Source organism: Mobula hypostoma, chromosome 5, assembly GCF_963921235.1.
Source record: "Mobula hypostoma chromosome 5, sMobHyp1.1, whole genome shotgun sequence".
Lineage (NCBI taxonomy): Eukaryota > Metazoa > Chordata > Chondrichthyes > Myliobatiformes > Myliobatidae > Mobula > Mobula hypostoma.
In genome coordinates this window covers 103,618,387-103,843,268 of record NC_086101.1, presented here as the reverse complement: position 1 = coordinate 103,843,268, position 224,882 = coordinate 103,618,387, and the positions used below count along the sequence as shown (strand labels likewise).

At 46.0% G+C, this 224,882-nt stretch overlaps 1 protein-coding gene across 2 annotated transcripts; it reads right to left on the bottom strand.

Annotated features, from left to right (window-relative positions):
• Nucleotides 1-1,170: 1,170 nt before the first annotated feature.
• Nucleotides 1,171-198,470, bottom strand: LOC134346874 (RNA-binding protein FXR1-like). 2 transcript variants are annotated; one of them, XM_063048682.1, is made up of 17 exons: nt 198,314-198,470; nt 121,630-121,682; nt 78,960-79,053; nt 62,702-62,773; nt 52,452-52,600; nt 45,817-45,910; nt 40,217-40,333; nt 39,713-39,883; nt 38,483-38,561; nt 25,244-25,353; nt 21,691-21,777; nt 16,998-17,178; nt 14,896-15,111; nt 8,952-9,152; nt 7,474-7,572; nt 5,292-5,392; nt 1,171-3,011 (listed from the first exon to the last, which is right to left on the bottom strand). In XM_063048682.1, the coding sequence occupies exons 1-17, from the start codon at nt 198,362-198,364 to the stop codon at nt 2,874-2,876; spliced, it is 2,013 nt and encodes a 670-aa protein (XP_062904752.1). In that variant the 5' UTR covers nt 198,365-198,470; the 3' UTR covers nt 1,171-2,873. The 2 variants fall into 2 exon arrangements, with proteins under 2 accessions (XP_062904752.1, XP_062904751.1); XM_063048681.1 differs by having other exon boundaries at nt 1,172-3,011; nt 5,292-5,398.
• Nucleotides 198,471-224,882: the final 26,412 nt, after the last annotated feature.

Below are 224,882 nucleotides of genomic sequence, written 5' to 3'. Positions count from 1 at the left end.
GTCAAGAGCTTCGGTTGTTCAAATCAAACATCAGAATGGGGAAGAAATGTAATCTAAGTGACTTGACTATGGAATAATTGGTGCCCCATTGTGGCTTGAGTGCATCAGAAACTGCTGATCTTCTGGTGTACGGTGTATTGGCCTTCATCAATCGTGAAATTGAATTTAGGAGCCAAGAGGTAATGTTGCAGCTATATAGGACCCTGGTCAGACCCCACTTGGAGTACTGTGCTCAGTTCTGGTCGCCTCACTACAGGAAGGATGTGGAAACCATAGAAAGGGTGCAGAGGAGATTTACAAGGATGTTCCCTGGATTGGGGAGCATGCCATATGAGGAATAGCTTGAGTGAACTCGGCCTTTTCTCCTTGGAGCGATGGAGGATGAGAGGTGACCTGATAGAGGTGTATAAGATGATGAGAGGTATTGATCGTGTGGATAGTCAGAGGCATTTTCCCAGGGCTGAAATGGTTGCCACAAGAGGACACAGGTTTAAGGTGCTGGGGGGGTAGGTGCCGAGGAGATGTCAGGGGTAAGTTTTTTACTCAGAGTGATGAGTGCGTGGAATGGGCTGCTGGCAACGGTGGTGGAGGTGGATACGATAGGATCTTTTAAGAGACTTTTGGATAGGCACATGGAGCTTAGAAAAATAGAGGGCTATAGGTAAGCCTAGTAATTTCTAAGGTAGGGACATGTTCGGCACAACTCTGTGGGCCGAAGGGCCTGTATTGTGCTGTAGGTTTTCTATGTGTGTGTGTTTCTGGGATTTTCACACACAAGACTCAAGAGTTTACAGAGAATAGTGTGGATAAACAAAAAGCATCTTGTGAGCAGCAGTTCTCTGAATGAAATTACCTTGTTAATGAGAGAGGTCAGAGGAAAATGGCCAAACTGGTTCTCTGACAGGAGTGCAACAGTAACTCAAATAACCACGCATTACAACAGTGGTGTGCAGAAGAGCATCTCTGAATGCATACAGTGGTTGTGGGCCTGAGTTCTTGAGTACCATAAGGCTAGATCTCTTGGTGAGGTCCAGCTTTATCCATCACTGCTTCTAGAATACGGAATGCATTAACTAAACCACGTTCTCATGAGGTATGGGCTGAGGTACCAGATTGCATCTAATTACATAGCAAAACACCTAATTGCAAGCTCAATAAAAATTGAAGAACCGTCAGCCTTTTAGAAGATGGAAGATCACACTTTATTTCTGAACTACTTGCATACAAAAAAACATATTGCACATCAACCAAAGAAAATAAAAAAAATAGAAAAACAAAACTAAAAGACAAACATAGTTTGGGATCTCATACACAAGACAGTTGGAGACAGGAAACCTGCGGCTCAGATGACTTCTGGGTTTCCAAGTGTTAAAACAGCCAGAGTGTACAGAACAGATCCAAACCAACACCACAGAGCAGGCTCACACATCCTTTGAACTGTCCAAGATGCACAGTGGGTGAAATAAAACAAAGGAACTTGGACACTGAGAAAGAAAATTACTTCATTTGTGGTTCCAACCTTGCCACCCAGACCACACAGGTGGGAAGGTCGTAATATGGGCCATACCCACCCAAAATCAACGTGACCCACTCCTGTCTCTCTGGGCAGCCGGTCACTCGGCAGACAACTGCCCAATGGGCGAAGCACCAAGTACAAGCTGCACACTCCCTCCTCTCGAACCTCAGACTCCAGACCACAGCCAGCATCGTTCATCACCTCAAGGCAATGCCAGTAACAGATCTCTCAACAGTCAAGTGGCTACTCCTGCTAGATGGTGGCGGTCTCAATACCAGAGTCATGCACAGCTGTCCTTGGGGTCTTTTGTAAGTAGGGTTGGGTCATGAAGTAATTTATAAAGGAAAATGGGGAAAAAAGTTTTAAAATTAGAAGTTTTTTTTGCTGCTTATGACGTCTCATGTTCACACACACCCCCATCTGTCCACCCCTGCAGCATAGTGGGTTAACAGTATCAAAAACTGCTGCAGCTCACAGTTATACATCTCTACCAGACACTGGGCGTTAGGTTAGTGTGATGAAAACAGCTAGGCTTAGAGTGTGTTCTTTTAAATACTGTACAATGAAAATAAATTAACCTTTTAAATGAAGCTGCTTTGTCCTACCTCTGACGTCCCAGATAATCTCCTTTCTGCTGCTGTCCCTGGAGCCCTTGTCGATCCATTCATCTCTCTCTCTCTCTGCATCCCTTCTTTCCAGTGTTTCTACAGTTCTAACCAGCAATGATCTGACTCACATTTTACCATTATGATTCCCCCCTCGTTTATATTAGTTGTTTTTTTGATTTACTAATCAGTGCAAGTAATACAGACTGCATTGGTTTTTTTTTCCAGTGTCTCCTCACCACAAGTGTTGCATACTCATTTCCTATGTTGCTTTTCTTTTTTAAAAAAGTTTATTTTGTCTTAAACAGTTTTAAGTAACTGACATCTTTCCCTCCACTCTCTACCAAGACTTTATTTTTTTTAAAAACTGATCTATCCACCTTCTAGAACCAAACCTCTGAAGATATCTATCAGTCACTGACCTCTGCCATCGAAACTTCGGAAAACAAAACCCCACTTTTCGTTCATACTGTCAGAAGGCACAACATCTTTATTTAAATGTGTTTTTTTGTGTGTGTTTTTTTTTAATTTCCTCGAACTTTTTAATTAAATCTCAAAAAACAGATACACATATACGTCAGAACTCCTCCCCTCAAACCTCCGTCCGGTGCGGAGCTAAGGAGCGGGCCAGTGATGTGTCGAGTCGGGTAGTAAGTAGTATTCAATTTCTATCTTTGGCAAGCTTTGACAAGCACTATTGAATAAACATGATGCAAGCGGGACTGAGATTCACGGATGGAGGCTGCGGCGTTTTACGAAACACCGTTGACCACAGCCTGCTGCTTCATGGTGGGGCCAGCTTGCTCGTGCTCCTTGGTTGCGCTGCCGTTTGGGCTAGTGACAGGGCCATTGGGGACAGCGTTGGACTCCTCTCCAGGGTCTGCTCGCTCCTGGGGGGGGGGGGGGAGAAGAGGGGAAGGGTCCAAGCACAAACATACCAGGACTGAATGTCAGCTTCCACTCCCCACTTTCCGGCACCTTCTTTCTTCCCCACCAGTGAGTAAAAACTCATCACTCACGAGAACAAGATCTGCCTTGCTCACCACCCAATACTGTTACTTATTCAGCACCCCTGTAACCCAAGCTAGTACCATTTGCTCAAGTCTGGACCACATTGCTCTAAGCATATTCCATCCACATATTTGCTCAAATGTCTTAAATGTAATTGTACCTTCCTGGACCACTTTCGCTAGAAGCTTGTTTATTAAACGCCCAATACTCTGTGTGGTAAAAGTCCCCCTTAAATCTTTCCTCTCTCACCTTTAACCTATGCCCTCTAGTTCATGATCCCCAACCCTGACCTTATCTACGCCTCGTGATTTTCAATACCTCCAAGGTCACCCCTCAGCCTCCTGTGTTCAAGGATAAAAACTCCAGCCTATCCAGTCTCTCTATCATCCCAGTATTTTTCTATACCTTCCAGCTTCATACATAGAACATTACAGTAAAGACACTTCAGCTTACGACGTACTGACCTTTCAACCTATGCTAATCAATCTAACCCTTCCCTCCTACATAACTCTCGATTTTTCTTTCATCGATGTGCCTAAGAGTTTCTAAAATATTCCTAATGTATCTGCCTCTACCCCATCCTAGCAAGGTGTTCCATGCGCCCCCACTCTGGAAAAAATTCCCATGCTTTCCTCCAATCAACAAATACGCCCTCAGATATTAAACATTGCCACCCTGGGTAAAAGGCACTGGCCATCCTCTCAATCTATGCCTATTATCTTGTACATCTCTATCAAATAGCCTGTCACCCTGCGTTGCTCCAAAGAGAAGAGCCTTAGCTCTCTCAACCTATCCTAATAAGACATGCTTTCTAATCCAGGCCGCATGCTTGTACATCTCCTCTGCACCCTCTCTAAAGCTTCCACATCTCTCCTATTATGAGGCAGCCAGAACTGAACACAATACTCCAAGTATGGTCTAAACAGAGTTTTATAGAGCTGCAACATTACCTCATGGCTCTTGAACTCAATCTCCAACTAATGAAGGCCAACATACCATACGCTGTCTTAAACACCCTGTCAACTTGTACAGCAACTTTGAGGGATGTGTGGTTGTTGATCCCAGATCCTTCTGTTCCTCCACACTGCCAACAACCTTGCCATTAATCTTGTATTCTGTCTTTAAGTTCAACCTTCCAAAGTGAATCACGTCACACTCTTCTGGGTTGAACTCCATTTCCAACTTCTCAGCACAACTCTGAATCCTGTCAATGTCCCGTGTAACATATGATAACCTTCTACACTATTCACAACACCGTCAACCTTCATGTCATCTGCAAACTTACTAACTCACCCTTCTACTTCCTCATTCAAATCATTTATAAAAAATCACAAAGAGCAGAGGTCACAGAAGGGATCTCTGGAACACAATGGTCTCCAAACTCCAGGCAGAATACGTGCCATTTACTATCACCCCCTCCTGTGTAATCCATTAAGGAATCCTTCCTTTAGAAAGGTGATCAGGGTAGCTGACTGGAGTCTTGTATAGTTGTAACCTGACAGTCCAACTCCTGTACTCACTGACCCAATAGATGAAGGTAACTGTGCCAGACACCACTTTCTCCACCCTGTCTCGGTTGCATGTTATAGGAGGCAAGTTTGGATGCTGTCCAGCTCCGTCTGCCAGTGCAGGTAGTTTCCAGTTAACCTCAAGGCTCCACAAGCTCTGCAATCTTAGCTCACATTAACACTGACCACTGCTTGGTACAAAAAATGCATATTCATGCATCCATCTGACAGCCTCTATCATGTCTGCTTCCATCACTACCCCAGAAACCTGCTCCACTCACCTATCACTACAACACAAAAATTACCACTTACATCTCCCTGAAACTTTCCCCCACTCACTTGAAAACTATGCCCTTTAGTATTTGACAGTTCTACCCTGCAAACAAGGCCATCTACCCCAGTCACATTTATAAACTTCAGTCAGGTCTCCCCTCGGCCTATGACACTCCAGAGAAAATAACTCAAGTTTGCCCAACCTCTCCTTATAGCACGCACCCTCTAATCCAGGTAGAACCTCTACTGCATCCCTCTGAAGCTTTCACGTCCTTCCTGTAATGTGGTGAACTGAAATTTTATTTTTCCTGACTCTGCTGTTTGGTGCCGTGATCGATGAAGGTGTGCCATACACCCTCTTTACCATCTTTTCCTTACCAGTTGTTTCTCCGACTCTGGCTGGGGAGTTTTCTCTGATCGTTCCTTCTGCGAGATGCGTTGTCGGCTTTGAGACTCAGCACGGGAAATGTAATCGGCCACTGTAACTGAGGTAACAAACACGTCAAGGACTGGGGTGCAGTCGATGCCCAGTGCTGGCACAGACTCTGAGCAGGACAGGAATGGAGCTTTTGTCAGTGGCCACCCACTCTAATTTACTTCTGTTTCCCATTATGACATGTTTGCCAATGAGGCCACACACAGGTAGGAGGCGTAGTACCTCATATTCCAACTTGATGGTGTGAACACCAATTTCACCAACTTAAGGTCAGTTCTCCCCTCCACTTTCTCCTTTTTCAGTCCCCATTCTGGTTCCCCTTCCACCCCCTCTCTTCTCCTCACCTGCCCATCATCTCCCTCTGATTTCCTTATTATCATTTGTTTTGTTTGTATTTGAACAATTTGTCTTCTCTTGCATATTGGTTGTTTGTCAGTCTTGGTTTGTGTGTAGTTTTTCATTGATTCTATTATATTTCCTTGTTCCACCATGAATGCAAGAAAATGAATCTCCAGGCAGTATATAGTGACTTTGATATGTCCTTTAGTAAATTTACTTTGAACCTCCTCCCTTTTGGCCCACTCTCCTCCCCCATCCGATTCCTTTTCTTTCAGCTCTTTACCTCTTCCACCTATTCCATCCCAACTTCTTAATTCACCCCCCACCAATCCTGGTCTCACCATTCACCTGCCAGCTTGTGCTCCCCCCACCCCTGCCCATCATCATATTCTGGCTTCTGCTGCCTTCCTTTCCAGCCCTGATGAAGGGTCTTGGCCCAAAATATTGACTGCTTATTCCCCTCCATAGGTGCTACCTGACCTGCTGAGTTCTTCAGCATTGTGTGTCTGTTGCTCTGGATTTTCAGCATCTACAGAATAAGACTGTAAAACATAGGGGCAGAATTATGTCATTTAGCCCATCAAGTCTGGTCCACTATTCCATCTTGGTTGATAAATTATACCTCTTAACCCCATTTCCCTGCCTTCTTCCCGTAACCTTTGACACCCTTACTAATCAAGAACCTGACAACTTCCACTTTAAAAATACCCACTTATTCTCCACAGCCAGCTGTGGCAGTGAATTCCACAGATTCACATTGTTCTACCTAAGGAAATTCTTCATCTCTGCTCTAAAGGGCTGTCCTTGTATTCTGAGGCTGTGCCCTCTGGTCTTAAGACTACTCCCACTCCTGTAGAAAACTCACTCCATGTTCACCCTGTCTAGGCCTCCGATTATCTGTATACAACTTGTTCAGAGGTCAGAGGCCTGATGTCGGTGAGTCTGGGGCTGAAGATTGGAGGCTTATAGGCAGCACGTCCTGGGGTTGAAGGCCTGCATGTGAGAGTTGACGGGTGGGAAATGGGCTTGATTTGCTGTTCATCTTTTGTTCAATATAAAAATCAGAGAATGTTCACAATATGCAACCTGAATTTCTTACACTTGGTGCTTGTTGTGTTATTTTTTTTGCTGGTCTTGTTCTGTGGGCATGCTATGTCATCATTGTAATGTGTGGTAACACTTGTGCACTGTCCCAGCACACCCTTAGGTGTTTTGGTGTTAAAGCAAATGATACATTTCACTGTACATGATAAACGTTAACCTGTACTGCCAGGCAGAGGAACCGGAGGGGAGAGGTGGGACAGCTGGATGATCGGAAATGCTGCTGGAGGGGCCAGGGGAGCCAGGTCAACACGACCTTGATGAAAAGAACTGGAAAAGTTCAGGCAGCCAGTGCCTTTTTCCCAGAGCAGGAATGGCTAATGTGAAGGGGCACAATTTTAAGGTGACTGGAGGGAAGTATTGGGGGGGGGGGGTGATGTGGGGAGAGATGTCAGAGGTAAGTGCGTGGAACATGCTGCCAAAGGCAGATACATGAAGGACATTTAAGAGACTCTTGAATGAAAGAAAAACGGGAGACTATGGGGGAGAGATGGGTTGGACTGGAGTAGGTTAAAACGTTGCCAGCACTGTGGGCTGAAGGGCCTGTTCTATGCTGTTGTGAAGGATGCCCAGTGGTATTAAGACTGTGTGTAGCTCCAGCACTGTAGCTGATGGGAGTGACTGTATGTATTCACAGGAGGTCTCCGGATACATCCTGCCCCATTCTGCCACCAGACACCTCACCTGGTTGCCGGTCTCGGCTCAGTGAACTGTCCAGTCTGCTACCACGGTTGCGACGTCGCCGGCTTCTGTTACGTCTTGGGGGTCTCCCCTCGATTTCATCTTCGGGAAGGAAAAGAGAGCAATGTCTTCACTCTGGGTTTATTCCATCACAGAAAGCCTATTATATGGGGGGGGGGGGAGGAACTAAACAGCTTTAACAGCTGAAAACTGATAAATTGTCAATAGATTACTTAATTTGTCATGTCAGTAAAACTCCTTAGAGAATGCAGCAGCAATTGTAGCCCAACTTTATGCTAAATGCTGTGCTGCCTTGCATTTACAGAAATAAGCAGGATTTCAATTATTATTGTAAATTGCTTAGCACAGATAGTTTTGGTTTCTATATCCAAGTACAGCTTGGTACACCGGAGGGCGGAGATCACTGTTACTTTGAAAGCAGATGCAAATAACTCATACTGCTAAAATAATGCCCTCAACATCTCTGGTAGAGAAGGAAACTTTTCATTAATGCAATATAACACTTGTGAAATGGATGATGCTTCTGAAGATCACCCAAGGGTAGAAATAAGGATTTTTAGGACCCTTCTCATGCTGTTTCAAGAAGGCATTGTCTAAAGAGCCCCAGCATCCGGGTTACGTTCTCACAGCTACCATTGGGCAAGAGGTACAGATACCTGAAGTCCCACCACACCAGGCTCAGAAACAGCTATTTTCCCTTCAACTATTCAGTTCTTGCACCAAGCGGCACAACCGTCACTTTAGTTAAGCAGCACTTAGCACTAAAATGCAGTTTTTTGTTGTAATTGTTTTCTCTGGTTAAAAAAAAAGTATAAATTTTACACAAATGATGCATTTGATGTACATTTTCATAAATGAATCAGGAGATACAGGCTGTGAAGCTGCTACAAATAAGTTTTTCACTGTGCTTGTGTTCAGAATCAAGTTTATTATCTCCGGCATGTGTTGTGAAATTTGTTCACTTAGCAGCAGCAGTTCAATGCAATACATAATATATAAAGAAAAATATCAAATAATAATAAGATAAACTCAACTTTGACCTCAAATAATGTAGAATTCTTACTAAGTTCCCCCCACCCCTCACACGGTCAACACTCTACATGAGATGTCCATCAGGAGATGTGGAAAGGATGTTTCCCGTGGTGGGGGAAGTCTAGGACAAGATGGCACAGCCTCAGGATAGAGGGGTGTCCATTTAAAACAGATGCGGAGACATTTCTTTAGCCAGAGGGTGGTGAATCTGTGGAATTTATTACCACAAGCAGCTGTGGAGGACAGGTCATTGGGTGTATTTAAGGCAGAGCTTGATAGGTTCTTGATTGGACACGGCATCAAAGGTTATGGGGAGAAGGCTGGTGAGTGGGGCTGGGGGGGATGGGAAAACAATCAACCATGATTGAACTCAGCAGACTTGATGGGCCAAATGGCCTAACTGCTCCTACGTCTTTATGGTCACCTACCCAAACCATTTTCATTGATGGACGCACTGTCAGACTCTACAACCCCATCCATCATCGTGACATCGTCATCAGTGCGTCGGCGGCGGGACCGCCGGCGCCGGCTGGTGTTAGCATGGGAGTCGCTGGCGTCCGTGTCCCCCGTTTGATCCGTTTCTGCATTCTCCAGCAGGCTGTAGGGGTTGCTGTCTGGGTCCTTCAGCACTGGAATGTAATCAGACAACTAATTACCAATAAGAACAGTACTCAGGGTACAGGGGTATATTGGTCAGGTTATTACGTTAAGTGGCACAACCTGATTTGGGGTGTAAAGTCTAGTACAGACCAAATTATCAGCTCCAGAGCTTGCCAGCATCAAGCCACAAATGGTCACTACTCTGACCAAAAGCACTGCAGTATGAGGGGAGAAATGCTACAAGTATAAATTTGGGGCACACACAGGGTAGAAATGTTAAATTCTAGACGACATGAGAAAGGGAACATTTAAAAGCAGATTGTGGTGCAAGTTTCTATTTTGACAAGAGTGGTGGGTGCCTGGATTGGGCTGTTGAGGAATGGTGGTGGAAACATATGCAATAGTGGTGTTTAACAAACTGTTGGACATGTGAGTGGAGAGAACTACAGTGCAGAACTGGCCTTTTGGCCCATCTTGTCCATGCCAAACTTATTCTGCCTGGTTCCATCAATCTGCACCTGGACCATTGTCCTCCATACCCCTCCCATCCATGTACTTATCCAAACTTCTCTTAAATGTTGAACCAGATCCACCATTTCCACTGTCAGCTTGTATTACACTTGCACCACCTTCTGAGTGAAAATGACCCCCCTTAAATATTTCATCTTTCACCCTTCATCTATGACCTCTAGTTCTTACCTGAACAGAAAGCCTGCTTGCATTAACCCTATCTGCGTCCCTCACAACTTTGTTTCCCTACACTCCATGGAATAAAGTCCTAACCTATTCAACCTTTCCCTATAGCTCAGGTCCTCAAGTCCTGGGCAAATCCTTGTAAAGGTAAGGGCCTCACCTTTGTCCCCCTGCGTCCACACCTCAGTGAATTCCGTGCCCGCCACGATGTTGTGCTCTTCTTCTGCCACCTTTGTCTCCAAGCCTATTTCTTTGGCAAGGATTCCCTACACCACACCAACGACCCTTTCTCTCATCTTCAACCCTCTTCCTCTTCCTGGATACCTCACCCTGGTCTTCTGCCTGTTCTGGACCTTTTCATTGCTAACTGCTGATGAGACATTAACAGTCTAAACTTTAACACTTCTCTCTCCCATTCCAACCTCACTCCATCCGAACGCTCTGCTCTCTATTCCCTCCGCACTAATCCTAACATCACAATCAAACCTGTAGACAAGGGAGGTACTGTAATAGCCTGGCGTGCTGACCTCTGCCTTGCCGAGGCCCAGCGCCAACTCTCAGACACCTCCTCTTACAGGATCCACTAAGGAACACCAGGCCATCGTCTCCCACACAATCACCAACCTTACTGGCCCTGGGGATCTCTCATCCACTGCCACCAAACTCAGTTACTGCACTCCGCACCTCCCGTTTCTACCTCCTACCCAAGGTCCACAAACTCACTTGTCCAAGTAGACCCATTGTCTCAGCTGCCCCACTGAACTCATATCAGCTTATCTGGACTGTCTTATTCCCCCCTAGTTCAGCCCCTCCCTAACTACATCTGTGACACCTCACATGCTCTGGATCCTTCCAATGATTTCAGGTTCCCTGGCCCCCATCATCTTATTTTTACTATGGATATCCAGTCCCTATACACCTCCATCCCCCACGAGGAAGGTCTCAAAGCTCTCCATTATGTTCTGAACACCAGACTTAACCAGTTCCCCACCACCACTCTCCTCTGCCTCGCAGAATTGTCCTCACTCTCAATCATTTCTCCTTTGGCTCCTCCCACTTCCTTCAAACAAAAGGGGTAGCTATGGGCACCCAGCTCTGCCTGCCTGTTTGTCAGCTACGTGGAACAGTTTATGTTCTAAGCCTACTCTGGTGACCGTCCTGCACTTTTCCTACCCTATATCCTACCACTTTTCCTTTCTGCACCTGTGCTGAACTTGTCAACTTCATCCACTTTGCCTCCAACTTCCACCTTGCTCTCAAATTCACCTGGTCCATTTCTTTCCTTTCTCAATCTCACTGTCTATCTCTGGAGACAGCTTATCCACCGTTGTCCCACTGACTCTCACAGCTACTTAGACTACACCTTGACCCACCCTACCACTTGTAAAAACACCATCCCCTTTTCTCAATTCCTCCATCGCCACCATATCTGCTCTCAGGATGAGGCTTTTCATTCTAGAACAAAGGAGACGTCCTCCTTTTTCAAAGAAAGAAGCTTCCTTTCCTCCACCATCTCTTCCATTTCACTCACATCCGCTCTTACCCCCATTCTCCTGCCACCCTACGAGGGATAGAGTTCCTCTTTTCCTTACCTACCACCCAACCAGTCTCTGCATCCAGCATAGAATTCTCTGAAACTACTGCCACCTCCAATGGGATCCTACCACCCCCCACCCAATTTCTGCTTACCACAGGACTCCCTTGTCCATTCGTCCCGCCCAACTCATCTCCCTCCTGGTACTGAATTGAAATGAATTGAATTGACTTTATTTCTTACAGCCTTCACATACATGAGTAAAAATCTTTACATTACGCCTCTGTCTGAATGTGCAATCATAGTAATATATAATAATCTATAAATAGAACAGTCAATGTAACATAGAAATACACTCAGATCAGCGTGAATTAATTAGTCTGATGGCTTGGTGGAAGAAACTGTCCCAGTGCCTGTTAGTGCTGGCTTTTAAGCTGTGATACCATTTCCCATTTGGTAGCAGCTGAAATAGATTGTGGTTGGGGTGACTTGGGTCCCCAAAGATCCTTTCACACCTGTCTTTGTAAATATCCTGAATCACGGGAAGTTCAACCACAGATGCACTGGGCTGTCCGCACCACTCTCTGCAGGATCCTGCGATTAAGGGAGGTACAGTTCCCATACCAGGCAGTGATGCAGCTAGTCAGGATGCTCTCAATTGTGCCCCTGTAGAAAGTTCTTAGGAATTGGGGGCCCATACCAAACCTCCTCAACCGTCTTGAGGTGAAAGAGGCGTTGTTGTGCTTTTTTCACCACACAGCTAGTGTGTACAGACCACGAGGTCCTCTATGATGTGGATCCTTGCAAGCAAAACAAGTGCTAAACTAGCACCTACATCTCCTCCCTCACTACCGTCCAGGGCCCTAAACAGTCCTTCAAGGTGAGGCAACACTTCACCTGTGAGTCTGTTGGGGTCATTTACTGTGTTTGGTGCTCCCAGTGTGACCTCCTGTACATTGGCGAGACCCGATATAGACTGGGAGACCACTTCGCTGAGCATCTACGCTTCTTCCGCCAGAACAAATGGGATCTCCCAGTGGCCACTCATTTCAATTCCGCTTCCCATTTCATTATGTCCATCCATGGCCTCCACTGTCAGGATAAGGCCATACTTAGTTTGGAAGAACAGCACCCTATATTCCGTTTGGGTAGCCTCCAACCCGATGGCATGAACATTGATTTCTCTAACTTCTGGTAAAGCCCCCTACTCTTCCCCCCACCCCACTAACTTCTTCTCCATTTGCCATCTCCTTTTTCCTCTCACTTCATCAATCAACTTCCCAGCTCTTTACTTCATCCCTCCCCCTCCAAGTTTCACGTTGTGTTTCTCTCCTTCCAAATCTTCTCAACTTTTTCCCCTCCAGTCCTGCTGAAGGGTTTCAGGCCGAAATGTAGACTGTACTTTTTCCCATAGATGCTGCCTGGCCTGCTGAGTTCCTCCAGCATTTTGTGTGTTGTTCGGATTTCCAGCATCTGCAGATTTTCTTTGCACTATTTCAATCTAATCAACATCTTTCTTAGGTAAGTGACCAGAACTTCACAAACATGCCACATTTGGCTTCAACATAACATAGCAACTCCTGAATATGCAAGGAATTGAGGAACGCAGATCATGCGCAAGCAGAAGAGATTTAGAGATGTTTCCCACAGGCATCATGAAGGGCCTATTCCTGTGTGACTGTTCTAAGTACTCAAATATCAAATCCACAAAAACCTTGGTCGCCCCTGTCCAACTGATTAAAATCCAACTCATGTTTCTTTTTGAATCTCTCTGACAATCTGCCCACCTGGCCCTCTGGTCATGGGCTCTGGCCTCCAGTTCCTTCTGCTTCTGTCATAATCAGAACCATGGGCCTGTAGCTTAGGCTGACACACCCACGGCACCTCTCATTCAGATGAAAAGTGAAACTGAGGATCTGAGGAGGATAGAGATCCCTCGTGCTCTGGAAGAGTGACTACCATTAAACTGTAAGCTCTGAAGGTCATCAGCTTGAAACTAACGTTTTCTCTGCAGAGATCGGGCAGCAACAAGGACATCTTCAAAATGTGATCCCACAAAAAGGTGCCATCCATTATGAAGGACCCCAGTCACCTTGGACTTGCTCTTTTCTCATGAGAGAGGAGATACAGGAGCCTGAAGAGAGACTCATGAAGCTTCTTCCCTTCCATCATCAGATTTCTAAACAGACAATGAATCAACCTATCTTTGTTTTTTTTTGCACTAATTTAATGTTTTAATTGTAATTCATAGTATTATGTATTACACTGAAGTGCTGTTGCTAAATAACAAATCTCATGACATGTTAGTGTATTAAAGCTGATTCTGAGATGCTGCCTGCTTCCAACATTTCATATATACAGTGGGTTATTGTTAATTCGATTATTTGGGCACCCGTTTATTTGGGATATGATACCACTTAATTGAGATAGGAGACTTGCTGAACAGTTTCTACCTAGTGTCAGTCATGCACACTTGTGTGGCTGTTAAGACACTACACCGTCCTTATAGTGAACAGTTTTTAAATAGCATCAGTTGTGTGTTTGTGTTTAAGTAGCAGTGATTTTTGTCACTGATGGCTGCCAAGAATAAACAGCAAGACAATTCAGAACTGTTTGCTCACTGCAAAACAGCATTCAGTCTTCGAGATGCCAGAAACAGCTGGCAGTGAAAATGAAATGATTTCACTACTTCAGCAAGTTAGGAGGTACAAAGAATTTGAAGGTATAAAGTACTGTATGAAGGCAGAACATTATTTGCACTAGGTGCCTGCATTGATCATCTTCCTTTAATCAAAAGAACACATCAAAAGTGCAATAGATAAATTTCTCTGTGAATATCTTTTTTTTTTGGCATCCGTTAGTCTTGCGAGACCATGGATCTGTGCCTAGAAAGTCTTTGCTCTCCAGGGCACAGGCCTGGGCAAAGTTGTATGGAAGACCAGCAGTTGCCTATGCTGCAAGTCTCCCCTCTCCACGACACCAATGTTGTCCAAGGGAAGGGCATTAGGACCCATACAGCTTGGCACCAGTGTCGTCGCAGAGTCTGATTAAGTGCCTTGCTCAAGGACACAACACGTTCCCTCGGCTGGGGCTGTGAATATCTATAAGGAACTAAAACTGTTTTATACTACTGTGGTAGTATTAGTAGTGTTTCAATTCATTCTGTATTTTATTTAAATACATAATTTGCTTCTCATCAGTTAAATTGCAGTTTGTTTTTTTTTAATATATCTTTTTAACTATTTCCATGAAACTTTGGCTAATTGGGGCAGCCAAAATGCACTGGTACTGATGTGTCTCAATGAACCAGAATCCACTATTTCAGAATTCCAACTGGCTGCCATTGTTGTTTGTGGGAAGTTGAGTGTGCATCAGCTTCTAACATGGCAACTGGATACATGCCAAGATGTCCTTGCAAAAATTTTATACATTTCAATAAAACCACACACACTTCACGGTTTAAAAAAAATGCTACCTGACAAGTGTTTGAGTTGGAACCCAGAACCACTGGTTTTCATTATAAAAGAGGGTTACAATGAAATTACCTGCACTGATTGAGGAAGTGCCCCCTCGCCCTGCACCGCGACCCCTCGGGTTCGGGGCACCCCCTCGTCCACGGCCTCCAGTTGGCCTCCTGCGGTTGGTATCCAAGCCCTGCCGGCGTTCCCGGTCTTCCTCTGCCTGGCCAAGTGACCAATCGCTCGTCTCATCCCGACGCTCCGATTCCGTTTCGGAAGCATTGGAGAAGTCAGAGTTGTTGTCTGGAGCAAGGAAAGCACCAACATTAGGGAAGAATGCCCTGTTGTGATGGTAATTACAGTAAGTATTGAACTGGGATATTTATACCATATCTGTCATCTCAATGCTTGGTGAGTCAAGGACACCAGTGATCAGGGTTCAATTCCTGCCACTATCTGTGAACAGTTTGTATACCCTCCCCATGACTGTGAGGGTTCACTCCACGTGCTCCAGTCTCCACCCACATTCCAAAGATGTACAGGTTAGGGCTAGCAAGTTGTGGGCACGATTGGAGTTAGTCTGAGAAAAGTTATAGGTACTCAGGCTGTCTGTGGTATATTTTATTTTTCATCCAAGCAGACTCTTAGGTCAAGCAGTAGAATTCAGATTTACATCTTGCCTTCTCCTTCCATTGTGACTCAGAAAGTGGCACTCACAGCCCAGAGGCAGGCCAAGTTCAAGTTTCAAGGGGTTTTATGTATGTAAGCCAGACCCACATACCAGTGCAGCTTCTTTATGTGAAATGCATTCAGCCACATCAAGCTGTTGTGCAAATCGATCGGGCTGTTAAGTAGGTGTATTCTTCATTAGGCAGGAAACCGAGTTCAAGAGCTGTGAGCTAATGCTGCAGCTGTATAAAACCTTGGTTATATCTGAGTGTTGTGTCCAGTACTGGGGTATTGGAGGAGATGAGGGATTAATACCAGAATCTGAATGCAGAACCACAAATGGCACAGCAAGGAAACACAAAACTAATCGATAAGCTTCTTGACCTTGGCTTCAATACCTTCTTGTGCGCCTGGATGCTTGGTTCCCTCATCTACAGACCCCAGTCAGTTTGGATTGGCAACAACATCACCACCACAATCTCCATCAACACAGGTGCACGACAAGTCAGTCTGCTTAGCCCCCTGCTCTACTGGCTTTACACTGATGACTGTGTGGCTAAGCACAGCTCCAACACCATATTCAAGTTTGCCGACATCAGCACTGTGGTAGGCCAAATCAGCATATAGAAGGGTGATTGAGAATCTGGCTGAGTGGTGCCACAACAACAACCCATACTCAGTGTCAGCAAGTCAAAGGAGCTGATTACTGACTTCAGGAGGAGGAAACCAGAGGTCCTTGAGCCAGTCCTCAAAGGTGGGGAGAGTCAGCAACTTTAATTTTCTCGGTGTTATAATTTCAGGAAGATCTGTATCTGGCCCAGCATGCAAGTGCAATGACAAAAGAAAGCATCGCATCTCTACCTCCTACTCTCCGTGTGGTGGAGAGCAAATTAACTGGCTGTATTACCGCCTGGTATGGTGTGGCCCAGTCTATGATGGGTACAGCTCTCCTCACCATTGAGCACATCTACATGGAGCACTGTCACAGGAAAGCAGCAGCCAGCATCAGGGACCCCACCACATAAGACATCCTCTCTTCTTGCTGAGCCATCAGGAAGGTGGTGCAGGAGTCTCAGCACTCATACCACCAAGTTCAGGAACAGTTATTACCCCTAAACCATCAGGCTGTTGAACTCACTCAACTTCACTTGCCCAATCATTGAACTGTTCCCATACCTATGGACTCACTTCCCAGGACTCTTCATCTCTTCCCCTTGATATTTATTGCTTATTTATTATCTTTCTTTTTGTATTTGTACAGTTTGTCATCTTTTGCACACTGTTTGTACACCCAGTTGGTGTGGCCTTTTATTAATTCTATTGTGGTTATCGAGTATGCCTGCAAAAAATGCATTTGAAGGTTGTATATGCTGACATACATGTACTTTGATAATATATTTACTATGAACTTTGAGTTCACAAGAAGCGAATAATGAATACCTGTATTAATCTATTAACAAAGCTGAATTTGACTGTAAATGTTTGGAATGATAAACAGCAGCAAGCTGGAGGACACAAACCTCGCCGGCCTCTCCCCCGGCCACTGTAAGAGCGCGAGCTATGCATGGAGGAAGCAGTGCTGTCATCTGTGGCATATCCACGCTCCTTGTCAGCGCGACTGGACAGTGGCCGGTACCCCACGCCGATCTGACGGAGCTGCTCGTCGATCTGCAGCCTCTCCAAACGCAGCTGCTCTACCTCCTGGTTTGGGGAAGGAGAGACAGGAAGGGATTAGGCAATTGCTTCTACCACACTGTTCCATCATTTTCCCTCTTTTCCTAAATGCAAGGTATAAAGTACCACAGGGCAGCAAAGAACTCACACATTGCCCTCCCCACCCCCCACCTTCACCTATCAGATATGAAAAAACAAAGCCTTTGACCTCAGGACCCTAGGCACTGTAACACCAGTCCTTTCTGAAGTCAGTCTGTTTGGGTCCTCACAAAGAAAACTAGGGCAGTGTTGGATCCAACCAAGGAATAAAATCTGTTGTGGCTGATGAAAGGGTATGGGACATCCTGAATCTGTCCCATTGAAACTACATAACGGAAGACAATAGGTGAGGCAAAAGTCTGAGGCACATATATAGAGCTGGGGCTGGGGGGGGGGGGGGGAGGGCTAAGACTTTTGCACAGTACTATAGTAATTTATGCATTACACTATATTGCTACTGTAAAAAAATGTGAGTGATGATAAACCTGATTCTGATATGGGTCTCTACTATGGACTACTACTATGGGAAGGGGGCAGGGAGAGGGGAGGGAGTGCGAAGCAGCAGAGAGACATTCTGTAATGATCAATAAATCAATTATTTGGAATCAAATGATCTTGGCTGATGTCTCAGGGCTGGGTGTGTCTGCACCTGAGACCTCACCCCCCACACTCCTCCTTTGCCACCTGACCCACATCCCTCCCATGGTGCTCCACCTCACTATTCCCAACAACCTTGGTTCCTGCCAGATTTACAAACTCACTCCTCACTTCATGTTAACAAATGTGCAAAGGTTGTGGACATCCTAGCTATGTGCCTGAAACTTTTGCACTGTATGGTATATTGTTCTTCAGCAGCTCCAGCACTCCTAGACACAGGTCGCCGACAGTAGCTTGCCAGAGTATTCTGCCCTGGACTAGTTTTTCATGTTGTCTCAAGGTGTAGCCCATCACCTTCCTTCCCCTGACAAGGACGAGGTCTTTTGAGCTTCTGTTGGCATTTCTGTAGGCTCTGGATTTGTACTATGCTCGCCCCATACCGAACCCTCCTCTTTTGGTGGTCAGGTTTGGGACCGTCCATGGTGGAGATGTTTGTTAAAGGTGCATTCCTGCCATTGAAGGCATATATCAAGAAAGATCTATTTCGTCCCTTAACCTTCTGGTTAGTTGTACATCCATGGAGCCATCCTTCAACACTAACAGGGAGCTATATATTGGATATCTGGAGTTTGGAACAGACATCAATATTGAATATTCAAAGCAGTTCTGCTAGTTGAGATGTGCTGCCATGTAAATCTGTCAACTTCGCTGACTTTATTCCCAATGTCAATGTAGATGAGCATAGCAATTGAAGCTATATTTAATAATTTATTGTTTTCTTTGTGGTTTAAGTATAAAACATTGTGTCAGGAGAGTGAGATTCTCTTGGACTCTCTCTCTCCTGGTGGTTTGCTGTGTAAATAACTTTTATATTTTCCCTTTACAGTTTGTGTGGGGCTCAGTTACAATCTGGTTGAATTCCCTTCACTCTCAGGCTGTTACATTGGATCCTGGCAATTCTTGTATAGCATTTACCCATCCAAGGAAACAAAATTCTGGTATTCTAGCAAGATGGTGGCGTGCTTGGTCGCAGCAGCCTCTCTGGGCCCAACAAATGGTGCAAATGTGTGACTCTGTTGAATAGCGGCAGTAAAAAAATATTTCATTGATGAGAACACCAGAGGGGGAGCTGCATCACCTCAGTGTTGCATGGTCCAGACCCCAATGCTGCTGCGTCGCCTGCTACAGCCACCCAGTGGAGGAGGTACCAGAGGCAGGGTGAGAGCAGAGGAGCAGTGGGCATACTGGAATCCATGCTAGGTTGGGGGATTAACCTCTGCAGGCCAGCCCTCCCACCGGTACTGCTCTCCAGTGTTTGCTCCCAGGCAGACAAGTTGGATTGCCTTCATCTGTGGCTGACTACATGAGTTGAGGAACTGCTGTGTGCTGCTTCTTGCAGAAACATGGCTCCAGGATATATCCCATGCCATGCCACTCAGGGACTGGTGCTGATATTATTTTGCAACTGTACGTGCTATCATAACTATGTGCTGTGTGTAACTATATATACTGTTTTTTTTTCTACCTTGGCCTGGGAAGAACACTGCTTCATTTAGCCGTATATGCATACGGTTGAATGACAATTAAACCTGAACACCCTAGGTAAGGGTCTCAAACTGAAACATCGACTGTTTCTTCCCTTCAGTTGCCTAACCTGCTGAGTTTCTCTAGTACTTTTGTGTATTGTTACACAATATTTACTGGAGGCATTAACATATGGCCTGTGCTGAGTAAAATTTCACATATTTTGTTTTGTATAGTGGTGAACCTCTGTCCCAGAGGTTGGAGAGACTGGATAACTAAAAGTATAATGGTGGAGGTAGGTGACTCCTTGGAGGATTGGGGAACTGAAAGCAATTGGGTCAACCATGACCATACTGAATGGTGGATCAGGCTTGAGGGGCCGAGTGGCCTCCTCCTGCTCCTATTTTAAAGATTAGTTTTATTTGTCATGTGTACATCCAGTGAAGCAACCTACAGTCTGAGGATGTACTGGGGCAGCCCACAAATGTTGCTGTGCTTCCAGCACCAACATAGCATGCCCACAACTCACTAACCCTAACCCTTAGGAATGTAGGAGGATACCAGAGCACATGGAGGAAAACCAGAGGGTCATGGGGAGAGTGTAGGTATTTGAACCTGATCTTCAGATTGCCGGCACTATAAAGTGTTATGCAATGCATTAGCCTACTGTGCCACCCCCACTTCCTTTTGCACAGCAAGACTGCACACTGCTAAACTGGCTGCACTGTGATGACACTTCAGCACGCAGTTCTCTCCGATTCTGTAGCATTGATAGATAATTAGGACCCACGATGTGAAGTACAGACAAAGCCACAGGGCATTGCACTAGGTTAAAGTCCAAGCAAAGTTTGCTGGCAAAGCATCATCCCAGAATTTACAGGTGTGATTAACTGGCTCAAGCCACCATGTAGGGAGAGTGAGACCAAGCTGTCAGCGAATGCTGAGCTATAGGAGCAGCTGAATGCTTAAAATACCTCAGCCTTACAGGGACTGGCAGAAGGCTGCATGCCTGCAGTTCAGTGTTGTCAGGAGGGTGGGTGAAGATGTGACTTCCTGAGGGGCTGCACAAAGCAGCGCGCTCTCCCTGCTGAGCTTGGCCAGAACAAGACACTTCACCACCGCTGGCAGCACAGCTAAGGGTCATGACATCAGGACAAATTTAGACAAGTGATGAGCTTGGAAAAATCTATTCCCAGGGTAAGAAAGTGCCAATAATTAAATTAACAAATATCACAAAAGATATGCATGTGGAGTGGACAGTTGTACATTATGACCTCTGCCCACCAATACATGGTCAAGAGACATTGCTAGCCTCTTGTACAAGCTGGATTCTCTTGAGCATGTATAATCCACACCATGTAATCTCACTGCTGCAGTGTCTGTCCCTTGGAGTTGTGTTCCAAGACGAACCAGCCCTACAGCTCACCAGAACACACCATTTCTCAGAGGGGTCAGAAGTAGAAAGGGTGAGCAGCTTCAAGTTCCTGGGTGTCAACATCTCTGAAGATCTATCCTGGGCCAACATATTGATGAATTTAAGGCAGCATGCCAGTAGCTACATTTCACTGAGTTTGAGGAGATTTGAAATGTCACCAAATTTCTACAGATACAACATTGAGAGCATTCTGACTATTCCATCACTGTCTGGTATGGAGGCTCCAATGCACAGAATCGGAAAGGGTTGCAAACTCAGCCAGATCCATCATTGATTTTAGCCTCCACAATATCAATGACATCTTCAAGATACAATGCCTCATGATGGCGACATCCATCATTAAGGGCCCTCAGTATCCAGAATGTCCACTTCTCATTGCCACCGGCAGGGAGAAGGTACAGGAGCTTGAAGACACATTCAATGCTTCTTCCTCTCCAAATTTCTGAAAGGTTCCTGAACCCAAAAACACTACCTACCCAATTTGCACTCCTTTTCCATTATTTAAAATGTATTTCTTGCTGTAGCTTCTAGTTTTTAATGTATTGCACTATACAGCCACACAAAAAAAGTCAGGACAAATGTCAGTGATAGTAAACAAGGTCATTAGGCCCACCAGTTCAGTGATGGACTAATGTCCCCTCTCTGCTTCCCTTTTTTGTGAAGATATCAATAACTTTTCAGAAGTACTCAATTTTTATCACCAATGCTCTTTTACACGCTAAGTCTCCTGTTAAGGTTCTGACTGCTGCAGGTTACATTCATTGTAATTATAAATACATGTATGATTCTGCATAGAAGAGCACACTGGTTACTGTTTGGCTCCCCACATAGCGGCAATAACATATCCCAAAGGCAGAAAACCACACGACCCCTCCCCTGCTCTGCCTCCACCCACACTGCCAGCGCCATAAGGTGAGATCAACCCATGGCCAAAAATGCGTTACCGTCAGATAGGACAGGTGATACTCCAGGAGTACTTGTGCATTGATGAGATTCTCCTTAGTGCCAACGAATGTGAACGGAACCATTCCCTGTGGAAATGAGAGACACATTACAGATGACCTGTTGCCTCTCACGCAAAGCGAGGATGCAGGGATGTGTGCGTGACCACAACCAACCCAAGACCCAGATTAATGGTGTTCCGCAGGGATCTGCTGTGTGATTTTTATAAATGGCATGGATGAGGAAGTGGTTTACAGATGACACCAATGTTGGGGGTGTTGTGGATAGTGTACAGGTTGCCATATGTCTATCAGGACATTGACAGGCATTAAGCTGAGCAGCAGCAGCGGATGGAGTTCAGTCTGGAAAAGTGTGAAGTGATGTGATTCACTTTGGAAGGTTGAACCAGAAGACAGGTTACAGGATTAGTAGCAGGATTCTTAACAGTATAGAGGAACAGAGGGATTGTAGGTCCATGTCCATAAATCCATATACCTTAACCACCCTGCAAATTAGCAGGGTGGTTAAGGCATATGGTGTGTGGGTCTTATTTAGTGTGGGGATTGAGTTCAAGAGTCATGAGGTAATGTTACAGCTCTATAACACTCTGGCTAGACCATATTTGGAATATTAAATTTTGGTCACTTCATTATAGGAAGGATGTGGAACCTTTAGAGAAGGTGCAGAGGAGATTTACCAAGAATTTGTCTGCATTACAAAGCATGTCTAATGAGGAATGGCTGAGCAAGCTAGGGCTCTTCTCTTTGGAGTGAAGGAGGATGACAGGTGGCTTGTCAGAGGTGTACAAGATGACAAGAGCCATAGATTGAGTGGATAGCCACAGATATTGTTCCCCCTCTCCAGAGCAGAAATGTCTAATACAAAGGACACTAAGGTGTTTGAGAAAAAATATGGGGGCGAGAGGGTAGTGATGTCAGAGGTGCTTTTTCAAAAAACAAGAGTATGTGGAACACATTGCCAGTGGTGGCAGTAGAGTGGGCCAGGTAGTGGTTAGGATGGAGCTATCCAATGTGCTGGACATGGAGGCTGGTGGGATGGTAGCTGAAGACAAAAGGAACCCTTTCCCTGCTGGAACAAGGGTAGTGAGACGACAGAATATTGGTTCTGCATCTGGATCTAGAAAAAGAACACAACTTAAGAGTCAGAAAGTACAGCACAGAAACAGGTCCTTTGGCCCAACTAGTCCATGCTGAAACATTTTAAACTGCCTACTCCCATTGACCTGCATTAGGACCATAGCCTTCCATATTTCTACTATCCATGTACCTATCCAAATCTCACTTAAACATTGAAATCAAGCTTGCATGCACCACTTGTACTGGCAGCTCATTCCACACTCACAAACCTATGTGCAGAAGTTTCCTCTCATGTTCCCCTTAAGCTTTTTGCCTTTAACCCATGATCTCTGCTTGTAGTGGAATTCAAATGGGTGGCCACTGGGAGATCCCACTTGGTCTGGCGAACAGAACGTAGATGCTCGGTGAAGCAGTCTTCCAATCTGCATCGGGTCTCACCGATATACACAAGGCCGCACCGGGAGCACCAAACACAGTAAATGACCTCAAAAGACTCACAGGTGAAGTGTCACTTCACCTGGAAGGACTGTTTAGGGCCCTGAATGGTAGTGAGGGAGGTGGAGGGGCAGGTGTAGCACTTGTTCCGCTTGCAAGGATAAGTACAGGAGGGAAATCGGTGGGGAGGGATGAACGGACAAGGGAGTCACGTAGGGAGCAATCCTCGCGGAAAGCGTAACATCCCATCTCTTGTACTCAGTATGTTGATTTATGAAGGCCAATATACCAAAAACTTTCTTTTCGACCATACCTACCTGTATGCCACTTTCAATGAATTATGGACCCCTATTCCCAGATCCCTTTGTTCAGCCGCACTCCTCAGTGCCCTACCGTTCACTGTGTAAGATCCATCCTGGTTGGTCCTACTGAAGTGCAACTACTCACACCCTTCAGCAATAAATTTCAGCTGCCAATTTTCGGCCCATTTTTCCCAGGTCATCCAGATCCTGCTGCAAGCTGCAATAGTTTTCGTCACTGTCCAATACACCCAATCCTGGTGTCATCCACATATTTGCTGATCCAGTTAATCACATTATCATCGATTGTTGCTACAGATGACAAACAACAATGAGCCCAGCACTGATCCCTGCAGCACCCTAGTTACAGGACTTCAGTCAGAGAGGCAACCATCCACTACCACTCTCTGGCTTCTTCTACAAAGCCAATGTCCAATCCAATTTACTACTTCATATCATCCTGAACGCTGAGCAACTGAACCTCCTTGACCAACCTCCCATGCAGGACCTTGTCAAATGTTTTACTGAAGTTCACATCCACTGCCTTGCCTTGTATCAACTTTCCTGGTAACTTCCTTGAAAAACTAAGGTTGATTATACATAATCTGCCACGCATGGAGCCATGCTGACTATTCTTAATCAGTCTATGGCTATTCAAGTACTCATATCTGGCCCATAGAAAACGTAGGAAACCTACAGAACAATACAGGCCCTTCGGCCTACAATGCTGTGCCGAACATGTACTTACTTTAGAAATTACCTAGGGTTACCCATAGCCCTCTATTTTTCTGAGCTCCATGTACCTATCCAGGAGTCTCTTAAAAGACCCTATTGTATCTGCCTCCACCACTGTTGCTGCCAGCCCATTCTATGCACTCACCACTCTGTGTAAAAAAAAAAAAATTACCCCCAACATCTCCTCTGTACCTACTTCCAAGCACCTTAAAACTGTTCCCTCTTGTGCTAGCCATTTCAGCCCTGGGAGAAAGCCTCTGATTATCTACATGATGAATGCCTCTCATCTTATACACCTCTATCAGGTTACCTCTCATCCTCTGTCGCTCCAAGGAGAAAAGGCCAAGTTCACTCAACCTATTCTCGTAAGGCATGCTCCCCAATCCATAGTAGTGGGAAAGTTATTGGATGGTATTTCGATGTCAGACTCACTGTCGATAATGTCCTAGTTTATTTTTAGAACCTTTCTTAACAGTGGAACATCACTGGCTAGCCTCCAATCCTCTGGTACCTCACCTGTTGCCAAGGATGATTTAAATATCTCCACTAAGGCCTCTGCAATTTCTGCACTTGCTTCCTGTAGGGTCCAAGGTAACACCTTGAGGGGCCCTGGGGATTTATCCATCCTATTTGCCTCAGGATGGCAAACACCTCTTCCTCTAATCTGGAAAGGGTCCACGAAGTCGATGCCGCTTTGCCTAACTCCTATAGACTATGTCAGTCTTCTGCGTAAACACAGAAGCAAAAATTCATTCCAGATCTCTCCCACCTCATTTGGCTCCACACAAAAATTACCATTTTGATCCTCTGAACTTATTTTGCCTACAATTAGACCAGTTTCTGAACCTGGCACCTGTTGGTCATACTGGAGAGAACTTTTGAGGCGAAGCACTACCCAAGAGTTCTGAGGAGGCCTTCAACAAGCAGCGAGCTAACTAACACTGCTTTATCGTAATTTTACTGTTTCCCTTTAGACTCAGAGTACTCACCTCCTCCCGGGGCAGTTTCTTATCATTGTCTCCTTCAATTCGAACCCTCACGACACCGGACTTATCCACAATCTCCTGAATCACTTTCCCGTTCTTACCGATAACTTTGCCTGTATTGCAGACAGTACAGACACATATGAATGGTTAGCTAAGATAGAGGCATGTAGCACAGAAAAAGAACCTTCACCCACTGAACCATGCCAGCTATCAAACACTTTATTTGCCATGTACATTTACATGTATTAGGAATTTGCTGTGGTGTGTTGGTCAGGGTGTGACATGCAAAAAAGTTCAAAAATTATAAAAAATATTAAAATTAAGATTAAAGTACAAATGCACCAACACATAAATACCAGCATGTAACAATATAAACAGCAAGGTAACAAACCAGGTAAGGTCACAGATCTCTCAGTGGGTGAGCATCTGGGGGACAGTGACCACCGCTCTCTGGCCTTTAGCATTATCATGGAAAAGGATAGAATCAGAGAGGACAGGAAAATTTTTAATTGGGAAAGGGCAAATTATGAGGCTGGAACTTGCGGGTGTGAATTGGGATGAAGTTTTTGCAGGGAAATGTTCTATGGATATGTGGTCGATGTTTAGGGATCTCTTGCAGGACGTTAAGGATACATTTGTCACCGTGAGGAAGATAAAGAATGGTAGGGTGAAGGAACCATGGGTGACAAGTGAAGTGGAGAATCTAGTCAGGTGGAAGAAGGCAGCATACATGAGGTTTAGGAAGCAAGGATCAGATGGATCTATTGAGGTATATAGGGTAGCAAGAAAGGAGCTTAAGAAGGGGCTGAGAGCAAGAAAGGGGCATGAGAAGGCCTTGGCAAATAGGGTAAAGGAAAACCCCAAGGCATTCTTCAATTATGTGAAGAAAAAAGGATAACAGGAGTGAAGGTAGGACCGATTAGAGATAAAGGTGGGAAGATGTGCCTGGAGGCTGTGGAAGTGAGCGAGGTCCTCAACGAATACTTCTCTTTGGTATTCACCAATGAGAGGGAACTTGATGACGGTGAGGACAATATGAGTGAGGTTGATGTTCTGGAGCATGTTGATATTAAGGGAGAGGAGGTGTTGGAGTTGTTAAAATACGTTAGGATGGATAAGTCCCCTGGGCCTGACGGAATATTCCCCAAGCTGCTCCATGAGGCGAGGGAAGAGATTGCTCAGCCTCTGGCTAGGATCTTTTATGTCCTCGTTGTCCACGGGAATGGTACCGGAGGATTGGAGGGAGGCGAATATTGTCCCCTTGTTCAAAAAAGGTAGTAGGGATAGTCTGGGTAATTATAGACCAATGGTCCTTACGTCTGTGGTGGGAACGCTGTTGGAAAAGATCCTTAGAGATAGGATATATGGGCAATTAGAGAATCATGGCCTGATCAGGGACAGTCAGCGTGGCTTTGTGAAGGGCAGATCGTGTCTAACAAGCCTGATAGAGTTCTTTGAGGAGGTGACCAGGCGTATAGATGAGGGTAGTGCAGTGGATGTGATCTATATGGATTTTAGTAAGGCATTTGACAAGGTTCCAGACGGTAGGCTTATTCAGAAAGTTAGAAGGCATGGGATCCAGGGAAGTCTGGCCAGGTGGATTCAGAATTGGCTTGCCTGCAGAAAGCAGAGGGTCATGGTGGAGGGAGTAAATTCAGATTGGAGGGTTGTGACTAGTGGTGTCCCACAAGGATCTGCTCTGGGACCTCTACTTTTTGTGATTTTTATTAATGACCTGGATGTGGGGGTAGAAGGGTTGGTTGGCAAGTTTGCAGACAACAGAAAACTTGGTGCTGTAGATAGTGTAGAGGATTGTCGCAGATTGCAGTGAGACATTGATAAGATGCAGAAGTGGGCTGAGAAGTGGCAGATGTAGTTCAACCCAGAGAAATGTGAGGTGGTACACTTTGGAAGGACAAACTCCAAGGCAGAGTACAAAGTAAATGGCAGGATACTTGGTAGTGTGGAGGAGCAGAGGGATCTGGGGGTACATGTCCACAGATCCCTGAAAGTTGCCTCACAGGTGGATAGGGTAGTTAAGAAAGCTTATGGAGTGTTAGCTTGCATAAGTCGAGGGATAGAGTTTAAGAGTCACGGGGTAATGATGCAGCTCTATGAAACTCTGGTTAGGCCACACTTGGAGTACTGTGTCCAGTTCTGGTCGCCTCACTATAGGAAGGATGTAGAAGCATTGGAAAGGGTACAGAGGAGATTTACCAAAATGCTGCCTGGTTTTGAGAATATGCATTATAATCAAGAGATCAAGGGAGGTAGGGCTTTACTCTTTGGAAAGGAGGAGGATGAGAGGAGACATGAGAGGTATACAAGATATTAAGAGGAACAGATAGAGTGGACAGCCAGCACCACTTCCCCAGGGCACCACTGCTCAATACAAGAGGACATGGCTTTAAGGTAAGGGGTGGTAAGTTCAAGGAGGATATTAGAGGAAGGTTTTTTTTTACTCAGTGGTTAGTGCGTGGAATGCACTGCCTGAGTCAGTTGTGGAGGCAGATACACTAGTGAAATTTAAGAGACTACTAGCCAGGTGAAGGAGTAATGCGGGGATTGGCTGAGAAGGAGCAGCTGATTTAAAAAGCCGGTCGTGAGCAGCGAGGAAAACAGACCTTCCAGGTCAGAGGAGGCGTGGCAGGTGAAGTTAATTACTCAAATTATCAGCTAATATAAACAAGGTTTGCCAAGAGGGAGCGGCCTTGTCGGGGGAAGTGCCTTGTGAGAAAAGTGCAAGTCTTTGGCTCGAAAGTCTTCCGCCAGGAGGCTGAGAGAGGAGAGTACACCACAGTTGGAGAGGGTGAGAACTGGTGAAGTCAGAAGGCATGGGATCCAGGGAAGTTTGGCCAGGTGGATTCAGATTGGAGGATTGTGACCAGTGGTGTCTCACAAGGATCTGTTCTGGGACCTCTACTTTTCGTGATTTTTATTAACGACCCGGATGTGGGGGTAGGAGGGTGGGTTGGCAAGTTTGCAGATGACACAAAGGTTGGTGGTGTTGTAGATAGTGTAGAGGATTGTCAGAGATTGCAGAGAGACATTGATAGGATGCAGAAGTGGGCTGAGAAGTGGCAGATGGAGTTCAACCCGGAGAAGTGTGAGGTGGTACACTTTGGAAGGACAAACTCCAAGGCAGGGACGCTGGTGCCTCTGGCTCCTGCACCTGTGGAAAATGTGTCCAGATTCAGCTTCTGAAGGATCGTGTTGCAGTACTGGAGAGGCAACTGGATGACCTTAGGTTCATCCGGGAAAACAAGAGTTATCTACAGGCCCCCAAACAGTAGTCTGGATGTAGGGTGTAAGTTGAATCAAGAGTTAAAATTGGCATGTCGCAAAGGTAATGCTACAGTTGTTATGAGGGATTTCAACATGCAGGTAGACTGGAGGAATCAGGTTGGTACTTGACCCCAAGAAAGGACGTTTGCGGGGTCCCTCCGAGATGGATTCTTTGAACAGCTTGTACTGGAGCCTACTAGAGAGTACGCAATTCGAGATTTAGTGTTGTGCAATGAACCGTATTTGATCAGGAACCTCGAGGTAAAGGAGCCATTAGGAGGTAGTGACCACAATAAGTTTTAATCTACAATTTGAGAGGGAGAAGGGAAACTCAGAAGTGTCAGTATTACAGTTGAACAAAGGGAACTATGGTGCTATGTGTGAGGAGCTGGCCAATGTTCAATGGAACAATACCCTAGCAGGGATGACAGTGGAACAGCAATGGCAAGTGTTTCTGGGAATAATGCAGAAGGTGCAGATCAGTTCATTTCAAAGAGGAAGAAAGATCCTAAAGGGAGTAAGGGGAGGCCGTGGCTGACAAGGGAAGTAATAAAATAAAAGGGACAGTATAAAAATAAATAAATAAATAAAATGAAAGTAATAAAAGGGACAGTATAAAAATAAAAGAGAAGTATAACATAGCAAAGACGAGTGGGAAGCCAGAGGACTGGGAAATTTTTAAAGAGCAACAGAAGGTAACTAAAAAGGCAATACGCGGAGAAAAAAATGAGGTACAAAGGTAAACTAGCCAAGAATATAAAGGAGGATAGTAGAAGCTTCTTTAGGTATGCGAAAAGGAAAAAAATAGTTAAGACCAAAACTGGGCCCTTGAAGACAGAAATGGGTGAATTTATTATGAGGAACAAGAAAATGGCAGATGAGTTGAACAGGTACTTTGGATCTGTCTTCACTAGGGAAGACACAAACAATCTCCCAGATATAATAGTGGCCAAAGGACCTAGGGTAATGGATGAACTGAAGGAAATTTATATTAGGCAGGAAATGGTGTTGGATAGACCGTTGGGTCTGAAGGCTGATAAGTCCCCGGGACCTGATGGTCTGCATCCCAGGGTACTTAAGGAGGTGGCTTTAGAAATCCTGGACGCATTGGTAATCATTTTCCAACGTTCTATAGATTCAGGATCAGTTCCTGTGGATTGGAGGCTGGCTAACATTGTCCCTCTCTTCAAGAAGGGAGGAAGAGAGAAAACGGAATTATAGACCTGTTAGCCTGATGTTGGTAGTGGGAAAGATGCTGAAGTCAATTATAAAAGATGAAATTACAATACATCTGGATAGCAGTAACAGGATCGGTCCAAGTCAGCATGGATTTACGAAGGGGAAATCGTGCTCGACTAATCTTCTGGAATTTTTTGAGGATGTAACTATGAAAATGGACAAGGGAGAGCCAGTGGATGTAGCGTACCTGAACTTTCAGAAAGCCTTTGATAAAGTCCCACATAGGAGATTAGTGGACAAAATTAGGGCACATGGTATTGGGGGTACAGTACTGACATGGATTGAAAATTGGCTGGCTGACAGAAAACAAAGAGTAGCGATTAACAGGTCCCTTTCGGAATGGCAGGCGGTGACCAGTGGGGTACCGCAGGGTTCAGTGCTGGGACCGCAGCTGTTTACAATATATATTAATGATTTAGATAAGGGAATTAAAAGTAACATTATCAAATTTGCTGATGACACAAAGCTGGGTGGCAGTGTGAAATGTGAGGAGGAAGTTATGAGAATGCAGGGTGACTTGGACAGGCTGGGTGAGTGGGCAGATGCAGTTTAATGTGGATAAATGTGAGGTTATCCACTTTACATAGAACATAGAATAGTACAGCACAGTACAGGCCCTTCGGCCCACAATGTTATGCCAACACTCAAACCCTGCCTCCCATATATGCCCCCACCTTAAATTCCTCCATATACCTGCCTAGTAATCTCTTAAACTTCACTAGTGTATCTGCTTCCACCACTGACTCAGGCAGTACATTCCATGCACCAACCACTCTGAGTAAAAAAAACCTTCCTCTAATATCCCCTTGAACTTCCCACCCCTTACCTTAAAGCCATGTCCTCTTGTATTGAGCAGTGGTGCCCTGGGGAAGAGGCGCTGGCTATCCACTCTATCTATTCCTCTTATTATCTTGTACACGTCTATCATGTCTCCTCTCATCCTCTTCCTCTCCAAAGAGTAAAGCCCTAGCTCCCTTAATCTCTGATCATAATGCATACTTCCTAAACCAGGCAGCATCCTGGTAAATCTCCTCTGCACCCTTTCCAATGCTTCCACATCCTTCCTATAGTAAGGTGACCAGAACTGGACACAGTACTCCAAGTGTGGCCTAACCAGAGTTTTATAGAGCTGCATCATTACATCGCGACTCTTAAAGTATATCCCTCGCCTTATGCAAGCTAACACTCCATAAGCTTTCTTAACTACCCTATCCACCTGGGAGGCAACTTTCAGGGATCTGTGGACATGTACCCTCAGAACCCTCTGCTCCTCCACACTACCAAGTATCCTGTCATTTACTTTGTACTCTGCCTTGGAGTTTGTCCTTCCAAAGTGTACCACCTCACACTTCTCCGGGTTGAACTCCATCTGCCACTTCTCAGCCCACTTCTGCATCCTATCAATGTCTCTCTGCAATCTCTGACAATCCTCTACACTATCTACAACACCACCAACCTTTGTGTCATCTGCAAACTTGCCAACCCACCCTCCTACCCCCACATCCGGGTCGTTAATAAAAATCACGAAAAGTAGAGGTCCCAGAACAGATCCTTGTGAGACACCACTGGTCACAATCCTCCAATCTGAATCCACCTGGCCAAACTTCCCTGGATCCCATGCCTTCTGACTTTCTGAATAAGCCTACTGTGTGGAACCTTGTCGAATGCCTTACTAAAATCCATATAGACCACATCCACTGCACTACCCTCATCTATATGCCTGGTCACCTTCTCAAAGAACTCTATCAGGCTTGTTAGACACGATCTGCCCTTCACAAAGCCATGCTGACTGTCCCTGATCAGACCATGATTCTCTAAATGCCCATAGATCCTATCTCTAAGAATCTTTTCCAACAGCTTAAAGTCCACAGACGTAAAGGCTCACTGGTCTATAATTACCCAGACTATCCCTACTACCTTTTTTGAACAAGGGGACAACATTCGCCTCCCTCCAATCCTCCAGTACCATTCCCGTGGACAACGAGGACATAAAGATCCTAGCCAGAGGCTCAGAAATCTCTTCTCTCGCCTTGTGAAGCAGCCTGGGGAATATTCCATCAAGCCCCGGGGACTTATCTGTCCTAATGTATTTTAACAACTCCAACACCTCCTCTCCCTTAATATCAACATGCCCCAGAACATCAACCTCACTCATATTGTCCTCACCATCAAGTTCCCTCTCATTGGTGAAGAGAGGGGGGATCTAATTGAAGTGTATAAAATCCTAAAGGGATTGGACAGGCTAGATGCAGGAAGATTGTTCCCGATGTTGGGGAAGTCCAGAACGAGGGGTCACAGTTTGAGGATAAAGGGGAAGCCTTTTAGGACCGAGATTAGGAAAAATTTCTTCACACAGAGAGTGGTGAATCTGTGGAATTCTCTGCCACAGGAAACAGGTGAGGCCAGTTCATTGGCTATATTTAAGAGGGAGTTAGATATGGCTCTTGTGGCTAAAGGGATCGGGGGTACGGAGGGAAGGCTGGTACAGGGTTCTGAGTTGGATGATCAGCCATGATCATACTGAATGGCGGTGTAGGCTTGAAGGGCCGAATGGCCTACTCCTGCACCTATTTTCCATGTTTCTATGTTTTAAGTATTCATTGAGGACCTCGCTCACTTCCACAGCCTCCAGGCACATCTTCCCACCTTTATCTCTAATCGGTCCTACCTTCACTCCTGTTATCCTTTTTTTCTTCACATAACTGAAGAATGCCTTGGGGTTTTCCTTTACCCTACTCGCCAAGGCCTTCTCATGCCCCCTTCTTGCTCTTCTCAGCCCCTTCTTAAGCTCCTTTCTTACTTCCCTATATTCCTCAATAGACCCATCTGATCCTTGCTTCCTTAACCTCATGTATGCTGCCTTCTTCCACTTTGGTGGTAAGAACAGGAAGGCAGATTATCTAAATGGAGTCAAGTTAGGAAAAGTGGAAGTACGACGAGATCTAGGTGTTCTTGTACATCAGTCAGTGAAAGCAAGCATGCAAGTACAGCAGGCAGTGAAGAAAGCTAATGGCATGCTGGCCTTCATAAGAAGGGGAATTGAGTACAAGAGCAAAGAGGTCCTTCTGCAGCTGTACAGGGCCCTGGTGAGACCACACCTGGAGTACTGTGTGCAGTTTTGGTCTCCAAATTTGAGGAAGGACATTCTTGCTATTGAGGGAGTGCAGCGTAGGTTCACGAGGTTAATTCCCGGGATGGCGGGACTGTCATATGTTGAAAGATTGGAGTGACTGGGCTTGTATACTCCGGAATTTAGAAGGCTGAGAGGGGATCTTATTGAAACATATAAGATTATTAAGGGATTGGACACGCTGGAGGCAGGAAACATGTTCCCGCTGATGGGTGAGTCCAGAACCAGAGGCCACAGTTTAAGAATAAGGGGTAGGCCATTTAGAACGGAGTTAAGGAAAAACTTTTTCACCCAGAGTGTGGTGGATATATGGAATGCTCTGCCCCAGAAGGCTGTGGAGGCCAAGTCTCTGGACGCTTTCAAGAAAGAGATGGATAGAGCTCTTAAAGATAGCGGAATCAAAGGTTATGGGGATAAGGCAGGAACTGGATACTGATTGTGGATGATCAGCCATGATCACAGTGAATGGTGGTGCTGGCTCGAAGGGCCAAATGGCCTACTCCTGCACCTATTGTTTATATATAGAGGAATTTAAAGTCGGGGGGGAGTTATATGGGAGGCTGGGTTTAAGGGACGGCACAACATCATGGGCCGATTGGCCTGTACTGTTCTATGTTCCATTATAAAAGGTGGTTTAAAGTATGTACACTGCAATGACAGGGGTAGATGATAACTAGAATGGTTGATCAGATTAACTGAAGAAACTTCTAAGATGGCGAGGTTTTTTTTTTTAAAAAAAAAGCCCTATAGTGCTTTCCAGAAGGGAGATTTTGGAAAAGGTATTGGCGATGATTTTTCCTGCATTTAATGCTAATTACATTTATTCTGTCTACATTCCCACCAGTTGCTCTGGATTCTACTCCTCAGCTGCAATGTAGAGCAGCCAATTAGCCCATCAACCCCACACGTCATTGGGATGTGGGGAGCCCTGAACACCTGTAGGAAACCACGGGGCCACACGGAGTCACTCAAACTCTACTTGGATAGAGCGGAAGGTGAGGATTGAAACTGGGTCACTGGATCTGAGGCCGCGGCTGTACCTGCTGTACCATTCTCTTCCATCCAGCACTGTCGTATACAGTGAAATGTGTTGTTTGTTGCAACGACCCTGTAGAGCAGGGGTTCCCAACCATTTTTGTTGCCATGAACCAACCATAAGCAAGGGGTCTATGGACCTTAGGCTGGGAAGCTCTGCTGCAAAGCATTACACTATCAGCTACGCCACCGTGCCACCCTTTGAAACATCTGATGTCCCACAGTAGAGGCCAAGGAAAATCTTTATATTCTTCAAAGCAAACCCAATGGACTGTTCCTGCACTAGTGCTGTGGCCAGTAATCAATGGCCTATGGTCATGTGCTGGACTCAAACGCACTCCTCCTTCCCTTTCTCCCACGGTCTACTCTTCTCTCCTTTCACATTCTTTCAAGTTCTTTACCACTTTCACTTATCACCTCAGTTTCTCACTTCATACCCCTTCCCCACACACCCACTTTCCCCCTCACCTGGTCACCTTCCAGCTTGTATTCCACCCCATCCCCCACATTCTTATTGTGGCCTTCGCCCCCTTCCCTTCCAGTCCCGATGAAAGGACACAGTCCAAAATGTTGACTGTTTATTCCTCCTCCATAGGTGCTGCCTGATCTGCCACGTTTTGTGTGCCGCTCTGCAGAATTTATTGTTTAAGTTAAATCTACTGTTGGGTCTAGAAGCACAGGTACAGGCCAGGTAGAGTGTCTTCTCAGAACCAGATGGCTTTTCCAGTAATAGTAGTCATTACTAATGACTACTCTACTGCCCTCAAGAGTACATTGCGTAGAAAGCTAGGCAGGGAGTTAAATGCCTTCTTAAAAATCACCCCAGCCAGAAGCTTTCTTCAGGGTTTTTAAATGAGAAAACCTTTGTAAAAAGATAGTGCTGTTTAAAGGGCAAAAAGAGTGGATGGAGATTGATGTCTTTCTACCATGTTTGCTCCAAGTCAAAATCCAAATTAACCCACACAGGAAATGATGTAAAAACAGATAATGAACAGGAAGTGACATATGTACAAAAATAACTGGATACCAAACGAATGACACCTCTGAAAGCAGAGTACTCCCTGCCCGACATTCATGTCAAGCTTAACTAGTGAAACTAAAAGTCAAATGATCATTTCAATAAGTCTTCAGCAAAAGTCTCAGACTGATCTTGAAAACAGCCTTACTGCAGTTCTCACTTCAAAAATGTGGTTCTTGATGACACATTTGCTCATGGTAATGTCTGATGAGCAGAGCAGTCACACCCAGAATGATGAATGTGAGGTACCTCTGAAGTGAGTTGTGCTCTCTTGATATGTCTTCAAGCTCACTGTAGTCCTCACAGTCAAGAAAGAACAGAGTTCACTTTGGAACTTTAGCTGGGGAGAAGTACCTGCCTTATCATGAACTGCGTACCTTCTGCATTCACCTGTCTTTGACAAAGATTCTAACGTTTGCCTGATTCAGTTGTACTGCTGTGAGATTGCTTACAAATGTGTTACCACTACAAAGGCCACCTTTGGCTACTCCTACAGTCTTCTCTTTCATAGGGTCTGAAATGACTGACACAAATTCTTCAGGACGTTAGTCTTAAATGCACAGACAATGGGCTGATGAGCACCAGAGGCAGGCTTCACCCAATATGATGCAACCTAGGTCCAGTCGTTGGGCATAGGGTACATTATGCCAACCACTGTGTATACCTTACCTGCACAGATGGTGTCTCTGCCAAGTTACAGGGGAATTTCAAGATCCAAGGGGGATCTTGTCAGTTATGTCCTTAAGTTGCGAATGACTGTGTACTGCTCCAAGACTTGGGATTTCATTCCTGTTCTTCTGAATATAGTTGAAGTTAATGAGCAGACCTCCCCTCCTATTGACTCCAAGACAAATCCACCGGCTCTGCTTCTGGTAACTTCTGATGTTCCAGAACGTGTCCTTAGAGGTACTGGGAAGTAGCTACATCTGTTGGATGCTCAGCTGGCTTCCGCCCTGCTCTGGGTATGCTGGAAGCAATAGCCCAAGGTGCTGGGCCAGAATTTACAGCTGTATCTGGCTATAATTCATCTGAAGTGTCAGTAGGTTCTTAGCTCAGTTTCCTAGAGAGCACTGGTGCTTGCTACATCATGCCTATTTGTGTACAACAAAAATATTGTTACTATTTCTCCAGTTCTCCTTGTTACCCTCCCCAGATTCTCCACCACTATCCTGGTGATTGTCTTGTCCACATTTGGACCGATTCTGCCTCATGGAACCTCTGGCCACTCAGCATCTCACTCAAACTATTGTCCAATGGTGATTTATCACTGAGGCTTGGTGCAGCTGGTTCTGTTACAGATAGCTTCTGTTGAAAGGTGAGCCACTGAAGCACCTGGCACACCGTTGAGCCCTGGCGTGTGGTGAACACCCATGCACTTCTCAATTTCTACATTAAATGAAGGCTCGTCTTTCTTTGGGTTTGAATCTGAAACAGAAGGTGCAGGTTCAGAAGGACTGGGGAAAATATTCGGTGTGAAGCATGATAGGAAGCTGGTTCCAATCTTTGCCTGCTGCTTTGATTTTATCCTCTGTCAAGCAACCATGTTGTATTAAGAGGACTTGCACCAAAAGGTCGGTTCTTCAGTCACACCTTCCAAAAGAGATGATCACCAATGCAAGTCAGCTGCTGCTTTATTCACCTTTGCCTCCGCTACTCCTTGAGTGGACTCAATATAGCTTTCCACGCTTAGCGCACACAGCTCTCATTCCTGCCGCTTCAGCTCTGGAACAGCTATGCTAGGCGTGGTTTTACTTGAGCACTTGGCAACCAATATTGTTGGGGTCAGAAACTGACATTGTAGTACGCGGCGTTCAGACGCATCTCCAGTCTGATGATGATTTATCTTTTTACTCTCGTCTTCGCAGTGCATTGCATACAAAGCTAGGCAGGGAGTTAAGCACCTTCTCAAAAATTACCCCAGCTGGAAGTTTACTTCAAGGTTTTTAAATAGGCAAATTTTTGTTGAAAGATATTGCTGTTTCAAAGGCAAATAAAGAATGGATGACGATGGATGTCTTACGACTGTTTACTCCGTCAAAATTCAAATTAACCCTCACAGGAAATGTAAAAAGAAACTTACCAACAGGAAGTGATGTTTGTACAAAATGAGCTGCATAGAAAACAAACGGAGCCTAAACAGGTAGAACAACTATACTTTAAAATGACTCCTTATTAACCAAATTTAAATGCATAGTGGAGGATTTTAAATTTGGTTGCTGGGTTGTTTGCCCAGTGCTCTGGATTACCTGCTTGTACATTATTGTACCACCGCTTCTGACTGGGCAGAAGCTTCACTCCTGCAGTCAGGAAAAGCTCCCCCCCAAGCAAGCAAAACCTGGTGCAGATTGTCAGTGGGTAAAACCATGGCAGATAAACAAAAGCTCATCCATCTTATCTCAAGAATTACAGAGAATTTAAGATGGAAATTAAGCAGAGGACTGGACACTGATCACAGAGTTAGGGGGCAGTTGGCAAAAAGAAGCAATGTTGGCCTTCCTGAGAAAGCTGGAATACAAAGACCTAGAAGTTAAACTTCAGTTAGGAGCCTGAATGGGCCACATATGGGGCATCATTTAATCCTGAGCATTACACCCTAGAGGGGCAGAGTGAACGTTCACCTGAATGCTTAAATGAAGGTTTATCTGCGTGCGAGGACAGGTTTAATTGGTGAACTGATGATGAGGCAGGAAGTGGGTTAAAGTTGGTGAAAGTGGAAGAAACAGAGTTTAACATTAGAGCAGACCCTTCGGGGTAATTGTCAAAGTGACGTCAGGGTGGTAAGGTAGCACAGCAGTTAGTGTAATGCTTTACAGCACCAGTGATCGGGATTCAATTCCCACTGCTGTCTGTACGGAGGTTGTATTTTCTCCCCGTCTCCCCGTGGCTGTATGTTTCCTCTGAGTGCTCCAGTCTCTTGCCACATCCCAAAGGTGTACGGGTTAGTTAGTGAGCTGTGGGACAACACTGGTGGGCTGTCCCCAGCACACTCAGACTGTGTTGGTTATTAACACAAACATTTCACTGTGTATTTTGATCTACAAGTGACAAAGCAAATTGATATGGCTGTCTATAAGCAGACAAATTTAAAGTGTAAAATTTATACATTCTTTCATAATAAATGTGCCTAGAATCTTGAATCTTTGAATCCTCCCAATTAAAATCAGTGGAAACCTGGAACTATCCCTCAAAGGGCTGGAAATTTCATACCAAACTTGGAAGATGTTTGCTTCAAAGCAGAGTTGGAAGATGTTATATGACCCCAAGTGTTAAGAGCATTAGGGGGCATATAACAAAAAGAAAGCACCTCTGAATGAAAGAGGGGGCTGAAAGAGCTGAATAACAGATCACAGCAATAAAGAGTGCTCCAAAAGGTCACCAGTGTGTTTTCTGAAAACAATGGAGGTTTGGGAACATAGGAGAGAATCATCTCCACTTCCTACTCTAACTCCCTGACAAAAGACAAGCCTTCCATCCAGTTTATAAAGCGTGAATGATTACCGATGGAGCGAAGAAATGGGTTTTGAGAAACACTTACCAACCAGGCTGCGTGGCACTTGGACCGAATTTTCCGAGAATTCTAGATAGCCTCTAGCCTGTTTCACTGCTTCGGGTGTCTGGGGGAAGATATGAAAGTCTTTTAGAGCACTACAGCAAACAGAGACCTCATCTAGTCCATGCAGAACTACTCTGCCTAGCCCTACTGACCTGCAACTGGACCATAAGCCCTCCATATTCCTCCCATCAGAAGACCACAAGACATAGGAGCAGAATTAGGCCATTTGGCCCATCGACTTTAGTCCGCCAATCAAGGGTGATCCTTGACTCCCTTCCTTAGCCCCACTCCCCAGCCTTCTCCCCGTGACCTTTAAAGTTGCAGCCAATCAATAACCTATCAATTTCCACCTTAAGTACACCCAGTGAGCTGGCTTCCACAGCTCCATGTACTTATCTAAACTTCTCTTAAATGCTGAAATCAAAGCTGCATTTACCACTTCAGGTTCTCTATTTCACCTTTAACCCATGACCTAAGTAACCTCAGTGGAAAAGGCATACTTGCATTTATCCTATCTATAGCCCTCATGATTTGGTATACCTATTGCAGCACTGTAGTAATTGGGGCATTATTGTGGTAATTGAAGGGTGCTGTGGGGCCATGGGGACGAGAGGAAGATGCAACGCGGTAGTGGTCATTAGACAATGATTAGGAGTTTCATCCAAAACCCTTCCTACTTCCCAATGCAGGAGCAGCTGGAAGCAGAGTGATGCCAGATCTGAATTACTCTGATCAGACTTCCATAAAAGAATGGAGAGAGTTAACATGGGCAAAGTTGTTTTTAAAATATCAAACCTGACCTGATACACATTCCCAATAATAGCTCCAATTCAGGAGGAATCTACAAGAGGTTGTGAGGGGTTAAGACTGAATGGTGAAGCAGACTCGATAGGCTGACTGGTCTTGTGCTCCTGTGCGGAGATGTACAATATGCTCTTATAAGGAGTGAATGAGGTGAGTAACAGGTACATTTATTGGGAAGCTGAATACATTAAAGGAATTGTGATGGAGGTCAAGGGTGGGGGACAGCCAGTAAGAAAGTAAGGGCTGAAGACTAAGGTCTAACCTGTAAAATAACTTATCAATTATTGCCACAGATCATATCCCTGGGCTAAAAGACTTGGAATGACTAGCAATTCTAATCGGATTTTACAAGTAAAGTGCAAACTTGACAGGTGACGGGTTACAGACGTAGACAACCTGCTGCCTCACCTCTCCATAAATTCGGAACGTGCAAGTGTCTTCGTCGAGTTCAATTGCAGTCACCCCAGGAACCTTCCTGGCCTGCTGAATGTTGGCACCATGCGTTCCGATGGCAAGTCCCATCAAATCCTCGCGGACACTGAACTCCTCCTGGAATGCAGCTGCCAGCTGCTTGGTGGTCTGCAGGAGGCGAGAGTGAGATATTACTCATGTTAAGTCAATATACTAGCCCATGGAGTCACATGTCTTTGGGATGTGGAAGGAAGCTGGAGCACCCAGTGGAAACCCACATGCCCAAAGGGAAACAATGAAAACTCCACATGCACTGCTGGAGGTTGGGATTGAATCTGGTAATTATGGGAATGGACCCTGTTTCATCAGTACTGTAAAGTGTTAGGCTAAATGCAACACTATCGTGCTCCCTTTTGTCTTGGCAGTGTACTGCTGCTTCACGCAACCACCTTCCTGCAAGGTTACCAATCCCCAAGCATCAGATCCAGTTCCTCTTCTCACCTCAAGGTGTTTAGTGGCCTCCTCATTTCGAGACATCAGCATCAGTTTGGTACGAATACTGCGGAAGTGCATGTCGCTCAGCAAGCCTGCACGCTTCACGGTCGACTCATTTATGGACTGAGGGATTGACAAGATGCACGTTACATCAAAGACACACAGAGGCAGTTTCCCCTATTTGCTTACTAATGGGGTACAAGAATACAAAGGAAGTGGCAAACAAGAAGAAACCCAAAGCTTAGCTCTCATTTATCCTGCACTTGAGTTCTTTTAACCCAGATCGCCAATGTCCACTTTCACGCTCAGAACTGAAAAACAGAAATGCTGGAAACACTCAGGACAAGCAACACCTTTGGAGGATGTAGAGGGAGAACATTCCAGGTCATTGACCTTCCAGCCAAAATTCCTTTTTCACAGATGCCACCTTTTCCACTTGCCAAGCGCTGCCAATAATTTCTGCTCAGTTCCAGCACCTTCAGTAAAGATTCTGTTGCAGTTATTTACACCTCCCAAGAGCCCAGTTTTGCTCATTACAAAATGTTGTGGGTACTATAGTCTGAAATTAAACAGAATTAACAATTCAGAAAAGTTTTTTTTCGGAGCTTGCAGACCTGAAACACCGCTGTCTCTAGAAATCATAAACACAAGAGATTCCGCAGTTGCTAGAGATCCAGAGCAACACACACAGAATTAAACAGTCTACCCTTAGACCATAATACACAGGAGCAAAATTAGGCCATTCAGACCACTGAGTCTGCCCCACCATTCCATCATGGCTGATTCCAGATCCCACTCAACCCCATACACTTACCTTCTTGCCACATTCTTTAAAATGCCCTGACCAATCAGGAAAATAGCAACTTCCGCCTTAAATATACCCATGGACTTGGCCTCCACTGCAGTCGGTGGCAGAGAGCATTCCACTGATTCACTACTGTCTGGTTAAAAAAATTCCTCTTTACCTCTGTTCTGAAAGGTTGTCGCTCAATTTTGAGGCTGTGCCCTCTAGACCTGGATAACCCCACCATAGGAAACATCCTCTCCACATCCACCCATCTAGTCCTTTCAACATTCGGTAGGTTTCAATGAGATCCCTCCGCATTCTAATTACCAGTGAATACAGGCTCAAAGCTGTCAAACGCCTCTCACAGGTTAACTGTTTCATTCCCGGAATCATCATTGTGAATCTCCTCCGCATTCTTTCCAATGACAGCACATCCTTTCTGAGAAATGCGGCCCAAAACTGTTGACAATACTCCAAGTGCAGCCTGACTAGTGTCTTATAAAACCTCAGCATTATCTCCTTGCTTTTATATTCTATTCTCCTTGAAATAAATGCCAACATTGCATTTGCCTTCTTTACCACAGACTCGACCTGTAAATTAACCTTCTGGGAGTCTTGCATGAAGACTCCTAAGTCCCTTTGAACCTCTGATGCTTGAACCTTCTCCCCATTTAGTTAATAGTCTACAGTATTGTTCCTTTTACCGAAATACATTATCATACATTTCCCAACACTGTATTCCAGGGGTCCCCAACCTTTTCTGCATTGCGGACCGGTTTAATATTGACAATATTCTTGCTGACCAGCCGACTGTGGGGGGGGGGGTGGGTGGGTAGGGTTGCCACCGGACAAGAGTAGCAGTCAAATGCGTTTTTTACCCAGGAAGACTACAATGGCCATGAAGCCTTGCGCGGGCACCAGTGCGCATGCGCGTCGTGACCTGCTGATTCCCGCCCCGCAGCAAATCCTTTTTGGCGATTCTGTTCGTGAGGGTGGGTATTAATCACCACCGGAATATAGGCGATAAGTGGGTAATACACTCAATTTTGTTTCTAAAAGGGCTTATCTAACGAATTTAATATTAAACACACAGTGCGTATTTTCCTCACATGAATACAGTGATAAGTCAATTATCAGGGGAGCTTGAAGTGTTGAACAAACTTCCAGTAGAAGTGGTAGAGGCAAGTTCGATATTATCATTTAAAGAAAAATTGGATGGGTATATGGACAGGAAAGAAATGGAGGGTTATGGGCTGAGTGCAGGTTGGTGGGACTAGGTGAGAGTAGCGTTCGGCACTGACTAGAAGGGCCGACATAGCCTGTTTCCGTGCTGTAATTGTTATAGGGTCATTTATAAGTCAATAGCATCATAACGTTTTAAGTAACATTTGAATATTAAACACACAGCACATATTTTCCCCATATAAATATATAAAATCATTGCAACACATCAATATCGCTGAATCAGTGGGAGCCCTGGGCTTGTTTCCCTGCAACAACACCGTCCTATTGAGGGATGATGGGAGACAGTGATACTCGAAGGGGGTTCCATGTGTCCAGTCTATTCCGCAATTTAGTTTTCGTTGCATTCATTGCAGAAAACTCCACTTCGCAGAAAAATGTTGGAAATGAAAGCAACATTTTCAGTGCTTTCGTAGCTATCTCAGGATATTTAGCCTTGACTTTGATCCAAAATGCCGACAGAGATATTATGTCAAACATACTTTTCACCCCGTCGTCATTTACAAGCTCAAAGAATTGATCTCCTTCCCACCCTGACACAGATGACGCATGGGTCACAATCTCGCATGCATAATGGCTGATCAGTGGCCGTGATCGGTGGTCGGGGACTGCTGCTGTATTCCATCTGCCACTGTTTTACCCATTCTTCCAATTTGTCTAAGTCATTCTGCAATCACATTTCTTCCTCAGCACCACCTACCTCTCTACCTATCTTCAAAGCCATCAATTCCATTATCCAAATCATTGACAAACAATGTGAAAAATAGCGGTCCCAATATTGACCCCTGAGGAACATCATTAGTCACCGGCAGCCAACCAGAAAAGGCTCTTTTATTCCTGCTCGCTGCCTCTTGTCTATTAGCCATTCCTTTATCCATGCCAGTATCTTTCCTGTAATGCCATACAATCTTATCTTGCGAAACAGCCTCAAATGTGGCACCTTATCAAATGCCTTCTGTAGATCCAAGTAAATCCAAGCATCTCGGTTTGAAACGTCAAGTTTAGTCCCTCCCATAGATGCTTCCTGACCTGGTGAATTCCTCCAGCATTGTCTGTTGCGTGAAAGTAGTTTTGTTTTACGCAGAGAGTGGTGGCTATTTTAGCAATTTCTAAATTGCTTAATCAGACAGATGAAGTATCCTGATAGGGATCTCAGCCTAAAACATTATATGTTTATTCCACTTTGTAGATGCTACCTGACCTGCATTTTGTGTGAATCTCAACACGTTTGCCCCACAAAGTTGCTGCATTGCCTGTTTCTTCACCTATCTCATTAGCACCCTCTCTCTGTATTTTACCCAACGGTAGTCTCTATCCTGCACAACTGTTTCCTCCCTAATTTTATAACTTATCATTTGTGCCACTACCTCCCTGTCATGGTGACAGAACTTCACCGACCTGAAACTTTCAATGTTTATCTCTACAAAATGAGCTGGTCCTCCTGCAGCCTCACAATTTTATTTCCATTTCTCTGGGTTAATCTCCTGTACAGATAATCAGATAGACAGATAATCCACTAGGTTTCTGCTGCTCTTGAACAGAATGCCTGAGGCCACTCTGCATAAACTTATCCTCTTGCAAAAGGGCCAGGATGTATTACAGCACAAACCACACTTGGTCATTTAAAGCCCAACGCATACAGATCCTCAATGGATGGAAGACCAACACCCTCGGGAATATATACTCAGTTGCCACTTTTATTAGGTGGACCTGTTTGTTAATAAAATAAGATATAGGAGCAGAATTAGGATATTCGGCCCATCGAGTCTGCTCCGTAATTCCACTTTCAGTCCCATTCTTCTACCTTCTTTCCGTAACATTGTTACCTCAGCACAACTACCTACCCCTCCACCTGTCTCCATATCATCTGCAAACTTTGCCACAAAGTACCATTATCTAAATCATTGACAAAAAATGTGAAAAGTAGCAGTCCCAATACTAACCCCTGAGGACCACTAGTCACTAGCAAGCCAATGAGAAAAGGCCCCCTTTACTCCCACTCACTGCCTCCTGCCCATCAGCCATTCCTCTACCCATGCCAGTATTTTTCCTGTAACCCCATAAGATTTTATCTTATTAAGCAGCCTCATCTATGGCACCTTATCAAATGTCTTCTGAAAATCCAAGTAAATGACATCCACTACCTCTCCTTCGTCCTCCCTGCTTATACTTCCTCCAATAACAAATTTTTCAGCAAGATTTTCCTTTACAGAAACCATGCTGACACACAAGCAGGTACCATCTACAACTGGGCCGGGGGTGACATCACAACTGAACACAGCCCATGTGCTTCAGCACAAGGAAAATTCTCTGTGGGGAAAATGGCAAAGGTCTGCAGAGAGCAGGCATCAAACTGTACTCCCTCCACGGAGTCTATATCACTGCTCTGTGCTGTATAAACATCTAACCATGGGAAGATCTCAACCTGTTCATCCAATAGTGCAGTATAGCAACAGGCCATCCAGCCCATGAGATCAATGGCAAATTACACTCATGCTACTTTCCTGCAGATAACTGACACCCCTCTATGCCCTGTATTCTACATGCCCATCTAAATTAAATTTAATGCCATGATCGTGTCTGCTCCCTAAATTTCCCCGGCAGCCCACTCCAGGCACCAATAACTAACCAAATGTATAGGACATTGCAGCATCGTACATCCTTCAGCCCACAAAGGTGTGCTGATCTTTTAACTTATTCCAAGGTCAATCTAACCATTCCCTCCAACATGACCCTCCATTTTTCTATCATCCATATGCCTATCTAAGAGTCTCTTGAATGTATCTGCCTCTACCACCGCCAATGGGAGCGCATTCCACACACCCACAACAGTGTAAAGTACCTCTGACATCCGCCCTAATACTTTCCTCCAATCACTTTAAAATTATGCTCATATTAGCCCTTAATGCCCCTGTCTCACACATCCTTTAAAGTCCACCCCCCCCAACTTAAAGTCATGGTCTCTAGTATTTGATATCTACCTATTTATTCATTGAGAGAGTGCTGAATAGGCTCTTTGAGCTGTGCTGCCCAACAATTCCCTGATTTAACCCCAGACTAACCACAGGACAATTTACAATGACCAATTAACCAATTAGCATCTTTGGACTGTCGAAGGAAACTAGAGCACCCAGAAAAAACCTACACTTTCACAGGGAGAATGTACTACTCCTTACGGACAGCGGTGGGAATTGAAGCTGGTTGGTGGTACTGTAAAGTGTCATACTAAGGACTACGGTATCATGCTGTCCCACCTAGGGAAAAGCTTCTGACTTTCTCTTTTATTAACCTGTATCAGGTCTTCCCCCTCAGTCTCTGACACTCCGGAGAAACCAGCCCAAATTTATCCAACCTCTCCTTGCTCTAATTCAGGCAGCATCCTGGTGAATGTCCTCTGCATCCTCTCCAGAGCTTCCACATCCTTCCTGCAATGAGGTGACCTGAGTGGCACATAATTCTCCATATGCAGCCCAATCCAAAGTTAAAGGAGAACTAATCCATGCTTGTTGGCCAAAGGAAAGGAGCTGGTCAGCACACAACTTGAGTAGTCAGTGGAATTAAATCAACATGCTCTTACCAGCAGGACCAGCTCGTTACTGGCAGTGTTGTACACGATGGAGTGTGCTCCAACAGCCTTCTTGAAATCCTTGTGGGCATTCTCATTTGCGCAGCTGTAAGAGTAACCAGACTGGATGGGCAGTGAAGTTCAAAAACAAAAATATCCCATTCCTCAGCATCACTCCAGATCTACAAGACCATAACTCTAAAACATAGGAGCAGAATTAAGCCATATGGCCCATTGAGTCTGTTGCTCCACTGCATCATGGCTGATCTATTATCCCTCAACACCATTCACCTGCTTTTTCCCCAGAACCCGCGACACCCTAACTAATCAAGAGCCCACCAACATCCCCTTTAAATATACCCAATGAGTTGGCCTCCACAGCCATCAGTGGCAATGAATTCCATAGATTCATTGAAAAGAAATACCTCTCATCTGTTCTAAAGGGATGCCCTTGCATTGTGAGGTTGTGCCCCCGATCCTAAAATCCCAATATAGGAAACGTCCTCTCCATGTCCATTCTGTCCCTGGGCCTTTCAATATTCAAAAGTTTCAAGTATTCACCTTGTGAAACTCCACCATAGAACCTGAAGCTCTACCCTAATTGCTTTGAAAGGTAGCAAGATGATAGGAGAGGTAAAACAAAATTGGTTTAACACCCCTTTATGTCAGCCCATGTATCAGGGTCCTACTGCAAGGTCTCAACCCGAATGTCCATTTCCCTCCACAGATTCTGCCTAACTTGTGTTCCTTAGTTTGATTGTGCAGAGATAGAGACACTGGGGTGAAATAGCAGTTTTAGAGCTTCCCAGTCACCCAGGAAACCAACACTAGCTACAGCAACATATTACCTTCCCATAGTTCAAAGGCCAACACACCATTAGCCCTATGGTTGAGCTTATTACAGTGTGGTAAAATCACAGGAACAAGCTCACCCAGGAGGCTAACAGTACAGTGGCCACTGTTATAGTGTGGGAAAATCACCACGACCAATTTTAAATGAACTTAATGAACTACAGATTTCATGATCTTCTGAAGGACTTGACGGACTTAACTCTCAAGCAAACAGGTATGGCACCTTTAAGCAGACGAAGGTTCATAGCCATGGACGGAAGTGAGGTGGGGAGTCCAAGTCAGGCTGAAACACAGAAGAATGAGAACCCCTCAACCCAGCATCTTGTTACTAAGTGTGTAGTCACTGGAGAACAAAATTGAGGGCATTTTTGCTTTATGAAATGTAAATGAGAAATGTGTTTTATGCTTTACTGAAACATGGTTTACTCCCAGCATGCCAGATATAGCGTTCAGACCAGAAGGCTTCTTGATGCACAGGATGAGGTGAACTGCTAACTTGGAAAAGACAAATGGTGGAAGCGTGTTTCATGATAAGCACTCTGTAGTGCTCCGATGTGGCAGTTTTGTTGAACTCACGTTCCTGCAACCTTGAACCCCTAATGATCAAATGCCGTCCATTCTATTTATAAAGAGTACTCTGGGATCCTGACTTTAGTTTACGTACCACCAGTGTCCGACTATAATCAAGCACTTGAGATACTGCATGATGCTGTCACCAAACAAGAAACAGTCCATCCCAATGCATTTCATGTAATGAAGGGGATTTCAACCAGGCTTCTTGAAAGGACTGCCCAATTACCATCAGCATATAACCTGTAGCACCAAAGGTTCCAACAGACTACACCACTGTTATACTAAGATAAGGAACACCCAGACCACATTTCAGGAAAGCTGATCACTTGGCTGTCCTTCTCCTACCTGCATACAGGCAGAGGCCAAAGAGCAAAGTCCCAGCGATTAGGACAATAAAGAGGTGGTCGCAGGAGGCTGTAGAGTGGCTACAGGATCGCTTTGAGTCGGTAGATTGGGCCGTGTTCAAGGACTCAATTGTGGATCTGAATGAATACAACACGGATGTCAAGGACTTTATAGAAACTGTTATAGACGAGTGTGTTCCCACAAAATCTTTCAGAATCTTCCTCAACCAGAAGCCCTGGATGAACCATGAGATCGGCAATCTTTTGAGGGCCAGATAAGAAGCAATCAAGTCTGGCAACCAAGTTAGAGATGTCCAGGTACAATCTCTAGAAAGCCACCTCACAGGCAAAATGGCAATACCGAACTAAGCTTAATCAATTGTGGCAGGGCTCGAATACTATCACCTCTTAGAAAGTGAAATCAAGCGACATAGGTGACAACTAGGCTTCACTTCCAGGTGAGCTTAATGCCTTCTGTGCTCGCTTGGACCATCAAAATATGAAGGAAACGTCATGAACTCCCACATCCCCCGCTGATCCTGTGATTTCAATCTCTGAGATGTGCGAGCATCCTTCAGGAGGATGAACCTATGGAAAGGATCCAGCCCGGATGGGGTAACCTGGCTGGATACTAAAGACCCATACAGATCAACTGGCTGGAGTGTTCACTGAGATCTTTAACCTTTTGTTTTGCCAGTCTGAGGTACCCGCAGGCTTCACTTACAGTTGAAGTCAGAAGTTTACATGCACCTTAGCCAAATACATTTAAACTCAGTTTTTCACAGTTCCTGACATTTAATCCTGGAAAACATTCCCTGTCTTAGGTCAGTTAGGATCACTATTTTAAGAATGTGAAATGTCAGAATAGTAGAGAGAATGATTTATTTCAGCTTTTATTTCTTTCATCACTTTCCCAGTGGGTCAGAAGTTTACATACACTTTGTCAGTATTTGGTAGCATTGACTTTAAATTGTTTAACTTGGGTCAAACATTTTGGATAGTCTTCCACAAGCTTCTCACAGTAAGTTGCTGGAATTTCGTTCCGTTCCTCCAGACAGAACTGGTGTAACTGAGTCAGGTTTGTAGGCCTCCTTGCTCGCACATGCTTTTTCAGTTCTGCCCACAAATTTTCTATCGGATTGAGGTCAGAAAATGATGTCAAGTCTGGTTCATCCTTGGGAACAATTTTCAAACGCCTGAAGGTACCATGTTCATCTGTACAAACAATAGTACGGAAGTATAAACACCATAGCACTACGCAACCATCATACTGCTCAGGAAGGAGACGCATCGTCTCCAAGAGATGAATGTACTTTGGCACGAAAAGTGCAAATCAATCCCAGAAGAACAGCAAAGGACCTTGTAAAGATGCTGGAGGAAACAGGTAGACAAGTATCTATGTCCACAGAAAAATGAGTCCTATATCGACATAACCTGAAAGGCTGCTCAGCAAGGAAGAAGCCACTGCTCCAAAACTGCCATAAAAAAGCCAGACTACAGTTTGCAAGTGCACATGGGGACAAAGATAAGCGGGAGGAGAAGACGGCGGCGTGATGCAGCTTGCGCGGCCACTCCGGTGGTGATGTCTGTTATCTGTCAAGTAGGGTGCCGTGCACAATCCTGATTTGATGGAAACAGATGTGAGAGCACGGAGGAACATCTGGTGAAACTTCTGAAATGCCTGCTTCACTGCTGCTGCTACTGTGTGATCCAGAATCTCCGGAGGGGAAGGCCCCGAGTCCTCGGCTTTGCTTGTTGCTCAGCGGCCGGGGCGGGGTTGAAGTGCCTGGCGGTGGATGGTGCTCGGTGTTGGAGGGCTGGGTGGAGGCTTGAAGTTTTCGGATGGACTCAAGAATTGGCTGCGGTCAGGTACTTCCAATGCATCGGCAAGTTTGTGGCGCTTGGGGGTTCATAGCAGGGTGAGTTTCTCCTTTCTACCGTCCGCGTGAGATGATGGGGCTATTGGGACTTGAGACTTTTTTTTTAACCGTGCCTACAGTCTGCTCTTTATCAAATTACGGTATTGATTTGCAGTGTTGTAACTATATGTTATAATTATGTGGTTTTGTCAGTTTTAGTTTTGGTTTGTCCTGCGTTTCTGTGATATCTTTCTGGAGGAACATTGTATCATTTTTTAATGCATGCATTTCTAAATGACAATAAACAAGGACTGAGTGTCCTCATAATCTAATCTAATCTAATATTACTTTTTGGAGAAATGTCCTCTGCTCTGATGAAACAAAAATTGAACTGTTGGGCCATAATGACCGTCGTTATGTTTGGAGGAAAAAGGGTAAGCCGAAGAACACCATCCCAACCGTGAAGCATGGGGGTGCTTTGCTGCAGGAGGGACTGGTGCACTTCACAAAATAGATGGCATCATGAGGAAGGAAAATTATGTGGATATACTGAAGCAACATCTCAAGACATCAGCCAGGAAGTTAAAGCTCCGTCACAAATGGGTCTTCCAAATGGACAATGACCCCAAGCATACCTCCAAAGTTGAGGCAAAATTGCTTAAGGACAACAAAGTCAAGGTATTGGAGTGGACATCACCTAAATCCCACAGAAAGTTTGTGGGCAGAACTGAAAAAGTGTGTGCGAGCAAGGAGGCTTACAAACCTGACTCAGTTACACCAGTTCTGTCTGGAGGAATGGAACAAAATTCCAGCAGCTTACTGTGAGAAGGCTACCCAAAACATTTGACCCAAGTTAAACAATTTAAAGGCAATGCAACCAAATACTAACAAAGTGTATGTAAACTTCTGACCCACTGGGAAAGTGATGAAAGAAATAAAAGCTGAAATAAATCATTCTCTCTATTATTCTGACATTTCACATTCTTAAAATAATGTAGTGATCCTAACTGACCTAAGACAGGGAATGTTTTCTAGGATTAGATGTCAGGAACTGTGAAAAACTGAGTTTAAATGTATTTGGCCAAGGTGCCTGTAAACTTCTGACTTCACTGTATACCAGTGCCCAAGAAGAATGGTAACCTGCCTCAGTGACTATCATCCAGTATCAACTGTATCAGTGATGAAATGTTTGGTGAAGTTGGTGATGAAACATTAATTCCTGCCTGAGAAGTGACTTGGATCTGCTCCAATTTTCCTACACATGTAACAGATCAATAGCAGGTGCCTTCCCATTGGCTCTTCTCTCAACGCTGGAATATCTGGATAGCAAAGTTGCATACATCTTTATTGACTACAGCTCGGCATCAACTTCACCATCCCCTCAAAACTAATCAATAAGCTTCAAGACCTTGGCCTCAAAACCTCCTTATGCAATTGGACCCTTTATTTCCTCACTTGCAGACCCCAGTCAGTTTAGATTGCAACATCTCCTCCACAATTTCCATCAGAAGTGCACCACAAGGCTCTGTGCCATATTCAAGTTTGCTGACGACACCACTGTTGCTGGCCTAATCAAAGGTGGTGGTGACTCAGTGTACACGAGGGAGATTGAAAATTTGGCTGAGTGGTGTCACAACAACCTCTCCCTCAAAGTCAGCAAGACCAAGGAGCTGATTACTGACTTTATGAGGAGGAAACCAGAGGTCCATGAGCCAGTCCTCAAAGGATGACAAGTGGAGAGGGCCACCAACTTTACATTCTTCGGTGTTATTATTTTGGAGGACCTGCCCACCACACATGTGCAATACTGCAGCACATCTACTTCCTTATGAATTTGCCAAGGTTTGGCATGACACCTAAAACATTGACAAATTTCTATAGATGTGTGGTGGAGAGTATGTTAACTGGCTGCATCACAGCCTGGTATGGAAACACCAAAGCCCTTGAACAGAAATCCTACAAAAGGTAGTGGATATGGCCCAGTCCATCACAGGGAAAGCCCTCCGCACCATTGAGCACATCTACGTGGAGCACTGTCACAGGAAAGCAGCACCCATCATTGGGAAACACTAACACCCAGGACATGCTCTCTCTCTTTCTGCTACCATAATGAAGGTGGTATATATAGGAGACTCAGGACTCACACCACCTGGTTCAGGAAGTTATTACCCCTCAACCATCAGGTTCTTGAACCAAAATGGATGACTTCACTTGTCCCATCACTGTTCCCACAACCCAAGGACTCATTTTCCAGGACTCTTCATCTCATGTTCTTGATATCAATTGTTTATTTATTATCATTTCTTTTTGAATTTGCAGTTTGTCATCATTTGCATACTGGTTGTATGCCCACTTGGTGCAGTCTTTCATTGATTCTATACGGTTAATGGATTTTTTGAATATAATTGCAAGAAAATGAATCTCAGGGTTGTACAAAGGTGACACACATATAGTTTGATAATGAATTTAATTTGAACTTTGATGACTGGTTGGACAGACTGCCAGGTCTCCTCCTGTTCCTACTTCTCATCAATCTATTCCAAACAATGGCACAGTCACCTTAAGGAGATACCCAGGAACACAGCGTATTTCCTACCCAGCCCAAAACAAGGATCTTGTGCAGATAAGGACCAAATTGAAAAGTAATTTCTCACTGCTTTCACAGTAATACAGCTTAAAGAAATGCAGAGCTAAATATCTCACAGTTCTTTCTGCTATGGGGATAGACAGTTAAATATCTCACAGATCTTTCTGCTATGGGGATAGAGTTAAATATCTCACACTGTTCTTTCTGCTATGGGGATAGACAAAGCATGACAGGACAGAAACGGGCCCTTTGGCTCATCTAGTCTGTAGCAACATGCTTTTCTGCTGCTCCCATCTACCTGCAATTGGATCATACCCAATCATATCCACCCGTCAATATGCCTCTACAACGTCTTTTAAATTTTGCAATTAAACCACATCCACCACTTCCCATGCCGGCAAGAGATGTTTTGAATTTTCAAACAAAACTCACGCTTCTTTGAGATCATCTGGCACAGGAATGGTGTGTTTGTAGAACAGGTTCTTGGTGGCAGTCTTGTTGGGATTGACCGGGCGAAGTCTCTCCATCGTGACTATTTCATTGTAAGTGGCATCACAGGCGGCATACTCTATGACATAAAACTGGAAAATAAACAGGAATCCTCAGCAAAACTCATGTTAGATTGGAGAGAGTGTTTATGTAAGATTTTGAGCTAATTACAATAGGTCTACACATGTTCTCATTCCTCTCTTTTTCCCCATTTAAGCTTTTGGTTTACATTCCCTTTTGAGGAAGTTAACAGGAAAGGTGATGAAAGCAAGGCAGTGGATGTTGTCTACATGGATTTTAGTAAGGCATTTGACAAGGTCCTGCATGGGAGATTGGTCATGAAGGTTGACACACTGCACTCAAGATGAGGTAACAAATTGGATTAGACATCGACTTTGTGGAAGAAGGAGAGTGGTAGATGATTTCCTCTCTGAATGGAGGCACGTGATTAGTGGAATGCCACAGGGATTGGTGCTGGGTCGGTAGTGTTGGTTATCTATGTCAACAACCTAAATGATAATGTGGTTAAGTGGATCAGTAAATTTACGGATGACACCAAGACTGGCGGTGTAGTGGACAGCGAGGAAGCTAACAAGGCTTGCAGTGGGATCTGGACCAGCTGCAAAAAAATGGGCTGAAAAATGGTAGATGTACCATAAGACATAGGAGCAGAATTAGGCCATTTAGCCCATCAAATCTGCTCTGCCATTTCATCACAGCTGATCCAATTTTCTTCTCAGCCCTGACCAATCAAAAACCTATCAGCCGCTGCCTCAAATATACATAAAGACTTGGCCTCCACAGCTACCTGCAGCAAAGAATCACAGATTCACTACTCTTTGGCTAAAGAAATTCCTTATCTTTGTTCTAAAAGGATACCCCTGTTCTGAGGTGGTGTCCTCTGGTCCTAGACTCTTACCATAGGAAGAATCCTTTCCACATCCACAATCAAGGCCTTTCACCATTTGATAGGTTTCAATGAGGCCACCCTTTATTCTTCTGAATTCTAGTGAATACAGGCCCGGAGCCAAACACTCTTCATATGACAAGCCATTCAATCCTAGAATCATTTTCATAAACCTCTTTTGAACCCTCTCCAGTTTCAGCACATCGTTTCTAAGGTAAGGGGCCAAAAACTGATCACAATACTTCACCACGAGTGCTTTATAAAGTTTCAACATTACATCCTTGCTTTTATATTCTAGTCCTCCTGAAATTAATATTAACATCACATTTTCCTTCCTCACCACAGACTCAACCTGCAAACTTACCTTTAGGGAATCCTGCGTAAGGACTCCCAATCCAGAATAGCAGATTCCCTGGTAAGTTCAATCACAAGCTGCTCTAAAGAGCCATCTTGTAGGCATTTTACATTCTTCCTCCTGTAATTCAGCACCATCTTGATTTTCCCAATCTACCTGCATACTGAAATGCCCAATGACTATTGTAATATTGCCCTTTTGGCATGCATTTTCTCTCGTTGTAATTTGCAGACCACATCCTTACTATCCTTTACCCTTGCAGTTCCTTAGCTCTATCCACAATGATTCAAAACCTTCCAACCCTATGACACCTCTTTCTAATGATCTGATTTTTTTTTAAACAACAGAGCAACACCACCCCTTCTGCCTTCCTGCCTGTCCTTTCGATAAAATGTGTATCCTTGGACATTAAGCTCCCAACTATAATCTTCTTTCAGTTATGATTCAGCGATGCCTACATCATACCTGTCAATCTGTAACTGTGCTGCAAGTTCATCTACCTTATCCTGTATACTGCATGCAAATATAATACTTTGAGTCTTGAATTCACCCTTTTCGATTTTGTCTGCCCTTCATGTTGATTGTAATTCTACCCTGTTGTCAGCCTCTCCTCACTATAACATTGCCCCTGTTTGTAAACTACCTACTTCATCTTCAGCACTGTCATCTGCCTGTGGAATTCAGAGTGTGAAGTGTTCTACGGTAGGACCAATGAGGGTAGGTCTGATGCAGTGAATGGTAGGGCATTGTGGAATGTGGTAGAACAGTGGGATCTGGGAATACTGGCCCATAATTTGTTGAAAGTAGCACCACTGGCAGATAGGGTTGTGAACAGCTTTTGGTACATTGGCCTTCATAAATCAAAGTATTGAGTATAGGAGATGGAATGTTATGTTGAAGTTGTACAAGACACTGGTGAGGCCTATTTTGGTGTATTGTATGCAGTTTTGGTCACCTATCTGTAGGAATAATGTAAATAAGAAAATTTACAAAGATGTTGCTGAGTCTGGAGCACCTGAGTTATATGGGAAGACTGAATAGGTTATGACTTTATTCCTTGGAATGTAGAAGATTAAGGGGAGATTTGATAGAGGTATACAAAATTATGAGGGGGATAGATAGGGTAAGTGCAAGCAGGCTTTTTCCAGAGGTTGGGTGGGACTACAATCAGGGGTCATGAGAATGTGGAATGAGCTGCCAGCACAAGTGGTGCATGCAAGCTCAATTTGAATGTTTAAGAGAAGTTTGGGTGTAAGGGTATGGAGGTTTATGGTCCTGGTGCAGATCAATGGGAGAAGGCAGTTTAAATGGTTTTGACACCAACTGGATTGGGCCTAAAGGCCTGTTTCTGTTCTGTACTTTTCTATAACTCTCAGAAGAAGACATATGGCACAGTGCTGAATTAGAGGGGTTGAGAACGGCTCCTTCGGCAGTGAAATCTAGGCACTGAGCAATTCGCCGGAGGCTGGGCCTGGGTCCTAGTTCAAGGTTCAGACAACTTAAATGCTGTCTGGATAGTCTCGGGGCTTCTCTCTCCATGACACTAGGCTGTAAGACTGCCCCCGGCTGCTGGGCTTAGTGTCTGTGAACTTTGCAGCGATTTACTCTGCTAATATGATGAACTGAATACCAAGGCTTTGGGCTCCAGGAATTTGGATCCAAGGTACAATTTAGTTTGGAATGCTGTAGTTGTTGCTCGCTTCTATTGTTTATGATTATTTTGTATTTCGCCCCTCTTTCTTTGCGGGCACTGGGGGTTTTGGTCTCCTTTTGTTTAATTGGGTTCTTTTAGGTTCCTTGTTTTGTGACTGCCTGTAAGTAATCAAATCTCCAGGTAGTATCATTTATACTTTCTTTGTTAATAAATGCACTTGAAGTTTTGAAATTCCCTATTCTCGACTCAGTCCTCAGTCGCTGACTATAGGATAATACAGTACGGGAAAAAGCCCCATGGCCAGATTGACTTAGTGGCGCTAATGCTCCACGCCAGCCTCTTCACACCTCTAGTCCTTTCGATCCCAACAATAATCTTCCACAAGTGTGCTCACATCTTCCCATTAAATAGTCATCATTCCTTAATGAAAAGGTTACAAATAATCAATATATGCTCATTCCACACCTCTATGATTGGAGATCTAGTCTTATGAGTTAGGGCTTTTCTCTTTGGAATGCAGGATGAGAGGTGACTTGATGGAGGTGTACAAGACAATAAGATACATAGATAGTTAGAGTGGATATCTGGAAGCTCATTTCCAGAACAGAAATGGCATAATTTCTGAATGGAAAGAGTTAAGTTTTTTTTTAAAAAATAAGAGTTGTGGGTGCATGGAACGGGTGGTGGTAAAGGCCGATACATTTGAGGGACTTCTTTTGTACATGTGCAAAAGAAAAATGGAGGGATATGTAGGAGGAAAAGGTTAGATGATCTTTGAGTAGATTAACTGATCGCCAGAACATTGTAGGCCTAAGGGCCTGTACTGTGCTGTACAGTTCTATGTCCTATGATCATATAGAGACAGGAGTTCTGAACACTGACCATTGTTAAAACCAGTGGATATGGGAAATGAAGGAGTTAAATCTGAAGGTAGGTTGCCTGTATAATGTACATTTTTGATTAAACCTAGCAAGTTGATGCACAACTTCACAAATTTATTTACTTTATATTATTGAACAAATGGATCACTTGGACAACACACACAAAATGCTGGGATCTTTATGAAGGGCCTCAGCCCAAAACATTGACTATTTATTCCTCTATAGATGCTGCATGACCTGCTGAGTTCCTCCACCACTGTGTTTGTGTTGCTCTGGATTTCAGAACCTTGCCCTTAAAAAAACATTCAGGAGAGTATGTGCTTTGGTTGAAAGTCAGTGCAAATAAAACCCCTATTGACATCAATGGATCTGGGGTTGAGAGGGTAACAGCTGCAAGTTCCTCGGCATAAACATCACTGAAGCTCTCACATGGTCTGTACATACCGGCTGAGTGGTGAAAAAGGCACGACAGCACCTCTTTCACCTCAGACGGTTGAAGTAGTTTGGTATGGGCCCCCAGATTCTAAGAACTTTCTACAGGGGCACAACTGAGAGCATCCTGACTGGCTGCATCACTGCCTGGTATGGGAATTCTACTTCCCTCAATCACAGGGCTCTGCAGAGAATGGTGTGGACAGATGTGAACTTCCCACTATTCAGGACATTTAGAAAGACAGGTGTGTAAAAAGGGCCCGAAGGATCACTGGGAACCCGAGTCACCCCAACTACAAACTGCTTCAGTTGCTACCATCTGGGAAACAGTACTGCAGAATAAAAAGCAGGACCAACAGGCTCTGGGACAGCTTCTTCCACCAGGCCATCAGACTGCTTAATTCATGCTGACACAACTGTATTTCTATGTTATATTGACTATCCTGTTGTACATAATATTATAAATTACTATAATTGCACATTTAGATGGAGACGTAATGTAAAGATTTGTACTCCTCACGTATATTAACTATGAAAGGAAGCTAGCAAAGAGGATACTCAAAGCTTTTTCAAGTATATAAAGAGTAAAAGACAGGTGAGAGTAGATATAGGATCGATAGAAAATGATGCTGGAGAAATTGTAATGGGAGATAAGGAGATGGCAGAGGAACTGAACGAGTAATTTGCATCAGTCTTCACTGAGGAAGACATCAGCAGTATACCGGACACTCAAGGATGGCAGGGAAGAGAAGTGTGCGCAGTCACAATTACGACAGAGAAAGTAGTCAGGAAGCTGAATAGGCTAAAGGTAGATAAATCTCCTGGACCAGATGGAATGCACCCTGGTGTTCTGAAGGAAGTAGCTGTGGAGATTGCGGAGGCATTAGCGATGATCTTTCAAAAGTCGATAGATTCTGGCATGGTTCCGGAAAACTGGAAGATTGCAAATGTCACTCCGCTATTTAAGAAGCGGGCAAGGAAGCAAAAAGGAAATTATAGACCTGTTAGCTTGACATCGGTGCTTGGGAAGTTGTTGGAGTCGATTGTCAAGGATGAGGTTACAGAGTACCTGGAGGCATATGACAAGATAGGCGGAACTCAGCATTGATTCCTTAAAGGAAAATCCTGCCTGACAAACCTATTACAATCTTTTGAGGAAATTACCAGTAGGCTAGACAAGGGAGATGCAGTGGATATTGTATATTTGGATTTTCAGAAGGCCTTTGACAAGGTGCCACACATGAGGCTACTTAACAAGATAAGAGCGCGTGGAATTACGGGAAAGTTACATACGTGGATAGAGCGTTGGCTGATTGGCAGGAAACAGAGAGTGGGAAAAAAGGGATCCTATTCTGGTTGGCTGCCGGTTACCAGTGGTGTTCCACAGGGGTCCGTGTTGGGGCCGCTTCTTTTTACATTGTACATCAACGATTTGGATTATGGAATAGATGGCTTTGTGGCTAAGTTTGCTGACGATACGAAGATAGGTGGAGGGGCCGGTAATGCTGAGGAAACGGAGAGTCTGCAGAGAGACGTGGATAGATTGGAAGAATGGGCAGAGAAGTGCAAATGAAGTACAATGTTGGAAAGTGTATGGTTATGCACTTTGGCAGAAAAAATAAACGGGCAGACCATTATTTAAATGGGGAAAGAATTCAAAGTTCTGAGATGCAACCGGACTTAGGAGTCCTCGTACAGGATACCCTTAAAGTTAACCTCCAGGTTGAGTCAGTAGTGAAGAAGGCGAATGCAATGTTGGCATTCATTTCTAGAGGAATAGAGTATAGGAGCAGGGATGTGATGTTGAGGCTCTATAAGGCGCTGGTGAGACCTCACTTGGAGTACTGTGGGCAGTTTTGGTCTCCTTATTTAAGAAAGGATGTGCTGACGTTGGAGAAGGTACAGAGAAGATTCACTAGAATGATTCCGGGAATGAGAGGGTTAACATATGAGGAACGTTTGTCCGCTCTTGGACTGTATTCCTTGGAGTTTAGAAGAATGAGGGGAGACCTCAGAAACATTTCGAATGTTAAAAGGCATGGACAGAGTGGATGTGGCAAAGTTGTTTCCCATGATGGGGGAGTCTAGTACGAGAGGGCATGACTTAAGGATTGAAGGGCGCCCATTCAGAACAGAAATGTGAAGACATTTTTTTAGTCAGAGGGTGGTGAATCTATGGAATTTGTTGCCAAGGGCAGCAGTGGAGGCCAAGTCATTGGGTGTATTTAAGGCAGAAATTGATAGGTATCTGAGTAGCCAGGGCATCAAAGGTTATGGTGAGAAGGCAGGGGAGTGGGACTAAATAGGAGAATGGATCAGCTCATGATAAAATGGCGGAGCAGACTCAATGGTGCGAATGGCCTTCTTCTGCTCCTTTGTCTTATGGTCTTATATGAAGGATGTAAGTAATAAAGTCAATTCAATTCAATGTCAGGTTTTATGATCCAGACAGACCAAAGCCAGGGTCTGGACAGTAAGCGTACACTTAAAGCACATTACAGTCAAACTGGATTGGCCATTTGCAGGCATGTAACAAGATTTTCAAAGCACTCATTAAATTGTATAATTGAGGATCTGGTACTTAATACTTCACGGATTCTTATTGCCTGCAATTCCCTACAATCGTTAATTTGGTGATTCTACCTGCAATGTTTGCTTCCCCAAAGAAAACAAGTTTGGTTTTCTTTTGGGTAGCATAGTCGGATGTTGATGACTGTGATGCAAGGTTCCTCAGAAGTCAAGAATGAGGCATTAAAACTTGCTGCTTACAATAGTTTTATTAAGTGTTATAAGAATTAATGAAATGAGGGGAAAGCAAGAGCGCAGAGATCAAAAGAGCAAGGAGTACAGTGGCAGAAGAAAGAATGCGATTTGGTCTTCTTATACCAGACCACTAATTCCATAGATAACAGTGAACCAATAAGATAACCCTATTCAAGCAATGCAATACCCACCATTGACACTAAAAATACACAAAGGCATCTGCAATCATACAAACACTGAACTATAACATGTATACAGGAACATACAGTAGTTTGTGAACCCTTTCCAGCACCTGGCTTTCTGCATTACGGATCTTAATCCAAATCACAGTAACAGACAAACACAATCTGCCTAAACTAACAACACAAACAATTGTACTTGTTCTTGTCAATGTTGAGTAAACCATTTAAACAATCAGTCTAGGTTAAAAAAAAGTATGTGAACCTCTGGGGTAATGCCTTCTACAAAAGCTATTATTTGGAGTCAGGTGTTCCTATCAATGAGGTTGGAGGAACACACACAAAATGAACTCAGCAGGCCAGGCAGCATCAATGGAAACAAAGTACAGTCAATATTTTGGGCAGGACTGGAGAGAGAAAAAGACGAGGAGGAGATTTAAAAGGTGGGGGAGGGGAGAGATAAACACAAGGTGATAGGTGAAACCAGGAAGGGGAGGGATGAAGTAAAAGATGGGAAGTTGGTGGAAGAGACAAGGCTGGAAAAAGGGGAGTCTGATGGGAGAGAACAGAAGGCCATGGAAGCAAGAAAAGAAGGGAGACCAGAGAAGCGATGGGCAGGCAAGGAGATAGATGAGAGGGGGAAAAGGGGATGGGGAATGGTGGGGGGGGCGGGGGGCATTGATGGAAGTTCGAGAAATCGCTGTTCATGCTATCAGGTCAGAGGCTACCCAGAAGGAATATAAGGTGTTGTTCCTCCAACCTGAATGTGGCCTTACTGCGACAGTAGAGGAGGTCATAGATTGACATATCGAAATGGGAATGGTAAGTGGAATTAAAATGTGTGGCCACTCAGAGATCCCACTTCTTCTGGTGGACAGAGTGTAGGCAATCAGTGAAACAGTCTCCCGATCTATGTCAGGTCTCACCGATGTACAGCAGGCCACACCGGAAGCGCGGCGATATGGTCTCCCAATTTGTGTTGGGTCTCACTGACAAACAGAAGGCCACACAATTCCCTCGTCCGTTTGTCCCTTCCCGCTAATCTCCCTCCTGGCACTTATCCTTGCAAGTGGAACAAGTGCTACACCTGTCCCTGCACCACCTCCCTCACTACCAATCAGGGCTAAACAGTCCTTCCAGGTGAGGCAACACTTCACCTGGGGTCATATAACGCGTCCAGTGCTCCCGGCATGGCCTCCCACCAGAAGAAGCAGGATCTCCCAGTGGGCACAAATTTTAATTCCACTTTCAATGGCCTCCTCTACTGCTGCAATGAGGCCATTCAGGTTGGAGGAACAACCCCTTATATTCCAGCTGGGTACCCTCCAACCTGATGGCATGAACATCGATTTCTCAAACTTCTGGTCATGCCACCCACCCATCACCATTCCTCACCCCCTTTTCCCTCTCACCTTATCTTACCTTATTTGCCCATTGCCTCCCTCAGGTGGTCCTCCTTCCTCTTCTTGCTTCCATGGCTTTCTGTTCTCTCCTATCAGACTCCTCCTTCTCCAGCCCTGTATCTCTTCCAACTTCCCAACGCTTTACTTCACTCCCTCCCCTCCCGATTTCACCTATCACCTTGTGTTTCCCTCTCCCCTCCCCCACCTTTTAAATCTACTCCCATCTTTTTTTCTCCAGTCCTGCCAAAGGGTCTCAGCCCGAAACTTCGACTGAACTTTTCTCCATAGATGCTGTCTGGCCTGCTGAGTCCTCCAGCATTTTGTGTGTGTTGCTTGGATTTCCAGCATCTGCAGATTTTCTCTTGTTTGTAATGAGATGGGAGGTGTGGGCTGTAGAGGTGCCCTGCCCTATAAAAAAGACACACGAAGTCAGGTTACTGACAGAGCCTGCTCTTCTCAAGAAAGGTCTGTTTATATGCACCACATCTCAACAAAACAACTTTCAGAGAACCTTAGAATAAGAATTATAGAGGTGCATAAAGCTGGAAAAGGCTACAAAAGCACTTTCAAAGACCCGGATGTTCATCAGTCCACAGTAATTGTCCGCAAATGGAAGAAATTCAGTACTGTTGCTCCTCTCCTTAGGAGTGGGCATCCATCAAAGATTATACCAAGAGCACAACGTGCAATGCTGAAGGAGATGAAAAAGAACTGAAGGGTAACAGCAAAAGACCTGCAGACATCTCTAGAATTTACTAAATCTCTGTTCATGTGTCCATTATAAGAAAAACACTGAACAAGAAGGGTGTTCATGGAAGGACACCACAGAGGAAACCTCTGCTCTCCAAAAAAACATTGTTGCCTGTCTCAAGTTTGCAAAAGACAACCTCTTTCACAACATTTCTGGGACAATGTTTTGTGGACAGATAAGACAAAAATTTAACTTTCTGGCAGAAATGTACACTGCTATGTTTGGAGGAAAAAGGGCATTGCACACAAACACCAAACCTCATCCCAACTGTGAAGACTGGTGGAAGGAGCATAGTAGTTTGGGGCTGCTTTGCTGCCTCAGGGCCTGGACAGCTTGCAATAGTTCAGGGAACAATGTTTTCAAAATTGTATCAAGACATTTTACAGGAGAATGTCAAGGTAGCAATCCATCACCTGAAGCTTAATAGAAGTTGGATAATGCAACAAGACAATGATCCAAAGCGTAAAAGTAAATCAACATTAGAATGGTTTAAAAAGAAAATTCATGTTTTGGAATGACCAAGTCAGACTCCAGACCTCAACCCAATTGAGATCTTGTGGCATGGCCCACAAGGTATCCCAGAAATATTGATGAACTGAAACAGTTTTGGATGGAGGAATGATCTAAAATTTCTCCTTGCCATTGGGCAAGTCTGATTAGCAGCTACAGGAATTATTTGGAGGAGGTTCTACCATTTATTAAATATATGGGTTCACATACGTTTTCCAGCCTAGACTGTGTTCGAACCAGGTAATTGCAAAGGGTTCACAAACTTTCTCTTGGAACTGTATAAAGATACAAACAAGCAAATGAAAGTAAAACTACAAGGAAAATAGCAATTCTACAAACCAATCCAACACATACTTACATCTCCTTTCATCATCCGGACCCTGGCCAGCCACCATCCACAGGGCTCATGTTCATTAGCTCTCGAATATACCTAGGACATTGACAAAAAAATCATGTGGTGATCTTGGGACAGGGCTGTTTTGGAAAAACTGAATCTCATCATTCCAACAAAGCACTTAGACAATAGACAATAGGTGCAGGAATAGGCCATTCGGCCCTTCAAGCCAGCTAGCCATTCATTGTGAATCATCCACAATCAGTACCCCGTTCCTGCCTTCTCCCCATATCCCTCGACTCCGCTATCATTAAGAGCTCTAACTCTTTCTTGAAAGCATCCAGAGAATTGGCCTCCACTGCCTTCTGAGGCACAGCATTCCACAGATCCACAACTCTCAGGGTGAAAAAGTTTTTCCTTAACTGCATTCTAAATGACCTACCCCTTATTCTCAAATTGTGGCCTCTGGTTCTGGACTCCCCCATCATCGGGAACATGTTTCCTGCCACTCCTCATCACAAGGCCCACGACATAACGAGAAGCTGCCAGCTGACTCGTGAAGATAGATTTTCAACAATCACTCAGTTTTCTCTACGAATTGGAGGCCCATTTCTTCCCCCTCCGCTACTAAGGGACCACTGTGGACTAAAGCGACCTTGAAATCGTCCACCTCCACGTCACTTGAGCAAGAAAGTGAGAACAGCTAGTCAGGATGTCAGTATAGTGCAACCTAAAAGATTTGGCTTATTCATGTTGAATGCAAGTTGTGTCACAAAGTGGCCAATATCGCCAGTGTAACTCTACTCCTTGAGGTTCATTCTTTGGGCTATAGGAGCAAAGCAATAAGCTGACACCAAAGCTGCAAATTTATGTATTGGATTATGGCACAAATGGTGCGCATCAGAACACATGGGAAGACCATAACCAGATTGCAAAGTGGAAATCAATAAATCAAGGTCAATTATAGAGATATATATAGCTCACCCAGAGCAAAGCAAGTTCCCCTCAATAAGAACACAATGGTGACCAATCCAGTGAATAGCACCGGATCAATTGTGAGAATGCAGCAGGCTGATTGATCGCTCAGTGAATCGGTTGGGCCTTCTAGGAGCAGAAGGACCCTCTCTTTTTACGTGGGCTTTTAAGTGCACACGTTTTTCATCTAAGCAGGTCCAGTTTGTCACTCCACACTGCAAGTTGCCCTTGGCTAACATGACTCAGTAAAAATGTTTAATTATATTGTTCTGTTGTCATTCTTGCTCCATGCATATGTGTTACGTTCCAAAGGAAACATGACACATTTTTAACCAAATGCCACGTACTGTAATGAGTGATGGTACACTGTCTTCTCTGCCATGGTTACATAGCATAACTACAGGCAAGGAACATTATAGATGTCCAGTACAGTAGGCACCTAGCTTTACACTCACTGTTGTATTGCAAAAGCTCCCTGGCATATGTGGAAAGATACTGCAATTCAGGTTTTTCCCTTCAGCCTCCCAGTTTCAGATTTCAACATTTTCAAATTCAAAGTAAATTTATCAAAGTACATGTACATCACCATATACTACCTTGAGTTTCATTTTCTTGCAGGCATTCACAGTATAACAAAGGAATAGAACAGAATCAATGAGGCAGCGTAGCAGTTAGCACGACCCAAAGGCAGAGTTCGATGGTTTAAATGTACTGATGAGGTGTCCATGATATTATCGAGAAGGGATGGCTGATTTTAAACTTATCATGGGATAAAATACAATTTAACATTAATAATGGAAACTATAAAGGGTGCAGAGGAGATTTACAAGGATGTTGCCTGGATTGGGGAGTATGCCTTACAAGAATAGGTTGAATGAACTTAAGTCTTTTTTTCCTTGGACCGACGGAGGACGAGAGGTGACTTGATAGAGGTGAAAAAGGTAGTGTGAGGCAATAATCGTGTGGATAGTCAGAGCCTTTTTCCCAGGGCTGAAATGGCTAACACAAGAGGGCACAGTTTTAAAGTGCTTGGAAGTAGGTACAGAGGAGATGTCAGGGGTAAGGTTTTTTTTTTAAAAATGCAGAAGACTGGTGAGTGTGTGGAATGGGCTGCCGGCAACAGAGTTGGAGGTGGATACAATAGGATCTTTTAAGAGGCTCCTGGATAGGTACATGGAGCTTAGGAAAAAAAGAGGGATATGGGTAACCCTAGGTAATTTCTAAAGCAAATACATGTTCGGCACAGCATTGTGTGCTGTAGGTTTTCTATGTTTTTAATTCCAGTGCCTGCTGTAAGTTTGCATGTTCACCGTGACCACGCAGGCTTTCTCCGGGGGTTCTGTTTTCTTTCCAGTTTAAAGACATACAAGTTGGTAGATTAATTGGTCATTGTAAATAGGTGGGACGCTGGGTGGCACAGCTTGTAGGGCCAAAAGGGCGTGATCCGCACTCTCTACAATAAGATAAAAATAAACGACAAAGACCAACAAGCAACCGATGTGCAAAAGACAAGCATTACAAATACAAAAAGAGTAATAATAAATACTGAGAACACGAGTTGTCGAGTCCCTGAAAGTGAGTCCATAGATTTGTGTTCAGTGTTGGGATGAGTGATGTTATCCAAGCTGGTTGAGGAATCTGATTGTTGTTGGGTAATAACTGTTCCTGAACCTGGTGGTGTGGCACCCAAGGCAGTGCTTCCTTCCCAATAACAGCAGTGAAATAAGTATGACCTGGATGGTGGTGATAGGGGGATGGGGATGGGGGAAGAGACGTCCTTAATTAATGCTAGATGCTGCTCTCTTGTGGCAGCACTTCTTGTAGATGTGCTCATTGGTGGGAAGAGCTTTCCCTGGGATCGGCTGCACTGTAGGTCTTTTCTGTTCTTCGGCACTGGTGTTTCAATACCACACCATGAAGCAACAACTGGATAGGTTCCTGTCAATTCTCCTGGAAAGACTCAGCACATCCTCCAGCTTCTAAAGGAAAAACCAATCTGGAACAGAGCAGCACCGGGTACAGCCACCTCCTCACCTTCAGCACCGAGTTCCTTGTGCCTCGTGGAGTTTGCCTGTTCTCCCAGACCACATAGGGTTCCCCGAGTCCTCTGGTTTCCACATTAAATTACTCCAAGTATGTAAGTGAGTACAGGTGTCCCCCGCTTTTCGAACGTTCGCTTTACGAAACCTTACTGCTACGAAAGACCTACATTAGTTCCCTGTTTTCGCTTTCAGAAAGTGTTTTCACTTATGAAAAAAAAAGTAGTGCGCGATAAAAGGCATCTCGTGCCCTGAGCAGCCGCTCTCCCCAGGAACGGCATTCTAGCCAGCATTGCTTAAACACGTGCCTGTGAGCAGCCGTTTGCAAGATGAGTTCTATGGTATCGGAAAAGCCTAAAAGAGCTTGTGAGGGTGTTACACTTAGCGTAAAACTGGACATAACTAAGCATTTCGATCGTGGTGAACGAAGTACGGACGAAGTGAGTTTGGCTTGTGGAAGCTGACAAACATGATGTTGAAGAGGTTTTGGCATCCCATCACCAAGAACTGACAGATTAAGATTTTCGCTGCAATGATAAAGTACGACTTTAATTTTGGAAGGGTACGTAGGTTTAGGGGATATTTGCAAGATGGCTTGAGTCCTTACAAAGAACTGTATGATAGAAAAATGCACGAGGCTCAGCAGTCAATCAAGCCTTACACATCAGTCACAGTAGACGACAAACCTCGACCTTCGACATCGAGGCAGGCAGTCACAGGAGAAGATGAGCTGCCTGCCCTAATGGAAACAAGACGACGACGAGATGACACCCCAGTGTCCCACCACCTCAACACCCAGCCGCAGACAGATACCGATTTGCGGAGAATGCAGCAGTAGCCCGGAGGCACACAGCACATCTTTAAGAAAAAAGCCGAAATAAACCATAAGACCATAAAACCATAAGACAAAGGAGCAGAAGTAGGCCATTCGGCCCATCGAGTCTGCTCCGCCATTTTATCATGAGCTGATCCATTCTCCTATTTAGTCCCACTCCCCCGCCTTCTCACCATAACCTTTGATGCCCTGGCTACTCAGATACCTATCAATCTCTGCCTTAAATACACCCAATGACTTGGCCTCCACTGCTGCCCATGGCAACAAATTCCATAGATTCACCACCCTCTGACTAAAAAAATGTCTTCGCATTTCTGTTCTGAATGGGCGCTCTTCAATCCTTAAGTCATGCCCTCTCGTACTAGACTCCCTCATCATGGGAAACAACTTTGCCACATCCACTCTGTCCATGCCTTTCAACATTCGAAATGTTTCTATGAGGTCTCCCCTCATTCTTCTAAACTCCAAGGAATACAGTCCAAGAGCGGACAAATGTTCCTCATATGTTAACCCTCTCATTCCTGGAATCATTCTAGTGAATCTTCTCTGTACCCTCTCCAACGTCAGCACATCCTTTCTTAAATAAGGAGACCAAAACTGCCCACAGTACTCCAAGTGAGGTCTCACCAGCGCTTTATAGAGCCTCAACATCACATCCCTGCTCCTATACTCTATTCCTCTAGAAATGAATGCCAACATTGCATTCGCTTTCTTCACCACTGACTCAACCTGGAGGTTAACCTTAAGGGTATCCTGTACGTGGACTCCCAAGTCCCGTTGCATCTTAGAACTTTGAATTCTTTCTCTATTTAAATAATAGTCTGCCCATTTATTTCTTCTGCCAAAGTGCATAACCATACACTTTCCAACATTGTACTTCATTTGCCACTTCTCTGCCCAAGCTTCCAATCTATTCAAGTCTCTCTGCAGACTCTCCATTTCCTCAGCACTATCGGCCCCTCCACCTATCTTCATATCGTCAGAAAACTTAGCCACAAAGCCACCTATTCCATAATCCAAATCGTTGATGTACAATGTAAAAAGAAGCGGCCCCAACACTGACCCCTGTGGAACACCACTGGTAACCGGCAGCCAACCAGAATAGGATCCCTTTATTTGCACTCTCTGTTTCCTGCCAATCAGCTAACACTCTATGTAACTTTCCCGTAATTCCATGGGCTCTTATCTTGTTAAGTAGCCTCATGTGTGGCACCTTGTCAAAGGCCTTCTGAAAATCCAAATATACAACATCCACTGCATTTCCCTTGTCTAGCCTATTGGTAATTTCCTCAAACATGCTAATTAATTAGGTGCGGCCCGACACGTAATTGTCGGCCCAGATCAGAGACGACACAATCGGAAATCGGCACTGATCTGGGCCAACAATTACGTGCCGGGCCTCACCTAATTAATTAGCATGTTTATTTCGGCTTTTTTCTTAAAGATGTGTTGGGTGCCTCCCGGCTAACGCTGCATGCTTCGCGGCAATGTATCGGTTAGCAGCCTGGAGGGTGGGGGCCACTGCACCACCCAACTTGCGACGACTCAGTCTAACATACCATCAGTGTACTCCGCGCTTTCCCAATTCCGGTAAGTGAAACTACACTGTACATACATTATTTCTACTTTATATAGGCTGTGTATTTTTACGTGTTATTTGGTATGATTTGGCAGCTTCATAGCTTAAAGGTTACTGGAGAGAGTGTTTTTGCCAACAGTGCTTGCTTGAGATTTTCTGCCGACGGCACTTGCGTAAGATTTTCGCTACGGAGAACAGTGCAGTAATGATTGTGGAAAAGTATTTCTACTTTATATAGGCTGTGTATTTATCATATCATTCCTGCTTTTACTATATGTTACTGTTATTTTGTGTTTTATGTGTTATTTGGCATGATTTGGTAGGTTATTTTTGGGTCTGCGAACGCTCACAAAATTTTCCCATATAAATAAATGGTAATTGCTTCTTCGCTTTACGACATTTCGGCTTATGAACTGTTTCATAGGAACGCTCTACCTTCGGATGGCGGGGGAAACCTGTATAAAGTCTGAGGGGAGTTCAGACTCAATTATTTATCACATATACATAGAAGTATACCATGAAATGCATCGTTTGCATCAACAACCAACACAACCCAAGGATATGCTGCGGGCAGCCTGCAAATGTCACCACAAATTCTGGCACCTACATAGCATGTCCACAATGTTCAGCAGAACACAAAACAGGAAAACAGAGCATTTCCCACCCACACATCCAGACAGGCCCCTGCCTCTCAGACATCAAGTTAATGGGAACATAGGAGGAATAAAATGAGACTTGGTGGATAGGAAGAGCCAATTTCCATGCTGTTCTCTGATTACAACTATTGAATGCTTCTTGCCAGAGATGCTTATTTATTTACTGACTTTAAGAGTTTCTGTAGATGCTCATGTTTCAATAGCTTACTGCTCTGCAGCTGGGTAAGCATTCAATTCAGAAACGCAGCTAAATGGGGAAAAACTAACCCTGTAAGTATCAACACAAGTTGCCAGCAAACAAGCAGTTGCTAGCACTAAAGCTCAGAGTCCAGCAGCTTCAACTGAGTTTGACCCAAGAAAATTACTTGTGTGAATGGAGCTATTGTGAGGGGGAAAAAAAATCCAGCAAGGATAAACGGATACTTTAGTCATAAAGTATAAAATAGGTGTAGATTAGATTCTTGCAGATTGATTTACTACAGTACAGTACGGTACAATACAGACCCCTCGGTCCATGATGTTATGCCAAACTTTTAAGCTACTCCAAGATCAATGTTACCCTTCCGTCCCACATAGCCCTGCATTTTTTTCATCCATGTGCCTACGAGTCTCTTTTTTTTAAATTTTATTTTTATTTGGATAAGGAATTCACAATTATCATGTACTTTTTTCACACATATAACCTTTTCCATTTTTTTTATATGTATAAAACTACAATTATTTATACATTCTTAAGTACACATTGAGATGATATAAAAGGAAAATAAACATTTAAATAGATAATTATGTACTGTGGTAAATCTAACCTATTAGGCTAAGTAATGAAATTAGTTGTTAAGAAAAATGGTAATAATAGTTTCCATACAACCCTTCTGGACCATTTCCACTGGTCCAAAATGTTGCATACAAGCCTATATACCAACCATTGTAGGTGTTTATATCCCAATTTGTTCGTGCTTGTTCCTGCCCGCAGACATAATTATCCAATCCCTATGTACTTATTTACTTAATTTTTTCTTTTTTTTTTATCCCTTTCCCAAATCTTTCCCTTTACTTGTGTTAATTCTCTATTTTCCAAAAAAAAACATTTAGACTAGGGGTGCTTACGTTAGCAATATTACTGTGTTGATGAGAAGAGCAATATAAATCATTAGGAGAGTCATCTAAAGTCTGCTCGCATTGGGGTTATATATTCAATCCATTTATTCCAGATTTGATAAAATGTTTCTTTTTGAGTTCTCAGGGAGTAAGTCAACTTTTCCATTTTAAATATTTCCAAGATAATTTCGTACCAATCTTCTAATGTAGGTGGTATTGGATTTAGCCATTTTCTAGTGATTGATTTCTTACTTGCCGCTAAGAGGGCCTGCAGCAACTTTATATCTTCCTTCTGTTCAAGGAACAATACATGCCCCAAATAGAGCGTCTCAAAGTTCAGAGGTATCTGGGACCTAAGTACCTTAACTAATGTTCTATGAATACCTTCCCAAAATAGACTTAATTTAGTGCAATCCCAGAAAATATGAAAATGATTTGCCTCCTTGGAGCCGCACCTTCTCCAACACATCACATTTGTATCTTTATATTTTTCCTGATATGGGGTCTTGAAGTATCTTATAATGTTTTTCCAACAATGTTCTCTCCAAGTCAAAGAATTAGTTGAGGACCATTGAAAGCTGCAGATTTTCCCCCAAGCCTCCTCTGAAAGTACCAACCCCGCTTCTTTCTCCCACTTCTCTTTAATATACAGTGTATTTATATTTTTAGCATGGAACAGTGCATTATATAGGCGAAAAACTGATTTACTAGGTATTGAACTGCAAGCCGAATTCAGAATCTTGAAAAATTCTAATTCTACTGTTGATAGGTCTGTATATCTACAACTCTGGTTAACATAGTTTCGTATTTGAAGGTACCTAAAAAAAAAGTCATCATGTTCTAGGCCATGTTTGTCCTGCAGGATTTGGAAACTTTGTAATACTCTTTTATCTATAAATGAGAGGTAGGTTGTAAGACCTTTCTTTATCCATAGCTCAAATCTTTTATCTCCTTTGTTGGGAAGGAATTCGGTATCATATGCACACCATCTAAAGAGTTTTAGCATGTTATTAATTCCACATGAATTAACCACCTTCTGCCATACTTTTAATGTAAGATTTATCCAAGCATTATTAAATTTTTCCAACTGGGCCATCAATCCTTTGTCAGCTATTGAGGCCTGAAGAGGAAAACTGTCAACTAATCCAAATTCTATTTCCTTCCATCTAGCCTTATATTCCCTATTACACCAATATAACAGAGGGGTTATCTGTGAGGCATAAAAATAATTTCTCAGGCAAGGAAGAACCATACCTCCTCCTTCCTTCCCTAACTGTAAGGTGTTATATCGAATTCTAGGTTTCCTTCCTTGCCAAATGAAGCGGGAAATCCATTTGTCCCATTCCCTGAATTGATTATCATCCACCTCCACTGGTAAAGTATGGAAAAGATATAATAACCGAGGAAGAATATTCATTTTTATAGTATTTATCCTTGAATTTAAACTTAAAAAGGGGATAAGATTCCATCTATGCATATCTGCTTTTATCTCTGAGATTAATGGCCCATAATTTACCTGTGACAGTGTTGAAAGATCCTTCGGCAGGGTTATTCCTAAATATTTTAATGATTTAGCTTCCCACTTAAGATCGTATGTATCCTGCAATTTTTTGGATGGTGTATAATTTAGGGACATAACCTGCGTTTTCTTTACATTTATTTTATAACCTGATATTTTCCCAAAGTCATCCAACAATGTAAGCAATCCTATAAATGATTTTACTGGTTCACTCAGATAGACCAAAACATCATCTGCGAATAACGCCACTTTCTGTTCAATCCCTGCCACCTTGATACCTTTTACGATTTCGCTCTGTCTTATTAGTTGGGCAAGTGGTTCAATATATAGCGCAAAAAGGAGAGGAGAAATTGGGCATCCCTGTCTAGTGCCTCTCTCTAAAATGAAGGAGTCAGAGAGGTCCCCATTTATCTTAATTCGGGCTGTAGGGCTGTCATATAGAGTCTGAATTACTTTAATAAACCTTTCTTGAAAGCCGAATCTTCCTAACACTCTGTATAGGAATGCCCAACTAACCGAATCAAAAGCTTTCTCAGCGTCCAATCCTACTACCATTGTCCCTGTCTCGTTCTTATTAACCTGTTCTAATATGTGCAGAGTTCTCCTTATGTTGTCCTGTGTTTGTCTTTGTTGAATAAACCCAGTCTGGTCTAAATGGATTAGGCCAGGTAAAAGCTTTTCCAATCTGCGCGCTAATATAGATGTAAATAGTTTGTAATCTAAATTAAGAACACTAATTGGCCAATAATTGCCACATTCTAGTTTATCTTTACCCTCTTTAGGAATAACTGAAATAATCGCTTCTCTCCAGGAAGGTGGAGTTTCTCCTCTCTGCAAGATCCAATTAAAGGTGTTAAGTAGTAATGGGGCTAACTGTGTCTTCAGGGACTTGTACCACTCTGAGGTAAACCCATCAGAACCCGGGGACTTTCCAGCCTTTAACCTGGAGATGGCCACGTTCAGTTCTTTGACAGTTACTGGTTCTAATAAACTTTCATTTTGTAAATCTGTAAGTTTAGGTAGATCTAAAAAATTCAATACACTGTCTATATAGGGCTCATTGGGGGCCCGGGGTTGGGAGTACAGCTCTCGATAATATGTTTCAAAACTCTCTTGAATTTTCCCTATTGTACTCTCCACAAGCTTTGTCTTTGGATTCTTTATTTTATGAATTGTATTGTCTGCTTGTTGTTTTCGTAATTTATATGCTAATAATCTAGCTGATTTACCTCCTACTTCATAATTCTTTTGTCTCAGGTAAAGAAAATTTCTGAGTTTCCAACATATAAATATCATCAATTTCACTTTGCAATTTCCTAATTTCCTGTTTTCGATTTGAATTACTTTTGTTGCTATCTACAACTTGAAGTTGTTTTAATTTTCCTTGAAGGTCTGCTAATTTTTGTGCATTGATTTTTTTCATGTGAGTAGTAATGGAAATAATTTTCCCTCTCAGTACAGCTTTCAATGTATCCCATAAAATCACTGGTGATGTTTCTCCCGTGTCATTAAGGTCTAGATATTCTTTGATTTCTCCCCTTAATCTCTCCATTACTTTTGGGTTATTGAGTATATGTGAGTTTAGCCTCCATAGTGTTCTCCTCATTTTCCTTTCCAGGATTAGAGACATAGAGACTGGGCTATGATCCGACAGATCAATTGTTGCAATATTACAGTTTTTTATGCTGAGTCTATCTGTATTAAAGATAAAGAAATAGTCTATCCTTGAATAGGCTGAATGAGGGAAAGAGTAATATGTATAATCTTTACTTGTAGGGTGTAATTCCCTCCAGACATCTATAATTCCCAACTCCTCCATCAATGAATTCACTTTCCGAGTCAGAGGTTTATTCTGAGTAACTATTCTTGAAGAATCTAATATAGGATTTAATCTAATATTAAAATCCCCTCCACAAATTACTACCCCTCGAGAACTGACCATTAGGTCAAAAATGTGTCTATAAAATGACCATTCACTACCTGGAGGAGCATAAACATTCAGCAATGTTATTTCTGTACCTTCTATTCTTCCTGTGATTTTTACAAACCGTCCTTCTTTGTCTCTAGTCTCTGAAATATGTTCATAATTAAGAGTACTTGATATTAAAGTAGCTACCCCTCTTTTCTGACTCAATTTATATGATGAATAAAATACATGCTTAAAGCCCATTCTTTTTAATTTTCCATGTTCAGATTGGCTCATATGTGTTTCCTGGAGGAAAGCTATTTGTGCCCTCTCTTTTTTCAATTTAGACATAATCTTATTTCTTTTAATTGGATTCAAAACCCCATTAACATTATAGGAAATTATTTTTACCAATTCAGTTTGCATTTTTCTCTAAAAAAGCACTCTCCTTTTCTAACCAAACAGTAAGCAATCCCTTCTCAACAGTAAACCAAGACATATAACCACACCCTAGACATTTCTGAACGTATAACATTTGAAAATTTTTCCCGACTTCCCACAGTGAGGCCTGAGCACCGACCCGCCTCAGTTCAGAGGGATAACCTCTATCTTCACCCTGTGTTAGAGGGCCCTCAGCAGTTTGAATAATCATAGAGAATTTTCTCCTATTTATGTCTGGACCATATTGCTATCATTCAAGTTATTCCGCCTAGTTTATTTTCAGTTACCAGTTTTCATTTTACTTTTAAGTCCGATTTACTCTTTTCAGTCATTTCTCTTAATTAATCTGTATTCTCTGTACATTTGCGTCTGAATATTTGCAGCTTTTCCTTGTAGTTTGACACTCTGGTTCGAGTGGAGCGTCCTCGCCCCACTAACTGCCACGACTTCTGCCGAATCCTCTCCAGGAGCGACTCCGGTTGGGTGATAACTTTAATAGGTAGTCCCCGGTCCGCCAGGTCCAACGTTGCCTCCTCCACCGTAGTTAAGTTTTTGTCCCTTCGTCGTAAAAGACTCTCAGCCGAGCTGGATACAGGGTCTGGAATCTGATGTTGTTTTCCTTCAGGACTCTCCGTGTTTCCGTATATTCCTTCCGTCTGGCAAGAATCCCCGGTGCGTAGTCGTGGTCTAAACTGATTTTGCAGTTGTTCCACGTGAAACCTTTCTTTTGCCATGCTCTTTTAAGCACCTCTTCCTTCGTTCTGTAACTGAGAAATCTGATCAGAATCGATCTGGGCTGGGCGCCTGCCGGAGGCTGTGGTGCCAACGCGCGGTGAGCTCTTTCTATCTGTTGGTCTTTTGCGGCCGGTATATCAAGGTTCTCTCTAAGCAGCTTCTCCACGAAGGGAATCATCAATCCGGGTTTACCTTCGGTTCCTTCGGGAACTCCGTAGATCCTCACATTTTCCCTTCTCGAGCGGCCTTCTTGATCTATTAGTTTCCACTGGAGCTGGTCTTGTAGCTTCAGCATTTCTGCTATCACTTCCTCGGCGTTTTGTAGCTTCTCTTCAATTCCAACAATCCTCGCTTCGGCTTCATCTATCCGCGAGTTAGTTTTTACTATTTCTCCTTTAATATCTTCCAGCTGTTTGCTGTTATCTTGTCGGAACTCGCGAATCTCTCCGAGAATCAAAGACAGAGTCACCGATTCCCCCTCATTATCTCCGTCTTGGCTTGCCGTGGGGGAGCTAGGCCCGTCGCCTTGCTGCATCTCTTTATGTTTATCAGCCTTCGAAGCGGACTTTTTATTCTTGTTCTTAGACATCATCCTTGCCCCTTTTATTAATATAGTTATGCAATATTAAGTATTTGTCTAAATTCGATTTTGGGGCAGTTTACCTTCTTTTTTGTCGAGAGACCTTTTCCTTACACCGCCATTCCCTTGATGACCCGGAAGTGGTCCCGCCTACGAGTCTCTTAAATGCCCCCAGTGTATCTGCCTCTACCACTAATCCGAGCAGGGCATTCTATGCACTCACCACTCCCTATGTAAACAAAAGCTTACCCCGACATCCTCCCCTATACTTTTCTCCAGTCACCTGAAAATTATTTAGACCCTGGCTCTGGGCTTTAGTGCTCTCTATGCCATGACTGTAATATTACAGCAACATGCGCAATTCATAGGAGTTGGCTAAGGAGAAGAAATATCACAAACTTGAGAAAATCTACAGCTGCTGGAGATCTGAGCAATACACAAAATGCTGGAGAAACTCAGCAGGCCAGGCAGCACCTATAAAGAATAAACAGTCGACGTTTCAGGGCAAGACCCTTCATCAGGGCTGGAAAGGGGAAGGAAAGGTGGGGAAGGGAGGAGGTAGTACAAGGTGGCAGGTGATATGTGAAATCAGGAGGGGAAGGGGTGAAGTACAGAGCTGGGAAGTCAATTGGTAAAAGAGATAAAGGGATGGAGAAGGGAGAATCTGATAGGAGAGGACAAAAGACCATAGGAGAAAGGGAAGGGAGAGGAGCACCAGAGGGAGATAAGACATAGGAGCAGAATTAAGCCATTTTGCCCATCCAGTCTGCTCCTTTTTCCCCTCCTCAGCCCCATTCCTTGGTCTTTTCCCCATAACCTTTGATGCTGTGTCCAATCAAGAACCTATCAAGCACTGCCTTAAATACACCCAAAGACCTGGTCTCCACAGCTGTGATGAATTTCCACAAATTCATCACTCTGGCTAAAGAAATATTTCTGCATTTGTTTTAAATGTTTGCCCCTCTATCCAGAGGCTGCTCCCTCTTGTCCTAGACTCACCCACCATGGGAAACATCCTCTCCACATTTACTCTGTCTAAGCCTTTCAATATTCTAAAGGTTTCAATGAAATCCACCCTCATCCTTCTAAATTCTAACGAGTACAGACCCAGAACTATCAAGCATTCCTCGTATGATAACCCTTTCATTCCCAGAATCATCCTTGTGAACCCTCCTCTAAACCCTCTCCAATACCATCACATCTTTTCTTAGATGAGGAGCCCAAAACTGTTCACAGTATTCAAGGTGAGACCTCACTAGTGCCTTATAAAGCCTCAGCATCACATCCCTACTCTTGTATTCTAGACCCATTGCAATGAATGCTAACATTGCATTTGCCTTCTTCATCACAGACTACCTGCAAGTTAATGAACAGGTAAGGAGAGAAGGAGAGAGAGGGAAATAGGAATGGGAAATGAAGGGAGTGGGCTATCAGGTTGGAGGCCACCCAGATGAATACAATGGGGTTGACAGGGGTAATAAATCAGCTGTGATCAAATGACAGAGCAGACTTGATGGGACAAATGGCCTAATAGAGGGCTTCCCAGCACAATCCTTACCAAACAATTAATTTCATTCTATGTTCCAATGTACATGAGATAAATAAAGCTCTTTAATTCTGCTCATGCTTATGAATTAAAGCAAAGATGACTAGACACACAGCTGAAACACCTGATAGATGCCTCCTCCCGGTCTGAAGGGGGTGAAAAGGTTTAAGGATCCAGTGAGACTACATCATGAGTAGCAGCATTTGATTTTGAACTGGGAACTTGAAGGCCTTGGAGGCCAATCTCCGACTACCCAGCCAAAGGCTAGATTTCTCATATAATCCCCTCACTGAGGGGAGTCAGCATACAGAGGAAGTGCAGTGGCTAACGGACTGGTGCAGAGCCAACAACCTGTCTCTGAATGTCAACAAAACAAAAGAGATGGGTTGTTGACTTCAGGAGGGCATGGAGCGACCACTCTCCGCTGAACATCAACGACTCCTCCGTACAAGTCGTTAAGAGCACCAAATTTCTTGGTGTTCACCTGGCGGAGAATCTTACCTGGTCCCTCAACACCAGCTCCATAGCAAAGAAAGCCCAGCAGTGTCTCTACTTTCTGCGAAGGCTGAGAGATGTCCATACCCCACCCCCCCATCCTCACCACATTCTACAGAGGTTGTACTGAGAGCATCCTGAGCAGCCGCATCACTGCCTGGTTTGGAAATTGCACCATCTCGGATCGCAAGACCCTGCAGCGGATGGTGAGGTCAGCTGAGAAGATCATCAGGGTCTCTCTTCCTGCCATTACAGACATTTACACCACACATTGCATCCGTAAAGAAAACAGCATTATGAAGGACCCCACCCACCCCTCATACAAACTCTTTCCCTCCTGCCATCTGGCGAAAGGAACCAAAGCATTCGGGCTCTCACAACCAGACTATGTAACAGTTTCTTCCCCCAAGTCATCAGCCTCCTCAATACCCAGAGCCTGGACTGACATCAACCTACTGCCCTCTACTGTGCCTGTTGTCTTGTTTATTATTTATTGTAATGCCTGCACTGTTTTGCGCACTTTATGCAGTCCTGGCTCTGTAATCTAGTGTAGTTTTTGTGTTGTTTTTACGTAGTTCAGTGTAGTTTTTGTATTGTTTCATGTAGCACCACGGTCCTGAAAAACGTCTTGTTTTTACTGTGTTCTGTACCAGCAGTTATGGTTGACATGACAATAATAAGTGACTTAACTTGACTAAATTCATGCCAGTTTTCAGAGTATTCTACTCAGTCTCATCTCCTCACATTTCTCTGTAATATCCCACATGTTCATCCCCACTTATTTTCTTGTCACATCATTTACCGACCAAAGTATCAACCAGGTGGGAGGAAAATGGAACAGGCAAATTCATTTGTTACAGGGAAAATAGAAAAACACTATAGACAGCATCCATGGTCAAATTCTGGTTTCTGGTGGTGTAGAAGCTGGAATTAGCAGGTTTTCCAGTCAGAGCCTCGATGGATTATGTTGTATCGATATCCAAAAACAATAAATCTTGCTGTTTACACTGACCGCTTTCACTCAGGAACACCACCACTGGTGAAGGGATTCATGTCCAATCTGGGGCAGCTCACTCACCTTGACCTCCACCAAACCCTGAGCTCTCACCTGTGACTTCAAGCAGCTGTTTGCCAGAGACAGTAAGGTGCACCACTTTGACAGGTGAGCTAGACCACTTGAGGGTTGCAGGTGGGCCTAATATGCAAAGTCAGATGAGATCAACACTGATATCCAATGTGAAGGTGGGTCTGCAATGCTTCATGGAGAGTAAAGGGCATGCCAGCCATAATCATCCAGTGCAACCACAACCCCAGTTGCGACAACTACTCGTGCTACTGGACCTGGAATTCCGAGGTCAACAGCGGAACTGTCCCAGTAGGCTTTTCCACTTTTAAAAACTCCCCTACACAGGTTTCTTCATGCAGTTCAGAACATCTGCAGCACAACTCCGAACTGATTCTACAAGCTACAGATTCATTTTGAAAGACTCTTTACAACTCACGTTCTCAGTGTTATTTTTAATTTGCACAGTTTTTCTTGTTTGGCACATTGCTTATTTATCAGGCTTTGTCTGTTTATATACAGCTTGTTGCAACTTCTATTGTATTTTTTGCTGTAAATATCTGCAAGAAAATGAATCTCTCAGTAACATGCCAGTCTTTGTATTGCTTTTCATCAATTCTATTGTTTTTTTTTCTCTAAGTGCCAGCAAGAAAATGAATCTAATGTATGGTAACAAATACATCCTTGGACAATAAATTCACTTTGAACTTTAGTGTTAGCATGAGGATTCTCATCTCCCAATGTCTGACAGTCAGTAATCAGCAAGCTTCAAGTGCAGGCTATGTGACAGCACAGAAAATTGGCACCCATCTTACCTCGACCTCATCTCCTTCGGTGATCTCTTTGTTGAAGTCCGCGGGTGGGGGCAAGCGCACATCACTGAAGGGAAGCTGTTGTTCAGGTTGCCAGCTGGGGAGAGTGCAAGAGCAGGATTAATGCAATGAGCTGGAAGGAGCAACTTTATTGGCTTACATGGATTAGAGATGTGTTGGTCAGAGGTAATTTGCAACAAAAACACTTGGCTATGTGCATGTGACCATGGACCCACTGAAACTGGTGTCTGCTCCCAGTCTCCAACACTGATCGAACAGTTTCAAAGACGGGGGCCGATGACGCTGGAGAGGGTAATGTTGCCACATGTAACGAGATACAGTGAAAAACCTGTCGTGCGTACTGTTCACACAGATCAGATCATTACACAGCAACAAAGATCAACTTTATTCACCATATACATTTACGTGTATTAGGAATTTGCTGTGGTGTGTTGGTCATTGCTGTGGTGTGTTGGTCAGAGTGTGACACGCATCAGAAAGTTAAATTATGGGTTAAATTACGGATATGGAATAAAATGTGCATAAATATTGTCATATATTTATCAAATATTAAAAGACCTTGATAGAGTGGATGTGGAGAGGATGTTTCCTACAGCAGGGAAATCTAGGATCAGAGGGCACAGTCTCTGAATAGAGACATCCATTTAGAACAGTGAATCTGTGGAAATCATTGCCACAGACGGCTGTGGAGGCCAAGTCACTAGGTATATTTAAAGCAGAGGTTGATAGGTTTTTGATTAGTCAGGGCATCAAAGGTTACATGGAGAAGGCAGGGAAATGGGCTTGAGAGGGATAATAAATCAGCCATGATAGAGTGGCAGAGTAGACTCTACAGGCAGAATGTAATCAATATCATAACAAGTGGTTTAAAATGCGCAGTTATGGGGATAATAGGTAAGAGGGGTGGAGGGACGAACTAAGAATGGCTGTTCAGATTAGATGGCATGGTTTTTGTTTTAATAACCCATTGGCACTTTCCAGACAGGAGCTCTTGGAAAAGCTAACTTACAGGGTGAGTAGATTTTTCATGCACACTTCTTTGTCCTGGACACATGCACAAGTCCTACAATGATGGTAGACTGCAGGACTGCCATTACTGTAGGAAAAAGATCCCAGCTCTTCCAGCAAACACCCAGCCCAAGAAAGATAGTGGGGATTATTGCACATCTTTCAAACTCAATGCCCGAATGACAGGCCTCCATCACATTCAAAGTGTTTACCACACTCAAGGAATCTCAGCCACTTTTGGACCCACAGAGTGGTAGTGTGAGACCAGAGTCCTGCAAAGGTTACAGCAATGCAGACTCCTCATACAAGGAAGGATTATTAGGATGATGAACACCATTTCTAATCTTGAGCTCCGATGACTCAGCAGGACTTGCCTGTGCTGTACAGATCTTGGATTGGATGTGTACAGTACATTTCAGACTGGTCAGCATTTACACCATTAAAACTGGCTGTCAAACAAAAATGGACAAGACTTGTATATCTGTACTGTTTCATTTAATGCTTCACAATACAGGTACCACAGGCCAATTCTGTTACTAGAAAGCACAGGAATGGCACGACCAAGGTGCATCTGAAATCTTTCTCTCTAACCCTCCATAGTAAAATGCATCAACCCCAATTTAAGTAAGATGAGGTTCCTGGGAACCTTTATCACACACAGCTCCAAAAAGCAGCAGCATTTATGGAAGGAGGCACCCTGACCATCATCTCCCACCCCGGTCAAAATTCTAGTTTCTTGTTTTGCCTCTGTGCAATTTAAAGGCTGAAGCAGCTGCCATTATCACCAACCCCACCTTGCTCTACACAAATGTGGTGGTTTAGGAGACATATGAGACACTCGATACTTGTCATCGTCCTAACATGAAACAACTAAACTGGAAGAGGTTTAGTGCAAGACCAGACCAGGTGAGATTTACCAGGATGCTGCCTGGATTAGAAGGCATGTCTTACAGGATAGTTTGGAGTTGCTCTTTGGAGCAAAGGAGGATGAGAGGTGACTTGATAGAGGTGTACAAGATTAAGAGGCATAGAAGGAGTGGATAGCTAGAGACTTTTCCCCAGGGTGGTAGTGGCTGATACAAGGGGTCATAATTTTTAAAAACAGAGTGGTGGGTTTGTGGAATGCACTGCCAAGACTGGTGGTAGAGACAGCTATATTAGGGACACTTAAGAGACTTAGCCACATGGAATAAAGAAAAATAGAGGGCTACGTGGGAGGGAAGGGTTAGATTGATCACAACACTAGGCCGAAGGGCCTGTACTGTTCTATGTTCCTATTTTACAACCGTCTTTTATTTGGTTCTCTGCAGGATTTAGTGTTTGACTCACACGTCAACGTAGTAATACATTTGCCAAACAGGGACAGCCACCGATTTTCGCCAATCAGCAATCCAGTTTCCATGACTGTGGCAACTATCACACTTGCTGCCTGCAATCCTGAGAGTATTCAACTGCACGAGACACCGTTAGTAACCAGCCTCTTAGCAGATCCAATCTCGTGATTTAGCAAATTCTGACTTTGGGCATTTAGCCAATTGTCAATCAATTGCAGCACAGCATTGAAATTGGTTTATTATTGTCACATGCACCAAGACACAGTGACGAGTTTGTCTTGAATATTGTTCATACAGATCAGATCATTACACAGTGCATTAAGGTAGCACAAGGTAAAACAAAGTGCAGTATCATAACGAAGTAGATTGTGAGGCTAAGAGTCCAGCTTATCATACAAAAGATCCATTCAAGAGTGTTTACAGTAGGATAGAAGCTGTACTGGTACTATGTGTTTTCAGGCGTTTTTAAATTTTCTGCCCGATGGGAGAGAGAAGAAGAGAGAATCTCTAAGATGGGTGGGGTCTTTGATTATGCTGGCTGCTTTCCTGAGGCAGTGAGAATTGTAGACAGAGTGCATGGAGGGGAGGCTGGCTTCCGTGATGTGCTGAGCTGTGTCCACAACTCTCTGCACTTTCTCATGGTCACGGGGACAGCAGTCGCCATAACAACCTGTAATGCATCCAGAAAGAATGCTTTCTATGGCGCATCGATAAAACTTCCTAAGAGTTGACAGGGAAATGCCAACTTTCTTAGGCCCCTAAGGAGTAGAGTTTTTTTGGTTGTGACGTCGATGTGGTTGGACCAGGACAGGCTATTGCAAGGACATTACCAAGAACTCCACAAGATTTCCCATTGTGTAGAAGGCTTTTGCATGAATTTTTAATCAAAATCTCAAGTCTGCATAGTCACTCTACTAATTTGCTCCCATGCACTCATCCCATGTAACCAGAAACACAGAAATCTGCAGATGCTGGAAATTCAAGCAACACACACACACACACAAAATGCTGTAAGAGCTCAGCAGGCCAAATAGCATCCGTGGAAAAGAGTAAACAGTCGATGTTTTGCATCGAGACCCTTCACTTGGACAATGTAACCACAGCAATGTTCTGTGATCCTGAAGAGAGGCAGGGATGTAAAAGAGAACCCTATCCTTTGAATCAAAGCTGAACTTTCTCAACATCTCTTGGATAATTATGAACTTGTGTAGCTGTTGTAGAATATCTGGCAAGTAAACATCTTGCATTATATTGTCTATCTGCACTGCACTCTTTTGGTAGCTTTTACACTTTATTCTGCATTGTTTTACCTAATTCTGGCTCAATGCACTGAGTAATGATCTGATCTGTATGACCAGTGTGCACAAGAGTTTCACTATCTTGATATATGACAATAATAAACCAATATCACTATCACAGCTTCAAAACACAAACAGGTCTCCAAGTCCTCTGTATCCAATCATCACATGGTCATTTATAGGAAAGGTATGTCGCATCTGGAGTTTTTCCGGTTAGCGAACTATTTCCCTCCATGCCTGACATAGTGGGGAACCGCGTACGAGGCAAGTTACAGCAGTGGTTTGCCATTGCCTTCTGCTGGGTGAGTTTCCAAAGAGATCACCAGCTCGTAACCCAGCACAGATAGAAAGCATGCAGGGGAGCCTGCTGGATTCGAACTCGACCTTTCGTCCCGAAGTCTGACACTAATGCCACTACACCACCAGCTATCTATACTCATCCCATTTTCCCCTCTCATTCCCCACACTCACGACAATTGTGTGATTCAGATTTTTTAAGATGGAACAGTGATCAGTCACGCTGATGTCAGCCTACATTGCTACATTTAAATAACTAAGACAGCATCTTCAGTGATATGGGGACACAATCATTTGATCAAACTCAGTGATGTCGTATCCTCTTCCCAATCCTAAGCTTTCAGCCAGAGTCAGAGAATGTAGAACAGACCCATAATGTCTGTGCCAATTCACACTGATCCCCTCTGTATACTCATGCTCCCTCCCTGCTCATCTGTTCGTCTAAATGCCTCTTAAACGTGGCTAACTTAACTGCTTTCACCACTTTCCCAGCAGTTATCATTCTTCTTCTCACCTGAATGCTATGCTCTCCTGTACTTGACATTTCCACCCTGGGAATAAGAACAATGTACCTTGTCTATCCCTCTCAATTTTATGAACTTCTATCAAGGCACTCCTCAGCCTCTGATACTACAAGTTTGTCTGACCACCTCATAGCTGAAGTCATTGGCTAGACCAATTTAAGCTACCTTCATGGATGAACAATGCCCCTGCACCTTTCATTCTTTCCTGTTTCTGCAGCACCTCATTCCCCAAAGTACCCTTCAGAAAAACATCCTACGACATCGAAATCAAATGAAGTTCAAAGCATACAGAGTAACTCAGCTCTGAACTGATTGTACTGATCTGAACGTAACCCTCATGTGGACGTTTCTGACATTACAGATCCGTAACCCTAATGTGACATTTCTGACATTACAGATCATGCTGTCATATTACAGGCAAAGCCTCTCCACCATTGAGCACATCCACAAGGAGTGTCACAAGAAAGCAGGTTCCATCAAGGACATCCACCATGCAAGGCCATGCTCTCTTCTTGCTGCCGTCAGGGAGGAAGCACAGGAGACTTGTGCCCAAACCACCAGGTTCAGGAACAGTTATTACCCTACAACCATCAGGCTCCTGAATCAGTGTGGATAACTTCACTCACCTCAGCTCTGAACTAGACACTAGAATACTACAGCACAGTACAGACCCTTCAGCCCTCGATGTTGCGCTGACCCATATATTCCTAAAAAAGTACTAAACCCACACTACCCCATAACCCTTTCTTTCATCCATGTGCCTGTCCAAGAGGCTCTTAAATACCCCTAATGATTTAGCCTCCACCACTATCCCTGGCAAGTCATTACAGGCAACCACAAACCTCTGTGTAAAAAAAAAACTTACCCCTGATATCTCCCCTAAACTTCCCTCCCTTAACTTTGTATATATGCCCTCTGGTGTTTGCTATTCACGCCCTGGGAAACAGGTACTGGCTATCCACCCTATCTATGCTTCTCGTATTCTTGTAGACCTCCATCAAGTCCCCTCTCATCCTTCTACGCTCCAAAGAGAAAAGTCCCAACTCTGCTAACCTTGCCTCATAAGACTTGTTTTCCAATCCAGGCAACATCCTGGTAAACCTCCTCTGCACCCTCTCCATAGCTTCCACATCCTTCCTATAATGAGGTGACCAGAACTGAACACAATACTCTAAGTGTGGTTTCACCAGAGATTTGTAAAGTTGCAATATGACCTCTTTACTCTTGAACTCAATCCCTCTATTAATGAAGCCTAGCATCCCATAGGCCTTCTTTAACTATCCTATCAACTTGTGCAGCGACCTTGAGGGATGTATAGATTTGAAACTCTGTTCATCCACACTCTTAAGTAACCGACCATTAACCCTGTACTCAGCCTTCTGGTTTGTCTTTGCAAAATGCATCACCTCACACTTATCTGATTGAACTCCATCTGCCACTTTTCTGCCCAACTCTGCAATCTGTCTATATCCTCCTGTAACCTTTGACAACCCACAGCTCCACACAACTCCTCCAATCTGAGTCATCCGCAAACTTACTCATCCATCCTTCCGCCTCTTCATCCAGGTCATTTATAAAAATCACAAAGAGCAGGGGTCCCAGGACAGACCCTTGCGGCACTCCACGAGTCACCAACCTCCAGGCAGAATACCTTCCCTCCACTACTACCCTCTGCTTTCTTCCTGTAAGCCAATTTTTTAATCCAAACAGCCAAGGTTCCACTGATCCCATGCCTCATGACTTTCTGGATGAGTCTCTCGTGGGGGACCTTGTCAAATGCCTTACTAAAATCCACGTAGACCACATCTCTACCGCCCTACCCTCATCAACTTCTTTCGTTACCTCTTCAAAAAACTGATTCTACAACCTACAGACTCACTTTCAAGGACCCTACAACTTGTTCAGTATTATTTATTTTTCATTTGTATAATTTGTCTTTTGCAAAGTGATTGTTTACAAGTCTTTGGAAACATTGATTTTGATAAATTTTATTGAATTTCTTTATTTTCCTGTGAATGCCTGAAATAAATAAATCTCAGGGTTGTCTATGGTGACATTTGTATTTTGTAATAAATTTACTTTGATTTTGAGTCTTGCCTCTTCTACTGTACATCTGCAGTGAAATTAGTCCTTTCTGCCCCACATAAATACCATCAGTAAAATCAGGGTAAGAATGGAGATTTGAGCAGAATCTTTGTCTACTGAACACTGCAGGCTTGTGGACACACTCAGGAAGTTTGGGGAAGTAAAAGCCACAAGGTCTAAAGGTCAGGGGAAAACTGCTGTTGGACTAATGGACATTTACCAAACAGAAAGCAGCCTAATCCATTACTCAGGGCTCAGAGAATTCAGAAGTTCACGTCCAAAAATAACAGGTTGACCCCTGGAAATGGCATTTAGGAGATTACAGATTAGCTGTGTCACACGCACATCAAGATGCACTGAAATGCATCAACAGCCAACACATCTGAGGATTGTACTGGGGGCAGCCCACAAGTATCACCATGCTTCTGGCACCAAAGCACACCCATAACTTACAAAGCCTCATCTGTACATCTTTGAAATGTGGGAGGAAACCACAGCACTTGGATGAAATTCATGCCATCATGGGGAGAACACACAAAATTTGGCCTGTCCCCTAAAACCCTCGCTAATTTTTATAGATGCACCGTAGAAAGCATTCTTCTAGGGTTCATCACAACCTGGTATGGAAGTTGTCCTGTCCAAGACTGGAAGAAGCTGCAGAAGATCGTGAACACGGCGCAGCACATCACACAAACCAATCTTCCGTTTTTGGACTCACTTTACACCGCATGCTGTCACAGCAGTGCTGCCAGGATAATCAAGGACACGACCAACCCAACCAACACACTTTTTGTCCCTCTTCCCTCCGGGAGAAGGCTCAGGAGCTTGAAGACTCGTACAGCTAGATTTGGGAACAGCTTCTTTCTAACTGTGATTATACTGCTGAACGGATCCTGACCCGGATGTGAGCCGTACCCTCTAAATACCTTACTTTCGATTTTTCTATTTTCTATTTATGATTTATAATTTAATTTTTTAATATTTACTATTTTTAATATTTAATATTTGTAATCCAGGGAGCGGGAAGTGCAGAATCAGATATCGCTGTGATGATTGTACATTCTAGTATCAATTGTTTGACGACAATAAAGTATAAAGTATCAAGTATAAAGTAAATCCTTAGACAGCAGCAGGAAGTAAAGACTGATCACTGATCAACGGCGCTGTAAAGCATTGTGCTAACCATTACACTACCATACAGCCCATACAGTGAATGTACTGTAGCCTAATGGAAACTGAAAACACTTGACACTGAATTGACTGGCCCCGGTCCATAGGAGGCTTATGTTCCTAGGAGGAAAGGGTTAGATACACTCAATGACCACTATTAGATACAAGAGTGGAACCTGGTGTGGTCTTCTACTACTGTAGCATATACACTTCAAGGTTCGATGTGTCAGAGACGCTTTACTGCACACCACTGTTGTAACACATGGTTATTTGAGTTACTGTCGCTTGTCTATCAGTTTGACAAACTCCGAAACTCCTCTGACCTCTCATTAACAAGGCATTTTTGCCCACGGAATTACCACTCTCTGGATGCTTTTTGTCTTTTTGGCACCATGCTCTGCAAACTTGTGCGTGAAAATCCTAGGATATTAGTAGTTTCTGAAATGCTCAAACCACCCCATCTGGCACCAACTATCACTCCACAGTCAAAGGCACTTAGATCACAGTTCTTCCCCATTCTGATGTTTGGTCCGAACAACTGAACGTTTGACCATGTCTACATGTCTTTATGCATGGAGTTGCTGCTACACGACTGGCTGATTAGATATTTGCATTAACGAACAGATGTAAAAGTGTTCCTAATAAAGTGGCCACTGAGTGTTTATGAAGAGTGCTTTGGTTCTGTACTTGGAGTTCAGAAGAATGAGGGGGGGATCCTCTTGAAACCTACTGTATGTTGAACTGAAGTGCAGAGTATGTACTAATGGGGGAGTTTAGGACCAGAGGGCACAGCCTTAGAATAAGGCTACATCCACAATACGCCGGATAATTTTGAAAACAAAGCCTTTTCTCTTCATTTTGACCTTCCGTCCACACTGCAACGGCGTTTTCAGCCCCCGAAAACGGAGATTTTCAAAAAGAGTCTCCAGCGTGAATAATATCCGTTGCAGTGTGTACAGGGTAACTGGAGCTTTTTAAAACCGCTGTCATGACGTGCTGCAACAGAGGGCGGTAGCACAAGATTTCATTGTTTTATTATTATTACTTCATTGTCACCAAACAGTTGATACTAGAGTGTACAATCATCACAGCGATATTTGATTCTGCGCTTCACAGAACCTAACAATTTCAGAACAGATGGTAACAAGACTGAAGCCAGAAGAGTTAGAAATGTACTCACCAAATACTTCGACCCGTAGCTTACTGAATAAGTAAGTATACTCACTTTGCCCTGTTTTCTGTCCTTGCTTGTATGAAGGTAAGAACAGAAAACACTCTCCGCCACCTCCAGCTTAAATTCCATGCGGAATATTTTGGAGGATCAAGAACCAAGGTTTACCTATTTATGCAAGTACTTCTCTGACAATAGATGTGTAACAACCTAATGTAACATTGTATGGAAATACAAGATAACACTGATGCAGACATGTTTTTATACAATTAACAAGGTACTTTATTAATGCAACAGAGTTAGTCAGTTTTTCAAAGTTCGTTGTCAGCCGGGTCATACTGTCCGTTGCCTCCATACGCTCCAGTATTTGTTTTTTTTTAGTTTTAGGTCCTCCTGCATGAGAGCCAAGAGCAAATCCTTTTAATTTTTTCTACGCTGTAACTGGACAAACGCGCACCAAGTATACCCTTTCTTCTTCGCTTGTTTTCTGTGTGTCCTGCGCATGCCCAGTAGGAGGAGATTCGCCCAAATACCCGTTTTAATGCAGATGGAGGTATTTTGAAAAACGCTTAGTGTGGACGCCTGTTGTTTTTACTCAAAACCGGCGTTTTCAAAATTATCCGGCGTAGTGTAAGGAGGATGTCTCTTTAGGACAGAGTCAAAAAGCTATTTATTTAGCCAGAGCATGGAGAATCTGTGGAATTCATTACCACAGATGGCTGTGGAGGCCAAGTCATTGGGTGTATTGAAAGCAGAGGTTGATTAGCAAGGGCAAAGGTTACAAGGAGAAGGCCAGAGAATGGGGTGAGGAATAAGAAATCAGTCATGATTGAATGGCAGAGTAGACTTGAATGAGCCAAATAGCCTACTTTTACTCCTAAATCTTGTCCAAAGCTGTGGCTGACAATGTGCGGCGGGGGGCGGGGGTAGGGGAGAGTCAGCATTGGTACAATGTACACCATTGGCTAAAAGTGCAAATTTGTCTGAAATCATCAAATCAACAGACAAGAGGTGCAGGAGTAGGCCATTCGGCCCTTCGAGCCAGCACCACCATTCACTGTGATCATGGCTGATCATCCACAATCAGTATCCAGTTCCTGCCTTATCCCCATAGCCTTTGATTTCGCTATCTTTAAGAGCTCTATCCATCTCTTTCTTGAAAACATCCAGAGACTTGGCCTCCACAGCCTTCTGGGGCAGAGCATTCCATATATCCACCACTCTCTGGGTGAAAAAGTTTTTCCTCAACTCCGTTCTAAATGGCCTACCCCTTATTCTTAAACTGTGGCCTCTGGTTCTGGACTCACCCATCAGCGGGATCATGTTTCCTGCCTCCAGCGTGTCCAATCCCTTAATAATCTTATCTGTTTCAATAAGATCCCCTCTCAGCCTTCTAAATTCCAGAGTATACAAGCCCAGTTGCTCCAATCTTTCGATATATGACAGTCCCGCCATCCCGGGAATTAACCTCGTGAACCTACGCTGCACTCCCTCAATAGCAAGAATGTTCTTCCTCAAATTTGGAGACCAAAACTGCACACAGTACCCCAGGTGTGATCTCACCAGGGCCCTGTACAGCTGCAGAAGGACCTCTTTGCTTTTATACTCAATTCCCCTTGTTATGAAGACCAGCATGCTATTAGCTTTCTTCACTGCCTGCTGTACTTGCATGCTTGCTTTCACTGACTGATGTACAAGAACACCTAGATCTCCTCCTACTTCCCCTTTTCCTAACTTGACTCCATTTAGATAACCTGCCTTCCTGTTCTTACCACCAAAGTGGATAACCTCACATTTATCCACATTAAACTGCATCTGCCCACTCACCCAGCCTGTCCAAATCACCCTGCAGTCTCATAACATCCTCCTCACATTTCACTGCCACCCAGCTTTGTGTCATCAGCAAATTTGCTAATGTTACTTTTAATTCCCTCATCTAAATCATTAATATATATTGTAAACAGCTGCGGCCACAGCACTGAACCCTGCGGTACCCCACTGGTCACCGCCTGCCATTCCGAAAGGGACCTGTTAATTGCTACTCTTTGTTTTCTGTCAGCCAGCCAATTTTCAATCCATGTCAGTATTCTGCCCCCAATACCATGTGCCCTAATTTTGCCCACTAATCTCCTATGTGGGACTTTATCAAAGGCTTTCTGAAAGTCCAGGTACACTACATCCACTGGCTCTCCCTTGTCCATTTTCATAGTTACATCCTCAAAAAATTCCAGAAGATCAGTCAAGCACGATTTCCCCATCGTAATTCCATGCTGACTCGGACCGATCCTGTTACTGCTATCCAGATGTGTCGTAATTTCATCTTTTATAATCGACTCCAGCATCTTTCCCACCACTGACGTCAGGCTAACAGGTCTATAATTCCCTGTTTTCTCTCTTCCTCCCTTCTTGAAGAGAGGGACAACATTAGCCAGCCTCCAATCCACAGGAACTGATCCTGAATCTATAGAACATTGGAAAATGATTACCAATGCGTCCACGATTTCTAAAGCCACCTCCTTAAGTACCCTGGGATGCAGACCATAAGGTCCCGGGGACTTATCAGCCTTCAGACCAACAGTCTATCCAACACCATTTCCTGCCTAATATAAATTTCCTTCAGTTCATCCATTACTCTAGGTCCTTTGGCCACTATTGTATCTGGGAGATTGTTTGTGTCTTCCCTAGTGAAGACAGATCCAAAGTACCTGTTCAACTCGTCTGCCATTTCCTTGTTCCCCATAATAAATTCACCTGTTTGTCTTCAAGGGCCCAATTTTGGTCTTAACTATTTTTTACCTTTTCACATACCTAAAGAAGCTTTTACTATCCTCCTTTATATTCTTGGCTAATTTACCTTGGTACCTCATTTTTTCTCCGCGTATTGCCTTTTTAGTTACCTTCTGTTGCTCTTCAAACGTTTCCTAATCCTCTGGCTTCCCACTCGTCTTTGCTATGTTATACTTCTTATTTTTATACTGTCCATTACTTCCCTTGTCAGCCACGGCCTCCTCTTACTCCCCTTAGGATCTTTCTTCCTCTTTGGAATGAACTGATCCTGCACCTTCCGCATTATTCCCAGAAACATTTGCCATTGCTGTTCCACTGTCATCCCTGCTAGGGTATTGTGATAAGACTACTGAATGGATCCTGACCCGGACCTGGGCCGTACCCTCCAAATATCCGGACCTGCCTCTTGGTTTCTATTTTTTGCACTACCTTACTTCCCACTTTTTAATCTTCTATTTATGATTTATATTTAATTTTTTAATATTTACTAATTTTAACTATTTTTAATATTTAATATTTGTAATCCAGGGAGGGTGAAGCTCAGAATCAAATATCGCTGTGATGATTGTACGATCTAGTACCAATTGTTTGGTGACAATAAAGTATTGTTCCATTGAACTTTGGCCAGCTCCTTCCTTATAGCACCATATTTCCCTTTGTTCAACTGTAAAGTTTCCCTTCTCCCTCTCAAATTGTAGATTACAATTTAGCATATTATGGTCACTACCTCCTAATGGCTCCTTTACCTCGAGGTCCCTGATCAAATCCGGTTCATTGCACAACACTAAATCTAGAATCGTGTTCTCTCTGGTAGGCTCCAGTACAAGCTGTTCTAAGAATCCATCTCAGAGGGACTCCACAAACTCCCTTTCTTGGGGTTCAGTACCAACCTGATTCCTCCAGTCTACCTGCATGTTGAAATCCCCCATAACAACTGTAGCATTACCTTTGTGACATGCCAATTTTAACTCTTGATTCAACTTACACCCTACATCCAGACTACTGTTTGGGGGCCTGTAGATAACTCCCATTAGGATCTTTCTACCCTTAGAATTTCTCAGTTCTATCTATACTGACTCTACGTCTCCTGATTCTATGTCCCCCCTCGCAAGGGACTGAATATCATTCCTCACCAACAGAGCCACCCCAGCCCCTCTGCCCACCAGTCTGTCCTTTCGACAGGACGTATACCCTTGAATATTCATTTCCCAGGCCCTGTCCACTTGAAGCCATGTCTCTGTTATTCCCACAACATCACACTCACTAATTTCCAACTGTGCCTCAAGCCCATCCACTTTATTTCTGATACTCCGTGCATTCATATACAATACTTTTAATTCATTACTCCCCTCACCTCCCATATCAATTCCTATTTCACTTGGCCATACTGTACGATCCCTTCTTGAGCTTTCTGCTGTGTTGATTCTGCTGTCTTTCTTAACTTTTCTTTTCTCACTTTCCCTTTATCTCCATCCTTATGTTTCCAGTTCATCCCCTCCCCCCCACTACTTAGTTTGAACACACCTGTGTTGCAGAGGCAAATCTGCCTGCCAGAATGCTGGTGCCCCACTTATTAAGGTGCAACCCGTCCCTTTAGTACAATTCATCCTTACCCCGAAACATACCCCAATGGTCCAAGAATGTAAATCCTTGCTTCCTGCACCAGTTTCTCAGCCACACATTCAGATCCATTATCTCCCTGATCTTGCCCACTCCACCACGAGGAACTGGAAGCAAACCGGAGATAACCACCCTGGAAGTCCGGCTTTTCAGCCTTCTTCCGAGTTCACTGAAGTCACGCTGTAGAATGTCTTTCCTCTTCTTCCCCATGTCATTTGTGGCGACATGCACCACCACTTCCCGACGTTCACCTTCACTCTTGAGGATTTCCTACAATCGGTCCGAGACATCCTGGATCCCGGCACCAGGAAGGCAACACACCATCCTTAAATCTCGCCTGTTGCTGCAGAAACCCCTTTCTGTACCTCTCACTATAGAGTCCCCTACTACCACGACTCTGCCTGACGTCTGTCTCCTCGGCTTTGCCTCAGCGCCAATTGTTTACTCACAGACCTGACCGCCTCTCAGGCTGGCATCATCTTCTGTCCCGACAGCTTCCAAGAGGGTGAACCTGTTTATGAGTGGCACATCCCCCGGGGTTCTCCTGTACTTCAAGCACCCTTTCCTTTCTTATCGTCGCCCCCTCTTCTCTCTTCCGGTATCCTCGGTGTAACAACCTCACTGTAGGTCCTGTCCAGAAAACTCTCGTTTTCCCAGATGAACCTAAGGTCATCCATTTGCCTCTCCAGTGCTGCAACACGATCCTTCAGAAGCTGAATCTGGACACATTTTCCACAGGTGTAGGAGCCAGAGGCACCAGCGTCCCTTACCTCCCACATCATGCACACAGCACACTGAATCAGCCTAGCAGTCATCTCTTCACCATTTCTCACCCTCTCCAACTGCGGTGTAGTCTCCTCTCTCAGCCTCCTGGCGGAAGACTCTCGAGCCAGAGACTTGCACTTTTCTCACAAGGCACTTCCCTCGACAAGGCCGCTCCCTTACAGCAAACCTTGTTTACATTAGCTGATAATTTGAGTAATTAACTTCACCTGCCGCGCCTCCTCCAACCTGGAAGGTCTGTTTTCCTCGCTGCTCACGACCGGCTTTTTAAATCAGCCGCTCCTCCTCAGCCAATCCCCACACTTACTCCTTCACCTGCCTTCAAGTGATAATGTGCTGATTCAGGCCACTCTCCATACCAGCATTACACCCATCTCAGTCAGCACCTTCCAGCCTAAGGCAGAGTATTCATATTTTCTATCACACATGGGTGTCATCACTCTCAGGGAGAAGTTCACTGCTTTGACACAGTTAGCTACCAGTCACCATTCTCCCCTTTGCTGCCCCGCACCACCCCAAATATACTGGTAGAGAAGCAGTTCAGAGATTACCTTTTGCATATTGTAAATGAATCTATTACCACCACGCCTTTTCAATCAGGGCCTCATATCAATTCACAACACAGAAGGATTTATTCTCCCCACCGAGTTCTTTTGCCAATCATCTTAGACATGTACCTACAACAGACATTAGTGCAGTGCTTTACAGTGTCAGTGAATAGGGATTCAATTCTCACCACTGTCTGTAAGGAGTTTTCTCCCCACATTCCAAACATGCATGGGTTAGTAGGTTAAGTGGACTTCACAAGCTATTTGGGTCAGAAGGGCCTATTTCTGTGCTGTATCTCTAAATTAAAACAGTACAGGGCCTTCAGCCCCCAATGTTGTGCCAAACTTTAAACCTACTTTAAGCTCTCCAATTTTCTTTCATCAATGTACTTGACTAAATCTCTTAAATCTCCCTCGTGCCAGCCTCGACCACCACCCCGGCAGTGCGTTCCACACAGCCACCACTATTTTCTACCTATACTTTCCTCCAATCACCTTAAAATTATGCATCCTCGTATTAGCCATTTCTGCCCTGAGGAAAAGGTCCACTCGATCTATGCCTCTATCTTGTACACCTCAAGTCACCTCTCATTCTCTTTCACTTCTCAAAAAAAAAGCTCACTTAGTAGCCTTTCCTCACAAGACATGCTCTCTAATCCATGCAGAATCCTGGTACATCTCCTCTGTACCCTTTCTAAAGCTTCTACATCCTTCCTGCAATTGCTACCGATGGATGTGGAGGCCAAATCACTGAGTATAGTTAAAGCAAAGGTTGATGGGTTCTTGATTAGTTTGGGTATCATAGATTACAGCAAGAAAGCAGAATAGGGTTGAGAAGGAAAACAAATCAGCCATGACTGAATGACAGAGCAGCCGTGCTGGGCCAAATGGCCTAATTCTCTGATGTTTTATGGTGTTATAGTCTATAATCAGGGGACCAGAACTGAACAGAATACTCCAAGTTTAGTCTAGCCAGCATGTTATAGAGCAAACTATATAAAACAGAACAGTTGAGCACAATATGGGTCCTATAACCCACTTTTCGTCTGCTCTCTCAACAAAGTCAAGCTGCTGTTGTAGGCCAATCAAAGGTGATGATACATCAGCACAGAGGAGGGAGATTGAAAAGCTGGCTGAGTGGTGCTATAACAACCTCAATATCGGCAAGACCAAGGAGCTGATTATTGACATCAGGAGGCGACCAGAAGTGGAGAATCAGCAGCTTTAAATTCTTCAGTGTTATTTCAGAGGACCCGTCCTGGCCCCAGCACGGTAGTGCAATTACAGACATCCCACCCTGCAAAAACTCATTTCAGGGAGGTATCACCACCATTTCAGGGAGGTAGCACCCCCACCTCCCCCGCAACACCATATACCCCCCCCACCCCCATCGACCTCCAAGGGTGTATGTAATACTTTGTTTAGTGATTTTGTCTAATCTGTAAACCAAGTTGGGTATATGCAGAAAATGTGACATTAAAATATGTACTTATATTATATCATGTTTATTCTGTTAAAACTTTAAGTCTACAGGGAGTTTGGCCTCATCACGTAGGATATCAATAGCGTAGCTCCTTAGCAGCTAGCCAGCTAGTTTAAATAACATTAGCTATGCTGTAATGACACCTGTTAAACTCACCTCAACATGTCTTTTACATTTTAACCCACCATGGGCAATACTGTCATTATTTTTGAGGTCGACTGTAAAGCCCACCCACAGAGAAAACTGATAGGTCTACTTAGCAGGGGTCTCCAACATTTTTTGCACTGCAGACCGGTTTAATTACGACTGGAATGTAGGTGATAAGTCCATAGCATCATATCATTTTAAGTAACGTTTGGATATTAAACACATAGCGTATATTTTCCCCGTATGAACATACAAAATCATTGCAACACACCAATATCGCTGAATCAGTGCGAGCCCTGGGCTTGTTTCCCTGCAACAAGACGGTCCCATTGAGGGGTAATGGGAGACGGCGATACTCGAAGGGGGTTCCTTATGTCGAGTCTATTCCGCAATTCAGTTTTCGTTGCATTCATTGCAGAAAACTAGTAGAGTGGATAGGGGAGAACCAGTGGATGTGGTATATTTGGATTTTCAAAAGGCTTTTGACAAGGTCCCACATAGGAGATTAGTGTGCAAACTTAAAGCACACGGTATTGGGGGTAAGGTATTGGTGTGGGTGGAGAATTGGTTAGCAGACAGGAAGCAAAGAGTGGGAATAAACGGGACCTTTTCAGAATGGCAGGCGGTGACTAGTGGGGTACCGCAAGGCTCAGTGCTGGGACCCCAGTTGTTTACAATATATATTAATGACTTGGATGAGGGAATTAAATGCAGCATCTCCAAGTTTGCGGATGACACGAAGCTGGGTGGCAGTGTTAGCAGTGAGGAGGATGCTAAGAGGATGCAGGGTGACTTGGATAGGTTGGGTGAGTGGGCAAACTCATGGCAGATGCAATTTAATGTGGATAAATGTGAAGTTATCCACTTTGGTGGCAAAAATAGGAAAACAGATTATTATCTGAATGGTGGCCGATTAGGAAAAGGGGAGGTGCAACGAGACCTGGGTGTCATTATACACCAGTCATTAAAAGTGGGCATGCAGGTACAGCAGGCGGTGAAAAAGGCGAACGGTATGCTGGCATTTATAGCGAGAGGATTCGAGTACAGGAGCAGGGAGGTACTACTGCAGTTGTACAAGGCCTTGGTGAGACCACACCTGGAGTATTGTGTGCAGTTTTGGTCCCCTAATCTGAGGAAAGACATCTTTGCCATAGAGGGAGTACAAAGAAGGTTCACCAGATTGATTCCTGGGATGGCAGGTCTTTCATATGAAGAAAGACTGGATGAACTGGGCTTGTACTCGTTGGAATTTAGAAGATTGAGGGGAGATCTGATTGAAACGTATAAGATCCTAAAGGGATTGGACAGGCTAGATGCGGGAAGATTGTTCCCGATGTTGGGGAGGTCTAGAACGAGGGGTCACAGTTTGAGGATAGAGGGGAAGCCTTTTAGGACCGAAGTTAGGAAAAACTTCTTCACACAGAGAGTGGTGAATCTGTGGAATTCTCTGCCACAGCAAACTGTTGAGGCCAGTTCATTAGCTATGTTTAAAAGGAAGTTAGATATGGCCCTTGTGGCTACAGGGGTCAGGGGGTATGGAGGGAAGGCTGGGTTCTGAGTTGGATGATCAGCCATGATCATAATAAATGGCGGTGCAGGCTCGAAGGGCCGAATGGCCTACTCCTGCACCTATTTTCTATGTTTCTATGTTTCTAAAACTCCGCTTCACAGCGATATGATGTTGGAAATGGAAGCAACGTTTTCAGTGCTTTCGTGGCTATCTCAGGATATTTAGCCTTGACTTTGATCCAGAATGCTGGCAGGGATGTTATGTCAAACAAACTTTTCAGCCTGCCGTCATTTGCAAACTCGAGGAGTTGATCTCCTTCCCGCGCTGACACGGATGACGCACGGGTAATGACCTTGCGTGCGTTCAAGTTCAACAGTGCATGACAGAGAATGAGGAAAAGGTGCAAATGACTCATATCGTTTTATATCACCAAATCATATTGTTTCCTCACGGCCTGGTGGTTGAGGACCACTCTTAGCACGAAGAGAGACCAATCAGAATGCTCGCATCCCTCTCCCTCGCAAAAAAAATCTATTTCCGGGATATTGTATATATTTTCCGGGTGTCAGGGAGCCACTATCGATATGCGGGAGACTCCCAGATCTTCCGGGAGGGGTGGGATGTCTGCAATTACGAAGAAAGCACGACACAGTGTCTCTACTTTTGTGAAGATTCAGCAGGAAATCTAAAACTGACTAACTTTTATACATGTGTAGTGGCGAGTATATTGAATGGCTGCATCACAGCCTAGTGTGGAAACACCCCTGCCCTTGAACAGAAAATCCTACATATTATCCTAGTAGTGGATACAATCCAGTCCATCATGGAGAAAGCCCTCCCTACTATTGAGCACATCTACACAAAGTGTGTATATATATATCTACACAAAGTGTGTGTGTGTGTGTATATATATATGTGTGTGTGTATATATATATGTGTGTGTGTATATATATATGTGTGTATATATATATATATGTATGTGTGTGTGTGTGTGTGTGTGTGTGTGTGTGTGTGTGTGTGTGTGTGTGTGTGTGTGTGTGTGTGTGTGTGTGTGTGTATATAAGTAAATATATATACACACACACACATACATATATATACACAGAAAGTATACTGCTTTCCTGCAAGGACCCTCACCATTCAGGGCATATTCTCTTCTCATTGCTGCCATCAGGAAGGTGGCACAGGAGGCCCAGGACCCGCACCACCAGGTTCAGGAACAATTAACCCCTCAACCACCAGGCTCTTGAACCAGAGGGAATAGCTTCACTTCACCCGTCATTGAAATGTTCCCACTATGGACTCATTTTCAAGGACTCTTCATCTCATGTTTGAAACTTATTGCTCATTTATTATTTCTTCTTGTAATTGCAGTTTGTCTTTTGCACAGTAGTTGTTTGCCCAATTTGCAGTTTTTCCAATTGATTCTATTATAGTTTATTGATCTATTATGGTTTTTCTACTTTGGATTTATTGAGTACACACACAAGAAAATGAATCAGTTTTGCCCATAGTGACATATTTACTTTGAAAATGAATTTACTTTTGAACTTCTGAACACAGCTCTCCATTTTTTCTTTCATATGATTTTTTCCACACATCAACCACTCTGTAAATAACTTACCTCTGACATCCTCCTATACATTCCTCCAATCTTAAAAATTTCCTCCTTGTATTGGCCATTTTCACCTTGGGGAAAAGGCACTGGCTGTCCACACTATCTATGTCTCTTATCTTGTTCACCGCTTCCTCCTCTGCACCAAAGAGAAGAGCCCGAGCTTGCTCAAACATTCCTCACGACATGCTCTCTAATAGAGGCAGTTACTGACCTTCCTTAAGGTTGTTATAGCCGGGGGTAGTATTGGGGACAAGCTCCCACTACCTATTAAATGCTCCCAATGGCGTGCGCCTCAGATAGGCTCTGACAATCAAGTTCATCTTCTGGCCTTCATGTGTGGCTTAGCTACTAGCCCAGCCGGACCATTTCTACTGACAGGAGAAGCAGCAAAGGCGAATTACAGACATCTTAAAACCACTTTGGAAAGATGGACTTGGCAGGTGTGGTTGGCAGTGTACCGAGAAGGAAACCTCTGTTCTCAAATTTCCTCTGCCGTGCTATATACCCACTTACAGGGAAGGCTTCGGAAGTAAACCCCCAAGGGGAAATTCTGGAGCAGGAGTCCCTAAGGCAGTCCTGTATTGAGATCACCGTGACTGGCAACTCCTGCAACGCTGCTGGTACCTGACTGAATCAATCTCTGCCATTCCTTTGGGTTCATCAGATGCTTGGAGCTTGCTCTCCATATCGTACTGCCCAGGCTTGCATATCTAGACAGCTGGGATGCAATATCCATTGTCAACTCTGACCAACAGAGACCTCGGACTCAGACTGACCTCCCTAGAAATGGATCCCATTTTGTCTTACAGGTGAAGTCATTAAAAAATACGCAAGCCTACCAGTGAGTATGCGCAAGGCTGAGAAGAGCAGGAGCAGGAGCAGCTGTGGTAACGGCAGCTGTCTTCAGCATTCCCAGCTCTCTGTGAGCCCTTGCCTGAGCTAAGAACAAAGGGCACTGCAAGCACGTTGGGAAAAAGAGCACTTCAAAAGGAATGCTTCTACATCCCTGACCTTCTTACAACAGGGATCTGCACTGAAGGTTCAATTAAAGGTGACAATAAATGAGTAGACGGTTAAAGTCATATCATAAGGGGTAATATATAGGTCTTGCTCACAGTTTAAGATAGGTACTTAACTGGCATCAGTGTTGTAATCCCTCAACACTCAAACCAGTAAAGCAAATGAAATTAAACCCTTTCCTAGACCTCTCAATTAATGCCATAAATTTTGTTGTGATTATAGAATGCCTTTCATCTCAATGTCATCAAGTGCCTTTTTTTGGGGTGGAGTCAGCAAAGGGGGAAGCCAAGGTTGAATGGCTGAACGGCAATAATGCAGGAACATAGACATTAGCAGCAAGTCAGATTACAACCCTGCACCATTCACAGGTCAAAGGACACGGTGCCTTTGAAATGGAATGATTGATTTCTAAAGCCCCTCACCATGGGTTAGCCCTTCTGCCCTTCTGTCTCACTGCATGCAAGGGCTTTTCTCAGTAATCAAGTCTACTACAAACAATTGCTGGCTGCTGGTAGGAGTACATGAAATGTTTTGCGGCAACATAAAAGAAAGAAATAAATTAAGTGGTGCAAAAAGAGGTAGTGTTCAAGAACTACCCAGAAATCTGATGAAGGAGGAGCTGTTCCTAAAGTCACAAACACGAGAAAATCTGCAGATGCTGGAATTTCAAGCAACACACATAAAAGTTGCTGGTAAACGCAGCAGGCCAGGCAGCATCTCTAGGAAGAGGTACAGTCGACATTTCGGGCCGAGACCCTTCGTCAGGACGGACGCCTCGGCCCGAAATGTCAACTATACCTCTTCCTAGAGATGCTGCCTGGCCTGCTGCGTTCACCAGCAACTTTTGTGTGTTGCTGTTCCTAAAGTGTTGATTTTGGGTCTTCAGGCTCCTGTACCTCCACAGTAATGAGAAATGGGCATGTTCTGGATGGTGGGGGTCCTTAATGGTGGATGCCACCTTTCTGAGGCATTGCCTTTTGAAGACGTTCTCGATGGTGGGGAGGTTAATACTCATGATGAAGCTGGCTAAGTCTGCAACCTTCTGCAGCTTTTACCAGTCCTGTCTGATATGGAGGCAGCAACCAATTAGAATGCTCTCCATGGTAAATCTGTAAAAATTTGCTGGAGTCTTTGCTGACATAGCAAATCTCCTCAAACTCCTAATGAAATACAGCCATTGGTGTGCCTTTGATTGTATTAGGCCCAGGCTAGATGTTCAGAGACGCTTGATGGCTAGGTACTTGAAAACAAGCCTCCAATGGTTACCAAACATCACTTCTAAAGTCTGAGCCAGGAAGGGAGAATTCAGCATAGTAAGCAGCAAGAGAAAGTGATCACTTAGAACGCAGATCATTTCAGCTTCCGAAACAAGCAAAGGGGATTACCTGAATGGGAAGAACTGTTAATCACAACATTTTATTACGTAGAGACCGAGCTCTACAGAAATTAGAGATTCTTAATTAACATTTTTTCAGCCTTTTTAAAACCTAATTTGCATTACATTGATAAAGGATTCCTCCTGCAGTTATTTCTGTCTGGGTGCACATGCCAAAAGTAATTTCAGGAACATAAGTCTGGAGCTAAGCCAACCAGAACACCAGGCATTGCTCATCAAGCTGTAGCAATATTAGGGACTCCGACATACAATGTGGCACTTCATTCTCCTCCTTTCTCAGAGACAACAGACCATGAGCTGGACTATAACAGCTCATGGCCACATGCAAAAACGTGGAAGATCTGGATGAATTCGATAAAATCTGCTCTACCAACTATTTGCAGAACTTGCAGCAGAGAAACAGCAAACAACAGGAATTCTGCAGATGCTGGAAATTCAAGCAACATCGGCCTGAAACGTCGACTGCGCCTCTTCCTATAGATGCTGCTTGGCCTGCTGCGTTCACCAGCAACTTTGATGTATGTAGCAGAGAAACAGGCTGGTTTAGCATTGACTTTGTTTAGAGATACAGCACAGTACAGGCCTGTGTCACCCAATTACACCAATGTGACCAATTAACCTACAAACCTGTCTACCTTTGGAATGTGGGAGGAAACTGGAGCACCCAGGGGAAAGTCAGAGGCCACGGGGAGAATGTACAAACTCCTCACAGACAGCAGCAGGTACAGATCCCAGGTCAATGGAACTGTGATAGCAAAACCCTCTCTTTAATGTTTACTTTCCTTTCAGTTTCTAATTTTCACACGCTCATTGAAACAGTGAAAAGCATCGTTTGTGCTGAGGTCTGCCTGCATTGACCTACCCCCCTCATTCACTTATCTAGCTCCTTTGTCAAGGCATCATATTCTCATCACAAGTTCAATTCTGAGTCAAGAACTTGCGTCTTTTTGGATACGAGTGGCCATTCTGGGAGTCAGGACCCAGGAACTGCAAGTTGGAGGTCCAGAGGCAGCCTGTCCTGGGGTTGGATGCCCGTCTGTGCATGAGTGGGTGGATGAGAAGGAGAAGGAGAAGAGAGGCTTGTTCTGTTGCTGCTGCTTTGCTGTGTTGTGTTGAACATTGTAGGCATGCTACATTGGCACTGGAAACATGGCGACATTTGGGGGCTGCACCACCCCCACCCCCCAGCACACCCTCAGACTTGCTTGTTTACGCAAATGACACATTTTACTATGCTTCGATGTACACATGATACACCTGAATCTGGTGGGCATGTTTTGTTGGTGGTGACACGTGCAGCCTGTCCCTAGCACATCCTTGGGTGTGCTTGTTGATTCACTCTAGCTTCGATGTACATGTGCTAAATAAATGAATCTGAACCATACAAAGGATCCAGGTGTTTGTTCCTGCCAGTCACCCCTCCCCCCTCCACATCTGGAAACCCTCCACTGTAATTATATGATATAAATTCATTCTCAGAGGGAAACTACCTTATATAGTACGGTGCTCCAAAGGTTTTAGTCAGTGGTCAGTGCATATTTTAAGGACTTTAAGACAACGGTTTTACTGATCGAACACAACCAGGACAAACACCAATAAAAGGTGAACTCATTTACCATTTCAAGATTCCCATAGAATACATAAATTAGTTCGAACCTTACTGCGTTCAGGTTAAATTTAACAACCACACAATAAGTTGATCAATTTCTCTATACCAACATGATCAAAGCCTAAAATCTGTTCTTTATCTGAGTGGGTTAGAGACGGGAGGTCTTGGCCCAAAATGTTGACTATTTATTCTCCCTCCATGGAATCCATCTAACTTGCTGAGTTCCTTCAGCATTTTGTGCATGTTGATAGGAGTAAATGATGCTTTTCACATCCCTGGCCACTACAGAATCAAGTCAGGAGGACTAATTCATTACTTAAATGGTATGTTTGGCTTCACGGCAAGGATGGAAGAAATAGCAATAACGTCAGTGAGAACACAACTGGCAGGTCTGTTTACAGACATTTTTAAGCTCTTCCTCTCCCAATGTCGAGTGCCTTCCTGCTTCAAAACATCCACTAATGTTCAGGAACCTAAGACCAAGGTAACATGTCTGAACGACTGGCATCCTGTCACACTCACCTCAATAAGCAAATGCTTTGAGGGGCAGGTCAAGAACTACATCTGTAGCATGCTGCCACCCACACTGGACCCCCTACAATTCACCTACTGACACAACCAATCGACAGATGACGCAATAGCCATAGCTCTACACACCGTCCTCACACATCTGGAGAACAGGGATGCTAATGTGAGAATGCTCTTCTTGGACTGCAGTTTAGCATTCAATTCCAGGCTCGACAAGAAGCTCAGAGACCTCGGCCTTTACCCTGCCTTGTGTAGCTGGATCCTGGACTTTCTGTCAGATCGCCGACAGGTGGTAAAAGAGTGGACACCCTCACCTCTACCTCTCTGACCCTCAACACAGTTGACCCTCAGAGCTGTGTACTAAGCCCCTTCCTTTACTCTCTGTATACCCATGACAATATTGCCACCCACAGCTCCAATCTGGTATAATTAAATTTGCTGACGATACTGCACTAATCGGCCGAATCTCAAATAATAATGAGGCAGCCTACAGAGAAGTCATCACCCTGACACAGTGATGTCAAGAAAACAACCTCTCCCTCAATGTTGCAGAAACAAAGTAGCTGGTTGTGGATTACAGGAGGAATGGAGACAGGCTAGCCCCTATTGACACCAATGAACCTGGGGTTGAGAGGGTGAACAGCTTTAAGTTCCTTGGGCACACACATCACTGAGGATCTCACATGGTCTGTAAATACTAGCTGTGTGGACAAAGAAACACATCAGACGCAAGCACAACAGAAGAACCTCAGATGGTTGAGAAAATTTGGTATGGGGCTCCCAGATCCTAAGAACTTCCTACAGGGGCACAATTGATGGCATCCTGACTAGCTGCATCACTGCCTGGTATGGGAACTGTACTTCCCTCAATCGCAGGACTCTGCAGAGAGTGGGGCAGACAGCACAGCTCACCTGTAGATGTGAACTTCCCGCTATTCAGGACATTATTTCAGGGGAACGCCCCTCTCCCACAGAGTCACATCTGCCAGAAGTGCATGCGGCTGGGCGATCTGGAAGACCATGTAAGGAATCTGGAGCAGCAGCTGGATAATCTTTGACTCGTAAGGGAAAATGAGGCATTCATAGATGAGAGCTACAGGGAGGTAGTCACACCTAGGCTGTCGGAAGCAGGTCGTTGGGTGACAGTAAGGGGGGGGGGGAGTGCAGAGCACCCCTGTAGCCATTCCCCTGAATAATAAGTTTACCATCCTGGATACTGTTGGCGGGGTTGACCGACCAGGTGTGAGCCAAGGTGGCAGGGCCTCCGGCACTGAGTCTGACCCTGTGGTGTAGAAGGGTAGGACGGAGAAGAGGAGAGCTGTCGTCATTGGAGACTCTATAGTCAGGGGAGCAGACAGGAGATTTTGTGGACATGAGAAGGACACCCACATGGTTTGTTGCCTCCCGGGTGCCAGGATCCCGGATGTCTCTGACCGGGTGCATGACATCCTGGTACGAGAGGGAAAGCAACCAGAAGTCGTGATACACGTTGGTACCAACAACATAGGCAGGAAGAGGGATGAGGTCCTGAAGTATGAGTTTCGGGAACTAGGGAGAAGGCTGAAGAACAGGACCTCAAGGGTGGCGTTCTCAGGATTGCTGCCAGTGCTACGTGACAGCGATGGTAAGAATTGGAGGAGATGGCAATTGAATGCGTGGCTGAGGAGTTGGTGCAGGGAGCAGGGTTTTAGATTTTTGGATCATTGGGATCTCTTCTGGGGAAGGTGGGACCTGTACAGATTAATGGGTTGCACCTGAACTCGAGGGGGAGCAATATCCTTGCAGGTAGGTTTGCTAGCATGGTTCGGGAGGGTTTAAACTAATTTGCGAGGGGGATGGGACCCAGAGCGATAGAGCAGTGAAAGAAGTGCATGGAGTAAAGCCAGATCTAACATACAGAGAGGCTTTGAGGAAAGAGAAGCAGAATAAACGATGAAAAGACAGTAAGGTAGAAGGGCTGAAATATGTTGTACCTCAGTGCAAGAAGCATCAGGAACAAAGGTGATGAACTGAGAGCTTGGATACATACATGGAATTATAATGTAGTGGCCATTACAGAGACTTGGCTGACACCAGGGCAGGAATGGATTCTCAATATTCCTGGATTTCAGTGCTTTAAAAGGGATAGAGAGGCGGGGAAAGGGGAGGAGGGGTGGCATTACTGGTCAGGGATACTATTACAGATACTGAAAAAGTGGGTAATGTAGCAGGATCCTCTTTTGAGTCAGTATGGGTGGAAGTCAGGAACAGGAAGGGAGCAGTTACTCTATTGGGGGTATTCTATAGGCCCCCTAGTAGCAGCAGAGATACAGAGGAGCAGATTGGGAGGCAGATTTTGGAAAGGTGCAAAAACAAGAGGGTTGTTATCATGGGTGACTTTAATTTCCCTAATATTGATTGGCACCTGATTAATTCCAAGGGTTTAGATGGGGCAGAGTTTATTAAGTGTGTCCAAGACGGATTCCTGTCACGGTATGTGGACAGGCTGACCAGGAGGAATGCCATACTAGATCCAGTACTAGCTAATGAACTGGGTCAGGTCACAGATCTCTCTGTGGGTGAGCATCTGGGGGACAGTGATCACCGCTCCCTGGCCTTCAGCATTATCACGGAAAAGGACAGGAAAATTTTCAATTGGGGAATAGCAAATTATGAGGCTATAAGGCTAGAACTTGCGGGTGTGAATTGGGATGATGTTTTTGCAGGGAAATGTACTATGGACATGTGGTCGATGTTTAGAGATCTCTTGCAAGATGTTAGGGATAAATTTGTCCCGGTGAGGAAGATGAAAAATGGTAGGGTGAAGGAACCATGGGTGACAAGTGAGGTGGAAGAAAGGAACTTAAGAAGAGACTGAGAAGAGCAAGAAGGGGGCATGAGAAGGCCTTGGCGAGTAAGGTAAAGGAAAACACCAAGGCATTCTTCAATTATGTGAAGAAAAAAAAGGATGACAGGAATGATAGGACCAATTAGAGATAAAGATGGGAAGATGTGCCAGGAGGCTGCGGAAGTGAGCAAGGTCCTCAATGAATACTTCTCTTCGGTATTCACCAATAAGAGGGAACTTGATGATGGTGAGGACGATATGAGTGAGGTTAATGTTCTGGAGCATGTTGATATTAAGGGAGAGGTGGTGTTGGAGTTGTTAAAATACATTAGGACGGATAAGTCCCCAGAGCCTGACGGAATATTCCCCAGGCTGCTCCACGAGGCGAGGGAAGAGATGGCTCAGCCTCTGGCTAGGATCTTTCTGTACTTGTTGTCCACCGGAATGGTACCGGAGGATTGGAGGGAGGCGAATGTTGTCCCCTTGTTCACCACGTCTGTGGTGGCAAAGCTGTTGGAAAAGATTCTTAGAGATACGATCTATGGGCATTTAGAGAATCATGGTCTGATCAGGGACAGTCAGCATGGCTTTGTGAAGGGCAGATCGTGTCTAACAAGCCTGATAGAGTTCTTTGAGGAGGTGACCAGGCATATAGATGAGGGTAGTGCAGTGGATGTGATCTATATGGATTTTAGTAAGGCACCTGACAAGGTTCCAGACGGTAGGCTTATTCAGAAAGTCAGAAGGCATGGGATCCAGGGAAGTTTGGCCAGGTGGATTCAGAATTGGCTTGCCTGCAGAAGGCAGAGGGTCGTGGTGGAGGGAGTACATTCAGATTGGAGAATTGTGACTAGTGGTGTCCCACAAGGATCTGTTCTGGGACCTCTACTTTTCATGATTTTTATTAACGACCTGGATGTGGGGGTAGAAGGGTGGGTTGGCAAGTTTGCAGACGACACAAAGGTTGGTGGTGTTGTAGATTGTGTAGGGGATTGTCGAAGATTGCAGAGAGACATTGATAAGATGCAGAAGTGGGCTGAGAAGTGGCAGATGGAGTTCAACCCGGAGAAGTGCGAGGTGGTACACTTTGGAAGGATAAACTCCAAGGCAGAGTACAAAGTAAATGGCAGGATACTTGGTAGTGTGGAGGAGCAGAGGGATCTGAGGGTACATGTCTACAGATCCCTGAAAGTTGCCTCTCAGGTAGATAGGGTGGTGAAGAAAGCTTATGGGGTGTAAGTCGAGGAATAGAGTTTAAGAGTCGCGATGTAACGATGCGGGTCTATAAAACTCTGGTTAGGCCACACTTGGAGTACTGTGTCCAGTTCCGGTCACCTCAATGTAAGAAGGATGTGGAAGCATTGGAAAGGGTACAGAGGAAATTTACCAGGATGCTGCCTGGTTTAGAGAGTATGCATAATGATCAGAGATTAAGGGAGCTAGGGCTTTACTCTTTGGAGAGAAGGAGGATGACAGGAGACATGATAGAGGTGTACAAGATATTAAGAGGAATAGATAGAGTGGATAGCCAGCGCCTCTTCCCCAGGGCACCACTGCTCAATACAAGAGGACATGGCTTTAAGGTAAGGGGTGGGAAGTTCAAGGGGGAGATTAGAGGAAGGTTTTTTTACTCAGTGGTTGGTGCGTGGAATGCACTGCCTGAGTCAGTGGTGGAGGCAGATACACTTGTAAAGTTTAAGAGACTACTAGACAGGTATATGGAGGAACTTCACATGACTGTACAAAAGTCACTGACAGTTGGCTACTCAGCACTGTACAAAGTACAACTCTATCATTGTTGGTTCAACCAAGCCACAGACACTGCACCATCTCCACCCCAAAAGGATCCAGTTTTACCTGGATCACAGGCATTGAGCATGGATGCACCATGCAGATCCTGGTCTCAGATTCAGATTTATTATGCTCATTGAAACATATAGTGAATTGTGCCATTTACATAACAACCAACGCACACAAGGATGTGCCGAGGCAAATGTTGCCACACATTCTGGTGCTAACATAGCATGCCCACAATATTCTGCTGAACAAAGCAAGCAGCAACAAAACAAGACAGCTAAACAACACCCTACCCCCCCACCTTCACACTCAGAGAAGCCTCCAGGACCCAGGACAGGCTGTCTTCAGTCTTTGGCCCCGGATTCGCAGACATCAAGCTTCCAACCTGCAGTCCCTGTCCCAGACTCCACTTTCAGGCCTCCAAATTTCACTGATCTCTGGGCATCAATTCCAGAATTTACCTATCACAGGTCTGATCTTTGGGCTTTGACCCCAGGACACTTCATATTCCAACAAGTCGATCAGCAGTTACTCGAAGAGGAGCACATTGACTAGTCTGGACAGGCTGCAGGTGCACTGCACAGCCGGGCTATTTATGTAGAGATACAGTGCAGAACACACCTTTCTGGCCTAACAAATCAACGTTGCCTAGAAACTCACCAACCTAATCACAGACCAATTTACAATGACTAATTAGCCTACTAACAGGTACATCTCTGGACTGTGGGAGAAAACTGGAGCATCCAGAGGGCTGTTTTCAAGAGAGTGAATCCAAGGAAAGCATCCGGTCTGGATGTAGTACCTGGCCAAGTACTGAAGACCTAGGCCGATTAACTGGCTGGTGTTTTCATGGATAACTGTTGTGATGGAAATCAGACAGATTCTTTGGGTCTCAAAGGCAAGGATTCTGGACACACAGTTTTAACAATAAGGAGTTTATTTACAAGGGAAGAGCTTGGAGACAACACAAGCGGCTACAATATTCGCACAAACAACTACGATACCTGCCACCCCTTGACTATGGGCAGGCACGGCTCTCTGCTACAGGGACAATAAACGCTCCCAAAACCCTATTCAATGCACAGCTCACCACTTGTCTCCAGCACTGTTCTGCAGTCTTCAGCCTGGAGTGAAGCAGGGTGGTCCCTAAAGGATGGCAAAGAGAGAAACATGTAGCACCCTTTATAGGTCAAGGGGCTGGAGGGTCCAGCCCAGGTGATTCACCAGGGGGCCAACGGCTTGGTGCTAGATGGGTTAATCCAATTAAGGTGGCCAATGGTTAAGTGTGCGTTAATTAGTTGGGAGGGTGAAATGTTGACTGGCATGTGGTGTGCCTTCCGACCAGGTAGAGGGCAGTGCCGAGCCGTGACAGGCACGGCTCTCTGGATATAATAACTTCAACCAGGCTGTGTCTGGGATCCACTTGCTTCAAGCAATTTTCAATTGTACCGGAGACCAAGAGCATGGTAATCTGTCTAAACGACTATCGCCCAGTGGCAGTTGCAGCCAGTGTTTTGACAGGCTGGTTTATGAAGCATATCAGCTCCTGATGGTATGGTGACTTGGATCCACTCCAATTCACCTACTGAAGCAACAGGTCTACAGCAGTTACCATCTTGTTGGGTCTCACTCAACCCTGGAACATCTGGGCAGCAAAGGTGCATATATCAGGATGCTCTTTATCGATTACAGATTGGCACAGCACCATCATCCCCTCAAAATTAATCAGTGAAGAGGGCAGTGCTTAATCATGATGGCACTGAACGGCTACTACTTTGCTTGCATCTTTGAAAAGAGCTCTATTTCCATCTTTAATATCTCTATTTTTCCCTCTCAGGTTTCTTTTGAAGTGAAATGGACACACATCTTTTTCCCTTATTAGGGAGAGAGTGAGCGCCTGCGCTACGTCGAATTACCAGGTGAATGAGTAGTCTGTGGGGTACTGGAAGTCTATGTCTTTGCTGTTGCTTTGCTGCACGCTTGAGTGCTTGGTGGTGGGTACCAATGCTTTTTTTTGCTGGTGGGGAAGGGGGATCGTTGTTTGCTGCCGCTTACACGCAGGAGGGAGGAGAGCTAGGAGGGACTTTGCGGTTCTACCATTTAACTGTATTCATTCTTTGGGGGCACTCCTGTTTTTGTGGATGGTTTTGAAGAAAAAGTATTTCAGGATGTATATTGTATAGTCATAGTCATACTTTATTGATCCCAGGGGAAATTGGTTTTCGTTACAGTTGCGCCATAAATAATTAAATAGTAATAAAACCATAAATAGTTAAATAGTAATATGTAAATTATGCCAGGAAATCAGTCCAGGACCAGCCTATTGGCTCAGGGTGTCTGACCCTTCAAGGGAGGAGTTGTAAAGTTTGATGGCCACAGGCAGGAATGACTTCCTATGACGCTCTGTGTTGCATCTCAGTGGAATGAGTCTCTGGCTGAATGTCCTTCTGTGCCCACCCAGTACATTATGTAGTGGATGGGAGACATTGTCCAAGATGGCATGCAACTTAGACAGCATCCTCTTTTTGGACAGCATCCTCTTTTCAGACACCACCGTCAGAGAGTCCAGTTCCATCCCCACGACATCACTGGTCTTACAAAGGAGTTTGTTGATTCTGTTGGTGTCTGCTACCCTCAGCCTGCTGCCCCAGCACACAACAGTAAACATGATCGCACTGGCCACCACAGACTCGTAGAACATCCTCAGCGTCGTCCGGCAGATGTTAAAGGATCTCAGTCTCCTCAGGAAATAGAGACGGCCCTCACCCTTCTTGTAGACAGCCTCAGTGTTCTTTGACCAGTCCAGTTTATTGTCAATTCGTATCCCCAGGTATTTGTAATCCTCCACCATGTCCACACTGACCCCCTGGATGGAAACAGGGGTCACCGGTACCTTAGCTCTCCTCAGGTCTACCACCAGCTCCTTAGTCTTTTTCACATTAAGCTGCAGATAATTCTGCTCACACCATGTGACAAAGTTTCCTACCGTAGCCCTGTACTCAGCCTCATCTCCCTTGCTGATGCATCCAACTATGGCAGAGTCATCAGAAAACTTCTGAAAATGTCTAGACTGTGTGCAGTAGTTGAAGTCCAAAGCGTAAATGATGAAGAGAAAGGGAGACAAGACAGTCCCCTGTAGAGCCCCAGTGTTGCTGATCACTCTGTTAGACACACAGTGTTGCAAGCACACGTACTGTGGTCTGCCAGTCAGGTAATCAAGAACCCATGACACCAGGAAAGCATCCACCTGCATTGTTGTCAGCTTCTCCCCCAGCAGAGCAGGGCGGATGGTGTTGAACGCACTGGAGAAGTCAAAAAACATGACCCTCACAGTATGTATTTCTCTGACAGTAAACGTACCTTTGAAACTCCAAGAGGGCCTCAATACCCCGTTGTGGAATTGGATCCTGGATTTCCTTACTTATAAACCCCAGTCAGTCCAGATTGGCAAAAAACATCTCTTCCACAATCTCCATCAGCACAAGAGCACCACAGGGATGTGTAGTTAGCCCCCCACTCTACTCGCTTTGCACCTATGTCTGTGTGGCTAAACACAGCTCCAACACCATATACAAGTTTGCCAATGACACCACTGTTGTGAGCTGTAACAAAGGGGGTATACAGGAGGGAGATTGAAAACTTGGCTGAGGGGTGTAATAACAATAACCTCTCACTCAATGTCAATAAGACCAAGGAACTGATTGTAGACTTCAGAGGGGGAAACCAAAGTCCATGAGCCAATAATCAAGAGGATCAGAGATGGACAGGGCCAGTAACTTTAAATTCCTGGGTGTCACCATCTCAGTGGATCATCCCTGGACACATCATATAGAACCATAGAAACCATAGAAACTACAGCACAGAAACAGGCCCTTTGGCCCTTCTTGGCTGTGCCGAACCATTTTCTGCCTAGTCCCACTGACCTGCACACGGACCATATCCCTCCATACACCTCCCATCCATGTATCTGTCCAATTTATTCTTAAATGTTAAAGAAGAACCCGCATTTACCACCTCGTCTGGCAGCTCATTCCATACTCCCACCACTCTCTGTGTGAAGAAGCCCCCCCTAATGTTCCCTTTAAACTTTTCCCCCCTCACCCTAAACCCATGTCCTCTGGTTTTTTTCTCTCCTTGCCTCAGTGGAAAAAGCCTGCTTGCATTCACTCTATCTATACCCATCATAATTTTATATACCTCTATCAAATCTCCCCTCATTCTTCTACGCTCCAGGGAATAAAGTCCTAACCTATTCAACCTTTCTCTGTAACTGAGTTTCTCAAGTCCCGGCAACATCCTTGTAAACCTTCTCTGCACTCTTTAAACCTTATTTATATCCTTCCGTAATTTGGTGACCAAAACTGAACACAGTACTCCAGATTCGGCCTCACCAATGCCTTATACAACCTCATCATAACATTCCAGCTCTTATACTCAATACTTCGATTAATAAAGGCCAACGTACCAAAAGCTCTCTTTACGACCCTATCTACCTGTGACGACACTTTTAGGGAATTTTGTCTGTATTCTCAGATCCCTCTGTTCCACTGCACTCCTCGGTGCCTTACCATTAACCCTGTATGTTCTACATTGGTTTGTCCTTCCAACGTGCAATACCTCACACTTGTCAGTATTAAACTCCATCTGCCATTTTTCAGCCCATTTTTCCAGCTGGTCCAAGTCCCTCTGCAGGCTCTGAAAACCTTCCTCACTGTCTACTACACCTCCAATCTTTGTATCATCAGCAAACTTGCTGATCCAATTTACCACATTATCATCCAGATCATTGATATAGATGACAAATAACAATGGACCCAGCACTGATCCCTGTGGCACACCACTAGTCACAGGCCTCCACTCAGAGAAGCAATTCTCTACCACCACTCTCTGGCTTCTTCCATCGAGCCAATGTCTAACCCAATTTAGCACCTCTCCATGTATACCTAGCGACTGAATTTTCCTAACTAACCTCCCATGCAGGACCTTGTCAAAGGCCTTACTGAAGTCCATGTAGACAATATCCACTGCCTTCCCTTCATCCACTTTCCTGGTAACCTCCTCGAAAAACTCCAACAGATTGGTCAAACATGACCTACCACGCACAAAGCCATGTTGACTTTCCCTAATAAGCCCCTGTCTATCCAGATGCTTGTAGATTCTGTCTCTTAGTACTCCCTCCAATAACTTACCTACTACTGACGTTAAACTCACCGGCCTATAATTTCCCGGATTACTTTTCAATCCTTTTTTAAACAACGGATCAACATGAGCCACTCTCCAATCCTCCGGCACTTCACCCGTAGACAGCGACATTTTAAATATTTCTGCCAGGGCCCCCGCAATTTCAACACTAGTCTCCTTCAAGGTCCGAGGGAACACTCTGTCAGGTCCCGGGGATTTATCCACTTTAATTTTCCTCAAGACAGCAAGCACCACCTCCTTTTCAATCTGTACAGTTTCCATGGTCTCACTACTTGATTCCCTCAATTCCATAGATTTCATGCCAGCTTCCTTAGTAAATACAGACGTAAAAAACCTATTTAAGATCTCCCCCATTTCCTTTGGTTCCGCACAAAGCCGACCACTCTGATCTTCAAGAGGACTAATTTTATCCCTTACAATCCTTTTGCTCTTAATATACTTGTAAAAGCTCTTTGGATTATCCTTCACTTTGACTGCCAAGGCAACCTCATGTCTTCTTTTAGCCCTCCTGATTTCTTTCTCAAGTATTTTCTTGCACTTCTTATACTCCTCAAGCACCTGATTTATCCCCTGTTTCCTATACATTTCATACAACTCCCTCTTCTTTATCAGAGTTGCAATATCCCTTGAGAACCAAGTTTCCTTATTCCTACTCAATTTGCCTTTAATCCTGACAGGAACATACAAACTCTGCACTCTCAAAATTTCCCCTTTGAAGGCTTCCCACCTACCAATCACATCTTTGCCAGAGAACAACCTGTCCTAATCCACGTTTTTTAGATCCTTTCTCATTTCTTCAAATTTGGCCTTCTTCCAGTTCAGAACCTCAACCCTAGGACCAGATCTATCCTTGTCCATGATCAAATTGAAACTAATGGTGTTATGATCACTGGAACCAAAGTGCTCCCCTACACAGACTTCTGTCACTTGCCCTAATTCGTTACCTAACAGGAGATCCAGTATTGCATCCCCTCTAGTTGGTCCCTCTATATATTGATTTAGAAAACTTTCCTGAACACATTTTACAAACTCTAAACCATCTAGACCCCTAACAGTATGGGAGTCCCAATCAATGTATGGAAAATTAAAATCCCCTACCACCACAACTTTATGTTTCCTGCAGTTGTCTGCTATCTCTCTGCAGATTTGCTCTTCCAAGTCTCGTTGACTATTGGGTGGTCTGTAATACAATCCCACTAATGTGGCCATACCTTTCCTGTTTCTCAGCTCCACCCATAAGGACTCAGTAGATGAGCCCTCCAATCTGTCCTGCCTGAGCACTGCTGTAATATTTTCCCTAACAAGCAATGCTACTCCCCCACCTTTCATTCCTCTGCCTCGATCACATCTGAAACATCGGAACCCTGGAATATTAAGCTGCCAGTCCTGCCCCTCCTGTAGCCAAGTTTCACTAATTGCTACAACATCATAATTCCACGTGTCAATCCACGCCCTCAACTCATCCGCCTTCCCCGCAATACTCCTAGCATTGAAATATATACACCTCAGAAGATTTTTACCACCACTCACAACCTTTCTATCAGCGGATTTGCTTAAACTTTCAACATCATTTATTTTCACCCCAGCCACACTGTCAGCTCTGGCACTCTGGTTCCCATCCCCCTGCAAATCTAGTTTAAAGCCTCCCCAATAGCACTAACAAACCTCCCTGAAAGGATATTGGTCCTCCTGTGGTTCAAGTGTAACCCGTCTCTCTTGTACAGGTCCCACCTGCCCCAGAAGAGGTCCCAATGATCCTGAAATCTGAAACCCTGCCCCCTACACCAGTTCCTCAGCCACTTGTTCCTCCTCCAGAGCATCCTATTCCTACCCTAATTAAATATACATTTAATTACGAAGAAAGTACAACAGCGCCTCTACTTCCTCAGGAGTCTGCAGAGATTTGGCATGTCATCAAAAACACTGGCAAACTTCTATAGACGTGTGGTGGAAAATGTGCTGTCTGGCTGCATTACGGGAACACCAATGCCTTTGAGTGAAAAATAAATTAATGCAAGAAGAGAATAAAGTGAGGTAATGTTCATGGTTCATTCAGAAATCTGATAGCAGAGGGGAAGCAGTTGTTCCTAAAACATTCAGTGTCTCTTCAGGCTTCTGTACCTCCTCCTGATGGTAGTAATGAAAGGAAGGCATGCCCTGGAAAATGAGGATCCTTAGAGATGGATGCCACCTTCTTGTGGCCTTGCTTGAAGTTGTCCTTGGTGGCCGGGAGGCTAGCGCTCAAGATGGAGTTGGCTGAGTATGCAACTTTTTTTTTTTAAGATCCCATGCATTAGCCCCTCCATATCAGGCAGTGGTGCAGCCATTTAGAAAGCTGCCCATGATACATCAGTATACATTTGCTGCAGTCTTTGGTAATCTCAAACTCCTAATGAAATAAGGTAATTAGAGCAAAGCCATTTTAAAAATGTCCATCTTTGCATCCAAATTCAAGCCCCACAACTGTTGGTTAGGTGTTAAGCAACATACAATGCTGGAGGAACTCAGCAGGCCAAGCAGCATCTATGGAGGAGTACAGTTGACGTTTCGGGCAGAGACCCTTCATCAGGTCTGGAGAAAGATGATGAGGAGTCAGAGTAAAAGAGTGGGGAGGGGAGGTAGAAACACAAGGTGATAGATGATACAGAGGGGGTGCAGGGGGAATGAAGTAAGGAGTCGGGAAGTTGATTGGTGAAGGAGATGCAGGGCTGGAGAAGGGGGAATCTATAGGAGAGGACAAAGGAAAAAGGGAAGAACCACCAGATGGGCAGGCAAGGAGATAAGGTGAGAGGAGGAAATGGGAATGGGAAATAGAGACATCGACGCTACATCAACGACTGCATTGGTGCTGCTTCCTGCACCCATGCCGAGCTAGTCAACTTTAACTTCGCCTCCAACTCCCATCCTGCCCTCAAATTTACCTTGTCCATTTCCAACACCTCCTACCACCCCCACCACTCTCTGCATCCACATATAATTCTCCACTACTTCTACCATCTCCAACAGGATCCCACAACCACATATTTCTCTCCCCCCACTTTCTGCAGGGATTGCTCCCTTGTACATTCATCCCTCCCTCCTGGCACTTATCCTTGCAAGCAGAACAAGTGCTACACCTGCCCCTAACACCTCCTCCCTCACTACTATTCAGGGCCCCAAACAATCCCTCCGGGTGAGGCAACATTCACCTGCCTATCTGTTAGGGTCATCTATTGTATCCAATGCTCCTAGTGTAGCCTCTTGTATATCGGTGAGACCTGACGTAGATTGGGAGGCTGCTTCACCGAGCACCCACACTCTGTCTGCCAGAAAAAGAGGGATCTTGCAGTGGGCACCTATTTTAATTCCACTTCCCACTCCAACACATTCATCTACGGCCTCCTCTGTTGCAATGAGGCCACACCCAGGACTGAGGAGTAGAACCATATATTCTGCTTGCGTAGCCTCCAACCTGAACATCTATTTCTCAAACCTCTGTTAATACCCCCACTTCTCTATTCCGCATTCCCATTTTTCTCTCTCACTTTATCTTCTTACCTGCCCATCGCCTCCCTCTTCTGCTCCTCCCCCTTTTACTTTCTTCCATGGCCTTCTCTACTCTATTAGATTCCCCATTCTTCAGCCCTGAATCTCTTTCACCAATCAACTTCACAACTCTTTACTTCACTCCCCCCCACCTCCCCCGGTTTCATCTATCACTTGTGTTTCTCCCTCCCCTCCCTGCCATCCTTTGACTCATCTTTTTTCTCCAGTATTTTGCGTGTCGCACTTGGATTTCATACACCTGCAGATTTTCTTGTATGTGATTAAGTGTCAAACATCCTGATTTCACCCTTCTACAATTATCAGTGCTGGCTTTGGAACAGAATAGAACTTTGTCATTGCTCAAGACAGCTGGGCTGTATCCCAAACAAAAGATGCAAAGGCAGGAGGAGAAGAGAAGCAGCACGCCGCGCGTGCGCAGCCCTCCGATGAAAAATGATATTGCATCTGTTAAATAGGGGCTGTGGACAATTCTGATTTGATGAAGACGGACGTGAAAGCACAGGACGAACATCTGGAAAAATTTCTGAAATGCTCGTTCGCTGCTGTCGTTACTGTGCGCTCGGGAATCTTTCGGAGAGTAGGCCTCAAAATCCCCCGCTTTGCCTGCTTTTGGCGACCGAGAAGGAGGTTGAATTGTTCAGATAGTGATGGCACTCAGTACTCTGTGTCAGACAGCTGATCAGAGCTCGATGTTTTCGGATGACTCAGAGTCGGACCGTGGTTGGGTATGGCAGGGAGAGTTTTTCTTCCTTCTCTCCGTCTGCGTGAAATGTGGGACATTTGAGAGACTTTGAACTTTACTGTGGTCATGGACTTCTTCATCAAGTTATGGTATTGTTGCACTGTTGTAACTATATGTTATAATTATGTGGTTTTGTTAGTTTTTTCAGTCTTGGTCTGCCCTGTGTTTTGTGATTTCACCCCAGAGGAAATAGTGTATCACTTCTTAATGCATGCATTACTAAATGACAATAAAAAAGGACTGCGTGTTTTCATAATCTAAATAATCTAAAAAAGGATGCTGGTAATCTGAGCAACACGCAAAATCCTGGAGGAACTCAGCAGGCCAGGCAGCATCTATGGAAAAATAAAATACAGTCAACATTTCGAGTGAAACCCTTCAGCAGGACTGGAGAAAAAAAAAAGCTGAGGAGTAGATTTGAAAGGAGAGAGAAGCATCAGGTGATAGGTGAAACTTGGAAGGAGAGGGATGAAGCAAAGAGCTAGGAAGTTGATTGGTGAAAGAGACAAAAGGCCATGGAAGAAAGGAGGAGGGGGTGGGGGGGAAGGGAGGAGCACAATAGTGAGGCAATGGGCAGGCAAGGAGATAACATGAGAGAAGGACAAGGAGTTGGAAAATGGTGAAGGGGGTGGGGTGGAGGCATTACTGGAAGTTTGAGAAATCGATGTACATGCCACAAGTTTGGAGGCTACCCAAACAGAATACAAGGTGTTATTCCTCCAATCTGAGTGTGGCCTTATCCCGATAATGGAGACGGCCACGGATGGACATATGGGAATGGGAATGGCTGGAATTAAAATAGGTGGCCACTGGGAGATCCCACTTGTTCTGTCAGACGAAGCGTAGATGCTCGGCAAAGTGGTCTCCCAATCTACACTGAGTCTCACCGAGATACACGAGGCCACACCGGGAGCACCGAACACAGTATATGACCCCAGACTCACAGGTGAAGTGTCGTCTCACCTGGAAGGACTATTTGGGGCCCTGAATGGTAGTGAGGGTGGAGGTGAAAAAGGAGGACAGCTCCTTTGTTCTAGAATGGAAAGCCTCATCCTCAGAGCAGATGAGACAGACATAGGAATTGAGAGAAGATGATGGTGTTTTTTCCAAATAGTAAAGTGGGATAAGGTATAGTCCAGGAAGCTGTGAGAGTCAGTTGGTTTATAATAGACATTTTTCCAGAAAGTGGTGGATAGGAAGGATGCGGGAGAGGATGCAGAAGAGATTAAGACATTGCCTAGACTGAGAGCTTGAGTTACGAGGATGAATTGGATAGGCTGGACAACACACACAAAATGCTGCAGGAACTCAGCAGGCCAGACAGCATCTATGGGAAAAAGTACAGTTGACATTTCGGGCCATCATTTTTTCCATAGATGCTGTCTGGCCTGCTGAGTTCCTCCAACATTTTGTATGTGTTGCTCAGATTTCCAGCATCTGCAGATTTTCTCTTGTTTGGATAGGCTGGAACTGTTTTCTTGGGAGTGAAAGCAGCTAAGTTATCTTATAGAGAGCACAGGCTTCAGGATGGGAAAGAAATTGAAGATTTTCACTGATGTTGGTAGGTGTATGGAATGAGCTACCAAAATGGTAGTATAGCAGGTACAATTACATTTTAAAGATACATAGATAGGAAAGTTCAAAGTAAATTTATTGTCCAAGTACATACACTATCCCAAGATTCATTCACTCGAGGGCATTCACAGAGGAACAAAAATACAACAGAATCAATAAGTATACGATAAGACTGGCAAACTAATGTGCAAAGGACAAACTGTGCACATACAAAAGAAAGTAAATAAATAATACTGAGAACACAAATTGTAGAGTCCTTAGATTAGTTAGTGCGTATGTTGTGGAATCAGTTCAGAGTTGAGGTGAGTGAAGTTATCCATACTGGTTCAGAAACGTGATGGTTGAAGGGTAATAACTGTTCCTGAACCTGGAGGAAGATGGATCAAATGCAGCCAAATGGGATATGCTCATAGGTGCTTAGGTTGGTATGAACAACTTGTGCTGAAGGGTCTGTTCCATGTGTATAACTATCAATCTATACTAGAGATTTGGGCCCAACAAGCATTGGTCAAAGCTACAATACCAATGATGTTAACCTTGAAAGTCGATAAACCCCACAGGTTGATAAGCAATGGCAGAGCAAGCCAAAGTATCTGATGGCCAATTCCTGTCTTAGGTTCTTATGGATTGTTTCAGAGAACATTGCTTTCACTGCCAAAACAGTCAAATCTGACCAGCCAAGGTATTTGCTCCTGGAATCTCCCAATGTCAATTAGTGCTAATTGTGTCAAAGTAAAAACCTGCCAGATGAGGTTGCACAAAACATTGGTTAGATTGCACTTTATACAGTATTGTGTACAATCCTGATTACCATGCTATAGGAAGGACACTAGAGAGGACATTGTCTAGACTGGAGGGCTTGAGATGAGGATGGATTGGACAGGGCTGGGACTGTTTTCCCTAATGTGAAGTCAGCTATCAATCATAAAATTATGAGGGGCACAGATCCTGAAGGATTGCATTATGTTTCTCCACACAAAATCATTTTTGTTACTTATCTCTGTATCACCCAACCTTGTTTTTTTTAAAAAAAGTACTTTCTTTAAAAATCATTTTCTTGGCTCAGACCAAAGTTCAGAGTTAATTTATTCTCGAAGTACATTTGTCACATTACACTTCATTTTCTTGTGGGCAACCACAGTAAATACAAGAAACAAGAGAATCAATGAAAGGCCACACCTAACAGGACAAATGGTCAATGTGCAAGAGACATTAAACTGCAAGAGCTACAAGAAAAAATATAGAAATAAGAATAATGACTATTCAATACAATACTATTAATGACTACTCAATGAACTGAGAACATGAGATGAAGAGCCCTTGAACACAAGTCCATAGATTGTGGGAACAATTCAGTGAAGTTATCCCCTCTGGTTAAGGGGTAACAACTGTCTCTGAACCTGCTGGTGCAGATCCTGAGCCTCCTGTATCTTCTTCCTGATGGCAGCACTCCGTGCAGATGTGCCCGAAGGTTAAGGAGCGCTTTACCCATGGACTCAGCAGTATCCACTACTTTCTGTAAGCTTTTCTGTACAAGGGCATTGGTGACACCATAACCAGAACATGATGCAATTAGTCAATATACTCAATGCAATACACAAAATTCTGGAGAAACTCAGCAGGCCAGGCAGCAAAGGAAGAATTAACAGTCTACATTTCAGGCAGAGACATTTTATCAGGCCCGAAATGGCAACTGTTTACTCTTTTCCATAGATGCTGCCTGGTCTGTTGAGTTCCTCCAGCATTTTGTGTTATGCTTTGATTTCAAACACCTGCAGATTTAATCTTATTTGCCGTCAATATACACTCCACCACACATCTATAGAAGTTGGTCAAAGTTTTAGATGACACGCCGAATCTACGCTAACTGCTAAGTAGAAGCATTGCTATGTTGTCTTCATTTGCAGGACCCAGGACAGATCCTCAGAAATAACACTGAGCTGAACCTCTCCACCTCTGATCTCCCTATGAGGACTGACTCACGGCCCTCATGAAGTCAATTATCAGCTCCTTGGTCTTGCTGACATTGAGAGAGAGGTTGTGGTACCACTCAGGCAGATTTTCAATATCCCTCCATATATGATTCATCGCCAACTTTGATTCTGCCAACAGTGTCGTCGGCTAACTTAAATGTAGCAACTTTGATAACTGTGTGTAGGATAGTTTCCTAAATTCAAACTTTGGAGTAAATAAAAACTAAAGGAGAGCAGGATTTCCAGCTACAAGACAAAATCCAATGCATTTGTTCTTGTTTTAGTGGAGATTCAACTATTTAAAACACAGCTCCATCGCAATATGAAATGCCCTCCTTAAAATAACTATCCAACATAAGCGACAATAAACTATGCAGAAATAATTGACACCAGCTTAATGTCATTTCCATGCCGTCTGCCTCCTGTCTACAACAATCAAAACTATGGCTTTAAGAGTAATGCTGAATAGACAACTGGAAATGCCAATCTCACATTCTGAACAAATAACAATGCCAATTTAATGATCCCAGAGGCCACGCTGTGATCCCTGAAGCCCACGTTTTTAAGCTGAGCACCCAGCACCACATGGAGAACATTCCACACTGTTGCCATGGAAGTCTGGGATAAGGACAATTGGTTATGGCTGGGTTATTACTCTTCAGGGCAGATCAGTGGAAAGAAAGACTCCTTAATTGCATTAGCCATGTAATAAAATCAGTCAGCATTGTGGTTGACCTCCTCCAAAACCCCCAACCCTTGCATTCATGCAAGTCTTGATTCACAATCAGATTTAACATCACTGACACGTATCATGAAATTTAATCTCTTTTTCTACCTGATGGAAGCAACCAATAAAAGGGACAGGCAGATGGAGAGAGTTTAAAACCAGGTGAGTTCCTCAGTTACTAGGGGTATCAGAAGGCTAGGTTTGCACTAGTGTTTTTTTTAAATTACCAAACATAACAAGAACAATTCTGGAAAGCAAGGTGAGTCACAACATAGCTCAGTGCTGGTTTGTGTGTAGATTAAAGAGGACAAAAAAAATGACACTTACTTATTTTCAAATGCGATGGTGATGGAGTCTTCGTGCACATCTTTCACAAACCCCTGAGAGGAAAATACATAGAGAATTACCCAAAGGGTAAAGAAGACAAATTATACTTAAGACTATAGGCAACATCAGTATCCATCCCAAATCTTCGACTCAGTATAGCTGATACAGATTTCAGGCTGGAGGACCAGAGTTTATAAGGAAAGATTGAATACGTTCAGACTTTATTTCTTGGAATGTAGAAGATTGATGTAAGCAGACTTACAGCTGGATGGGACTACAACTAGAGGTCAGGGTTAAGGGTGAAAGGTGATGAGTTTAAGGGGAACAGGAAGAGAAATTTCTTTAGTGTCTGAGTGTGTGGAACAAGTTGCCAAGGCCTGGGATCCCTGGGTTGTGGTAACATTTCAGTGACGGGGCAAATGAAGTAGAGTGAAGTTACCCCTCTGGCTCAACAGCCTGATGGGTCAAGGGGTAATAACTGTGCCTGAAACAGGTAGTGAGAGTCCCAAGGCTCCGGTACCTTCTTCCTGATGGCAGTAGCAAGAATAGTGCATGGCCTGGGTGGTGAGGGTCCTTGATGAAGGCTGCTTTCCTGCAACTGCACTGTGTGTAGCTGTGCTCAATGATGGGAAGGGCTTTACCTGTGGTGGACTGGGCCATATCCACGACTTTTGGTAGGATTTTCTGTTCAAGGGTATTGGTGTTTCAATGCGAAGGTGTGATGCAACCACACATATATAGAAGTTTATCAGAGTTTTAGATGACATGCTGAATCTTTGCAAAATAATTGCACTTGCATGCTGGGCCCAAGACAGATCCTCTGAAAGGAATTTAAAGTTGTTGACTCTCTCCACCTCTGATAACCCGATGAGGACTGGCTCATGGATCTCTGGTTTCCTTCTCTTGAAGTCAATCAGCTCCTTGGTTTTGCTGTCATTGGTTGAGTGGTGCTACAGTAACAACCTCTCAGATTTTCAATCTCACTCCTATATGCTAGTTTGCCACCACTTTTGATTGGGCCTATGACAGTGGTGCTGTCAGCAAACTTAAGAAATATCCTTTCTTCCCCGCTATCAAATTTCTAAACTGACAACGAGCCCATCAATACTACCTCATAATCTTTACTCCTTTTGCTCTACTTATTCAATTATTTTTTTATTTATTGTAAATTATAGCATGTTTTATGCACTGCACTGTGCTGCTGTCATAAAACAAAGTTTACAACATTTATCATGAAAATTATAGTGATACATTTTACCCAGCAGAGTCTATTTATAAGCCAGGCTGATCACCATTCATGTGATATAAAAGTTAACTGCAGCCCCAAATACAGGAGCAAAGACTACTACCTGTCATGGGCCCACACTGAGGCAATGGAACTGTCAACTGCCCCCACAAACTTATTAGCAGGCTACAGGATACACCACACTTTAAACTAATACCCACATCAAATCAATAGAATAAGATGAACTCAACCTCACAATTTACCTCGTTATGATCTTCCACCTTGTTGCTTACCTGCACTGCAATTTCATTGTCGCATTTGCACATAGTTAGTCTTTTAAACGACCCTTAGATACACACATAGATGAGAAAAATGGAGGGTTATGTAGGAGGGAAGGGTCAGATTGGTCTTAGCATTACTTCGTGGGCCAAAGGGCCTATACTGTAGTGTTCTATGTTATTGTTTTCCCTTGTCTACCTCAATGCACTGTGTAATGATTTTATCTGCGAGAACAGTATGCCAGATGGGCTTTCATTGATCTTATTGCTGGCTCTGTAAAGGCATTACAGCAATTGCTACATTACTCCATCTTACCACACCTCCTGGAACCTTTGTGGAACCCAGGTCACTTTGCTGGAGTTCCGACTTGATTCACATCTCCCTCCACCCACCCTGCCAGTCGAGACACCAGGAATTGTACAGGACCCTTAAACACAGGGAAAACATATGTACAGTGAAACCTTCCACCCTCCTGCCTTCTCACACCTTTAGTTTGGCATCACTGAATTCATACCTGACTGGTCAGGACACCGAATACAGAAGCTGGGACGTTATGCTGCAGTCGCACAAGATGTTGGTAAGAACATGGCTCAAAGTAAGTTATCAAAATACATTTATGGCATGAGATTCATTTCCTGTAAATGCCTGCTAGAAAAAGTAGACTGCATCTCTGTAGATCAGCGATCCCCAACCACCAGGCCGCGGACTGGTACTGGGCCGCAAAGCATGTGCTACCGGGCCGCGAGGAAACAATATGAGTCAGCTGCACCTTTCCACATTCCCTGTCACGCACTGTTGAACTTGAACATAGCATTGCCAACTGTCCCGTATTTGCCAGGACATCCCATATATTGGGCTAAATTGGTTTGTCCCGTATTTCCCCTGCTAAGGTAGAGCGTTCCTATGAAACCTTTCGTGCCAAAATGGTGTGAAGCGAAGAAACAATTACCATTAATTTATATGGCAAAAATTTGAGCGTTCCCAGACCCAAAAAATAACCTAACAAATCATACCAAATAACACACAAAACTGAAAATAAATAACACTAGCATATAGTAAAAGCAGGAATGATATGATAAATACACAACCCATATACAGTAAATAATCGGGAAGATGAAGACAAAACTGATTTGTGGGGGCGGGGGGCAGGGAGAGAATCGGCACGTACGCGCACACACAGGTGCCCACACAAAGCTTCATGGTCATGGTAGTCTTTCCTGGGGTAACTCTTCTTTCAGTTAGTCCTGAGGAAGGGTCTCGGCCCGAAACGTTGACTGGACCTCTTCCTATAGATGCTGCCTGGCCTGCTGTGTTCACCAGCAATTTTTGTGTGTGTTGCCAGGATTTGACTGCTACTTTTGTCCCTTATTTGGGAGTGAGAAAGTTGGCAACCCTAACTGTAAAAGACATGAGTTTAACGCTACTTGAACAACCCCCCCCCCACCCCCGGTCGGCCGGTCCGCAAGAATATTGCCAATATTAAACTGGTCTGCGGTACAAACAAGGTTGGGGAACCCTGCTGTAGATGTACAAGAAACTAACACCACACTTACATTCATGAATGGTCATCTCTGCATTAATGGTGCTTAAAAGCAACCTGTACCAAACCCTTGGGCTAGTGTCATGCAGGGCACTATCTCAAAAAACCCTACAAAATGCTTGTGATAAGGTTAGATCACCAAGAGCACTTTATCCTCATGTATAAATAATCTTATTCCTTGAGCTCAAACTACTGAAGGCAAGCTCATTCTCTGCAGCAGAGATGCAACCTCAGCCAAATAGCATTTCATCTGACAACAATGCCACATTTAGCCTGGAGGAAGTCTGTCATTGGAAGGTATTTTCTGCAACAGACCTTCTTGGCTGACATTAGTCAACACGCTGAATGGTGGACCACTGCCCTGCACCAACATCTGACATTGGAATGAACAGGGATTTCAACCCAAGTATTTCAGATGACCAGAGTTTCCATTCACATTGATAAAGATCTTTATCTCCCAGAATGTTATCCTGCAGTTTTACTAATTAAATTAAAACCCTAACTGTCATGTCAATCCTTACACGCTGTGCTCGTAAAATGCTGGAGGAACTCAGGTCAGGCAGCATCTATGCAGGGGAATAAAACAGTCAATGTTTCAGGCAGACCATTAATCAGGACTGACCCGAGTTCCTCTAGCACTTTGCATGTTGCTCTGTATTCCCAGCATCTGCAAAATCTCTTGCAATTAGGCTGTAATGCAGAACATGCTTCTCTCCTTTTCTTCCCAGCATATACCACCCTATCCAATGACATCTACAAGCTACACCAAAAGGATAACATCTGCCACGCTATCCGCATTGTAAAGCTCTCCAGTCCATTAAAACCTGCTAACCAAGACTGCACGATTTCCATTATCCTCCACTGATAATTACGCAAAGGCCCAATATGAAGAAAAATTAAGTAATCACAGCGGCCACTCCGGTGGTGATGTCTGTCATCTGTCAAGTAGGGTGCTGTGCACAATCCTGATTTGATGGAGACAGACATGAGAGCACGAAGGAACATCTGGAGAAACTTCTGAAATGCCTGCTTCGCTGCTGCTGCTACTGTGTGATCCAGAATCTCCGGAGGGGAAGGCCCCGAGTCCTCGGCTTTGCTTGTTGCTTGGCGGCCAGGGCGGGGTCGAAGTGCTCAGCAGAGGATGGTGCTCGGTGTCAGAGGTTTGAAGTTTTCGGACAGACTTAGAGTCCGCTGCAGTCAGGTGCTTCCAATGGTGTGGCATCGGCAAGTTTGCGGCGCTTGGAGGCTCATGGCAGGGAGAGTTTCTTCCTTCTGCTGTCTGCGTGAGATGATGAGGCTATCGGAACTTTGAGACCTTTCTTTTTACTGTGCTCATGGTCTGCTCTTTATCAAATTACGATATTGCTTTGCATTGTTGTAACTATATGTTATATTATGTGGCTTTGTCAGTTTTAGTCTTGGTTTGTCTTGTGTTTCTTGTGATCATTCTGGAGGAACATTGTATCATTTTTTTTAACGCATGCATTTCTAAATGACAATAAACGAGGACCGAGTGTCCTCATAATCTAATCTAATAAATTCCTTCTTCCACGGTCCCAAACTGTATGCACTGTTTACAACTTATTTTCCTTCCAACTGCATCGCGCATTAGTCCAGGACGAGGAGCTTTAGCTCCATAATGATGTGTCTTTTTTTTAAAAAAAAGGAGCAATAACAATCAGTAAAATAAATGTCCAGGACCAAGGCTCAGATCGGGACTGAAGCTACATGAGCTTGCCAAATACATGATGCCTCAAACTCCAAATGAACAGGCACTCAAAAATTCAAACAGGATATTCAAAACTGAAGAGTGAAGCAGCTGTAATAAATCACTGCCATAAAGATGCTAAAATGTGATGTCACCTATTTAAGCCTTCTGGAATATCAGCATTTGGAAGTGGAGAGGATGTTTCCTGTGATGGAGAGTCTAAGATCAGTGAACACAGCCTTAGAATAAAGGGATATCCTTTTAGAATTGAGATGAGGATTTTTTTAAAATGGAGCATAGAGAATCTGTGAATCCTTTGCCACAGGCAGTTGTGGAGCCCAAGTCTTCATGAATATTTAAGAGACACACGTTGATAGATTCTTGAATGGTCAGGACTTGAAACGATATGGGGGAGGGGGGAGGCAGGTGATTGGGCTGAGGGGAAAATTGGATCTGCCATGATGAAATAGCGGAGCAGACTGGATGGGCCAAATGGCTAATTCGGCTCCTATATCTCATGATCTACTACCTTGGGTTTCGTTTTGTTGCAGGCATTTACAGGGAAGAAATACAGAGTTCATGAAAAACTATACACTTGTCCAACAAGCATCCAACATGCCAATAATAAAAATACTAAATACTGACATGAGTTGTAGAGTAAGTACTACAGGTTGTGAAATCAGTCCAGCATTTAGAATTTAGTTCATTTCTAACTCAAACAAAACCATTCAGATAATATTACATTTATTTGTTACATGTGCATTGAAACACTCAGTGGAATGCAGCGTTATCAACCACAGCCCAAGGATGTGCTGGGGACAGCCTGCAAAGTTGCCACACTTCTGGCACCAACATAGCATGCCCACAACTTACTAACCCTAACGTGCCTAAAATGTAAGAGAAAACTGGAGCACCCAGAGGAAACCTACACAGTCAGAGGTAAGAGTACAGACTCCTTAAAGACTGCGGGAATTGAACCCCAATCTTAGAGCGACAAAGCGTTACGCTAGCTGCTACACTACCATGCCAAAACAAGTGAAACCTATTTGATTAGTTAGACCAGTCTAACCATCCATTTCATCCACAACTGGCAAACTGATTGCCAAAGCCACAGTAAATTTATCAAAGTACGTATGCCACTATATACTACCTTAGATTCATTTTCTTACAGGCATTTACAGGAAAATAAAATACAATGGAATTTGTGAAAAACTAGACATGAACAAAGACAGACAACCAATGCGTAAGTAATGACAAACTCCAAATATTAAGAGAGGGGTTTAGGAATAGTTATTACCCTACAATCATTGAGCTACTGAACCGACGTGGCTCCTATATCTCCTTCCCGCTGGCAGCCGTGAGCTAAATAGTGGGGAGGACTTTGCCTGTGATGGACTGGGCTGTGATGAATACTATAAACTAATTGGAGGTCATGAAGGTACAATTTAAGGCAAAATAACTAAGACTAAAATTGTCCTGAATGGTCTTGGCCTGAAACGACAGTTCACTCTTTTCCATAGACGCTGCCTGACCCGCTGAGTTCCTCCAGCATTTTGTGTTGCTTTGGATTTCCAGCATCTGCAGATTTTTAAAAAATTTATATTATATATATTTATTTATTTAAAAAGTGTTTTTGAAGACTAAAATTCACTTTATTTGTCCCTCATACATTTAAAGGTGTTGTCTGTATTGAAGATGTGCTGGGGAAGCTGGCAAGTGTTGCATGCCTCTGGCACCAGCAGAGCATGCCCACAACTGACTAACGCTAACCCAAACTCATGTCTTTGGAACGTGGGAGGAAACCAGAGCAACTGGAAGAAACCCACGCAGTCACAGGGAGGAGAACAAGTTTCTTTCAACAAATTAAGCCACCTGATCGAGGCAAGAGTCTATATTTAATACAGTTATCTACTTGGAGGCCAGGAAGGAATGCTAGGCAGAACAAAATCAGCATTATCAATAGGCCAAAATACAAGGACACACATTAAAGAGTTTTGATTAGTTATAGAATTCAAGAGCAGTTAGACAGCAGTCCTGCTAAGTAACAATGGAATTCAAACTTCCAACATCAGCACTGATTTCAGTCAGGGTGCTCTCAAAAATCACCAATTTCAATCGCTTAACAACTGTGTAGTGCACTGTTCAGAGAACATAAGACCATAAGACATAGGAACAGAACTAGGTCATCATGGCTGATTTACTATCCATCTCAAACCCATTCTCCTGCCTTCACCCCATAACCTTGATGGCTTTACTAATCAAGAACCTATAAACTTGTTTTAAATATATCCACTGACTTTGCCTCCACAGCTGTCTGCAGTAATAAGCTCCACAGATTTGCCACCCTCTGGCGAAAGAAATTCCTCTAAAATAACTAAAAAAATAATCAAGTGCTAAAATTCCTCTCAAATGGCTTTGAAAAAAAAGGCTAGAGTAGGAGCAGAGTTTTGATTAGTTATAGAATTCAGGAGCAGTAAGATTGTGGAGACCTGCTAAATAATAAAGGAAACTTCCAACACATCAGCTCCGCTTTTAAATAGATTGCCCTCATATCACCAATTTCAGTTGCTGCACTGTTAGCAACTGTGCAGTGTATCCTGTTCAAAGTTGCGGGATGAGGAAGACCCTCAGAGCTCACTTGCCCAAATCTACCAACGACTACACCAGGGATGTAAACTCAGCAACATGGAGATGGAGTACTGAAAAGGAGGACGAGGACATTTTCTGCAGCCCAAGTCACCTGCGACTGTCACTGATGAATTATCAGCTGGACACGGCTTGGAAAGGTAATCTTACCAGAGAGGCGGCAGACGCCAGAGTCTGTGACAAATCCTTATTAGGAATTGCTTACACGCACAGCTCAGCCTGTGCCCTTTTGCAGGATCATTTCAAGTATGGAGTTTTCTTTAAAGCTGACAAAATACAGGATCGAATTTCACACTCCTCTGCTGCACACAGCACACCCCCCCACCACAAGGATTCCACTACCACACGGTGTACTAACACCACCTCAGCTGGCATTGAGTGGTTTCCCCTGATAACTGCTGCTATTGTCACTCATGCTGCCAATGGGAATAAACAGCCTTGGGGTAAAAATACTCAGCACTATCAGTGTTCAGCACTCCGAGTTAAACACAGATCCCCAGAATTCCTCCATTAAACTTCACGTTTCTATAACTGCTTCACAGCAAGCGCTCCACTCCAAAGCCCAGAACTCTTGAACTCAGTAAAGCAGCAGAAAAACAATTTCATTCCTCTTGCTGCACAACATCAGATCTCAGAGTATGAGCCAATTAAAAGTTGTAAAAAGCAGCTCACAATTATAAGCAGAAAATGCTGAAAACACCCAGGACAGGGGAACAGAGTTAACATTTCAGGTACATGACCGTTCATCAGAACTGGGTGAGATCAGAAAACCAACAGCAATTAAATTTACTAACATCTTCCTCAGAAGTCTAAAGAAATTCGCTTTGTCCCCATCTATCATTACCAACTTATTTTTTTTAAACCGATGCACCATGGAAAGCATCCTATATGGATGCAATACAGCTTGGTACGGTAACTGCTCTGTCCACGACAAGAAGCTACAGGATTTTGTAGATAGTGCAGCACATCACAAATATCAGCCTCCCCTTGATGAACTGTCTATCCTTCTCATTGCCTCAGTAAAACAGCCAGCATAATCAAAGATCCTAAGTACACCCTGGACATCCTCTCTTCTCTCCTCTTCCATTGCACAGAATATACAAAAGCCTGAAAGCATGTACCACCAAAGCTGAAGGACAGATTTTACCTCATTCTTATAAGACTTTAATAGTTCCTTCTACAAGAGGAGAGGCTGTACTTGATTTGGTATTGGGAAATGAACCTGGTCAGGTGTCAGATCTCTCAGTGGGAGAGCATTTTGGAGATAGTGATCACAATTCTATCTCCTTTACTCCAGCATTGGAAAGAGATAGGAACAGACAAGTTAGAAAAGCGTTTAATTGGAGTAAGGGGAATTATGAAGCTATCAGGCAGGAAATTGAAGGTTTAAATTGGAAACAGATGTTCTCAGGGAAAAGTACGGAAGAAATGTGGCAAATATTCAGGGGATATTTCTGCATAGGTACGTTCCAATGAGACAGGGAAGTTATGGTAGGATACAGGAACCATGGTGTACAAAGGCTGTAATAAATCTAGTCAAGAAGAAAAGCTTACAAAAGGTTCAAAGAGCTAGGCAACGTTAGAGATCTAGAAGATTATAAAGCTAATAGGAAGGAGCTTAAGGAGGAAATTAGGAGAGTCAGAAGGGGCCATGAGAAGGCTTTGGTGGGCAGGATTAAGGAAAACCCCAAGGCATTCTACAAGTATGTGAAGAGCAAGAGGATAAGACGTAAAAGAATAGGACCTATCAAGTGTGGCAGTGGGAAAGTATATATGGAACCGGAGGAAATAGCAGAGGTACTTAATGAATACTTTACTTCAGTATTCACTATGGAAAAGGATCTTGGCAATTGTAGGGATGACTTACAGCAGACTGAAAAGCTTGAGCATGTAGATATTAAGAAAGAGGATGTGCTGGAGCTTTTGGAAAGCATCAAGTTGGATTAAGTCGCTGGGACTGGATGATATGTACCTCAGGCTACTGGGGGAGGTGAGGAAGGAGATGGCTGAGCCTCTGGCGATGATCTTTGCATCATCAATGGGGACGGGAGAGGTTCCGGAGGTTGTTCCTTTATTCAAGAAAGGCAGTAGAGATAGCCCAGGAAATTATAGACCAGTGAGTCTTACCTCAGTGGTTGGAAAGTTGTTGGAGAAGATCCTGAGAGGCAGGATTTATGTTTGGAGAGGTACAATATGATTAGGAGTAGTCAGCATGGCTTTGTCAAGGGCAGGTCATGCCTTATGAGTCTCATTGAATTTTTTGATGTGACTAAACACATTGATGAAGGAAGAGCAGTAGATGTAGTGTATATGGATTTCAGCAAGGCATTTGATAAGGTACCCCATGCAAGGTCTATTGAGAAAGTAAGGAGGCATGGGATCCAAGGGGACATTGCTTTGTGGATCCAGAACTGGCTTGTCCACAGAAGGCAAAGAGTGGTTGTAGACAGGTCATATTTTGCATGGAGGTTGGTCACCAGTGGAGTGCCTCAGGGATCTGTTCTGGGGCCCTTACTCTTCGTGATTTTTATAAATGACCTGGATGAGGAAGTGAAGGGATGGGTTAGTAAGTTTGCTGATGACACAAAGGTTGGAGGTGTTGTGGGCAGTGTGGAGGGCTGTCAGAAGTTACAGTAGGACATTGATAGGATGCAAAACTGGGCTGAAAAGTGGCAGATGGAGTTCAACCCAGATGTGTGTGGTGGTTCATTTTAGTAGGTCAAATATGATGGCAGAATATAGTATTAATGGCAAGACTCTTGGCAGTGTGGTGGACCAGAGGGATCTTGGTGTCCAAGTCCATAGGATGCTCAAAGCAGCTGCACAGGTTGACTCTGTGGTTAAGGCGGCATACGGTGTATTGGCCTTCATCAATCGTGGAATTTAATTTAGGAGCCAAGAGGTAATGTTGCAGCTATATAGGACCCTGGTCAGACCCCACTTGGAGTACTGTGCTCAGTTCTGGTCGTCTCACTACAGGAAGGATGTGGAAGCTATAGAAAGGGTGCAGAGGTGATTTACAAGGATGTTGCCTGGCTTGGGGAGCATGCCTTATGAGAATAGGTTGAGTGACCTCAGCCTTTTCACCTTGGAGCGACAGAGGATGAGAGGTGACCTGACAGAGTAGTACAATGACTTTTTTTAGCCTGTCGCATCAGTCAGCCATTCTTGTCTGGCGCGTAGTGTCAGGATTGGTCTCCTTTCGGATTAACCAGGTCACGGTATAAATGTTCCTGACTCGACCCTTTTTTTAAAAAAAAATGAGGCCGTGTGGCTAGCTCGACGCTCAACCTGGCATGGATGGAAAGCGTGCTCGGCAGGGGCGTGACTTGGATTTGACTACGGGAGTCTTCGCTCCAGAGTCCGGCGCTGATGTTACTGCGCCACCAGCCGGCCTGTAAGATGATGAGAGGGATTGATCGTGTGGATAGTCAGAGGCTTTTTCCCAAGGCTGAAATGGTTGCCTCAAGAGGACACAGGTTTAAGGTGCTGGGGGGTAGGTACAGAGGAAAATTTTTTTTATTCAGAGTGGTGAGTGCATGGAATGGGCTGCTGGCAACGGTGGTGGAGGCGGATACGATGGGGTCTTTTAAGAGACTTTTAGACAGGTACATGGAGCTTAGGAAAATAGAGGTCTATGGGTAAGCCTAGTAATTTCTAACGTAGGGACACGTTCGGCACAACTCTGTGGGCCGAAAGGCGTGTATTGCGCTATAGGTTTTCTATGTTTATGTTTCTAATAACTTGGACACCTGACCTCATACTACCTTATGACCTTACACCTTATTGCACCACACACCATAATTGTTACACTTGATTCTGCATGGTTATTGTTTTACCTTGTTCTACCTCAAAGCATTGTGTAATGATCTGATCTGTATGCAATGCAAGTTTTTCACTGTATTTTGTGCATAATGCTTTTCAAAATTGTAGGAGACCAATAATTTTTGTTCTTTTAAAAGAATTTAGAATGCATCTTCCTCAAACACCACTGCTGGCAGTACTTTCAATGCACCAAGCACTCAAAACTCCTCTGATATCCCTTCTATACCTCCCTCCAATCATAAAATTATGAAACCTCTTATTAGCTATTTTTGACCTGGGGGGTGGGGGGGGGGGTAAATTGCTAGCTGTCCATTCGATCAATGCTTCTATTTATTGTGATACAACACAGAAGAGGCCCTTCACCTCCGAGCCATGCTGTCCAGCAATCCCGATTTAATCCTAGCCTACTCCGAACAATTTACAATGAGCAATTAACTGGCACGACTTGACTGTGGGAGGAAACCAGAGCACTTGGAGGAAACCCATGCAGTTATGAGGATAATGAACGGACTCCCTAAAGTTGTGGCTGCAGTAACAATCATTCTGTTTTCCTTTACACTCAGATTGCATAGAAATGACAATGATCTTGAATCGTACACATTACAATAAACCAACACCAAAACGTTTCAGGAACTCTTACCATGTATGTCACAACCATAACTTTGCTGTTCTGATGACAAATTGACCCTCTAGGTCAGGGATTCCCAACTTTTTATATGTCATGGACCCCAGGTTGGAAAGCCCTGCTCTAGGGTAAGCCAACTCTACAAAGACAGGTCATTCTACCAAAAGTTATGATGCACTTCTTGCCTACCTCTGGCTTTACAGCCATACCTTTTTTAGAACTAGATTATTTCACTCCTCTCACGGGTCACTCACCTTCTACCCACAAACAATGTCATCCAAAGCTTCTTTTAAGCTTGTGACCATTGTTACACTGATCCATCACCCTGTGCCCTCATCATTCTTTTTAATTTTCAGCTTTCATAGACACGCAGAAGAGTAGCATTTCATATTAAATTGTTGTCACTGATAGAACATAGACTAGTACAGTACAGGTCTTTGGGCCCACAACATTGTGCCAACCCTTTAAACTACTCCAAGATCAGTCTAATCCTTCCCTCCCACACGGTCTGCGATTTTTCTTTCGTACATGTGTCCGAGAGTCTCTTAAATCATCCTAATGCATCTGCCTGAAACACCACCCCTGGCAGCACTTTCCATGTATCGACCACTCTAAAATCGAACATCCCCTCTATACTTTCCTATCATAAAATTATGTCCTCACATGTTAGTGATTTCCACCCTGGGGAAAAACTCTTTGGCTGTCCACTTCATCCATGCCTCTTATCACCTCTTACCCTCCTTCACTTCAATGAGAAAAGCTCTAGCCTGTCTATCCTCATAAGACATGCTCTCCAATCCAGACAGTATCCTGGTAAATCTCCTCTACATCCTTTCTAAAGCTTTCACATCCTTCCTACAAGGAAGCGACCAGAAATTCCTGCCCCATTTTTAGGCGTTCAATTTTCAAAGATACGTGTTCAGATTTTTGCCTGACACATAAGCAACATGAAGGGTCTCTCAGCCTGAAAGTTTCTCTATAATCGATGTTGCCGAGCTGAGCTGCTGCGACATTGCGTGTGTTTTGTTCTGGATTTCCAGCATCTGCAGAATCTCTAGTGTACATGAGCAACTTCTCCCCTTTCACTATCAGTGGCCTGGTCTTCAACTGCAAGGTATCAATCTCTAATTTCATTCATAAATCCTCACTACCGTCTTAAGATACAACATTGGCCATGCTTGGCACCCACAAATTTCTGTTTAATAATTTTCCTGTGAAATGTCTTAGGGTGTTTTGCTCCATCAGTCACAGCTGCCAAACTGTCAACAAGACTCAAGAACTTTCTGGTTTTTTGGTGGCCCAAGTCATCACGAGCACTCTCACATGCTTTAAAATGTTTGGGGCCTCTCAGGACTTTTCAGTGAGTTTCAATCATTGCAAGCATTTGCTTTTGGGAGAAGCCATGTGATGTTTAAAAAAGCAATGCCTGTGGCATTTTGGGGCTTTTCGGTGGTTCGTGGTTCATGATTCATAGTGATTTTTTTAGGCACTCAGCAAAAGTAAGAGTAGTCAGGCCTTGGCTCAAGAGAATTAGAATCGAAGGCTCCGAGTTTCAGGTCAAGTTTTTTTTCTTTGTCTACAAGTACTAGTACAGCGAGAATGGATTCAAGGTTGGTTATATGTTCGTGTGAGATGGGGGAACTCTGGGATGCATCGAGCTGCAGCTCCTTACAGACGTAATGAATTGGAATTGCAGCTGGATGAAACTCTGCTCACATGACAGAATGAGCTGGTGACAGATAGAAGCAACAGGGAGGTTGTCACGAGGCAGGTAGCTGGGTGACTGTCAGGAGAGGGAAAGGGAGTAGACAGCCAGTGCAGAATACCATACCTCTGTGGTCATTCCCCTCAATAATACGTATACCACTTTGGATACTGTTGGGGGAGGGGAGGGTGTGGGTGGAAGACAGTCAGACTTTGTGGCTTAGAAAGGAAATGGGTAGATGAGGAGTGCAGTAATGATAGGGGATTCTATAGTTAGGCGAGCAGACAAAAGATTCTGGGTATGCAAAAGAGACTCTCAGATGGTATGTTGCCTCCCAGTTGCCAGGGAAATCTCTGATTAGGTCCACAGAATATTAAAGAGGGAAGGTGAACAGCTGGCAGTCAGGTAGGGGGAGCATTTGCTACTGTTGTTCAAGACGATTTAAACTAATGTGGCAGGGGGATGGGAACAAGTGCAGAGAGACAGAGGGGTGTAAAATGAGGGTAGAAGCAAAAAGTAATAAGGTGGAAAGTAAAAATGGCAGGCCGGCAAATCCAGGGCAAAGATCAAAAAGGACCACTTTTCAACATAATTGTAGAAGGGCGAAGAGTGTTGTAAAAGCAAGCCTGAAGGCTTTGTGTGACAATGCAAGGAACATTCATAAGAAGGTCGATGAATTGAATGTGCAGATAGTTATTAATGAATATGATATAGTTAGGATCACAGAGACATGGCTCCAGGGTGACCAAGGATGGGAGTTCAACATTCAGGAATATTCAATATTCAGGAGGGATAGACATGAAAGAAAAGGAGGTGGGTGGCATTGCTGGTTATAGAGGAGATTAACGCAATAGAAAGGAAGGACATCAGCCGGGAGGATGTAGAATCGATATGGGTAGAGCTGTATAACACTAAGGGGCAGAAAACACTGGTGGGAGTTGTGTACAGGCCACCTAACAGTAGTAGTGAGGTTGGGGATGACATTAAACAAGAAATTAGAAATGTGTGCAAAAAAGGAACAGCAGTTATAATGGGTGACTTCAATCTACATATAGATTGGGTGAACCAAATTGGTAAGGGTGCTGAGGAAGAGGATTTCTTGGAATGTATGTGGGATGGTTTTCTGAACCAACATGTCGAGGAACCAACTAGAGAGCAGGCCATTCTAGATAGTTAGCAATCTTGTCATGCAAGGCCCCTTGGTGACCATAATATGGTGGAATTCTTCATTAAGATGAAGAGTGATATAGTTAATTCAGAAACAAAGGTTCTGAACTTAAAGAAGGGTAACTTTGAAGGTATGAGACGTGAATTAGCTAAGATAGACTGGCAAATGATACTTAAAGGGTTGACGGTGGATATGCAATGGCAAGCATTTAAAGATCACATGGATGAACTACAACAATTGTTCATCCCAGTTTGGCAAAAGAATAAACCAGGGAAGGTAGTGCACCCGTGGCTGACAAGGGAAATTAGGGATAGTATCAATTCCAAAGAAGTAGCATACAAATTAGCCAGAGAAAACGGCACACCTGAGGACTGGGAGAAATTCAGAGTCCAGCAGAGGAGGACAAAGGGCTTAATTAGGAAAGGGAAAAAAGATTATGAGAGAAAGCTGGCAGGGAATATAAAAACTGACTGTAAAAGCTTTTACAGATATGTGAAAAGAAAAAGATTGGTTAAGACAAATGTATGTCCGTTACAGTCAGAAACAGGTGAATTGATCATGGGGAACAAGGACATGGCAGACCAATTGAATAACTACTTTGGTTCTGTCTTCACTAAGGAGGACATAAATAATCTTCCAGAAACAGTAGAGGACCGAGGGTCTAGTGAGATGGAGGAACTGAGTGTAGGGAAGTGGTGTTAGGTAAATTGAACGGATTAAAGGCAGGTAAATCCCCAGGGCCAGATGGTCTGCATCCCAGAATGCTTAAGGAAGTAGCCCAAGAAATAGTGGATGCATTAGTGATAATTTTTCAAAACTCTTTAGATTCTGGACTAGTTCCTGAGGATTGGAGGGTGGCTAATGTAACCTCACCTTTTAAAAAAAGGAGGGAGAGAGAAACCGGGGAATTATAGACCGGTTAGCCTGACATCGGTGGTGGAGAAAATGCTAGAGTCAGTTATCAAAGATGTGATAACAGCACATTTGGAAAGTGGTGAAATCATCGGACAAAGTCAGCATGGATGGCTTTTTACAGCAGCTCCTGGTTGAGCCCACCAGGGGATCAGGTATCCTATATTGGGTATTGTGCAATGAACCAGAATTGATTAGGGGGCTTAAGGTAAAAGAACCCTTAGGGGCAGATGATCATATGACCAAATTCACCCTGAATTTTGAGAAGCTAAAGACAGATGTATCAGTATTATAGTGGAGTAAGGGGAATTACAAAGGCATGATAGAGGAGTTAGCCAGAACTGATTGGTAAGGAACACCAGCAGGGATGACAGCAGAACAGCAATGGCTGGAATTTCTGAAAGTAATTTGGAAGGCCCAGGATATATACACCCCAAAGAGGTAGTAGTATTCTAAAGGCAAAATTAACACAATTGTGGCTAACAAGAGAAGCCGACATAAAGCCAAAGAAAGTGCATATAATAGAACAAAAATTTGTGGGAAGTTAGAGGATTGGGAGCCTTTTAAAAACAGGCAACTATAAAAGTCATTATGGTAAAGATGGAATATGAAAGTAAGCTGGCCGGAAATATTAAAGAGGATACCAAAAGTTTCTTCAGATAAATAAAGTTGAGAGTGAGAGTGGATACTGGACTGCCGAAAAACGATACTGAAGAGGTAGTAATGGGGACAAGGAAATGGTGGACAAACTGGATAAGTATTTTGCATCAGTCTTCACTGTGGAAGACATGAACAGTACGATGGAAGCTCCAGGTGTCAAGGGTCATGAAGTGTATAAAATTACCATTACTACGGAGAAAGTTCTTGGAAACTGTAAGGTCTGAGGGTAGATAAGTCACCAGGACCAGATGCACGGTTGTGGAAGAGGTAGCTGAAGAATTTGAGGCATTAGTAATGATCTTTCAAGAAACACTAGATTCTGGAATGGTTCCAGAAGACTGGAAAATTGCAAATGTCACTCCACTCTTCAAGGGAGAGGGGCAGAAGAAAGGAAATTATAGAATTAGAATCAGTTTTATTATCACCGGCATCTGCAAATTTTCTCGTTTGTTATCACTGGCATTTGTTAATTTAGCAGCAGGACAATGCAAAACATAATATAGAAAGAAAAAAAGTAAATCAATTACAGTAAGTATATATAATAAATTAAAAACAGTACAAAGTTAGTAATATATAAAAAAGTGAGGTAGTGTTCATAGGTCCAATGTCCATTTAGGAATCGGATAGCAAATTGGAAGAAGTTGTTCCTGAATTGCTGAGTGTGCGCCTTCAGGCTTTGTACAGGTACACTACTTTCTGACTGTCACAATGAGAAGAGGGCATGTCCTCGGGATGTGGATGTCGCCATTCTGAGGCTAGTACCAAGATGAAGCTGACTAATTTTTATGATTTTCTGCAGCTTCTTTCGGCTGTGCAGTAGCCACCTACACTACTCCCCCCCCCCCCATACCAGACAGTAATGCAGCCTCTCAGAATGCCCCCCACAGTACATCTGTAGAAGTTTTGAGTGTTTTAATCGACAAATCAAATCTCAAGCTCATGAAATATAGCTGCATTGATATGTTGGGACCAGGTGAGATCCTCAGATCTTAACACCCAGGAACCTGAAATAGCTCACTCTCTCCACTTCTGATCCCTCTATAAGGATTGGTTCATTTCCCTCATCTTACCCTTCCTGCTGCACAATCAGCTCTTTTGTATTACTGACATTGAGTGCAAGGCTATTGCTGCGACACCAACTAGTTGGTACATCTTGTTCCTGTACACTCTCATCTACATCTCAGATTGTACCAACAATGACTGTATCATCAGCAAATTTATAGATGGCATTTGAGCTACAACTAGCCACAGTCATGGATACAGAGTAGAACAGTGGGTCAAGCACACCTGAGGTACTTCAGTGTTGATAGTCAGAGATATAGTTACCAATCCACTCATACTGTCATATTTCGGTTAGGGAGTCAAGGATCCAATTGCAGAGGAAGATACAGAGACCCAGGTTCTGTAACTTATCAATCAGGATTGTGGAAATGATGGTGTTAAACATTGAGCTATAGTCAGCTAACAGCATCCTGACATAGGTGATAGTCTCATCTCAGTGGTTGGGAAGATGTTGCAGTCAATTAAGGATACGATTTTGGGATACTTGGAGGCACATGACAAAATAGGCCGTAGTCAGCATGGTTTCCTCAAGGGAAAATCTTACCTGACAAATCTCTCAGAATTCTTTGAAGCAGGATAGACAAAGGAGAATCGGTTGATGTTGTGTATTTGGATTTTCAAAAGGCCTTTTACAAGGTGCCACACGAGCCCATGGTATTACAGGGAAGATTCTAGCACGGATAAAGCAGTAGCTAACTGGCAAGAGGCAAAGAGTGGGGGGAAAAATCTGAAATAAAGGAAGCCTTTTCTGGTTGGCTACCAGTGACTAGTAGTGTTCTACAGGGGTCCTTGTTGGGACCAAATTGATGGCTTTGTTGCAAAGTTTGCAGATTATACTAAGATAAGTGGAGGGCCAGATAATTTTGAGGAAATAGGAAGGCTACAGAAGGACTTGGACTTGCAAACAAGTGGCAGATGGAATAGTATCATGAAATGTATGGTCATGCATTTTGGAAGAAGAAATGAAAGGGTTGACTATTTTCTAAATGGAGAGAAAATAAAAAGCTGAGACACAAAGGGATTTAGAAGTGCGTGTGCAGGATTCCCTAAAGGTTCATTTGCAGGTTGAGTCCATGATGAGGAAGGTAAATGCAATGTTAACATTCATTTCAAGAGGACTAGAATATAAAAGCAAGGATGTAATGTTGAGACTGTACAAAGCATTGGTGAGGCCTCACTTGGAGTCACTTGGAGTATTGAGAGCAGTTTTGGACCCCTTAACTTAGAAAGGATGTGCTGAAACTGGAGAGGGTTTAAGGGAGGTTCATGAAAATCAACAGCTTCTCATATGAAGTGTGTTTAATGGCTCTGGGTCTGTATTCACTGGAACTCAGAAGAACATGTGGTGACCTTATTGAAACCTACCGAATGGTGAAAGACCTTGATAGAGTGGATGTGGAGCGGATGCTTCCTGAGGTGGAAAAGAAGAGAGGGGTGTCCTTTTAGAGCAGAAATGAGGAGGAATTCCTTCAGCCAGAGTAGTGAATCTGTGTAATTTGTTGCCACAGGCAGCTGTGGAGCCCAAGTTTTTTAATGTATATTTAAGGCAGAGGATGATGGATTCTTGATTGGTCAGGACATGAAGGGATACAGAGAGAAGGCAGGAGATTAGAGCTGAGAGGAAAATTGGATCAGCCATGATGAAATGGTGGAGCAGGATCGATGGGCCAAATGGCCTAGTTCTGCTCCTATGTCTTATGGCAATCTCTGGATTGTTGCTTATGCCACGCAGTGAGCGTAAGAACATAGAAATCTACAGCACATTACAAGCCCTTCGGCCTACAATGTCGTGCTGAACATGTAACCGACTCTAGAAACCGCCTAAAATTTCCCTACTGCATAGCCCTCTTTTTTCTAAGTTCCATGTACCTATCTAACAGCCGCTTAAAAGACCCTATTGTATCCGCCTCTACCACCATCACTGGCAGTGCATTCCACACACCCACCACTCTCGGTGTGAAAAACTTACTTCTGACATCTCCTCTGTACCTACTTCCAAGCACCTTAAAACTATGCCCTCTCGTGCTAGTCACTTCAGTCCTGGGAAAGAACCTCTGGCTATGCACAGGTTCAATGCCTCTCATCATCTTACAACACCTCTATCAGATCACCTCTCATCTTCTGCCACTCCAAAGAGAAAGGGCAAAGTTCTCTCAACCTATTCTCATAAGGCATGTTCTCTAATCCAGGCAACATCCTTGCAAATCTCCTCTGCACTCTCTATAGTATCCACATCCTTCCTGTAGTGAGGTGATCAGAACTGAACACAGTATTCCAAGTGGGGTCTGCCCAAGGTCTTATTTAGCTGTAACATTACCTCATGGCTCTTGAATTCAACACCACGGTTGATGAAGGCCATCACACCATATGCCTTAACACTGTTAACCTGCACAACAGCTTTGAGTGTCCTATCGATACAGACCCCAAGATCTTTCAGATTCTTCACATTGCCAAGAGTCTTACCATTATGATATTGTTTTCAAATTTGACCTACCAAAATTAACCACTTCACACTTATCTGGGTTGAAGTCCATCTGCCACTTCTCAGCCCAGTTCTGCATCTTATCAATGTCCCACTGTAACATCTGACAACCCTCCAGACTATCCACAACACCACCAACTTTTGTGTCAGCAGCAAACTTACTAACCCACCCTTCTACTTCCTCACCCAGATCATTTATAAAAATTACAAAGAGGAGAGGTCCTAGAACAGATCCCTGAGGCATACACTGGTCACCGACCTCCATGCAGAATAGAAACCATCTACAACCACCTTTTGCCTTCTGTGGGCAAGCCAATTCTGGATCCACAAAGCAAGGTCTCCTTGGATCCCATGCCTCCTTATTTTCTGAATGAGCCTTGCATGGGGAACCTTATCAAATGACTTGTTGAAATCCATATACACTACATGCACTGCTATACCTTCAATGTATTTTGTTACATCCTCAAAGAATTCAATTAGGTTCATAAAGCACAAGCTGCCCTTGACAAAGCCAAGCTGACTATCCCCAATCAGATTATGTCTCCCCAAATTGTTCATAAATCCTGCCTCTCAGGATCTTCTCCAACAACTTGCCCACCACTGAAGAAAGATTCACTGGTCTACAATTTCCTGGGTTATCTCTACTCCCTTTCTTGAAAAAGGGAATAAATTTGCAGCCTTCCAATCCTCTGGTACTTCTCCCATCCCTATTGATAATGCAAAGATCATCGCCAGAGGCTCAGCAATCTTGTCCCTCGCTTCCCATGGTAGCCTGCAGTATATCTCGTCGAGTCCCAGTGACTTATCCAACTTCAAACAACAGGAATTCTGCAGATGCTGGAAATTCAAGTAACATACATCAAAGTTGCTGGTGAACGCAGCAGGCCAAGCAGCATCTATAGGAAGAGGCGCAGTCGACGTTTCAGGCCGAGACCCTTCGTCAGGACTAACTGAAGGAAGAGTGAGTAAGGGATTTGAAAGCTGGAGGGGGAGGGGGAGATGCAAAATGATAGGAGAAGACAGGAGGGGGAGGGATAGAGCTGAGAGCTGGACAGGTGATAGGCAAAAGGGGATACGAGAGGATCATGGGACAGGAGGTCCAGGAAGAAAGACGGGGGGGGGGGGGGTGACCCAGAGGATGGGCAAGAGGTATATTCAGAGGGACAGAGGGAGAAAAAGGAGAGTGAGAGAAAGAATGTGTGTATAAAAATAAGTAACAGATGGGGTACGAGGGGGAGGTGGGGCATTAGCGGAAGTTAGAGAAGTCGATGTTCATGCCATCAGGTTGGAGGCTACCCAGACGGAATATAAGGTATTGTTCCTCCAACCTGAGTGTGGTTTCATCTTGACAGTAGGGGAGGCCGTGGATAGACATATCAGAATGGGAATAGAACTTGGAATTAAAATGTGTGGCCACTGGGAGATCTTGCTTTCTCTGGCAGACAGAGCGTAGGTGTTCAGCGAAACAATCTCCCAGTCTGCGTCAGGTCTCACCAACATATAGAAGGCTGCATTGGGAGCACCGGACGCAGTATATCACCGCAGTCGACTCACAGGTGAAGTGATGCCTCACCTGGAAGGACTGTTTGGGGCCCTGAATGGTGGTAAGGGAGGAAGTGTAAGGGCATGTGTAGCACTTGTTCCGCTTACACGGATAAGTGCCAGGAGGGAGATCAGTGGGGAGGGATGGGGGGGACGAATGGACAAGGGAGTTGTGTAGGGAGCGATCCCTGCGGAATGCAGGGGGGGGGGAGGGAAAGATGTGCTTAGTGGTGGGATCCCGTTGGAGGTGGCGGAAGTTACGGAGAATAATATGTTGGACCCGGAGGCTGGTGGGGTGGTAGGTGAGGACCAGGGGAACCCTATTCCTAGTAGGGTGGTGGGAGGATGGAGTGAGAGCAGATGTACGTGAAATGGGGGAGATGCGTTTAAGAGCAGAGTTGATAGTGGAGGAAGGGAAGCCCCTTTCCTTAAAAAATGAAGACATCTCCCTCGTCCTAGAATGAAAAGCCTCATCCTGAGAGCAGATGCGGCAGAGATGGAGGAATTGCGAGAAGGGGATGGCGTTTTTGCAAGAGACAGGGTGAGAAGAGGAATAGTCCAGATAGCTGTGAGAGTCAGTAGGCTTATAGTAGACATCAGTGGATAAGCTGTCTCCAGAGACAGAGACAGAAAGATCTAGAAAGGGGAGGGAGGTGTCGGAAATGGACCAGGTAAACTTGAGGGCAGGGTGAAAGTTGGAGGCAAAGTTAATAAAGTCAACGAGTTCTGCATGCGTGCAGGAAGCAGCGCCAATGCAGTCGTCGATGTAGCGAAGGAAAAGTGGGGGACAGATACCAGAATAGGCACGGAACATAGATTGTTCCACAAACCCAACAAAAAGGCAGGCATAGCTAGGACCCATACGGGTGCCCATAGCTACACCTTTAGTTTGGAGGAAATGGGAGGAGCAAAAGGAGAAATTATTAAGAGTAAGGACTAATTCTGCTAGACGGAGCAGAGTGGTGGTAGAGGGGAACTGATTAGGTCTGGAATCCAAAAAGAAGCGTAGAGCTTTGAGACCTTCCTGATGGGGGATGGAAGTATATAGGGACTGGACATCCATGGTGAAAATAAAGCGGTGGGGGCCAGGGAACTTAAAATCATCGAAAAGTTTAAGAGCGTGAGAAGTGTCACGCACATAGGTCGGAAGGGATTGAACAAGGGGTGATAAAACAGTGTCGAGGTATGCAGAAACGAGTTCGGTGGGGCAGGAGCAAGCTGAGACAATAGGTCGGCCAGGACAGGCAGGTTTGTGGATTTTGGGTAGGAGGTAGAAACGGGAAGTGCAGGATGTGGGAACTATAAGGTTGGTAGCAGTGGATGGGAGATCCCCTGAGCGTATAAAGTCGGTGATAGTGTGGGAGACAATGGCCTGGTGCTCCTTAGTGGGGTCACGATCGAGGGGTAAATAAGAGGAGGTATCCGCGAGTTGTCGCTGTGCCTCGGCAAGGTAGAGGTCAGTACGCCAGACAACAACAGCACTCCCCTTATCAGCGGGTTTAATAATAAGGTCAGGATTAGTGCGGAGGAAGTGGAGAGCAGAGCTTTCGGAAGGAGTGAGGTTGGAATGGGGACAAGGTGTGGTGAAGTCGAGACGGTTGATGTCCCGTCGGCAGTTGGCAATAAAGAGATCCAGAGCAGGCAGAAGACCAGAGCGGGGTGTCCATGAAGAAAAGGAGGGTTGAAGACGGGAGAAGGGGTCATCGGTGGGGGTGGAAGAGTCCTTGCCGAAGAAGTAGGCTCGGAGACGGAGATGGCGGAAGAAAAGTTCCGCATCATGGCGAACACGGAACTCACTGAGGTGTGGGCGAAGGGGGACAAAGGTGAGGCCCCTACTGAGAACAGAGCGTTCTGCCTACGACAGTTGAAGGTCGGAGGGGATGGTAAAGACCCGGCACGGATGAGAGCTGGGATCAGAGGGGGGAGGGGGGAGGCTGGGGGTGTCAGTGGAGAGGGGAGGGTTGGGGTGAGAGGAAGATGGAGCCTCTGAGGGCCCAGGAGCTGACGGTGGGATCTGAGGGAGACGGGATTGCAGAGTATTGGTGGGGGAAGGGGAGACGGGAGTCACAACAGCAGCACATAAAGACCCGGCCTGGAGTTCAAGGCTGGAATCTTGAGAGCTGGGATCAGAGGGGGGAGGGGGGAGGCTGGGGGTGTCAGTGGAGAGGGGAGGGTTGGGGTGAGAGGAAGATGGAGCCTCTGAGGGCCCAGGAGTTGACGGTGGGATCTGAGGAAGACGGGGCTGCGGAGTGGTGGTGGGGGAAGGGGAGACGGGAGTCACAACAGCAGCACATAAAGACCCGGCCTGGAGTTCAAGGCTGGAGTTGCAGTTGGTGGTTGCGCAATCGCTGTGAAGGTGTCCATGGTCGTTGCTGGAGTCCGGGTTTTGAATATGTCCTGAGGTGTTGGAGCCACCAAGATCAATGGCAGGGGCCGCAATTGAAAGTTCATGCCTGCTAGCGTCGGGGCCGGCAGGCTCTGCAGTCCGTAGATGTAAGATCTTGCGATCTTTGCCTAACATGACAAAGTCAAAAAAACGGCGATTGCAGGCGTGAATCCAACGGAGGATGAAATAACGGGTAGGACCATTACAGACGGCGAAGAAAGTGTCCCAAAGGTGTGGAAGGGTCTGGGATAGGGACACCAAGTACCTCCTCATGGCGGAGAGCGTCGCCTTCAGAGCTTGACGGGAGAAGTGGCGAGAAGCAGAGTCAATAAAATGTGAGTACCTGGGATCCTCAGAAGGTCCAAATTGAGAGGCTTGGAAACGAATCCTAAAGCCAACTGGAGTAAGTTGGCGATGGAGGCACGTTCCAAGAAAGGATATATGGCTGTGATAGCGAGTTTGAGTCAAAGTGTGGTCGAAAAGTTGAAGTGCCGAAGAAATTACAGATGGGGAGCAGTGAGAGATGGTTTCACTGAACTCCCGTCGAAGAGAGGATCTAAACTTCTTCGGTGTAGGCATCACCGGACGAGACTTATCTAACTTAGTACCTTTCAAAATCTTCAGCACGTCCTCTTTCTTAATGGCTCAAGTGTTTCAGTCTGCTATAAGTTATCCCCACAATTGCCAAGGTTCTTTTCACTGATGAATACTGAAAAAAAGTATTAAGTACCTCTGCTACCTCCTCTGACTCCATGCACATTTCCACTATCGCTCCTATTCTCACACGGCTCAACCTCTTGCTCTTCATACTTGTAGAATGCCTTGCAGAATTAAGGAAAACCAAGGCCTTCTTATGGCCCCTTCTAGCTCTCATTTCATTCTTGAGCTCCTTCCTGGCACCCGTGTAGTTTTCTAGAGCTCTAACAGTACCTAGGTTCTTGAACTTTTCATGAGTATTTCTTTTATTAACTAGATTGCTACATCCTTTGTACACAAAATTTTTTTTATCCTACCATCCTTTCCCTGCCTCCACGGAACATACCTATGCAGAAATTTGCCATATTTCTGCTGTGCATTTTCCTGAGAACATCTACTCCCAATTTATGCTACCAAGTTAAATGTTTTCCAATTAAGTGTTTTCCCAAATGTCTGCTCATATCTGTCTCCAGCGCTATGTAAAGGAGATAGCGTTATGATCACTACCTCCAAAATGCTCTCCCACTGAGATCTGACACAGGACCAGGTTCATTTCACAATACCAGATCAAGTACAGTCTCTCCTCCACTCGTCTTATCTGCATATTGCGTCAGGAAACCTTCCTGAACACACCTAACAAAATCCACCCCATCTAAACCCGTTACTCTATGGAGATACCAGTTAACAGTAGGAAAGTTAAAATCAACCATAACAACTGTATTATTATTGCACCATTCCAGAACCTGCCTCCCTACCTTCCCTCCGATGTCTCTGTTACTACTGGGGGGGGGGGGCGCAAAAAAAAACACATCCAGTAGAGTTATTGTCTCTTTCCTGTTTCTGACTTCCACCCATACTGACTCGGTAGAGAATCCCTCTATGACTTTCTGCTTTTCTGCAGCCGTGATACTATCTTTGATTAGCAATACCACTCCCCCACCTCATTTGCCTTCCTCCCTGTACTTTTTAAAACATCTAAAGCCCAGCACACTCATCAGCCATTCCTGCCCAAGACATCCAAGTCAACATGGAACTATGACATCGTAGTTCCACCTACTGATTGATTCACACTCTAAGTTCATCTTCCTTGATTATGATACTCCTTGCATTAAAGTAGGCACATCTCAAAGCATCTGGCTGAGTGCATCTTTGCTCCATCACAAACTCCCTGCAAGCTGTCTCTACTTGTGCACCAACCGCCCCATCCTCTGCCTCTTCTCTTCAGTTTCCACCCCATTGCAAATCTAGTTTAAACCCTCCCCAATAGCATTTGCAAAACTCCCTCTCAGGATATCAGTTCCCCTCCAGTTCAGGTGCAACCCATCCCACTTGTACAGGTCATCCCTTCCCCAGAAAAGGTTCCAGTGATTCAATAACTTGAAACCCTGCCCACTGTATCATCTCCTCAGCCACATTCATCTACGCCCAAAAACTGTCCTGAACGTCCCTAATCCAGAGATGACCACCTTGGAGCCCTCGCTCTTCAGCCTACTTCCTAACTCCCTAAACTTACTGCACAGGTCCTTTACCCCTCTCCCGCCAAAGTCATTGGTACCAATATATACCACAACCTCCAGCTGCTCACCCTCCCCTTCAAGAATATTCTACAACAGTTCAGAGACAGAGACAGAGACCCTAGCACAGGGAGGCAACACAATATCCTGGCATCTCTTTCGCTGCCATAGAATCTCTTATCTGTCCCCCTATCAAGTCCCTATGACTTTTGCTCCGCCTGACTTCACCTTACCCTTCTGACCACAGTGCTATTGGTCTGGCTGCTGCTGCCTAGGTCATCCCCTTCAGCAGAATCCAAAGGGGCATACCTGTTGCTGAGAAAAATGGCCACAGGGGGACCCTGCACCAACTTCTTTCTCCCTTTACCTCACTCAGTGTTCACCTATCTACTCCTTGAATTCTGCACTCTGGGTGTAACCACCTGCTCAAAAGTCTTATCTATCAAATGCTCTGCCTCCTGGATGATCCTTAATTCACCCAACTCCAGCTCCAGTCCCTTAACGCGTTCTTCCATGAGCTGGAGTTGACTGCACTTTCCTCAGGTGTAGTCATCAGGGAGACCAACAGGTTCCATGAATTCCCTCATCCTGGGCAGAAAAGTTTACTTTCGATTTCTTAATATGGCTGCTAAACTTTCTTTTTAACTGCGTCATTTCTTTCTTTTCCCAGGGGATTCTGAGTGGTTACTTCCCTTTTGTCATCTTACGTATTTCCTGTGCGGCCTTAAATTTTGTAGTTTTTTTTAAATTTTATTCTGTTTTGCTTTTTATAATCATTTTATGTTAATAATCCTATTTTTTTTTTGTTGCTGTGTCTATTCATGAGTTTGAGGTTTATTGTGGTTTTTTTTTAATATATACTTTCCGGCTTTTGTTCTGTTCTGTGTGTATTTTAATTGAGCTAACTTTTTTTTACTTTTTTTTTACTGTTTTACAATTAGCTGACCCTTTTCATATTTATACCTTTTTTTTAGGGAGCGTATACCGGAAGTCATGGGGGTAGTTTTAGCGCTTGCTTCTTTCTGGCGGGTCTGCTTTAGATTTCGCCTTGGGGTCTTGGGGTGGGGGGTGGTGGGAGGGGCTTCACGTTTTAGTTTGTTTCTCTTTGGGCTATATACATTATTGAAGTATTGGTTGCGTCCTTTTCCCCGGTATCTTTTGTATGTTCTGTTTCCTCTCCGGGTTTGTGGGTCGCGCCTATTGTCAATCCTCCTTGTTATGGGTTGACTTTAGGATTTATGGAGTCTATTATTAATTTTGTCTCCTGGAATACTAATGGTCTTAATCATCCTATTAAAAGGAAAAAAGTTTTTAAAGTGTTCCGGAGACTTAAAGCACAAATTTTATTTTTACAAGAGACCCATGTACGGAGGGGGGACAGACTACGTTTTTTCAAATTCTGGAAGGGACAACAATTTCATTCGAACTCCAATGCTAAGATTCGAGGCGTCTCTATTTTTATAGACTCCTCAGTTACTTTTATACAACAGGATATTATCTCTGATCCGAATGGTAGATTTTTACTGGTTAGTGGTTTACTATTTAATAAAAAAGTAGTTTTGGTTAATGTTTATGCTCCTAATATGGATTGTCCGGAATTTTATAAATCATTGTTTGATCAGTTTCCGAATTTGAACGAGTTTTCATTGATTTGGGGCGGAGATCTTAATACCTGTTTATCTCCAGCTTTGGACCGTTCGGCTCCTTTACGGACTTTACCTAATAAATCTGCAAATTTGATTAATTTTTTCCTTTCTGATTCTGGGTCGACGGACATTTGGCGTTTTCTGCATCCTCAGGAAAAAGATTTTTCCTTCTTTTCACATGTTCATCATTCCTATTCAAGAATTGATTATTTTTTCATTGATTCTCGTCTCATTCCTTCAGTGATTAAATGTGATTATGATTCTATAACCATTTCGGATCATGCTCCACTTAAGCTTTCTATTAAAATTATGGCCAATATACCAAACAATAGACAATGGCGTTTTAATTCGCTGTTGCTTCAGGACTCGGACTTTGTTAATTTTATGAATGAACAGATTGAGCTTTTTTTTACAATTAACCATACAGAAGATATTTCGGTTAACACTCTTTGGGACACTTTTAAAGCCTATATTCGGGGTCAGATTATTTCGTATTCCGTTGCTTTGAGGAAGAAACAGAAGCAGGAGGAGATGGCAATTGTGGACAAGATTAAAGAAATTGATAAGAAATATGTTATGGCTCCTTCTGAGGAGCTATACAAACAAAGAACTGAACTTCAAATGGAACACAGTTTACTACTCTCGTCCTCGATTGTAAACCAATTAAAGAAAACAAGAAGTGATTTTTATGTTCACAGTGATAAAATTGGCAAGCTGCTGGCTAATCAATTGAAATCTAATTATGTTAAATCTCAAATCAATCAGATTTATAACCAAAATGATCGATTGATATTGGATCATGTGGGGATTAATCAAACCTTTTGTGATTTTTATTCTTCTTTATATCAATCAGAGTCTCCTCGAGATTCTAAATATATGAATGATTTTTTAGATAAGTTAGACTTCCCTCAGATTTCACAGGATATGTCTTCTTTATTAGATACTTCCATTACAATGGATGAGATTAAGAATGTTATTTTTTCTATGAATCTGGGGAAAGCTCCTGGCCCTGATGGGTTTACCGTTGAATTTTATAAATGTTTTGCTTCTTTATTGATTCCTTGGCTCTATAAGGTTTTTGAGGCTTCTTTGAAACTTGGTAAACTTCCGGAATCTTTTAATAGAGCATCAATTTCTTTAATACTAAAGAAGGATAAAGACCCTGCTCAATGTGCATCTTATAGACCAATATCTTTATTAAATGTTGATTCTAAAGTTTTTTCCAAGTTATTAGCAAATAGACTAGAAAAAGTACTTCCTTCTATTATTTCGGAAGACCAAACGGGTTTTATTAAAGGTCGTTACTCTTTTTATAATATTCGTACATTGTTAAATATCGTTTATACTCCCTCACAAAATGTTCCTGAGTGTGTTATTTCTTTAGATGCCGAGAAAGCTTTTGATAGAGTAGAATGGCCTTATTTATTTAAGGTGCTTGAAATGTTTAATTTTAGCTTGAAATTTATATCCTGGATTAAACTGTTATATCACTCCCCTGTAGCCTCGGTTCGTACTAACTCCTTAAACTCACCTTTTTTTCCTCTCTTTCGTGGTACTCGACAAGGCTGTCCTCTTAGTCCCCTATTATTTGATATTGCATTAGAACCTCTTGCAATTGCTATTCGAGAATCTTCAAATATTACTGGGATAACTCGGGGATTAAAGTCCCATAAATTATCACTCTATGCTGATGATTTACTTTTATATATTTCTAATCCTGAGAGATCCATTCCTGCTGTTTTAGAGTTATTAGCACAATTTGGTCTTTTCTCAGGTTATAAATTAAATCTTAGTAAGAGTGAACTTTTTCCGATTAATAAACATCTTCCCTTATATTATAAATTTCCATTTAAATTGATTAATAATTACTTTTCATATCTTGGGATTAAAATTACTTGTAAACATAAAGATTTATTTAAGACTAACTTTTTACCATTAATAGACCATATTACTCAACTTTCATCTAAATGGTTTCCCTTATATTTAACTTTGATTGGTCGTATTAATGCAGTTAAGATGTTTTTTTTGCCAAAATTTTTATATGTGTTTCAGGCATTACCAATTTTCGTTCCTAAATTTTTTTTTGATAAAGTTGACTCTAAAATTTCTTCATTTATTTGGCAGAATAAGAATCCGAGACTGGGTAAAATACATTTACAGAAAGCTAAGAGAGATGGAGGTTTAGCATTACCTAACTTTAGATTTTATTATTGGGCTATTAATATTCGACATATGAAATTTTGGTTACTTGACCGGGACATACTATCTATTCCTAAATGGGTAGCATTGGAATTACAATCTGTTCAGGGTTATACACTTGGTTCTATTTTAGGTTCCTCTCTTCCTTTTGATTCGAAACGCCTTAAGCAGGTCTCTAACCCGATAGTTAAATATGCTTTGCGCATTTGGTTTCAATTCAGAAAATTTTTTGATCTTAATCAATTCGGGTTAGCGATTCCTATTTTAGGTAACATATTTTTTCCTCCCTCTTTTACGGATCGCGCTTTTCAAACTTGGAAGACTAAGGGTATTTTACGGTTTTTGGATTTATTTTTAGATGGTTCCCTTATGTCTTTTGAACAATTATCTAATAAATATAACTTATCAAGAATACATTTTTTTAGATATTTACAAGTTAGAAATTTCCTAAGTACTATACTTTCTTCCTTTCCAATGCTTCCTCCTATATATATTTTAGATTCGATAATTAACCTTAATCCATGTCAGAAAGGTGCATCGGCTATGATTTATAATATTATTATGAAACTTAGGAAAGCTCCATTTGATAAGATTAGGGTAGATTGGGAACAGGAATTGGGGCTTACCATTTCTGTGGATGATTGGGGGCAGATTTTACAATTAGTTAATACTTCCTCTATTTGTGCTAAACATTCCCTAATTCAATTTAAAGTGGTTCATAGAGCACATATGTCCAAAGATAAGTTAGCGCGTTTTTACTCGCATATTAATCCTTTCTGTGATAGATGTTCGGGGCAGATAGCCTCTTTAACTCATATGTTTTGGTCTTGCCCTACTTTGGAAACTTTTTGGAGAGATATTTTCAATATTATTTCTAAGGTATTAAATATAGATATCTCTCCTCACCCTATTACTGCTATCTTTGGACTACCTAAAATTTCTAGTAATCTTTCCCCTTCAGCCCGTAGAATGATTGCATTTCTTACTTTAATGGCGAAAAGATGTATTTTACAACATTGGAAAGAGCTTAATGCTCCAACTACCTTTTTTTGGTTTTCTCAGACGATTTTATGTTTGAATCTGGAGAAAATTAGAAGTAACCTTTATGATTCTTCATTTAAATTTGAACAGATTTGGGGACCTTTTATTCGATATTTTCATTTAATGTAATATTTACCCTTCTTGTTTTTTTTTCCACTGTTTTAATGGAGGTCGGGATTGAGGACGTGATTTTAAGTTTAACTCTGTTTGGTTTCAAGTTAGCCCATTGCTTTGCTTTGCTTTTAGGTAGTTGCACGGTGGGTTTTTTTTTGGGGGGTTTTTTTTTCTTTTTTCTTTTTTTTTCCATTGATATATATAAAATCTAGTATACTATTATGTTATCTTGGTTTCTTATGCTTAAATTACATTGTTTGTAGTATTTTCTTTTTGGTATTGTTATCTTTTGGAATTTTATTGTACTTTAACATTGTATTAATGTTTATATGGCTTACCTTTTTTGTATACTTACTCAATAAAAAGATTTAAAAAGAAAGAAAGAATTCCCTCATCCTACAGGAGGAGCATTCCAATACCATATCTGCCATCCTGTCTGCACTGTACAATGGGCAACCAAGATCAAACTAGCAATAACGAAAGGAAAAACTAACCCTCCTAACCTGTTTCTTTGGCCTCAGCTTCCTCTTGTCAAAGCTTACTGAGTCTGAGAAGCTCCTACCCCCGACAATGGCCACCCCGCTTGTCCTTTCTGTACTTTTATTTAATTTGCAGTGCTCTGCTCCCACCGCTGATGGGACCTCCAAAATATCTGAACGGCCGCAAAGCTCTCCTTTATACAAGCTTCGCCGACCTGCAAGTAACCTCGAAGTGCTCAGCTCCTGCTGCTGGTTGGGCCTCCGGAATCAAGAACAGGATAATTTGGCAGACAAATTTGTGGCTCAGGGATTGATACGGGGACAGGGTTTCAGGTTTCTGACCATTGTGATCTCTTCTGGGGCAGAGACCTGTACAAAGGATGGGTTACACCTGTACAGAGTGAAGAGGAATTTCTTTAGCCAGAGGGTGGTGAATTTGTGGAATTCATTGCCACAGTAGATTGGGGAGGCAGGGACATTGGGTATATTTAAAGCGGAAGCTGACATATTCTTGAAGGGCATCAAAGGTTACAGGGAGCAGGCAGGAGAATGAGGTTGAGAGGGATAATAAATCAGCCATGATGGGATGGCTGAGTCAATGGACTAAATGGCCTAATTCTGCTGTGTTTTATTGTCTAACAGAAACCTTGTCATGTAACAAAGACAAGGAATTGGGAGTTGTGCTTGTCTGACGAATGTCAGAAGTTTTAAGATTCCTAATCAGAATTTAACAGTACTCAACGAGCAATGTCTTAACAGTCAGTGGGAATCTGTAGTCACTCAAGATGATTTAATGAATGAATTAAATTTGTTATACAAGTACAGGGGGTGAGAGGCTATAGCATACTTTCACTTTTTAGGTAATTGCTTGAGATACAGAATGACTTCACTCCAGCTCTGTGGGTTCTGAGGTGATAAATGAGGCTAATGTGGGATCCACAGAAGGAAGTTTTAAACCTGATACACTCCTTCCACTGGGCTAAGACCCCTAATGAATGCCACCTAATGTCCAGTCCTCCATTTTGAGTGGATATCGGCCAGGGAATCTCAAAAGTCTGCTGAGATGCATTTTAAGATGATTCCCAGGCCACTTGATAATCTCGTATTGCAAATGAGCAGAGGAGTGTCCTTTTCAGGAATCTGGTATTAGGCATTTGAAGCAACACAAAATGCTGGAGGAACTCAGCAGGTCAGGCAGCATCTAAGGGGGTCATGTTTCAAATAAACAGGTCACCAGGCCAAGACCCTTCATCAGTAAGGAAAGAGGGCAGAAGCCAGAACAAAAAGGTGGGGGAGGGGAGAAGTATGACCTGACAGTTAATAGGCCAATTCAAGTGAAGGGGGAAGGTGGGTTGGTGGAGGGATGGGGGAAATGATGAGATAAACTGGGAGATGGGTGAATCCAGGTGAGGGGGAAGGTGGGTAGGTGGAGGGATGGGGGAAATGATGAGATAAACTGGGAGATGGGTGAATCCAGGTGAGGGGGAAGATGGGTTGGTGGAGGGATGGGGGAACGATGAGATAAATTGGGAGATGGGTGAATCCAGGTGAGGGGGAAGGTGGGTAGGTGGAGGGATGGGGGAAATGATGAGAAACTGGGAGATGGGTGAATCCAGGTGAGGGGGAAGGTGGGTAAGTGGAGGGATGGCGGAATATTGAGATAAGGTGGGAGATGAAGGGTCAGCATGGGAATGGGAAATTGGAAAAGGCTTGCAGCTCATACTCAAGCGTGTACTGAAGCTTGATGTGAAGGTTGGCACTTTGGACCACACAGTGGCCACTTTATTAGGTACACCTGCTCATTAATGCAGGTATCTAATTAGCAGTAACTCATTGTGTAAAAACATGCAGACATTGCCAAGAGATTCACATTCAGAAATATGATCTAAGTGACTTTGACTGTGGAATGATTGTTGGCACCAGATGAGTTGTTTTGAGTACCTCAAATTGCTGATCTCCAGGGATTTTCACGCACAGTCTCTAGAGTTTACAGAGAATTGTGCAACAAAAAAAATCTAGTGAGCAGCAGTTCTGTTAATGAATGCCTTGTTAATGAGAGGTCAGAGGAGAATGGCCAGACTGGTTTAAGCCAAAGTCGACAGTGACTCAAATAGGCACGTTACAAAAGTGGGGTGCAGAAGAGCATCTCAAAACAAACACATCAGACTTTGAAATGGATGGGCTACAGCAGAAGCCCACACTGGACCACATTCCTGTACCTAATGAATGCAAAGTGAAAAAAATATTGAAGCATCTCCTAATTAATGGCCTAATTCTGCTCCTATGTCTGATGGTCTTGTTGTTAATTGGTCACTGTAAATTAATTCTAGGTATAATCAGATGGGAGTGCAGGAGGATTGTTGTGAATGTGGGAGGAATTGAAAGCAACTTTAATAAACATATGTTGGCAGTCAGGCTGAAGGATGTGGTTCTGTGCTTTCTCCGTGACTATGACAATAATGTAAATTCAATTAACTCGCAAGCCTTTAATTGCATCTTTCAGCGTTCCTTGGTCACCAGCACATCTGGACCACAAATGGCCGGACAAACTGAAGGGCAAAGCAGGAGTTAGCTTAGTGAGACAGACTTGGACAAAAATTTGAGTTTTCCTTTAAGCAAGATGTACAGGATTGAAAGAGGCCCACACCATGGCAAAATATACAATTACTAAAGGAATTGTAAGCACTTTGGGACATACAGTGAAGTAATAAATCTTTGTGACAGATCAGTTGGAAGCTGATGCCATCATGTAAACAGCTGGGGGGGGGGATATTTTGTTCCTCTTTCTCCTCCCCAGTGAACACCCACTGCAGAACATGACAAATATGGCATCTAGCAGTCAGCTAGTCTTCAATTACACAATGCAGCACAAGTTATTTTGATCATGAAGTTCTACAAGGGATGATGACTAAAACTTACAGTACTTCGGACAGTGAATTCTTTCAAGTTTGATGTGGCACAAAGAAATTCCAATTTTTTTTGCACGTTGGTAAACATGAAGTAACTTTGTAAACTTAGTCTCAAGGATCAAAGCACATGTGTTACAATTTTTTTTTAGCAAAGAAAGCCTTTTTGAGCAAAGAAGCCATGCTGGAATTTTTAAATGGACTACAGATACAGTATAGTTCATGTCAGTTGGCAAAATTTAGAGATTTAAAGATGAGCTTTATTTGTCACAAGTACATTGAAACAGTGAAATGTGTCATTTGTATCAATGACCAGAGTCCAAGGATGTGCTAGGGACAGTCTACACGCATTCTGGCGCCAACAAAGTATGCCCAAACTAACCCTAACCCACATGCCTGGACTGTGGGAACCGGAAAACTCATGTTTTCATAGAGAGAACGTACAGACAGCAGTGGAAATTGAAACCAGATTGGTGGCTCTGTAAAGCATTATCCCATGAGTTCTGATCATATGACACAAGGTGTGAGTGAACTGTTGCAGTGATGTGGGTTGGATCAAGAATTTCAGCTATGAAGAAAGAATAGCAAAGCTCAGGTTATTTCCTTTGGAGCTAAGGATATGGAGAGATTTGATAAAAAGAACATAGTTAAAGGTACAAGAACACAATGTAAAATTGTTATATAGCTGGAAGATGTAAATTACTGCTGAATGGGTGGAAGCAGAAATGCACAATATTTAAGCACCATGAAGTCAAGTTGCAGCTCTGTAAACCGCTGTCCAGATCACACTTAGAATATTGTGTTCAGTTCTGGTCATCTCATTATGAGGAGGTAGAAGCTTTAGAGAGGTGCAGAGGAGATTTACCAGGATGCTGTTTGGACTAGAGACCACGTCTTATAATGTTGAGCGAACTAGGGTTTTTCTTAGGGTTAAACTCTTAGATAGCCACATAGATGAAAGAAAAATGGGGGGAGGAGGGGGGAACTATGTGGGAGGGAAGGTTTAGATTGATCTTCGAATAGGTTAAAACAGCGGTCCCCAACCACCGGGCCGCGGACCAGTACCGGGCCGCAAGGAAACGATATAATTTGGCAATAGGAATCAGCTGCACCTTTCCTCATTCCTTGTCATGCCCACTGTTGAGTTTGAACGCACGCGAGGTCATTACCCGCGCGTCATCCATGTCAGCGCCGGAAGGAGATCAACTCCTCAAGCTTGCAAATGACGGCGGGCTGAAAGGTATGTTTGACATAACATCTCTGCTAGCATTCTGGATCAAAGTCAAGGCTGAATATCCTGAGATAGTCAGGAAAGCACTGAAAACTTTGCATCCATTTCCAACATATATCTGCAATGAATGCAACGAAAACTAAATTGCGGAATAAACTGGACATAAGGAACCCCCTTCGAGTATCGCTGTCTCCCATCACCCCTCGATGGCACCGTCTTGTTGCAGGGAAACAAGCCCAGGGCTCCCACTGATTCAGCGATATTGGTGTGCTGCAATGATTTTATATGTTCATACGAGGAAAATATGTGCTGTGTGTTTAATATCCAAACGATACTTAAAATGTTATGAAGATATTATAAATGACTTATATAACCATATAACCATTACGGCATGGAAACAGGCCATCTCTGCCCTTCTAGTCCGTGCCGAACGCCACTCTCACCTCATCCCATCGACCTGCACTCAGCCCATAACCCTCCATTCCTTTCCTGTCCATATACCTATCCAATTTTTCTGTAAATGATAATATCGAACCTGCCTCTACCACTTCTACTGGAAGTTCGTTCAACACTTCAAGCTCCCCGTCCTCCCCTGATAATTGTCTTATCGCTATATTCATGCGAGGAAAATATGCGCTGTGTGTTTAATATTAAATTTGTTAGATAAACCCTTTTAGAAACGAAATTGAGTGTATTAGCCACTTATCACCTATATTCCAGTTGTAATTAACACCCCCCCCGCTGCCAACAGAATCAGTAAAAACAATTTTAAGAAATCCGCACGTAAACGCATGCGCAAGTTACGCATGCGCACTGGTGCCCGTGCAAGGCTTCATGGTCATTGTAGTCTAACCCGGGGTAAACCCAACGTATTTGACTGCTACTCTTGTACGTTGGCAACCCTACCCACCCCGCGCCCCGGTTGGCCGGTCCGCAAGAATATTGTCTATATGAAACCGGTCCGCAGTACGAAAAAGGTTGGGGACCCCTGGGTTAAAAGGTTGGCACAACATTCTGGGCTTAAGGGCCTGTACTGTTCTATGTTCTCCTTGAACACTAGTTTATTTGATCTTTCTGCAGCTTATAAGTGCTTTTTTTTTTAAAAAAAGTGTACTGTACTGTACTGCTGTCACAATGCAACAAATTTCATGACTTATGTCAGTGATAAACTGATTCTGAGCAACTCAGGTCAGACAGCATCCATGGAGAGGAGTAAACAGTTGACATTTCAAGCCAAGACCCTTCATTGGGACTGGAAAAAGGGGACATAAGCACCACCTGGTCTCACTGATACCTGCCTGCTTGTACTTCTTCCCCCATCCCCACCTTTGTATTCTGGACTTTGCCCCCTTTCCAGTCCCGATCCCAAAATATCACCTGTTTATTGATGCTGCCTGACCTGGTGAGTACCTCCAGAATTATGTGTGCATGTTGCTCTACCAAAGGCTACAATGACTGAAACAGTCTGTCCTAGGGCTGGTTACTGGGGGTAAATCACAATACCATCTGAAACACCTTGTACTAGACAGAACACTGCTGCTCTGCCTGAATGCCACTCACTTTGATCACAGTACAATGTACGTCGCTGTCACAACTGTCACAACATTGACAAATCCAAAATAAAAAGGAACTTACACAAGTCTGCTATAAATCTTAGTGGATACATCCCAGCCCATCACAGGCAAAGCCCTCCCCACCATTGAGCACATCTACAAGGAGCCAAGCCACAAGAAAACAGCATCTTTCTTGAACCCTCATCATTCAGGCCATGCTCTTCTCAATACTACCATATGATAGGAGGTACAGAAGCTTCAGGTCCCACACCACCAAGTTCAGGAACAGTTATTACTTTACAACCATCAAGTTCCTGAACCAGCATGAATAGCCTCAACTATGAACTGATTCCACAACGTTATAGATTCACTTTCAAGGACTCTACAACTCATGTTTAGCATTTACCTAACCAACACACATCAAGGTTGCTGGTGAACGCAGCAGGCCAGGCAGCATCTCTAGGAAGAGGTACAGTCGACGTTTCAGGTCGAGACCCTTCATCAAGACTAACTGAAGGAAGAGTTAGTACGAGATATGAAAGTGGGAGGGGGAGGGGAGATCCAAAATGATAAGAGAAGACAGGAGGGGGAGGGATGGAGCCAAGAGCTGGACAATTGATTGGCAAAGGGGATATGAAAGGATCATGGGATAGGAGGCCTGGGGAGAAAGACAAGGGGCGGGGAGAACTAGAGGATGGGCAAGGGGTATAGTCAGAGGGACAGAGGGAGAAAAAGGAGAGTGAGAGAAAGAACGCGTGCACAAAAATAAATAACTGATGGGGTATGAGGGGGAGGTGGGGCATTAGCAGAAGTTAGAGAAGTCAATGTTCATGCCATCAGGTTGGAGGCTACCCAGACGGAATATAAGGTGTTGTTCCTCCAACCTGAGTGTGGCTTTATCTTTACAGTAGAGGAGGCCGTGGATAGACATGTCAGAATGAGAATGGGATGCGGAATTAAAATGTGTGGCCACTGGGAGATCCTGCTTTCTCTGGCAGACAGAGCGTAGGTGTTCATCAAAGCGGTCTCCCAGTCTGCGTCGAGTCTACCAATATATAGAAGGCCACATCGGAAGAACCGGATTTACTTTTTTTGTATCTTCAGTCTTTTTACACATTGGTTGTTTGTCATTGAATGCATTTTATTTTTGTTCTACGGTGAATACCTACAAGAAAATTTTTCAAGATAGCATATAGAATAATGTATTGATAATAAAGATGTAATACTGAAACTTTATAAAGCACTGGTGAAGCCTCACTTGGAAGTATTGCAAGCAACTTTGGGTCCCTTATCTGAGAAAGGGTGTGCTGAAATTGGTGAGGGCTCAAAGGAGGTTCACGAAAATGATTCCGGGATTAAACGGCTTGTCACATGAGAAGTGTTTGATGGCTCTGGGCCTATATTCACTGTAATTTAGAATGAGGGGTGACCTAATTGAAATCTATCAAATGGTGAAAGGCATCGACAGACTGGATGCAGAGATGTTTCCTATGGTGGGAGTGTCCAAGACCAGAGATTCACTACTCTGGCTAAAGAAATTCCTCATCTCTGTTCTAAAAGGATAGCCTCAAAATAGAGGGGTATCCTTTTAGAACAGAGATGAGGAGGAATTTCTTTAGCCAGAGAGTAGTGAATCTGTGGAATTTGGTGCCACAGGCAGCTGTGGAGGCCAAGTCACATAGGTTGATAAATTCTTGATTGGTCTGGGCTTGAAGGGATACGGGGGGGGGGGTGAAGAAAGAAGACAGGAGATTGGGGCTGAGAGGAAAAAAAATGGATCAGCCATGATGAAATGGTAGAGCAGACTTGATGGGCCTACAAGTTTACTTTGAACTTTGATAACCCACACCACTAAAGTGAGCCTGTCAGGGTTTCGACCTTAGACATCTCACACAGTTGCCAACTAAAATCAGGATAATTTAACTGGGACAGATGTCTGCATCTCTTCAACTACATTCTCCCTTCTCCAAGCAACACTACAAATGCAGCCCCACAAGTGCCTGACAGCCCCCAGTGTTCCACTCGCTTACAAGGTTGAACAGCAACTGCTGAAAGCTATTGAATCTAAGCAAGCATCAGCACATGCCTGATGCTGTCCTCGGCCACCGGCCAAACTACTTGGCAGAAAGGTGATACTGGAGCTAGAAACTCGACATCATATCAACCTATTCAGTTCCAGAATGGCATCTGCAATTGGAGCAATTTTCTGGGGGACTTACAGAGCTGATTTTTCTGGTTTTTGATTGTGGCTTTTTCCTTAATGCTGTTGAGCAGGAATCACCCAGCTAAACAGCAGTACTCCACTTCCCCTACTCTTGTACCTTTCGGTAACAATGATAGTCTATTCTGGTCTGTTATTTTTTGTATTTACAGTTTATATTTGACACATAGGTTGCTTGTCAATCTGTGTGCAGTTGTGTTTGATTCTATTGAATTTCTTTATTTTCCAGTAAATGCCTGCAAAAAAATGAATCTCAATGTAGAATATGGTGATACAAATTTGGCTCTGATCTGCAACTCAAATCTATTCAATTGACTTGGATCAAACATGTGTCAAGATCAGTAGGTAAATCTGAGGTTTTAAAGCAGGGGTTTACAGAGCCCTTGGTTAATGGTAGGAGTCCCTGTTTTAAATTGTGTAATTGACTTCCAACCTCAGCTTTTTGGGGGTAGAAGTGGGAAGGAGAAATCTTTCCAGATTACTATTACTGTTATGTAAAACATATACAGTAAGTGGCCTTATTTCAGACTTCAGCACCAGGTTATCCATCTAACCCATCAAGTCATAGGTCTCTCCTTACCCTTCAGTTTGTACATTTGAATCACTTCAGCCCTCACCTGGGTCCCCATGAACTTAGTGATGCATGGAAATCTAAAACACACTGGATTCTGCAGATGCTAGATATCCAGAGCAACACTCACAAAATCGCAAGAACTTAGGTTACCCCAACTCATTCCCCACCATCTTATTCTGGCTTCTGCTCCCTTACTTTCTAGTCCAAAACGTTGACTGCTTATTCCTTTTCAGAGATGCTACCCGACCTGCTCAGTCAAAAATTTTAACATGGAAATCCAGAATTAGAATATATATTGATAACTATTTCTTCAAGCTTGGCTTCTCACATCTTCACATTGAACCTGAACTGCCCTAGTGTTGGGCACACTCAGCAGAACACATCCTTTTGAGAAAGAAAACTGGTCAGCAAGAGAACATAATTTTAAAACTGGTAAGAATTCACACATTCAGAGACAGTCAGTACCAGCCTTCTTGTACTCAAGCATGAGTGATTAAGTGTTCTTTAATCAAATAAAGAGGCAAGCTGAGAATAGCAACACGGTTTCAAACTCTTAGGCGTGCACATCTCATAAAACCTCTCTTGGTCTCAGAACATGTCCTCCACGGTCAAGGAAGGTCACCAACACCTCTACTTTGAGGCTGAAGGGAGCTGGACTATACACATCAATACTCATGACCTCTACAGTTACAGAGTAGAGAGCATCCTAACATGGCGCATCACTGCATGGTACAGACAGGACAGTTCTACAACAGGTAGTCAAAACTGATCGCTGCTACCACCAACAGGGGTGCATAGGTATCAAGGATGTAGAAAGGTGCCAGCAAAAGGTCACAATATCACAAAGTATCTCATCCACCCTGCTCATGGACTGTTTGCCCCACTCCCATCAGGGAAGAGGCTATGCAGCATCCATGCCAGGGCCACTAGACTCAATTACTTCCCCTAAACCATCAGGCTGATCAACACCTCCACATTTTAACCCATTCCCCCCAACACCACTGCTTTATCACTTCCTGTCAGAATCATCTTATGCAAGGTACTTCTATATCTAGTGTCACTTTATATACATACAAGTGTGAGCTAATCTTATGCATTTGTGAGACCTGCTGCGTTCACCAGCAACTTTTATGTGTGTTGCTTATGCATTTATATTTGTGTTATTGTGTTCTTTATGCTTTTTTATGGTGCATCAGCTCCGGGGTACAATCATCTCATTCCCTTTTATACTCATACACTGAAGAATGACAATAAACTCTTGAATTTAAGCAAGCTGGGCAACAAGGTAACACATTTAATAAGATGACAATGACTCGTTCTGTGCCATTAAATGAATGAAATTGTCAATGGCTTCACCACTGGTTTACTTCCCTGTCTAGACAGAGGCACCCTTCAATTCAAGGGCAATGAAAAAGAGTGTGCGTTAACATGCCACTGAATGACAGACAGGTGAATCATTCCCCAACTCAGGTGATGAGAATGAGATGCCCACAGTTTCAGATTCATAAAGAAAATCACTGTAGCTCTAGGTTATCACAGAAGTTCCTGACAAACAGTACCACAAGCACAAACATCTTTAGTCGCTTCAGATTTCCCTTCCACAATGTCAGAAGTAGAGATACCCAGTAACGACTGGACAAGGTTCAATTTGTTCACAACTCAGCAAAACTCGCTACCACAGAATATTGCATTATCCTTTTAGATTCAGACTTGGGCTGGTAATGGCAAGTGAAGTTCATACTATAGAAATACCAGGGGTGGCCATACCCTACAGGGGAATCCAGCACCCATAACGCTCAATGGCACACAGTACCTTACTATTGCTGGACTGGTGTGCAGAATTGTTAATTTTCTTGTGGTTTAACTTTCTCTTGCATGTTGTTATTTTTATATAAATCAGCTATGTAACTGCATTTTTCAGTGGTGACATTTGCCTCTATTTTTCTGGAAATGCCTTGTTTTCAGTGGCAAATGTTACTTTAATTGAATCTGACTATTTAATTGGTTATCTGTTACAAATGGAATTTTCTGTTATCAGACCACAGAGCAGTCTTTTTCCTTACTCTTCCCTTTGTCTGCGCACTCTTATCTATTTCCTTTGTCTCTTGCCGTGCCTCTTCTCCTTAACTCTTACTAAAACGATTGTATAACAAGCTTTGTACCTCATTCTTAACTTCAGAAGAACCTTTGTATTGCAAAAGCAATAAGATCTAGCACCAACAGCCTGGAGTTCACTACTGATCAGGAACTCATCTGGACCAACTGCAATCACAGGTTACAAAAGCAAGTCATTGCCTGGGTATCCAATGGGGAACAACTCATCTCAAAGAATAAACAGATGTTACATGTATTTACAATGAAAAACAGAATAAAGAATGGTTTAAAGTATTTACAGTGCAGTGACAAGGGTAAGAGAGCAACCTAATACCTAATAGGTGAGGATTCCATGATCTATAAGGAACAATGGGGAATGTGATGGGATGAGGAGCGATCCAACAAGCTGAAATGACAGCTTGTTTAGCAGCAAACCCACTCACCAGAGTAGTATTTGGAATATACACCATCTGCAAGATGCAGTTATTCACCTAAACTATTTCAACCATCAAGAAGGCTTCAAGCACAGGGAGAAAATATCACAATGCTTCCTCCAACTGATTGGAAATACTTGATAAACAAGAGATTCTGCAGCTAATGGAAATCCAGAGTTACACACACACAAAATGCAGGGGAGCTCTGCAAGTCAGGTAGCATTTGTGCCAGTGATGTTGTGGGGATGGAACTGGACTCTCTGACGGTGGTGTCTGAAAAGAGGATGCTGTCCAAGTTGCATGCCATCTTGGACAATGTCGCCCATCCACTACATAATGGACTGGTTGGGCACAGGAGTACATTCAGCCAGAGACTCATTCCACCGAGATGCAACACAGAGCGTCATAGGAAGTCATTCCTGCCTGTGACCATGAAACTTTACAACTCCTCTCTTGGAGGGTCAGACACCCTCAGCCAATAGGCTGGTCCTGGACTTATTTCCTGGGATAATTTACATATTACTATTTAATTATTTATGGTGCAACTGCAGCAAAAACCAATTTCCCCCGGGATCAATAAAGTATGACTATGACTATTTATGGAGAGAGAAAACAGTCAATTCTTCATCAGGACTATATGATTAGTCTCTGCACAAAACATCAACTATTCATTCTTCTCCACAGATGCTGTGCTCTGTGTTGGAAATATGCAGGCCCCCATTCAACACTGTAATTGAAATCCGGACATGCTCTGCACAGCTTAATGATTCAAGGCATGTCACTTTGGAAGAGGCAATAATGGATGGCTACATCACCAAACAAATTCTAAACAGCACTTTAAAGCCACAATTAGGGCTACTCCTACAGTTCAAAACAACTGGCATCTATAATTGAATGCATTACACTACTACTGGATGAGAAGTTAAACAGTCTGCATACCTCTCAGTGAGGTATTAAAAATCCTACAAAATCCCAAAATTTCCTCAGTGTTCCAATTTAAACTTCAACTTTAGAAAAATTAGGGGAATCTCATTGAAACCCACTGAATATTGAAAGGCCTAGAGAGGATGTGGAGAGGATGTCTCCTATAGTTGGTGAGTCTATGACCAGAGGGCATCACTTTAGAACAGATGAGGAGGAATTTCTTTTACCAGAGGGTGGTCAATCTGTGGAATTCATTGCTACAAACTGCTGTGGAGGCCAAATTGTTGAGTATATTTGAAGCAGAGGTTGATCGGTTCTTGATTAGTAAGGGCATCAAAGGTTACAGGAAGCGGGAAGGAGAATGGGGTTGAGAGGGATAATAAATCAACCATGATGGAATGGTGGAGCAGACTCAATGGGCAGAATGGCCTAAATCTGCTCCTATCACTTATGTTTGACTTCAGCAGCACTGCTAGTCGTAGTAAAATATTATAAGAGGTTTCATGAAGTAACTGAAGGAGATGGATCAAAACCTCAGTCAAGGAACAGGACTTTCAGGGATGTACTCAGTGGAGGACTCTCAGTGGTGGTAAGGAGGGAGTGCCAAAGATTTGTTCCAGTCTACCAGTGACCTAATTAAATTTAGCATGTTATTCTCTGACCATGATGTACTCACCCCAAGTTCATGATCTCACTTCTAAAGAGTCACTTCCATTTATCACACAGTTAATTGACATCTTGTAGATTGATGTTTTTTACCCCTCCAACCACATTGTCAATTTTGTGATCAAAGTTCTTGATTACGGCCCAGAATCGTCTCAGTCACTGATACCACATAAAGGGATCTTCACAAACCCACTGCCATCCCATGTACTCAACACTAAAGCCAAAGGAGAGCTTGAAGGGGCTGCAGTTTATCTTCAACCAGGTATTCAGCAATTTCAATTCACCCCAATGCATCTCAATTGAAGTTGAGTTTATTGTCACATGCACAAGTATATTGAGTACAATGAAAAACTTGCAGCAGCAAAACAAGTATATAGATTCAGACATCAGCATACAAGAGGTGACTTGATAAAGGTGTATAAGATAAGAGACATAGATGGAGTGGACAGCCAGCACCTTTTTTCTGCAGGGTGGGAAAGGCCAATACTGAGGATAACATTTTGTGGTGATCGGAAGAAAGTAAAGAGATGTATGTCAGAGGTAGGTGATGTTACAAACATAGAAACACAGAAAACCTACAGCACAATACAGTCCTTCGGCCCACAAAGCTGTGTTGAACATGTCCTTATCTGAGAAATTACCTAGGGTTACCCATAGCCCTCTATTTTTCTAAGCTCCATATACTTGTCCAGGAGTCTATTGAAAGACCCTATCGTTTCCGCCTCTACCACCATTGCTGGCAGCCCATTCCACACTCACCACTCTCTACGTTAAAAAACTTACCCTGATATCTCCTCTGTACCTACTTCCAAGCACTTTAAAACTGTGCCCTTTCTTGCTAGCCATTTCAGCCCTGGGAAAGCCTCTGACTATCCACATGGTCAATGCCTCTCATCATCTTATACACCTCTATCAGGTCACCTCTCATCCTCCGTTGCTCCAAGGAAAAAAGGCTGTGTTCACTCAACCTATTCTCATAAGGCATGCTCCCCAATCCAGGCAACATCCTTGTAAATCTCCTCTAAACTCTTTCTATGGTTTCCACGTCCCTCACGTGAGACAACCAGAACTGAGCACTGTACTCCAAGCGGGGTCTGACCAGGATCCTATATAGCTGCAACATTACCTCCTGGCTCCTAAACTCAATCCCACAATTGATGAAGGCAATGCACCATATGCTTTCTTAACCACAGAGACAATCTGCGTAGCAGCTTTGAGTGTCCTATGGACTCTGACCCCAAGATCCCTCTGATCCTCCACACTACCAAGAGTCTTACCATTAATACTATATTCTGTCATATTTGACCTACCAAAATGAACCACCTCTCATTTATCTGTGTTGAACTCTATCTGCCACTTCTCAGCCCATTTTTGCATCCTATCAATGTCCTGCTGTAACCTCTAACAACACCTCCAACCTTTGTGTCATCAGCAAACTTACTAATCCATCCTTCCACTTCTTTATCCAGGTTATTTATAAAAATCACAGAATAGGGGTTCCAGAACAGATCCCTGAGGCACAGCACTGGTGACTGACTTCCATACAGGATATAACCCATCTACAACCACTCTTTGCCTTCTGTAGGACCCCTACTCTTTGTGACTTAGAGGCAAGTTTTTTTTTATTACATACAGTGGTGCATGCATGAAATGTGCTGGCAGGGATGGTGGGAAAAGCAAATACATCTGGAACATTTGAGACTTAAGCAGACAGATAGATGAAAGAAAAATGGAGGGCTGAGTAGGAGAAACAGGTTAGATTGATCTTGGAGTAGATTAAAAGGTTGGCACATGAGCTGAAGAGACTATACTATGTTCCATGTCCCCTCTAGTCAAACTCATTGAGCATAATGAGTTTTCACCCAGAGTATTTTTTTTTATATACAACTAATCATGTCCCCTTAGACATCTTGAGCTATTAATTTCCTTATCAACTCATGTAGGACTGTGCCAAATTCCTATTAATATTAAAGGCACTATCCTTATCCACAAACCTGGAAAGTGTTAGAATAGCACGCAGCTTTAGAGGAGAGATCGCAGATAGCACTTCCATGTACTGATGGCCCTGCACCGATTCCAAAATGTTCAGCTGTCAAGAGTTGAAGTTGCCAGAATAGCCTAGATGGCACACACTTGTGACACGGATTAAGAGAATGTCTAGGGTCAAGGATAAATAAATCAAGAAAATTGCTGGGTCTTGGAATGCTATTTGGTTTCTTAAGCGTTATTAAGGCTTTCACTCAGCCAAGGCAAATGCAAAGTATTCCATTCTGCTCCCGGCTTGTGCCTACAAGGGAAGTCTTTGCTGTGACGGAAACAGACTATAGGATACCCAGCTCTAACCTGCCCTTGCAGCCGAGTATATGCTTGGAGCGCCGAGTTGAATTTTGAGTGAATAGCAACCCTGAGTTTTAAATGCTACTGAATCTGAAGGCTAGGGGATTAGCTTGATTCTTCACATTTATTACTGGAATATTTTTAGTAAGATGTTACCATCATTTATCAAAGCTAGAGCTGAATGCTCATTAGATCAATTGCTATGGATCCACCAGTAACTAATGCTAGGTTATACTGTCCCTGGAGTTTTGTTCAATAACTTGTGCATTCGCAATGTTAACAGGTCTGGAATTACAATGGCACCAGATGAACCTTCTAGTCTTCAGCAGTAGCCAAAGAGTACAGAATGACAAAATCTCAGGTTAGTTCTCCTTTAAGCAATCTGTGACACATTATCCCTGATTCTGGGGATTTACCCACTTTCAATTAACCTAGACCTTTGTTTAGTAAGATGGGAGGAGATTGACTAGTTCAGCCATGCATAACCAAATCTGTGTGTAACCCTGACGTGGATGTTTCTGGCAGTATCACAGATTATGCAGTCATTATCACAGGGAAAGTGACCAGGTATTTCAGCAATTTCAATATTTACAAGGAACACTGCCACAAGAAAGTAGCATCTTTAATGACTCCACTATCCAAGCCATACTCTCTTCTCACTACTATCACTGGGTAGGAGGTACAGTAGCCTTTGGTCCCAAAGCCACCAGGTTCAGGAACAGTTATTACTCTACAACCATCAGGCTCCTGAACCAGCGTGGATAACTTCACTCACCTCAACTCTGAACTGATTTCACAACTTGCACTTTCAAGGACTCTACAACTCCATGTTCTCAGTATTTATTTATATATTTATTCTAATTTGTTTTGTATTTCCACAATTTGTCAACTTATGCACATTAGCTGTTTGCCAGTGTATTTTTGATTGATCATTGTATTTCTTTGTTTTACTGTGAATGCCTGCAAGACAATGAATCAAGGTAGGATATGGTGACATAATGTATGCATACTTTTATAATAAATTACTTTATGCATGTAAGTACTCACAGGAAGTTGTCTGAATTTTGTGACACCAGGGACATACTGCTCTAATAGCAAGGGATATAAACCATAACCGATTACAAGTCCACCCTATGCATCAACGGAAGCAAGGCATGACTTCCTGATTGGCCGTATGCCCTCTATGCATGATTTGACACACTGAATGTGAGATTGAGGAAAGCCCTATCTCTCTGTGAGGGAACAGGCATCCTGTCGGGCTGGAGCTAAGGTGAGAGGATCCCAGCCAGGGTAAACACGCACAAAGCTGTGGGGCCAGACAACATACCTGAGGGATGGTGGATAAGTAAGAGGTCTTAACGGACATCTTTAAAATAGTCTATCCTGCCTGCAGGCTTTAAGGCAGCCACCCTCATTCCGATGCCCAAGAGCGACGATAACTGGCCTAAGTAGTTGCTCCCAATGATATTGACCTCAACAATAACGAAGTGCTTTGAGTGGCAGATAATGTCCTGTATAAAATTGCATCTACCAGCTACAGTGGACCCTTTCCAGTTCACCTGCTGCTCAAACCGTTCCACTGATAATGCTCTGCTGACTATGATAGCACTGCCAGAACAAGTTCAACAGTGGTTGGCATCATCAACAATAATGAGTTGCATAGAGGTGGGAGAGAGACCGGCCAAATGGTAAGAGAACAAAAACCTTCATCTCAGCGTGGGCAAGACAAAAGATGACTGCGGACTTCAGGAAGGTCCATGTCAGCCACTTGCCATCGTACAAAGGCTCTGCACTGGACAGAGTGAAAAGCAGTTTCTTGTGCACATAACAGATGACCTCACTTGGACCCACAACACCTCACCAGTCAAGGCCCAGCAGCATTTGCAATTTGAGGAGATTGAGGCATGCAAGGCTCCCCACCCCCATAACTTTCTGCAAGAACAGCATTGAGAGCATCCAGTCTGGCTGCTTCATTGTGTGGTACAGAAGCTGCAAGGCATTAGACCGTAACACTCTACAGAGGACAGTAAAAATATGTTGAGGGGGATCAATGGGGTCTCCCTCCCCCAGGTAATATTTAGAACACAAGACCACAAGACATAGGAGAGTTAGGCCAATCGGCCCATCAAATCTGCTCCGCCATTCCATCATAGTTGATTTATCGTGTCTCTCAACCCCATTCTCCTGCCTTCGCTCTGTAACCTTTGACACCCTGATTAATCAAGAATCTATCAACCTCTACTTTTAATATACTCAAACACTTAGCCCACAAAGCAGCCTGTGGTAATGAATTCCAAAGATTCACCACCATCTGGCCAAAGAATACTGCCTCATCTGTTATTAATGGATGTTCCTCTATTTTGAGGCTGTACCCTCTGGTCCTAGAATAGACTTCCAACACAATACGCAGATAAGCCTACAAGAGGAGAGGCTATACTTGACCTGGTATTGATAAATGAACCTGGTCAGGTGTCAGGTCTCTCAGTGGGACAGCATTTTGGAGATGGTGATCACAATTCTATCTCCTTTACTATAGCATTAGAGAGGGATAGGAACAGACAGGTTAGGAAGAATTTAATTGGAGTAAGCGGAAATATGAAGCTATCAGGCAGTAGCTTGGAAGCATAAATTGGGAACAGATGTTCTCAGGAAAATGTACGGCAGAAATGTGGCAAATGTTCAGGGGAACTGGGCTGAGAAGTGGCAGATAGAGTTCAACCCAGATAAGTGAGAGGTGGTTCATTTTGGTAGGTCAAATATGATGGCAGAATATAATATTAATGGTAAGATTATTGGCAGTGTAGAGGATCAGAGGGATCTTGGCATCCGAGTCCACAGGACACTCAAAGTTGCAGTGCAGGTTGACTCTGTTGTTAAGAAGCCATACAGTGTATTGGCCTTTAGCAACGTGGGATTGAGTTTAAGAGCAGAGAGGTAATGTTACAGTTATATAGGACCCTGGTCAGACCCCACTTGGAGTACTGTGCTCAGTTCTGGTCACCTCGCTACAGGAACGATGAATAAACCATAGAAAGGGTGCCTGGATTGGGAAGCATGCCTTACGAGAATAGGTTGTATGAACTTGGCCTTTTCTCCTTGGAGCGACAGAAGATGAGAGCTAACCTGATAGAGGTGTATAAGAGGCTTTTTCCCAGGGCTGAAATGGCTATCATGAGAGGGCACAGCTTTAAGGTGCTTGGAAGCAGGTAGAGATGAGATGTCAGGGGTAAGATTTTTAAAAAAATGCAGAGTGGTGAGTGAGTGGAATGGGCTGCCGGCAATGGTGGTGGAGGCGGATACGATAGGGTCTTTTAAGAGACTCCTGGATTGGTACATGGAGCTCAGAAAAATAGGAGGCTCTAGTTAACTTCTAAAGTACATGTTCGGCACAGCATTGTGGGTCTAAGGGCCTGTATTGTGCTGTAGTTTCTGTTATTATGAAACATCTTCTCCAAACTCTATCTATAATTGGCCTTTTAGTATTCAATAGATTTCAATGAGATTTCTTCCCCCCACATCAATCTAAACTCGAGCAAGTACAAGCCAAGGCCATCAAATGCTCATGTTAACCCTTTCATTCCTGGGATCATTCCCGTGAAACTCCTCTGGGCACTCTGCAATGCCAGCACATCCTCTCTTAGTTAAGGGACCCAAAATTGCTTACAAAATTCCATGAGGTCTGACCAAAGCCTTACAAAGCCACAGCATTACATCCTTGCTTTGTATACTAGTCCTCTTCAAATGAATGCCAGCATTCCATTTGCCTTCCATACCACCTGCACGACATGCAAGTCTTTTTGCACCTCTAATTTTTGAATTGAAGAAATAACAGGATAGACAAAGGAGAGTCAGTGGGTGGTATTTTCGGTACACCTTTATTCTCTCTACCCAAGTGCATGACTGTGCACTTCCCAGTACTATATTCCATCTACTACTACTTTGCCTATTCTCCCAGTCTGTCCTTGTTATTTTGCAGATGCTCTGCTTCATCAACACAACGTGCCCTTCCATGAGGAATTCTGCAGATGCTGGAAATTCAAGCAACACACATCTAAGTTGCTGGTGAACGCAGCAGGCCAGGCAGCATCTCGAGGAAGATCTCACGCACATCTGCTCTCACTCCATCCTCCAGCCACTCCACCAGGAATAGGGTTCCCCTGGTCCTCACCTACCACCCCACCAGCCTCCGGGTCCAACATATTATTTTCTGTAACTTCCGCCACCTCCGACGGGATCCCACCACTAAGCACATCTTTCACTCCCCCCCCCCCACTTTCCGCAGGGATCAGTCCCTACACGACTCCCTTATCCATTTGTCCCCCCGTCATCCCTCCCCACTGATCTCTCTCCTGGCACTTATCCTTGTAAGCAAAACAAGTGCTACACATGCCCCTATACTTCCTCCCTTATCACCATTCAGGGCCCCAGACAGTCCTTCCAGGTGAGGCGACACTTCACCTGTGAGTCGGCTGGTGTGATATACTGCGGCCAGTGCTCCCAATGTGGCCTTCTATATATTGGCGAGACCCGACGCAGACTGAGAGATCATTTTGTTGAACACCTACGCTCTGTCCGCCAGAGAAAGCAGGATCTCACAGTGGCCACACATTTTAATTCCACATCCCATTCCCTTCCTGATATGTCTATCCACGGCCTTCTCTACTGTAAAGATGAAGCCACACTCAGGTTGGAGGAACAACACCTTATATTCCGTCTGGGTAGCCTCCAACCTGATGGCATGAACATTGACTTCTCTAACTTCCGCTAATGCCCCACCTCCCCCTCGTACCCCATCCTTTATTTATTTATATACACACACATTCTTTCTCTCTCTCCTTTTTCTCCCTCTGTCCTGCTGAGTATACCCCTTGCCCATCTTCTGGGTTTCCCCCCCTCCCCCCTTTCCTTCTCCCTGGGCCTCCTTCCCATGATCCTCTCATATCCCTTTTGCCAATCACCTGTCCAGCTCTTGGCTCCATCCCTCCCCCTCCTGTCTTCTATCATTTTGGATCTCCCCCTCCCCCTTTCAAATCTCTTACTAACTCTTCCTTCAGTTAGTGCTGACGAAGGGTCTCGGCCCGGAACGTCGACTGTACCTCTTTCTAGAGATGCTGCCTGGCCTGCTGCGTTCACCAGCAACTTTGATGTGTGATGCCCTTCCACCTAGCTTTCAAGATTGCTACCTGTGCCACGTGCCAGTAAGGGTAAGAATAGGATGCTCTGGCGGATGAACACGTGGCTGAGGAACTGGTGTAGGGGGCAAAGTCACAAATAGAAGGGTTGTGTGTGGTGGTAATAACCTTCTGAGGTGTGTCTATTTCAATGCAAGGAGTATTGTGGGGAAGTCTGACGAGCTGAGGGCATGGATTGACACATGGAATTACGACATTATAGCCAATAGTGAAACTTGGCTGCAGGAGGGGCAGGACTGGTAGCTTAATGTTCCAGGGTTCTGATGTTTCAGATGTGATAGAGGCAGAGGAATGAAGGGTGGTGGGGGGGGGGGGCAGGTGGCATTGCTAGTTGGGGAAAATGTTATTGCAGTGCTCAGGCAGAACAGATTAGCGGGCTTGTCTACCGAGGCCATATGGGTGGAGCTGAGAAACAGGAAAAGTATGACCACATTAATGGGGTTGTATTGTAGACCACCCAATAGTCAGCAAGAATTGGAGGAGCAAACCTGCAGAGAGATAGCAGACAACTGCAGGAAACAAAGTTGTGATAGTAGTGGATTTTAATTTTCCGCATATTGATTGGGATTCCCATACTGTTAAAGCTCTAGGCGGGTTAGAGTTTGTAAAATGTGTGCAGGAAAGTTTTCTAAATCAATATATAGAGGTAGCAACTAGAGAGGATGCAATATTAGATCTCCTATTAGGAAACGAGTGAGGGCAGGTGACAGAACTTTGTGTAGAAGAACACTTTGGTTCCAGTGATCATAACACCATTAGTTTCAACTTGATCAGTCCTGACGAAGGGTCTTGGCCCGAAACGTCGACTGCACCTCTTCCTAGAGATGCTACCTGGCCTGCTGCATTCTCCAGCAACTTTGATGTGTGTTGCTTGAATTTCCAGCATCTGCAGAATTCCTCGTGTTATGGATAAAGATAGATCTGCTCCTCGGGTTGAGGTTCTAAACTGGAAAACGGCCAAATTTGAAGAAATGAGAAAGGATCTAAAAAGTGTGGATTGGGACAGGTTGTTCTCTGGCAAGGATGTGATTGGTAAGTGGGAGGCCTTCAAAGGAGAAATTTTAGGACTGCAGAGTTTGTATGTTCCTGTCAGGATTAAAGGCAAAGTGAATAAGAATAAGGAACCTTGGTTCTCAAGGGATACTGCAACTCTAATAAAGAAGAAAAGAGAGATGTATGACATGTATAGGAAACAGGGAGCAAATAAGGTGCTTGAGGAGTATAAAAAGTGCAAAAAATACTTAAGGAAGAAATCAGGAGGGCTAAAAGAAGACATGAGGTTGCTTTGGCAGTCAAGGTGAAGGATAATCCAAACACCTTCTACTGGCATATTAAGAGCAAAAGGATAGTAAGGGTCAAAATTGGTCCTCTTGAAGATCAGAGTGGTCGGCTATGTATGGAACCAAAAGAAATGGGAGAGATCTTAAATGTGTTTTTTGCGTCTGTATTTACTAAGGAAACTGGCATGGAGTCAATGGAAATAAGGCAAACAAGTAGTAAAGTCATGGAAGCTATACAGATTGAAGGGGAGGTGGTGCTTGCTACCTTGAGACAAATCAGAGTAAATAAATCCCCAGGACCTGACAGGGTATTCCCTCGGACCTTGAAGGAGACTAGTGTTGAAATTGCAGGGGCCCTGGCAGATATATTTAAAATGTCGGTATCTACGGGTGAGGTGCCGGAGGATTGAAGGATAGCTCATGTTCCGTTGTTTAAAAAAGACTCAAAGAAATCCGGGAAATTATAGGCCAGTAAGTTTGATGTCAGTAGTAGGTAAATTATTGGAAGGAGTACTAAGAGATAGGACCTACAAGTATTTGGATAGACAGGGACTTATTAGGGAGAGTCAACGTGGTTTTGTGCCTGGTAGGTCATGTTTAACCAATCTATTAGAGTTTTTCGAGGAGGTTACCAGGAAAGTGGATGAAGGGAAGACGGACGTTGTCTACATGGACTCCAGTAAGGCCTTTGACAAGGTCCCGCATGGGAGTTTAGTTAGGAAGATTCAGTCGCTAGGTATAAATGGAGAGGTAGTAAATTGGATTAGAATTGGCTCAATGGAAGAAGCCAGAGAGTGGTAGTGGAGGATTGCTTCTGAGTGGAGGCCTGTGACTAGTGGTGTGCCACAGGGATCAGTGCTGGGTCCTTTGTTATTTGTCATCTATATCAATGATCTGGATGATAATGTGGAAAGTTGGATTTGCTGATGATACAAAGATTGGAGGTGAAGTGGACAGTGAGGGAGGTTTTCAAAGCTTTCAGAGGGATTTGGACCAGCTGGAGGAATGTTGTTTCATTTGGTTGCATATACAATCAAAATAGGACATACATGGTAAATGGTAGGGCATTGAAGAATGCAGTAGAACAGAGGGATCTAGGAATAATGGTACATAGTTCCCTGAAGGTGGAATCTCATGTGGATAGGGTGGTGAAGAAAGCTTTTGGTATGCTGGTCTTTATAAATCAGAGCATTGAGTATAGGAGTTGGGATGTAATGTTAAAATAGTATAAGGCATTGGTGAGGCCAGATTTGGAGTATTGTGTACAGTTCTGGTCACCGAATTATAGGAAAGATGTCAATAAAATTGAGAGAGTACAGAGGAGATTTACTAAACTGCTGCCTGGGTTTCATCTCCTAAGTTACATAGAAAGGTTGAACAAGTTAGGTCTTTATTCTTTGGAGCATAGAAGGTTGAGAGGGGACTTGATAGAGGTATTTAAAATTATGCGGGGGGGGGATAGATAGAGTTGATGTGGATAGGCTTTTTCCATTGAGAGTGGGGGAGATTCAAACAAGAGGACATGAGTTGAGAGTTAAAGGGCAAAAGTTTAGGGGTAACATGAGGGGGAACTTCTTTACTCAGCGTGGTAGCTGTGTGGAACGAGCTTCCAGCAGAAGTGGTTGAGGCAGGTTCGATGCTGTTGTTTAAAGTTAAATTGGATAGATATATGGACAGGAAAGGAATGGAGGGTTATGGGCTGAGTGCAGGTCGTGGGACTAGGTGGGAGTAAGAGTTTGGCACGGACTAGAAGGGCAGAGATGGCCAGTTTCCATGCTGTAATTGTTATATGGTAATATATGTACAGTCATATGACAAACTTGAACTTTATCTTACCTTTTTATTTTAAATGGGTGCCTGCAAATGCCAAACTTTCTACACAGCTACAAATACAAGATACTCATGGTACTGAAAGGTACCGATACCCTACCCGGCAAATGAATACTAAGTTGGGCAGTGAACACCAAGTCCCCAGCAAACCCATTAGAATAAAGCTATTGAATAAATTGTAAAAATATCCTGGCTTCAGCAACAACAAAACATGTTTGGGAGGTGCAGACAGAGAAAGAGAGCGCGAATGATAAAAACAAAAGGAAATTAATATTTAACATGCCTATCAAGTGGCAAGGCTCACCTATGAAGGCGAAACAGCTCACTGCCAGTGCAATTGTGAAGTGAAAATTCATGCTATGACAGGGATAATCTGAGCCACTGCTCCAAAGTAATGCTCTCTAATAATGTGATGGACGATGTGAATAAACCAGTAAAGCAACCTCAAAAGGCAGCAGAGTCTTATTGCAGATTACGGCTGTGTTGACTCACTAAACAAAATATTTGGGATATTATTTTGGTGCTTACAATGAGCATGGCCTGTACACATCTGTCTCAGGTTGACTGCTTACTCTGTGTACCTTGTTCTATAGTGTCAGACCAACACATCACCATGGTTACAGATAAAACTTTACAGCAGATGGAAAATGGGTGAGGAACTTTAACGACAATATCTTTTGAATACGTGTTTGGATTTACATGTTTAAAATGTTTTTGTACTTACCTCACTGAAAGGTCAAACCAATCCTCAAGATGACTGGGCCTTTAATCTATTTCACTTATTAGAACCTGGTTTACTTACTATCCAATATTAGCCTTGGCCATCTAAAGTTGCAACCTGATGAGGCCCAGTCCAAAAATTCAGCATCCACATGAGTAAACAAGTTGAAATGTTTCCTAAACATTTACTGGAATACCACTTCAAGATCTCCTGATGGACACTATTTTCCAACCTTATTAAATGAACAAACAGCAGTTTATTCAATTTTGGAAGGAAAACTATGTCTTCACTGCTTCTCGCACCACAGACAGAAACTTAATTCAGGCCCTTTCCTCTCCAAATGATCAAACTGTACGAATGGGTTTCAATTCACTCACTGACGTATGCATCCTTAAGTCCACAGTCATTACTCCTCTTACTCATTCTCAAAATGAGGGGCTTGTTTGGTCACCAAAGCAGTTCAGAACCACCTGCTATGATGTGGGTGGAAAGTGATGTTTGACCAACAGCAGGTAATCACACTCTCAAGCAGGAAACCTGAGGCAAGTATTGCAGGGATTTGAAGGTGGGAAGGTTGGGCGGGGGGGGGGGGGGCAGAATTACATCAAGGACAAAGTCCAAATGAGACTGCTTACTGGAGCAAGTGTAGGATATATAGAACATAAAACAATACAGTACAGGCTCTTCTACACACAACATTGTGCCGACCTTTTATACACTCCAAAATCTCTAACCTCCCCTCCCACATAACACGAGGAACTCTGCAGATGCTGGAAATTCAAGCAACACACATCAAAGTTGCTGCCTGGCCTGCTGCGTTCACCAGCAACTTTGATGTGTTTTGCAACACTCCGTTTTTTTTTCCATTTGCTTAAGAGTCTCTTAAATGCCCCTAATGTTTCTTAGAATATTATCACTAACACAAGTCATGAAATTTTGTTCCATGTACCTACCATTCTAAAAAGATGTACCTCCAACATCCCACCTATACTTTCCTCCAATTTTCTTAAAGTTATGTCACCTCCTGGTGGGAAAGACGGCACAGCAGCAGTGGCTGGAGTTTATGCGAGAAGTGAGGAAGGTGCAAGACAGGTATATTCCAAAAAAGAAGAAATTTTCGAATGGAAAAAGGATGCAACCGTGATTGACAAGAGAAGTCAAAGCCAAAGTTAAAGCAAAGGAGAGGGCATACAAGGAAGCAAAAATTAGTGGGAAGACAGAGGATTGGGAAGTTTTTAAAAACCTTACAAAAGGAAACTAAGAAGGTCATTAAGAGAGAAAAGATTAACCATGAAAGGAAGCTCGCAAATAATATCAAAGAGGATACTAAAAGTTTTTTCAAGTAAATAAAGAGTAAAGGACAGGTGAGAGTAGATATAGGACCAATAGAAAATAATGCTGGAGAAATTGTAACAGGAGATAAGGAGATGGTAGAAGAACTGAACGAGTATTTTGCATCAGTCTTCACTGAGGAAGACATCAGCAGTATACCGGCCACTCAAGGGTGGCAGGGAAGAGAAGTGTGCGCAGTCACAATTACAACAGAGGAAGTACTCAGGAAGCTGAATAGTCTAAAGGTAGTTAAGTCACCCGGACCAGATGGAATGCACCCACGTGTTCTGAAGGAAGTAGTTGTGGAGATTGCAGAGGCATTAGCGATGATCTTTCAGAAGTTAATAGATTCTGGCATGGTTCCGGAGGACTGGAAGATTGCAAATGCCACTCCGCTATTTAAGAAGGGGGCAAGGAAGCAAAGAGGAAATTATAGATCTGTTAGCTTGACATTGGTGGTTGGGAAGTTGTTGGAGTCGATTGTCAAGTATGAGGTTACAGAGTACCTCGAGGCATATAACAAGATAGGCAGAACTCAGCATGGATTCCTTAAAGGAAAATCCTGCTTGACAAACCTATTACAATTTTTTGAGGAAATTACCAGTAGGCTAGACAAGGGAGATGCAGTGGATGTTGTATATTTGGAATTTCAGAAGGCCTTTGACAAGGTGCCACACATGAGGCTACTTAACAAGATACGAGCGCATGGAATTACGGGAAAGTTACATACGTGGATAGAGTGTTTGCTGATTGGCAGGAAACAGAGTGGGAATAAAGGGATCCTATTCCGGTTGGCTGCCAGTTACCAGTGGTGTTCCACAGGGATCTGTGTTGGGGCCGCTTCTTTTTACGCTGTACATCAACGATTTGGATTATGGAATAGATGGCTTTGTGGCTAAGTTTGCTGATGATACGAAGGTAGGTGGAGGGGCCGGTAGTGCTGAGGAAACAGAGAGTCTGCAGGGAGACTTGGATAGATTGGAAGAATGGGCAAAGAAGTGGCAAATGAAGAACAATGTTGGAAAGTGTATGGATATGCACTTTGGCAGAAGTAATAAACGGGCAGACTATCATTTAAATGGGGAAAGAATTCAAAGTTCTGAGATGCAACCGGACTTGGGAGTCCTCATACAGGATACCATTAAGGTTAACCTCCAGGTTGAGTCAGTAGTGAAGAAGGCGAATGCAATGTTGGTATTCATTTCTAGAGGAATAGAGTATAGGAGCAGGGATGTGATGTTGAGGCTCTATAAGGCGCTGGTGAGACCTCACTTGGAGTACTAAGTTTTGGTCTCCTTATTTAAGAAAGGATGTGCTGACATTGGAGAGGGTACAGAGAAGACTCACTAGAATGATTCCAGGAATGAGAGGGTTAACATACGAGGAACGTTTGTCCGCTCTTGGACTGTATTCCTTGGAGTTTCGAAGAATGAGGGGAGACCTTATAGAAACATTTTGAATGTTGAAAAGGCATGGATAGAGTGGATGTGGCAAAGTTGCTTCCCATGATGGGGGAGTCTAGTACGAGAGGGCATGACTTAAGGATTGAAGGGTGCCTATTCAGAACAGAAATGCGAAGAAATTTTTTTTAGCCAGAGGGTGGTGAATCTATGGAATTTGTTGCCACGGCCAGCAGTGGAGGCCAAGTCATTGGGTGTATTTAAGGCAGAGATTGACAGGTATCTGAGTAGCCAGGGTATCAAAGGTTATGGTGAAAAGGCGGGGAAGTAGGACTAAATGGGAGAATGGATCAGCTCATGATAAAATGGTGGAGCAGACTCGATGGGCCGAATGGCCGACTTCTGCTCCTTTGTCTTAAGGTCTCATATTAGCTTTTTCTGCCCTGGCTGATCCATCTTTCCCCTCAGCCCCAATCTCCTGCTTCCCCCTCCCCCGCATCCCTTCAAGCCCAGACCTATCAAGAATTTATCAACCTCTGCCTTAAATATACATGACACCTCATATACCATCTTGGTAGCCTCCAGACCCTTGGTATGAACATTGAATTCTCCAACTTCTGGTAATTCACTCCCCCTCCCTTCCCCCATCCCTATGTCACTCTGACCCTCCCCCAGCTGCCTATCACCTCCCTCATGGTTCTGCCTCCTCCTACTACCCATTGTGCTTTCCCCTATTCCTTCTTCACCTTTCCTGCCTATCCCCCCCCTGCTTCCCCTCCCCCACCTCTATCTTTCCCCTTACTGGTTTCTCACCTGGAACCTACCAGCCTTCTCCTTTCCACCTTCCCCCCATCTTCTTTATAGGGCCTCTGCCCCTTCCCTCTTCAGTCGTGAGGGAGGATTCCGGTCCGAAACATTGACTGATCATTTCCACAGATGCTGCCCGACCTGCTGAGTTCTTCGAGCATGTTGTGAGTGTTACATGAGACTTGGCTTCCACAGCTGCCTGTGGCACCAAATTCCACAGATTCACTACTCACTGGCTAAAGAAATTCCTCCTCATTTGTTTAAAAAGATACCTCTCTATTTTGAGTCTGTGTCCTCTGGTCTTAAGACACTCCAACCATAGAAAAAATATTCTCCACATACACTATCAAGACCTTTCACCATTCAATAAGTTTCAATTAGGTCACCGCCTATTCTTCAAATTCCAGTGAATACAGGCCCAAAGCAATCAAACACTCTTCATATGTGGTTTTAGGGTACTTGGAGCCACACAAAATGGACTGTAGTCAGCATGGTTTGCTCAAGGGAAAATCTTGTCTGACAATCTAATGGAATTCTTTGAAAAAATAATGAGGAGGATAGACAAAGGAAAATTAGCTGATGTTGTGCATTTGGATTTTCAGAAAACCTTTGATAAGGTGCTACACACAATGCTGCTTTACAAACTACAAACTCATGGTATTACAGAAAGATTCTAGCATGGATAAAGCAGTGGCTAACTGGGAGACAGCAAAGAGTGGGAATAAAAGGAGCCCTTTCTGGTTGGCTGCCAGTGCCTAGTGGTGTTCTAATGGGGTCTGTGTTGGGCCCGATTCTTTTTAGGTTATATATCAATGATTTGGATGATGGCTTTGTTGCAAAGTTTGCAGATGGTACAAAGATAGATGGAGAGGCAGGTAATTTTGAGGAAACGGGGAGGCTACAGGTTAGGAGCATGAGCAAAGTGGCAGATGGAATAGTGTCAGGAAGTGTAAGGTCACGAACTTTGGTAGAAGAAATGAAACGGTTGACTATTTTCTAAATGGACAGAAAATACAAAAATCTGAGGTGCAAAGAAATTTGGGCATCCTTATGCAGGATTCCCTAAAGGCTAATTTGCAGGCTGAGTCTTGGAGTATTGTGAGCAGTTTTGGACCTTATCTACGAAAGGACATGCTGACATCGGAGGGCATTTAAAGGAGATTCACGAAAATGATTCTGGAACTAAAAGGCTTGTCGTGAGGAACGTTTATTGGCTCTGGGCCGGATGTAGAAAGGATGTTTCCAAAGGTGGGGCAGTCCAAGACCAGCCACAAAATAGAGGTACATCCATGTAGAACATAAGAGCAATTTTTTAGTCAGATGGGCAAATCTGTGGAATTTGTTTCCACAAATGGTTCTGAAGGCCAAGTCATTGGGTGCATTTGAGGCAGAGGTTGATAGATTCTTGATTGGTCAGGGCATGAAGGGGTATGGGGAGAAGGCAAGAGACTGGGGCTGAGGGGGAAAATGCATGAGCCATGGTGAAATGGCGGAGCAGACTTGATGGGCTGAATGGGCTAATTCTGCTCCTATATATTATGGCCTTAATCTGCAGATCTGAACATTTAAATACTTCAATGCAAAACATGATCAAGTACTTTGGTGCATTTCAAAGCACCTTGCCAAAGTTGTTTGAGTTTCCTTTGCTGCAGTTGATTTAATTTTCACCCCTCCCCACCTCCATTTGCTTCAGAGAGTCTGGGCATGTGTTCACCCCAAGTTGATTCGCCCTCTCCTTTTCCAGCAAATACTTGTAAAGGCTTTAAAAGAAATTACATTTAGTTACTGTGGTAACCTATCAAAAGGTCTCAATGTACTTTACCCACACACTCACCACATACCAGGTGTCGAAGATGGTAACATTTGTTGGGGAATGGAGTTTAGGAGCCACAAGGTAATGTTGCAGCTCTTTCACTCCCTGATTAGAGTACACGGGAGTATTCTGCTCAGTTCTGATCACCCTAATATAGGAAAGATTTGAAACTTTAGAGAGTGCAGATTTCTCAGTAAACTGCCTGGATTAGAGCATGCCTTATGGGGAAAGGTTAAGCGAGCTAGGGCTTCTCTCTTTGGAGTGAAGGTGACTTGAAAGAGATGTACCAGATAGAGTGGATACAGTTATAGTTATAGAATAGTACAGCACAGTACAGGCCCTTCGGCCCACAATGTTGTGCCAACCCTCAAACCCTGCCTCCCATATAAGCCCCCACCTTAATTTCCTCCATATACCTGTCTAGTAGTCTCTTAAACTTCACTAGTGTATCTGCCTCCACCACTGACTCAGGCAGTGCATTCCACGCACCAACCACTCTCTGAGTAAAAAACCTTCCTCTAATATCCTTCTTGAACTTCCCACCCCTTACCTTAAAGCCATGTCCTCTTGTATTGAGCAGTGGTGCCCTGGGGAAGAGGCACTGGCTATCCACTCTATCTATTCCTCTTAATATCTTGTATACCTCTATCATGTCTCCTGTCATCCTCCTCCTCTCCAAAGAGTAAAGCCCTAGCTCCCTTAATCTCTGATCATAATGCATACTCTATAAACCAGGCAGCATCCTGGTAAATCTCCTCTGTACCCTTTCCAATGCTTCCACATCCTTCCTATAGTGAGCTGACCAGAACTGGACACAGTTCTCCAAGTGTGGCCTAACCAGAGTTTTATAGACCCGCATCATTACATCGCGACTCTTAAACTCTATCCCTAGACTTATGAAAGCCAACACCCCATAAGCTTTCTTAACTACCCTATCCACCTATGAGGCAAATTTCAGGGATCTGTGGAGATGTACCCCCAGATCCCTCTGCTCCTCCACACTACCAAGTATCCTGTCATTTACTTTGTACTCTATCTTGGAGTTTGTCCTTCCAAAGTGTACCACCTCACACTTCTCCGGGTTGAACTCCATCTGCCACTTCTCAGCCCACTTCTGCATCTTATCAATGTCTCTCTGCAATCTTCGACAATCCCCTACACAATCTACAACACCACCAACCTTTGTGTCGTCTGCAAACTTGCCAACCCACCCTTCTACCCCCACATCCAGGTCGTTAATAAAAATCATGAAAAGTAGAGGTTCCAGAACAGATCCTTGTGGGACACCACTAGTCACAATCCTCCAATCTGAATGTACTCTCTCCACCACCACCCTCTGCCTTCTGCAGGCAAGCCAATTCTGAATCCACCTGGCCAAACTTCCCTGGATCCCATGCCTTCTGACTTTCTGAATAAGTCTACCGTGTGGAACCTTGTCAAATGCCTTACTAAAATCCATGCAGATCACATCCACTACACTACCCTCATCTATATGCCTGGTCACCTCCTCAAAGAACTCTATCAGGCTTGTTAGACACGATCTGCCCTTCACAAAGCCATGCTGACTGTCCCTGATCAGAACATGATTCTCTAAATGCCCAGAGATCCTATTTCTAAGAATCTTTTCCAACAGCTTTCCCACCACAGACGTAAGGCTCACTGGTCTATAATTACCTGGACTATCCCCACTACCTTTATTGAACAAGGGGACAACATTCGCCTCCCTCCAATCCTCCGGTACCATTCCTGTGGACAACAAGGACATAAGGATCCTAGCCAGAGGCTCAGCAATCTCTTCCCTCGCCTCATGGAGCAGCCTGGGGAATATTCCGTCAGGCCCTGGGGACTTATCCGTCTTAATATATTTTAACAACACCTCCTCTCCCTTAATATCAACATGCTCCAGAACATCAACCTCACTCATATTGTCCTCATCGTCATCAAGTTCCCTCTCATTGGTGAATACCGAAGAGAAGTATTCATTGAGGACCTCGCTCACTTCCCACAGCCTCCAGGCACATCTTCCCACCTTTAACTCTAATCAGTCCTACCTTCACTCCTGTCATCCTTTTGTTCTTCACATAATTGAAGAATGCCTTGGGGTTTTCCTTTACACTTCTCACCAAGGCCTTCTCATGCCCCCTTCTTGCTCTTCTCAGCCCCTCCTTAAGCTCCTTTCTTGCTTCCCTATATTCCTCAATAGACCCAACTGATCCCTGCTTCCTAAACCTCATGTATGCTGCCTTCTTCCACCTGACTAGATTTTCCACCTCACTTGTCACCCATGGTTCCTTCACCCTACCATTCCTTATCTTCCTCACCGGGACAATTTTATCCCTAACATCCTGCAAGAGATCTCTAAACATCGACCACATGTCCATAGTACATTTCCCTGCAAAAACATCATCCCAATTCACACCCACAAGTTCTAGCCTTATAGCCTCATAATTTGCCCTTCCCCAATTAAAAATTTTCCTGTCCTCTCTGATTCTATCCTTTTCCATGAGAGCAGTGGTCACTGTCTCCCAGATGCTCAGCCACTGAGATCTGTGACCTGACCTGGTTCATTACCTAGTACTAGATCTAGTATGGCATTCCCCCTGGTCGGCCTGTCCACATACCGTGACAGGAATCCATCCTGGACACACTTAATAAACTCTGCCCCATCTAAACCCTTGGAACTAATCAGGTGCCAATTAATATTAGGGACGTTAAATTCACCCATGATAACAACCCTGTTATTTTTGCACCTTTCCAAAATCTGCCTCCCAATCTGCTCCTCTGTATCTCTGCTGCTACCAGGGGGCCTATAGAATACCCCCAATAGAGTAACTGCTCCCTTCCTGTTCCTGACTTCCACCCATATGGACTCAAGAGGATCCTGCTACATTACCCACCCTTTCTGTAGCTGTAATAGTATCCCTGACCAGTAATGCCACCCCTCCTCCCCTTTTTCAACCCTCTTTATCCCTTTTACCACCCTCTCTATCCCTTTTAAAGCATTGAAATCCAGGAATATTGAGAATCCATTCCTGCCCTGGTGCCAGCCAGGTCTCTGTAATGGCCACTACGTCATAATTCCATGTATGTATCCAAGCTCTCAGTTCATCACCTTTGTTCCTGATGCTTCTTGCATTGAGGTACACACATTTCAGCCCTTCTACCTTACTGTCTTTACACCGTTTATTCTGCTTCTCTTTCCTCAAAGCCTTTTTCCCAGAGACTTTTTCCACAGAACGGAAATAGCTAATATGAGGGGGCATAATTAAGGTGATTGGAGGAAAGCACAGGAGGGGGATGTCAGAGATAGTATTTTAATACACATTTGTAGGTGCTTGAATTTCTCACCAAAGGTGGTGGTAAAGGCAGATACATTAGGGACATTTAAGAGACTCAGATGGGGAGATGGATGATTTTAAAAAATGGAGGGCTATGTATGAGGGATGGGTTAGATTGATTTTAGAGATGTTTAGAGACATCATGGGCAAAGGGGGCTGTACTTTGCTGTAGTGTTCAATGCTCTGACTGGGCTGGTGTCCCAGTAGTTGGTCCGAAGTAGGTGTCAGGAAGTTGGAGGAGGGAAATGGGAGCAAGAGAATTCAAGAACTCTGGGTCTGTGCAGGTAAAGCCATGATTGTCACAACAAAGGAAATCAAGAATGTGAAATGGTCAGAATTGGAAGCACGAAACTACAGAGGTGAAAAGTTATTGCGATGTGGACAGGGCAGTGCAAAAGAAATGTCAAAAACCAGGTGTGAAATGTGCAATTGGAGGCAGAGGAAAGAACTGGACAGAGCAGCTCACCTGTAGGATGAACGAACATTGCATCACTGAGTGTGATCTCAGCACAGCGAAGGCAATGTGGCAAAATCCTAGCAAGTCATGGCATTGGCTGTAATACAGAGGCTGGACCAGGAGTAACACTGGCCTTTTCCCCATCCCAAACCAATACGACAACTTTGGCAAATTCTCAGAAGTAGTAATGCAAGCACATTTGCCCATTCAGAAAGCCAGTGTTAGTAATGCCAGTTACAGAGTATGAGTGAATACTACAAATTTATGGAATTCCATCAACCTGTACTTACAGGCCAGCTCTTCCCGGGAAAGCCAACCTTGTTAATGCACATGGGGACAACATGAATAAAACATGGTTCTCAGGAAAATTTCGTGTCACATTAAAACAAGGGAAAAATACCAGAATACCTGGCACACTTCACAGCCCGGCCATTACAGGCTCATTAACCATGAATGAATTAAGGGAGAACTAATAACAATAAAGAATTCAGCAGAATGCTTTGAGGCTACAAGCATCCCTCAATTCTTTCAGAAACAACTGCTCCTTGTAGTCAATACCCTCCATTCCATGACACAACCTGAGGAACTTTCCTTTTCATGCTTTTTGTTACAGCTTTGTGGACAACCATTGCTCTGAACAGATTTTTTTTTTTAAGGCCTGAAAACTGCGCAGCACTTTATATTAACAGTATATAAAAGACAATTCCAGCTGTGTGGCAACAAAGGCTATGTGCACAGGAGCATTTCAGTCACTGCATGGCTGAGTAGCTCAATGGGAACAGTGATGGTGAATCACCTGAGTGTTCTCCAAAATCTCTCGTATAGTGACCAGAACTGCACACAATGCTCCAAATGTCGCCTAATCAAAGATGATGAGAGGCATTGATCGTGTGGATAGCTAGAGGCTTTTTCCCAGGGCTGAAATGGGTGCCACAAGAGGACAAAGGTTTAAGGTGCCTGGGAGTAGGTACAGAAGAGATGTCAGGGGTAAGTGGTGAGTGCATGGAATGGGCTGCCGGCAACAGTGGTGGAGGCGGATACGCTAGGGACTTTTAAGAGACTTTTGGATAGATACATAGAGCTTAGAAAAATAGAGGGCTGTGAGTAATCCTAGTAATTTCTAAGGTAGGGACATGTTTGGCACAACTTTGTGGGCCGAAGGGCCTGTACTGTGCTGTAGGTTTTCTATGTTTCTATTTATTCAGCGATGACTACCTTACTTTTATAATCAAAAAGGAATAAAGAAACTGTACCACGCACAACATGCTACTGGAACTCAGCAGGTCGGGCAGCATCCATGGAAATGAACAGTCAACATTTCGGGCCGAGACCCTTCATCAAGACTGAAGAGGGAGGGGGCAGGGGCCCTATAAAGAAGGCTGGTAGGTGCCAGGTGAAAAAGCAGTAAGGGGAAAGATCAAGGAGTGGGGGAGGGGATAGTCAGGAAAGGTGAAGGAGGAATAGGGGAAAGCACAGTGGATAGTAGAAGGAGGCAGAGCCATGAGGGAGGTGATAGGCAGCTGGAGGAGGGGGCAGGAAATTACCGGAAGTTGGAGAATTCAATGTTCATGCCAAGGGGCTGGAGACTACCCAGATGGTATATGAGGTGTTGCTCCTCCAACCTGAGTTTGGCTTCATCATGGCAGTAGAGGAGGCCACGTATGGACATATTCGAATGGGAATGTGAAGCAGAGTTGAAGTGGGTGGCAACCGAGAGATCCTGTCTGTTGTGGCATATCTGCGTCGGGTCTCATCGAGGCCACACCAGGAGCACCGGATGCAATAGGTGACCATGCCCTCTAGCCAACTGTGTCGCCACTTTCAAGGAGTTGTAGACTTGCACACTAATATTCTTCTGTACAAAGCTCCTTATGATCCCGCCATTAACAAGGCATAGCTCTTTGCTTCATCCCTCCCCATCCAAGTTTCACCTATCGTCTGGTGTTTCTCTCTTCTTTCAAATTTAGTCCTCAGCTTTTTTCTCCAGTCCTGCCTAAGGGTTTTCCCAAAATGTCAACTGTGCTTTTTTCCATAGATATTGCATGGTCTGCTGAGTTCCTCCAGCATTTTGTATTGCATTATTTGATATTGCTGATTTCAATAGCTTTGAATATGACAACATATGCAGCCTTTTAACTGGGAAAGAACATGAAAGCCCACCACAGATTTCAACTTAGTTCACTGAAAAAAAAATCAGGATATAAAAAAAATCAGCTACAACATAAAAATAAACTCCAGATTTATTTTCTTGCAGGCACCTACAGGAAGCCATACATAACAAAGACTGACAAACATCCAATGTGCATGCAAATAATTCAAAAAGTAATTAAAAATACCGAGAACATGAGCTGCAGAGTACTTGACAGTGAGCTTACTCCTCCTCTCCCCTACCTTCTTGTTCTGGATTCTGCAGTCCTGATGAAGGGAGTTGTTTACAATATATATTAATGACTTAGATGAGGGAATTAAATGCAGCATCTCCAAGTTTGCGGATGACACGAAGCTGGGTGGCAGTGTTAGCTGTGAGGAGGATGCTAAGAGGATGCAGGGTGACTTGGATAGGTTAGGTGAGTGGGCAAATTCATGGCAGATGCAATTTAATGAGGATAAATGTGAAGTTATCACCTTTGGTGGCAAAGTCAGGAAAATAGATTATTATCTGAATGGTGGCAGATTAGGAAAAGGGGAGGTGCAACGAGACCTGGGTGTCATTATACACCAGTCATTGAAAGTGGGCATGCAGGTACAGCAGGCGGTGAAAAAGGCGAATGGTATGCTGGCATTCATAGCAAGAGGATTCAAGTACAGGAGCAGGGAGGTAATACTGCAGTTGTACAAGGCCTTGGTGAGACCACACCTGGAGTATTGTGTGCAGTTTTGGTCCCCTAATCTGAGGAAAGACATTCTTGCCATAGAGGAAGTACAAAGAAGGTTCACCAGATTGATTCCTGGGATGGCAGGACTTTCATATGATGAAAGACTGGATCGACTAGGCTTATACTCGTTGGAATTTAGAAGGCTGAGGGGGGATCTTATTGAAACATATAAAATCCTAAGGGGATTGGACAGGCTAGATGCGGGAAGATTGTTCCCGATGTTGGGGAAGTGCAGATGAGGGGTCACAGTTTGAGGATAAAGGGGAAGCCTTTTAGGACCGAGATTAGGAGAAACTTCTTCACACAGAGAGTGGTGAATCTGTGGAATTCTCTGCCACAGGAAACAGTTGAGGCCAGTTCATTGGCTATATTTAAGAGGGAGTTAGATATGGCCCTTGTGGCTAAAGGGATCAGGGGGTATGTGGGAAAGGCTGGTACAGGGTTCTGAGTCAGATGATCAGCCATGATCATACTGAATGGCGGTGCAGGCTCGAAGGGCCGAAGGGCCTACACCTGCACCTATTTTCTATGTTCTATTCAGCCTGAAACACCATCCGTTTATTTCCCTTATATTGCTCTCCACCTGACCTGCTGAGTTCCTCCAGCATTTTATCTCCATTGACCCAATACCCAAATATTATTTCCAGGAGATGCCTCAACACCAGCTGGGAAGAGATGGATGTCACTCTGCCGGCTGGGATGAGATTCCACCTGAGGATATGGGACTACCTTGCCCCACTACAGCATTATGCATTCAGTTGCTGTGAAGTTAAACAGAACCAAAGGACTTCAGCTGCCACAAAGATCTGAACTTTGCTTAAATGTTCAAGTTTGTTATACCAAATCTCATGGAAACTTGTTACATATCGAAAGGCCTGGATGGAGCGGATGTGGAGAGGATGTTTCCAGTACAGGGAGAGTCTAGGAGCAGAGGGCACAACCTCAGAATAGAGGGATATCCATTTAGAATAGAGAGGAGGAAGAATTTATCTAACCAGAGGTAGCGAATCTGGGGAATTCATTGCCATAGATGGCTGGGGAGCCCATCAGTGGGTATATTTAAAGTGGAGATTAATGAGGTACCAGTTTTAGTAAGAGCAAAGGTTACATGGAGAAGGCAGAAGAATGGAGTTGGGGGAAATGAATGTTGAAGCAGACATGATGAGACAAATAGTCTAATTCTGCCTGTGTCTTATAGTCTGAAAAACAAAGGCACTGGTGTAAAAAGCCATAGTTACTGTGTAAGGTAATGTCTTCTCCGCCAAATTGCCCCATTGAAAACTAAGAAAAAACTGTTTAAGTACACAGATTGTAAACTGCATACCACTTCTTTATTATAAATTACAATAATAAATAAAATAGTAAGTATTGCAAAAACAAAAAAAGCAAGGTGGTGTACATGGACCACTCAGAAATCTGATGGCCAAGAGGAAGAAACTGTTCCTGAAACGTTGAGTGTCTCTTTAGGCTCCGGCTACCACTGAGGTGGTATATTGAGAAGGGAGCATGTCCTAGGTGATTGGGGCGGGCCCAAATGCATGGTCAAATGGACAATTTAGTGCTATAGCTGAAGCAACGAAGTACAAAACCTATATCAGAAGGCTTAAAATACTTATCCATGATGTGTCACACTATCATAACAGTTAGAGTGATGCTTCACAGCACCAACAACCCAGGTTCAACCCCTGCCACTGTCCACAAGGACCTTGTGACTGCATGGGTTCTCCACAGTCCAAAGACATACAAGTCGGGGTTAGCAAGTTGCGGGCATTGTGTTGGCACTGGATACATGGTGGTAGTAACAGGCTGTCCCACAACCTCCTCAGACTGTCACAAGTGACACGTTTTGTGTATCAATGTACTTATGATAAACAGGCTAATTTATTAAAAACATTACAAAGCAGGACTGGGGAGTAAAAACAACAGAGTGTTGCCCTGACACCTAGGCAGCCTATGTCCAACTTCCACCAGCCTATTCACCCATCATCTACACTCACAGATCTGCATTGCAACGCCTCAAATGCAATAACCTCCGTGGCTGCACCCACCATCCCCCTCACATTCCTCCAGGTCTGTAGGCTCACCCAGCTGTGATTCCTCACAAGCAACACTTTGTTGGATCCTGATGATTTTGCAATCAAGAGGTTTTTCAAAAGTACAGGAGTTATTTCTGTCAACTTAGTGAACCTAGGATGTAACAGCACAGTTCAGACCCGTCAGCTAATGATGTTGCACTGCTTACCTACTCTAAAGTCAATCTAACCCTTCCTTCCTACATAGCCTACCATTTTTCTATCATCCACATACCGGTGTCAAAGTTTCTTGAATGTACCTAATGTATCTCCCTCTACCACTACCTCAGCAGCACATTCCACATACCCACCACTAAACAAAAACTTCTGACAGCTCACCACCCTCTGGCTAAAGAAATTTCTCCGCATCTGTTTTAAATGGATGTCCCTCTATCCTGAAGCTGTGCCCTCTTGTCCTCGACTCCCCCACCATGGGAAGCATCCTTTCCATTATCTACTCCATCTAGGCCTTTCAACATTCAAAAGGTTTCAATGAGACAAACCGCCCCCCCCCCCACAATCCTTCTAAATTACAGTGAGTACTGATCCAGACGTTCTCATATAACCCTTTCATTCCCAAAATCATCCTTGTGAACCTCCTTTGAACCCTCGCCAATGCCAGCACATCTTTTCTTAGATAAGGAACCCAAAACTGTTTGCAATACTTAAAGTGACACCTCACCAGTGCCTTATAAAGCCTCAGCATCACATCCCTGCTCTTGTATTCTAGACCCTTGAAATAAATGCTAATATTGCATTTGTCTTTGATTTCCTCACCACCGACTCCACCTGCAAGTTAGGGTGTTCTGCACAAGGACTCCCAAGTCCCTTTCCATCTCAGGTTTTTGGATTTTCTCCATTTAGAAAATAGTCTGCACATTTATTTCTACGAGCAAAGTGCATGACCATGCATTTTCCAACATTGTATTTCATTTGCCACTTCCTTGCCCATTCTCCTAATCTGTCTAAGTCCTTCTGCATTCTTCTTGTTTCCTCAACACTACCTGCCTCTCCGCCAATTTTTGTACCATCTGCAAACTTGGCAACAAAGCCATCTATTCCATCATCTAAATGATTTATATACAGCATAGAAAGAAGTGGTCCCAACACCGAGCCCGGCAGAACACCACTAGCCACTGGCATCCTTTATTCCCACTAGCTGCCTCCTATAAATCAGCCACTGCTCTAACCATACTGGTAACTTTCCTGTAATACCATATGTTTTAAGCTTGGTAAGCAGCCTTATGTGTGACACCTTGTCAAAGGCCTTCTGAAAACCCAAACATACAACATCAACGACACTCCTTTTATCTATCGTACTCAATCTCCTCAAAGAATTCCAACAAGTTCGTCAGGCAAGATTTCCCCCAAGGAAGAACCTTCTCCCTTGTAATAGTAACTGTACTCACTTCTCTTCCCTCACACCCTTCAACATCTGGTGCGTTGCTAGTCTTCCACCATGAAGACTAATGCAAAATACTCATTTATTCATCTGCTATCTCTTTGTCCCCATTATTTCTCCGGCCTCACTTTCTAACTGCCCTATATTCACTCTCATCCCTCCTATACGTTCCTCCAATCACCTTAAAAATATGCCCCTTTGTATTAGCCATTTCCACCCTGAGAAAAATTCTGTCAGTCCACTCGATCTATGATTCTCATCTTGTACCTCCATCAAGTCTCTTCTCATCCAAAGCTCCAAGTTAGCTCAAACTATCCCTATACAATATACTCTCTAATCAGAATGAAGATGAAGAACAAGATGGTTGTGGTCATCTTCTACTAAACCCCCGATGAATCCAGAATAACAAATACTATCATGACAAATAACCCATGAATTAGCCAGATTTAATGGTGTGACACCTGCTACAGAGAAACTGCGACTTCCAGAAAATCTACTGAATTAGCTAACTTCTCTGAACAATTATGTACAGTGGCATGCAAAAGTTTGGGCACCCCCGGTCAAAATTTCTGTTCCTGTGAATAGCTAAGCGAGTAAAAGCTGACCTGATTTCCAAAAGGAATAAAGTTAAAGATGACACATTTCTTTAATATTTTAAGCAAGATTACTTTTTTATTTCCATCTTTTACAGTTTCAAAATAACAAAAAGGGCCCGAAGCAAAAGTTTGAGCACCCTGCATGGTCAGTAGTTAGTAACACCCCTTTGGCAAATATCACAGCTTGTAAACACTTTCTGTAGCTAGCTAAGACTCTTTCAATTCTTGTTTGGGGGATTTTCACCCATTCTTCCTTGCAAAAGGCTTCTAGTTCTGTGAGATTCTTGGGCCGTCTTGCATGCACTGCTCTTTTGAGGTCTATCCACAGATTTTCGAGGATGTTTAGGTTGAGGGACTATAATTGCCATGGCAAAACCTTCAGCTTGTGCCTCTTGAGGTAGTCCATTGTGGATTTTGAAGTGTGTTTAGGATCGTTATCCCGTTGTATAAGCCATCCTCTTTTCATCTTCAGCTTTTTTACAGACGGTGTGATATTTGCTTCCAGAATTTGCTGGTATTTAATTGAATTCGTTCTTCCCTCTACCAGTGAAATGTTCCCCGTGCCACTGGTTGCAACACAAGCCCAAAGCATGATTGATCCACCCCCGTGCTTAACAGTTGGAGAGGGGTTCTTTTCATGAAATTCTTCACCCTTTTTTCTCCAAACATACCTTTGTTCATTGCGGTCAAAAAGTTCTATTTTAACTTCATCAGTCCACAGGACTTGTTTCCAAAATGCATCAGGCTTGTTTAGATGTTCCTTTGCAAATTTCTGATGCTGAATTTTGTGGTGAGGAAGCAGGAAGGGTTTTCTTCTGATGACTCTTCCATGAAGGTCATATTTGTGCAGGTGTCACTGCACAGTAGAACAGTGCACCACCACTCCAGAGTCTGCTAAATCTTCCTGAAGGTCTTTTGCAGTCAAACAGGGATTTTGATTTGCCTTTCTAGCAATCCTACGAGCAGGTCTCTCGGAAAGTTTTCTTGGTCTTCCAGACCTCAACTTGACCTCCACCGTTCCTGTTAACTGCCATTTCTTAATTACATTACGAACTGCGGAAATGGCTACCTGAAAACACTTTGCTATCTTCTTACAGCCTTCTCCTGCTTTGTGGGCATCATATATTTTAATTTTCCAGAGTGCTAGGCAGCTGCTTAGAGGAGCCCATGGCTGCTGATTCTTGGGACAAGGTTTGAGGAGTCAGGGTATTTATAAAGCTTTGAAATTTGCATAACCTGGCCTTTCCTAATGATGACTGTGAACAGGTCACAGCCCTAACAAGTTAATTAAGGTCTGAGACCTTGGTAACAGTTATCTGAGGGCTCAAATCTCTCGGGGTGCCCAAATATTTGCATGGTGCTCCTTTCCTTTTTTTCACTCTAAAATTGTACAAAACAAAAATAATACACCAATCTTGCTTAAAATGTTGAAAAGAATGTTTCATCTTTAACTTTATGACTTTTGGAGATCAGTTCATCTTTTACTCGCCTAGCTATTCAGTAACAGAAATTTTGACCGGGGTGCACAAACTTTTGCATGCCACTGTGCATAGGTAATACAAAAGTACAGTGTACGAAGTTAAGCTACAAGAAAAATTTTACTTTAATCCAACATGCTTTCAAATCTGTTCTCCTTTGAAATCTGCTAAGGCACCCACCCACCTCAAAGACTGACAAGCGCCTCTCTCAAAGGAGCAGGAGGAAGGGGACCCACCCCTTCAAAGGAGCACATCGACCTACCACCTAGCCCTGGTGCTGGATGACCCGTACTATAATTTCAAGCTATGGTGATAAGTATCCTTGGACTTCTTTTGAAATTGGCCTTGAAATTTGAAGTTTTGAGTATCCACTTTTACAGAAAACTAATTAAGCACAGGGAATAGGCAGGCTGGTCCAGAGACTCCTGACAATGACACTCCCATCTATTAACACTCCTCACTTCAGCATGAAGAGTGGGGGCCATTGCAACTCCCTAACCAACTCAAGCCTCTTCTGCTACACTGCATAACATTAAAAATTTGCTTTTATTTGTTACAAGTACATTGAAACTGAAAAGTATTGTTGGGATCATAGCCAAACAGCAAGGACAATGCTGGGGGCAGCCTGTAAGTATCGCCACATTTCCAGCACCACAGCATGTATACTCACAGACAGCAGCAGGAATCAAGCCCTGACTGATAATCACTGGCACTATAAGCTTCCACCTCATTGCTGCTCTAATGAAACCCGAAGATAGAGGCAGAAAGCTAAAAATCATTTGTCCTTCAATTCAGTGCCCAGCTGCTCCAGTCTGCAGTCCCCACCACAACCATCTGCTAAAATTTTCACAGGAGAAATGATCTGATCACTATACAATGAAGGCAGTATTCGTACTGAGAATGTGTCACAAAGATCATTTGCAAGGATTCACAAACAAGGCCTGAGATGACTGCAAAAGATAGGAAAAGAAGGCCCCTTGAAATCTACCATTCAAGTTTACTACTGAGCTGCAAGGGGAAACCTACTCATCCTCTATGGTAAAGCACACCTCTCCCCAACCATTATCAAACCCAATTCTCAGGGACTAGTAAAGAAATATTTCCGCCAAACATTGTGGCATGCCATGTCAGCACCAGAATGTGTGGTGACACTTGGTGGGCTTCTCCCAGCACATCCTCAGGTTGTTCTGGTTGTTAACACAAGAAACACATTTCACTGTAGGTTTCGATGTACATCCGATAAAGAAATGAATCAATCTTGAGAGTGTTGCAAAAACTTTTCTTTAAAAAAAGGGGGACACAAAATAGGAGTGATGGAGTGAATTAAGAATACTAAAGTTCAAGTCAGTCACTCATACAAATGTATGGAGCTAAATGATATATGAAAGTGCTCCTCCAGGGTCAAGATGCAAAACAGTATGTAGTCACACACAGCACATATAGTTACTATATCAGTTTCAAAATATTAGCACAGTACTGATAGTGCATGGGATGTTGTCCTGGAGCTAATCACTTCAGTTCTTCATCTGACAAAGGCAATCCAGCTTGTCCTCCAGGGAGCAAACAGCACTGAAGAGAAAGTCGGCCTGCAGGAGCCAGTCCCCAACCCAGCATAGATTCCAGCACACCTGCCGCGTCTGCTCTCTCCCACAACATGAATGGCACTTCTTCCCCAGCATGAGGACCTGGTCCACAAAACAACTGAAATTCCCCCGTCATTGGTCTCACCAACGAGCCAGACCTGCAAGTACTTTGCATTACCAATGTCCATCAGGATCTTGTAATCACAAGAGAAAAGTTTAAAACAAACATGTGCATCTTATGTTGGACCCAGAGAGGTTGCTGCAATCAAGCATGCAACTATCTTACCGAAAGATCCAAGTTGAGGAACTTAACTGCTAGAGTCATGCCCTGCAGAAATAGCCTGGGTCATGCACAATCTAATGTGGGAATCTATCAATCTGGAAAAATTATACCACACTCACTCCAAGGTTAAAAATATTCTTTCTGAAAAATGGAGCATAACAAATGGAGATTGCAAAGTAGTTGCACAAATTCAATCCCTCTTACATACAAAATTGGAAGGCCAACATTCCATCTGCACTCGCTGATTTATTTTCTGCGCCTGCTCATGTTATTTTAATGATCTGTACAAATCCCCAATCAGCTTTGTAATTCCGACTGAGTCTTGGCCAACCTTTACTTGCCTTGATTGCATTTGCCTATTCAGTAATACATGTGCCATGGCTAACAGTGATAAATACATAATTTTATGTTTCAGCCTCTACTGTCAAAAAGGAAAGGTCATCTTCAGGACCACCCAAAGCATTTCTTTCAGACATTCTTACTACAGAAGTCAATGCAGTGGGTAATTTGTGGCTGCAAAGCCTTATTAACAGGAAAAAAATAATACCCTGGTTAGAAAGGACGTTCAGAATGCTCAGCTTAGAAAGAGGCAAGCAAGGGCTCAACCTCAGAACTCATTTGAAAAATATCAGCTCCAATAGAGTAAATCTGCTCTCAATACACAGAGATTTTCCCTGTTTTTCCACAAGAAGGCTGGTTTCAACTGCTCATGAGTGAAGCCATTACCAAAACCCTAGCAGTTGAACGTTTAGTTTTTTAATTCAGTTGGAGATAAAACATGGTAACAAGACATCCCACACCACTCAGTTACACCCATATGACCAATTATCCTACTGTCCTGTAGGAGGAAAGCCACGGAGTCACAGGGAGAAGGTGCAACCTCCTTACAGACGGGGAATTGACAGCAAGCAATACCACTCGAAGTTAGACCAGGTCCCTCAGCCCATGCCGAACTACTGGTCTGTCCAGTCCCATCGACCTGCACGTGGACCACTGCCCTCCCTCCATACCCCTCCCATCAAATGTCTCTTTAAATGTTAAAATCAAACGCACATCCAAACACTTGCCACTGGCAATTCATTCCTGAGTGAATTAGCTCCACTTGAGGTTCACTTCAAACATTTCACCGTTCACCCTTAACCAGTCGATCCCTCCTGTCTCAACTTCCTGCAGTATCCCTGCTGCCTCATACAGAACTCGATGCAGTATAGTGGGAGAGAAGTATGTGAGCTCCCAACTGCAGCTGGATGCTGAGATGGGAGTTTGAAGCGAAGACTTGTACAACGCTCGACCCGTGTTACTGCGAATGTCACTGTATACTCAAACGACTGACAAAGGTGTGGGGTGACTTGGACTCTTCTGAAATAGTATGACAACCTAACTCAAAGGAAAGACTGTGACAGTGTCAGACCAATTAGGATGCCGGGGGAGGGGAGGACCGGGGGGGGGGGAAGGGGGTGCCAGGGTGGGGGACGCTAGGGGGAGCGCACATGGCTTAGAAAGGCAAAGCAAGAGGGGTTGCCGTGGGATAGTGGGACAAGTGGGAAGTGTAGGGGTAGCGAAGGTGGGATTGGAGGAACGGGGTGAAAGGAAGGAGGAAAAGCGAGGGAGCAGGTGATGACAGGGGCAGGGTTGGTGTAGGGGGTGTGGCTGGGGGGGGCATGAAGCCAAGGCGGGGGATGGGATTAGGCTGCAGAGGGAGGTGTCAGAAAACAAGAGGTCGCAGTCGTCGGCCTGGGAGGCCTCTTCTCCCGGCCCGACCCAGAGCCGTTCACCGGAGCTGAGGGAGGGAAGGGTGTTGGGGGCAAGGCCGAGTTTCGCTCTCCTCACCTTGTAAAAGGCGCCGTTGGAGCCGCGGACCTCCACCGCCAGTCCATCCATCGCTGAGCTCCCGCCGCAGCCCGGAGAGCCCCGCCGCGCCGCAGCCACCGACCAAAAAGCCCTTTCGGTGTCTCAGCCCCGGCTATTAACAATGCCCCTCCCTCTTACCTATTGTCACGCCTTCTTTGCCGCCGCCGATTGGTCCACTTCGGCCAATGGTGTAAGGCGGCCCAGGTGCCTTAACACCAATTGGTCTCAATAGTACGTCAATCCTACAGCTATTCCAACGCTGACTGGCCTTTCCGCCCGTCCATCTTCCGTAACCAAAGCCCCGCCTTCCACTTCAAGGCGAACAATATTTTACACCCATTGGCTGCTCCGCATAATAGGCTTGCCTTTCGCGCGCTGTCATTGGGCAAACATCCAGCCTGCTGATTGGTTGCTCCCACATTCCTAAAATTATTGTCTGCGAAATCCAGTGCAACGAGTTGATAGGTTTAGCCCTCGCCTTTTGAACATTCTCATTGGATTATTTTCATGTCAATCTTCTTTTTTATAGAAGATAAAAATCAAGGGCGGGAGTTATCAATCAAGGGCGTTTGTCTTAACGGTTGGGTTTGATGTCCTGTCGCGATCCTGTCCATGGCTTTAATAATTCTGCGTTCTAATTGGGTCGAAGGCCTGTCAGTTACTAATAGCCGCACCCGCTGTCACAATAGTCTCAGACGCCAATCACAGCGAGCGGTTCCCATCGATTCTCTTTTGATTCGTCATTGCCTATTGTCACCGCCAATAGGCAGCCACCGCCTCAAACCGCACGTGCTCACTGTCTGAGCCCTGATTGGACAATGGTTAAAACGGGCTGGGTCTTTGTGAATGGACTGCAGAGGGCGGTGTTAATACAGGCGTGTGTTACACAGAATGCTGGAGGCATTCAGCAGGCCGAGTACAGGTACTGTCCACTGCACTCTTCTCATAGATGCTGCCTCGCCTGCTGAGTTCCTCCAGCATTGTGTGTGTGTTGCTCGGACTTACAGCACCTGCAGATTTTTTAATTATTTATTGAGATACGGGGTGGAATAGGCCCTTCGAACCGCACCGCCAAGCAACCCCAGCCGAATCACGGGGCAATTCACAATGACCAATTAACCTACCATGCGCTGAGAGGAAACTGGAGCACCAGGAGGAAAACCACCGGTCACAGGGAGAACGTACAAACTTACAGGCAACAGCGGGAATTGAACCCGTATCAGTGTATGAACCAGGACGCTGCCGCGCCGCGCCGCGGGAAGGGTGCCTCTGAGGCAGGGTGACACTGTGGGAGGGATAGTACTGAGGGAGGGTCAAATTTCAAAATAAATTTATTATAAAAGTATTTATAATACTTAATATAATGGTATCTTGACCATATTTCTTTTCGCTGTTGCCATCCAGTGGAAGGAACGGGACTCGTACCACCAGGTTCAAAGAACAGTTGCTACCTTTCAACCTTCAGGCTCTTGCACAAAAGATTTCATTTATTGAGATGTTCCCACAACCAATGAATTTGATTTAATTATTTCACACTCATATTTATTGCTATTTATTTATATTTGCATTTGCACAGTTGTCTTCTATGCTCTTGCAATGATCCTGTATACAGTAAATATTCAATAGATTTGCTGTATGGTGCAGGAAAAAAAATCTCAGTGCTGTGATATATACTCTGACAATAATTTTTACTTTGGACTTTGATATCTTACCCTGAGATTCATTTTCTTGCAGGCATTCACACTAAGGGAGCCTCACACTGCAGAAGGGCAGTAATGCAGAAGCACTACAATATGAGGGGGCTGGTACAGATGGTGATGGGGATGGGGATGAAACATTAGACCAGAGCTAACTTCCCCCGTCACAACTAGAAACAGATAGAAATTGGCTCTGGGCCATCCTGAGTGCACATCCATTCCTCTGAAGATCCTGCTGAACCTCGCTCCACACTCACTTTTTTTTATAGGCATCCGTTAGTCTCATAAGGTCATAGATTTGCGCCTTGGAAGGTTTCCAGGAAGACCAGCAGTTGCCCATGCTGCATGTCTCCCCTCTCCACGACACCGATGTTGTCCAAGGGAAGGGCATTAGGAACCATACAGCTTGGCACCGGTGTCGTCGCATTGCAATGTGTGGTTAGGTGCCTTGCTCAAGGACACACACGCTGCCTCAGCCAAGGCTCGAACAAGTGACCTTCAGATCACTAGACGAACACCTTAACCACTTGGCCGCATGCCAACACATACTCCTTTACGTAGCCAAAAAAAGCCGGGTCAGATGTTTCTCCTCTTTACCCAACTCCACCAATCAAACGGCTGCACTTTTCCCTTCACCAGACACGCGGCAGAAAGAAATCCACATCAGGTTGGATGTGGAGAGGATGAAGGAGGAAGGAGAATGGGGTTGTGATGGAATGACAGGACAGACATGATGGGCTGAAAGGCCTAATTCTGCTCCTATGTATTCTGTTGTCAATGAGCTAACTCAGGACAGTTCCATGTGACCAGAGTAGTTCACGGCAGTGGACTCCCTAAAGTTTACCCTTGAAGTCCATATATCATTCTAGCAGTTCACAAGAATGCTGGTAGAACTGCTACTTCACAGCCTTGGAGACCCAAGTTCAATCCCAACCTCTGCACTTTCCAGGTGGAGTTTGCATGCTCTTCTCTGTGACTGTGCAGATTTCCCCTGAGTGGTCCGGTGTCTTCCCACATCCCAATGACATGCAGAATCCTGGGCTCAGTTGGCCACTGTGAATTGACCCTAGTGTGGCAGATGGTTAGAATCAGGTTTAGTATCATCAGTATTGTTAACAGCAGCAGCTGTACACAGCAATGTGATTGTAATAGGCTGAAGGGTCTGTTTCCTGTTGAGTGAATCTACATTCTTCAATTGCATTTGGGTTGGTCTCTGGATTTCATTGCCACAGACATTGGAGAAGGTCCAGAGCATGTTCATGAGAATGGTCCCAGGAATGAAGGGTCATTCTATGAGGAGTGTTTGATAGCACCAGGCCTGTATTTACTGGAGTTCAGATGAATGAGGTGGGATCTCATTGAAACCTACTGAATCTTGAAAGGCCCAGATAGAATGGACGTGCAGGGGATGTTTCCAATAATCTAGGGCCAGAGATTACAGCCTCAAAATAGGGATGAGGAGGGAATTCTTTAGCCATAAGTAGGAGCATGTCCCTCTGAAGGCATAGATAAGACAGTCAGAACAGGCTGCCAGAGCGGTGGTAGAAACAGATACCATGGAGTCATTTAAGAGGCAGGGAGAATGGGTTTGAGGGGAAAAATAAACCAGCCATGATCAAATGACAGAACAGACTTGATGGGCCAAATGCCCTAATTCTGTTCCTATATCTCATGGTCTTATGATTATTAACTGCTGTACCACTCCCCATCCCTGCTCTTTCTGCGGTGAATGAAGCAGTGAACAGAGATTCACGTACACACACTCACACATACACGCACAAACACACATGCATGCATGCACACTCACACACAAAATGATGGAGGAACCCAGCAGGTCAGGCAGCATCTACAGAGAGGAATAAAGAGTCAACCCTTCTTTAGGACTGGAAAGGAAGGGGAAAGTAGTCAGAAAAAGGAAGGTCTTCTTCCTCCATTCCTCTGCATAGATGCAACCTGACCTCCCAACACTTTATGTGTTACTCTGGATTTCCAGCATCTGCAGAATCTCTTGTCTAGAAGTGAGATTTTTGCCTTTCATATTCAAACCTGTAAACTAAAAGCAAAACCTTCTGTTTCGTTTTCCTTCAGTTATTTTTCTGAAGTTAGATTTAGTTTCACTTTCTGAAACCCTTGTTTATCTCCCGTAGTCATGAGGACTCTAATCCAGTCTGGTGGTAAACTTCAGGTTAATCGACAGGGTATGTCATCGGCATTGAACATACAAAAACAGGTTAACTCACATCTCCCTTCTCTCACTTCGGTACACATTTCTCTGGGGGGGGGGAGAGGGAGGAGAGAGAGGAGAGAGAGGAGAGAGAGGAGAGAGAGGAGAGAGAGGAGAGAGAGGAGAGAGAGGAGAGAGAGGAGAGAGAGGAGAGAGAGGAGAGAGAGAGAGAGAGAGAGAGAGAGAGAGAGAGAGAGAGAGAGAGAGAGAGAGAGAGAGGTTAATAAAATTCTGAGGGCGTAGATAGACAGTCAGAACAGGCTGCCAGGGTGGTGGGAGAAGCTGATGCCATAGAGTCATTTAAGAGGTTGTTAGGTAGACACAGGGTAGTAATAAAACACTATAGTACAGAAAGGTATTGTTATTCTGGCTAGTCCCATCAACCCACAGCCCTCCCTCCCATCGGTGTTCTTATCCAAATTTCTCTTCAATGTTGAAATTGAACTTCTACTGACAGCTCATTCCACACTCCCTCCACCCTGAGTGAAGAAGATACCCCTTACATTTCTCTTAAATACTTCACTTTTCACCCTTAACCTCTGACGAGTTCTAGTCTCACCCAACCTCAGCAGAAAAAGCCTGCAGTACTCAATATATACCCTCCATAATTTTGTATACCTTGTATAATTTTGTATTGCACTCATTCTCCTATGGTCCCGGTGCAGGTTGATGGGACTAGGCGGGATAACAGAATAGATGGGCTGAACAGCCTGTTTCTGCACAGTAGTACTTTTTAAGACCCAATGTGACAATGCTGAATTAAACAAATATTTTCAGACAGGCAAGGCAAGCTAGGTGTGGCAGCTCAGAGCTGAATGGAAATGTAACCCACTGCCCTGTGTATCAGAGTAGCATGGGACATCTCTCCCTCTCCCATCGGATCGTGACTTGTTCTATAACAACGGTGTAAGGATATGCTCGGAGACACAGTTACACCTGGAAATGAGCCTGGCTTTTCATTTAGAGATACAGCACAGTATGAAGTGCATCTGGCCCAACAAGCCTGTACCACACAACTAACCTACTAATAAGTCATTAGTATGTGGGAGGAAACTGGAGCATCCAGAGGAAACCTGTGCACACAAATTCCTTACAGATAGTAGCAGGAATTGTCGCTGGATCTCTAGCACAAATGAAGTATTACACTAACTGCTAGCATGCTGTAGAAATTGTGCGCATAGGGAACACCCGGTGGGGGGGAAGTGTCGCTCCATGGGGGGGGAGGGGAGGTGAGGGGGGAGTGCCGCTCCATGGGAGGGGAGGTGAGGTGAGGGGGGAGTGTCGCTCCATGGGAGGGGAGGGGAGGTGACGGGGTAGTGCTGCTCCATGGGAGGGGAGGGGAGGTGAGGGGGCAGTGTCACTCCATGGGAGGGGAGGGGAGGGAAGGGGGGGAGTGTCGCTCCATGGGAGGGGAGGGAAGGTGAGGGGGGAAGTGTCGCTCCATGGGAAGGGAGGGGAGGGGAGGTGAGGGGGGAGTGTTGCTCCATGGGAGGGGAGGGGAGGTAAGGTGAGGGGGGAGGGGAGGTAAGGTGAGGGGGGAGGGGAGGTAAGGTGAGGGGGGAGTGTCGCTCCATGGGAGAGGGAAGGTGAGGGGGAGGAGTGTCGCTCCATGGGAGGGGACGGAAGGTGAGGGGGGAGTGTCGCTCCATGGGAGGGGACGGAAGGTGAGGGGGGAGTATCGCTCCACGGGAGGGGAGGGGAGGTGAGGGAGGATTGTCACTCAATGGGAGGGGGGGTGAGGTGAGGGAGGAGTGTCACTCCATGGGAGGGGAGGGAAGGTGAGGGGGGGAGTGTCGCTCCATGGGAGGGGAGGGAATGTGAGGGGGGAGTGTCGCTTCATGGGAGAGGACGGAATGTGAGGGGGAAGAGTCACTCCATGGGAGGGGAGTGCCACTCCAAGGGAGATGAGGTGAGGGAGGAGTGTCGCTCAATGGGAGAGGAGGTGAGGTGAGGGGGGAGTGTCGCTCCATGGGAGGGAAGGGGAGTGGCACTCCATGGGAGATGAGGTGAGGGAGGAGTGTCGCTCAATGGGAGAGGAGATGAGGTGAGGGGGGAGTGTCGCTCCATGGGAGGGAAGGGGAGTGCCACTCCATGGGAGATGAGGTGAGGGAGGAGTGTCGCTCAATGGGAGAGAAGGGGAGATGAGGGGGGAGTGTCGCTCCATAGGAGGGGAGGGACGGTGAGTGGGGAGTGTCACTCCATGGGAGGGCAGGAGAGTGGAGGTGAGCGGGGAGTGCCTATCCATGGGTGGGGAAGGGAGGTGAGAGGGGAGTGCCACTCCAAGGGAGGGGAGGGAAGGTGAGGGGGGAAGTGTTGCTCCATTTGTGGGGACGGATGGTGAGGGGGGAGTGCATCTCCATGGGAGGGGAGGTGAGGGGGTTGTGTTGCTCCATGGGAGGGGCGGGAAGGTGAGGGAGGAGTGCCGCTCCATGGGAGGGGAGGGGAGGTGAGGGGGGAGTGCCGCTCCATGGGAGAGGAGGGGAGGTGAGGGGGGAGTGCCGCTCCATGGGAGGGGAGGGAAGGTGAGGGAGGAGTGTCGCTCAATGGGAGGGGAGGGAAGGTGAGGGGGGGAGTGTAGCTCCATGGGAAGGGAGGGAAGGTAAGGGGGGAGTGTCGCTCCATGGGAGGGGAGGGGGGGAGTGTCGCTCCATGGGAGGGGAGGTGAGGAGGGAGTGTTGCTCAATGAGAGGGGAGGGGAGGTGAGAAGGGAGTGTTGCTCCATGGGAGGAGATGGGAGGTGAGGTGAAGGGTGTAGTATTGCTCCATGGGAAGGGAGGGGAGGTGAGGTGAAGGGTGTCGTATTGCTCCATGGGAAGGGAGGGGAAGTGAGGGGGGAGTGTCACTCCATGGGAGGGGAGGGGAGATGAGGGGACAGTGTCGCTCCATGGGAGGGGATGGGAGATGAGAGGGGAGGGGAGGGGAGGTGAAGGAGGAGTGTCACTACATGGGAGGGGAGGGGATGGGAGGTGAGGGAGGAGTGTCGCTCCATGGGAGGGGAGGGGAGGTGAGGGGGAAGTGTCGCTCCATGGGAGGGGATGGGAGATGAGAGGGGAGGGGAGGTGAAGGAGGAGTGTCGCTACATGGGAGGGGAGGGGATGGGAGGTGAGGGAGGAGTGTCGCTCCATGGGAGGGGAGGGGAGGTGAGGGGGAAGTGTCGCTCCATGGGAGGGGAGGGGGGAGTGTCGCTCAATGGGAGGGGAGGTGAGGAGGGAGTGTTGCTCAATGAGAGGGGAGGGGAGGTGAGGATGGAGTGTTACTCCATGGGAGGGGAGAGGAAGTGAAGGGTGTAGTATTGCTCCATGGGAAGGGAGGGGAAGTGAGGGGGGAGTGTCGCTCCATGGGAGGGGAGGGGAGATGAGAGGGGAGGGGAGATGAGGGGGCAGTGTCGCTCCATGGGAGGGGATGGGAGATGAGAGGGGATGGGAGATGAGAGGGGAGGGGAGGTGAGGGAGGAGTGTCGCTACATGGGAGGGGAGGAGAGGGGAGGTGAGGGAGGACTGCCGCTCCATGGGAGGAGAGGGGAGTGTCGCTCCATGGGAGGGGACGGAAGGTGAGGGGGGAGTGTTGCTCCATGGCAGGGGAGGGGAGTGCCACTCCATGGGAGGGGAGGTGAGGTGAGGGAGGAAGGTCGCTCAATGGGAGAGGGGGTGAGGTGAGAGGGGAGTGTCGCTCCATGGGAGAGGAGGGGAGATGAGGGTGAAGTGCCTCTCCACGGGAGGGGAGGGAAGGTGGGGGGGGGGAGTGCCGCTCCATGTGAAGGGCGGAGAGTGGAGGTGAGGGGGGAGTGCCTATCCATGGGTGGGGAGGGGAGGTGAGGGAGGAGTGCCACTCCATGGGTGGGGAGGGGAGGTGAGGGAGGAGTGCGACTCCATGGGAGGGGAGGGAAGGTGAGGGGGGGAGTGTTGCTCCATGGGTGGGGACGGAAGGTGAGGGGGGAGTGCATCTCCATGGGAGGGGAGGTGAGGGGGTTGTGTTGCTACATGGGAGGGGCGGGAAGGTGAGGGGGGAGTGCCTCTTCATGGGAGGGGAGGGAAGGTGAGGGAGGAGTGGCGCTCCATGGGAAGGGAGGGGAGGGGAGGTGCGGGAGGAGTGCCTCTCCATGGGAGGGGAGGGGAGGTGAGGGGGGAGTGCCGCTCCATGGGAGGGGAGGGGAGGTGAGGGCGGAGTGCCACTCCATGGGAGCAGAGGGTAGATGAGGTGAGGGGGGAGTGTCGCTCCATGGGGGGGAGGGGAGGTGAGGGGGGAGTGTCGCTCCATGGGGGGGAGGGGAGGTGAGGGGGGAGTGTCGCTCCATGGGAGGGGAGGGGAGGTGAGGTGAGGGGTAGTGCGGCTCCATGTGAAGGAGAGGTGAGGGGGGAATGCCGCTCCATGGGAGGGGAGAGAAGGTGAGGGGGGGAGTGTCGCTCCATGGGAGGGGAGAGGAGGTGAGGGAGGAGTGCCTCTCCATGGGAGGGGAGGGAAGGTGAGGGAGGAGTGTGCTCTATGGAAGGGGAGGGAAGGTGAGGGGGGAGTTCCGCTTTATGGGAGGGGAGGTGAGGGGGTTGTGTTGCTACATGGGAGGGGCAGGAAGGTGAGGGGGGAGTGCCTCTTCATGGGAGGGGAGGGAAGGTGAGGGAGGAGTGGCGCTCCATGGGAAGGGAGGGGAGGGGAGGTGCGGGAGGAGTGCCTCTCCATGGGAGGGGAGGGGAGGTGAGGGGGGAGTGCCGCTCCATGGGAGGGGAGGGGAGGTGACGGCGGAGTGCCACTCCATGGGAGCAGAGGGTAGATGAGGTGAGGGGGGAGTGTCGCTCCATGGGGGGGAGGGGAGGTGAGGGGGGAGTGTCGCTCCATGGGGGGGAGGGGAGGTGAGGGGGGAGTGTCGCTCCATGGGAGGGGAGGGGAGGAGAGGTGAGGTGAGGGGTAGTGCGGCTCCATGTGAGGGGAGGAGAGGTGAGGGGGGAATGCCGCTCCATGGGAGGGGAGAGAAGGTGAGGGGGGGAGTGTCGCTCCATGGGAGGGGAGGGGAGGTGAGGGAGGAGTGCCTCTCCATGGGAGGGGAGGGAAGGTGAGGGAGGAGTGTGCTCTATGGAAGGGGAGGGAAGGTGAGGGGGGAGTTCCGCTTTATGGGAGGGGAGGTGAGGGGGTTGTGTTGCTACATGGGAGGGGCAGGAAGGTGAGGGGGGAGTGCCTCTTCATGGGAGGGGAGGGAAGGTGAGGGAGGAGTGGCGCTCCATGGGAAGGGAGGGGAGGGGAGGTGCGGGAGGAGTGCCTCTCCATGGGAGGGGAGGGGAGGTGAGGGGGGAGTGCCGCTCCATGGGAGGGGAGGGGAGGGGAGGTGAGGGCGGAGTGCCACTCCATGGGAGCAGAGGGTAGATGAGGTGAGGGGGGAGTGTCGCTCCATGTGGGGGAGGGGAGGTGAGGGGGGAGTGTCGCTCCATGGGAGGGGAGGGGAGGTGAGGTGAGGTGTAGTGCGGCTCCATGTGAGGGGAGGAGAGGTGAGGGGGGGAATGCCGCTCCATGGGAGGGGAGAGAAGGTGAGGGGGGGAGTGCCGCTCCATGGGAGGGGAGGGGAGGTGAGGGAGGAGTGCCTCTCAATGGGAGGGGAGGGAAGGTGAGGGAGGAGTGGCGCTCCATGGGAAGGGAGGGGAGGGGAGGTGCGGGAGGAGTGCCTCTCCATGGGAGGGGAGGGGAGGTGAGGGGGGAGTGCCGCTCCATGGGAGGGGAGGGGAGGTGAGGGCGGAGTGCCACTCCATGGGAGCAGAGGGTAGATGAGGTGAGGGGGGAGTGTCGCTCCATGTGGGGGAGGGGAGGTGAGGGGGGAGTGTCGCTCCATGGGAGGGGAGGGGAGGTGAGGTGAGGTGTAGTGCGGCTCCATGTGAGGGGAGGAGAGGTGAGGGGGGGAATGCCGCTCCATGGGAGGGGAGAGAAGGTGAGGGGGGGAGTGTCGCTCCATGGGAGGGGAGGGGAGGTGAGGGAGGAGTGCCTCTCAATGGGAGGGGAGGGAAGGTGAGGGAGGAGTGGCGCTCCATGGGAAGGGAGGGGAGGGGAGGTGCGGGAGGAGTGCCTCTCCATGGGAGGGGAGGGGAGGTGAGGGGGGAGTACCGCTCCATGGGAGGGGAGGGGAGGTGAGGGCGGAGTGCCACTCCATGGGAGCAGAGGGTAGATGAGGTGAGGGGGGAGTGTCGCTCCATGTGGGGGAGGGGAGGTGAGGGGGGAGTGTCGTTCCATGGGAGGGGAGGGGAGGTGAGGTGTAGTGCGGCTCCATGTGAGGGGAGGAGAGGTGAGGGGGGGAATGCCGCTCCATGGGAGGGGAGAGAAGGTGAGGGGGGGAGTGTCGCTCCATGGGAGGGGAGGGGAGGTGAGGGAGGAGTGCCTCTCAATGGGAAGGGAGGGAAGGTGAGGGAGGAGTGCGCTCTATGGAAGGGGAGGGAAGGTGAGGGGGGAGTTCCGCTTTATGGGAGGGGAAGGAAGGTGAGGGAGGAGTGTCGCTCCATGGGAGGGGACGGAAGGTGAGAGGGGAGTGTAGCTCCATGGGAGGGGAGGGAAGGTGAGGGGGGGAGTGTCGCTCCATGGGAGGGGAGGGGAGGTGAGGTGAGGTGAGGTGAGGGGGTAGTGCGGCTCCATGTGAGGGGAGGAGAGGTGAGGGGGGAATGCCGCTCCATGGGAGGGGAGAGAAGGTGAAGGGGGGAGTGTCGCTCCATGTGAGGGGAGGGAGGTGAGGGGGGAGTGCCTCTCCATGGAAGGGGAGGGAAGGTGAGGGGGGAGTTCCGCTCTATGGGAGGGGAGGGAAGGTGAGGGGGGAGTGTCGCTCCATGGGAGGGGAGGGAAGGTGAGGGGGGAGTTCCGCTCTATGGGAGGGGAGGGAGGTGAGGGGGGCAGTGCCTCTCCATGGAAGGGGAGGGAAGGTGAGGGGGGAGTTCCGCTCTATGGGAGGGGAGGGAGGTGAGGGGGGCAGTGCCTCTCCATGGAAGGGGAGGGAAGGTGAGGGGGGAGTTCCGCTCTATGGGAGGGGAGGGAAGGTGAGGGGGGAGTGCCGCTCCATGGGAGGGGAGGGAAGGTGAGGGGGGAGTGTCGCTCCATGGGAGGGGAGGGAAGATGAGGGGGAGGAGTGTCGCTCCATGGGAGGGGACGGAAGGTGAGGGGAGTATTGCTCCATGGGAGGGGAGGGGAGATGAGGGGGAGGGGAGATGAGGGGGGAGTGTCGCTCCATGGGAGGGGAGGGGAGGTGAGGGAGGAGTGCCTCTCCGTCGGAGGGGAGGGAAGGTGAGGGAGGAGTGCCGCTCTATGGGAGGGGAGGGAGGTGAGGGGGGAGTGCCTCTCCATGGGAGCGGAGGGAGGGTGAGGGGGGAGTGCCGCTCTATGGGAGGGGAGGGAGGGTGAGGGGGGAGTGTCGCTCCATGGGAGGGGAGGGAAGGTGAGGGAGAGGAGTGTCGCTCCATGGGAGGCGATGGAAGGTGAGGGGGAAGTGTTGCTCCATGGGAGGGGACGGAAGGTGAGGGGGAAGTGTCGCTCCATGGGAGGGGACGGAAGGTGAGGGGAGACTGTCGCTCGATGGGAGGGGAGGGGAGGTGAGGGGGAAGTGTCGTTCCATGGGAGGGGACGAAAGGTGAGGGGAGACTGTCGCTCAATGGGAGGGGAGGGGAGGTGAGGGGGGAGTGTCGCTCCATGGGAGGTGAGGTGAGGGGGGAGTGTCGCTCCATGGGAGAGGAAGGGAGATGAGGGGGAATTGTCGCTCGATGGGAGGGGAAGGGAGGGAAGGTGAGGGGGGAGTGCCGCTCAATGGGAGAAGGGGTAAGGTGAGGGGGGAGTGTCGCTCCATGGGAGAGGAGGGGAGATGAGGGGGGAGTATCGCTCCATGGGAGGAGAGGGACGGTGAGTAGGGAGTGCCGCTCCATGGGAGGGGAGGGTAGGTGAGGAGGGAGTGTCACTCCATGGGAGGGGAGGGGAGGGGAGGTGAGGGGGAATGTCGCTCCATGGGAGAGCAGGGGAGGTGAGGGGGGAGTGCCGCTCAATGGGAGAGGGGGTAAGGTGAGGAGGGAGTGTCGCTCCATGGGAGAGGAGGTGAGATGAGGGAGAAGTGTCGCTCCATGGGAGGGGAGGGACGGTGAGTGCCGCTCCATGGGAGGGGAGGGTAGGTGAGGTGAGGGGGGAGTGCCGCTCCATGGGAGGGGAGGTGAGGGGTGCTGAGGGTGGAGTGTCGCTCCACGGGAGGGGAGGGGATTGTCGCTCCATGGGATGTGAGGGGAGGTGAGGGGGGAGTGTCGCTCCATGGGTGGTGAAGGGAGTTGAGGGTGGAGTGTCGCTCCATGGGAGGGGAGGGGAGGTGTGGGAGGAGTGCCGCTCCGTGGGAGGGGACGTGATGGGAGGGTGTCGCTCCATGGGAGGGGAGGGGATGGGAGGTGAGGGGGGAGTGTCGCTCAATGGGATGGGGGGTGAGGTGAGGGGGGAGTGACGCTCCATGGGAGGGGAGGGAAGGTGAGGGGGGGAGTGTCGCTCCATGGGAGGGGACGGAAGGTGAGGGGGGAGTGTTGCTCCATGGGAGGGGAGGGGAGGTGAGGTGAGGGAGGAGTGTCGCTCAATGGGAGAGGGGGTGAGGTGAGGGGGGAGTGTCGCTCCATGGGAGAGGAGGGGAGATCAGGGTGAAGTGTCTCTCCACGGGAGGGGAGGGGAGGGAAGGTGGGGCGGGGGGAGTGCCGCTATATGTGAGGGGAGGAGAGTGGAGGTGAGGGGGGAGTGCCTATCCATGGGTGGGGAGGGGAGGTGAGGGAGGAGTGCCACTCCATGGGAGCAGAGGGTAGGTGAGGTGAGGGGGGAGTGTCGCTCCATGGGAGTGGAGGGGATGGGAGGGGAGGGGAGATGAGGGGAGGGGAGGGGAGGTGAGGTGAGGGGGGAGTGTCGCTTCATGGGAGGGGAGGGGAGGTGAGGGGGGGAGTGTCGCTCCATGGGAGGGGAGGTGGGGAGTGTCGCTCAATGAGAGGGGAGGGGAGGTGAGGAGGGAGTGTTGCTCCATGGGAGGGGAGGTGAGGTGAAGGGTGTAGTGTCGCTCCATGGGAGGGGAGGGGAGGTGAGGTGATGGGGGAGTGTTGCTCCATAGGAAGGGAGGGGAGGTGAGGTGAAGGGTGTGGTGTTGCTCCATGGGTCGGGAGGGGAGGTGAGGTGAAGGGTGTAGTGTTGCTCTATGGGAAGGGAGGGGAGGTGAGGTGAAGGGTGTAGTGTTGCTCCATGGGAAGGAAGGGAGGGGAGGTGAGGTGAAGGGTGTAGTGTTGCTCCATGGGAAGGGAGGGGAGGTGAGGTGAAGGGAGTAGTATTGCTCCATGGGAAGGGAGGGGAAGTGAGGGGGGAGTGCCGCTCCATGGGAGGGGAGGTGAGGGGTGCTGAGGGGGAAGTGTCGCTCCATGGGAGGGGAGGGGATTGTCGCTCCATGGGAGGGGAGGGGAGGTGAGGTGAGGGAGGAGTGCCACTCCATGGGAGCAGAGGGTAGGTGAGGTGAGGGGGGAGTGTCGCTCCATGGGAGGGGAGGGGATGGGAGGGGAGGGGAGGTGAGGGGAGGGGAGGGGAGGTGAGGTGAGGGGGGAGTGTCGCTTCATGGGAGGGGAGGGGAGGTGAGGGGGTAGTGTCGCTCTATGGGAGGAGAGGGGGGAGTGTCGCTCCATGGGAGGGGAGGGGAGGTGAGTGGGGGGAGTGTCGCTCCATGGGAGGGGAGGTGGGGAGGGGGGTGAGGAGGGAGTGTCGCTCGATGAGAGGGGAGGGGAGGTGAGGAGGGAGTGTTGCTCCATGGGAGGGGAGGTGAGGTGAAGGGTGTAGTGTCGCTCCATCGGAGGGGAGGGGAGGTGAGGTGATGGGGGAGTGTTGCTCCATAGGAAGGGAGGGGAGGTGAGGTGAAGCGTGTGGTGTTGCTCCATGGGAAGGGAGGGGAGGTGAGGTGAAGGGTGTAGTGTTGCTCCATGGGAAGGGAGGGGAGGTGAGGTGAAGGGTGTAGTGTTGCTCTATGGGAAGGGAGGGGAGGTGAGGTGAAGGGTGTAGTGTTGCTCCATGGGAAGGAAGGGAGGGGAGGTGAGGTGAAGGGAGTAGTATTGCTCCATGGGAAGGGAGGGGAAGTGAGGGGGGAGTGCCGCTCCATGGGAGGGGAGGTGAGGGGTGCTGAGGGGGAAGTGTCGCTCCATGGGAGGGGAGGGGATTGTCGCTCCATGGGAGGGGAAGGGAGTTGAGGGGGGAAGTGTCGCTCCATGGGAGGGGAGGGGAGGTGAGGTGAAGGGGGAGTGCCGCTCCATGGGAGGGGAGGTGAGGGGTGCTGAGGGTGGAGTGTCGCTCCATGGGAGGGGGGGTGAGGTGAGGGGGGAGTGACGCTCCATGGGAGGGGAGGGAAGGTGAGGGGGGGAGTGTCGCTCCATGGGAGGGGACGGAAGGTGAGGGGGGAGTGTTGCTCCATGGGAGGGGAGGGGAGGTGAGGTGAGTGGGGAGTGTCGCTCCATGGGAGAGGAGGGGAGATCAGGGTGAAGTGTCTCTCCACGGGAGGGGAGGGGAGGGAAGGTGGGGCGGGGGTGTGCCGCTATATGTGAGGGGAGGAGAGTGGAGGTGAGGGGGGAGTGCCTATCCATGGGTGGGGAGGGGAGGTGAGGGAGGAGTGCCACTCCATGGGAGCAGAGGGTAGGTGAGGTGAGGGGGGAGTGTCGCTCCATGGGAGGGGAGGGGAGGTGAGGGGAGGGGAGGGGAGGTGAGGTGAGGGGGGAGTGTCGCTTCATGGGAGGGGAGGGGAGGTGAGGGGGTAGTGTCGCTCTATGGGAGGAGAGGGGGGAGTGTCGCTCCATGGGAGGGGAGGGGAGGTGAGGGGGGGGAGTGTCGCTCCATGGGAGGGGAGGGGGGTGAGGAGGGAGTGTCGCTCGATGAGAGGGGAGGGGAGGTGAGGAGGGAGTGTTGCTCCATGGGAGGGGAGGTGAGGTGAAGGGTGTAGTGTCGCTCCATGGGAGGGGAGGGGAGGTGAGGTGATGGGGGAGTGTTGCTCCATAGGAAGGGAGGGAAGGTGAGGTGAAAGGTGTGGTGTTGCTCCATGGGTCGGGAGGGGAGGTGAGGGAGGAGTGCCTCTCCGTCGGAGGGGAGGGAAGGTGAGGGAGGAGTGCCGCTCTATGGGAGGGGAGGGAGGTGAGGGGGGAGTGCCTCTCCATGGGAGCGGAGGGAGGGTGAGGGGGGAGTGCCTCTCTATGGGAGGGGAGGGAGGGTGAGGGGGGAGTGTCGCTCCATGGGAGGGGAGGGAAGGTGAGGGAGAGGAGTGTTGCTCCATGGGAGGCGATGGAAGGTGAGGGGGAAGTGTTGCTCCATGGGAGGGGACGGAAGGTGGGGGGAAGTGTCGCTCCATGGGAGGGGACGGAAGGTGAGGGGAGACTGTCGCTCGATGGGAGGGGAGGGGAGGTGAGGGGGAAGTGTCGTTCCATGGGAGGGGACGAAAGGTGAGGGGAGACTGTCGCTCAATGGGAGGGGGAGGGGAGGAGAGGGGGGAGTGTCGCTCCATGGGAGGTGAGGTGAGGGGGGAGTGTCGCTCCATGGGAGAGGATGGGAGATGAGGGGGAATTGTCCTCGATGGGAGGGGAAGGGAGGGAAGGTGAGTTGGGAGTGTCGCTCCATGGGAGGGGTGGGGAGGGGAGGTGAGGGGGGAGTGCCGCTCAATGGGAGAAGGGGTAAGGTGAGGGGGGAGTGTCGCTCCATGGGAGAGGAGGGGAGATGAGGGGGGAGTGTCGCTCCATGGGAGGAGAGGGACGGTGAGTGGGGAGTGCCGCTCCATGGGAGGGGAGGGTAGGTGAGGAGGGAGTGTCACTCCATGGGAGGGGAGGGGAGGGGAGGTGAGGGGGAATGTCGCTCCATGGGAGAGCAGGGGAGGTGAGGGGGGAGTGCCGCTCAATGGGAGAGGGGGTAAGGTGAGGGGGGAGTGTCGCTCCATGGGAGAGGAGGTGAGATGAGGGGGAAGTGTCGCTCCATGGGAGGGGAGGGACGGTGAGTGGGGAGTGCCGCTCCATGGGAGGGGAGGGTAGGTGAGGAGGGAGTGTCGCTCAATGGGAGGGGAGGGGAAGGGAGTTGAGGGGGGAGTGTCGCTCCATGGGAGAGGACGGAATGTGAGGTTGGGGTGCCGCTCCATGGGAGGAGAGGGAAGGGGAGGTGAGGGGTAAGTGTTGCTCCATGGGAGGGGACGGAAGGTGAGGGGGAAGTGTCGCTCCATGGGAGGGGAGGGGATGGGAGGGGAGGGGAGATGAGGGGAGGGGAGGGGAGGTGAGGTGAGGGGGGAGTGTCGCTTCATGGGAGGGGAGGGGAGGTGAGGGGGGGGAGTGTCGCTCCATGGGAGGGGAGGTGGGGAGTGTCGCTCAATGAGAGGGGAGGGGAGGTGAGGAGGGAGTGTTGCTCCATGGGAGGGGAGGTGAGGTGAAGGGTGTAGTGTCGCTCCATGGGAGGGGAGGGGAGGTGAGGTGATGGGGGAGTGTTGCTCCATAGGAAGGGAGGGGAGGTGAGGTGAAGGGTGTGGTGTTGCTCTATGGGAAGGGAGGGGAGGTGAGGTGAAGGGTGTAGTGTTGCTCCATGGGTCGGGAGGGGAGGTGAGGTGAAGGGTGTAGTGTTGCTCTATGGGAAGGGAGGGGAGGTGAGGTGAAGGGTGTAGTGTTGCTCCATGGGAAGGAAGGGAGGGGAGGTGAGGTGAAGGGTGTAGTGTTGCTCCATGGGAAGGGAGGGGAGGTGAGGTGAAGGGAGTAGTATTGCTCCATGGGAAGGGAGGGGAAGTGAGGGGGGAGTGCCGCTCCATGGGAGGGGAGGTGAGGGGTGCTGAGGGGGAAGTGTCGCTCCATGGGAGGGGAGGGGATTGTCGCTCCATGGGAGGGGAGGGGAGTTGAGGGGGGAAGTGTCGCTCCATGGGAGGGGAGGGGAGGTGAGGTGAGGGAGGAGTGCCACTCCATGGGAGCAGAGGGTAGGTGAGGTGAGGGGGGAGTGTCGCTCCATGGGAGGGGAGGGGATGGGAGGGGAGGGGAGGTGAGGGGAGGGGAGGGGAGGTGAGGTGAGGGGGGAGTGTCGCTTCATGGGAGGGGAGGGGAGGTGAGGGGGTAGTGTCGCTCTATGGGAGGAGAGGGGGGAGTGTCGCTCCATGGGAGGGGAGGGAAGGTGAGGGAGGGGAGTGTCGCTCCATGGGAGGGGAGGTGGGGAGGGGGGTGAGGAGGGAGTGTCGCTCGATGAGAGGGGAGGGGAGGTGAGGAGGGAGTGTTGCTCCATGGGAGGGGAGGTGAGGTGAAGGGTGTAGTGTCGCTCCAGGGGAGGGGAGGGGAGGTGAGGTGATGGGGGAGTGTTGCTCCATAGGAAGGGAGGGGAGGTGAGGTGAAGGGTGTGGTGTTGCTCCATGGGAAGGGAGGGGAGGTGAGGTGAAGGGTGTAGTGTTGCTCTATGGGAAGGGAGGGGAGGTGAGGTGAAGGGTGTAGTGTTGCTCCATGGGTCGGGAGGGGAGGTGAGGTGAAGGGTGTAGTGTTGCTCTATGGGTCGGGAGGGGAGGTGAGGTGAAGGGTGTAGTGTTGCTCCATGGGAAGGAAGGGAGGGGAGGTGAGGTGAAGGGTGTAGTGTTGCTCCATGGGAAGGGAGGGGAGGTGAGGTGAAGGGTGTAGTGTTGCTCTATGGGAAGGGAGGGGAGGTGAGGTGAAGGGTGTAGTGTTGCTCCATGGGAAGGAAGGGAGGGGAGGTGAGGTGAAGGGTGTAGTGTTGCTCCATGGGAAGGGACGGAAGGTGAGGGGGGAGTGTTGCTCCATGGGAGGGGAGGGGAGGTGAGGTGAGGGAGGAGTGTCGCTCCATGGGAGGGGACGGAAGGTGAGGGGGGAGTGTTGCTCCATGGGAGGGGAGGGGAGGTGAGGTGAGGTGAGGGAGGAGTGTCGCTCAATGGGAGAGGGGGTGAGGTGAGGGGGGAGTGTCGCTCCATGGGAGAGGAGGGGAGATCAGGGTGAAGTGTCTCTCCACGGGAGGGGAGGGGAGGGAAGGTGGGGCGGGGGGAGTGCCGCTATATGTGAGGGGAGGAGAGTGGAGGTGAGGGGGGAGTGCCTATCCATGGGAGGGGAGGGGAGTTGAGGGGGGAAGTGTCGCTCCATGGGAGGGGAGGGGAGGTGAGGTGAGGGAGGAGTGCCACTCCATGGGAGCAGAGGGTAGGTGAGGTGAGGGGGGAGTGTCGCTCCATGGGAGGGGAGGGGATGGGAGGGGAGGGGAGGTGAGGGGAGGGGAGGGGAGGTGAGGTGAGGGGGGAGTGTCGCTTCATGGGAGGGGAGGGGAGGTGAGGGGGTAGTGTCGCTCTATGGGAGGAGAGGGGGGAGTGTCGCTCCATGGGAGGGGAGGGGAGGTGAGGGGGGGGAGTGTCGCTCCATGGGAGGGGAGGTGGGGAGGGGGGTGAGGAGGGAGTGTCGCTCGATGAGAGGGGAGGGGAGGTGAGGAGGGAGTGTTGCTCCATGGGAGGGGAGGTGAGGTGAAGGGTGTAGTGTCGCTCCATGGGAGGGGAGGGGAGGTGAGGTGATGGGGGAGTGTTGCTCCATAGGAAGGGAGGGGAGGTGAGGTGAAGGGTGTGGTGTTGCTCCATGGGTCGGGAGGGGAGGTGAGGTGAAGGGTGTAGTGTTGCTCTATGGGAAGGGAGGGGAGGTGAGGTGAAGGGTGTAGTGTTGCTCCATGGGTCGGGAGGGGAGGTGAGGTGAAGGGTGTAGTGTTGCTCTATGGGAAGGGAGGGGAGGTGAGGTGAAGAGTGTAGTGTTGCTCCATGGGTCGGGAGGGGAGGTGAGGTGAAGGGTGTAGTGTTGCTCTATGGGTCGGGAGGGGAGGTGAGGTGAAGGGTGTAGTGTTGCTCCATGGGAAGGAAGGGAGGGGAGGTGAGGTGAAGGGTGTAGTGTTGCTCCATGGGAAGGGAGGGGAGGTGAGGTGAAGGGTGTAGTGTTGCTCTATGGGAAGGGAGGGGAGGTGAGGTGAAGGGTGTAGTGTTGCTCCATGGGAAGGAAGGGAGGGGAGGTAAGGTGAAGGGTGTAGTGTTGCTCCATGGGAAGGGAGGGGAGGTGAGGTGAAGGGAGTAGTATTGCTCCATGGGAAGGGAGGGGAAGTGAGGGGGGAGTGCCGCTCCATGGGAGGGGAGGTGAGGGGTGCTGAGGGGGAAGTGTCGCTCCATGGGAGGGGAGGGGATTGTCGTTCCATGGGAGGGGAAGGGAGTTGAGGGGGGAAGTGTCGCTCCATGGGAGTGGAGGGGAGGTGAGGTGAGGGGGGAGTGCCGCTCCATGGGAGGGGAGGTGAGGGGTGCTGAGGGTGGAGTGTCGCTCCATGGGAGGGGAGGGGATTGTCGCTCCATGGGATGGGAGGGGAGGTGAGGGGGGAGTGTCGCTCCATGGGTGGTGAAGGGAGTTGAGGGTGGAGTGTCGCTCCATGGGAGGGGAGGGGAGGTGTGGGAGGAGTGCCGCTCCGTGGGAGGGGACGTGATGGGAGGGTGTCGCTCCATGGGCGGGAAGGGGATGGGAGGTGAGGGGAGAGTGTCGATCAATGGGATGGGGGGTGAGGTGAGGGGGGAGTGACGCTCCATGGGAGGGGAGGGAAGGTGAGGGGGGGAGTGTCGCTCCATGGGAGGGGACGGAAGGTGAGGGGGGAGTGTTGCTCCATGGGAGGGGAGGGGAGGTGAGGTGAGGTGAGGGAGGAGTGTCGCTCAATGGGAGAGGGGGTGAGGTGAGGGGGGAGTGTCGCTCCATGGGAGAGGAGGGGAGATCAGGGTGAAGTGTCTCTCCACGGGAGGGGAGGGGAGGGAAGGTGGGGCGGGGGGAGTGCCGCTATATGTGAGGGGAGGAGAGTGGAGGTGAGGGGGGAGTGCCTATCCATGGGTGGGGAGGGGAGGTGAGGGAGGAGTGCCACTCCATGGGAGCAGAGGGTAGGTGAGGTGAGGGGGGAGTGTCGCTTCATGGGAGGGGAGGGGATGGGAGGGGAGGGGAGGTGAGGGGAGGGGAGGGGAGGTGAGGTGAGGGGGGAGTGTCGCTTTATGGGAGGGGAGGGGAGGTGAGGGGGTAGTGTCGCTCTATGGGAGGAGAGGGGGGAGTGTCGCTCCATGGGAGGGGAGGGGGAGGTGAGGGGGGGAGTGTCGCTCCATGGGAGGGGAGGTGGGGAGGGGGGTGAGGAGGGAGTGTCGCTCGATGAGAGGGGAGGGGAGGTGAGGAGGGAGTGTTGCTCCATGGGAGGGGAGGTGAGGTGAAGGTTGTAGTGTCGCTCCATGGGAGGGGAGGGGAGGTGAGGTGATGGGGGAGTGTTGCTCCATAGGAAGGGAGGGGAGGTGAGGTGAAGGGTGTGGTGTTGCTCCATGGGTCGGGAGGGGAGGTGAGGGAGGAGTGCCTCTCCGTCGGAGGGGAGGGAAGGTGAGGGAGGAGTGCCGCTCTATGGGAGGGGAGGGAGGTGAGGGGGGAGTGCCTCTCCATGGGAGCGGAGGGAGGGTGAGGGGGGAGTGCCGCTCTATGGGAGGGGAGGGAGGGTGAGGGGGGAGTGTCGCTCCATGGGTGGGGAGGGAAGGTGAGGGAGAGGAGTGTCGCTCCATGGGAGGCGATGGAAGGTGAGGGGGAAGTGTTGCTCCATGGGAGGGGACGGAAGGTGAGGGGGAAGTGTCGCTCCATGGGAGGGGACGGAAGGTGAGGGGAGACTGTCGCTCGATGGGAGGGGAGGGGAGGTGAGGGGGAAGTGTCGTTCCATGGGAGGGGACGAAAGGTGAGGGGAGACTGTCGCTCAATGGGAGGGGAGGGGAGGAGAGGGGGGAGTGTCGCTCCATGGGAGGTGAGGTGAGGGGGGAGTGTCGCTCCATGGGAGAGGAAGGGAGATGAGGGGGAATTGTCCTCGATGGGAGGGGAAGGGAGGGAAGGTGAGTTGGGAGTGTCGCTCCATGGGAGGGGTGGGGAGGGGAGGTGAGGGGGGAGTGCCGCTCAATGGGAGAAGGGGTAAGGTGAGGGGGGAGTGTCGCTCCATGGGAGAGGAGGGGAGATGAGGGGGGAGTGCCGCTCCATGGGAGGAGAGGGACGGTGAGTGGGGAGTGCCGCTCCATGGGAGGGGAGGGTAGGTGAGGAGGGAGTGTCACTCCATGGGAGGGGAGGGGAGGGGAGGTGAGGGGGAATGTCGCTCCATGGGAGAGCAGGGGAGGTGAGGGGGGAGTGCCGCTCAATGGGAGAGGGGGTAAGGTGAGGGGGGAGTGTCGCTCCATGGGAGAGGAGGTGAGATGAGGGGGAAGTGTCGCTCCATGGGAGGGGAGGGACGGTGAGTGGGGAGTGCCGCTCCATGGGAGGGGAGGGTAGGTGAGGAGGGAGTGTCGCTCCATGGGAGGGGAGGGGAAGGGAGTTGAGGGGGGAGTGTCGCTCCATGGGAGAGGACGGAATGTGAGGTTGGGGTGCCGCTCCATGGGAGGAGAGGGAAGGGGAGGTGAGGGGTAAGTGTTGCTCCATGGGAGGGGACGGAAGGTGAGGGGGAAGTGTCGCTCCATGGGAGGGGAGGGGAGGGGAGGTGAGGGTGGAGTGTCACTCCATGGGAGGGGAGGGGAGGTGAGGGGGGAGTGTCGCTACATGGGAGGGGACGGAAGGTGAGGGGGAAGTGTCGCTCCATGGGAGGGGAGGGAAGTGCCACTCCATGAGAGGTGAGGTGAGGGAGGTGTGTCGCTCAATGGGAGGGGAGGGGAGGTGAGGGGGGAGTGTCGCTCCATGGGAGAGGAAGGGAGATGAGGGGGAATTGTCGCTCGATTGGAGGGGAAGGGAGGGAAGGTGAGTGGAGAGTGTCGCTCCATGGGAGAGGAGGTGAGGGGTGCTGAGGGTGGAGTGTTGCTTCATGGGATGGGAGGGGAGGTGAGGGGGGAGTGTCGCTCCATGGGTGGTGAAGGGAGTTGAGGGTGGAGTGTCGCTCCATGGGAGGGGAGGGGAGGTGTGGGAAGAGTGCCGCTCCGTGGGAGGGGACGTGATGGGAGGGTGTCGCTCCATGGGCGGGGAGGGGATGGGAGGTGAGGGGAGAGTGTCGCTCAATGGGATGGGGGGTGAGGTGAGGGGGGAGTGACGCTCCATGGGAGGGGAAGGAAGGTGAGGGGGGAAGTGTCTCTCCACGGGAGGGGAGGGGAGGGAAGGTGGGGCGGGGGGAGTGCCGCTATATGTGAGGGAAGGAGAGTGGAGGTGAGGGGGGAGTGCCTATCCATGGGTGGGGAGGGGAGGTGAGGGAGGAGTGCCACTCCATGGGAGCAGAGGGTAGGTGAGGTGAGGGGGGAGTGTCGCTCCATGGGAGGGGAGGGGATGGGAGGGGAGGGGAGGTGAGGGGAGGGGAGGGGAGGTGAGGTGAGGGGGGAGTGTCGCTTCATGGGAGGGGAGGGGAGGTGAGGGGGTAGTGTCGCTCTATGGGAGGAGAGGGGGGAGTATCGCTCCATGGGAGGGGAGGGGAGGTGAGGGGGGGGAGTGTCACTCCATGGGAGGGGAGGTGGGGAGGGGGGTGAGGAGGGAGTGTCGCTCAATGAGAGGGGAGGGGAGGTGAGGAGGGAGTGTTGCTCCATGGGAGGGGAGGTGAGGTGAAGGGTGTAGTGTCGCTCCATGGGAGGGGAGGGGAGGTGAGGTGATGGGGGAGTGATGCTCCATAGGAAGGGAGGGGAGGTGAGGTGAAGGGTGTAGTGTTGCTCCATGGGTCGGGAGGGGAGGTGAGGTGAAGGGTGTAGTGTTGCTCTATGGGAAGGGAGGGGAGGTGAGGTGAAGGGTGTAGTGTTGCTCCATGGGAAGGGAGGGGAGGTGAGGTGAAGGGTATGGTGTTGCTCCATAGGTCGGGAGGGGAGGTGAGGTGAAGGGTGTAGTGTTGCTCCATGGGAAGGGAGGGGAGGTGAGGTGAAGGGTGTAGTGTTGCTCTATGGGAAGGGAGGGGAGGTGAGGTGAAGGGTGTAGTGTTGCTCCATGGGAAGGGAGGGAGGGGAGGTGAGGTGAAGGGTGTAGTGTTGCTCCATGGGAAGGGAGGGGAGGTGAGGTGAAGGGAGTAGTATTGCTCCATGGGAAGGGAGGGGAAGTGAGGGGGGAGTGCCGCTCCATGGGAGGGGAGGTGAGGGGTGCTGAGGGGGAAGTGTCGCTCCATGGGAGGGGAGGGGATTGTCGCTCCATGGGAGGGGAGGGGAGTTGAGGGGGGAAGTGTCGCTCAATGGGAGGGGAGGGGAGGTGAGGTGAGGGGGGAGTGCCGCTCCATGGGAGGGGAGGTGAGGGGTGCTGAGGGTGGAGTGTCGCTCCATGGGAGGGGAGGGGATTGTCGCTCCATGGGATGGGAGGGGAGGTGAGGGGGGAGTGTCGCTCCATGGGTGGTGAAGGGAGTTGAGGGTGGAGTGTCGCTCCATGGGAGGGGAGGGGAGGTGTGGGAGGAGTGCCGCTCCGTGGGAGGGGACCTGATGGGAGGGTGTCGCTCCATGGGAGGGGAGGGGATGGGAGGTGAGGGGAGAGTGTCGCTCAATGGGATGGGGGGTGAAGTGAGGGGGGAGTGACGCTCCATGGGAGGGGAGGGAAGGTGAGGGGGGGAGTGTCGCTCCATGGGAGGGGACGGAAGGTGAGGGGGGAGTGTTGCTCCATGGGAGGGGAGGGGAGGTGAGGTGAGGGAGGAGTGTCGCTCAATGGGAGAGGGGGTGAGGTGAGGGGGGAGTGTCGCTCCATGGGAGAGGAGGGGATATCAGGGTGAAGTGTCTCTCCACGGGAGGGGAGGGGAGGGAAGGTGGGGCGGGGGGAGTGCCGCTATATGTGAGGGGAGGAGAGTGGAGGTGAGGGGGGAGTGCCTATCCATGGGTGGGGAGGGGAGGTGAGGGAGGAGTGCCACTCCATGGGAGCAGAGGGTAGGTGAGGTGAGGGGGGAGTGTCGCTCCATGGGAGGGGAGGGGATGGGAGGGGAGGGGAGGTGAGGGGAGGGGAGGGGAGGTGAGGTGAGGGGGGAGTGTCGCTTCATGGGAGGGGAGGGGAGGTGAGGGGGTAGTGTCGCTCTATGGGAGGAGAGGGGGGAGTGTCGCTCCATGGGAGGGGAGGGGAGGTGAGGGGGGGGAGTGTCGCTCCATGGGAGGGGAGGTGGGGAGGGGGGTGAGGAGGGAGTGTCGCTCGATGAGAGGGGAGGGGAGGTGAGGAGGGAGTGTTGCTCCATGGGAGGGGAGGTGAGGTGAAGGGTGTAGTGTCGCTCCATGGGAGGGGATGGGAGGTGAGGTGATGGGGGAGTGTTGCTCCATAGGAAGGGAGGGGAGGTGAGGTGAAGGGTGTGGTGTTGCTCCATGGGTCGGGAGGGGAGGTGAGGTGAAGGGTGTAGTGTTGCTCTATGGGAAGGGAGGGGAGGTGAGGTGAAGGGTGTAGTGTTGCTCCATGGGTCGGGAGGGGAGGTGAGGTGAAGGGTGTAGTGTTGCTCTATGGGAAGGGAGGGGAGGTGAGGTGAAGGGTGTAGTGTTGCTCCATGGGAAGGAAGGGAGGGGAGGTGAGGTGAAGGGTGTAGTGTTGCTCCATGGGAAGGGAGGGGAGGTGAGGTGAAGGGAGTATTATTGCTCCATGGGAAGGGAGGGGAAGTGAGGGGGGAGTGCCGCTCCATGGGAGGGGAGGTGAGGGGTGCTGAGGGGGAAGTGTCGCTCCATGGGAGGGAGGGGATTGTCGCTCCATGGGAGGGGAGGGGAGTTGAGGGGGGAAGTGTCGCTCCATGGGAGGGGAGGGGAGGTGAGGTGAGGGGGGAGTGCCGCTCCATGGGAGGGGAGGTGAGGGGTGCTGAGGGTGGAGTGTTGCTCCATAGGATGGGAGGGGAGGTGATGGGGGAGTGTCGCTCCATGGGAGGGGAGGTGAGGGGTGCTGACGGTGGAGTGTCGCTCAATGGGAGGGGGGATGAGGTGATGGGGGAGTATCGCTCCATGGGAGGGGAGAGGATGGGAGGTGAGGGGGGAGTGTCGCTCAATGGGGGGGGGGTGAAGTGATGGAGGAGTGCCGCTCCATGGGAGGGGAGGTGATGGGAGGGTGTCTCTCCATGGGAGGGGAGGTGGGGAGGGGGGTGAGGAGGGAGTGTCGCTAAATGAGAGGGGAGGGGAGGTGAGGAGGGAGTGTTGCTCCATGGGAGGGGAGGTGAGGTGAAGGGAGTAGTGTCGCTCCATGGGTCGGGAGGGGAGGTGAGGTGAAGGGTGTAGTGTTGCTCCATGGGAAGGGAGGGGAGGTGAGGTGAAGGGAGTAGTATTGCTCCATGGGAAGGGAGGGGAAGTGAGGGGGGAGTGTCGCTCCATGGGAGGGGAAGGGAGGTGAGGTGAGGGGGGAGTGCCGCTCCATGGGAGGGGAGGTGAGGGGTGCTGAGGGGGAAGTGTCGCTCCATGGGAGGGGAGGGGATTGTCGCTCCATGGGAGGGGAGGGGAGTTGAGGGGGGAAGTGTCGCTCCATGGGAGGGGAGGTGAGGGGAGCTGAGGGTGGAGTGTTGCTCCATAGGATGGGAGGGGAGGTGATGGGGGAGTGTCGCTCCATGGGAGGGGAGGTGAGGGGTGCTGAGGGTGGATTGTCGCTCAATGGGAGGGGGGATGAGGTGATGGGGGAGTGTCGCTCCATGGGAGAGGAGGGGATGGGAGGTGAGGGGGGAGTGTCGCTCAATGGGGGGGTGAGGTGATGGAGGAGTGCCGCTCTATGGGAGGGGAGGTGATGGTAGGGGAGGGGATGGGAGGTGAGGGGGGAGTGTCGCTCAATGGGAGGGGGGGTGAGGTGAGGGGGGAGTGACGCTCCATGGGAGGGGAGGGAAGGTGAGGGGGGGAGTGTTGCTCCATGGGAGGGGACGGAAGGTGAGTGGGGAGTGTTGCTCCATGGGAGGGGAGGGGAGGTGAGGTGAGGGAGGAGTGCCGCTCAATCGGAGAGGGGGTGAGGTGAGGGGGGAGTGTCGCTCCATGGGAGAGGAGGGGAGATGAGGGTGAAGTGCCTCTCCACGGGAGGGGAGGGAAGGTGGGGCGGGGGGAGTGCCACTCCATGTGAGGGGAGCAGAGTGGAGGTGAGGGGGGAGTGCCTATCCATGGGTGGGGAGGGGAGGTGAGGGAGGAGTGCCACTCCATGGGAGGGGAGGGAAGGTGAGGGGGGGGAGTGTTGCTCCATGGGTGAGGATGGAAGGTGAGGGGGGAGTGCATCTCCATGGGAGGGGCGTGAAGGTGAGGGCGGAGTGCCTCTCCATGGAGGGGGGGAAGGGGAGGGATGAGTGGCGCTCCATGGGAGGGGAGGGGAGGTGAGGGAGGAGTGCCGCTCCATGGGAGGGGAGGGGAGGTGAGGGGGGAGTGCCACTCCATGGGAGGGGAGGGGAGGTGAGGGGGGAGTGCCACTCCATGGGAGGGGAGGGGTGGTGAGGGAGGAGTGCCACTCCATGGGAGCAGAGGGTAGGTGAGGTGAGGGGGGAGTGTCGTTCCATGGGAGGGGAGGGGAGTGCCGTTCCATGGGAGGGGAGAGGAGTGCCACTCCATGGGAGGGGAGGTGAGGTGAGTGGGGAGTGTCGCTCCATGGGAGGGGAGTGAAGTTGCGTAGGGAGTGTCGCTGCATGGGAGGGGAGGGGAGGTGAGAAGGGAGTGTTGCTCCTTGGTGGGGAGGGGAGGTGAGGGGGGAGTGTCGCTCCATGGGAGGGGAGGTGAGGAGGGAGTGCCGCTCCATGGGAGGGGAGGGGAGGTGAGGTGAGGGGTGAG

Bases quoted from the DNA above. Each gene is read 5' to 3' on its own strand.
- LOC134346874 (XM_063048681.1), bottom strand. From the start codon at position 198,364: ATGGATGGACTGGCGGTGGAGGTCCGCGGCTCCAACGGCGCCTTTTAC. The intron at 79,054-121,629 runs GTAAGTGTCATT...CACTCTCCCCAG, and splicing joins ACCATCGCATTTGAAAATAA to CTGGCAACCTGAACAACAGC. The intron at 45,911-52,451 runs GTGAGTTTTGTT...TTACTCTTACAG, and splicing joins CCAGATGATCTCAAAGAAGC to CTGCGCAAATGAGAATGCCC.